Below are 231572 nucleotides of genomic sequence, written 5' to 3'. Positions count from 1 at the left end.
GCCTCACCTGTCTGTCTCCTTTCTATCCGTTTTTTCCACATTCATTGTGGAAAGATTGAAGGCAGGAGGAGAGGGGACGACAGAGGATGAGATGGTTGGACGGCATCATAGGCTCAATGGACATGAGTTTGAGTGAACTCTGGGAGTTGGTGATGGACAGGGAGGCCTGGCGTGCTACGGTCCATGGGGTCGCACAGAGTCGAACACGACTGAGCGACTGAACTGAACCATGTCACACATTGGGCCCAAGATCATGGATACAGTGGTGAGCAGGGCAACTAAGCCCACTGCCCTCCTAGAGCTTATTCTATGACGCGGGTGGTGGTGGAGGCGAGTAGACAGATATGAGAGTAGGGAGGTGATGATCTAGGAGAGACACTGGTGCAAAGTCCTTGGAGGTAAGATCTTCATGAGGTGCGGCGTGGGTCACTTTCCAGGCAGAAAGATAGCGGAATAAGGACTGGAGTGGTTTGTGAGGAAGGCGGAAAGGTTGACAGGATATAACTGATGCACTGCCTTGTGTGCTGGCTTATTCATGTTGAGGATTTTGGACTTCATGGTAACTCCCGAGGGTAAAATGCAATAGTCACATGTGTATGTTAAGATCACCGTGGACACTGTGTGGAGACTGGATTGGATGGGAGCAAAACTGGGATCAGGGGTACCGATCAGGAGGTCATCCTTGTAATCCTGTGATGAGCAGAGGCGTGGAGGGTATGTGGACAGATTTGGAGATGTTTGGATGTGTCTTAATTGTATATGAGACCTGAGAGGTGGAGGAGAAGGGGATATTGAGGTGCGTGTGGGGCCTTTTGCTAAGATGGTCTATGCTGGTGATGGGACAGTGGATATTTTTACTTTGAGGAGCCTGTGCAGTAAACCAGGCCTGCAAGCAGTTCTGAGAATTTAGGCCAAGGTGGTAAATAACACCAGGAGAGTGGACAAGAATGCTAGAGAGAAGAGAATATAGAATGAAGAGGACTGAGGACTGAGTCCTCAAAACTCCTATTGTATAAAAGTCGGGAAGAAGACAAAGAATGGCCAGAAAGGTAGGAGGAAAACTCAGCTGGGAGAACCACAAAAACAGAGTGCTTCTGAAAACGGAAGTGGGCAGTGGTATCAGATGCTCTAGAGAGTCAGAGACATGTAGATGCAGGCGAGGCTGGAGAAGCCTGGCTGTTGTTCAGCCATCAACTGACGCAGAAAGTACATCCTCAGTTAACCTCACCATTAGTGGGATGGAATCCAGAAAGGGGTTTTTGCAAACTGAGAGGACTAGAGCAGGTTTGTTTGGCCTCTTGCCATCATAGTATGTTTCCCTTTTCATTTTAACAACAACAACAAAGAAAAGAACATAGTTATGGACTTTAAAACAAAATGAAATAATACAGAAGGATAAATATTTTTTGTCCATTTTAATTTTTTTCCAAATGTTTTATTTTGTATTGGGGTATAGCTGATTAATAATGTCATGGTCAGGTGAACAGCAAAGGGACTCAGCCTTATACACACATGTATCCATTCTCCCCCAAACCGCCCCCCCAATCCAAGCTGGTGCATAACTTTGAGCCAAGTTCCATGTGCTGCACAGTAGGTCCTTGTTGGTTAGCCATTTTAAATAGAGCAGTACATGACCTAGAAGGATGAATATTGAAAAGCACCAGCCCCGTGGGACTTTCCTGGTGGTCCAGTGGTTAAGACTCTGCACTTCTAAAGCAAAGAGTATGGGTTTGATCCTTGGTCAGGGAACGAAGATCCCAAGTGCCGTGTGAGGAGGCCAAGAAAATTAAAAAATACAAACAAAACAACCCCCCCACACACACAAAAGAGAAAGCACCAGCCTCCATCCCCGTCCTAATTCTCCTCACTGCAAGAGGCAATGAGGTGTAGATGTTTCGCCTGCTAGTTGCTTGTGTAGCTAAGTAACATATCATTTCTCGATTTTTCAATTTTAGATGTTAGCAATATATTACATATTGATTTTCTGCTCTTACAACCTTTCCCCTCTCTTCCCATGGTAGTTTTATGGTACCGGTTTTTAGGTCAGTCAATAAAAGGCTCACATTATGTCTTAAGTATTCGATACTTACTGTTTGCTGTATGAGCTCGAGTATTGTCCTGTGATTACATTTCCTTTCTTGAACAGCTTCCATTTTTTACCCTGTAATGTCTATCTACTTTTGTTTCTTTCATCGCATTCTTAATTTCTTTCAAACTCTGCATCACAACACATACTTTATTGACTCTTTTTATCCTGAAGCTTCTTGTAAACTTCAATCCTCTGACTCCAGTCCGGACCAAGAAACTGCCGTCCTGGGATGTCCCTCCGCTGCTCTGCTGAACCGGATCATCTCTTTTTAAATCCCTCATTTTGTTAAACTATATCCCCCGTTATTAATAACTTCCTAAAAAGATTGTTTGGGGGAAACAAAGATTGCGAGATTTGTCCTTCAAGAAAGTTCCTCTAATTCTTTTTTCCCCTTGCACGTCTAGTATCTAATCAACTACCAAATGTGTCTACTAATTAATTGCAGATGGTTTCCAGTTCTGAAATTTCCAATAGACTTTTTTAAGATTCCTGTTAAACTTTACAATTCTAAAGGTCTCGTCAAATTCTTTTTTCCTTATTTTGGAAACATAATTATTTCAGCCTCTGATAATTCCATCGTGTTTTTATTGTCTTTTTCTCCTTGAATAGATGCAAAGTACTTGCACTAAGGGTTAGCCTCTGGTTGCTCAGATGGTAAAGAATCTGCCTGCAGTCAGGAAACCCTGGTTCGATCCCTGGGTTGGGAGATTCCCTGGAGAAGAGAATAGCGACCCACTCCAGTATTCTTGCCTGGAGAATCCCATGGACAGAGAAGCCTGGCGGCTTACAGTCCAGGAGGTCGCAGAGTCAGACATGACTGAGCGACTAAGACACACACACATTGTACTAAAGACCACGTAGGCTCTCCCTTCCTCCAAAGAAAGTTGTTTTCTTCTGGCAGGGGAGAGATCTGGTTTTAGGTTTTCTTAGGCCTGGTCTGTTTCACATGTGACCTGACTCCGATGTTGTATTACTCTGGGGGCCTCAAGCACAGCCATTTCTCCACTGCAGGCCTGGAACCCCAACCTGTCTTCCCCCCGGGTTACATGGCTGCTCAGCAACTTAGCCTTCTTTAGTGCTTTCTGATGGGCCCCCTGGGGGTCCTTGAAAGGACAATGAGCTGCTTAGGAGTTGGCAGATGCCTTCGGGGAAGACGGCATGTCCATTCTGGGACGCGGTGCCCCATCTGGGAGTTTCTCCCTCAAGTCCCACTGTCTGGTACAAACTGTCAGCTCAGCCCAGTCGAGGACTGCCACTTTCTGAGTCTTTTCCACCACTTTTTTGCATCTGTCCTGCCACAATAATTGGCAAATATCCTCAAGGGAAAACTGAAAGAACGTGTTAGTCGCTTAGTCGTGTCCGACTCTTTGTGACCCCATAGACTGTAGCCCACCAGGCTCCTCTGTCCATGGGGATTCTCCAGGCAAGGATACTGAGTGGGTTGCATGCCCTCCTTCAGGGGATCTTCCCAGGTTCTTTACTGTCTGAGCCGCCAGGGATAAATATGAAGCTCACCTCTGTATGCTTCCTCTCCTGGTATCAGCGCCCCTCAAGCGTGGCCTACAATTGTTTGCTCCCCAAAGCCTTTCACAAGTTACTTTAATGTTTTGTCCAGTCATTTTTTAAGATTGATTGATTTATTTACGGCTGTGCTGGGTCTTTGTTGCCGCGTGCGGGCCTTCTCCAGTTGCGGCAAGCGGACTTCTCATTGCAGTGGCTTCTCTTGTTGCAGAGCACACACGTCAGGGAGCGCAGGCTCAGTAGTTGCAGTTCCCGGGCTCCTCAGTACTTGTGGCGCATGGGCTTAGTTGCTCTGAGCTACGTGGGATCATCCTGGACCAGGGATCAAATCTGTGTCTGCTGCATTGGCAGGCGGATTCTTTACCACCAAGCCACCAGGGAAGCCCTTGTCCAGTCTTTATGTACCTGGTCTGTTGGCGAGCTATGGTCCACAGAGTCACAGAGTCGGATGTAACTGAAGTGACTTAGCACGCACCCTATGCCAGGAAAGTCCAAAATCGGCTGTTTTTCATAGCCAACTCCAGAAGTATGGTTTCAATATCTGGAGTATCTATGAAAATACAGTAATTAGAGGAATTAAGTTTTTTTTTTTAATTATTCCCTAAATTGTTTTCTCCAGGATCAGTTTCTCTATTTATCTTGTGGTCTCTTTTGGCAGATTTTTTTCAAATGTCTGGGATCTTTGGTTATATGCTTGTAAAAACTGAGGCAGTTAAAACAACAGTAGAACCTGGGCTGTGCAGTTGGATTTCACTGACAGTTTGCCTCTAATTATCAGGCCAACTCTGCCTTCAGGCTGAGAAACTCGTATTTGAAAATGCCCAGCTCCGAGGCATTCTGATTGTGGAAACAGTGCAATTGTTCTGGGTACAAATCCTGTTCAAGTCTCCTATCCCGGGGACAGGGGAGCCTGGTGGGCTGCCGTCTATGGGGTCGCACAGAGTCGGACACGACTGAAGCGACTTAGCAGCAGCAGCAGCAGCCTTATTATACCTGAAGTTGCAGTCCTGAGCCTCTGTAAGTTCTCTGCCAAGGTCTGTGGATGCCTCCCTTCTCAAGTGGCCACCAGACTGACGTGTTCTCGCCACTGTCCTGTTTCGTCTTTAATCCAGAAATGTGCCTACATCTCGACCGCTGACGGAAGCTTGCTTTGTTACTCCTCTGCTATCATTAGGAAGTAAAAACAGACAGTGAACCTGCCGTCATGAACTGGAGGCCATTTTCTGTCCTGGCCCCGTGAGGAGCCTCTGCTCTACGTGATTTTTATTTTTTTAATTTATTTATGCTATGCTGGGTCTTAGTTGTGACACACGGATCTTCCATTTTCCTTGCGGCATGTGAAGTCTTAGTTGCTGTATGTGGAATCTAGTTCCCTGAACAGGGATCCATCAAATCCTGGCCCCGTGCATTGGGAGCTAAGAGTCTTAGCTGCAGGACCACCAGGGAAGTCCCTCTACCCAATCATTTTACATCTTAAAAATTTTTTTTAATTGAAGTACAGATCTACAATGTTTCAGATGTACAGCAGTGATTCAGTTATACATGTATTCTTTTTCAGATTCTTTTCCATTATAGGTTATTACAAGATCTACTGAGTATAGTTCCCTGTGTTATATAGTAGGTCCTTGTTGTTTTATATATAGTTGTGTGTATCTATTAATCTATTAATCCCCAACTCCTAATTTATCCCTCTCCTCCCTTTCCCTTTGGGTAACTGTAAATTTGTTTTCTGTGTCTGTGAGTCTGTTTCTGTAAAGAACGTGCCTGCCAATCCAGGAGGCATAAGAGACAGGTTCGACTCCTGGGTTGAGAAGATGCCCTGGAGGAGGGCATGGCAACGCACTCCAGTATTCTTGCCCAGAGAATCCCTATGGACAGAGGCGCCCGGACCTGAAGCGACTTAGCACGCACAAAGCATGTGTCATTTGTATCATTGTTTTAAAAGATTTCACATATAAACAGTGTCATATTTGTCTTTCTCCTTTTGACTTCACTTAGTGTGATAATCTCTAGGTCCATCCATGTTGCTACAAATGGCATTTCATTATTTTCATGGTTGAGTAATATTCCATGGTATATAGAGGCCACATCTTCCTCATCCATTCCTCTGTCGATGGACATTTAGGTCGCTTCCATATCTTGGCTATTATACTATCTTTTTTGTTTTTTGGCTACTCCATGTGGCATTTGGGATTCCCTGGTAGCTCAGCTGGTAAAGAATCCACCTGCAATGCAGGAGACCCAAGTTTGATCCCTGGATTGGGAAGATCCCCTGGAGAAGAGAATGGCAACCCACTCCAATATTCTGGCCAGTAAAGTTCCCTGGACTGTATCGACCCTGGGGTCACAAAGAGCTGGACATAACTCTCACTTCACTCACGTGGCATGCAGGTCTCTTTGGACCTGCGCCTCCTGCAGTGGAAGTATGGCGTCCTAACCACTGGACTGCCAGGGAACGCCCCTTGCTATCGTAAACAGTCCTACGTACATTGGGATGCATGTCTTTTCAGGTTATTTTTTCTGGACATATATGCCCAGGAGTGGGATGGTGAGTTATTTTTAAAAGTGTTTTTAAAGGAACTGCCATACTGTTCTCCATAGTGGTTATACCAATTTACATTCCTACCAGTGGTGTGGGAGGGTTCCCTTTATCCACACCCTCTCCAGCACTTATTTGTAGACTTTGGGTGATGGCCATTCTGTCTGCTGTGAGGTGATCATGTGGTTTTAATTTGCATTTCCCTAATAATTAGCAATACTGAACATCTTCTCATATGCCTGTTGGCCGTCTGTACATCATCTTTGGAGAAACGCCTGTTTCGATCTTCTGCCCATTTTTGGCTGGGTTGTTTGTATTTTATATATTAAGCAATATGAGCTGTTAGTATTTGAAAATATTTTCTCCCATTCTGTAGGCTGTCTTTTCACTTTATTGATTCCTTTGCTGTTCAAATGCTTTTAACTAGGTCTCATTTATTTTTACTTCTATTTCCATTACTCTCGGAGTCGGTTCCAAAAAAGTATTGCTGTGGTTTATGTCACAGTGTGTTTTGTGTTTTCCTCTAGTTTTATTTATAATACCTGGTCTTATATTTAAGTCAGCAATCCATTTTTTAAAATCTTTATTTTTGCTGCACTGGGTCTTTCTTGCTGCATGTGGGCTTTCTTTAGTTGTGGCAAACGGGGTTCCTCTCTAGTTGCAGCATGCAGCCTTCTCATTGCAGTGGTTTCTTATTGTGGCACCTGGGCTTAGCAGCTCCTTGGCATGTGGGATATTCCCACACCAGGGGTCAAACCCATGTCCCCTGCATTGGCAGGCAGATTCTTAACCACTGGACTACCAAGGAAGCCCTAATCCATCTTATTTTTGTATATGGCATTAAGAGAATGTTTTTTTCTTTTACATGTAGCTGCTGTCCAGTTGTCCCAATACCACTTATAGACAAGCCTGTCTCTTGTCTTTATCTGTTTATCTCGCTCTCATGCTTCGTGAAAACACGGCCCAGAGCCCCATCCCCGCACTAAGATAGGGCTATGAACAGCTCCACAAGAAATGTGTGGAAGCGCCGAAAAAAGCAAGGCATCAAGGACCCTTAAGGAGGACTTCCTTACTCTAAACAGCTTGGCTGTCCCGGGACTAGCCCTAGCCTTTAGTTCATACAGCTCCAGTCCTGGAGCACCAGAGTGGGGCCATCTAAGTCAGAAGGTGACACCCTCCTGGGGAAGACAGTAAGAGCAGTGAAGAAACCAAGCGCCCATTATCAACAAGAAATTTTATTTTTAAATCCAAGAGACCAAAACAAATAAGGAGACTCCTACCCTTGGCTGGCAGATTTAGGTGGTGACCAGGAAGGTGGGGGAGAGGATGACAGCAGGGAGAGTAGGAACACGTCCAAGCGGCCGGTGAGCGGCCTCTTCACTCCGGCGCAGCCTCCATCAAATACCCGTTCTCCGGAGCGAGATACCCGTCGCCTCCCTCGGACTCCATGTACATGTCTCGGCCGTCGTTGCCCAGACCCTCGAGCCCGTTGTCCTGGCCGCCGCCACCCCCACCTCGGGCCTCATCCCTGCCCCGATCGCCGCCCCGCTCCCCCCGCTTGTGCTCCCGGTCCCGGTCACGATCGCGGTCCCGGCGCCGCTCCCGCTCGCTGCGGTGGCTTCGACGTCGGTCCCGGTCACGATCCCGGCCCTTCTCCTCTGGGCCATCCGGGCCGTCCGGACCCAGCTCCCCGGGAGGCCCGTCATCCGGGGGCGCGTCGCCGGCCTCGGAGGGCTCAGCCATGTCGCCGCCGCCGCCTCCGCCTCCGCGCAGCTCCTCCTTGCGCTCCCGCTCCCGCCGCGCCCGCTCCCGGCTCCGGCTGCTGCGCCGCTTGCGGTCCCGGTCCTTGTCCTTGCTCCGCTCCCTGGAGCGCCGCCGCTCCTCCTTGTCGCGACTCCGAGAGCGCCGCCGCCGGTCCCGAGAGCGGGAGCGTCGTCGTTCCCGCTCCTTGTCTCTCTCGCGGCTTCGCTCCCGGCGCTCCCGCTCGCGGTCCCGGTCCCGGTCCCTGTGGGGCAGCGGCGAGGGGCCGGGCCTGGATGAGATGGGCAGAGGTTTGCGGCAGGGCTCCCCCACTCACCGCCCCGCTCCCAGGACACCCGGCCCGGCCTCACCTCTCATCGTAGCGGGAGGTGTCGTCCCGGCCTGAGTGCCGGATGTTGACGTCCGCCCCGCCTCTCCGGGTGCCGCCCAGGCCGCCTCCTGGGGAGGGGCAGACACAGGCGGGTCAGAGCGGGCGGGGACCCCGAGACGGCGGGCAGTGCGGAGATCAGAAGGGTACAGCGCCAGCTGGACGCGCCCTCATAGGGCTCCGGGCTCACCTCCCCCACTGGGGAGGCCCCAGCCCCTGACAGACCCTCTCCCCCCGTCATTCCCGGCCCGAGGCACAGCCCCGATCCTTCTAACTCAAGCCTGACCCGCCTCAAAGCCCGCAGTGGCTGCCCACCGCCCAAGCCCAGGTCAGAGGCCGGCCTCCTCCCTGTCTTTCAGCCCAAGGGCCCCTGGCTCTAAAGGTTCCAGGCATTTTCCAACCTCTTCATGGTCTCCATGTCCTTCCTGCCCAGTGTTGGGGATCATTCACCCGTTCCCCTGGAGTCTCACCCTCCTTTCTACTTAACTCCCACTTACCCTCCGCACCTTAACCCACACCTCACTTCCTCACTCCGCCTGCCCTGACCTACTGGCTGAGGCCCTTCTCCACTCACAGACCACACACTGGCTTCAGAACTTCAGTGGAGTTTCCGATTTCACATGTGTGTGTCTCAGGTGGAGTTTCCAATTTCGTGTATGTGTGTGTACACGCACGTTCAAGAGAGAGCTGATTAACAGCTGCCTCCCCCTCTAGCCTGTACTGAGCCTTCAATCAGGACGCTGGACCAGCAGCCACAATAAAAAGCTGGACGAGCAAATGGCAACAAGGACAACCGGAAGCAGCAGCAGCTACCCTCCTCCTTCAGGTGGGAAACAAACGCAGGCTGAAAAGCCACCTGCCCAGGGTGACTCGGCAAGAAAGGGCAGAGCAGAGACGTGACTCCCTGCTAACTCCAGAAGCTGCCCTCTTACTCAGTCTTCTGCCCCCACTGCCTGGAAGGGAGCTTCGTGAAGCTGTTTCATCTAAGGAATAGCTTTCAGCAATGAGGGTCAAAAGGGAAAAGAGGCAGCTTGGACATGGACATGAAACACCCAAACAGAGGACAAGCCACCCAGCAAGGATGCGGAGAAACAGACCAGTGCTTTCCACGTTCAGGTCACAACCCAGCAGTGGAGTCACATCACTAAATCTGACAGGATGCAACCAACCATTTCTTTAAAAGAAAGAAACAGAATATAAAACACTAGTATATACTGCCCGTAGAAAAGATAAATTACTGTTTCATCAAACTCTTGTTTGGGTTAAATGTATTTTTTCGCATGTACACTGGGTCAAAATGCACTGGCTATCACCATCAGAAAGTTGGAATGCCAATCAAACTAGAAGATTCTGAGATTCCAGGATTCTACAATGGGCAAGAGCAGACTCTGAAGGACTCACTCCAACCCAAAGAAACCAGAGAGGGAGATGAGAACCTATCTATTGAGTTGACACTCGGCAGATACATGTGTGATTTAGTCAGTAAAGGCAAGTCAAGCATAAGAACAGTAGGCTGGGGGCAGAAATAAGATCAGAGGGTACTGGACCCGCCTAGGGTGTCTGCCTAGCGAAGACAATTTTCTCTGACAATTGGGTCACTCCCCCTCACTGGAGTTGGTCCTCGACAGCCAAGTCTGGATGGCACAACCTCAGCCCCAGGTCCAGGCCCAATGCTGAGCCACTTAGATCCACCCACCCAGAAGTGCAGACTCATCCAAGACTGCGTTGTGGAATACCACACTGGCTCCGTGGGGAGAGAGCAGAAGGGACCAACTCACACAGACAGCAAGCCAACAGGGCAGAAGGCACAGAGCTGCCTGGCAGCTCTGGATGCTGCAGGCTCAGCCGCCAGGGCCTCAAGGCCCACAGACTTCCCCCGTCTTTGGGCTCCAAGCCACTGGGGTTTCTACACCAACAAGGCCCCAAGACACCGGGATTCTATACCAACAGACCCCTTTATACTGTTTTCTGGTACTTGCTACCAACCTGACAATAAGAGATGACAGTGAGAGGGACTGAAGCTTTGAGGGCAGCGGCCAACCATGTATGTCTCACCCTTGACTAGAAGCCTGCTACGCAGCTGGCTGGTGATCATACCAGTGTTTACTCAGTAATCAATGAACGAACAGGCCGGATGAGCAGGAGCAAAGTCTAAGTGGATGCCAGAATGACGTTTCAAGCCCCACTGTACACCATTTGCCAGGCTTTGTATCTGAGACACTGAACTCAGTGAGCTCTTGAGATTATTCCCACTTTCTAGGATGAGGAAAATGAGTCAGAAAAGGGGAGAAATCCACCTGCCAGGTATGCGCAAGTCAGAATTTGATCCCAGACTGGCTTCTCCAGGTCAGTACTCTTGCTCCTAATTGGTAACCCAGAATAAAAAACAAAAACAGACCAAGAGAATGCTGGAGACCGAGAGGCTGAGCTGGAGAGAGGGAGGAATGTGAGCAGCTGCATGGGGAAGAGAAGACAGAAAGCAGCGGGGGGGTGGGGAGAGAAGGGAGAGGGAGCCAGCAGGACCCCGAGCCCAGCCAGAGCAGGGCATGCTCACCTAGCCGCCGGGGCCTCCAGCCCTTCACGGTGCGGCCCCTCTCCACGTCCACGAGCACTCTCCTGCCGTCAATCTTCTTGCCGTCTGCATGCTTGTAAGCGGCTGCAACAGATGCGGGGAAGGGGAGGGGGAGGAGTCCCCAGAGGATCCTCTAGTCAGGCAACGGCCCCACTCTGTGGCATCCCGACCCGCCACACCCGCCATGTCCCCGTCAGCACACTTCGGCGCACACACGCACGCACACACACAGGCCCACCAGACAGCCAGGCAACTGACAGCCAGACAACCTTCTCCCAACCCGGGAGGGGCCTGCTCCATCTCACCACCTGCCTCATCACCCCCAAACACTCTTGGGGGGGCCAGCCCACTCCCAACCACTATGCTAACCCTAACCACTGCCCTGGGCTCCCAGGCCAGGCCTACTCCCCTTTGACAGAGCAGCCCCCCCCCCCACCAAGGCGGCCAAAGTCGCTGCAAAGAAACTGGAGGTTAACTTAAGGCTGGACTCTGCAGTGGGGGAGGGCTCCTCCACAACCCCAGGCATGCACCCTAAAACGTCATGCTGGGAGCAGAGGCCCGGCTGGCCGCTCCGCACCCCAGTCCACACCGGTTTCCTTTTACTGTGCTTTTTGTTGGGGGAGGGTGAGCATGGGGGAAACAGACATCAGAACAGAAAATGAACCAGAAGGGGGCAGAAGAAATCTTTAGGAGATGGCAGGGAGTAGAGGGTGGGTTATGGGGGCCCCCTACAGCAGGTGGGGCAGAGGGAAGTGGAGGGAGGCATGGGAGTCGTGCGGTGCTACTGAAAATCCCTGCCTTACCTGCCGAGACTATACCCACCCAGCCCCCAGCCCAGCTCTCCCTCCACACCCCAGTGCAACACGCGCCGGGAAAGGCCGAGCCCGACCTGAGCCTCAGGAAGGGTGCGGAGTAAGGGGGGAGAGGCGGAGAGGAGCGCGTCCCGCGCGTGGGCAGGACCCAGCCAAGGACAGGCCCAAGCCCGGGGCTGCCTCACACAGGGCTCTCGGGAGGCCAAAAACGTCCCTGTTTCCCAACCCCCAGCCCTGGCGGAGGGGGTCATCCTCAACCAGCCACAACACCCGGCCCCGCCCCAGCCCGCTCCCCCCCCAAATAACAACCAGAGGAAGAGAAAAAGGTGCCATTTACCGATGCCAGCCTTGCGGGTGTCCAAACCGAGCGGGATGGGGGGGGCTCGGCAACTCCTGGGGGCCTGGCGAGGAGGCGGGCTTCCCGGGGGGGGACACGGGACCGCTTACCTGGAGCCCCCAAGCTTACCTGAGCACGCGCACAGACCCCACACCCACCACCATGGGGTCAGCTAAAGCTACGGGGGAGTGAGCCAGGGGGTTCTAGGGAGCCCCCGGAGGGGCGAGGAACCACATCTCCTGTACCGCCTGGAGGCAGGCAGAGGAAGTGGTGGACCCCAAAGAAACCTCATGGAGGCCTTGAAGAGGGGGGAGACAGGGTTAACATAGAGCTTGGGAACTTGAAAGGACTATCTTGTTTGAATTCTACAAAGCGGCTAGGGAGGCCTTAGCAAACCTGTCCACCTTCAGCTTTTCCCCATAAAATCCACACTCAGCTAGGCACAGGCCCCACCCCCTCTCAGCACATGGAATGACTTTTCCACCTTGAACTTCTCACTCCCTCCCACCATCTGCTTCAGCCCAAAGGCTGGCACACAAGGGGACAGCTTCGGGGGTCCAGGAGATGGGAGTACTGCCCATGATCCAAGGGGAAGGGGCCGCTGGGCCCCTGAACCCAGAGGAGCGTAGTGGGGGCGGGATTTCAGGACTGGGGACACAGTCAAGCAAAGGACCCCTGCTCTGGTCATGTCCCAAACCCCAGAAGAGGCCCAACCCGGGAAGAACAGCAGAGAAAAATGTGACGTGTGTATCTCTAGGCTTCGCTCGCTCTCCCTCTCTTAGGTCTCCAGCCAGTGGAAGGGTTTTCAGTAAAAGCTCCAGCACCTTCAGCTGTTCACAGCCTGTCGCTCGACCCCTCCCACAGCAATCCCCAAGTCCATGCACTCTGGAGAGCAGCTGGGCTCCACAGCCTCTCGGGAGGCTCCACTGTGACAAGGCAGACAAGACGTGAGCAGAGCACCCCGAGTCTAGCCAACCAAAAAGACTCTCCAGGGCCACCACAGTGAGGGCCCGCAGAAGGGGCAGGGGCAGGGGCCGGGAGAGGAGGGAGGGCTGAAGGGTTCCACAAGGAGCCCTGGCCCTGCTGCGTTCCCACCGCCGTGCCGCGGCCGTCGGGAAGCCAGGAATGCTGGGGGTTAAACCAAGGCCAACTGGAGTGGCCGGCTGCCTTTCCCATTGGGGAGCATCTCTCCCCTCCCGGGATCAGCAAGATTGTCGGAGAGCACCTGGATGGGGCCAGAAGGGACAGAGGGCACCCAAATAAGGAAAGGGCTCTGGGTGCAGGGAGGCGGAGGGGTGGCTGGGGGTGGGAGGAGGGAGGCCTCGCTGCTCCTGAGCTGCCTGGCTAAGCTGGGCTGGTGTGCGGTGCTGAGTGATCTTACCCATGATACAAACCCTTATACCAACCATACACTGAGGTGTTGTAAGGGGAGCGTAAGCATCAGCTGCAAGCCAGCTGCGTGGTGGCTGCAGTGACAATAAGAACAGTCAATTAATACGGCGGCCCCTGGACACGCCGCAGCCCTGCCCACCCCCGCCCGCCCAGCCCTGCCCATGTGGACGCCGCCGCGGCCTCAACGGGGGCTTTGGAGGTGTGGGGGCAGGCGCTGAACACGCAGACCAGCCCACTGCCCGCCGAGGAACAGGGTGAGGGCCAGGGGTGGGGAGGTGGAGGGTCGGGTGGCCCAGCCCCAGCTCAGCTGGGGGGAGGAGAGGGCAGGTTCAAAGGCCAGTCCTCACTGCAACCTGGCCGCCCCCAAATCTGCTGGGGGAAATGGGGAGAGGCTCCCCAAAAATCCGACCCCTCCCCCCACCTCCAACTAGCCCTAGCCCCCACCGGGTTCCCTCCTTGCCCCTGAGGTTCAACGTGTGACACTTACCTCCCCAGGTTCACACACACACACACACACACGTTGTGGGGGGTTTTGGTTTTTGTTTTTTAAAAAACACGTATATAAAAAACAAAAAAAAAGATATATCAGAAACAGAGGGAGGAGGAGAAGAGACATCGCTAATGTCAGGTCTGGCGGGGACGGGGGGTAGGGGACAGACGACGGGAAGGGGCTGGGGCAGTAGAGAAGAGAGAGGGCCAGAGGGCAGAGTGCGGGGGGGCCACTCACAGTGCATGTCCCGCTCGTGTTCGTACTCGATGAAGGCATAGCCCCGGGGCTTTCCCGACCGCTTACTGTAGACCATGTGTATCTGGAGGGTGGGTGGCAGGAGGCAGAGGTCAATTCTGACAAGGCGACAACTCACTGTATCAATCACACAGCTCTGGGCTGGATGATGCCAGCAACAGATGCTTCTGACCCTCCCCCGGCCCCTTCAAGGACCCAGAGTGGCTGATGCTCTAACGGCCTTGGGCTTAACAACTGATGTGCACAACGACCTCAAGCCCTTGCTAGAGCCCAGAGCAGCTGAGGAACTTCTGAACCAAATGAAGAAATGTCCGTTATACATGCAGCCGTGCTCTAGAACAAGAGTCAACATACACTTTCTACACAGAGCCAGAGAGCAGGCATTTCCAGCTTCAGGGCCACTCAGTCCCTGTCGCACCTGCCTAACTGCCCTGCAGCAACAGCAGCTGCAGACAGTGAAGTGGGCCTGGCTAGATTACCAACGAACTTCACTCACTAAGTCTGCAGTTTGCTGACTTGTGCTCTAAATCAGCAGCAAGTAATCATGACCTCTTTGCCTTCCTTCCGCTATCCCGAGACTCCGGCATGGATGTGTGGGCAGGACAGAAACCCAGGCCGTGGCGTCTGAAGCCCAAAATGGCGCGGTGCCTCCTCCCTCCCTCCGCACACCTTCAACTCAAGCACCCCTGCTCTGGTCCACTCACCCTTTTGATGGGTCCATACACCTCAAACTCTCTCCGGAGCTTGGACTCTGTCGTGTCATAGTTCTACAGGGAGACAGAAAGGAAGTGAGAGAAGCCCTCAAACACCCCATGGACCGAGTCTACTGTCCACAGCCACGCTCTCCATAGCCTAGGGCGCCAGGGGTTGGGAGCTGGGGACTCACCACTCTAGCCACGAAGAGAGTCTTGAAGGCATCACCCTGAGCATTGGGATCATTGTGAGGGTCCCCTGTGCAGGATAAAAAAAATTCTGTAAGTAGTCATCAACAGCATCACAGAGCAAGAAAGAGACTGATGGACATAGGCCCAGAACTTCCGGTCGGCTACCATGGGCCGGCCCCTCTCTGAGCCCCGACTGCCCTGAAGCACAGCAGACCTCATCTGAGTGGCTGATTTAGGTTGATTAAAGGAAGGGATGAGACTGACTTCAAGCTGACAGGATGGCAGCCAGCCTACTGCCCCCCCTTTTCAGGCCTACATATCCTGAGTCCCAAGTCCCTCCCAGGTGGGAGTAGCTAAGCCCAAAAGGGCATCTCTGGAGAAGCAACTTGATCCTGCCAGGCACTGCTTCCTCTGCCACCTGCAGTGCCACAGTGCCACCCATTGGTAAGGCCTGCAACTGCAGCCCATAGGAAAACCTGAGATCAAGCAACCCTTAGATGGCAACTCGATTTCTTCCCTGTGCCCTGTGGCCTCAGGGAGGAACCCACAGCTGGCCACATTGGGTGGATGGGATTAACTCCCAGCCTTACTACTGCCAGACCACTGAGGACCAACCAGCTCCACAGACAAAGCCAGACTCTTACAGAACTAATTCCACAGGTGATTCAGACAGGTCACGTTCATCCCTGTGCCTGCCCCTCACTTCCTCACCCGAAGCCCGTCCTTCTGGGTTGTAACCGTCTGTGCCCACATGTCTCAATCTGCATCCATTCACCCAAAAGGTATCTGTTAAGCACTATCTGCCTGAAACTCCCATAGGTGCTGGAGTAACAACAGTGAAAAAGAAGGAAAAAAGACCCCTGCCTTCCTGGAGCTCATCTATTACTGCAGGGAGGCTGCCGGTAAACCACCTAAGACCAACCATCATCCAGTTCTATCCAGTAATAACAGAGAGATGGGGAGAAGCATTTTACTGGGAAGGTCAGGAAAGGCCTCACTGAAATACCATTTGACAGGAAGGTGTATTTAACAGGAGACAAACTTCAGCACCACCAGAGGGTAGGTGGTACCGCAGTGGCATTACAAGGCACCCAATCACTGCCTGCAGGACCGGATGGAGCCCAAACAGCAGAGAGCAGAGCTTCTGCATGAGCAGCCAAAGGTTCCTGGCAGACACAGGGAAACCACTCTGCCACAAGAGACCCTATGGTTTTTGCTTAACCAAGAGGCCCAGGAGCGTGACCCAAGGTAAAAGCTAGCGCAGTGCCCACGAATCTCAGCCAAGACGGTGGCAACGAGCTGAGGTTCATCAGCAGTTCACCGGCAGCACGCGCACACCCTCACGCCATTCCACCCGGCTGGCAGCTCTGCCCTCAGGGAATCCTTGGGCAAAGAGGTTATTTATGCAGCAGCCCAGAGCAGGGGTTCAAAAGACTAGACTGTGGGGATGAGAAACGAGGAAGTATCTCAGAACTCTGACTCCTGCTAAGCGGACCCAGACTCCACAGACCTTCATTTTCTCTTAAAAACTGGAGTAACAAACCCTACTGCACTTGGAAGCTGTAAGTAAAAAAACACGAAATACATCAAGTGTTCAGCAAGGTGCCCTTGAACGGTAGCTGTTAATGGTGGCAAGGCACAGCCCGTTTCCGCACCGGGGGATGGAGGCTCCTAGGGCAGAGCCATGCTGTGCTTGTGCTGTGCTTGAGCCATCCTTTTTGTTTCCTTTTCTATCACAGGGAAGTTCAACACTTAAGGAAAGAGAGGACAGTATAATGAACCCCTCAGAACCAACCTCCATGGTTACCACATGGCAACACTGGTTACATCTCTATCCCGAGCAGTATACTAAGGCAAACTCCAGATATACACCACCTCTGCCGCAGCTAATAGAGACTTTAGAAACCAGTAACCACGGTACTAGTATCACACCTTAAAAAGTTAACATCAGTTCTTTATTTTCACCAAAACGCAGTGTTCAAATGTCCTCAACTGTTTCCAAACAAGCTTTCTGCAGGTGGCTCATTTAAATCAGGACCCGAACAAGCTCCACAATGACCATCTGGCTGAGGTGCCCTTTGACTCTTTAACCCCTTTGGTCCACTCCCTTCCCACCTGCTTCCCCAGCTTTCACATTCATTTAAGGAAACTGGATCACAAGTTTGTCGTATACAGTCTCCCATATCCTAAATTCAACTATCCTCAGTATCGTTTAACATGCCAGAATTCTTTTTTTTTTTTTTTAAACTCACGTGGGTCAGACTCCAAGGCCTGTGCCCCAGCAACAGAGCTGAGAGGATCCCCAAGTCAACTGCTGTCAACAGCTGTTGTGTGCCAGGTCCTACAGGAGCGGGGGCCACAATGGTGAGCAAATTCCACCAGAACCCTGCTTCCTGCACTGTGAACCAATGTAACATGTTCATCAGCGAATTCCTCCCGCAGACTGAAATGACCAAGGTGCAGCAGGACTCAGGGCTTTCGGTGTGCAAGGGGACTCTACCCAAGCAAGGAAGCCATGAAAGGCTTCCCTGAGGAGTGACGCTGCCAGACACATAAAGGGCAGTTGCATACACAACAAGGTACCATGTGAGACTGGCGGACGGCCTGGGCAGAGCCCCAGCAACAGGAGACCATCTGGGAAAGAAGAGGCAAGAAAAGACGCCAGCGCAGGCTGGAGCAAGAGGAGAGGGAGCATGGGCAGAATGCACCCTCAGCGGGCAGGGAAGGGACTTCGGTCTTTAGGTTGAAAGCCAAAGGAAGCTGTATAGGAGTTTCCTGGCGACCCAGTGGTTAGGACTGCACTTTCACTGCAGAGGGCCCGAATTCAATCCCTGTTTGGGGAGCAAAGATTCTGAGGGCAACATGGTACAGCTCAAAGGGGAAAAAAAAAAAAGCTATTAGCAGAGAAAGGTATAATCAAGAGCTGTACTTCAAAAAGCCCTAGAGGACTTGCGGAGGACAGAGATGTAGGTAAATTCATTAGACTGCGTGTCCAGGCTGGAGGGGCCTTCAGGGGTGGTGGACACAGAGAGGATGCTCAGATCTGTGGCATTCAGAGAGTAGCACGGGTAGGTCTTGGAGACAATCGGGGGAGACAGCAAGAAAAGGTGTTAAAAGCAAACTGAGTGGAAACGATTGGCCATGACTCGCAAAGCTGGATGACCATGTTCCAGTGAAGCAAACATCGAAAGAAGACCAGGCTGGTGAGGAGAGGAAATCCTGATTGTGGTGCAAGATGCCTCTGAGGCATCCAAGACGACAGGAATGCAGTGAAAGCCAGAGCTCAGAGCGCTGAATTGAGACACCCAGGTATTCGGTTATCAGGTGTCTGTCTGATGAGCTCCATAAGCAATGGACTTCTCCAGGAAATGTGATTCAGAGTGACGTGATTCACTGGAGCCTCACGAGCATGGGAGGAAAACCCGTCTTTTGACTACACAGTCCTTGCTCTAATAAGAAAAGGCCCCCTGTGGTTGATATGGGACTCTTTTGTAAAGTCTGGTTAATGACTACAATGTCCCTCCCCCAAACTCCGACTCCTCCTGTACCTGGAAGGGATGAAGCACTTCCAGCCCAAAGGCCAGGGAGCTGAGGTGGAACCAGAACTGCCTCATGAGCCTGGACCTCACTGCCTTGGCCTGGGAGACCCAGCTGGGCAGGGGCCACCTCTCCAAGGGCAGACACCTGCAGGAGGCAGCCCAGAGTACCAGGTTCCCTTCCTGTCTGCCTTATTCCATGAGCTCCTGCTTAAAAGCCTAAACCAAATATAGGCTTTGGCAAATAGTGGGGGCTAATAAAGTGAACTGACAACAACCTACATTCTGAAATAAGAGTCCTGGGGTGGACCTGGGGAAGAGAAACACAAGCATGCTTGAATAAGAGATGAAAAGAGGAGAGACTTACACATTTTTAGCTCTGTCTCGACTTCCTGCTGTCGCCGCTCAATCTTTTCCCGTCTCTGTCAGGAGAAAGGTAGACAACTGAATACAGATAGGAGGGCCCTGATATCAGGGAACATCCTGAAGATGCAAAAAAAAAAAAAAAGTGAGGCAGAAGGCAAACGTTACATACCTTCCTCTCCATGCGTTCCTCCCGGGTTTCTGCTCGAGTTGGAGGAGGGGCATCTCGAGGGTCCTGGGAATAAGGAGAGTGACAGCGGTGGGAGGAAGGGGAAAACAGCCAGGAACAGCCAATCAAGAAATAACAAACATCTTGGCCACACTCTCCTGCACGTTTACACACATGCCCACACAAACATGGACAGTTCCCAGGCCAGTGGAGGCGGGGGAACAGTGCAGATCAAAGCGTGGTCCGTAGACGAATGCAATCTGAGAACAGTTACTGGTCTGTGACAAGAGAAGTAGAGAAACTGAGACAAAATATGCAGAAACGTCTACAGCAATCTAACAGAGTAGCTTTATGTTCACTGAACTTAGAAATGTGATTTTAACTCTGTATTCTCTAAAAATACTAGAAGAGAGAAAACAATCCTCTTGTATTTATCAAAAGCATTGATCTGCACTCCTCTATCATATCACACTGTGAGTATCACAATACTGGTCCTCTATTACAGACAGGAATCAGGACCAGGCCTGAAGCAAAAGGAGCTGGCAGTGCAGAGCTCGGGGTAAGCAACTGGACACCCTCTGAGGGCCAGAGCAGTCCTTAAAGGCCTCAGCAAGCTCCCATCAAACACCTGGCACATGACCCTCGCCTGTCACACACCGAGAGTTATTAAATTAGTTTAATTGGCTAATAACATTTTCCAAGTACCGGTTCACTGAGGGCGGCAAGTCTCACCAAAGAACCACTCTTCTGTCATCTCACTATTAACTTCTGCTCCACAAGTTCCTCCTCCTCCCCTTTCCCTCTCATGCCAGATGGTTATTCTTCTGACTTCTGGCCGTGTGCCAACATACTCAGATGTTCTTTGACCACCTTAAGAGGTGGACTGTTGTTATTCCAATTTCACAAATGAAAAAACTGAGGTCCATGAGCCTAAGTCATTTATCGATGTTTGCCCTGAGGGTACAAAGCTGAAATCCTCAAGACCACCATCTTAACAGCACATCACCTGGTGTTAACCCTTTAATGACAAAAATGGTAAATAAAATAAGAAATATTGACCATTCCCGACTGCTTGGTGCCAAGCCCTGTAACAAAATTTTCAATTAATTCTGTCAATTATCACAAAGATATAAACATTCCCTTGCTATACATAAAGTGACCACAGGACTAAAAGAATCTGCTGCTTGTCCAAGGTTACACAGCCGATAAATGTGCCAAGGACTACTTAACTCAACAGTCTGAATCCTCAACTGGTAGTTACTGTCACAAACTACTGAACTGTCACAAAAACTCAACAAGGGATACATAATGAACCCTGATCAAGACAAGAAAACTGGGACTTTCCTCGTGGTCCAGGAGCTAAGACTGCTCACTCCCAGTGCAGGGGGCCTGGGTTCCATTTCCATCTCTGGTCAGGGAACTAGATTCCACATGCCACAACTAACAGTTCCCATGCCGTGACTAAAACGGGGCACAGCTAAATAAAGAAATAATAATCACCCAGCCCAGAAAACTGGCCAGACACTGAACTCCCCAGTCCAGCCCCACGACGCCCCAGAACCCAACCCAGGTCCAAGTCTGCTCACTGAACTCACCTCAAACTCTCGGATGTAGGGCGCGATGCCACAGTAAGGTTGATTGTGGTGTTTTTCATGTGGCAGTTTCTCCAAGGGTGGGAGGTATGGGATGGGGTCACGGGGAGCAAAGAGGGCCAGAAGGTTGGGCGGCAGGAACTGGGTCATCTTGCCAAGTCTGAGAGCAGAAGCCTTATATTAGGGTGGGCTGGGGGAGGTGAAGCCCCTATAACCCCTTGACTCCCAGGAAAAGAAGGAAATAGAAGCACAAATCTCAGTATCAAAACAGGTTCTGTACAGCGCGCTCCTAAGTCACAAGGAAAAGGAGTAAATCTGAATGAAAGAGGGTTTTGGTGGGAGGGTTGTGTGAAGACGGGCCAAGCCGGTAAAGGAAACAAAGACTAAACAAGGGTTTCTGAGTAATGAAGTCTCAGAGTCCTCGGCAAGGAACCGCGGGGCTGAGGGTCCGGGAGCGGTTGTGGGGACATCAAGGATCCTGAGAAAGGGAGTCCAGGGCAGTGGTGGCTGGTGGTCCCATACCGTGGATAACAGGTTACGGGGCGAGGGTCGCAGAAAGTCTTCGATTAAGGAACGGGGTCAAAAGTAGCAAGCCTCTCAAGCCAGGGGGTTGTGGGTAATAGATCTGGACCCCACAAACGAAATGAATTATGGGTAAGGGTCCGCGGAGGCGACAAGAAAAAAGCAACATACCGCAAGGGCCTGTGGTAAGTGCTGAGGAGGACAGGGGCTATGGAAAGAGAGCTTAAGTGACCAGAGAACTCTGGGTAAGGGATGCAAAAAAGGTGCTGTGACGGTGGCGCGGGAAAGGGACCCGGCCGCGGGGAAAGGACCGGGGCCCACCGCAAGGGCTTGTGGGTAGCGGCCCCGCACCCGGTAAAGCCACTCAGTCACACTCACCCGCCGCGCGGCGCCCTCCTCGGCCTAGCGACGGTCCGGGGGCTCGCGGCGGCTCCGGCGGCCCTTCAGCAGCGGATACTCCGGCTCTCGCTCCGACTCCGGCGGCGTCCGCGTCCCTCAGTCTCTGTCGCCCGCCTAGCGCGCGCACCAGGCCGCAGCTCACGAGCCCGCGCGGCCTCGGCTCGCGACAGGGGCAAGGGGTGGGAACAGCCTCAAATCCCTCCGCCGTTCGCAAGGCGCACGCGCTACGCCAGTCAATCACAACTCAGTCACAGGGACCCTGGTGCCGCCGCAGGCACTGCGCAGGCGCGAAGCCACTACCCCCGCCTTCCGGCGTCTTAGACGCCTTTGCCGCGGCAGGCTGGAAGTCACAGTACGCACGCGCGCTGAGCCCCAAGCGGTCCCTTTCCACCTCGCGTTCTGGACTCCAACCGCCTCTGTCCGCGAGACTCTTCTGGATGCTCCACCCCTTTCCCTAACACACTTCCCGGATCTTGGGCGCATGCGTGTATGATCAGTTACCAGTATTATACCCTTCCGCCGCCTAGCAAAGAGTCCCTACGTGGAGGATGTGCTTACCTAAGCTATTAAATCAATAACTTCTCCATCCAGCGCACCATGTACTCGACACTGTTTGGATTCTGAAGATGTAGCATGTGACTAAAGCAAAGTCTCCCTTTTTTGAGTTTGCATCGTGCGGAGGGAGACAATAAAGGCATTAAAAAAATAACTGCTGATAGTGGCCGTCACAATAAAAAAAGGGCAGAATAAGGTGTTCAGCTGTGGAAGAGGAGCAGTTTTAGAAAGGACGACGGGGTTTCGTCGGTGGTGTAGTGGTAAAGATTCCGCATTTCCACTGCAGGGGGCGCAGGTTCAATCCCTGGTCAGGGAACTAAGATCCCGCATGCTGTGTGTTGCACCAGACAGAAAAAAAAATTTTTTTGAAAAGGATGATAATGGAAGGCTCTTCTGAAGATGACATTTAAACAGAGGCCCAAGGAAAGGGAGATCGGGGCGGAGTTAACAGCAAGTGCAAAGGCCCTGAATTAGGAAGGATGGCGGGAGTCCCAGGTTGTTGGTGGAGAGAGTAGAGAACTGATGGCCATGTTATTTAGGGTTCTGGAGAAGGCAGTGGCACCACACTCCAGTACTCTTGCCTGGAAAATCCCATGGACGGAGGATCCTGGTAGGCTGCAGTCCATGGGGTAGCTGGGAGTCGGACACGACTGAGCGACTTCACTTTCACTTTTCACTTTCATGCATTGGAGAAGGAAATGGCAACCCGCTCCAGTGTTCTTGCCTGGAGAATCCCAGGGATGGTGGAGCCTGGTGGGCTGCCGTCTCTGGGGTCGCACAGAGTCGGACACGACTGAAGCGACTTAGCAGCAGCAGCAGCAACAGACCTGTAAAAAGTTAAGTATTTTTTAAGTTTTTTGGATAGATTCAATTGCCTATTTAATAATAATTGCAGGAATTATTACAAATTTAAATGATTATTATCATATTTTAAGTACTTTGACATATTTGGTTTATCTACGTATGTATATGGGAACCCCCTGAACTATTTTTTTGGAGCCTTCCCAAAATTCTGAAATTATTTCGAAATAAAAAATTTAATGAAAATAAAGTTAAACGTGCTTTAATAATTTTTTTCCCCGTATCATTGAAAAGTAAATTTCTGAGGCAATGCACCTCTAAATGTTTCAGCATGCATCTCCTAAGATTAAGAGCATTCTTCTACATAACCACAAAACTACTTTCACCTCTGAGAAAGTTTATCCAGTCCCACAAAACTATTTTCACCTCTAAGAAAGTTTATCCAGTCTCTATTTCAGATTTATTCAGAAATCAGACTTTCCCAATAGACCCACAAGTATTTTGTTTTAATCTCAACCAGAAGTCAATCAAGCCTCATGCATTGCATTTGGTTGTCCTGTCTCTTTATCCTTTTTTTTTCTTTATTCTCTTTTAATATAGAATACAGACACAGGCACTTTTTCCCAAATTATGTTGTTGGTTTTTCCCCCAAGTTCAGACCAGTTTCCAGTAGAAAGTCCCACATTCTGGATTTCTGATTATTTCCTCATGGGGTTTACAGTCTCTTGCACTAACCCTGTTTGCCTGTAAAATGGAAATTGAGTCTGAAGTTTGAGTAAACTGATGTTGAGCATTTTTGGTAAGAACTTTTCCCTGGTGATACTTAAGACTTCGACTGCATCACATCTGGAGATAGTCCCACTATTATGATGCTGAGTTTGGCCACCTGATCAAGGAGCCAACTGACAGATCTCCCTCTAGAAATACATTTTCTCCTCGGTAATCTGAGCAGTGAGACTTTGCCACTGTTCCCCAACCATCTCGTCTCTCACCCCCTGGATGTAGCAGCCATTGCTGATCTTTGCCAGAATAAAGTATCACATGGGGGAGAGGGCAGATTTTATTTGAAAATAAATAGGAAGTTACTAAAGGGCTTGGATCAGAAGATGGACAAAGCATAATTTGCATTATTAAAAGATCACATCAATGGCAATAGACAGAAGAAAATGCAGGAAAGAGGCTGAAGGGGAACAAGCAGATGCTCAGGAGGCTAGAATTTCCAGGAAAGAGATGATGGGTTGGACTAAGAAGGTAGTGTTATTGAACTCAGGTTCAGCTGCTCACCACTGGGAAGTCAATACTCCAGAGATGAGTGTCAGTAGGAAGGGAAAGTTGCTTTATTCAGGAGGCCAGGCATCTGGGGAGAAGGTGGACTCATGTACCAAAGAACCAACTCCCCCCTACCAATCAGAGCACGAGAACTTTTATTTATTTATTTATTTATTTTGACTGTACCATGCTACATGGAGGAATCTTAGTTCCCCAACCAGGAATGGAACCTGTGCCCCCTGCAGTGGGAGAGTGGAGTCTTAACCACTGGACCACCAGGGAAGTTCCACAAGAACTTTTTTTTTCTCTCTCTCTCTTTTTAATTTGGTTGCTTAAGTGTTAGTCACTCAGTCATGTCTAACTCTTTGTGACCTCATGAACTGTAGCCCACCAAGCTCCTCTGTCTGGGATTCTCCAGGCAAGAATACTGACGTGGGTTGCTATTCCCTTCTCCAGGGGCTTTTCCTGATCCGAGGATCTAACCCACATCTCCCGCATTGGAAGGTGGGTTCTTTACCATCTAAGCCACCAAGGAAACCCTGGTTGCTTATTATTTATTTATAATAGTGAAAGATGTTTATCAGTTTTCACAATCAGTAGCCAGACAAAAAAAAATAAAAGATAATTACAATTGCAAGCCATAATGGGAACATGAGTAACTTAACAATATAAAATAATTACATACCACTTGGGGGTCAAGTAGAGTGATGTGGTAAGTGGAAGTGCATACATACACATGTTCTCATCCACCCAGCCAGTCTATGTCTTTTGGTTGGCGCATTTAATCCTATTTACAGTTAAGGTAATTATGTAAGACCCGTTACCATTTTCTTAATTGTTTCGGGTTTATTTTCTGTAGGTTTTTCCTCGTCTTATGTTTCCTGCCTAGAGAAGTTCCTTTGGCATATGTTGTAAAGCTGGTTTGGTGGTGCTGAATTCTCTTAACTTTTTTATTTGGAAATCTTTGATTTCTCCATCAAAAATGAATGAGAGTCTTGCTGGGTAGAGTATTCTTGGTTGCAGATTCTTCCTTTTCATCACTTTAAATATATCATGCCATTTCCTTCTGGCCTGTAGAGTTTCTGTTGAGAAATCAGCTGATAGCCTGATGGGAGTTCCCTTATATGTTGTCATTTTTTCCCTTGTTGCTTTTAATATTTTATCTTTGTCTTTAATTTTTGTCAGTTTGATTACTATGTGTCTTGGTGTGTTCCTTCTTGGGTTTATCCTGCTTGAGACTCTCTGTGCTTCCTGGACTTGATTGACTATTTCCTTTCCCATGTTAGGGAGGTTTTCAGCTATTATTTCTTCAAGCATTTTCTCAGATCCTTTCTCTCTCTCTTCTCCTGCTGGGACCCCTATAATGCAAATGTTCACTCATTTAATGTTGTCCCAGAGGTCTCTTAGGGTTCTTCATTTGTTTTCATTCTTTTTTTCTGTATTCTGTTGTGTGGCAGTGATTTCCACCATTCTGTTCTCCATGTCATTTATCTGTTCTTCTGCCTCAGCTATTCTGCTGTTTATCCCTTCTAGTGTATCATTCATCTCTGTTTGTTCTTTAGTTCTTGTCGGTCTTTGGTAAACATTTCTTGCATCTTCTCCATTGTTTTTCTGAGATCCTGGATCATCTTCACCATCATTATTCTGAATTCTATTTCTGGAATCTTGCCTATCTCCACTTCATTTAGTTGTTTTTCTGGGGTTTTATCTTGTCCCTTCATTTGGGTTTCCCTGATAGCTCAGCTGGTAAAGAATACACCTGCAATGCAGGAGACCCAGGTTTGATTCCTGGGTTGGGAAGATCCACTGGAGAAGAGATAGGCTACCCACATCAGTATTCTTGGGCTTCCCTGGTGGCTCAGCTGGTAAAGAATTTGCCTGCAATTCAGGAGACCTGGGTTCAATCCCTGGGTTGGGAAGATCCCCTGGAGAAGGGAAAGGCTACCCACTCCAGTATTCTGGCCTGGAGAATCCCATGAACTATATAGTCCATAGGGTTGCAAAGAGTTGGACACGACTGAGAGACTTTCACTTTCATCTGGGACATAACTTTCTGCTTTTTCATCGTGATTCACTTTCTGTAATATGGTTTTTGTTTTAGCTGCTTGGGACTGTGCTTCTTCCGTCTGCCCTCTGATGGATGAAGCTAAGAGGCTTGTGTAAGCTTCCTCATGGGAGAGATTGGTGATGGAAAAAACTGGGTCTTGTTCTGGTGGGCAGGGCCTTGCTCAGTAAAGCTTTAATCCAGTTATCTGCTGATGTGTGGGGTTGTATTCCCTTCCTTGTAGTTGCTTGGCCTGAGGTGACCCAGCCCTGGGGTCTTTGGGCTTTATGGTAGGGTTAATGGTGAACTCCAAGAGGGTTAAGGTCAAGGGGAACCTTCCTGATCTGACGCTTTGAGTGCCTCCATCCCTGTGGTGAGCCCCTGCCAACCCGCATCTCCACAGGAGACCCTCCAACACTAGCAGGTAGTTTTAGTTCAGTCACCTGTGGGGACATTGCTCCTTTCTTCTGTATGTTGGTGCACACAAGGTTTTGTTTGTGCCCTCCAAGGACTTCCCTGGTGGCTCAGACAGTAGAGCGTCTGCCTGCAATGCAGGAGACCCAGGTCCAATCCCTGGGTTGGGAAGATCCCCTGGAGAAGGAAATGGCACCCCACTCCAGTATCCTTGCCTGGAAAATCCCATGGATGGAGGAGCCTGGCAGGCTACAGTTCACAGGGTCCCAAAGGGTCAGACACAATTGAGCAACTAACTCTTTCTTTCCAAGACTGAACACTCTGTTTCCCCCAGACCTGTGGAAGTCCTGTAATCGGATTTTGCCTGCCTTTAAAGCTAGATTTCCTGGGCATTCCTAGTCCCTTTGTAGGATCTCCAGACTGGGGAGCCTGACATAGGGTTCAGAACCTTCACAGCAGCGGGAGAACTTTTTTGGTATGATTGTTCTCCAGTTTGTGGGTCACCCACCCGGCAGGTATGGGGTTTGATTTTATTGTGATTGTGCCCCTCCTACCATCTCGTTGTGGCTTCTTCTTTGTCTTTGGAAGGGTATCTTTGTTGGTGGGTTCCAGAGTCCTCCTGTCAATGGTTATTCAACAGCTATTTGTAATTTTGGTGTTCTCCCAGGAGGAGATGAGCACACATCCTTCTATGCCACCATCTTGAACCGGAAGTGCCCCCCACAAGAACTTTTAAAAGAGTGTTTCAGGGATGCATGCAGAGCAGTACAGTCATCTCTGACAATCATCTTGAAATTCGTCATGCAGTTGTCTGACCAACATCATCTTGATTGTTTTAAGTACAGTTAATCTTCAGTTGGACCATAAAGAAAGCTGAGTGCTGAAGAATTGATGCTTTTGAACTGCAGTGTTGGAGAAGACCCTTGAGAGTCTCTTGGACTGCAAGGAGATCAAGCCAGTCAATCCTAAAGGAAATTAGTCCTGAATATTCATTGGAAGGACTGATGCTGAAGCTGAAGCTGCAATACTTGGCCACCTGATGCAAAGAACTGACTCACTGCAAAAGACTCTGATACTGGGACAGACTGAAGGCAGGAGGAGAAGGGGACGACAGAGGACCAGATGGTTGGATGGCATCATCGACTCAATGGACATGAGTTTGAGCAAACTCTGGGAGATGATGATGGACAGGGAAGCCTGGTGTGCTGCAGTCCACGGGGTCGCCAAGAGTCAGACATGACTGAGCGACTGAACTGAACTGAATCTTCAGTTCCAGAGGTAGTTTGTTCCCATTTCTTTGAGGGCAGTTCGGGAACTGTGCAAGGCGAAGCAGCTTATGTCGTGGCCACAGTCTGGTTATCACGCAGTTAACTTCTTCCACCTGGTGGAGGTTTTGGTATCTGCAAAACATCTCAAAGGAGATGGCTCAGAATATTATCTACAGCCCTTGAAGAAGAACTAAAGGTCGTTGACTTTGTTTAATGATTAAACTATTATTTGTTTGACTGCTCTTCTTCACTTCTGCACCTTTTCTTTTTTTTTCTGATGAAATTTATTCTTTGGCTAAAGGTTTTTTACAAAAGGCAGGCAGAAGACAAGAGTAGGGTGGAGGTTTGTCCTGGGAAGACCTCATAAGGTCCTGCCCAGTTAGTATAGCAGTTGAATGAAAACAAGGGGTAAGATTTAGGATCTATTGTGAAGATGACCTCAGTTATTCAGTTGCTATAGGAGTGGAATTATTAGAAATCATTCCCAGAGGAAATTAAGAGACAACTCAGTGTAATGTGGGATCCTGGATTAGATTCTAAACTGGAGGAAGAACATCACTGGAAAATTGTTGAGACTCAAATGAGGTCTGTAGCATTATTTGTCAATGGTAATCAGTTCAGTTCAGTTCAGCCGCTCAGTCATGTCCGACTCTTTGTGACCCCATGAATCTCAGCACGCCAGGCCTCCCTGTCCATCACCAACTCCCAGAGTTCACTCAGACTCACATCTGAGTAATATACCATTGTTAATTTCCTGGCAAATAATTGTACTATGGTTATGTAAGAAGTTGATGTTGGTGAAAGCTGGGTGAAGGATATATGGGAAATCTGTGCTATTAATACCTTTTGCAAATTTTCTGTAAGTCTGAAGTGATTTCAAAATAACAAGCCTAAAGAAAAAACTTTTTAAAAGATTTGTGTTTGATGTGGGCAGTTTTTAAAGTCTTTATTGAATTTGTTGCAACATTGTTTCCACTTTTTTTATGTTTTGGATTTTTGGCCACTTGGCATGTGGGATCCTAGCTCCCTGACCAGGGAGCGAACCTACACCCCCTGCTTTGGAAGGTGAAGTTTCAATCACTGGACTGCCAGGGAAATCCCTAAGGAAAAACTTTAAATAAAGCTAATTTTCCATTAACAATAATCCTCACTCCTAGGTTTGTAGGGTAAACAACTGGGTGACTGATGGTGCCATTCATTTAGAGAGGGAAGATGTGGGGAAGAGTGGGATTATCGAGAAGGAGTTCTGGGTTTGGACATGTCAAAGATGTCTGTTTGACACTCAGATGGAGCTGTGGAATTGCAGGTTGGAAGATATGGCAATTACAGAAGAGTTCGAGGCTGGAAACCTAGATTTGGGAGTCACTGGAGTTGAGGTGGTACATGAAGCCACGTGACTGAATGAACTCTGCTATGAGAGAAGATGGAGAAGGGAACATGTCTGAGCACTGAGTCTCAAGGCCCTCCATCAGAATTGAGATAAAGCAAGAAGATTCACCAAAGGAGACTGAGTAGGAGGGATCACAAATGTAGGAGAAAAGCCAGGAGAGTCCAGAGTCCAGGAAGCCAAGGAGGAAAGTGCTTCAAGAAAGAGGCAGGGTCTGGGACTTCCCTGCAGTGGTTAAGACTGCAGGGGGGATGGGTTCTAACCCTGTTCAGGGAAATAAGATCCTCTCATGCAGCGCGGGAAGGCCAATGGGGCGGGGTGGGGTGGGGGTAGGGTGCGAGGCAGGGAGAACGAGCCAGTGTCAAGATATGGAAGCAATCTAAGTGTCAGTCAACAGATGAATAGATAAAGAAGACGTAGTAGACAATGGAATACTGCTCAACCACAATAAAGAGGGAAATTTTGCCATTTACTGCAACCTGGATGGATTTGGAGGGCATCATGCTAAGTGAAATAAGCCAGAGAAAGACACATACTGTATGATATCACTTATATGTGAAATCTAAAAACTACAACAAACTAGTGAACATAACCCAAAAGAAGCAGACTCAGAGATATAGAGAACAAACTAACAACTACCAGTAGGGAGAGGGAAGGGGGCAGGGGCATGAGGGGGTGGGGGGAAAAGAGTAATTATGGAATTAGATGAAATCATGTGTGTGAAACTTTTGAAAATTGTAAAGCTCTGTAGAATTTAAAGAATCTTTCATTCAATTTTAAAAAGGAGGAGGATGGGGCTTCCCTGGTGGCTCAGGGATAAAGAATCCACCTGCCAATGCAGGAGACACGCATTCTCCCTGATCCAGGAAGATCCCACATGCCGCAGACCAATGAAACCCATATACCACAACTACTGAGCCTGTGCTTTAGTCCAGGAGCCCTACTACAGAGCCCATGAGCTGCAATTACTAAAACCCTCACGCCCTAGAGCCTGTGCTCCACAACAAGAGAAGCCACTGAAATGAGACGCCTGCCCATTGCAATAAAGAGTAACCCCCGCTTGCCACAACTAGAGAAAGCCCTCACAGCGACGAAGACCCAGTACAGCCAAAAATAAATGAATTAATAAATTTTTAAAAAGAGAGAGAAGGCGATCTGAATCTTGAATCCTTCTTCAAAAAAAAAAAAAAGAGGAAGAAGAAGAAGGAAAGTCAACTATACCTCAATAAAAAATAAAAGGAAAGAGCTGCTGGTATGCATAGCAGGAATGAATCTTCCATGCACTATGCTAAGTGTAAGAAACCATGCGGAAAAGGCTACACACAGTATGATTTCATTTATACTGGACTCTTGAACAAGTATAAATGAAACAATGTATCTACTTATAGGTGAATGTGTTTCAGCACTCAGTACTGCAGTACTAAACCATTTGGTTGCTTGAATTCCTGAAAGTGGAACCATGGATATGGAGAAAACACAGTACTCAGATTTTCAACTGGGTGGACCATTAGCACTCCTTTCCAACCTGGAGTTACTCAAGGGTCGGCCTTATTTGACATTCTGAAAAACGCAAAACTACAAGAAAAGAGGGAGAGAAAACAGAGCAGCAGTTTCCAAGAGCTGAAAGTGTGGGAGGCAGCTGACTACAACGGGAAGAAGGGAACTTTGGGGGTGGGGATGGAGCGGTCCTAAATTTTTACTGTAGTGGCAGTTACATGACTATACATTTTTCAAAATTCATACAAATGTACACTGAAAAGGATCAAGTTTATTGTATGTGAATTAAACCTCAATAAACTTGACCAGAACCCCCCCAAAAAATGGCTGTCCCAAGTTAATTCATTAATTACAAAGGGAAAAATAATAACTTTATAATTGAAAATGAAGATCATGGCATCCGGTCCCATCACTTCACGGCAAATAGATGGGGAAACAATGGAACCAGAGACAGACCTTATTTTCTTGGGCTCCAAAATCACTGTAGATGGTGACTGCAGCCATGAAATTGAAGGATGCTTTAATTAGGGATTGGAATGAAAATTGACCTTTCTTAGGGATTGGAATGAAAATTGACCTTTTCCAGTCCTGTGGCCACTGCTGGGTTTTCCAAGTTTGCTGGCATATTGAATGCAACACTTTCACAGCCTGATCTTTTAAGATTTGAAATAGCTCAACTGGAATTCCATCACCTCCACTAGCTTTATTCACAGTGATGCTTCCTAAGACCTACTTGACTTCACATTCCAGGATGTCTGGCTATAGGTGAGTGATCACACCATCGTGATTATCTGGGTCATGAAGATCTTTTTTGTACAGTTCTTCTGTGTATTCTTGCCACCTCTTCTTAATGTCTTCTGCTTCTGTTAGGTCCAGACCATTTCTGTCCTTTCTTGTACCCATCTTTGCATGAAATGTTGCCTTGGTATCTCTAATTTTCTTGAAGAGATCTCTAGTGTTTCCCACTCTACTGTTTTCCTCTATTTCTTTGCATTGATCGCTGAAGAAGGATTTCTTCTCTCCTTGCTATTCTTTGGAACTCTGCATTCAAATGGGTATATCTTTCCTTTTCTCCTTTGCTTTTGGCTTCTCTTCTTTTTGTAGCTATTTGTAAGGCCTCCTCAGATAGCCATTTTCCTTTTTGCATTTCTTTTTCTTGGGGATGATCTTGCTTCCTGTCTCCTGTACAATGTCACAAACCTCTGTCCATAGTTCATCAGGCACTCTGCCTATCAGATTTGCTCCCTTAAATCTATTTCTCACTTCCACTGTATAATCATTAGGGATTTTATTTAGGTCATACCTGAATGGTCTAGTGGTTTTCCCTACTTTCTTCAATTTAAGTCTGAATTTGCAATAAGGAGTTCATGATCTGAGCCACAGTCAGCTCCTGGTCTTATTTTTGCTGACTGTATGGAGCTTCTCCATCTTTGGCTGCAAAGAATATAATCAATCTGATTTTGATGTTGACTTGTCTGGTGATGTCCATGTGTAGAGTCTTCTCTTGTGTTGTTGGAAGAGGGTGTTTGCTATGACCAGTACGTTTTCTTGGCAAAACTCTATTATGCAAACTGAAGAATAGTCCACTGACCTTCAGTAGGGACAGAATTCTTCAAAGTGTTGAAGTGATTAAAGACAAGGAAAAAGTAAAAAAAAAAAATTGCAGAACTGCAGGAGGCTAAGAGGACATGAAAGCTCAATGCAACATGGTATTCTGGATTGGATCTTAGAAGGAAGAAAGGACATTAATCGGAAAAATGGAGGCAATTTGAACATCATTTAGTCAATAGTATTGTACCATTGTCAGTTTCTTCAGCAAAGGAACCATGGAAATGTAAGACTCTAACAGGAGAATCTGGGTGAAGGCTATCATGAATTCTCTGTGCTGTCTTTGCCTCTCTTTTGTAAGTCTGAAAATATTTCAAAATTAAAGCTAATTTTTAAAAAAGGTCTTACTGCAACACAGGAGCAAAAATGATACCAAGGAAGAGGAGAGACCGTCTCTTAGTTTCCTGTTACTGCTGTAGCAAATTACCTCCAAATTGTGGGTGGTTCAATTAAGGGGTGACAGATAGGGGTGTAGAGTTTCTCTGGGGGGATAACAAAAATGGTCTAAATTTGATTGTGGTGATGGATGCAAAACTCGTGAATACAGGAGGAGCCATTGGGTTGTATACTTTATTTTTTCGAAGTGTATTAGTCGCTCAGTCGTGTCCGACTCTTTGTGACCCTATGGACTGTAACTCACCAGACTCCTCTGTCCGTGGGATTTTCCAGGCAAGAATACTGGAGTGGATTGCCATTCCCTTCTCCAGGAGATCTTCCCAACCCATAGATGGAACCTGGGTCTTCTGCATTGCAGGCAGATTCTTTAGCATCTGAGCCATCAGGGAAGCCCCTTTTATTTTTTAATATTTATTTAGGATGCTCAAGGTCTTTGTTGCAGGACTCAGGATCATCAATCTTCATTACAGCATGAGGGATCTAGTTCCCAGACCAGGGATTGAACCCAGGCCCCCTGCATTGGGAGTGCAGAGTCTTTTTTGTGTGTGGGAGTAGTAAGTACAGAATCTTAGCCACTGGACACCAGGAAAGTCCTCTGTGTGAATTGAAATGAGTGAACTGTAGCTTTATAAAACTTTAAAAATGGAAGGAAGGAGGGGGGAGGCAGGAAGGGAGGAGGCTGGGGTAGATTGGATGGAAATGATAGGCTCAGAGTACCAAGATACCACATGTGGATTATCTATTATTGTGGTGTGTGTAACAAACCACCCAAAGACTGTGTGACTGAAAACAACAAAGACCATTCATTTTGCTCACAAGGCTACAAGCTGGGCATGGCGGGGCAGGGGGGTTGGCAGGGAGAAGACTTATCTGTGCTACAGTGGGTCACCTAGCTGGGGCAGGAGGATGTGCTTCTAAGATGGCTCACTCACATGGCTGCAGGCTGATGCTGCTGACTAGCTGCAAGTTTAGTGACCTAGGGTCCTTTCTACATGGGCCTTGTCATCTGGCCTGCACAAGTTTCCCAAGGAAAAGAATGGGGTGGAAGCTTGCCTTTTATGATCTAACCTCTAAAATCACATAGCATCTGTTCCAAGGATGATGACTGCAGCTTTCCCTTTTTTTTTTTTTTTTTTTTTGGCTGCCATGCAGTTTGTGAGATATCAGGTCCTCTCCCAGGGACTGGAAGGACTGGGTCACTGTTAGGACCATCAGGGAATTCCCTATGACAGTAGTTTTAGAGAGATGAATATGGAGCTAGGAATGAAACTCTTCCCTGAAAGAGTGGGAGTGGCCAGAAGGGGGAAGGATGAGTTTTTAGGGAAGGCTGGAGAAAGGTGTCCATGGATAGCATGAATGTCAGAGGAGCTGAGGAAGGGAGAATTTTCTGGAAGTGAAAGAAGGAGAATTTTCTGGAGGTGAAAGAAAGAGTGAGCCCACCTCCAGGCTCAGTAGTGGGAGGGTGTAAGAGATATGGTTATAGAAAGGAGGAAGGATCTGTTCATACCAAATGTTCAGAAACCCACAAAGAGGCTTCTGTGAGTTCTGAGAAAGAGGAGAAAAAAAAGAGAAAAGACCAGAGAGAAGGGAAAAGGCCAGAGAGATGGGAGGGGGCAGCGGGGAGAGAGATTCAGTCGCGGGAAGGGTCAAAGACCATGAAAGAAAGGGACATAGACACACAGAGAGGGACACAAACTCAGATGGATGGTGACAATATCGCAGAATCTGTAGACAAGAAAAGATCCTGATGCTGGGAAAGATTGAGGGCGGGAGAAGGGGACGACAGAGGATAAGATGGTTGGGTGGCATCACCGACTCAATGGACATGGGTTTGGGTGGACTCCGGGAGTTGGTAATGGACAGGGACGCCTGGCGTGCTGCGGTTCATGGGGTCGCAAAGAGCTGGACACGACTGAGCAACTGAACTGAACTGTAGACGGGAAGAGGGCCAAAATTCCTAGGGAGCTAAAACCTTTAATGGCTCTCTCCTCTCCCCCAGCAGAGGGCGCCCGGGGACTCATTCCCAGGAGTCTGGGTGTCCAATCCCCACTGCTTCCCTCCAAGCTCAACCGATGGGGCTATTTTTACCCGGTGTCATAGGACACCGGTGGCTGGAAGGCCATCGTCGGTCTGTCCTTTGGTCCCTTCGAGTGACCCTGCGGCATCTCCCCAGCCCACCCCCCACCTGTTCCTGGCAGGCCCGGCCTTCTTTTGCACTATTCAGGGCCCCAGCTCAGGCCTTGCTGGGGCTCAGAAAGTCTGGCAGAGAACCCAGGTGGAGACCCTGGGGTGGGGGTGGGAGAGGAGAGCGAGGGGATCCGGTGTGGGGGGCTCACGCTCATGAGCAGCTGCTGGAGCGTCCCCAGGATGGGGCAACCACCAGGATAGTGGCGAGGCAACCTAGAGTGATGGTCGGAGAGAGATTCAGAGGTATGACTCCGGAGAGGCTCAGTGGTCCAGAGGCCCCGAGAGAGAGACTTGCAGTAATCCAGTGACACAGGGAAAGAAAGCTAGCTGAAAGAGAGCCCCAGAGAATCCCAGGGACAGAGACACAGCGAGCTAAGAGATAATAAGAGAAGAGAGCCGGAGAGACAAGAAGCAGAGAAACCTAGGCAGAGATGAAAGACAGAAACCAAGAGAAACAAGATATAGAGAGTGATGTCTCTCTTCAGAATCAAACTGAAGACGGAGATTCAGAGAGACCAAGACACAGAGACTGCCAAGAATCCCCAGGCACAGGTGACTCTAGAACGGCAAAAACCCAGGGAAAAGTGACCCAGAGACATACTCAGAGATACATCCTTGAGGTCAGAGACCCAAAGCGATGACATAGCCAGAAGCAGAGACATACAAAAGAATGAGAGATAGAAATTTGTGACTCCCACAGAGGGGCTCAGATGCTCATTTAAAAAATAGATGAGACACACACACACGGAAACCCGGAGGGCCGCAGAACAGAGGTCTCAGGAGATGGAGAGACGGGGAGAAAGGGGCCCCAAAGGTGGAATGAACCCGGAGAAACCCCAGCGCGGCGGCAGCCAGGCGGAAGGGAGGGCGCCCCGGCAGAGGGCGCGCGGCCGCCCTCTGCCCCGCCGGGGTCACAGCGCCCCCTCCCCCGCGCCTTGGCCGCGCGGCCGGGCTATTTTTACGCGTGGACACCGGACACCAGGCTGGGGCGGCGGCGGCGGCGGCCGAGGCGGGGCCGGGCCGGGCCGGGTCGGGCGTCGGGGCCACACGTCCGTCCGCGGGTCGCCGGGGCTGCGCGCGCCATGGAGCCCGGGTGCCCGCCGCCCTGCGGCTGCTGCGAGCGGGTGGTGCTCAACGTGGCCGGGCTGCGGTTCGAGACCCGGGCCCGCACGCTGGGCCGCTTCCCGGACACGCTGCTCGGGGACCCGGTGCGCCGCAGCCGCTTCTACGACGGCGCGCGCCGCGAGTACTTCTTCGATCGGCATCGGCCCAGCTTCGACGCAGTCCTCTACTACTACCAGTCGGGCGGGCGGCTGCGGCGGCCGGCGCACGTGCCGCTCGACGTCTTCCTGGAGGAGGTGGCCTTCTACGGGCTGGGCGGCGCGGCACTAGCGCGCCTGCGCGAGGATGAGGGCTGCCCCTTGCCTACCGAGCGCCCCCTGCCCCGCCACGCCTTCGCGCGCCAACTCTGGCTGCTCTTCGAGTTCCCCGAGAGCTCGCAGGCGGCGCGCGTGCTCGCCGTCGTCTCGGTGCTTGTCATCCTCGTCTCCATCGTCGTCTTCTGCCTCGAGACGCTACCCGACTTTCGCGACGACCGCGACAACCCGACGCTCGCGGCGGTGGCCGCCGCTGGCCCGGTAAGGGGGCGGGGCCTGAGTGTTGGCGGGGCGGGGTTTGGGAGGAGGTGGGTCGCGTCCACGGGGTTCTGGCCAATCATAAGGTGGGGTAAGGGGCATTGGGAGGCGGGGCTTCTCAGGAAGGTGGGGCCTGGCCGTGCGTGGGCAGGGCATTGGGGTCGGAAAACCAAACGAATCAGAATTGGGGGCGAGGGGCTGTGCGTGCTAAATTGCTTCAGTCATGTCCGACTCTTTGCCACCCTATGGACCGTAGCCAGCCAGGCTCCTCTGTTCGTGGGATTTCCCAGGCAAGAATACCGGAGTGGGTTGCCATTTCCTTCTGCAGAAGATCTTCCCCACCCTTGGATAGACCCTCTGTCTCTTAAGTCTCCTGCCCTGGGAGGCAGGTTCTTTACCGCTAGCGCCACCTGGGAAGCTGTGAGAGGGGGAGCAAGCCAGGGACAGCGCCCAACTAGGGGATTCTATCATTAAAATCTGGGCTGGGGAAGGGAAATGTATATAGCTTAATGGGGAGGGACCTGAGGATCTGAATAGGAGGATCTGCCTTATCAGAAGGTGAGAGTTGAGGTAGGTGAGAAACCCGGCCTGTGGAGGGCAGGAGGAAAGGTGTATTAAGAAATCAAAACTGAAGGGTAAGGAGAAACTGAAAAGTCGGCCGTCTGTGCGGCTGGCAGTAACCGATGGGAAGGATGGGACTGCAGGCACTGAGGGCTGGGATCTGAAGAAAGCCACCTAGGGAGGTGGAGATAGAGGGGTGGGGCCTGGGGGCTGGGGTAAGAGGCCTCCATCGTAAAGAAAGTTGAAATGAAGTTAGTGAGAGGAGGAGCCCGGGTTTTGGCATTAAAGATAAGGTCTTTAACCATCACGGTCTGGGCTGAGTTTGGGGAGGGCGAGGCCTAAGGGAGTGAGGCCAGAACTGGGACTCTCCCCATCTGGAAATTCAACCCTGTGGGCGGGATTTCGGAAGGGATGAGGTTGAGCTCCACTCTAGCATCGTTTCAGGAGACCCTGCCAATGAAGGATCAGGGATCCTAAAGTCCGCCTTACAGGGATGATCCCTGGGGTCCTAGTAGGAAGGCTCTGCCAACTGGGTCAGCGGGGTTCTGGAGACAGCGGCTATTGGCCAATTTGTAAAGAAGTATTTGAATATTTAACCCGCAAATAATGGCCATTCCAGTGTGTCCCAACCCTGGCATGGTCCTTCCTGAATCCCTTCCTCCCTGCAGTTCCCAGCTCGGCTGAACGGCTCCAGCCCAGTGCCTGGACCCCCGCCTCGCTTGCCCTTCGATGACCCGTTCTTTGTGGTGGAGACTCTGTGCATCTGTTGGTTCTCCTTCGAACTGCTGGTGCGCCTGGTGGCCTGCCCAAGCAAGACAGCCTTCTTCAAGAATGTGATGAACCTCATCGATTTCGTGGCCATCCTACCCTACTTTGTGGCACTGGGTACTGAGCTGGCCCGGCAGCGGGGAGTGGGCCAGCCAGCCATGTCGCTGGCCATCCTGCGAGTCATCCGACTGGTACGCGTCTTCCGCATCTTCAAGCTCTCCAGGCACTCAAAGGGCCTGCAGATCTTGGGCCAGACCTTAAGGGCCTCCATGCGCGAGCTAGGCCTCCTCATCTTCTTCCTCTTCATTGGTGTGGTCCTCTTCTCCAGCGCAGTCTATTTTGCCGAGGTGGATCGGGCCGACTCCCATTTCACCAGCATCCCTGAATCCTTCTGGTGGGCGGTGGTCACTATGACCACAGTTGGCTATGGAGACATGGCACCCGTCACTGTGGGTGGCAAGATAGTGGGCTCTCTGTGTGCCATCGCCGGAGTGCTGACCATTTCCCTACCTGTGCCAGTCATTGTCTCCAACTTCAGCTACTTTTACCACCGGGAGACAGATGACGAAGAGGCTGGGATGTACAGCCACGTGGACACGCAGCCCTGTGGCCCCTTGGAGGGCAAGGTCAATGGGGGGTTGGTGGATCCAGAGGTGTCTGAGCTGCCACCTCCACTCTGGGCCCCCCCTGGGAAACATATGGTCACCGAAGTGTGAGGGACAGTTGAGGTCTGCAGGACCTCACATTTCCTTGGAGGGAGGGCGGGAAGGGAGGAGGGAAAAGTTAGGGGGAGGGTATTGTTTCTAGGATGAACTAAGCTACGTGGTAATGAACTGGGGAACACTAAGTCTTATTGGGTCTTGAGTTGCGGATTGGTAGCTCCTGTGGGTACCTCCTGCAGTGACAGTGAATGGCAATGGGTTATACTGAGTTGAGATGGAGGCTCCATTGGTTTGTACTGCACTCGGTTGTACAATGCTTGTGGAGCCTTTTGGGGTAGTATTGAGATAGGCTTGGTCACATAGTTTTGTGAGTTTCTTGCTTCCATGTTGGGTTGGGAGTCTTGTCCAACAGCATTGTGCAGGGTTCTGTGGTTTTATGAGACCCCTGGGGCCATGTTGGATCAAGTAAGGTGGTCACCCATGGCATTGTTGGAACTGATTGTGTGTTCATGCATGGTGTTGTCGAGTTGAGTTGAGACATTGGAAACTGAGTGGCTCTGTGATTCTTCTAGGGCCATGTTATTTTAGGTTCTGTGAACTTGTGAGCCATGTAGAAATACGAAGAGTCAAGTGATAGAATGTGAGCTTTCTAGGTCATATGAGGTCAAGTTGGGTTGGAATGTAAATGCGTAGGAGTGTTTCAGGGTTCTGTCATGTTGAATTGCATAGCTTTATGTGGCTAGAAATTTTCCAGGGCAACATTAAGTTGGATCATAATGAGTTGTATAATCATGTGAGTCTCATAGGGCTGGTTCACTTGGGACATAAAACTGAGTTGAGTTACATCAAGGTGTGTTCGCTGAGTCCTGTAGGAATGTTGGGTTGAGTTGCAGTGTATGTATGAGGTCTATAGGGCCATGTTGGTTTGCTTGCATTTAGTGGACCTAGGGATAATAGGACTAGGAAGTAATCATGTGTCAAGGAGCAAATGTAGTGTGTGGACTCTAGGAGACCAACTGAACTGGTTTGCTCAGTGTCATCACTATAAGGAGGGGCAGGGCTGGTTTCTGTATCTAGATTCAGTTGGTCATGCAGAGGGCTTCTGGGTGAACTAGCAAGATGTAGATACCCCTTCCGTTTACCACACACCTGCCTTGTTTTGCCATTCAAACCAACCCCTTCTTTATCTGTCTTCCCCTAGAGTTTTGCTTTCAGGCATGGAGATCAGAGCCACAAGGGAAGGCAAAAGGGGTAGAAACTGTACTCTGTTCAGACCTGATTGGGGGATAGAAACCCAGAGGAGGGGGATAGAGAGCTGGGGAAGTATAGAGACCTAGAGAGAGAAAGGGAAATCCAAAGAGGGGAAAAAAGATCCTGAGAGAGGGAAGACAGAGACCCAGAGGGGGCGGGTGTCAGGCATCCAGAATGAGAGGGACAGAAATCTAGAATTGGAAAAGAGGCCAGAGCACCCCAGAGAAAGAGAACCAAAAAGGAAAAAGGCAGAAAAAGTCAGTGCCCCTGAACCCAAGAGATATGCACCCATGGAATCTCACAAAGATCCCCAATTGGGTACGCCACCCCTCCCATGGTTCAAGAAGTGTATCAGACAAACTGCAGGGCCCACTTTATTTCCCTGGGGAGAAACCAGCATCTCAAAGCATGGGAGGGGCTTCCCGAGGTCGTGTGGAATGTTCCAGTTGGGGCAGGGGGCAGGACTTGTGGCCAGCTGCCTGATCCCACGTGTGCCCATCAGCCTGCTGATCAGCACTGAACTTAACAGCTTCATTTCTCACAAATGAGGAAACTGAGGCTCAGAGGGGAGGGGGTTACCCAAGGTCAGAGATCTTTCAGTACTAAAAGGGCATTTGGAGGAGGAGGAGGACAGTGAAATCACTAACACATATAGGGCTTCCTATGTGCCAGGTACTTGTATTAATTCAAAGTACTTGTATTAATTTATTAAAATCCATCCAGTGGTTTACAGAGACTTCTTGTTGTTATTTTTAGCTAGAGACACCCCCCACCCCTTTCTTTTTTGTTCAAATGAAATCTTACTTAGCACCAGTGTGACACATCAGAGTGTTTGAACTGGTCTGAGGGGAACCTACCCTTTATGGAATCTCTCTTGGTAACACGGTCTGCAGCTAACAAATTCAGTTTGGAAACCCCCGATTTAATCCAACCACCTTTTTACACAGAGAGATAGAAGAAGGTACAGATTGTGGGAAGCGTTTGATAAAGGTCGAAAATAATGTAACCTTAAAATAATTTAACACTTCTCTCTGAAAGGGAGGGAAAGGCACGTTTGGAGACAGAAATGGAGACAGACACCCCCCCCCCCCTCCCTACATCGCAGTGACACGACACAAGACAGAGTCTGGGAGGCAGGCACGGAGCCCAGCACAGGGACCCAAAGAGGACAAGACATATGAACAGTGGACAGAGACACCCAAGGGGAGAAGGGAGAGGAGGAGAGAAGAGGGCAGCGCCCCGGGAGAGGGTAAGAGACAAGGAGAGGGGGCAAAGACCCAGAGAAAGGGGCAGACATCCAGAGGAGAGGGACAGGGGACACAGATGGGACAGGGACCCAGACAGAGGGAGATAGAGACCCGGAAAGTCTCTATCTCACCCCTACTACCCCATCGGAGAATGGAAGTTCCATAGACTTCTTCTGGTAGGGGGTGGGGCAGGTAGGATACTTAGGGATGGGGGAAGCCTGGAGAGGTCTGGGAAGTGACTCCAGTGGACGCTCCTGTGGGCAGGGCCCCTCCCCCATCCCAATAAACAACCGCAGCCACCTTCTACGTCGCCTTGGCCCGGGATAGGGAGCAGAGTGGGGAACACCCTAATCCGGGGACACCCTTCCTGCCACCTTGCCATGCTATATTTAGGCTTACGGAGGGGTATGGGATGACCCCTGCCCACCCCACCCACCAAGGCGGGTGTCAGTTTTCCTTCTGAAAATAGCTCCAGGGGAGGGGTGAAGCAGTTAAGTCTGTCCCGGGGACTCTCAGCTCCTGTCTGAGTCTCCATCTGTCTTGAGGTCTCTCTTTCTCTGGGCTTCTCTCCCCTTCCTCAATGTGTCTGTCCCCTCTCTTGGTCTGTGCCTTCTCTCTGGGTGGGTGTTTCCCTCTTTCTCTGGGAGTCTGTCCCCTTTTCTTCTCCCCATCTCCCTTCATCTGTCACTATTCACTTTCTTTCTCCAGGCAGGTCATTCTGTTCCCAAACCATATCTTTGTCTGTCTCCGAGTCCTAGAATACCTTGAATTTCTCTTATCTGAAACTCAGGACAAGACCCTCTCCCCAGTCCCCACCCAGGAAATTCCAGCAGAGAGGACTTATGTGGGAGAGACCCCCGCATCTACCGTCTCCCCGAGCCTCGAGGCCTTATCACTCCGCGAGCCCAGCTGGTTAATGTCTGGCCTGGAGCTCCTGGGAGACTCGGAGATGAGAGCAGAGGGTGGGAATCTGCCCGCGGATTGACACTAAACTGGCTAGAGAACGCAAAGGAATCTCAGGCCCAGACTCCTGGGTCTGCGGAGGAGGGGGCTTGGGGTCTGGACTCCTGGGTCTGCGGGAGGAGGGGGCTGGAGCTGAGGAAGAAGGACTGGGTTGGGGGGGAGTCCTAAGGAGGAGGAAGCTGGGGGCCCAAACTCCCGGCGTCTGCGGGAGGAGGGGCTGGGGGTCCGGACTCCCGAGTTTAAAGGGAGGGAGGTGGGGGCTGGCGCCTGGCCTCCTGGGACTGAGGCGGGCTGAGGGCTGAGCGAGCCAGGCCGGGCTTCCGAGGTCTCGGCACGCGTGTGGAAGGCGGGATCCCCCGGCCCCTCCTCCGCCGTCGGGCGCCGCCCCGCCCCCGCCCCCGACCCGGGCCCTCCGGGGCGTGTGCAGCGAGGAGCCGGCGGGCGAGCGGGCGTCCCTACAGCCAGCGAGCAGGAGGAGGAGCCGCCGCCGCGCCGGAGACGGCCGGGGGAGCCGAGGAGGGCGCCCCAGGTAAGCGCCTCCGCGCCTCCTCCCCCGGGATTCCGGCGTCCGGGTCGCCCGGCCCCCGGGTAGGGAGGGACGGGGGCGGGGCCGGCAGGGGCGGGGCTTGGCGGAGGAAACTGAGGCAGGAGGGAAGCGTCTGAGACGGACAGTCCGCGATCCCCAGAGCGGTCTCAGGAGTCCCGACCCCCAGGCTTAAACTTCCCGGGAGAGGAGGGGCCGGGGAGTCCGCGCTTCTGAGTGCCTCGGAAGGATGGGCTTGGACCCCAGAACTCTCGGGTCTGAAGGAGGACGGCACTGGGGGTCCGGACTTCTGGGTCCGAGGGAGGAAGGGTTTGGGGCGCCTGACTCCTGCATCTGCGGGCCGGAGCTGGCGACCTGGGTTCCTGAAGGAGGAGAGAGCTGGGGAGCGGGGCTTTGGGGTATGAGCGAGGAGGGAGCAGGAGCCTGGACTCCTGCAAAGGATGGGGTGGGGGAGGTGGGCCGCCGGCCCCCACGACTCCAGGTCTGACGGAGAAGGCACCTGGGAACCAGGACTCCTGGTCTGAGGGAGGAAGCAGCTGGGAACTCACGCTCCCGGCTCTGGTTGGGTCAGCATGTACTCCTCTTCACACTTTCCCCTTCTCATTTCCCTATCTCCCAGCCAGGGCAGGCAGCCACTCCAGGTATGTGCAGTAGAAGTCTTGGACGGGCCCTGGCCTGTCCTGTGAGTGGAGAACATTCCAGGAAGCAGCCAGGGGGACCCAGGGCTTCTTAAGTGTGGGCCCTCGGGGACCTGGGTGTCCAGGCCAGCCCCGCCCCCGCCCCATCTGTGAGATGAATGGGCCGAGGAGGATGTAATCTTTTCCAGCCTCCTTCATCCTCAGCCTCTCCCCTCCCCTCCCCTCCCCTCTCCTCCCCCCATCTGCTTTCCATCCAGGAGCCATCACCTGGGCAGAGCAGGGGCCTCTGGGAGGGGCTGCAGCCTTGACTCTCGGTCCCCTACACTTTCAGAGGAACACTGAGAAGCGGAGTGTTCAGGGGTTCAGGCCCCCTCCCCCACCTGCCTCTCTAACCTGCCTGTTCCCTTCTTCCCCTAGGTGGTTGCCCCCTCCCTCTCCTGAGATGTCAGGAAGGAGGGGGCCACCTGTGTCCCCAACAGGGGCCCCCCGGAGCCTGGGGGCCCCCAGCCCCGGAGCTCGGAGGTGGAGGAGGTGCTGACAGGTCCGGTAACCACCCACTGCTTCTCAGTCCTTTCCCAGAACCCACAGGCTTCCAGAATGTTCTAGAGAAACTTCAGCATCTATGCCCCCACCAGCATCTCCCAGCCCTGGCCCAATTTCATGGATAGGGTAACCGAAGCCTCACCTGGGAAGAAGTGTCTTACCTTCTTACAGGCAGTTTTAAGCTGAACTTGGGTCTCCCTGGAATTCCAGGGCATGACTGTTCTCAGAAATTTTGGAACTTCAAACCTCATCCAGGCTGCAGGACTTAGGGTTCCTTGGGGTTATGGAGGCAAAATGGCAGAGTGGAGTTGCTGGGACATGTTTGGAGTCCCACCTCTGGCATTTGCTGGCTATGTGACCTGGTACAAGTTACTAACCTCTCTGAGCCTGTATTTCCCCCTTTATTGGCTATTATTACTAATAGAAGAATAATTATGATTAATCTAGAGGTTGGGCATTATCAAAGTCCTAAAATATAGGGGTCCTCCAAGCTTCTAGAACCTGTGGTTCTGTCATGCAGATGCCCCTGGAGTTGCCATGTGTCCCCCCACGAAGTTATCATCCTAATTCTAGCTTCCCTCTGTCTATCCTTAGGTGTTCAGCGAGATGCTCCCCCACCCCTCAGGCTCCCTCCCCATCCTCCTGCTTTTCCTCCTCCCCAGTGTCCCGATGGAGCCCCACCCCCCACCCTCACCCCTGCCCCCATTTCCAGCCCCTGAGTGGGACCTCTTGTCCCCCCGGGTGGCCCTGTCCAGGGGTACCCCTACGGGGCCCCCTCTGCTCTTTCTGCTGGAGTCTGGGGCCTTTGGGGAGCCAGCCAGCAGCCCAGCTAACCGCAGTCGGCGAGGGGTGAGCGAGACAGCACCAGCCAGTCGCCGTGGAGAGCTGGCCGTGTGTGATGCAGTCAGTGGCTGGGTGACAGACCGCCGGACTGCTGTGGACCTGCGTGGGCGCGAGGTGGAGGTGCTGGGCGAGGTGCCTGCAGCTGGCGGCAGTCCCCTGCGCCAGTACTTCTTTGAAACCCGCTGCAAGGCTGCCAGTGCTGGGGAAGGTGGCCCTGGTGGGGGTGGAGGAGGCTGCCGGGGTGTGGACCGGAGGCACTGGGTGTCTGAGTGTAAGGCCAAGCAGTCCTATGTGCGAGCATTGACCACTGATGCCCAGGGCCGTGTGGGCTGGCGATGGATTCGAATTGACACCGCCTGTGTCTGCACGCTCCTCAGCCGGACTGGCCGGGCCTGAGACCCAGGCCCAGGAACTGGGCAGGTAGAGGAAGAAGGAACTGGATGCTGAAGGACCTCAGGAGTAGCCTGGCTGCTCTAGGCCTCAGTCTGGGAACTTGTCAAATGGTCACACAAAATCACAATGCTCTGGTTTTGAGAGCTCATTCTGGGAAAGACAGATGATGAAACCAAATGGGGTTTTGAAGGATGAATAGGAGTTCTCCTGGATGAACTTGAGGGTAAAACGAAGATGATGATGATGATAGCCAATATTTCCTGAGTGCCTACTGTTTATGAACTCTAATACAACTTGTCAGATCAACTCTGGTGGATTTGACCATTGGAGTTCCTCAGCTTCTAAGCTGCTGACCATGTGATCTCAAAGGACATCACTTTGCTCATCCTGAAGAGAGTGACAAGGAGGGGGATACTTAGGGGGGATTATAAAACTGGGGGGGATTATAAAAACTGGAATATGTAGGCAACTAGTTGGGAGCTGGGGTTCAAATAAGAAACTTTATTTGGTCAGATGGGGCAAATGCTTAGAATGCTCTGTTTTGAGGTAGTGAGCTACCTATGACAGGAGTGCAAGCAAGGTTGAATGACCAGAGGTCAGGATGCTTAAGATTTTGGCCTTGGTGGGGAGTTGGAGTCAGGTTTCCATCCCCTTCCCTGTCCCAGCCTTTGCAATATACTCAGAAAGAAATAGACCTTATCATTGTCCAGCTTGAGTAGGACGTGAGGTTTTAACCAATTGGCCTGCCCCCTGGCTGAGATCAAGGGAGATTTCAACACTGATCAGTCTAGAATGAGCCAGGAAAATCCAATGGGATAAGTGTTCCCAGAAGCCTGAATGAGGGGGTCTGTGGAATCCTGGGGCAGCTGCAGAAGGCAGCCTCAGTTTTCCCTGTCTGAAGAATGGGTTGGTGGGAAGAGAATGGGGACTGAGGATGCAGAGGCTTTGATCAAAAGGGTTTTAAAGTGAGGAACTGACAAGAGAACTCAGAGGTAGACCCCACACCTTCAGAACACCCATTCATATGTTACCACTCCGTAGACACACATATGTGCACACTCGCACACATGCACACACATTTTTGCTTTTATTTCTACATCTTGTGTTCTAGGTCTGTGGTTCCTGCTCTCTTCTGCCACCTCCTTTGCTGTTGCTGTCTAAATTCTTGTCCCATAATCTCTGGGTCACTAGCTCTCTTTCTCTCCCTCACTCTTGTATGTATTTTTCTCATTCATCAAAACTCTTTCCACATCCCCCTCTTTATTGCTAAGTATTTCCCTCTGGATCCCTCCCTCTTCGCCCACCCCCATACCCAGGTGGAAGTTTTCAACCAAATCAAAGGCAGGCAGGACAGCCGAAGCCGAAGCCGATGCTGACTCCTTCAGCACACACAGGGAGGGAGGGCGAGCCCCGGGGAAGTCTGGAAATCGTTACCCACCCCCTCACCCCCATCCTCCTTCTGCCGCTGGAGGTGGGCTGTCCTGGCAGAGGGAGGAGGTAGCTAAGAAGGCTGGGACCTTATAGGGAAGGGGGGGGGTGTTTCTCGTGGATTCCCTGATGTGCTGGGTGACTCTGTCCTCCTTCCACTCTGTTTGTCTATTTCTGGGTCTCTGACACGCCCCCAGGTCCCAGTCCCTCGCTCTCTGCTGCCCGGTCTCTGGGTCTCAGACTCTAAGCTCTGAATTTCTATGCCCCTCCCTCCCCCCGCCTTTTACCCTCCTCTCCCTCTGGGTCTCCCCCCACCATTTATCTGAGCTTTTGTCCCCTTCTTGGGGGTCTCTGCACTCTCTCAAAATCCCGGTTCCTCCATGCCTGAGTCTCTTATTCTATCCATCCAGCCACACACTAATAGGCCCTCCATTGGCTGCGTTCAGGGTGGGCGGGTTCTGTCACCCGGGGCGACAGCAACAACAAGCCTGCTCCTGCTAGGCTACCGGGCAGGGGTGGGACCATGGCGGGTCGGACCCTAGCTCTGCGCTACGGTCCCCCGTGGTCCCCCATCTCTGGGACCGAGGTGCCTGGATCCTGGCCCAACTGGCATCTCACGAGCAGTGGCGTCGCCCACCACTTTATCCCGCCCGTGTCCTTCCCCCCGCCCACTGTGCAGGTGAGAGGACCTTAGCCTCTTGGCCAAGAGGAGACTGGGGTCCCAGACTCAAGGAGCCTGGAGATTCAGACACTTGCTGAGAGAAAGGGCGATTTGGGGCTTCGACTCCTGTCTGACTGAAGGGGGAGGGTCTCAGGGTCTGGGGCCGAGAGAGGAGGCGCCAGCTAAGCCAGATGCCTGGAACTGGCGGGAGGAAAGGGCTGGGAGCTGACCAGACGCCTGAGTCCTTTCAGCTGACGGCCCGCACCTTCTGCTCAGTCCACGGTCGCGGAGCCCCTGCCCCCGGCCGCAAAGCAGGATTTGCATATCTGGGCTTTCGACGAGGTCATCAGCAGATGGGAGACAACCTCGGGCTCAGCTCTAGTGCCTAAGACCCACGGAGGGCCCTACGCCCAGCCCAAGACCTCAGAACCTGCGAACCCCACCCGGACTGTGGGGATCAAGGATTTAGGGGAAAAAGTAAGGTTCTGGGATGCCCAGGTCCGGGGTAGACAGGGCTGGGGGCCGCACTGGAATCCCGTGCACCCTCACGCTGGGTCCCCGCCTCGCCTTCTCTCAGCTCAGACATCGCGGCCGGCGTCTCCCTCTGATCACCAAGGACCAGTGCAGTGAGACGAAGGCGCAGTACGGCGGCTGGCCCGACCTGGACCGGGGCCCCACCTCCTACTTCGGGCCCCAGCCCCTAGAGCTTGCGGACCACCACCGAGGGGGCCCTTCCCAGGTAGCAGAGAACCGCAGTGGCAGCATCTGGCAGAACTTTGAGCGCCTGGGGTGGGGGGAACCCCCCCTCAGAAGCTAGGAACCCGGCTGAGACCCTAGCGCCGGGTCAGAAGAAACTCTAAGTCAGGGGCTAAAGAATGGGACCGAATCTGAAGTTGCATAGACTAGGGGAGGGGTTTGGCACTTTAGAAGCGGAGCCAGGAGGAGGCAGGGACTGCAAGCCCGAAAGCCCAGCTCTGAGGCAGGTCTAGTAAATCTTGGGGCGGGCCTAGGAACTAGGGGCGGAGCTACGCAGCCTAAAGTACTCGTGGGCGGAGCTCGAATATCCTGAGGCGGGTTTGATAACCAGAGAAAGGGCTGGCTTCTCCTCTTAGGGTAAGGTAAGGAGGAATGGTTTCTGCTGAATTCCAGTGGCGCGACCAATCTAGGGGAGGAGCCAGGGAGGTCTTTCAGTGACTGGGGACTTGGCGGGCAGAATACTTGGATTTTGGAGGTGAGGCTAGTAAGGGTTTTGCCTTGGCGAGCGAAGTTGAAGTGCTGCTGCTGCTAAGTCGCTTCAGTCGTGTCCGACTCTGTGCGACCCCGTAGACGGCAGCCCACCAGGCTCTGCCGTCCCTGGGATTCTCCAGGCAAGAACACTGGAGCGGGTTGCCATTTCCTTCTCCAATGCATGAAAGTGAAAAGTGAAAGTGAATTCGCTCAGTCATGTCCGACTCTTAGCGACCCCATGGACTGCAGCCCACCAGGCTCCTCTGTCCATGGGATTTTCCAGGCAAGAGTACTGGAGTGGGGTGCCATTGCCTTCTCCGAGTTGAAGTGCACTGACGTGCAATTGACCAAGGATTCTGATTCTGGGGGCGGGTAATCAGGGCCTGGCTCAGAGGGGCTGTTGAGACCCAAGAAAGAGGAATTCTCAGTCTGGCACCCAGGGCATGGAACGGATTATGAGTTTTCTTGCTCATTCCTCCTCCCCCGATCTTTCTCAGGCTTTAATCCCTTGGACCAAGAACCCCGAGCTGGCCGGCCGGCCTTTCACAATTTCTGACCGGGGCATACTGGACCGCCATCAACTCTATCTGACCACTTCGGCCCGGGACTTTCGGCCCTATTCGAAGTGAGCTTGCGTCCTCTCTTGGCCCCGTCCCCCTGCATAACCCCCGCAGAGGCTGGCGGGACGCCAAGCCCCCCGGTGTTGACTGACCCTCTCTGACTCAGTAGTCTCGGCCTTCAGTCCCTGCCCGGGCAAGAACCAGAAATTTAGACCCAGCCCCTACCTCTTTTAGCACTCTGGTTTACTTAGTGTCAACTCTCAGGAACTAGGAGCCCGCAGAGGGCCCATGAGGGAGTTCCGGATCTGAGGGCATGGCCCTGAGGGTCTAAGGCTGGCCTCTTTTGGTGTTTGAGTCCTCGGATAATTCCCCAGTCCCAAGCCTCCTAAAGGGTCCCAGACTCCTACAAATGTGTCCTCGAGGATCCAGCTGTGCCCTCCCCATCCTGCCTCCACCCCAACCCAACAGGAAGGAGTTGTTAAGCTATCCTCGCAAGGACTCGATGACCTCAAACTTCGGGGAGACGCCCCAGGCAGGCGGCCACAGCGAGAAGCAGCTGCCCTGTCCGTCCTCCTGTCGACCACCCCAGCAGGCGAAAATCCGCTTGCCTCGCGGCTGCCGGGTGATGCCCGTCGTGCCGCACCGCGGGGCGCTGACTCTGGCTCAGGAATCCTACAACCTCCCGCTGCATCCACTCCGCCGGCTGGACCGCTTCTGCCCGCTGGAGCTGCCCTGGGGCGGCCCCCACTGGAAGCCGGTGTCAGGCATCTACAGCGTGCCTCATGCCTACCGCACCGAGAACTCCAACTACGGCAGCTTGAAGCCAGCGTTGGTCTGAATCAGACCAGCCAGCCCCGCCCTGCACACGCCCCCCAGACAAGGCGGGGCCAAGCCTGGAAGACCGCGACTAGGGGCTCGCTGGGCGGGGCCCCGCCCATCTGGGGGCGGACCAGATCTTGGTCCTTGGGCGGGGCGAATCTAACGTCCACTCAATTGCGGGGGCGGGACTTCTGCGGCCGAAGGGGCACAGCTTATCTTACTCGATGAGTTAAAGAGCCTAAATCACCCTCTTTGCTGGGTTTGGTTCCGGCATCCTGGCTTTTGGGGCCCGAGTATGGGGCAGGTGGGATTCCACTGAATCCTTTTTGGAGGGGCGGCCCGAGTGGACCCCCACTATCTCTGGCCACAGAATCCGATATTGAAGCTACGCCCCTAAGAAGTTGGACTCAGGCTTTGGCCGGAGGAGCAGCCAATCATCATCGGAGACTTGTCAGAGGGGCGGTGCTGCAGCCCCTGCCGGGTCCCCTCGTGATGGGTAGAGGCGCGCTCACAAGGCAAGCGGCACAGCTGAGGGCCTCCAATATCCGATTTCTTGTACTCCCACCACGACCTCCCTAGCACCCGGGGATTGAGTCTGTGAAGTCACCTTCTCCTTGGGTGTCTTCTGCTTCGTGGTGCGGGAGCCGCTCAGGGAGTGGGGGGAGGGATGCGCCGTTGAGCCGCTCTTGCCTCTCCCTGACCTTGTCTGCCTCTCGCCCCCGGGGAGATTAGTGTCCAGGTTACCCCACCATGCTGCCACCCCCGGTGGCCTTGCCGCCCCCACAGCCTGCAGGTATAAGACTAGGTAAACACAGCAGGGGAGGCACCAAGGATGGAGATGCTCCAGGTAAGTCTGTAGGGCCCCTTGTGACTCCATCCAGGCCACAGCTGGCAGGAAGTGGGAGAGTCCGGGGACCTGGTAAAGGAGGCCTCTTTCTAGAAGAGTGGGGGGAGAACAGTAGGCCTGACGGTGGGAGGAGGGCAGCAGGTGGGGCCTGAGGTGTTGGGGTGTCTGGGGTCCCTGGGGATAGGAAATCCTTGAATGGAAGGTGGCAGGCACAGGAGCTGGGTCCCTGAACGTGCGCATGCAGGGCTTGGGGGTGGGGTGAGGATCTGGCTGGCCCTGAGGCACTGGCCTTGTCCCAGGGACTGCTGCTGTGGCTGCTGCTGGGCGTGGCCGGGGTGTGGGCTTCCAGGGGGCCACTGCGGCCGCTGTGCCAGCCCATCAACGCCACCCTGGCGGCTGAGAAGGAGGCCTGCCCTGTCTGTATCACTTTCACCACCAGCATCTGCGCCGGCTACTGCCCCAGCATGGTGAGCTGCCGAGGGCAGGCGGGTGCCACCAACCCAGCTCCAGGCAATTACTCGGGGCTAGGCCCACAGAAGACCCGCAGTGGCAGTGGGGGTGGAAGGGTGGCCTGCCGCCTGGGGAAGGGGCCGGGCAGGTGGGAGGGAGAGCACAGAGGGTCCCTGGGATCTGTGGGGTGCAGTGGGGGAGCTCGGGGGAGAGCTCAGCCCCATGGAGACACTCAAGCTCCCCGCCCTCCAGAAGCGGGTGCTGCCTGTCATCCTGCCGCCCATGCCCCAGCGGGTGTGCACCTACCACGAGCTGCGCTTCGCCTCCGTTCGGCTCCCCGGCTGCCCACCTGGCGTGGACCCAATGGTCTCTTTCCCCGTGGCCCTCAGCTGTCACTGTGGGCCCTGCCGCCTCAGCAGCACTGACTGCGGGGGTCCCAGAACCCAACCCTTGGCCTGTGACCACCCCCCACTCCCAGACATCCTCTTCCTCTAAGGATGCCCCACTTCAACCTCCCATGCCCACCCTAACTCCCAAAGCCAGCAGACGCTCCGCCCCTCCCTTCCCAATAAAGACTTCTCAAACTGCACTCTGGTGTTGTCTTTTTGGGGGCTTGGGTGTGTGCACCCATTTGTGCACGCGCACACACACACACACACAATGGGTCCAGTTTCAGAACCATTTTATACAAAGTCACAGTGTCAGAACTCTAGTAGAAAACGGGGGGTGGGGGTGGGGTGGGGGGGAAGGGTGATCAGCTCAGGAGGTGTCCATGGTTTCACCTTCTGTGAGAGAAGGAAAGCCACATGGTCAGCACGGCCCAGCAGGCAGGACCAGGGCTCCCTCCTCCCTCTCCGGGGCAGGCACGGTGGGGGACACTCACTGAGCTCATTGAAGAGGAAGGCGTCTTGGTATTCCTTCATGTATTGCGTGGAGCGCGACTCGTCCAGGAAGAGAGAGTAGACCCGCTTGATGTCGTCCACCTGCACCTCGGTGCCCTGATGGGGGACACGAGACCTCAGGGGGGCCCTACCCAGGAGCCAGGTCACGTCCCACCATGGCCACCTCCTGGCTGTGGACCCCACCGCTCCATCCCTCAGTTTCTTCACCTGTAAAATGGACTTAATGGCATCAACTGCAGCCAACAGATATTTACCCAGCACCTCCCATGTGTCAGGCTGGGAGCCATAGAAAGAAACCCAAGGGCCTGAAGTTCCCGCCTTCGAAAACTTAAGTTCTGGGACTAAATGCAACCGCCCAGGGAAAGCCCTGGGAGTAGCGTGTGGACCACTCACTCCTCTGACGCTGGGTGGACTCAGCGGCTCACCTTGCGTTTCCGGCACACCAGGCTGGCAGCCGTGATGAGCTGGATGGCATAGCGCAGCGAGGTCTCCAGCCCGATGCGGGTCAGAACCGTGTAGGCGTCCTCACTCATCTCCACGTCTTCTTCCTCGCACCTGCGGGCAGGGAGGGGCGGGGGTGTTCAGCCAGGGATGGAGCCATGAGGAGTCAGAATCCTCGGAAGCCCAGAACACGGAGTGAGAAAGGCCACCGAGGCAGGAGCTGGACCTCAAACTCGGGCCTCCCGAGCCTCCCCCTTTCAGGGCTCTTTCCCCAGCGCCAGGCACCCGCACAGCCCCTCCCTTGTCCAAAGAGCCCCGCCCCCCATCAGAGGCCACTGCTAGGATGCCCCACCCAGCCCTGCTTCTGGCAGGCCCAGTGACCTCCCCCGCAGACCTCAGTGGTCCCCACGTATCAAGCAGGATGGACACCAGCCCCTCAGGCCGGCAGCCTGGTCCTGCCTGGGAAGGCCGAGGGCCCCGCCCGCACCGGATGCGAAGGATCTGCTTTGTGTCTTTCTCGCTGTAGGGGGAGGTGGAGACGATGAGCAGACGGTCCAGCAGGTCAATGGGGATGCCGTGGGGGCTCTGGTAGCTGGTGCCGCGGATCCTGCAGAGGAGGAAGGGAGGGCCATCAGGGTGACGCTCCTAGAACCCGGCTCTCCCCTCTCTACACTGAGAACACCCCACCCCACCCGCCCTCTCCGCCACAGCCCACTCACTGGGCCAAATACCGCTGAGCCTTCAGCTTAGGGCTGGCGTCACCACCTGACGTGGTAGCCACCCCCTGACTGCGTTGCTCCCCATCCAGAGCCAGGCTGGTCTGAGCTAGAGATCTAGGTCTGGGATTACTGGATCAAGGTCCCACTCCTCTGCTGGACCCAGAGCTCCACAAGGGAGGGACTGGGCCCACTCTGTACCCTCACTGCACCTGGCCCAGCACAAGGTCAGGCACGTGGCGGGTGCCAGGAAATAGCAGATTCCTGTTATGTGTGGGAGCTGTGATTTATGACTGGGGCGATCACTCAATTAGCAAGTACTGAACCACCGCCCATGGAGGAAACAGTAACACATGGCTAGGCTCTTGGCAGCCTCTGTCACAATTTTTGGCCACCAGATAGCTTGGTTTCAGGTGTTTCTGTTTAAAGACACACGATTCAGTATATATTATTGACTTTTCATGCTGAACTCATCCCCACAGCCTCTGAACTTGTGCCTGACGGATGCTATCTAACAACTGTTTTCTCTATACGGTCCATCCCTGCTGTGCTCAAAGACATTAGACAGCTAGGGGACATTTTATAATTTGTTTAATTTTTTGGCTGCTCCACACAACATGTGGAATCCTAGTTTCCCAACCAGGGATCGAACCCTTGCTCCTTGCTTTGGAAGTGTGGACTCCCAACCACTTGACTGCCCGCAAAGTCGCCTAGGGGCCATTTTAAACCACAAAATCATCTGGAACAAACAGCACACAGTGTGACGCCTGTGGCAACAAGTAGACAAAGAAAAGGACGCCTGATTATAGCTCGTGAGCTCAAACTAGGAGGCGGAGCACTGCCTGCTTTGACCCTCGCCTGGACTGTCTGCTGTGGGCCATTCAATTTTTCCCTGCTCTGCACATGTCCATGAATGACCGCCAGAGTGTGGCAAATATCGATTGGGAGCTACAGATCATCTGTAGCGAATAAGCAGAATCACAAATATGGAATCTGCAGGATAATGAGGAGTGACTGGGTTTGCAGCCTCTCACAGGTGATGCCCCTGATCCCATGGCCTGACCTGCAGCTGCTACAAACACGCTCATTTGGATACCAAACTCCAGCCTGCTGCCTTCCACATGTGACCCAGGGCAAGTCACCAGGCCTCGCTATCCCCCATCTTGAAAACAGGGCTGAGGGAATTCCTAGGTGGGCCAGTGGTTAGGACTCCATGCTTCCACTGCAGGGGGCACAGGTTTGAGTCCTGGTTGGGAAACTAAGATGTGGCAAGCCGTGCGGCATGGCCAAAAAATAAAATTAGTAAGATAAGGGGCTTCCCTGGTGGTCCAGTGATTAATACTCCAAGCTTCCAACGCAGGGGGCGTGGGTTAGATCTCTGGTTGGCGAACTAAGATCCCACAGGCCCTGCAGTACGTGTTTGGCGGCAAGAGGAATGGAACGGAATGGGGCTGAGACGATATCTAGCTCCTGAGCTCCTTTTGAGGAAAGGCTGAGCCAAAAGCCAGGGACAACCTGCCCATTATCCCTGGTAGTCGCCCCTTTCTTCCCTGTGCTTCAGCTGGCAAAAGGCCGTAGTCATGCCCCTGAGCAGCCCCGGGCAGAGGCTGTGCTGGGTGCAGCCTTCAGGCCCCCGGCTCTCGTGAGCTCTTCGTCCCCTGCTTCCTTCTCCCTTCCTGTGGACTTTTGAAGATGAGGTGAGAAAGACCCAGCAGGCAGAACCGGGCACAGCAAAACCCTACGGCAGAGGTTCCCAAGTTTTGTGGTATCTGGTACTCTTCCTGCCTCAGGGGTTTTTCCACTGTATCCTTAGATCAAGAGAAATACTAAGCTGCGTTCCCTTTATTTCTATTCAGCAGTGAGGCATAAGCGACTTGCTCCCTGTTCTCCCAGGGGCCTCCTCAGGGGCCAGCGGGGCTTACCGGGTGATGCCGCGGTTGGTAGCCATGATGAGGACAGGCGCCATGTCACTCTCCAGGGCCCGGTTGAGGAAGGAGAAGCTCTCAATGTCCAGCATGTGGACCTCATCGATGAACAGCACCTGGGGGCCGTTGGGCAGGTATCAAGCCCACCTCCCACGCCTCTCTTCTCCCACGCCCCCAACCTGGCCTGGCCCGGGTACTCACGCCGGGGATGATCTCTGCCTTGCCCTCCTCCCGCCACTCGGCCACCTTGGCGTTGATCTGCTCTCGGACTTCGGACTTGATCTCCCCTGTGTCGCCTGTGGGAGGCAGGGTGTCAGAGAGGAGAAGGGATCCAGGGCCGGGGGTCGGGGAGGGCAGTGGACGAAGGCAGAGAGAGACAGGACGCCGGAGACACAGAGAGCGAGCTGGAGTGGTGACATGACAGTGGCCGGGGACTCAGAGACGTCCCAGAGAGGCAACAGACGGGGAGAGACGAGCCAAACCACAGGTGGAGAAGAGCGGAAGACGGCAAAGAGGGATGGCGGAGAGGGGAAACGCCAGGCCGTCCTGGTGCACGGCGGGGCGGGGCGGGGCGGGAGCCTCCCGGCGGGGGTGGCACAGGTGGGCCTCACCTGAGAAGAGGGCCAGGAAGCCCTGGGTGCGGGAGTTGATGACGTCGATCTCGTGGAGAGACACCGTGTGCACCACCTCCTTGCGCTTCTGCAGCTCCCCGTCTGGGCACTGCACGAACTTGGTCTGTGGGGCCGGGGCGGGGTAGACAAGGGCAGAAAAGAGCATGAAGCGGGGGCCCCGGGGGCTGTCGAGGGGAGACGGGCTCCCTGGAATGGAGCTAGGAATCCAGATGGGGGTGATGCAGAAACCCCAGGCCTGAGGGGTAAAGACTAGGGGAGCCCAGAGCACTGAAGGATACAGGGGTTCCTGGAGGACCCCAGAAACCCCTGGCTGTTCTGGAGGGTATGGGGAGGCACCAGGAAGGCCAGGGACACAGGGCTGGGATGACAGGAGGGTCTGGACCCTGCAGACGCCAGGGGCAGGGGGGAGAGAGAAATGTGCTCGTGCCTGAGCGAGGGGACCCAGGAGCCCTGCCCACCTGGGAGCCCATGGCGTCATAGTCGCGAGCCCGTGTGAAGGAGCGTCCCAGCTTGGAGATCTTGCCTGTGGCCTTGTCGATGGTGATCACGTCCCTGCAGGGGAAGGCGGGCAGGGGTGAGGACGGGAAGGGCCGGAGCTCCCCTACCCTGGCCACCGGTGTGGCCTCCACTGCTCACCCGGCCTGGACCTTGTCCTTGGTCAGGGACTCGATCATCTTGGTGCCCAGATCATATATGGTCTCCATCTCTGTCGTCTTGAGAGTCAGCTTGCCGACTTTGGAGCCCTGAGGGGTGACAGGTAAGGGGTTTAGAGGGGGCCCTGATGTCTCCCTAGCACAGCTTCAGAACCAGCATGACATGGGGCAGTGCTGGGGGCTTGATGAAGATATCCACTGTCACAGCCTCGGTGACAGCTTTGTGGGTATGTGTATGTCAAAACCTAAAATCCTGAAAACTTTCTGGGGCATAGCTTATTGGAGGTCAGTTGCGCCTTAATAAAGCTTTAAAAATCCAGTAAAGGGGACTTGCCTGGAAATCCAGTGGATAAGACTCTGTACTCTTAATGCAGGGGGCCCAGGTTCGATCCCTGGTCAGAGAACTAGATCCCATTTGCCACAACTAAGACCTGGCTCAGCCTAAATAAATAAATTAAAACCAGTAAAGGAACAAACAGGGACTTCCCTGGTGGTCCAGTGGCTAAAACGCCACACTTCCCATGCAGGAGGCATGGGTTTGATCCTGGTTGAGGAGCTGAGATCCCACATGCCGTGAGCACTGCCCCTGCCCCCCAAAGAGAAACAAAAACCTAAAAGAGAAAATCTGTAAAAACAACAGGCACCTGAGGTCCCACCGAAGGGTCAAGGGGGTGGGTCCCACTCTAAAATTTGTTTTTCATATCCAAATAAAAGGTGGTCTTTTGTTAACTACAAACCCAGAAGAACACAGCTAAACACAGCTAAGACAACAAAAATGCCACGCCCCATCCCCAAGAGATAAGCTAAGAAAACAAAATGTCATACCCCCCCCCCAACACCCCCCAAGGTAAACAGTCACCAAGTCTGGGCTTTTCCCAGCATATCCTGTCTCACCTGTTTCCTGGAGTTGTTTCCATAGAGAGATGCTCCCTTTGTAGGGAGAGGTGGCAAGTGGGTTTGGGGAGGGAGATAAAGGGAGTTTCGGTTGTTTATTTTCAGTTTTTCTTTTTGGCTGTGCTGGGTCTTGGCCGGGGCATGCGGATCTTAATTCCCTGGCCAGGGATTGAACCCAGGCCCCCTGCATTAGAAGCATAGAGTCCCAGCCACTGGACCACCAGGAAGTCCCTGGTTGTTCATTTTGATGAGGATATATCCATGGATTTCTTCTGTAATCTCTTTAAACTCTAATTTAAAGAACTATCTGGGGAATAGCTTTCCCTATACTTAGAGTCTCCCACCATGTTTTTTTTTTTCTACCATGTTTTTAAAATTCAAAATGTAATTGCCAATAGATAAGACTAATTTAGGAGGCTGTTACAAGTGCTAAAAGTGCAGTTGACCGCAGTTATTCACTTTAAGTCTATTTCCACTGAAAATGAGAAGCTAATGAAAAAAGAGGAGGATGTTCCTACAAGACACAGAAACAGCAGGTAGGACTGTGCATCAGGTCAATGGATTTGAAGCAATTTTAGATTTCCCTTTATTTCGCATTTTATTAACACCTGTAACTTAATATTTAACAGAACTACAAACACGGCTGAACCTCGAAGACATACACAAAAAGTCATTTACTGTCAGATTCCATCAGAGGCAAGTCCATTAAGACAGGAAGTAGATTTGTGGTTGCCAGGGACTGCAGGTGGGGTGGGAGGGGAGGAGGAACAACTCTGAAAGGGTTGATGGTTAGTTTATGTTGTGTGATTTTATGTCAGTGAAAAACAGACCTACAGAAAAACGGAAAGAGAGAGATAGAGATGAAGGGGAAACCAGACTATGACAGAAGACTTAAAAGACATATAAGTTTTTAAAATGGGCAGTCTTGGAATACACAGTTGGGTGATAAAAGCTAATGAAATTCAAACAGGTGAGGGCGGCTATTTCTATGGGGTACTGCAGAAAGAGGCAGAGGAAGGGGCAGGGTTGGAGGTGCTGGCTAAGTTTTAGGTTTTTTTTAAATCTTTTTTTAAAGGTTTTTTTTTTTTGGATGTGGACCATTTCTTAAAGTCCTTATTGAATTTGTTATAATATTGCTTCTGCTTTGTCTTGGTTTTATGGCTGAGAGGCACGTAGGATCTTAGCTCCCTGACCAGGAATTGAATCTGTGGTGGAATTGCGGAGTCCTAACCACTGGACCACCAGGAAGTCCTGTTAATTCTTATTGGAGTACAGTTGAGGTACTACGACTTATAAATCCAACGGGTCTGTAAGCCTAACTATTAGGAATTAACTGTGAGAAACTTCAAGACCTCCTCTGTCATTCCATTGCTTGGTTTGTTTTTTGGGGCAAGTATAGTTGATTTACAATATTGCGTTAATTTCTGCTGTACAGCAAAGTGATCCAGTTAGACATAAATATGTTCTTTTCCATATCCTTTTCCATTGTTCCACCACTTAGCTCACTGTGCCCCTCACAAACGGACAAACCGCCATCAATTCAACCGACCCTCTCTTGCCAGCATATGGATGACTCTAAGCTGCATCTCAAACTTTCCATGGGATTCTGACCTCAGGGCAGACCCAGCACACCCCACCCACCCCCAGCCCTTGGGGTAGCCTAGACTTGGGAGCACACTCACCGTCCCTGTGGCCGGCCGATCAATCTGGATCTCCACCACCTCCCCTTCGATGATCTCGGTCTCCTCCCTGGCGAGAGAACAGATCTAAGGAGATAGCCTGAGGCCTGGGCCCTCAGGAACTGCTCACCCCTGTGGGCCCCTGGGCACAGGACGAGCTGGCATCCCCCAGGGGGCGTCCCGAGGCTGCTGGGAGTTACCATTACTCCTGCTTACTTGATGCGCACGCCGATGGAGCGCCGGAAGGCCTGGGTCAGTGCCTCTGTCTTGCTCATCTCCAAGGAGAAGATCTCACTGCCTGCGATGGCTGTGAATGGGGTGTCGGGCCCCAAGGCCTGCGCCATGCCTGAGGAAGAGGGGAGGCAGTTTGGGTAGGTGGTCCAGGCACGAGGTCCCCACACCTCCCCAACCAGCTCTTCTTCTTCAGACAGGAAAAAGGGGCTCGGTGCTGTGGGGCAGACAGGGAGACTTGCAGAAAGCGAGTGATGGAGGGCCATGTTGGGAGGCCCTGGGTTGGAACCCCACACTGCCCAGACCAAAAACTTTACGACTCTACAATCATGCTGGACCTGCCTCCCAACCTCTGAGAGCTGTTTAGCCTCAGGGCTTTGGGGAGATGAGCAGGGGTGGAGGCAAGGGGCTGAAAGAGGTTAAAAGAGACTGTGCAGGTTCGAATCCCGGCTTCAATGCTTAGCACCAAGTTATCTTAAGAAGCCTAAGCTGCTCCCCAAGCCAGCCTGCCCCTCTGGGTAATGGGAACCATAACATAACAAGCACTGGCAGGGAACGACATTGCTGCATAGGAGCAATGATAAGGGCGGGCAGGCATGCCCTGGTGCTCAGCCATGACCCCGATATGTGACCTGGGACCAGCACAGGGAAGGGCCTCCTCTATGATCTGGGGCCTGGGGTCAGCTGGCAGACAGTGGGCAGTTCCTGCCATCACTCCAAGCTCCGGGCCTCTCTGCCAGCTCCCCTTCCTGGAGGCTCTGCCCAGTTCTGAGCCAAGTCTCCCAGACAGGAAGTCACTGAACCCTCCTGACCAGTGCGAGGTGGCAACTCTTCCTGGTCCCCTTTCCAGAGGCATGCCACACTCTGCACCTGGGTATCATGCTCCGTACTGTCTGTTCAGGAGACTCCCAGACTTTCTGCCGAGTCTCAGTTCCAGTACTGACTCACCTGGGATGTCCCTCCTGACAACTGCCACCCCATTCTCTCCCCGTCACCCTTCATCAGAGGAGAAGCCTCCTCTGTTCTCTACTTGGACGGGATTGTGTCCACGAACCCCTGCCCCAGGCTGGAAGCCCCTTAAAGTCAGGACTTCGGCCTTAATCATCTTGGTGTCCCCAAATGTGAGTGTTACTTTTTCTTAACTGAGGACCTAGCTGTTACCTTGAGTCTCACTGCCTGGCCCCACAGTCCAGGCACAAAGGTGAGAGTGAGTGGGAAGAGACTCCAGGAAACCTTCAACAAGGAAAAGATGTCAGAGAGCAGTTTTGAAGGATAGATAAGAGCTCAACAAGGATAAGGGACAGTTGTGAATAAAAAGCTCTTAAATTACTAATGGATTGCAAGAGACTGCTGATTGTCTATACAATGCTCATCTTTCACATCTTCCTTTGTTCCAGAATGCCCATTTCACTAAGGTAACAGTAGTCCCAATTAAAATATAAAAAAAAGTTTTAATGCCTCTCTCTCTCTTGTGCAGTAGAGTGTGGTCATTAACTTCTAGTCAATAAAATATAAGCAAGAGAATGTGGGTGCCCTGAGACAGCTGCTTAAAAGGAGCTCCCTCTAGGAGGTACACCCTCATTGCAATTCCTTTCTCCTTCTTATATGGAGTATGGGTGGGATGGCTGGAGCATAGGCCACCTTTTTGCAACCCGAGGTGTCCCTGACATGGAAGCAAGTGATCTTGAGGCAAGAAGGTAGGAGCCCTCATAGAACTGCTCAACAAGCCTGAATTGGCCTGTGTTTAGGCTCTTCTATGTGACAGAACAAAGCCTTAGTGTTTAAGCCACTTCCATTCTGTGCTGTCTGTTAGACAGGGCTGAACCTGACCCTGACTTACATGGGAGGATCATCCGGTGAGGCCAAAAGAGCTACTGCCTGGAGAAGCACCTTACCCATGGCAATGGCTGTCTTCCCAGTGCCCGGCTGGCCAGCAATGAGAACCGCCCGGCCAGCGATCTTCCCTTCTCGGATCATCTCCAGCACCACACCGGCTGCCCTCCGGGCCGCCAGCTGGCCCACCATGCCCTGGGAAGCCTGGGGGCGGGAGGTGACAGGACATATAAGGAAGGTGACTTTCTACTGAGCTGCCACTGCATTTCTACCACCTCCAGGCCCACACTGTTGGCTGGGCCTTCAGAAAAAAAGGCTTTTCTCCATCCCCATCTTTTAGAGACCTATGTGTGGCTGAATTGTATAAATACAGCACAGCCAAAGGTCTGGAACATCATAAAACAGTCCCTGCATTCCCCAGGGCCTTGGGTTCCCTCCACCTGAGGCCTCCCTGGGGCAGCCTTCCCAGCCTGACCCCCTGGGTTCTACCTGCCGTGGCTCCAAGGCATCATCGAGTCCCAGCCCCCGGATGTGGGAGTGAGCACCTGCGTGCAGGGAAAGAACCAGAAGACACGGTTACCTGCCAGCTCCTGTCAATGCGTGGTGTGAGGGGTTGGGGCCTGGCAGGGTCCACCCTACCCCACCCCTGGGCATCTGATCTGCTCTGGAACTCAGGATCCTCCCTGCTTAGATAGGGGGAGAGATGGGGGGATGGTGTGCAGGACCTCCCCCTCTTGGGGGTCCTGCGTAGGTGGGCTCTATCGAGGGCACAGGGGCCAGGCAGGCACTAGGGCCCATTCCGGATCCACGCTCGCTCACCGATACGCTCAATCCGCGTCACATCGCGGATCTCTGGAACCTTGGTTGTGGCTGTCTGGGGTTGGAGGAAGAAGCGTCAGTACAGACTTTGTGGTCCTAGCTGTCCCTCCTGGCCCCCTCCCATGAAACAGTCCTTTTCTCTCCTCCCCAGAGGCAGGCTGGCAGCCCAAACACCAGATCCTCCTTGGCAATCACCCACTAAGGCTGGTGGGTTGACCTCATGACACTGTCAGCCCCAGCTCCCTGTCACCAGGCCTCTGCATGTGCAGGTCCCTGGTCCTGTGCTCTCCCCAGCCTCCTCACTGAATTACATCGAACACCAGTCATTAAGGGAGGCCTTCCCTCACCTCAGCCCCTGCCTGGCTAGTTCTAGGGTCTCTGGATGTCCAAGGAGAAGGAAGGGCCTCCCCTGGTAGGTCAATCTCATGCCCAGAAGAGAGACTATTGGATCAACATTCTCAGCTCCAATGGATGCTCTAACCCATAAAGGGCACAGCACACATCTCACTGCTTTACCTCGGGGCTCAGTGTTTGGGGTTTGAATGAATGACATCCTGAGCTCATTCAACAAGCAGGTACTGAGGCCTCCTGTGTCCCCAGCTCTCCAAAGAGCAAAGTCAGACACTATCCTTTCTCACGAAGCGGGGAGAGATCACTAAACACTGCCTGGGATAATTCAAGAACTCAGTGGAGATCCTCTCAGATACTCATGGCAGTGTTATTCATAACGCAAAATATCCATCAGTGGCTGAACAGATAAACAAAATATGGGTAGCCATACAACATAATATTATTCAGCCATAAAAAGGTATGAACCTCTGATCCAGGCTACAAGGGTAAACCTTGAACACACTATGCTGAGTCAAAGAAGCCAGACACAAAAAGTCACTTGTCATATGACTCTATTTATATGCAATGTCCAGAATAGATAAATCCGGAGATATAAAGTAGATCAGTGGCTCTCCAGGGTGAATACAAAAAGGAAGCCTAAGAAGCCAGCATACTGACCCAGCTTCTTGGCCACCTGCCCACAACCCTGTTTCTGCTCACAGGTCTCCTAACCAGAATGAGAGGAGATACAGTCATAGGACCCCAGGAAAACCCTCTCTTTGGAACCAAGAGTTCAGACTTCCTGATCACCAGGAGGTCACATGCCTCCTCCCTTGCTGTTTGTGACCCTTCCTGTTCACTCTTCCTCACAGGAGGTTGGTCACTGCCCCCAAAGCACTACCAGAAGATTGAGAACATACTCCTACTCACTCCTACACAGCCTGTCAGACACTACTTGAGACAGAAAAGAGACATTGATCCAGGAATCCCAAACTTTAGCCATCCCAACATAAACAGACCTGCCTCCTACAAAACCTTTCCTTTCACCATAAGCCTCTTCTACCCCCTGCTGCCTACTGATCCCATGGAAACAGAGGTCATTACGAAATTCTGCCCCTACCATCCCCTCACACTTCCAGTGCTTTATACACACCCATGGGAACTGCGTCTCAGGAGGGTGGCCACTGACCTTTCCTCTTCCACTTCACCATCCACTCCCCTTTGCCATGACAACAGAAACAGAGTGATAGTTCACACCACAGGCACCATCTCATCTCCATCCTTGACTGGGGTTACCATGAGGACTGAGGCCATGGGAAGCCATGTCCAACCCTCAAGCTAAGGCTACATTCTTTCTTTATTCAGATGTTTCTCAGAAAAGTACTTGGGGCCTGGCCCAATATACTTGGTCTCTCCTTTACGGAGTTCATTCAAGTGATAACTTCTTGAGCATCCACACTGGGCATGCCCTGATGAAGTGCTAGGAATATGAAAACAGTTGAAACAATTCCATGACAAGATTTCAAGCCTCTGTGCCCACAACCATTTTCGACTCTGAGTTCTCAACACTCTTTCTTTTGGCTCAAGACTCAGTAAGCAACTCCACGATATGAAGCTCATACGGCAGGTCCCCGCCTGTGTTTCTCCCTTGTACTCAGGTACCACTCACACCATCAACAACCCAAGACTGTTTTATGGCTTGCAGCCCAAGACACTACAACCCTTATCAGACTTCAAAGCAAAGAAGATTGGAAGTTGGAGTTCCTACGATGGAGTCGGATATGACCACTGATTCCGTAAATATTCACTTGAACCCAAGATGCCGGGATCCTAGTCTCTTCTTTTTTCCTCCCTCAGATCCAGAAGCCCAGGCCCCCAGCTCCCTCCTTCCTCAGATCCAGGAGTCAAGGTCCTCAGCCTCCTTTCCACTAAGATCCAAGAGTCCCCGTCCAGCCCCCTGCTTGAGACTCCTCAGCCCTCAGCACGCCGACACTCACCACGGTTGCCATGATGCTCACCAACCGCCAATATCCTAGCGGAAACGGAAACGCGCTAGGAACGAAGTGTTCTGGCCCCTCTAGACTGCCAAGTCATCCAAAAATCTCGGTGGTTCTTTATAAATATGCAAACTCTCCTGGTGGGGCGTGGTGTCACTTTTTAGGCCCCGCCCACTCGCCGAGGCCGCGTCCATTCCTCTCGCCTCCCGGCTCCTCCTCCTTTTACCCAGAACCTCCTCGCTAAGGCGATTGCAAAACTCTTTTAACACTTCTTCGGGGAACCACACGTTCCCCACGCTTCATTTCCTCCTTATCGACCGTCTTCCCTCCCACTCCAATTCTGGGGCCTCAGCTTCGGATTGACAGGGTTGAAGGCCAATCAGCTAGCGCAGCAGCAAACCCCGTTCACCCGAGCTCCCTTCAGCTGTGAGGCGGAGGTGGGGCCGAGCCGAGGGAACGCTACCCTGTCCACCAATGAGAAGACGCGGGAGCCCCGCCCCCAGGCGCAGACCAATGGCCTTGGCCGGGGGGCGGGCGCCGCCTCCTGGTGGCCGCAAGGTTTCACTGCAGGAGTCCCAGGGGGTTCAGTGACGCTGCGGCCGCTTTGCAGCCCCGGTCTGACCGCTCCGGGCGGGGGTGCGGTCGTGCAATAGGAAGCCGAGGGCGGTGCGAGCTTCCCGTCGGGCACCAGCTACTTGGCCCGGCGCCCTGCCCAGTGCATTCCTTCGACACCTCCAGGGCCCCCACCGGTGGCCCCCCGGAGCCCTCTAACCGCGTCGGCCATGCCTCTAAACCGCACTTTGTCCATGTCCTCCCTGCCAGGACTGGAGGACTGGGAGGATGAATTCGACCTGGAGAACACAGTGCTCTTCGAGGTGGCCTGGGAGGTGGCCAACAAGGGTGAGCAAACCGAGCAGAGGGACCCGGACGAGAAGAGCAGGCGGGGATGAGGGCCCGAATATTGAGTAACAGCGAACGAGGCTGCATGGCATGATTCTGGGTCCTGGGCAAGGAGCCTGTGACTCCTGTGCCCTTGGAGAGGGGCTGGAGTTTGTCTCCTGGGCCCTGGAGGGAGGGGATGAGTCGCATAAGACGAAAGGAGCCTGGAAACCCAGGTCCTGGGTCCTAGGGGAGAGGGCGTTAAAATGAAAAAGACCACAGAGACTTGGGTCCTTGATAGGGAAGGAGATGCGGAGGGAAGGGTTTGGCACTTCAGAACTGTAGCCCTAGGTGGGGAAGGATCTTGGGATATAACTCCGGATTTGAGAGAGAGCTCACTTGGAGATGGGATGCACGAATCATGGTGGGAGAATTTGGGGAACTGGTCCTTTGAGAGTAAATATACAAGGAGGCTGGAGACCCTAATTCTTAGATCCTAGGGTGAGAGAGCGTTGGGGCCTGGAAGGCAGGGTTCTGAGTGCCTGAGCTCCGGATTCGGAGGAGTAGAGGAGCCTCCTCAGACACATGCGCGCTGGATTGGGGGAAGACTGGGAAGTCCTAAGTTGGTCAGGGGCTGGGCCCTGGGATGGGAGTGGCTGGGGGCCTGGATTTCTGGGTCCCAGGCTCCAAAGCGCCTGATGTTCTGGGTTTGGAGAAGGCTGGGGCAGGAAACCCAGGAGTGAGGCAGTCTAGCTCCACAGAAGGAAGGAAGCTGGGATTTTGCATTACTGAGTTTTGGGAGAGAAACGGGAGCAGGGGGTGGCGGGGCTGCGGGTTTCTGCAGACACGAAGCCATGGGTCGCCAGGGTCCAGGCTCCAGGGGGTAAGGAGTCTGGAATGGAGTCATGGGAGGGGCAGGGCCATGCGTGCCTGTGTCCCCAGGTGGGGAGAGAGAACTGGGGGACTGGTCGTCAGAGTCCCTGGCGGGTGAGGGGTGACAGCTCTGGCTTCTTTGGGACGACTGTGGGAACCTAAATGAGGCCATGAAGAAGGATTCTCCCTTATTGTGTCCTGGAGCCTGACTTGGAGTTTAAACCCAGCTCCCTTAAGCTGGCAGTTCAAGAACCTGGACCCTGATAACCCTCGTCAGCTTCTGTCCTCCTCGGCCCCAGCCCCTAACTCTGTCACACCTGGGAGCCAAGGCCCCCAGTCTCTTCTCTTAGAAGTCCAGCCTGAACCCTCTTCTCCCTCCAAGTCCTGACCCCAGCCCCCTCCTCCCATCGACCCAGGAGTACCATCCATCAAGCCCCCCTCCCCTCCTCCCTGTGACCCTGAAGTGTGGGCTCCCAGTTCCCTCTTCCCTCTGAGCCAGAGGTCCGTGGTTCCTGTGCACCCACGCCCCTCCCCAGGCCCCAGGTATGTGGCTCTCAGCTGGGGCCTGTCCTCATGTACTTGGGCCCACAGTGGGCGGCATCTACACAGTGCTGCAGACGAAGGCAAAGGTGACGGGGGATGAGTGGGGCGACAACTACTACCTGGTGGGACCGTACACGGAGCAGGGCGTGAGGACCCAGGTGGAGCTGCTGGAACCCCCGACGCCGGCCCTGAAGAGGACGCTGGACTCCATGAACAGCAAGGGCTGCAAGGTGGGGCATGGCCCGGCCGAGAGCTGGGTGGGGGCAGCGGAAGGAGGAAGAGCAGGGGGTGGACAGTCCCGGGGAGACAGGGAGGCCCACACAAAAACTCAGGATGGCCCAGTACTTTCCCAGGCAGACATAGAGGAGGTAAGATTGACAGACACTCAGAGAGATCCAGGACTCTGTGGAGTGAGTGGGTGAACCCCCGGCTCTAGGACATTGGTGAATGAACACAGAGAGCAGGTACAAGGCAGACAGAAAGATGGTCCTAAAGAGGAAGAGGCCAAGATCCTCAGATGCAGAGAGAGGAAAAGAGCTAGATGGACAGATAAAACCTGGTGGGTGTGTGGTGGGTGTGGGGTGGGGGTGAGGCAGGAGGTCAGAGCAGTTGTTCTGGAGCCTGAAGTTCAAATTCATCTTCTCTGGGGTCTTGCCTGGCAATCCAGTGACTAAGACTTTGCCTTCCAATGCAGAAGTTTGTGGGTTTGATCCCTGGTCAGGAAGCTTAAGATCCCACATCCTTGGTTGCCAAAGAAACAAAACATAAAACAGAAACAATATTGGAACAAATCCACTAAAGACTTTAAAAATAGTTCACACGCAAAAAAAATTCACCTTCTCTGCTTCCTCCTGTGTGACCTTGACTGATGAGCATTGCTGATAGCATCCACCATAGAGATTTCTTGGGAGGATGAAATAGCTCATAAAAGGTCTTCAACCCAGGTCCTGGCATGCAGTTCGCATGTCTGTGAGCTATTATCTTCGTGGTTATTATTATCACATCATTATTACTTAAAACAGCTTGCAGAGTGAGGTGGGCAGGTAAACAAACAAGATAGCCGATGGAGACATGCTGAGTGTCCCCAAAAGTGATGGTTTCCCAGTGGTTAGAGCAACAGGGAAACAGAGTCTAGACAGGGAAGAGAGGTAGCCTGATGTTTTAGAGAGAAGGGTCTCGAAGGAGAGAGGAAGGTGGGTAACTGAGGAAGAGAGGCAGGCAGACCCAGGGGACAGAGTTTCATTTGAGTGGAGTCGGGAATTAAAAAGAGGAGGGGGAAAATAAAAAATAAGAAAGAGGAGGGGGAGAGTGCCAGGCATCTAGTGAGCACTGAGGATGAGAACAGAGGTTAGGCCCGAAGGCAGCAGGGCTGAGGCACAGACAGGTTGGGTTCTGGGAGGGAGGGAGAGGCACAGGCTTGCCTTCATTCATTCACCGCCTCTGGTTTGGGATGGGGTCTGGAGTCCAATCAGGAGGGGCTGTGTCCCTAAGGAACCCTAGGGCGGCCCAGTCCCTCCCCCAGGGCAGCTGCTATCCACGTGCTGGGGGCCTAAGAATAGCCCCCCCAGCAAAAGGGCAGACAACAGCTGGGAGGGGGAGGGAAAAGCCACGTTGGGAGGAGTAGGGTGGCTCAGCCGGATGGAGGTGTGGCAGCAGGCCCAGAAGCTGGGCCACAGGAATCTGGAGGAAGCCAACAGATCAGAGAAACATGGCAGAGGGCAGAAATCCAACCTGGAGGCTTAGAAACACAGCAGTGGTAGCCCCCAAGGTGTGGAAAGTGGGTGGGCAGTGTTAGATAGGAGGCTGCAGAGTATAAGATGGGCTGGGGACAGGGGAAAGAGGAAGCAGGTGATGTATAAGGTGAAAGAATCAGAAACGAGGCAGCGAGAAGGGTAAAAGCAGTGGCCAGAAAGGAAAGCTGATGGGAGAAAGCCACTTGATGACTGGTGGGAGAAATGTGGTAGCGGACATAGAAACAAGGCAGCGGGTTGGAGAAATGATTAAGTGAGTAAGTGAAGTCACTCAGTTGTGTCCGACTCTTTGCGACCCCGTGGACTATAGCCTACCAGGCTTCTCCGTCCATGGGATTCTCCAGGCAAGAATACTGGAGTGGGTTACCATTTCCTTCTCCAGGGGATCTTCCCGACCCAGGGATCGAACCCAGGTCTCCCGCATTGGAGGCAGATGGTTTAACCTCAGAGCCACCAGGGAAGATTGGAGAAATGATTAGCAGGGTGGATGAACAAGGCAGTACGGGGCACGGAGGCAGGACATGCGCAGTGTGGGTTATAAGTAGTGAAGGGCGACAGCCGTTATAGCAACTAAGCAAGGGGGACTTTCCTGGTGGTGCAGTGGTTAAGACTCCACACTTCCCATGCAGGGGGCACAAGTTCAATCCCTAATCAGGAACTAAGATCCCACATGCTGTGCAGTGTGGCAAAAATAAACAAAATATTTGAAAAGAAAGAAAAGAAGCAAGGAATGGGGAGAGGTGCCACAGCCGAGATGAGAAAAGACTGTGGGAGGAATAACTAACAGCAAATGGAGAAATAAGGCCATGGGTGAAAAATTGGCGGATAAAGAAAAAGAAAGTAGTAGAACCCAGGCTGTGAGCCCGGACGTCCGCCTGGGGGTGGGAGAAACACAGATGCTGTGACCAGACACAGGTGCCCACAACCCTAAGCCTTCCTGTGGTCCCCCTGCAGGTGTACTTCGGGCGCTGGCTGATCGAGGGGGGCCCCCTGGTGGTGCTTCTCGATGTGGGGGCCTCAGCCTGGGCCCTGGAGCGCTGGAAGGGGGAGCTATGGGACACATGCAACATCGGGGTGCCCTGGTACGACCGGGAGGCCAACGACGCCGTCCTTTTCGGCTTCCTCACCACCTGGTTCCTGGGTGAGGTAGGCCCCACTGTCAGTGCCTGTGTCCCTCCTTTTGACCCCAGGTCCCAAATTACAACGGCCATCAGTCCCTGGCCAGAGGGTTGCCAGGTGGTCGGAGGGTGGTTGGTGTCTCTTCTGCCCGAGCATTCTGGGAATTGTAGTCCTTTAATCCAGGGATTAGATCTAATCTTTGGGAACATAGACATCCAGGAGCCTAGATTCTTCTTTCTTCAGAGAGCCAATCTCAACTCCAGATCATCCACTCCAGTCTTCCAAATATGGAAATTCCAAGCTCCTAGCTCCAGAGGAGGCTGGCTTGACGGGAAGGCTCACCCCAGGGAATTCTGGGAGTTGTAATTCTCTCATCCTATATTGGGCTATGCTATGCTATGCTAAGTCACTTCAGTCGTGTCCGACTCTGTGCAACCCCATAGATGGCAGCCCACCAGGCTCCCCCGTCCCTGGGATTCTCCAGGCAAGAGTACTGGAGTGGGGTGCCATTGCCTTCTCCGATGTTGGGCTAGACTTGACTTTCAGATGGGGCCCCGGATGTTTAGGAATCCCCAGCCTATCTGAGAACCAGGAATCCTGTTACTGACCCTCTTTTAGGTTTTAAAAGACTCAAGATGCTTTTTTTCCCCCACACCTTGGGACAAACAGTTTATAAACTGGCTGCTTCTAGGGCATCCTGGGAGTTGTAGTCCTTCAGCAAGTATTGGGTACAGGTCTACTCTTGACTGCCATAAAGGGTCTCCAAGAATTGTGTTCATGACCTGGGGAAAACTTTGGTCTTTCCAATTCACCTCTGCTGGGACTTAGAAGACTGGTCAAAAAAACAGTTCCCATAAGCCTCTGGGGCTGAGGTCAGCTAGTCCAGTGGCCTCAGGGATTGAGAGGTCCTTGTCTTATGGGGATTGCAATAGGTCACCACCCACTCTGTGCAGTAGTGGGGGTAGGTTTACCGCTCTCCTACATCCTCATCTATGTGGGGGAATCACTGGTTGTCTTCACAAAATATGTGGAGACACAGCGGCCCTGTCTCTACTGCCCCACAGTTCCTGGCCCAGAGTGAGGAGAAACCGCATGTGGTTGCACACTTCCACGAGTGGCTGGCAGGCGTCGGGCTCTGCCTGTGCCGCGCCCGGCGGCTGCCCGTGGCTACCATCTTCACCACCCACGCCACGCTGCTGGGGCGATACCTGTGTGCTGGGGCCGTGGACTTCTACAACAACCTGGAGAATGTGAGCTGGGAATGTGGCAAATGGGGGTTGACAATGTTACAAGACAGCCCAAAGCTGTCTTAAAAGCCCAAGGGGATCAAGTTCTCTCTTCTGGGACCCAGGAGTCCAAATCCCCAGTCCTTTCCACCCTCAGACCCAGGAGTCCCAGCTTTCAGCCCCTGTCTCCCCCAAGACACTGGAGACCGGACCTTCTGTCTTTCCCCAGTCCTTCTAACCTGATCACCCTTTCTGCCTGCCCAGTTCAACGTGGACAAAGAAGCAGGTGAGAGGCAAATCTATCACCGCTACTGCATGGAGCGGGCCGCAGCCCACTGCGCTCACGTCTTCACTACTGTGTCCCAGATTACCGCCATCGAGGCTCAGCACCTACTCAAAAGGAAACCAGGTAGGAAATAGGCTGGGGACCGTAGATGTAAACGAGGTAGTCTATGCCAAGTCCTGTACCAACCTTTTTTTTTTTGGTGTAAAGAGCAGAGAACTACAACTCCCAGAAGGCCATAGGTTGCTGGCCTGAATATGAGGCTGCCTGACTGTATACCCTAGAGACTAATGGGAGATGTAGTTTCTTTAATTTCAGAAATGATAAAATTCTTTTACTGACTAATATAGATATTGGTCTTACAAAGAGGAAGGAGGGTCCTTGGATTTTGTTTTTGAGAAAACCAGTGTTGGAACCAATTCTTCTTTCCAAATTAGAGCATCTGTTGTCAGTGGGTGCATGGCCTTTGGCTGGACAGCTCCTTATATTCCTGGAATTTTACCCCAGCAGCTGGTGGGGGTTATAGTTTTTCAATGACACACTTTAATTTCTATGACAATAGCAAACAGTTGGGGCCGTAAAAGAGGCTTGAAGGTAGAGAAACAGGATGGGGATATTGATTCATTCCCCCAGCTCAGGGTAGCGTAGGGGAAACAAAAGAACTACAACTCCCAGAAGCCTTGTTGCTGATCTGTTCCCTGTCATTCTCAGGGGCTGATGGGAATTGTGGTTAGGCTTCTGAAATAAGCAAGCAGTATTGCGAAAGAAGGTGTCTGAGTGGTAGGGCAATTGGGTCACTGCAGGAACTCACAGAGGAGCTATGGAAACAAAGACATTGTGAAAGGAAAGGGGTCTTTCCTTCATTTATTCATTCAGCCACATTGATCTGAATGAAGAAATGAAGAAATGAAATGTGGGACCTTCTCCCCCAATCCCAGATATCGTGACCCCCAATGGACTGAATGTGAAGAAATTCTCTGCCATGCATGAGTTCCAGAACCTCCATGCTCAGAGCAAGGCTCGAATCCAGGAGTTTGTGCGGGGCCATTTTTATGGGTATGTAGGCCAGATACTTAGGTCTCGAGAGGAGGGGGTTGGGAGCCCAGACTCCTGGGGCCAACAGAGGGGAGAGCTGAGGGCTCAGTCGCTTGAGTTCTTGAGCACCAGCACAATGGCTGAGTATTTAAGGAAATCCCTGTCTAAGGAGAAGAGAACCACAGTTCCCATGATGAGTTCCCATGATGCCTGTGTCCTGAGATGTTCTTTGCCCCTGTGGCTTCTGGGGTTTGTAGTTTTGAGGCTGGGGTGTGTGGGTGAGGGTCTTGGCTTCACCCTGGGTTGTGGCTTCTTTAGGCACCTAGACTTCAACTTGGACAAGACCTTGTACTTCTTTATTGCCGGCCGCTATGAGTTCTCCAACAAGGGGGCCGACGTCTTCCTGGAGGCCTTGGCCCGGCTCAACTATCTGCTCAGAGTAAGGCCTGGGCTGCGAGGGGTCAAAGAGAAGGAGAATGGAGACCTGGGAAGGTGGGGGCAGGGAAACCTATGTATAAAATGGGACTGTAGGGATGACTCAGAAAGAAGATCAGAGTCCCAGTGGGGATGGTAACTCTGTCCTATATTCTTGACAGGAAGGGACATGGCAAGGTCCTAGTGGTCTTGAGGGGTGGAAAAGGGTGGGTGTCTCAGCCTTCTCCCATGTGATCCTCACTCACACACACATACACACACACACAAGGCCCTCCCTTTCCTCTGCCCCAGGTGAATGGCAGCGAGCAGACGGTGGTCGCCTTCTTCATCATGCCGGCTCGGACCAACAATTTCAACGTGGAAACCCTTAAGGGCCAGGCCGTGCGCAAGCAGCTTTGGTCAGCAGTCCTTGGCCCAGCATTTCCTGCGGCTCCCATTCCCATCTGCGTACTTTGGGTCCCCGGTTTCTCCCGGGGTCTCAGTTTTGTCATCTGTAACATGATCAACCCATCCCTGACCTGATTCCTAGCAGAGTCACTTGCTTCAGATGTGTCCAGCCCCAGGGCATATGAAGTTGCAGTCACAGGCAGGGTGAATGTGACATAGCAGGACCAGGGCTCTAATATCCAACCAGTGAGTTCAGCTCACGCCCCTGTCCCACTCTGGCTTTGTAACTTGAGGCCAAACACTCAGCATCTCAAACCTCCCTCTCTTCCTTCCTTCCTTTTCTTGGCTGTGCTGGGCCTTCATTGCTGTGCATGGGCTTTCTCTAGTTGTGACAAGCAGGGGTTACTCTCTAGTTTCGGTGCGTGGGCTCAGTAGTTATAGAGCTCCCGCTTAGTTGCTCCGTGGGATGTGGAATCTTCCTGGACCAAGGATTGAACCCGTGTCCCCTGCATTGTGCCATATACAGTCATGGGAGTGAAAGTCACTCAGTCGTGTCCGACTTTTTGCGACCACATGGACTGTCCATGGAATTCTCCAGGCCAGAATTCTGGAGTGGGTAGCCTTTCCCTTCTCCAGGGGATCTTCCTGACCCAGGAATTGAACCTGGGTCTCCTGCATTGCAGGCAGATTCTTTACCCACTGAGCTATCAGGGAAGCCTTCTTTTTTCTTTTAATATTTATTATTTATTTGGCTGCCTTGAGTCTTAGTTGCACCACACCAGATCTTTAGCATGTGAACTCTTAGTTGCACAAGCCTCAGTTTCTTTTTAATTAATTATTTTATTTTTGGCTGCACCTGGGTCTTCGTTGCTGCACATGGGCTTTCTCTACTTGTGTTGAGCTGGGGCTACTCTTGAGTTGAAGTGTGCAGGCATCGCGTTGCAGTGGCTTCTCTCATTGCAGAGCACGGGCTCTGGGGTGCACAGGCTTCAGTAGTTGTGGCTCGCAGGCTCTCAAGCGTGGTGTCAGTAATTGTGGTGCACAGGTTAGTTGCCTGAGGCATGTGGGATCTTCCTAGACCAGGGATTGAACCTGTGTCCCCTCCATTGGCACGTGGATTCTTAACCACTGGACCGTCAGGGAAGTCCAAGCCTCAGTTTCTTCACCTGTAAAACCCACTCACTAGTCATTGGCTGGCTATTCCTTGAGCTCCTACTGTGTGCCAGGTGCTGTTCCAGGCACTGTGAACACAGTTGTGAACCAGAAAGATAAAATCCCTGCCCTCATTAAGTTCACATTCTAGAAAGTTCTATAGAAAGTGCTCTGGCCAAAAAAAAAAAAAAGCAGGACTGGGATATGAGATGGGGTTGTCCTGACAGGTCACAGTGAGAAAGTACCAGCAAGTAGAGACCAAGAGAGGAAATGAGGGAGAGAGCATTGTGTATATCTGGGGAACAGCATTTCAGGCAGAGGGAACAGCAAGTGCAAAGGCCCTGGGGCATGTTTGAGAAACAGCAAGGAAGCCAATAGGGATGGAGCAGAATGCCCTAGGGAGATGGGGTAGAAAATGAAGCCAGAGCTCTGAGAGGACCATGAACAGAGGAATGTCAATGACATTGTAGGGTAGCACTTGGCTAGCGTTACTTGTGTCCATACATTCTCCCCTCTCAGAACGTAATTTTCCCTTTTAATAAAATGGGCTTAGGATCGCTAGCACAAATCCTAATAATAGCTGACATTTCTGGAAGGTTCACTGTGTGCTGGGCACTGTGCATTTTTTGTCATGACCTCATTGAATTCGCACTGCAAACCTTTGAGGTTGCTTCTATTTTTATCCCCATCTGACAGATGAGTCACCGAAGTCAGAGAGGGAAGGCCATCTGTCCCTGGTCACACAGCTGATGCAAGGCACAAGGAAGCCAAGCCTTCTAGGACCTGATTCCCCGAGTCCCCATCCTCCAGCCCAGAAATCCCCAGGGCTTCTCTCTGCTCAGACCTCAACTTCCCAGCTGCCCCAGAAGCCTAACAGTGAATGGCAGCTGGTCTCTATGTAATGTTGTCGCTCTGCTTCCTCCAGGGATACGGCCAACACAGTGAAGGAAAAGTTTGGGAGGAAGCTTTACGAATCCTTGCTGGTGTGAGTGCCCTGCCCTCAGCCCTGCATCCTCCTGGGCTCTAAACCCTCTCGTCACCCATGCCCAGATGCATCCCCCTGCTCGCCTTACAGGGGAAGCCTCCCAGACATGAACAAGATGCTGGACAAGGAGGACTTCACTATGATGAAGAGAGCCATCTTTGCCACGCAGGTATGCTTTGGACTCCTGAGTCGAGAGATGGTGATTCCCAGCAGCAGCCCCTGAGGCAGACTGCCATATTAGCTCTGACCCCAGAGATGGCTGGGAGTTCTGCTTTATCGCCAAGCCCTTATTCCAGGAATCAATTTTGAAGTCAGAAGGGTGTGAGCTGACAGGTATAACTTCAATTCCCAGAAGCCTTTAGGGTAGCCCGCTCTCCCACAGCTTATTCTGCCACAGAGGTTGCTGGGAGTTGTAGTTCCTTTGAGTCCTTGGGGAATCCATGAACAAAAGGTAGAAGGGACCTTAGACTAAAGTCAATAATGAAAGTGTTAGTTGCTCAGTTGTGTCAGATTCTTTGTGAAGGTCACCACAAAAGGAGAACTACAACTCCCTGCTGACTTGGGCTTTGCTGCCTGCTACTTCTGTCTCTTCCCCCAGAGGCTGCTGGGAGTGGTAGTTTTGTTGGTCCTCTGGGGGTAGACTGGGGTCAGCTGAAACACTACTTGAAGAACATTGAAAATTCTCAGCAGTTGGTGTTTCTTCCCCCACTGGTTGTTTCTAAGTTCCCAGATAGCCCATTGTAGCTTCTGTACATACTTGGGGTTAATTAGAGGGATGGGAAACCTTAGAGAAAATTGGCAGCCACAGAATGAGAACTACAACTCCCAGCAGCCCCTGGGGCTTTTTGCTACCTTGACTCTCCCTACCCCCAGAGACTTCTGGGAATTAGAGTTCTTTTCTTCTCTGGAATCGGGTTTTTGGTATCTGTAGTCAGTGTTGGTGATCCATTATCTGGGGAATGGAAACCAAGACAGCCAAGTTGCTCAAATAAGATGTGACCTGTTTTTGGCCAAACTATAATTTCCAAAAGTTCCTAAGGCAGTTGGTCTCACTGAGGATGTTTCTGCCATGAGGCTGCTGGGAGTTGTAGTTTCCTGGGCTCCTGGAGTCAGTAAACGGAAGATGAGTAGATTTTTAATGAGAGGAATGATGGGACAGCTGCAAAGAACTATACATCCCAGCAGTCCCTGGGACTGCTATCGCACTAGCTCTGTCTTCCTCTAGTGACTCATGGGAACTGTGGTTTCTTTTGAGAGTGGGGTTTTGACGGTGGAGGTGGAGAGGAGATCCAGGATTTTCATAAGAAAACTGTAACTCCCAGCAAGCAGCCCCTGAAAGGCACAGTCTCTGCCCCCATCAATTGCTGGGAGTTACAATCCCTTTGGGTTTCTTTGGTGACAACCCAGAGTACAGAACAAGTTTAGCTACAATTCCCTGTATTCTGTGAGGCATGTTAACCCTGGCTCTGGCTCAAAGACAGCTGAAGATTATAGTTTCTTTTCAGCTCATGGTGGTTAAAGGGAAATGAAAACCTTTACAGATAGAGCCAAGTAGGAAATCTACCACACCTGGTAATCTTCTGGGTTTGTTGCTCCACAACCTGGTGAGAATTGTGGTTCCCTTAGATCCCCAGGATCAGCATGGCTCATGGGGAAGGAGGGAGCCCTCTGGCCCTTGCCTGACCCCACACCCCGCCTTGTGACCCCTACAGCGGCAATCTTTCCCTCCTGTGTGCACCCACAATATGCTGGATGACTCCTCAGACCCCATCTTGACAACCATCCGCCGAATCGGCCTCTTCAATAGTAGTGCTGACAGAGTCAAGGTGAGCGCACTGGCCAGGGTGGGGTTGAGCAAAGTTGAGGGGAGTGGTTTAGGAGGAAGGGGTGTGATATGGGGGATGGAGCCTGGCCCTCATGTTCCCTATCTCCCCTAGTTTATGAAAGGACTGCAGTGTTTAGAAAGAACCTTTGCTTCCGAGGCAGACAGCCTTGGATTCCTATCTTTGTCCTGACACTGACTTGTGTGGCTTGGGTCAAGTCTTGCATCCTCTCTGAGCCACCCAGGGAGCACCCTGGGAGCTCCCTTCACCCAGGGAGGAGCTAAATAAGGTGCTCAGGCTGAGCCCTTGTTTCCCACTGCCAGGTGATTTTCCACCCGGAGTTCCTGTCCTCTACGAGCCCTCTGCTCCCTGTGGACTATGAGGAATTTGTCCGTGGCTGCCACCTTGGGGTCTTCCCCTCCTACTATGAGCCTTGGGGCTACACACCAGGTGAGTTCAGCATCTGGCATGATCCTGAGCCAAGGGACTCACCCTCCCTGAGCTCCAAGCTCCACCCTTGCGAAAGAGGAACAATGGGAACAGTCTGTTCATGTGTTTCTGTGACACAGCAGCTCACGTGATGAGTAACTAGAGGGCTGATGTCAGAGTTCACACGTGATTTCTCTGTTTGCTACTGTTCGGTTTCCACAAACAGCAACAGCTTAAATGCACAGTTTGCTAACAATCCAGCTACTTTCATATGTTTTTAAGGCAAAATAAATACCACATTTGCTGTAGTATTTCTTCAGTGATGAGTAATTTGACAAATCTTTTAAACAGTGCTTATGTGATGATTAGGAAACCTGCCAGTTTCGTTTTCATCCACGGTTAAAACGATGTGACCAGCCCCAACCCTATTTTTCCCATGGTGGTGGTGGTTTAGTCACTAAGGTGTGTCCGACTCCATGGACTATAGCCTTCCAGGCTCCTTTGTCCATGGGATTCCCCAGGCAAGAATACTGCAGTGGGTTGCCATTTCCTTCTTCAGGAGATCTTCCCAACTAAGGAATTGAACCCAGGTCTCCTCCATTGCAGGCAGATTCTTTACCCACTGAGCTAAAAGTGCTACCTCTAGCCTCTATTTTTTTTTTTAAATAAGCCTTGTCATATGTAGTGCCTACTTTTGCAGCTTACAGATGTTTTTAGAAACACTTATATAGAATGTATAATAAACTCCTTGAAGCATTTCTCAGCATTATTTTAAGGTAGTAAATGAGGTATAGAAGGTGCTCTGCACACAGAGTTAGTAATAATGAGAGATCTTATCTTACCTCCTATCAAAACAGACTATGGGGACTTCTGTGGTGGTCCAGTGATTGAAGTTCCTGGCTTCCTATGCAGGGGGCACGGGTTCCATCTCTGGTTGGGGAACGAAGATCCCACATTCCGCACAGTGTGGCCAAAAAAAAAGCAAAAGAACAAAACAAACAAACAACAACAAAACAGTCTATGAAGCTATGAAAACCAAAACAGTGTAACCTGGCACAGCAAAGTATCTTACAGGTTTTAAGGATTCATTAAAATGGTCCACACTGGCCCAGAGTACCTGGGCTCAATAAATTAGCATCCTTATTGCCCAGTTATAGACTTTTTCTTACCCTGAGCCCTTGGGCAAGTGAATTCCCTTTTCTGGACCTCTTAGCGTCCCCTCTAAGAAATGGGGACTATCACTCCTGGGCTAATGCACAGCTTGATTTTTCGGGCCTCTGATTTGCTCAGCACAGCACCCGGCACTTGTTAAAGGCTCCAGTAGAGGGCGCCATTGAAGCTTTTATTGGGATTTAAGACAAGGCAATGGCACCCCACTCCAGTACTCTTGCCTGGAAAATCCCATGGACGGAGGAGCCTGGTAGGCTGCATTCCATGGGGTCGCTAAGAGTTGGACTGAGCGACTTCACTTTCACTTTTCACTTTCATACATTGGAGAAGGAAATGGCAACCCACTCCAGTGTTCTTGCCTGGAGAATCCCAGGGATGGCGGAGCCTGGTGGGCTGCCGTCTATGGGGTCGCACAGGGTCGGACACGACTGAAGCGACTTAGCAGCAGCAGCAGCAAGACAATACTGTAAAGACGGAAAGTAAGCAGACCTTTCTCACACCTTCCCGCAGCTGAGTGCACGGTAATGGGTATCCCCAGTGTCTCCACCAACCTCTCCGGATTCGGCTGCTTCATGGAGGAACACATCGCAGACCCCTCAGCTTACGGTCAGCGTCTGGACTGAGAACCGAAATTCTTGAATACTGGGAAAGAGGGGCGTGGATTCTGGAGCCACTAAAAGGAGGGAGTGGACTCCTTAGTCCCAGTGGGAGGGAGGCCTCCTGGTCCTCACAGAGTCCCAGAAAGAATGAAGGTTTCAGTCTGTTCTCTGAGACCCCCGTCCTGGCCCCGACAGGTATCTACATTCTGGACCGGCGATTCCGCAGCTTGGATGATTCCTGCTCGCAGCTCACCTCCTTCCTCTACAGTTTCTGCCAGCAGAGCCGAAGGCAGCGCATTATCCAGCGGAACCGAACGGAGCGCCTCTCTGATCTTCTGGACTGGAAATACCTAGGCCGGGTATAACTCCCCTCCCTGTCCTCTGCCGGTGAATCAATCACTTCCGGCTCTGGGTGTCTGATTCCCCAAGCCTCGAAAGCGGACACAAAGGGCACGCTCTCTTTTTTGTAACACTTGCTGTCCCTTTAAGAAACTAACGTCCAGAAGATACCTGGGTTGGAAGTTCTCTATTTGCATAAGGGTGTGGCCAAAGATGTATCTGATTGGAGAATCCCAACCCTCTTAGTGGGTGTGGCCCAGAGACTGTCCATTCACAGCCCTGCTTATCTACATAAGGGGTGGAGCCTCGGACGTGATTGGCCTAGAGGCCAACTGGAAATTGCCGGGCGTGTGCTTATCTGATTGAAGGTGTAGCCCGGACTCAGCCGCCAAATCTCGGGGGGCAGGGTCTGCTCCTGCCCCCTGATGCCCACCCCGCTTCTTTCCCTCCAACAAGTACTACATGTCAGCGCGCCACATGGCGCTGGCCAAGGCCTTTCCAGAATACTTCACCTACGAGCCTCACGAGGCTGACGCGGTAAGTGGATCCAGAGGTCCCTCTGGTGGGCCAGGAGCTAGAAAGGGGGTTTGGGGGTGAGGTGGGGTGTCCCTTCTGGAGTCGCAAGGCCTCAGGGACGTTGAACGCCCAGGCTGGCTGTAGGGAGCCTCTGCTCACTCTGCGGTTTGTGCCCACACCTCCGTATACAGACCCAGGGCTACCGCTACCCACGGCCAGCCTCAGTGCCACCATCACCCTCGCTGTCGCGACACTCCAGCCCGCACCAGAGCGAGGATGAGGAGGAACCCCGGGACTTACCACCGGATGAAGATGGCGAACGCTACGACGAGGACGAGGAGGCCGCCAAGGACCGGCGCAACATCCGCGCGCCCGAGTGGCCGCGCCGCGCCTCCTGCACCTCTTCCACCGGGAGCAAGCGCGGGTCGGTGGACACGGCGCCCTCCAGCTCAGTCAGCACCCCCAGCGAACCCCTTAGCCCCGCCAGCTCCCTGGGCGAGGAACGCAACTAAATCCCCAATCTCACACTATCCTATCCCGCCCCCACCTCCTCCCCCCGCCCCCGGCCCGCCCCCCCCCCCCCCCCCCCCCCCGCCGCCTCCAACCCTGCCTTCCCTTATCCAGAGAATGGATGTGGAATGGCGCTGTCTCAAAACTTCACTCCAGATCTTCAGCCCTCTGTGGGGTCCACAACCCCGCCTCCTCCGCCATATACTCCAGCCCCTCTAGCCCCGCTCTTGGAATCCCCAACACTCCAGTATCCAGAACACTGTGCCTTTCTTGTGCCCTGGAGTTACCCCCCGGGCCGTCCCAGAGGCCAGGGATCTGCCATTGCCCTGTTGTGGTGCCAGAGGTTTTCACAAACCTGCTCTGTTGCCTTTTATGCTGGGGCTCCTACAGTCCCTTGCACTTACTAATTCTACAACAAACAGAGTCTGCCACGTGCAGGCCTGGCCAGGACGCCACGGAGCACTGGAAACCATGTGGCATCCCGGCTAATGAGACAATCAAGTCCAGAGCTGGCGCCCTTTCAGGGACTTAACTGAGTGCAGGTTCTCTATTTCAACTCCAGAACTCGGGCTCCAGGCCAGTGCAGTCCTGTTTACTCTGAGGGAGCCTTCCCTGGGGTGTCCAACTCTGCCTGGAGGATCCCTCCACCCCAACTCCCTTCTTTCTCTGCACTTCGGCCAAGCAAGTGGGGGCAGAACCACTTGGCTTCTCATTCCTACTGGAGAACACTGTCTTGGTCTAGATGCTTTTCTGGCCTTTTCTGGACCAGACCCTACTCCTCCTTCCCTGAATCTGAATTCCCCCATATCTCTAGACTCCTGTGGCTTCCAGGGTATCCCTCTGCTGAGGACCACTGGCTGTCTTCTCCTGCACCCTCCCCCAAACAACCCTCAACCGCTAGACGCACCATGAAACCACTGGGTTCTGGGTCCCAGCTGGTGATTCTAGAACCCCCTCTCTGTGCTGCATCCTGGTCCCATCCCCCTGGTCTAGAACTCAGCCCACTGGATTCTAGAACCTCCATATTTACCTCACCTCGAGGTTCTTCCATCCCCAAGCTGTGCCCTGCCCCCAGCTTTGGTGAAAGAGAGGGGCCCCTCATGTGTGCTGTGCTGTGTCTGCTGCACTTGGTTTGCAGTTGGGAGGGGAAGGCAGAAGGGGTGTGATTGAAGTGTGTCCAGAGATGAAAAAAATACATCTATATTTAAGAATCTCAGGTCTAGTCTGACATGAGGGCTTGGTGGACCTGAATCCTGGCCCCGCCCTCCTCTTCCCCCACTCCTCTTTATTCCTATTCTTCCCCCTGCCCACGGCTGGGTCCCCGTTCCCTTGTCTCACTCTGTCTTAGAGATTTGGCTTGCCATTGGATTCCACTGTTATTTCAAAGGCGCCTCTCTTGTTTTAGACTGGACTTTAAGTGGCAAAGTTGCCTCAAGCTCTTTGGCAGAAAGGGGCTGTCACTGGAAAAAGGATAGCCATGAGCCATATGTGGCTATTTAAATTCCTCAGTAGCACTAGTCGTATGCAAGGGTGGCCACATGGCTACCCTATTGGATAGCAAGATAGAGTACATTTCCATCATTGCAAAAAGTTCTGTTGGACAGCACTAGTTCAGACCATGTTTCTACTAGGGACTCTGGCCTCTGCACTTTGGCCTTACTGTCCCCTGGATGGCTATTTTTGGAAAAAAACTTTCAGTTATTATCTTCCCTAGGCTACATGTGCATCTCCAAACCAATCGCTTTTCAGGGGAGTAGAAAGCTCTGGTTGTTTGAATTTGGATGTCTTATCTTCCTTCTGTTAGCCACTGTTTGCACCAGACACCAGAAGTCCCCTCCCCCACCAGCAGAAAGGGCATGGTGCTTGTCTACCAAACAGGATGGGGTAGGGGGTCAGCTTTTGCCCCCATTCCCCCCCACCCCGCCCCTGCTTGGACTTCACAGCTGCCTGCTAAGGCATCAAGCTTCTATTCCCATTTGGACAATTTCATAGTGCTGAGCCCTAAACCCTGGCTCAGTACCTGCTTCGCATGATGTGCTCTCAGCTGCTCAGACCCACAGGCCGGATTCTACCTATTATGTGCCTTGAATTCCACACAAACAGCCTTTGGAGGTCAGATCTGGGTGTGCATCCCGATTACCATGGGTAATTTACACAGTAATTGTCTCAAGTCACCCACATAAAGGAGCTGGCAATTCTATTAATACTGAACCTCCCAGAATTGAACCACAGACGGTAACTTTCAGAGCTCCACAAGTGCCTGGCAACATAACTCATCTGAACCAGTTTCTAGTTACTGATTAACAGCTGTCTGCTTCTAGTTACCAACCCCAGATTTTACCAAACTCTCCCTGGAATCTGGGCTCTACCCTTTTAGGGAGGGCAGTTAACAGCCTGGTGAAGCAGAGAACCTACTACTGCAACACCCCACAGGTGTTATGTAACCGAATCGACTCCTTTCTCCCTTGCCAGCCCAGGCCGACCAGCTTTGTGAAAAGAGACCCCACCTTTTCCCCACCGTGATACACACACAAAACCAGGATATGCTGCAAAAAGCTTTATTGTTTCCATTTGGTCCAAGGCTTGAGAGAGGGCTCCAGGGTGTTAAAAAGCTGCCTAGTGGCTGCAGAGAGGGGCTTCAGGCAGCCCTTGATGTTAGGTGGGTTCTTCAATGGCCACTGGTCTCCAGAAGCTCCTAGTCGTGCTTGAGGGTAAGCCTTTCGAAGAGATACTCGCCCAACCCAGCCTGGGGACCAGCCAGCCTGCGGAGGTTGGTCAGGTGGTCACCCATCTTCTTGATGAGTTTCACTTCCTCATCTAGGAAGTGGTTCTCCAGGAAGTCACAGATCTGAGGAACAGAGAGAAAATGTTGCCACTTACAGATCTAATAAAGGGACAGATCGGGCAGGGAGGCTCAGAAGGACATCTGCTCATTCAAATGGTCAGTGCTTAGTTGGAATGTAAGTATCATTCTGGGTAAGGTCTTTGGATGGGCAGACGTGAAAGGAGATACTTACGTGGGGGTCTCCGCGGGCAGAAGCCAGGCCATGCAGATCCAGCAGGGCTTGATTCAGGTTCTTCTCTACGAGAAGGGCGGCTTCCATAGCGTCCTGGGTTTTACCCCACTCATCTTGAGATGGCTTCTATACCGAAAACAGAAACGGTTCAGTACTAGCCACTCTAGAAAGGACTAAAAACTGATATTCCAGTAGTTGCCAGAGTAAAGGGTTTAGCCAGAAAAAAAAGTCGAAGAGCGTGTATATTTCATCCTCAGTATCCTACAAACCACACGCCCCAAGGCAACACACGCTGCGTCCTGGACCGCCACGTCTTGGGTGAACGGTTGCGCCTCCATTTCCAGCCATAACAAACAACCCATACAAGATTGAACTCAGTCTCCCAAGAGCCTATGCAGTACCCAAACCGCTACAGTCAAGGGGTCTCTAGCGCAGGGGTTGTTGGGAGATGTAGTCCGCTGCCCACACACTATTTACCTGCACGTCCAGGAAGAGGGCGCGGCCGCCACGCTGGTTTTGCAGTTTCAAGAGACGCTCCGCGCCCTCGCGCTTCTCCTTGGCCAATTCGCGAAAAAAGTGACCCACTCCTTCCAGGGCCACATCGTCGCGGTCGAAATAGAAGCCCTGCAGGAAGAGATGGCGGGAACAATGGTAAGCAGGAGGCGAGGCCAGGCAACCGGACTCTGCCTTCTGACTATCGAAGGGGACAAAGAAGGCCAGCGCGTGCGCAGAGGGCCGGAGGTGCGCAGCTGAGGGAAACTTGGGCTGGGGTCGTCTTGGGGAACCTCACCAGAGAGAGGTAGGTGTAGGAGGCCCGCAGTTGCATGTTAACCAGGCGGTTGACGGCGGCCTCCACCTCGGTAGAATAATTCTGACGAATCTGGGAGCTCATGATTGGTCGGTAATAATAAGGAGTTAAAAAATGGTGGCTGGTCCCGGTGATCGCGGACAGCTGAGTGGCTGACTCCGGAGGTTGCGACTGGAAAAAAGGTTGGAGGGTGGTCGGAGGCTGGAGCAAGGGGCGTCCCTGGGTCTGTTCCGTCCAAGCACTGTTGAAGCAAGAGACAGATCCGCGGGGCCGCCGAGCGCACTTCAAAAGCCTGTGGACAAGGCGGCTTCTTTTATAGCGCGCGGGCCCTCGGAAGTGGGGCGGTCAGGGAGAGCGGCCGGCCAATCTGCGGTGGCGGGAGGCGGGACCTAGTGCCCGCGAGTGACCAATCAGGAGCAGATGGGGCTACAAGCTCCCCGCCCCGAGGTGGGAAAGTCACGCGCCTGTACCAGGAGGGAGTTGTGAAATGGGAATTGGGGGGCTGGGGGTTTTCGCAGTATGCAAAGGTTTGGGGGCTAATTCTGGGAATCCAAGGGATTCTGGAGGGGTCTCGCTGATAGGTGAACAATTAATGAAGACACTGGGAGCCCTGCAAAGTAATGATCCCTGGGTCCCCCGGGGTGTCTCAGGAAAGTAAGCTGGATTCTGGCGTGTCAGAGCATGGACGTTACTGGAACCCCGGGGGTTCTTTAGAGGTGCGGAAACCTCCAGAAGACTGGAAATTGCTCTGGGAGATAAGAAGGTCCCCGGAGCAGTGAGAAGTTTGGAAAAGTGTGAGATGATATTTCTGGAACCCCAAGGACCTGGAGCCTTGGGGTTCAAAAGTCGGGGGGAGTTTCTGCAGCTTTAGAGTTCAGTGGAAGTCCATATTTTTCTGGAAACTTCCTGGGGAAGGTCTTTAGACCCTGGAGGTGATCTGCACGATTAAGAATACAGCTGTAGAGGCCTGGGGTTCAGCCCCAGAGTGGGGAGGGGAGGAAATGTTTCTGAAAGCCTTGTAAGGGCTTTTTAAAGAGGTCAGGAGTCTTGGAGAATCCTTTGGAGCCCTGGGAAGATAAGCCACTAGGAAAACCTAGGGGCTATTTTAGGAGCCTCTCTTTTTATTTCTGGGAACTGAGTTTGGGAGGGGGTGAACTGGAACTTTGTAGGGGGGGTTCTCTCTGAGACTGGATTTCCTGAAGATTATTTTGAGGCAGCCAGAAACAGAATTCTTTTTTGGCTCTGAAGTAACCTCTCTGAAGTTGTCCCTGTCTTGCCTGACACATTCTTCAAGATCACAGAGAAGCCCTGGTTCCTGGGTAAACAAGAAGGGCCTGGGAACCTGTGGATGGATGTCTGTCTTCAACCAATGGATGTTTTTAAAGTATATCTGGGCCAGGCTGGTTCCTGTGTGGCAGATCTGGTTCACAACAGGACTCTTCCCTCAAGGAGCTCCCCATTGTTGGGGGAAAAGGAGAAACAAAGACCAGAATTTGACCCTCTGTAAGTGCCCTAATGGAGGCAGCTGGCGGGCAGGGGCAGAAGGCTGAGGCCGCAGGGGTGTTGGGGGCAGAGGTCAGGGCCCCTCCTGGCAGAGAAGTTTCTCCAAGCAACTTGGGCAGGGTACCCCTTGATCAGGGGGAGGCCAGTCAGGCTGGTATCTGGGGTCCTCAAGGGGTGTCTTGGCCCAGAGCCAGACTAGCAACCGTGCTGAGTCACGCTGAACTCAGCTCCGGAAGGGGCTCCGGCAGGGGGGCCGGGTGAGGCCGGCTCACTGACCTCATCTCCTGGGGGGTGTACTGCAGTCTGGCTGGGACCCAAGTCTGGCCGCCTCCCCCAAGGTGCTGCCCTGAGTGTGCTTTGTCTCTGAGTCTTACTGTCTTTTTAGTTCCCTTGATGATTTCCCTGGGCTCCTGCCTGTGTCCATATTGTCCCCTCTCTCTGGGCGGTGACTCAGTCTCCCCTTACAGCTACTTTTTCAGACCTCCATCTCTCCCCTCTCTGGGTGTCTCCGAGGAAAGCCTGTGGGGGAGGGGCAGTTGCCCCAGGCACACAGTCACAATGGGGCCTGAGTTATTCATTCACCAAATTGCATACCTCAGCCCAAAGACCTTTAGCCTCAGCCTAAAGGAGCAGTGACCTGGAAAGTGCTCCCAGGTGGAGGGAGAGGAAGGGTGTGATAAAGGTGATCTGAAGCAGGACTGTCGGAGAGGGATTGGGGGATGAGGGAAGACTGGAGGCCCAGGGAGACAGGGACAGAGAGACAGGGGGCCTCAGAGAAAGGCAAAGACAGACGCAGAGGAGGACAGAGAGCCAGAGAGATGACAACCAACTCTGATTATCCCAGTGACGTTATTCTCCGTAATCCTCTTTTCAGATTCCCCTTCTTTTTAAAAATTGTATTCGTTTATTTTTGGCTGTGCTGGGTCTCCCTGGCTGCATGTGGGCTTTCTCTAGCTGTGGCAAGTGGGGGCTACTCTCTAGTTGTGTGCGGGCTTCTCACTGGGGTAACTTCTCTTGTGGAGAACGGGCTCTAGAGCACGGGTTTGAGTAGTTGCGGCTCATGGGTTTAAGGCTGTGGAATCTTCCCAGAGCAGGGATCGAACCCATGTTCCCTGCATTGGCTGGTGGAGTCTTAACCACTGGACCACCGGGGAAGTCCTTTTAAAAGAAAACTAATTGCTTAGCTGCACCAGGTCTTAGTTGACGACATAGGATCTTTGTTTCAGCAGAGAGATCTTTTAGTTTGGGATCTATTAATAGTTCCCTGATAAAGGATTGAACCTAGCCCCCTGTATTGGCACAGTCTTAGCCACTGGCCGGCCAGTGGCTCTTCCTGAGCTCAGCATCTTCCCACAGGCTGACTCCTGTCCAGAAGGCACAGGGCCAGACCCCAGACTCCTCCCCCCAAAACCTGTCCATCTCTGCTCATGTCCCTCCTCCACCCAGACAATTCTTGCTCAGGCCTCCTCCAGAGCCTCCCTTGGACCCTCTCAGCCTTCTCAGCCATCCAACCTCCAAGGGCTTTCCCAAAAGGCCTGAGCCCTACCCCTGTCCTCGCGAGGCCTGCACACCTGCTTCTTCCCCAATTGTCCTCCTCAGTAAATGTACAACTTCCTGTAGTCCCATGTGGTGGAAGCTTCCGGGCCCTAGTTCCTGGGGTTCAGGAGGCCTGCTTTGCACCCTGCTGCCCTGACCTCCACACCCACCAAGCCTTTGTCAGGCTGGGGCCTGGCCCAGGGCTGCCTCCAACACAACACCCTGGGCTGTGACAAGGACACGGGTGACTCAAGTCGCCTCGGTTCCCCTCAGGACTGTGGGCTCCTTGAGGGCAGAGCCACGGTTTAACTCACCACTGACCCACAGAGGGCACTGGTTACCCTCAGAAAAAGATGGGTCAGCGCATGAAGCCTGGTCTCCTGCGACAGCCAGGAAGCAGGCCCAGTGACTCAGACTCCAAAGTGTGGTCCGAAAGAGGTTTATTGCGCCCACCCCCCCCAAGACCACTCCTCCCTACCCTGCCCCACCCCAATAATTACAAAAGTAAGAAAAACTCCCATGGCCCCCAAATCCACCTCCCCCCCTTGAAAAATGCCATAATTTATGCAGAAAAAGTCCAAGGCAGTTGATGGCCTCAGCCCATCTTCTTCCAGATGGTGAGCGAGGCAGTGAGCACTCCAGCCACAAAGATGGTCACCGTCTGCCATGTGGGTGTCCCAAAGTAGGAGAGGAGGCCGTCCTGGGGACAGGGACAACAGGTACTTCAGTGACTCAGCCAAGGGGCAGCCCCTGGGCCAGCACGTGAGGGGTCAGAGGGCACAAGAAGGGGCAAGGGCCTATGAGTGGGGGAGTTAAAGGATTATCATAGAACTTGAGGGATTCCAGAGGAATTGGAGGGAGACACCAGGGAGGGCAGCGAGGCATCATGGCAGGGGTCACTAGGAGGTCAGAGGTCATGAGGAGGTCAAGGGTCATGGACAGGTCATTGGGCACCCTGTGAATCAGGGGTTGATCAGACATATGACCCCAAAATGGGGAAGGGGGCACTCCTGTGATGGGCACAGGAAGGCCCAAGGGCCCCAGAGGAGCAGGGGAATGGGATGGGGTTAGAAGTCTCACCCAACCACCCTGGTCCTGGATCCAGCCCAGCAGCCGCTCTCGAAGGAAGTCCAATGTCCAGCCCATGATGGTCCTGATCAACTCGGGCACCTTGGTGCACAGGGCCTGTGGGAAGTGGGGTGGGCCTCAGGGACTGAGCCTTGTCCCTACTGCCTGGGGCCACTGGCCCCCAGCCTCCCTTCTCACGCTCTGTCTCCCTCCTGCCCTACTGCGGTCTCTTTTCCACTTAGTCAGAATAAGCCTCATAAACTGTAATATGGGTCTTGTCCCTGTCACCTGCCCTGTTCATAAACCATCTTATGGCTCCCTGGTACCTCTGGGATGAACAATCAAAAGTGCAGCTTGGCCCACAAGGCCCTGTGTGAAGGCTCTGACTTGAACACATCCCAGTTTTCCTCTTGGTTTCTGCACCTCATTGCCCTTCTTCCACATCTTAATTCCCACCAAATTCTTCACCTGCCTCAGGACCTTGGCACATGCTGATTCTTCTGCCTCAACAGGCCTCAACCTTTTCCATTCACCCCTCAAAGCTCAGGTCTAATGTCACTTCCCCAGAGAGGGCTTTCTGATCTTCAGGCCATGTAAGGCCTGACACCGCCCCATACCCATGACCTACTCTTCAACTTCCTTAACTTTCCTTCTCATCCTTTATCTCACTGCTTCTCACCTGTTGTCCCCAGCTCCATATAGAGCCCTCCTACCACCCTGACTGCATCCCTCTCACCTCTTACATTCAAGCCCCATCAGCTCAATCTTGCAAACACATGAAGGAATCTACTTCCCCACCTCCATTGCTGCCGCCTCAGTCATCCGTTATAGGACTATTATAGGTACCCCTCATCAGCTTTCCAGGTTTTGCTTTTGTGCCTCAGGACCCCTTTTTCTACTCACAATGGCCAAAATAATTTACTGGGCCTCCCCTCCCCCAATATTTTATCATGAGAATCTTCAGAGAAACAAAAAGAATTTCACAGTCAACAAGCATATACACACAACCTAGATTCTACAATTAACATTTTGCTGTCCTTGCTAGACAGGAAGAGACGGTTAGATGGCATCACTGACTCAATGGACATGAGTTTGAGCAAACTCTGGGAGACAGTGAAGGACAGGGAAGCCTGGCATGCTTCAGTCCATGGGGTCACAAAGAGTTGGACACAACTTAGCAACTGAACAACAACAATCCTTGCTAGAAAATTCTTTTCTGCTTTTAAATCGGGTCACCTCACTCTTGTTTAAAACCAACCAATCACTCTTGCTACACTCAGAGTAAAGCTGGCTGATCTTTACAGAGGCCCACAAGACCCCTTGAAATCTGCCCTCATCACTCACCTTCTCCGTCTCCTTACTCTATTCTAACCACGTGGGCCTCCTCATTGCCCTCAACACACCAGGCTTGTTCCTACCTCAGGTCCTTTGCATGTGCTGTGCCCTCTATCAGATACATTTTCCCCCATCTTTATAAATATCACTGCATCCTTCTTGTCGTTCCATCTTAGGCTTTAATGTCACCCCCTCTGAGAAGTGGTCTTGTGGCTCCCTTGCACAATCATGTCACCAGAGTTTACTTTGCTCAGCAGTCATCATACAACATGGACTTCCTGAGAGCAGGGACCTAACCTAGTTCTTTTCTGCATCCTGGGTGCCAAGTACAGGTCGCACACATCATAAGCCCAGTAAATGTTTGTTGAATGAATGTGTGTGTATGTGTGGGTCGCTCAGTTGTGTCTGACTCTTTGTGACTCCGTAGACTATAGCTGGCCAGGCTCTTCTGTCTATGGAATTTTCTAAGCAAGAATATTGGAGTGGTTTGCCATTTCCTTTACCAGGGGATCTTTCCGACCCAGGGATCACACCTCGGTCTCCTGCGTTAGCAGGTGGATTCTTTACCGTCTGAGCCACTAGGGAAGCCCATGCTGAGTGAATAAATACATGAATGAAAAAGTTGATGAGCGGCCCATAGCTGACTCTCTCCATTCCCTCTGTGGTTTCTGGGCTGTTCCAAGGGGTTGACCTCATGACTCCCAGGTCCTCTTAGGCCTGAAGGGAGCCTCCCTGGGCTTAGGGCCCTGCAGCCGCCCACCTTGAGCACGAGTTTGCTGGCAAAGTAGAAAAGGGCGACAACCCGGCCCCAGTTGAAGTTGCCGTCGGAAAACATTTCAGCCGCCACTCGGAAAAAGACCTCTCGGGGAGAGTCTGTGTCCACAGCTGCGATCATCCTGTAAGACAGAGGAGAGCCAGTGTTGGGGAGGGAAGATCAGGCAGAGTGTGGCAACTCTGGTGTCCACCCAAACCAAAGATAAAACCTGAGACCTGAGCCAGGCTGAAACCAAAAGAGGCTATCGTGGGGGAAAGCCACAAGATGGAAACTGGGGAAAAAGACTCCATGAAGGAGATTTTCAAGATCCCAGGGCACAGGAAGGCTGGGAGTCCAGAGTGCTGAGTTGAGTGATGGGACCCTGGACCCTATGGGTCTGAAGGAAAAGGGGGCGGTGGGGCTGGACTCCAGCCTCCCAGTGGAAGTGGGGGTTGGGAGCTGGGACTCCTGGGTTCTGAGAGAGAAGGGGCCAAGTCGCTGTACTCCTGGGCCCCAGGGGCCACACCTCTGCAGCTCCATGTTGCTGTCCAATTCATCTCCAATGCGCTTCAGACACTCGCTCAGCTTCTTGGTGGAGGCATCCTGGGGCACCTGCTCCAAGCCCAGCTCGGGTGTCTCTCCCCCCATTCGCCCTGCTCGATCCTGGATGAAACTAGAGTGGGAACGGAGTTGCGGGGATGCAGAATCAGAATGGGGTCTCATTCCTCAAATCCGTTCCGCAATAATCAGACCTCAAACTCACCCCTGAAGCAAAAGGGCCCCTGTCTTCATGATCTGCTCAGAGCTGGTGGGCCCTAGAGGAGAAAGGAGGGAAGAGGTGCCTGGACTCTTGGGTCCTAGGAGGATCCAAGGAACTGGAGTGGCTCCTGATCTCTGGGGGAGGACAACGCTAGGGGGCTCTGCACTTTTGGGCCCCTCATAGATAAAGTGAAGTGGGAGCCCAAGCAACTGAATCCCCGATGAAGAAAGAAGCAGGGGTCCTGGGCCTGTTATCCTTCATTCTTCCCGGGGCGGGGAGAGGAGGCTGAGGGAGCACTTCACGGGTCCAGACCCCTGGCCTGAGGAGACTGAGGGGAGACGCGCCCCTCCCACCAGGAAGTGGTGCCGGCGACAAGCCCGGGCCTGCCCCCGGGGCTTGGATTATGGGGTTCTCCCGCTCCTTGGGGGTCAGAGAGCACCAGGCGGGAAGGGATCGGGATGCGGAGGCCGGAGAGCCGGGGACCCCCGGGGAGGGAGTGGGTGGAGGCTGGTAGCGCCGGACCCGGGAGTTTCTATGCCGGAGTGCTTGGCGATCGCACGGCCCCACACCGGCAGGAGGGATCGTGGGGTCGGTCGGCTGGGGGCTCGCCCTCCCCCCGCCCGTCTGCCTCCCGCCTCACCCCCGCCTCTGGGTTGCTCCCCGGACCCGTCCATCACCGCCGCTCCCGCCGCCGCCTCTCGCCGGGTCCGCCCGGGCGGCCGCAGCACGCCCCTGGTCACGTGAGCGCCCCGCTGAGCGTACGTCCTCTCACGTGACCGCCCCTCAAAATGGCCGCCGCGCGCCTCTGCCCCGCAGGGCTGCGCGGGGTCGGCACCGCACCTGCCTCACCTGCTCTTGGAGGGCTCGGCCCCTGTCACGTGACTGTCCAGTCTGCACTTCCCTTTAGGAACTGGTCGTGGCGCCGTTCTACCGGCTAAGCAGTGAGTCGCAGCTGTAACTTTTCCTCATTCCTGCAGTATTTTCAAAAGTTTCAGCCCTTTGCAGAATAGAAAGAATATCAGAAGTCAAAAATAGCATTTACTGAGGCGGGACATTCTAGATGATTAACGTCTATGAATGTGTATGTGTGTGGGGAAAAAAAAAAAAAGGAATTTGAAGTTCAACAAGTGAGAGACTGGCAGGGTGTGGACAGAAAGGGACCCCAAGAGAGGCTCCCGGGGTGCTAGAAATGTGCTATACTTACTTGAGCATGTGCTGTGTTCAGTGGTGTCCTATTTGGGACCCCCTGGCAGACTCCTCTGTCCGTGGGATTTCCCAGGCGAGAATACGGGAGTAGTTGCTATTTCCTTCTCCAGGGTTTTTTCCCAGCCCAGGAATTGAACCTGCATCTCTTGTGTCTCCCGAATTAGCAGGCAAATTCTTTACCACTGAGCCACTTAGGAAGCCCATGCGCATATTTAAAAATTCCTTGAGCTGTACACAGAAGATATGCACTTTAATGTATGGAAATGATTATATCGCCTTGTAAAAAGAAACTAGTAAGAAGAAAAAAGAACTGAGATTAGAAAAATTGGCTGGGTCAAATGATGAATGGTTTAGCATGTAAGAGAAGGGAATCTATTTCCCAAGGGTGCCTGGGAGCCATGGAAATGGAAGATTATAGTGTCTTAGTCCATCAGCCTAACAACACCAGTTTATTGACAGTCAGTGAAGTTTATTGACCCATGAAGATGATGGAGATGACACAGCAGAGCAATCATGGAGCATCTTGACAGAGGAAAAGGTAGAGTTATTATTGGTTTGGAGGAAATGTAGAGTTTAGGTGACGACTATATGGTAGGCTCAAAGCCAAGCAGTTGGCGGACTGTGAAAGGAACCAGGGTTCTGTATCCTTGCAAACTACAAGGTTAATGTGGGTGTGGACTGTTGGGTCCAGAAACCCTTTGCTCTGCTCTTAAGTTGGAAATTGAAGCTACTTCTGCTGCTGCCGCTGCTAAGTCGCGTCAGTCCTGTCCGACTCTGTGCGACCCCATAGACGGCAGCCCACCAGGCTCCTCTGTCCCTGGGATTCTCCAGGCAAGAACACTGGAGTGGGTTGCCATTTCCTCCTCCAATGCATGAAAGTGAAAAGTGAAAGTGAAGTCGCTCAGTCGTGTCCGGCTCTTCGGAACCCCATGGACTGTAGCCTACCAGGCTCCTCCATCCATAGGATTTCCCAGGCAAGAGTACTGGAGTGGGTTGCCATTGCCTTCTCCCTGCTACTCTGTATCAAATGAGTTAGATCCCCCAGGCAAGAGTGGGAGTGCAATGTTGCATTTTTACTGATAGAATTTTTAACGCTTGATGATTTTAGAGAACAAAGTTTCTCTGTGAGTAACAAAGCATGTCCTTGGGAGAAATAGTGTTTCCTATTAATTTAGAAGCTGGCTTTATTTGTGTGTTATTCCAGTCCAATGAATTAGCCCTCCTTCCATCCCATTTACAGAAAAGGAAGAAAGGGCTTTTAATGCTGCCACAGATGTCTAAACAGTACAAATGTTAATTAGTTGGAGGGAGGGGGAACCTTTGCGATAGTTCTGAAGTCAAAATTGTTTACAATAATAAAGATGCTATATCAGAACTATGAAGTCCAATTTCATCATGGGCCCCCAATGAGACCTACAAGTATTCATGCCCCTGTGTCGTCCCCTCCCGTATTGAATAGACTGATAGTGTGACTAATAGGATATTGTGGAAATAACAAAGTGTAACTTTCAAGGTTAAGTCATAAAAGTCACTGCAGGTTCTGCCTGGCTCTTTCTTGGATCATTTGCTTTCTTAGAGGAAGCAGCTGCCATGTTGTAAGGACATTCAAGCAGTCATCCTCTGGGGAAACACACATGTGGAGGAGCCAAGTCCTCCAGCCACGTGAATGAGCCGCTTTGGAAGCACATCCTCCAGCCCCAGTCAAGGCTTCCGATGACAGCTGTCCCCACCAACATCCTGATTGCAACCTCATGGGAGATCCTAGGCCAGAACCACCCAGCTAAGCCACTCAATGGATTACCAACCCTCAGAAACTGTGTGAGACAATCAACATTTATTGTTGCTTTAAGTTGCTACCTTTGAGGGCAATCAGTTACACAACAACAGATAACTAATGCATCTAGGATAGTGAAAGTGAAAGTGAAGTCGCTCAGTCGTGTCTGACTCTTTGCCACCCGGTGGCTCCTCTGTCCATGGGATTCTCCAGGCAAGAATACTGGCGTGGGTTGCCATTTCCTTCTCCAGGGGATCTTCCCGACCCAGGGATCGAACCCAGGTCTCCCTCATTGCAGGCAGATGCTTTAACCTCTCAGCCACATCTAGGATAAGTACAGCCTATTTACAGATGAGGAAACCAGAGCCCGGAGAAGGAGATGGATTTGCCAAAATTGTCCAGTTCTTATGGGTGCTGTCTCCAGGTCAACCGTGTCACTTGGACAGGGCTTTCTTTTCTATTTTTTGGTTCTTTTTTTTAACTTTAACATTTTTTATATTGTCATTTGCTCTTTCATTTCTGACGCCTTTTAAAAAATATTGATTTATTTGGTGTGCCAGGCCTTAGTGGTGGTACGCAAGATCTTCAGTCTTCTTGTGGTATGTGGGATCTTTAATTGCAGCATGTGGGTCCAGTTCCCTGACCAGGGATTGAACCCGGGACGCCCGTGTTGTAAGTGTGGAATCTGAGCCACTGGGCCACCAGGGAAGTCCTTCAGTATCTTCTAATAATAACTTATAGCTGAGGACTTCCCTGGTGGTCCAGGGGTTAAGAATCCACCTGCCAATGCAGGGCACATGAGTTCCATCCCTGGTCCAGAAAGATTCTATATGCCACAGAGTAACTAGGCCTGTGAGCCACAACTACTGATCCTATATTCTAGAGCCGGGGAGTACTGAGCCCATGCACCGCAGTTACTGAAGCCTGAGGGCCCTAGAGCCTTTGCTTCACAAGAGAAGCCACCGCAATCAGAAGCCCACGGAGCACAGCTACACAGAGCAGGCCCCACTCACTCTCACCGCAAACAGAGAAAGCCTGAGTGCAGCAACAAAGACCCAGCACAGCCAAAAATAAAATAAATCAGTAAATAAAAATTTTAAACAGCTTAGAAAAGAATATCAAAAAGTGTATATATATATGACTGAATGGTGGAAGTAGTGAAAGATTTCCTCTTCTTGGTCTCTGAAATCGCCGTGGATGGTGACTGCAGCCATGAAATCAGAAGACTATTGCTTCTTGGCAGGAAAGCTATGACAAACCTAGACAGTGTGTTGAAAAGCAGTCACACTGCTCTGCCGACAAAGGTCCGTATAGTCAAGGCTATGGTCTTCCCAGTGGTCACGTGCGGTTGTGAGAGCTGGACCATAAAGAAGGCTGAGCACCAAAGAACTGATGCCTTTGAACTGTAGTTCTGGAGAAGACTCCGGAGAGTCCTTTGGACCAGGATGAGATCAAACCAGTCAATCTTAAGGGAAATCAGCCCTGAATACTCATTGGAAGGACTGATGCTGAAGCTGAGGCACCAGTATTTTGGTCACCTGATGCGAAGAGCCGATTCATTGGAAAAGTCCCTGATGCTGGGAAAGATTGAGGGCAGAAGCAGAAGAGGGTGTCAGAAGATGAGATGGCGGGCTGGCATCACTGATGCAATGGACCTGAACTTGGGCAAACTTCAGGAGAGGGTGAGGGACAGGGAACCTGGTATGCTGCAGTCCATGGGGTCAGGACAGGGAACCTGGTATGCTGCAGTCCATGGGGTCACAAAGTGTCGGACACGACTGGGTAACTGAACAACATGACTGAATTACTTTGCTGTCCACTTGAGAGCCCTGGTGGCTCAGTGGTAAAGAATTCACCTGCCAAGCAGGAGACGCAGGTTTGATCCCTGTGTGGGGGAAGATCCCCTTGAGAAGGAAATGGCAATCCACTCCAGTATTCTTGCCTGGGAAATCCCATGGACAGAGGCGTCTGGCTGGCTACAGTCCACAGGGTCACAGCAGAGTCAGATATGACTTGGCGACTAAACAACAGCAGCACTTGGGAGTAACACAATATTGTAAATCAACTGTACTTCAGTTTAAAAAAAGAAGCTGACTGCCACGCCAGGCAAAGAAGAACTCTGCACACCGAGGATGGGCCACAGAGGAGAGGGCTCATGTGCTGTAGATGCTAAGTTATTGAGGGTCAGAGGGCCCTGGTGGCTGATTTAGGTAAGTTTCTGGGGTGAAGAACAACAAGTAGGATTTCTGCTTAGACATATTAAAAATGAACCCATTTCTTGGGTTATAAAAGTTATACTACATGTACAGATTCACTGTCACTGTGTAACAAGTCATCCCAGAGCTTAGTGGCTTAAAACAATTATTTTGTTATCTTTAACGGACTCATGGATAGTGAGATTGAGCCAAGTTCCCTGGGCAGTTCCAGCTTGGGGTCACTCAACGTCTGCAGTCAGATGATGGCTAGAACTGGAAGAGCAGGGAGACTGAAGGGTGTTGGGACTTGATGGAGCATCTCTTTATTTTCATGGAGCCTCAAGACTTTCTGTGTGGTTCCTTTTTTTTTTTATATATCCACACAAAGAAACATTTATTAGGCACCAACCATGGACCAAAAAAAGGACTTCCCTGGTGGCTCAGACCAGGGAAGCGTCTGCCTACAGTGCAGGAGACCCGGGTTCTATCCCTGGGTCAGGAAGATCCTCTGGAGAAGGAAATGGCACCCCATTCCAGTACTCTTGCCTGGAAAATCCCATGGATGGAGGAGCCTGGCAGGCTACAGTCCATGGCGTCGCAAAGAGTCGGACATGACTGAGCAACTTCACATACATGCATACATGGACCAAAAACTGTGTTAAACAAATCCAGTGGTACAGACATTCAATTCTCCCTATAAATTTCATTGTTGTGTATATCATTGTTTCTTCCAGTTAAGTTAAAGAAAGCTCAGAGAATCTTTTGAAATCTTAGAGGGGATTCTAGTTTCTAAGGTTAGCCATTACATATAAATATTAAAAGAATTCCCTAGTGGTTCAGTTGGTAAAGAATCCTCCTGCAATGCGGGAGACCTGGGTTCGAGCTCTGGGTTGGGAAGATCTCCTGAAGGAAGGAACAGCTATCTACTCCAGTATTCTGGCCTGGAGAATTGCATGGACTGTATAGTCCATGGGGTCGCAAGAGAGTCAGACACGACTGAGTGACTTTCACTTTCATAAATATTAAAAAACTATTGAGTAGGAGTGAGGACAAAGTTGACCTTTTTTCCAATGCAGAAAATCCTACAAAGGATGAAAATTGGACAGCGAAATTGACAGGAGAACCCAAAGGTGATCATTTCACTTTGGCAGATGTTGAGCTGAAGGTGGTAGAAAGATACTCATCACAGATATTCATGTGTGTGTGTGTACTCTGTCATGTCCGACTCTTCGCAACCCCGTGGACTATAGTGCACCAGGCTCCTCTGTCGATGGAATTTCCAGGCAAGAATACTGGAGTGAGTTGCCATTTCCTTCTGTCCCTGTGATTTTTTAGTGTGGGATAGTTTCAGTTGCCTTACAGCTTGGTGGCTTTGGGACAGCCAAACTATTGCCTGATAGTTGAAGGTTTCAAGAGAATTTCAGCTAACAAAGAAGAAATTGTACTGCCTCTCCTGATCTGACCTCCAAAATCATACAGTGTCAGTTCTGCCATGTTGCAACAGCTACGTAGGAGTCAGGAGCCCACTCCGCTTCTGGGGAAGGGAAACGAGACTCTACTTCTCAATGGAGGGATACGAGCAGGGAGAGGAGATATCTTTTGAAAATATAAGATGGCATTCCAGTTCAGCTGCTTTAGCAAAGATCAGTATAACAGTGGCTTAAACAATGCAGAAGTTTATTCCCCTCTCATGTAACAGTCCAAGAAGTTGCAACCCTAAGTGCTATTAACAGTGAGCATAGTTCCACAGTGTCAGGAATTATGATGGTTAATTTTTTAAGGTTTACTTTATTTTTTTTGGCTGCGCTGGGTCTTTGTTGCTGCCAGGGCTTTCTCTAGGTGCAGTGAGTGGCTGCAGTGCACGGGCTTCTCATTACAGTGACCTCTCTTGTTGCAGAGCACAGGCTCTAGGCGAACAAGCTTCGGTAGTTGCAGCACATGGGCTCAACAGTTGCGGCTCATGGGCTCAGAAGCCCTGGCTTGGTAGTTGTGGCACAAGGGCTTAGTTGCTCCGTGGTATGTGGAATCTTCCCAGACCAGGGACCAAACCCATGTCCTCTGCATCGGCAGGTGGATTCTAAACCGCTAGACCACCAGGGAAGCCCCTGATGGTTAACTTTATGTATCAACTTGAGTGGACCACAGGATGCCCAGATGTTTGATCTAAAAGTATTCTGGGTATTTCTGTGAGGGTGTTGTTGCATGAGATCAATATTATATCAGTAGACTTAGTGAAGTAGATTGCATAAAATGCCTGAATAGAACCAAAAGACTGACCCTCCTCTGAATAAGAAAGAATTCTTTCTGCCTCATTATCTTAGGACTATGACATTAACTTTCTTCCCACCCTTGGACTCAAATTAGAACATTGGCTTTTCCTGGGTCTTGAGCTGCCAGCCTTCAGACAAGAGTCAACTGTCCTGCTATTCAGGCCTTCAGACTTGGACTGGAACTAAACATCAGCTCTCCTGAGTCTCCAGTTTGCCAACACATCCTGAAGATCTTGGGGCATGCTTACTTCCATGATCATGTCTTTCTTCTAGCCTTCTATTCTAGCTTGTTGCCTCACCATTCACAACACAGCACTTCCATCTCACAGTATAAGGTGAACATACCGATGTCCAAGACATCTCCACACCAGGAAGGGAAAGACGGGAAGGGCTGACATCCTCCTTGCCTTTTAAGGCCATAACTCCGAAGCTGCCAGCATCCCATTGGCCAAAAGCCAGTCACGTGCAAGGGAGCCTGGGAAATGTAGTCTTTAGCTGTGCATTCATGTGTCCAGTGAAACTTCTCTATTAGAGGTGACATCTAGGCATCTCTACCCACAATTAAATGGTTGAAACCAACCAAGCAGAGGACTGAAACCCAATATGGTGATAGCTGAATGATGCATCGCGGGACTTGGATTAAGCAAACAATGTTGTTGTTCAGTTGCTAAGTCATCTCCAACTCTGCAGCCCCATGAACTGCAGCATGCCAGGCTTCCTTGTCCTTCACTCTCTCCCAGAGTTTGCTCAAATTCATGTCCATTGAGTTGGTGATGCCATCCAACCATCTCATCCTCTATCACCGCCTTCTCTTGCCCTCAGTCTTTCCCAGCATCAGGGTCTTTTCCAATGAGTCAGCTTTTCACATCAGGTGGCCAAAGCATTAGAACTTCAGCTTCAGCATCAGTCCTTCCCATAAATATTCGGGGTTGATTTCCTTTAGGATAGACTGGTTTGATCTCCTCTCTGTCTAAGAGACTCTCAAGAGACTTCTCCAGCATCACAGTCTGAAATCAATTCTTCAATGATCAGCCTTCTTTATGGTCCGACTCTCACATCTGTATGTGACTACTGGAAAAACCACAGCTTTGACTATATGAACCTTTTATTTGCAAAGTGATGTCTCTGCTTTTTAATATGCTGTCTACGTTTCTCATAGCTTGCTCCTTGAAGAAAAACTATGACAAGGTATGACAAGCAAACAACAGAAAACTCATTTAACTGATGTCTCTCAGTGTTCTGAAATTTCTACCAAATTTCTTATTTCCTCATAGTGAGAGTTATTAGTGTCATAAAACCAATATGTCCATCTCATCTTTTGGAATGTGATAGATATGAACTTCCTAGATTCTCTGTAGTTCATTCAGGTCACATGACTAGTTTTGGCCAATACATTCTGAGATTATGTGTATCACTTTCATGTCAGAGCATTTATGTTTTGGTACAAAAGCTTCCAGGGTGTTCTTTCCTTGGCCACACTTGACCAGCAGGACTCCAGATACTAGCGGCTCTGTCAGTTTGGGTCCCAGAAAGATACAGTCCAGAACTCTCAGTCAATATGTAACACAAGTGAGGAAAGAACCTTGTTATGCTAAGCTGAGATTTGGGGATTGTTTGTTACTACAGCATAACCTAACCTATACTCACTACTATGGTAAAATATGGAAATGAGATCTTTCTTAGAGCACAAAGTTAACCCTAATTGGTTGGCCAAGTGCCCACATACAGCCCCATTCTAACTCTCTGTAATTTGGATGGGAATGACTTCCTACCCCTGCCACACAGAGGGGCATATGACCCAGGTTTTGCCAATAAGACCACTGAATACTTGTGAACATTCCTGTTGAAATGATTCCCTATACCTTTTTTTTTTAAGCAAAGGTTTGTTTTGTTTTGATTGTAAAGATTATTTTTTTGATGTGGACCATTTTTAAAGTCTTTACTGGATTTATTGCAATATTGCTTCTGTTTTATGTTTTTATTGTTGTTTGTTTGTTTTGGCTGTGAGGCATGCGGATCTTAGCTCCACAATTGAGGATCGAACCCACACCCCCTGCACTGAAAGGTGTAGTCTTACCATTGGACCACCAGCAAAGCCCCTTGTTTTTATTATTTTACTTATTTGTTTATTGGGCTGTGCCGTGTCTTAGTTTTGGAACTTGAGATCTTTGATCTTCACTGTGGCATGCAAAATCTTTAGTTGCTGCATATGAACTCTTAGTTGCAGCATTTGGGATCTAGTTCCCTGACCAGGGATTGAACCCAGGGCCCCTGCATTGGGAGCATGGTATCTTGGCCACTGGACCACCAGGGAAGTCCCATGAGTCTCTATACCTTAATGGGAGCCTGGAGCTTCTGGAGGCCTGACCTCAAAGTGAAGGGCCATTGGCTAACATCTACAGAGAACCTACTGTGTGCTAGGGCCCATTTAATCCTCACCAGAGGGTGTTTAGTGTGGTATCCCCCATTTGCTGGTGATGAGACAAAGAGAGAGGCTAGGAAGGGTGCAGTGAGGGATACCTTCTACCCATATACTGTTCCCCAGCCAAGGTCACATGGGCTGAGGCAGGCAAACTGTGGATCTTCCCACACATGTCTCTTCCAGGAGCTTGTGGGAAATATGGTCCTGACCCCATCTTCCCCCACTCTCATCCTTCCAACCATTTTATGCTCTAGTGACCTCTTTGATGGTGAGCTCTCTCCAGTGCCTATCAAACCACCATTGCCAAGATCTCTGTGGAAATCACAACTTTATTATTTATTTTATTTAACTTTTGTATTTACTTTGCCATGCCCTGAGGCTTACAGGAGCTTAGTTCTCTGACCAGGGATTGAACCCAGGCCCCAGAAGTGACAGTGCCAAATCCTGACCACTGTACAGCCAAAGAATTCCCAGCATGTCTTTATTTGTTCAGGGCATACATCAGCATTTGTCTTGGGGGAAGATGATTCCAATGGCCTTCCTCACCTCCTCAAGGATGTCAGCCAGGAGCTCACTTTCCACCAGCGGAATCACAGGACTTTCCTTCAGGCCTGGAGGAGAGTGCAGTTAGGGACACCCTCCTCCTCATATCCCCAGACTATAAAAAAACTATAATTCCCAGAATCCCATGAGGCACAATAATTCATGGTTCTAACATAAGGATGCCACAGGAGGTCCTGGGAGATGTAGTTCTAAACAGTTGCTTGAGTGGATGAGGAGTAGAGAGGATACTCACCTCCATTACCAGTCTTGCCCTGCTACCCTCTCACCCTCCCACCCCTGTTCTCCACATGCTTACCTTTCTGCAGGCATTCCCGGACATGGTTGGCCTCATAACACATGCCCATTCCATTTGTAAAATTGAACTCCTTTCCTGGGGCTGGAGGCAGTGGGAACTCCTTATGCTCCCCCTTCACCACCAGCTCTGTTGGGCTCCAGCAGGGGTTGAGGAGCTGAGAAAAGAGATAAGAGGTGGTGCTACTGCCCTCACCAACAGGGCTGCTCAGGAGCCTCTCTCTTGACAGTTAAGCACTGATCACCCGCCATCCTCAGGAAGGTTTAGGTCCCCACCCAACCTAGCCCTGCCCTGGTTGCTGGAGGATTATTCTTTAGCATCATGGTTGCCACAGTACAAGACTGTCTTGTCTGTTCATTTCCCCAGGAACAAACCTTTCTGTAACCCTGTGCTCAGGCCTTGAAGACAGTTTATCATTGCCTCTGTGGAATCCCTTTTGCAAGGAGGAGCAGCAACAACCCATCACCTGCTTATCCATTTTGTTTTAGCCCCTGGGGAAGCCTAAATTATTCCCATACCCAACTCTAAGTCAAAATGGAAATGCAGAGATACAGCTGGGACAGATTCTGCAGTTCCAGTTTGGGGCAGGGTACAAATTCTTCTGCTGAGAATAGAATTTCTTTCCAGCAACATGGCTCCAGGAAGTCCCATGAAGCTGCCATTTGATAATGCCCATATTCTGTCCTGAGTGCAATTCCAAAGGTTATAGCTGCTCTCAGAGGGTGGTGACTAAGAACTGGTTTCTCCCAAGAGAGGACTAAGGACTTCTGACAGACCAATGGGTTCACCCTCGGGAAGGAGCCTGGAGGTTCAGACTCCATCCCGTGGCCTAGTAGCTGAGGATGAATTTCTTATCAGTGGTGTGGGAAGAGGCAAGTTCAGTCCCCATCCAGCTCTGACAGCCACGACTGGCCTATTCCTCTTGCTAAGGGCCCTGGTTCCCAGTATTTGGACCCATCCCAGCTCAGCCAATCATGCCTCACCTGGGCCATGCCCTTGGTACCACTCACGGACACCGTGTTGGAGAGCTGGGCAGAGATGCTGCAGGTGAAGCTGCCGTGGACCCCTCCTGGGTACTGGAGTATCACAGTGACAGTGTCGTCCACACCTGGGGGAAGGCACAGGACGAGGGCAAGCCTGGCCTCACATCCTGCCTAAGTGCTTCCCTGGTGGCTCATTGGTAGAGTCTGCCTGCCACTGCAGGAGAAGCAGATTCGATCCCTGGTCTGGGAAAACAGCACAAGCTGTGACGCAACTAGGCCCATGCACCACAGCTACTGAACCTACGTGCTGAAGCTACTGAAGTTTGTGTGTCCTAGAGCCAGTGCTCTTCAAGTGAAGCCACCGCAACAAGAAACCCACACACTGCAAGTAGCGAGTAGCCGCCAATCACCGCAACTAGGGAAAGACTGAGCAGCAGTGAAGCCCCAGCACAACCCAAAAACAGTCCCGTCTGAAGAACCTTGGGCAAGATATCTTCTGTTTTCTTAAATTTTAAGTATTTATTTGGTTGCTCTGAGTCTTAGTTGCAGCGTGTGGGCTCTTTTAAGTTGCAGCATGTGAAATTTTTAGATGCAGTATACGGGAATCTAGTTTCCTGACCAGGGATTGAACCCGGGCCCCCTGCACTGGGAGTGCAGAGTCTTAGCCACTGGACCACCAGGGAAGTCCTGAGATCTCATCTCTAGTATGACAATGAGAGAGACTGAAGCCAGAAGTAGTGATATGTCCTACCACATGGATGAACCCTGAAAGCACATCAAATGAAACAAGCCAGACACAAAAGTCACATGTTGCAGGATTCCATTCATATGGAATGTACTCAGCCACGTACTCAGTCATGTCTGACACTTTGTGACTCCCGTGGACTGTAGTGTGACGAGCCCCTCTGTCCTTGGAGTTTTCCAGGCAAGAATAATATGTGGCAAATCCATAGGACCAGAAAGCAGATTTGTGGTTGGTTAGGGCTCAGGGGCATGGGAAAATTGGTGAGGTTTGTTGTTTTTTTGAGCAATGAACATATTCTGGAATTGATTACAGTGCAGGAGAGATAAATTGGGAGAGATTGGGATTGACATATACACACTATATAAAATAGATAACTAATATGAACCTACTATTTAGCACAGGGAACTCCACTCAATACTCTGCAATAACCTATATGGGAAAAGAATCTAAAAAGAGTGGCTATAGTATATGCACAACTGAATCACTGCTATATACCTGAAACTAACACAATATTGTAAATCAACTGTGTGTCCATGCTACATTTGCTGTATGAGGCATGCATGTGTGTGCTAAGTTGCTTTGATCGTGTCCAGCTCTTTGTGACTGTAGTCCACCAGGCTTGTCTGTCCATGGGATTCTCTAGGCAAGAATACTGCAGTGGATTGTCATGCCCTCCCCCAGGGGATCTTCCTGGCCCAGCGGTCGAACCCACATCTCTTCTGTCTCCTGCACTGGCAGACAGGTTCTTTACCACTAGTGCCACCTGGAAAATCCCATAAAATCAACTATACTTCAATAAAAATTAATTTAAAAATTGATTATAGTGATAAATGCACAACTCTGTGACTATACTAAAGCCACAAAATTATATACTTTCAATAAATAAATCGTATGGTATGTGAGTTATATCACAGTAAAGATGTAACCTAAATAAAGAAAAATATGCTAAAAAAGTAAAGAGAGAGAGACTTCAGCTCTCTAAGCCTCAGTTTCCTCCTCTGTAAATACCTGTTGTATAGGTTTGTGAGAATCAGTTACCTGATCTCTGAAATGGGGATAATAAGAGAATTTGCCTCATAAGGCCATTTCAAGTATTACATTAAGTGCTATAAAATGCACAATGTGCTTAGAAGACTATTTAGATGACAATAAGTGATATATAAGCATTAGTTAAAAATTAAACACAGCAAGTAAAGTACTAGCCTGGTTCCACATCAGGCAGGCCACAGATGAAGGAGTCTACTGACTCGGCCCTCTCTCTTTTTGGAACTTGGGATCCTAGTTCCACCATGGGGGCCTGGGGGAGCCTAATTATCTGACCAGGAATCAAACCTGTAGCCCCTGCACTGGAAATGCAGAGTCCCAACCGCTGGACTGCCAGGCAAGTCCCCTGACTCAGCTCTCTTTTAAGCCGAAGTTCTTATCCCAGGTCTGCTGTGTGACCCTGGATAAGTCACTACCCCTCTCTGTACTTCAGTTTCCTAATCTATAAAATGGGGACAACTTTAATACATCAGAAAGGTCATATCTATAATAACCCTAAAGTTATAATCTATAATAACCTTAATATCTATTAAGGTAGCACTTAATAAACGGGATCTGTTTTTATAACTACTATTTAGCCTAGGAACTGGCCAGATGGTAGATGGAGACAGTTTTTCTAAAGAGTGACCTTCATCTCATGTACTGTTTTCCTGGCTATGCATTGCTTTCTGCGATTTGCAAAGATGGCTACAGCAATTCCTCTTGTTCCTCTATGAGTGCCTCTTTGCAGTAGCTTCTTCCATCAAGAGGTAAAGTCTATTTGCCCACCTCTGAAATCTGAGCTGATGTTGGGCCATGGAACAGTGGCAAATATGGTAGAAGCAAAGGTCTGAAAAGTGTTTGCATGCTGAGGTCCACCTTCCTGTTGCTCCACCTGGAACTCTGAGACCACCATATGAATGAACCTGAGTTAGCCAGCAGGAGAGGCCATGTGAAGGAGAACCAAGGCTCCCCACAGAATAACCAACACCTGCAAGACATAGTGAGGCCACCCTAGAGCATCCAGCTCCAGTGGGCCAGCCAGCCAACCGCAGCTACATGACTAAGACCAGCAGAAGAACCACTCAAGCTGAGCCCAGCCCAAATTGCCAACCCACAGGATCACAAGCTAATAAATGATTGTTTTTTAAGGTCACTAAGTTCTAGGGTAGTTCGTTATGTAGCAAAGGCTAACTGAGACAAATATACAAAATAATAATTGTTTATGTTGAATAACTGCTTACCATTTGCTTCAAAAGTTACTTCATTAACTCCTTATGATAACTATATTATTGACATTTTACCTAATTAAAACTAATTAGGTAACTAGTTGGTAACTGATTAAGACTCAGGAATGTTGTGTCCCTTGGCCAACATCAGGCAGCAAAGTCCCAGCACAGACCCTGCTCACACTCTCAACTCTGAGCCCAGAGGCTGGGGGTAGCTTGGGTGGCTTCATATGGGAAGTTTCTCTAGCTGCCTAACCTGATACTCATCAGGGAGGAGACTTATCCCCAGCTCACTGCTCCCAGTAAGAGAGGAGCCACTCCTATTAGTCCAGGATATTCCCTGGTGGCTCAGTGGTAAAGAACCCGCCTGCCAATGCAGGAGACACAGGTTCGATCCTTGGTCTGGGAAGATCCCCTGAAGAAGGAAATGGCAATCCACTCCAGTAGTCCTTGCCTGGAAAACTCCATAGACAGAGGAACCTGGCATGTTACGGTCCATGGGCTTGCTAAGTTGGACACAACTTAGTGACTTGACCAGCCAACCAACCAAGTCCAGGATAGACCATACCTGTTTCATGGCGCCTTCCCACAGCTGAAATCTTCTCCGGCTTCTGCCCACCGAAGACCATGGAGATGAACTGGAGGCAGTAGATGCCAAGGTCTAACAAGCCACCTCCCGCCTGGGCCCAGTCTGTGGCCCGGTGTACGTGGGTGAGATTCTTCCCAAATTCTGCCCGAACCACCCGAAGGTCCCCCAGAGTTCCCTGGGCCAGGACAGACCTCAGAGCCTCTACAGCAGGGAAGAACCGGGTCCAGATGGCCTGCAGACCACAGAGGGAAGAAAGCAGGATGCAGGAAGAGAAGGAAAGTGGTCAGGACCCAAAAGTTAACCAACCAGTTTTTCTCTCTTCAAGGACTCAATCTTGAGTGGGTACCCACTGCTCCCCAATCAAGGCCCCTCTGTCTTCCTTCCACAGCCTGGCAGTGCCCAAGCTGTGTCTAGTCTGACCCTCTCTGCCACCTTCTCTCCTCTCCAGTCCTGCAGCCCCAAGGCCGGCCTTGTCCTTCCTCATCTGAACCATTACACCAGTCCCCCAGTGTTACGGGCTGAATTGTCTGCCCACCAGATTCATGTTGAGGCCCAACCCCTCCCCAGAACCTCCTAATGTGAGCGTATTTGGAGTGTGTGTGTGTGTGTGTGTGTGTGTGTGTGTGTGTTGCCACATCTTGTGGCATGTGGGATCTTATTTCCTTGACCAGGGATTAAACACGTGCCCCCTACATTGGAAGCATGGTGTCTTGATCACAGGACTGCCAGGGAAGTTCCCGGAGGTGGGGTTTTTTAAGGAGGTAACTAAGTTAAAATGAGGTCATTAAGGTGGGCCCTCATCCAATAGGACTGGTGTCCTTAGAAGAAAAGGAAGTTAGGACACAACTCTCCCCAGAGGGAAGACCATGTGTAGACACAGGGAGGAGGCTGCCATCTGCAAGTCAAAGAGAGAGAGGCTTCAGGAGGAGCCAGCCCTGCTGACACCTTGACTTCTCTAGCCTCCAGAGTGTGAGAAAATATTTATTTTAAAAAACTTTATTTTTAAATTCTAAAAAATTTTATTATTTTTTGGGGGGGCTTCACCATGAGGCTTGCAGGATCGCAGTTTTAAACCCAGGCCACTGTAGTGAAAGCCCAGAATCCTAACCACTAGGCCACCAAAGAACTCCCCAGAAATATGGGAAAATAAATCTGTTGTTTTAGCCACCTGGTCCGTTGCTGCTGCTGCTGCTAAGTCGAATCAGTCGTGTCTGACTCTGTGTGACCCCACAGACGGCAGCCCACCAGGCTCCCCCGTCCCTGGGATTCTCCAGGCAAGAACACTGGAGTGGGTTGCCATTTCCTCCTCCAATGCATGAAAGTGAAAAGTGAAAGTGAAGTTGTTAGTCATGACTGACTCTTAGCGACCCCATGGATTGCAGCCTACCAGGCTCCTCCGTCCATGGGATTTTCCAGGCAAGGGTACTGGAGTCAGGTGCCATTGCCTCCTCTGCCTGGTCCATTAGTGGCACTTTATTATAGCAGTCCTGGCTAACTAACACGCCCAGTCTCTCCCCTCCAGTCCCATCCCCACATGGCCCAGAGGGATCTTTCCTTTTCTAAGAGCTGACCCTGTCTCACCCCTGCCCAGGCCCCTTCTGTTGCTCCCCATTGCCTAACATCAGCTTGCATTTATTGGGTATATATTATGAGCAAGACAATATGTACATGCAGTGCCTAATGAGTCCTCCCAACATCTCTGCCTGATTGCTATCATTATGTCCATTTTTTAAATCAGAAAACTAAGGCTCAGTTGAATCAAATTATTTGCCCAGGGTCACAGAGCTTGGAACTGGGCAACTGGAGTCTAGAGTTCTCTGACTCTAAAGCCAGAAATCTTGACCTGTCCAAGATAAATTTCATATTAATGAAATGAAATCTGCCAATTCTTGTTTTAAGCCTTAACTCTGTTTTTCCTCTCTGGCCTATTTACCTATGCAGTTTACTTTTCCGAAAAGCCAGCCTCTACCCACAAGAAACCTCCTTGATCATCACCCAAGCTGGAACAGGGTGTCTGTGCTCCATAAACTGCTCAGTCCTATGTCCACAAAAGCCCATGCCCATGGACATTGGGGTTACCCATTTCCATGACCAAAAGTGATCTTGAGCTCCTTGAAAACTGAGCCTCTGTCTTGTATGTTATGAAGCCCCAGTTCCTAAGATTGAATCTGGTACACATTAGGTGCCAATAAAAATGAAGAAATAATAAATTCACAGAATTTTGGCACTGATATCTTGACTACTCCTTGGGCACATAGAACTTTGCAGACTAGGAGGCTCAGCAATACTGAGCATATGATAACTAGATAGAACATGGGGAAGTAAGAGCTATTGTGACTACTGGCAGAACCTATAGCAAAATGTTTAAAAACCATAATACTCAGACTTCCCTGGTGGTGGTCCAGCAGTGCTTCTGAAGGGGGCACAGGTTCCATCCCTGTTCAGGAAAGTTCCACATGCCTCTTGGTGTGGCCAAAAAGAAAAAAGAACCCTACTACTCCTTAACATGAAAATAGCTTGGGGGTGATGGTGTCATTTGGTGGCCATCTTAACTTCTGGCCTTAGTCATCGCTGCTGGTGGCCATTTTAATTACTGGCAATTTGCAAGATGCCAAAGGCCCCTATAGGTAGCCAAGTCTGATAAGGGTAAAAACAAAGGCAATTTGACATTGAGGTTTGGTAGGAGGTTCCTTGGTACTTCGGATCTCTAACTTTGTAAATCCACCCAAACTAAGACCGTGTTGCTAGTAGATTACCTGACATAGCTCGAGGGCATCCTGACAAACGCGAGGACCCTGGTTCATTTTGTGGTCATCTTAACTCTTGGCAATCCACCCTTATGTTCCTCCAAAACTGTCGACTGACAACCACGTTTAGCCATGGCAAGTAGCTCTAATGTGGGACGTTGGAAGGGCCCTCCACCCTCACCTCCATAAGGAAGAGGCCTCGGGATCGGGCCTCAGCAACCATTTCGCGCACTTCCGCAGCGTTCACACCCATGGGCTTCTCGCACAACACAGCCTTGCCCGCTGTCAGGCAGAGTAACACTGCGGCCTTGTGCTGGGGGTGCTGGGTGCCAATGTAGGCCACCTCTATGGCGGGAGGAAAAAGGTAGAGATCAATAGCCCCACCCACTGAGACCTCCGGCACCGCCCACCATTTAGAGGCCCCGCCCCCAAGTTTCCAAGAGCCTGAGTTCCTCCAAGCAGGTAGGAAGTCCTACCGCAGTGGTCAAACTCTAGCCTTTCATTTGGGTGGAGCTAAGGGCTTCTGCTTTATTGACTAAGCCAAAGCCTTTGTATGGATCATAACAAACTGTGGAAAATTCTTAAAGAGATGGGAATACCAGACCACCTGACCTGCCTCTTGAGAAATCTGTATGCAGGTCAAGAAGTAACAGTTAGAACTGAACATGGAACAACAGACTGGTTCTAAATCGGGAAAGGAGTACGTCAAGGCTGTATATTGTCACCCTGCTTATTTAACTTCTGTGCAGAGTACATCATGAGAAATTCTGGACTGGATGAAGCACAAGTTGGAATCAAGATTGCCAGGAGAAATATCAATCACCTCAGATATGCAGATGACACCACCCTTATGGCAGAAAGTGAAGAAGAACTAAAGAGCCTCTTAATGAAAGAGGAGAGTGAAAAAGTTGGCTTAAAACTCAACATTCAGAAAACTAAAATCATGGCATCTGGTCCCATCAGTTCATGGAAAATGGGGAAACACTGGAAATAGTGACAGGCTTTATTTTGGGGGGCTCCAAAATCACTGCAGATGTTGACTGCAGCCATGAAATTAAAAGACGCTTGCTCCTTGGAAGAAAAGTTATGACCAACCTAGACGGAATATTAAAAAGCCGAGACATTACTTCACCAACAAAGGTCCATCTAGTCAAAGCTATGGTTTTTCCAGTAGTCATGTATGGATGTGAGAGTAGGACTATAAAGAAAGCTGAGTCCCAAAGAATTGATGCTTTTGAACTGCAGTGTTGGAGAAGACTCTTGAGAGTCCCTTGGACAGCAAGGAGATCCAGCCAGTCCATCCTAAAGGAAATCAGTCCTGAATATTCATTGGAAGGACTGATGCTGAAGCTGAAACTTCAATACTTTGGCCACCTGATGCAAAGAACTGACTCATTGGAAAAGACCCTGATGCTGATTGAAAGATTGAAGGCGGGGGGAGAAGGGGACCACAGAGGATGAGGTGGTTGGATGGCATCATCAACTCAATGGACATGAGTTTGAGTAAGCTCTGGGAGTTGGTGATGGACAGAGACGCCTGGTGGGCTGCAGTCCATGGACTCACAGAGTTGGACACGACTGAGTGACTGAACTGAACTGAATTGAAGGGCCTCCCTGACGCCTGCCAATGCAGGCAACTCAGGTTCGATCCTGGGTCAGGAAGAGCTCCTGGAGAAGGAGTGGCAACCCACTCCAGTATTCTTTCCTGGAGAGTCCCATGGACAGTGGATCCTGCCAAAAGGGTTGGTCACTACTTAGCGACTAAACAACAACAAAACCGTTCTCTACTATCACTCTGTTTCCTTAAGATTATTTTCAGTCTTCTGAAATTATGGTATTCACTCACTTAGTCCTCACAACACCACCAAGAAGTAAGATTATTATTTTGCCCGTTTCAGAAATGGGGAACCTGAGAAGGGCAAGCAGAAGAGGGGAAAATGCCCACTCAGCCAATCTGACTCCAGAGCCAGGCTGTTGTCCAACCACGCTGTCCTGCCTCTCCATCCAGGCTCCTCTGGAACGCAGAAGCCCGAGACACACGGGTCGTATTTAAAACCTGAAAGGCCTCGCTCAGAAATTCAAGCCCTGCCTTTACCGCGGAGGTGTGGCCCCTACTCGCTATTTCTTGCTGGACAGATAATTTCAGACGAAACCGGTTCCTATCGTCCCGCCTCCCAGCCCAGAGTCCTTTCGGCAGCCCAGAGGGATTGGCTCATCGCGCAGAGCCTCTCTTCTACGGAGTAGCCTGAAGGCAGCACCCCCGGTGACGCCCCCTCTCCCCCGCCGCCGCCCGCGCCACTCACCCACGTCTGGGTCCTTGGCCAGTTCCTCATAGGATCCATAGGCCTTGGGGATGTCGTGTTTCTTAGCAAACTCCTTCGCCCGGCTCAGGTCACGGGCCGCTACCGCCACTACCTAGAGGGACGCCTGAGTCAGACTGGAGAGGCTGGGGCAGGTAAGGAAGACGGGTGGATGGGAGGGAGGTGATGGAGAAGGCCTCGGTGGGGGAGGGAGAAATTGACAACTCCCAAAATCGGGCAAGGGGGATGTGGTCCTGGGGGATGAGGTGACACCTGGGTTTGGGGAAAAGAGATCTGAGGCAGACGATTATTCAACCCCGATTATCAAACTCCCTAATATTTAAATTTCTTCCTTACACAACAAATCAGATGAAGACTCTCCCAAACCTCAAGTAATTCGTGTTAAAAAGACAGAGGGCAGAAAAGAACGATACGGATTTTGAGATTGTTTCACGGCCTTGTGGGGCTCGGAAGTTTAGAAGCCTAGTTCCCTCCTCCCTCAGACCCCCCCGCCCACTCTTCCCCAGGTCTCTGGAGAGAGGGAGGACCTGGTGCTCAGAGCGAGACAGCATCCGCAGCATCGTCGTGAAGTCGCTGGAGATAAGGCCAGCCGACACGATGCCCCAGCGAAGCGCCATCGCCGCAACCCGGAGTCCCAAATGTGTCTATCTTTTCCCGGCGAGAGTTAAGGACCAGATGCCCGGCGCTCCGGGGGGCGTGGCCCTTGTCCCCGCCCCCATTGCTCCTACGCCGCTTCTCATTGGCCACGGCGCCTGTGCGCCCTGCCAGTCCCAAGGCAAAGAGGACGGATATTTAATTCTAGCATCCCCATTGGAAGAACGCACCGAAGGCTCCGCCTAACAGGGATGGACCAAAAACACCGAGAGTCTTCTTCCCTAGAGACTAGCCATGTGACACAAGGGGAGGCGCTTTGTTTTCCATTCAACTTCGAGCCTTTGAACTTACCTCTCTTTTGTTCAGAAAGCCGCATACCCTTAGGAACTGTCCAGATGGAGAGAGAGGATAATAATAGCAAAGGTAATATATTCACTGATTTTTACTAATATTTCTTAACTATTAATATTTATAGAACGCCCGTGGAAGTCCAAGGCCCCTAGCTCCGTGCTTTCCTTTCCCCATCCCTGATTTCTCACCACAAACCTGCGAGTGAGATTCTATTGTGCCCTATTTACAGAAGCAGAAACAGACCCAGAAAACCAAGATCATTTTTAGCTAGGAAAGCGAGCAATAAATAAAAAGACTGGCCAACTTCACCCACAACAAATTCGTCAATTTTCCTTATAGACATTTAATCTGCTGTCGCCTCCTTCCCCTCCTGCCCTTAGTCTTTCCCAGCATCAGAGTCTTTTCCAATGAGTCGGCTCTCCACATCAAGTGGCCAAGTACTGGGGCTTCAGCTTCAGCATCAGGCTTTCCAGTGAATATTCAGATTCGATTTCCTGTAGGATTGACTTGTTTGATCTCCTTGCAATCCAAGGGACTCTCAACAATCTTCTCCAGCACCACCATTCGAAAGCATCAGTTCTCTAACGCTCAGTCTTCTTTGTGGTCCAACTCCCACATCCATACACGACTACTGGAAAAACCGTAGCTTTGACTATACGGACTTTTGTCAGCAAAGTGATGTTGACCTTGGCCGAGAGGAGCCACCCCGAGCCCAAGGCCAGGGGCGGGGCCGGGAGGAGTAACCCCATGTCCAAGGAGCGGTGGCTGGGCAGGCGCAGGAGGGCCTAGAGGAGCCATCCCAGGTTGAAGATCAGGAAGGGCGGTGGTGAGGAGATACCCCTCATCCAAGGTAAGGAGCAGCGGCTGCGCTTTGCTGGAGCAGCCGTGAAGAGATACCACACGCCCAAGGTAAAAGAAACCCAAGTAAGATGGTAGATGTTGCAAGAGGGCATCAGAGGGCAGACACACTGAAACCATACTCACAGAAAACTAGTCAGTCTAATCACACTAGGACCACAGTCTTGTCTAACTCAATGAAACTAAGCCATGCCCGTGGGGCAACCCAAGACAGGCGGGTCATGGTGGAGAGGTCTGACAGAAGGTGGTCCACTGGAGAAGGGAATGGCAAACCACTTCAGTATTATTGCCTTGAGAACCCCATGAACAGTATGAAAAGGAAAAAATGATAGGATACTGAAAGAGGAACTCCCCAGGTCAGTAGGTGCCCAATATGCTACTGGAGATCAGTGGAGAAATAACTCCAGAAAGAATGAAGGGATGGAGCCAAAGCAAAAACAATACTCAGCTGTGGATGTGACTGGTGATAGAAGCAAGGTCTGATGCTGTAAAGAGCAATATTGTATAGGAACCTGGAATGTCAGGTCCATGAATCAAGGCAAATTGGAAGTGGTCAAACAAGAGATGGCAAGAGTGAACGTCGACATTCTAGGAATCAGCGAACTAAAATGGACTGGAATGGCTGAATTTAACTCAGATGACTATTATAGCTACTACTGCGGGCAGGAATCCCTCAGAAGAAATGGAGTAGCCATCACGGTCAACAAAAGAGTCCAAAATGCAGTACTTGGATGCAATCTCAAAAACGACAGAATGATCTCTGTTCGTCTCCAAGGCAAACCATTCAATATCACGGTAATCCAAGTCTATGCCCCAACCAGTAACGCTGAAGAAGCTGAAGTTGAATGGTTCTATGAAGACCTACAAGATCTTTTAGAACTAACACCCAAAAAAGATGTCCTTTTCTTTATAGGGGACTGGAATGCAAAAGTAGGAAGTCAAGAAACACCTGGAGTAACAGGAAAATTTGGCCTTGGAATGCAGAATGAAGCAGGGCAAAGACTAATAGAGTTCTGCCAAGAAAATGCACTGGTCATAGCAAACACCCTCTTCCAACAACACAAGAGAAGACTCTACACATGGACATCACCAGATGGTCAACACTGAAATCAGATTGATTATATTGTTTGCAGCCAGAGATGGAGAAGCTCTATACAGTCAACAAAAACAAGACCAGGAGCTGACTGTGGCTCAGATCATGAACTCCTTATTACCAAATTCAGACTTAAATTGAAGAAAGTCAGGAAAACTGCTAGACCATTCAGGTATGACCTAAATAAAATCCCTTATGATTATACAGTGGAAGTGAGAAATAGATTTAAGGGCCTAGATCTAATAGATAGAGTGCCTGATGAACTATGGAATGAGGTTCATGACCTTGTACAGGAGACAGGGAGCAAGACCATCCCCATGGAAAAGAAATGCAAAAAACAAAATGGCTGTCTGGGGAGGCCTTACAAATAGCTGTGAAAAGAAGAGAAGCGAAAAGCAAAGGAGAAAAGGAAAGATATAAGCATTCGAATGCAGAGTTTCAAAGAACAGCAAGAAGAGATAAGAAGGCCTTCTTCAGCGATCAATGCAAAGAAATAGAGGAAAAGAAGAGAATGGGAAAGACTAGAGATCTCTTCAAGAAAATTAGAGATACCAAGGGAACATTTCATGCAAAGATGGGCTCGATAAAGGACAGAAATGGTATGGACCTAACAGAAGCAGAAGATATTAAGAAGAGATGGCAAGAATACACGGAAGAACTGTACAAAAAAGATCTTCACGACCTGGATAATCACGATGGTGTGATCACTCATCTAGAGCCAGACATCCTGGAATGTGAAGTCAAGTGGGCCTTAGAAAGCAGCACTATGAACAAAGCTAGTGGAGGTGATGGAATTCCAGTTGAGCTATTTCAAATCCTGAAAGATGATGCTATGAAAGTGCTGCACTCAATATGCCAGCAAATTTGGAAAACTCAGCAGTGGCCACAGGACTGGAAAAGGTCAGTTTTCATTCCAATCCCCAAGAAAGGCAATGCCAAAGAATGCTCAAACTACTGCACAATTGCACTCATCTCACATGCTAGTAAAGTAATGCTTAAAATTCTCCAAGCCAGGCTTCAGCAATACGTAAACCGTGAACTTCCTGATGTTCAAGCTGGTTTTAGAAAAGGCAGAGGAACCAGAGATCAAATTGCCAACATCCACTGGATCATGGAAAAAGCAAGAGAGTTCCAGAAAAACATCTATTTCAGCTTTATTGACTATGCCAACGCCTTTGATTGTGTGGATCACAATAAACTGTGGAAAATTCTTCAAGAGATGGGAATACCAGACCACCTGACCTGCCTCTTGAGAAATCTGTATGCAGATCAGGAAGCAACAGTTAGAACTGGACGTGGAACAACAGACTGGTTCCAAATAGGAAAAGGAGTACGTCAAGGCTGTATATTGTCACCCTGCTTATTTAACTTCTATGCAGAGTACACCAGGAGAAACACTGGACTGGAAGAAACACAAGCTGGAATCAAGATTGCCGGGAGAAATATCAATAACCTCAGATATGCAGATGACACCACCCTTATGGCAGAAAGTGAAGAGGAACTCAAAAGCCTCTTGATGAAAGTGAAAGTGGAGAGTGAAAAAGTTGGCTTAAAGCTCAACATTCAGAAAACGAAGATCATGGCATCTGGTCCCATCACTTCATGGGAAATAGACAGGGAAACAGTGGAAACAGTGTCAGACTTTATTTTTGGGGGCTCCAAAATCACTGCAGATTGTGACTGTAGCCATGAAATTAAAAGACACTTGCTCCTTGGGAGAAAAGTTATGACCTACCTAGACAGTATATTCAAAAGCAGAGACATTACTTTGCCAACAAAGGTCCGTCTAGTCAAGGCTATGGTTTTTCCTGTGGTCATGTATGGATGTGAGAGTTGGACTGTGAAGAAGGCTGAGCGCCGAAGAATTGATGCTTTTGAACTGTGGTGTTGGAGAAGACTCTTGAGAGTCCCTTGGACTGCAAGGAGATCCAACCAGTCCATTCTGAAGGAGATCAGCCCTGGGATTTCTTTGGAAGGACTGATGCTAAAGCTGAAACTCCAGTACTTTGGCCACCTCATGCGAAGAGTTGACTCACTGGAAAAGATTCTGATGCTGGGAGGGATTGGGGGCAGGAGGAGAAGGGAACAACAGAGGATGAGATGGCTGGATGGCATCACTGACTCAATGGACATGAGTCTGAGTGAACTCCGGGAGTTGGTGATGGACAGGGAGTCCTGTGATTCATGGGGTCGCAGAGTCGGATGCGACTGAGCGACTGAACTGAACTGAATACAGTCAAAGGCTTTAGTATAGTCAATGAAGCAGGTGTTTTTTTTTTTTTTTAATTCTCTTGCTTTTTCTATAATCCAGTGGATGTTGGCAATTTGATTTCTGGTTCCTCTGTCTTTTCTAACTCCAGCTTGTACATATGGAAGTTCTCAGTTCACATACTGTTGAAGCCTAACTTGAAGGATTTTGAGCATTAACTTGCTAGCATGTGAAATGAGCCTAATTGTACAGTATTTTGAACATTCTTTGGCATTGCCTTTCTTTGGAATTGGAATGAAAGCGAACCTTTTGCTGTTTGTGGCCACAGCTGAATTTTCCAAATTTGTTGACATATTGAGTGTAGCACTTTAACAGCATTATCCTTTAGTATTTGAAATAGCTCAGCTGGAATTCCATCACCTCCACTAGCTTTGTTTGTAGTAATGGTTCCTAAGGCCCACTTGACTTCACTTTACAGGCTGTCTGGCTCTAGGTGAGTGACCATCCCATCATATTTATCTGAGTCCTTAAGACTTTCTTGTTTAGTTCTTCTGTGTATTCTTGCCGCCTCTTCTTAATATCTTCTGCTTCTGTTAGGTCCATACCATTTCTGTCCTTTATCGAGCCCATCTTTGCATGAAATGTTCCCTTGGTATCTCAAATTTTCTTGAAGAGGTCTCTAGTCTTTTCCATTCTATTATTTTCCTCTATTTCCTTGCATTGTTCACTTAAGAAAGCTTTCTTATCTGTCATATTTCTCTGGAACTCTGCATTCATTTGGGTATATCTTTCCCTTTCTCCTCTGCCTTTTGCTTCTCTTTTTTTTCTCAGCTATTTGTAAGGCCTCCTCAGACAACCACTTTTGCTTTTTTGCATATCTTGGATGATACATGTCGTAATGGTGGAAACACTGGGCAGTATAGAGGCTGGGGTTGGGGGCACTTGTAGCCCAAGCTGAAGACCAGGAAAGCCTGGGCAGATGAGGGCATGATTGAAATGCAATTTAAAAGATGTTTTTTGAAAAGACTGGATTTATTTATTTACGTATTTCTGGCTGTGCTGGGACTTCATTGCTGCAGGCTTTCTCGAGTTGTAGAGACTGAGGGCTGCTGTCTAGTTGTGGTTCACGGGCTTCTCATTGCAGCGGCTTCTCTTGTTGCAGAGTACAGGCTCTAGGTGTGCAGGCTTCAGTAGTTGCAGCACAGAGGCTCGTTAGCTGTGGCTCTCAGGCCCTGGAGCATGCAGGCTTTAGCAGTTGTGGCGTGTGGGCTTACGTGCTCCACAGCATGTGAAATCCTCCCAGAGCAGGGATCGAACCAGTGACCGCTGCATCAGCAGGTGGACTCTGATCGACTGCACCACCTGGGAAGTCCTGCATTTTGCAAGATGTTGATGTAGGTTTTCCTGGTATAGAAACAGAGATGGCCTTCCAGACAGAAGAAACAACCCATGCAGGAAAAAAGCTGAATCCAGTTAGAACTGAGAGCTTGGAGCGCAGGGGATGCATGAAAGATTCATTTATAGACAATAATTGGGCCATTTGTGAAGGGTCAAAGAGCTCACCCTGCAGGTGGTGAAGTGTGAAGGAGAGGGGAAAGGAGATGATGGCGTGCATCATATTCAAATGTTAGAAAAAAACCTGTGAAATTAAAGGTCACACAGAAACTGTCAGCCAGGCAATGACTGGGTGGATGGTGTGCTAGGAAGAGACCAATAGCATTTATACGTTAACTCTTGTTCATCGGAATTTTTTTGAGTGTACATGCTGTGCCAACCCCTCAACCCTCCACCCAAACCAACCCCTCATCATTCTTCAGAGACTGAACTTGGATCCAGCCTGCTGGGGTTCCAGTCCCCACTCTGCCACTTACTAGCTGTGAGACATCAGGCAAGTGTCTTGCCTCATCTGTAAAATGGGAGTGACAAATGTTACCTCCCAGGGCTTTTGTGAGGATCAAATGAATTTTATAATATATAATGTGTTTGGGACAGCACCTGCTACATTCTAAGTGTTGTGGGACTGTTACCTACTGTGTATTTGTTTCTGTCTGTTGCTATAAGAAATTAGCCAGCATCAGTGGTAATATTAGGGTTTATACTATGAGAGTTCTGGTGGCTGCTCAGAGCTCATGAAAAAGGTGAGGAGGTACATGATGAAGAGTTTAGACTGTGTTTTGTTTTGTTTTTTCATAACAGCTTTTTTTGAAGTCTAGTGGGTTTACAATGTTATTTTCTTTTTTTCTACAATGTTATTTTCAAGTGTACCACAAAATGATTCACATATATATGTGTATGTGAATATATATTTATGTGTGTGTATATATACATATATATATATATATATATATATATATATATATATATATTATTTTCTGTTACAGGTTATTATGAGGGGCTTCCGTGATAACTCAGTTGGTAAAGAACCCGCCTGCAGTGCAGGAGACCCAGGTTCAATTCCTGAGTCAGGAAGATCCATTGGAGAAGGTATAGGCTACCCACTCTAGTATTTTGGGGGTTCTCTTGTGGCTCAGCTGGTAAAGAATCTGCCTGCAATGCGGGCGACCAGGGTTCGATCCCGGGGTTGGAAGATCCCCTGGAAAAGGGAACAGCTACTCACTGCAGTGTTCTGGTCTAGAGAATTCCATGGACTGTATAGTCCATAGCAACTTTCACTGTGCTTCACTTCATGAGACACTGAACATAGCTCCCTGTGCTAGACAGTAGGTCCTTGTTGCTTGCGCTCAGTCGCTCAGTCGTGTTCGACTCTTTGTGGACCCATGTACTTTAACCTGCCAGGTTCCTTTGTCCATGGGATTCTCCAGGCAAGAATTGAACTTGAGTCTCCTGCCTCTCCTGCATTGGCAGGTAGATTCTTTACCACTGGCTCCACCAGGGAAGTCCAAAAATATTTAAAAGGAAACAACCATAAAACAAGAGGAGGGGACATGCCATGCTACAAAGGGCCACGTGAGGAAGTACCAGGGTTGGTCAGGAGACAGGGAATGAGGAAGCAATGTGGGCAAGAGCTTTTGTGGTTTCTGTGGGAAGGAATGGGCACTTCAGGATAAGGAGCTTTAGGACTGGCAAGCTGGAATAATTTCAGCAGACTCTGCAGTGGAGGAGCTGTCTGAATTGTCCTGGCATGACCATGGCAGGGAACTGTTGTCCCAGACTCTGGGGACTGTAGAAGCTCCCTAAAGCAGGTGGCTGGGGTCTGGGTTGATCTGCATAGGAAATGTACAGTCATTCGCAGCTGAGTGGTTTATGATCTCTAGCAACTACCTAACTCTGAGAGGGGCAGTCCCTCCAGAGTCTGCAAGACCCCAGATGTCAAAACATCAGAATCACATGGTTACTACAAAGCGAGGGCAGAAACAGAAATATGAGGTGAAGGCACAGTTGGAATCCCTAGCTCCTCATTTTTGTCTCTCCCCTGAGATTCCCAAATCCTCTCTCATTCCACTCCGAGTCCTGTCTACAGCACGAACTGCAGCTCCTATGCAAAAGAACATTCCAAAGAGACACTCATCATTGTAAAACCTTTGCACACACAGATCCAAAAAATCCTTTTCAGATTACACACGAAGGGCCAAGATAACTGTTGATTTAGGACTAGGATGAAAGTTCAGACAGGAGACAGAGATGGGTGGTGTTGGTCCAGGGCAGAGGTGACTCCATACTTGACCATGTATGCAGGGGACTCTGTGTATGAGACAATGAATTTGATGCTCCTTTTGGAATTTAGATCCATTGGAGGAGACAGAGTGTAAACAAATGGATACACTTGCAGGTAAAGAATGACCAAATGTAGAAGGTACCCTGGGTGACTAGAATGGGTTTCCTTAGATATGGGAGACAGAGACTGGCTCCCAGAGACCCTAGTTATATGTGTGCTCAGTTCAGTTCAGTCACTCAGTCGTGTCCGACTCTTTGCGACCCCATGAATTGCAGCACACCACACCTCCCTGTCCATCACCAACTCCCGGAGTTCAGACTCACGTCCATCGAGTCGGTGATGCCATCCAGCCATCTCATCCTCTGTTGTCTCCTTCTCCTGCCCCCAATCCCTGCCAGCATCAGAGTCTTTTCCAATGAGTCAACTCTTCGCATGAGGTGACCAAAGTACTGGAGTTTCAGCTTCAGCATCATTCCTTCCAAAGAACACCCAGGACTGATCTCCTTTAGAATGGACTAATTGGATCTCCTTGCAGTCCAAGGGATTCTCAAGAGTCTTCTCCAACACCACAGTTCAAAAGCATCAATTCTTCAGTGCTCAGCTTTCTTCACAGTCCAACTCTCACATCCATACATGATCACTTGATAAACCATAGCCTTGACTAGACGGACCTTTGTTGGCAAAGTAATGTCTCTGCTTTTCAGTATGCTATCTAGGTTGGTCATAACTTTTCTTTCAAGGAGCAAGTGTCTTTTAATTTCATGGCTGCAATCACCATCTGCAGTAATTTTGGTGCCCCCAAAAATAAAATCTGACACTTTCCACTGTTTCCCCGTCTATTTCCCATGAAGTGATGGGACCAGATGCCATGATCTTCGTTTTCTGAATGTTGAGCTTTAAGCCAACTTTTTCACTCTCCTCTTTCACTTTCAACTCTCTGCAGCCCCGTGGACTGTAGTCTGCCAGGCTTCTCTGTCCATGGGATTCTCCAGGCAAGAACACGGGAGTGGGTAGGATTTCCTCCTCCAGGGGATCTTTCTGACCCAGGGATTGAACTTGATTCTCCTGCATTGGCAGGTGGATTCTTTACCACTAGCACCACCTGGGAAGCCCTGGTTGTATAAACATGTCCACTCAATACCAATAACAGCTATTACTTGCTAACCTTATATTTCAGGCCAGAAGAGATGCCACTCATGTATATGCTTATTACATCCTTCAAAGAATGCTGGAAAGTGGCTACCATTTTAAGCCGTTTCCACATTGGGTCACTGAGGCCTAGCTTCCAGTTTTCCAAGAAAAGCAGAGAGGCTGTGGCTGAAGTTTGTGAAGGTCATTGTTGAAGTTCCTAAGGGAAGGGTGGGTGCGGCACATCTATCTTCCCAGTAAACTTCCTTGAACATTCCAGAATCTAGGAATGTGTGCTGCTTTTTTGTTTTTAAAGTATTCTGCTTGTCCTGGGTCCTCATTGCTGTGCGGGCCTTTCTTTAGCAGCAGCGATCGGGGGCTCCTCTTTGTTGCGGTGTGAGGCCTCATCATTGCTGTGGCTTCTCTTCTTGTGGAGTATGGGCTCTAGAGCACACAGGTTTCAGTAGCTGCAGCACACAGGCCCTAGAGCACAGGCTCAGTAGCTGTGGTACTCGGGCTTGGTTGCTCTGCAGCATGTGAAATCTTCCCAGACCAGGGATCAAACCCGAGTCCCCTGCATCGGCAGGCAGATTCTTATCAACCGGGCCACCAGAGAAATCCTGAGAATACATATTGTTAATGACCCTCACAGATAATTTCTATCACTGGGGCCTCCTTTACATTTCTTCCCTTTTGTGGATGCTAAACTAGAGCTGTCTCATTCTCAGTAACATTCTGGTAAACAGGCTCTGGGTGCGCTCAGGAGGCTGATTTTTAGCCTCTGCCAATTTCCTCTGTCAGTTGTTAGTGCAGACAGGTGTGACATCCAGAGCAGCTGCAGCCGCTTTGGTACAAGAGGAGTATGGGTTTCCCCACCTTTCGCCCCCTTTCCATGCACACCTATCAGAGCAGGGCTAGCAGATAGGAGAACCTAGTTCCCTGAAGGCTTTGGAGTCACTTTACTTTGAGACTTCTTGTTTGGGGCGAGAATACACTTTTCTTTATTGTGTAAGCCTAGGTTTGGGTTTTCTGTCCTTGTGGCTGAAGGGATTCTACTGAAGGTATGCATATGTGTGTAGGCAGCAGACCCATCAGGACCAAGATGCCACGATGGAGCCTCTCAGAAATGATGCTTGAATTGATTCTTAATGAAGAAGGCTTTGGCAGGTGAAGCACAGGTGGAGTTTCAGAAGAAACAGGGTTTCCAAAGAAACACAGGCATGGATCTGTTCCAGAAAGTGTATTTGGATGGAACCAGAGTACAGAGCAGGACAGGGAGCCGTGTGAGATAAGGCTAGAAAGGCTGAGGGGCTGGAACCTAATTCTGGGGTGGGGTCAGTTCTGTGACCCTTCTGGGGCTGTGGAAGGAAGGGGCTCAGAGCCATGACAGCAGGCAGGGGGCTGAGATGGCTGGAAACCAGGGGTCAGGAGAGTCAGGGCTCCTGGGGTCAGAGCGGGTCAGCGATGCAGAGGACTCTTTGGCCCTCACACCCAGCTGTGGGGGAGACACTGTCTTTGAGGCATCGCCAGTCCCACAAAAGGTAGAGAAAGGTGTTGAGGGGCCACTGAAGCCCCACAGACCAGCGGAAGCTGGGCCCAGAGCAGCAGGCAGGATTCCAGCAGCTGTGGGGATGCGGGATGCTGGAGTGGCCACAACCTGGGGGTCAAGGCCAAACCAACTAGAAAGGCAGGTGTGAGCAGACCCTCCCTGGAGGGAGGGGGCTTCCCTAAGTGAAGCTGAGGCCAGTGAGCACTCAACTGGATACGAGAAGGCAAGTCCCTTGGAGGGGAACAGAAAGAGGGGACCACAGACTGGAAGACTGTGGAGGCTGAGGCGGCAGATACGGGGCCCGGGCAGCAGTATGAGAAGGAAACAGCCAGCCTGTTCCCCCTCCCCCAGGAGGCCACAGGTGTGGCGGGGTCCCCAGAGGAGGTTGATTGTGACACTCCACCACCCCCCCCCCATCAGCCTTGGGAGGAACCCTGAGTACTGGGATCCTGGAATGATCACAGGTGCTGTGAATCCAGCTGGGGAGGCTCAGGGGTCTGTTCTGGGACCTTCTTTTCTGAAGCAACCACATCCTTCTGGTCACCGGCTGGAGCTGGGACGGGTGCATCATCTGAAAACGGAGGGAGAACATGGCAGGGCTACACACAGCAGTCCCTCCTCCCTCAGACCCGGAAGTCTGGGCCCCCAGCTCCCTCCCTGGGCCCTGGGCCCAAGGGGCCAGCACCTGTGTCCGGGTGGAACTTGAGCTGTCCCTCGGGGCCGGGGGCTGGGTTGTTGTGGCTTTGCTGCTGCTGTTTCCTCTGTTCCATTTGCAGAACAGCCTGCAGGGGTGGGGGAGATCACAGAGGCAAGATGGTAGGATGCTGAGTCTCCATGGCAACCTGCTGTGTGGTCATGGACCAGTCCTTTCTCAGGGCCCTCAGTTTTTCTCTTTCATTGAGAGTTGGGCTTAATACTAGTTAAAGATACAGTTCTCCCTCACCTGTCATGGCTTGAGTCACACCTTTGGACAGGGAAGCCTCCTCCTCCCTCTTTGGCCTTCCCCTCCTTTCCTGCTTACAACCTCACTGCCCTTATCCAACATGGCAGCTGCACAGCAGCCAGGGATGAGAACAATGTCTGCCCTCACTCAAGATGGTGGCGACTGCCACCCATGGATCTACCAGTGATTAACATAGTGGCTGCAGGCCTTCCCCACTTGTGGACACACTAGGACAAAGGCCGCCAGGGAATCAGAGGATGGATCCATTTCCCTGGCCAGTCACCTGCTGCAGCTCTCTCTTCTGGGCCTCCAGGCGGCCCTGGGAACGCCCCAGAGCCTCGGTTTCCTGGCTGAGGCGCTGAGCCTTGGCATTGAGCTCTGCCTCCCGGGCAGCCAGCTCCTCCTCAAAACGCCTCAGCTCCTCCTCCGTGTAGGCAGGGTGCATCTCTACCGTCTGTAGGGTGAGAACAGGGGCCATCGGCAGGGGAACTCCAGCCTTGGCCCTGCTGATGGAGGTTCAGAGAAGGTGGGGAGGCCTGGACCAGGCGTGTGGATGGAGAGACCTAAGCTGGAACTAGGGAAAGGGGATAAAGGCCAGAGTTGGTGGGGGGAGAAGTTCCAGGGGGGTGGGGGGACAGAGAGAAAGAGAAGTGGCCAGAGACCCTGAAGGAAGGGTTAGGTCTGTGAGAGAGGGATAGTCAGGACCCAGAGTCGCCCGTGTCCTCACCTCCCAGCCCTCCCCGGTGTCCCCGAACTCCTTCCTCTGCGTGGATGCGAGGAACTCCTCCAGGGTCACGAGGCGGTCCTGGTTGGTGTCCACCTGGGGAGCCAGGTAAGGGTAAGCAACGGAGCAGGACGTCCTTCCAGCTACTTATCTCACCCCCACCCACTGCCCGGGTCCCTCCACTCACATTCTTCATCACATGCTCGCGCATGCGCAGCCGCTCTTCCTCCATCTCCCGCATGTCATCGTCCTCATTCTTTGGGTCGTACACCTTCTCCAGCTGCAAGGGTCAAGTGAAAGGCAGGATGTACTGAGAGGTCCAGGGTATGCTCCTTCCCAGGCTAACCTAACCCCCACCCCCACCCACAGACACAGAAAACTTCAACTCCCATCAGTCTTTGGGATATCCTGCCACTCCTGGCAGCCTCTTTTCGCCCCATGGACTGCTGGCAGTTGTAGTTTTCCCCCTGAACCCACATCCAGGGGGACCTGAGGGGACCCTGAGGATCCTAAGGGGACATGTGGTTGATATAGGCATCCTTTTCACCCACAGCCTCCAAGACACTCACCTCCTTGGTGAAGAGGGCCTCCAGCTCCTGCTCATCCAGGACACCATCACTGTTGATATCTGAAGAAGAGACAACAAGGCTTCTTGGGGGACTGAGCACAGAGTGGGTCAAGTCCCTAAGTGATCTGCTAGAGAAGATCTGGCTGATGCGAGGTCTGTTCTCAGAGGATGGGCAACAGCAGGGTGGTTGTTAGGATGGTGACCTTCAGGCTTCAGTGCCCCCATAGACCTGATGCTAGGACACCCCTTTCCCAAACAGGATCTCAAGAATGGAACAGATGAAGGTCAGGCTCCATTGGGACCATTCGTGGGCCCACTGTCTTGCAGAGTAAATTGATCTCTAGCTACCAGTGATCTGGCCACAGGATCAGCCCCTTTGCCCAGGATCCAGGGGTGTGAGTGGCACCTCCCCAAGAACTACCCCAGGGCTGACTCCCATCGCCAGAGAAGCTTCTCCCTGCCAATGTGCCATATGTGCCTTGCTCACTGCCCCGACAGAGGTAGCCAGGAACCCTGACCTTGCAAATCCAATGGTTAGTCTTTAGCCTGCACCTTAACTTGACTTTCTGCCTTTGGCTCCCAGAACATCATTCTCTCCTCTCCAGCTGTCCTTATTTTCCTTAGCCGGCCCTGCCCTCTCCCTGACCTCTACACTTTGGTGTACCCCAGGGGTCAGGGTCGTCTTTCCTATCAAATATTCAGATTTGTCTATTACGGTTGCCACTAGTCAGATGGGCTGTTTAAATTTAAATCAGTATCAAATAAGATTAAAATTTCAGTTTATCAGTCCCACTTGCTACATGGCAAGCACTCAATACCCATAAATGGCCAGTGGCTGCCATATTGGGCAGCACAGAACATTAGCCATCATAAGGAGAGTTCAATTGGCCCAGACTTCCTTAGATGGGTTTCCCTCACTTTTAATGCCATCCACAAGTTGCCTCCACACTTGAATACCCCACTGCCGACTCTCCATCACCACCTAAATGTCTAACAGACATCTCTTAACTTGATGTGAACAGACCCAGCTCCCACTCTTGTTTGCTTTTCTCTCCCATTCCTTCCAGTTGCTCAGGCCAAAAACCTCAGTCACCCTTGACTCTCTTGTTCCACTGCAGTCCTCATCCAGTCCATCTCTGAGTCCTACCAGCTTGACCTTCAAGATGAATCCAGAATCCTATCACTCTTTCCTGCTTCCATCAGCATCTCATGACTTCTGCCTTGGATCCTGGTTTTGACCCTCGACCCCTACAGCCTGTCCTTGACACAGCACCCAGCACTCAGATGAATCCTGTTACCACTTGACAGGTGGGGTCAGTTCCTCTGCTCAAAATCCTTTTTCAGTGTCTCACTCAAGACAGAAAATCCAGCTTTCTCACTCTGACTGTAGAACTGCTCTTATCTCCCCAACAGTCTTTCCTATCATTCTTTTCTTTTGGTTGAGCCACTCAGCAGGTGGGATCTTAGTTCCCCGACTAGGGGTTGAACCCACGCCCTCAGCAGTAAAAGCTCGGAGTCCTAACCCCTGGATTGCCAGGGAATTCCGTTTCTCATCATTCTTCTCTTCCAGCATTCTGTTCCAGTGACCTTGGAAAACCCACCAAGTTCATTCTCCCCTGCCTGTGTTTGCTGTGTCCCCAGTTTAGACACGTTATCTGTGAGACTCAACCCCTCACTTCACTGAGGTCTTGGTTCAAATGTCATCTCTCTTGAGCTGTGCTGTGCCATCCAGTGGCTGCTAGCTACACAGGGCAAATGAAATTTAAATGAGCAACAATCACATGCAATGAAAAATTCATTTCCTTGACATTACGCTAAGTGAAAGAAGCCAGTCACAAAGAAGACAAATACTGTACAATTCCACTTCTATGAAGTAGTTAATAAAAGAGTCAAAAATCATAGAGAAAAGAAAACAGAAGTAACTAGGGGCTGGGGGAAAAGGTCATGCGGAACTGATGATTAACATAGAGCTTCAGTTTTTGCAAGGATGAAAACACTTGCGTAACAATGTGAGTGTACTTAACCCTACTGAAATGTACATTTAAAAATGGCTAACTAAGATGGTAGATTTTATGTCAAGTGTATTTTACTAGAATTACAAAATTTTAAAAATTTAACTTAACTGCCCCCCCCCCCACCACCACCACTATCCTGTTTCTTAGTTGTAAAACCCACATTTCAAGTCCTTAATTAATAGACATGGGAACTAATGGAACACATGGGAACTAATAAGAACCTATTGTACGGCACAGGGAACTCTACTCAATACTCTGTAATGATCTACGTGGGAAAAGTAGCTTAAAAAAATAAGCTTAAAAAAAAAGGCTAAAACTGAGTCACTTTGCTGTACAGAAGAAATTAGCACAACACTGTAAATCAACTACGCTCCAATAAAAATTGATTAAAAAAGAAAAGAACAAAGGATGCTAGGTTAATAAACTTCCTCATTCATTAAAAAAAAAAAGACTTCGCTGGTGATCCAGTGGTTAAGACTCTATGCTTCTACTGCAGGGGGCACAGGTTCAGTCTCTGGTTGGGGAACTAAGATCCCGTACTCTGTGTGGTTATGGCAAAAAAAAAAAAAGCAACATGGGGCTGGTGGCTGCTGTATTGGACAACACAGGCATGGAACATTTCCATCAGCATAGAAAGTTCTGCTGGACAATGCTGATGTAGCAAATACCTTTCCAGACCAAGCTATCTAAAAATCATCACTGCAGACCCTAAATTCCGACGTCCTTGTTTGCATGGTACATGTGACTCTCTGATCATCTCCTAGAGAACCAACTTCACCAATTCTAAAAATGTACTTTTTTTGCTCCCCATATTTTATTATCCATGAAATTGGGAGGCATCTTATCACTGAGGGTGTATCAGTTTTAAGGGCAGTTTGTATAAAATTCAAGTGTGTCTTACACTCCAAGGTCACTTTGATTCACTGAAATAGAGTATTTGCCTGGTCACAGGCTCTGTGATGGCAGGGAGACTTTCTTTTGTTCACATCTGTATCCACAGGGTCTTCATGAAGTTCAGTCCTTAAGAGGTCACTTGGCAAACATTTGTTGAATAAATGAATCAGACCCTGCTAAGCTCTGGTGACAGGCTATAGCTTTTGTGTTGGGATCCTGGGCACACCTGAGGGGGCCCGGCAAGAACTGACATCAGGGGGATTCCCTGGTCATCCTGTGGTTAGGACTCTGCGCTTTCACTGCCAACGGCCCCTGGTTCAATCCCTGGTCAGGGAACTAAGATCCTGCAGGCCTCAAGGCACAGTCCAAAAAAAAAAAAATGACATCAGGATATAAGACCCAGCACAGGCCAGATTCAGAGTCAAACACCTGGCATTTGGAGGTTTTGGAATTTGAGGCTGGACACAGAGGTGATGTTTCCAGACAGGAGGAGAATGAAGGGGAATATGCCCCTGAATTAGCATGCAGAGGGGGCTTCCTGGCTCCCTGGAGGCTTGGTGACTAGAGTTTAGCACCCCTGCCCCCAACACCCCGCCTTAGTGATAGGACCCCCGGGGGGACCACGGCTTCTGTACTGCCATGAAGAGGAGGGGGGCGGTCCATACCTAGCCAGGCCTGGTTTGCTCTGTTAGGGATACTGATCAGTCCTTACAACCCAGAAGTCTGGTGTACCCCAGAAGAAAGGACCAGCTCTTGTATGCAGGATCTTGGCCCCAACAACAGGGAGCGACAGGGTCTTTCTGACCACCAGGGGAGAGGGGCTCAGCATTCTTTGGCCTTCTTAAGCCCCATGACATAAGGGAGACAGACCCCTTTCCAGCATTCAGGCCCCAGACAGCCCAGACAGGTCAGACCTCAGTATTAGCGTGGGTCCTGGACTCCCTCTCCACCTTACCATGCAGTATGAAGAAGGTCTTGGGGTTAAACCTGTTGGGGTCCAATCCATCCAGTTCCTCCCACACCTCCTTCAGCTGGGCTTGGCTGCCCTGTGGAAGGGAGAGCCAGGGGCTCATGAGCAAGAAGCCTGGGTCCCACAGGATGAAGCTAGAGAGAACCCTTTACCCCCATCCCTCGAATGTCTTACCCCCAAACAAAAAAACTACAACTCCCAGCAGCCCCTGGAGGTAGCTAGGCACATTAAAAGGGAGCTCTGCCTCAAGGTCTGCTGGGAGTTATAGTTTTTCAGCTGCTTTCTTGTGGAGCTTGGAAAGTTGGATGTGGTGGGGCTGGGCATGAACGGGGGTCCTCACAGGCACATTAACTTTGGGGTGTTCTCGGTGCCGGCGCTGTTGCTCTTCCAGCTTCCTCTCCGCCTCCTTCCGCTGCTCTTCCCCCAGGGACTCCAGATAACGGCGTCTCTCATGTTCCTTGAGCATTTCGTAGCGTTTGAACTCTTCATGATGGGCTGCGTCGTACTGGGCCAGGTCCCGAGTGGCCTGGGGAAAGGCAGCTGGTCATTCCCACCTCACCTCTACACCCAGTTCCTAATTCCAGCCTCTGAATGCCAGGCCTTTGGCTCTGAATCTGGCCCCTACTTCCACCTGTGCTGGGTCTTAGGTCCTGACGTCACTTCTTGCCCCACAACACAGAGCCTCCCTTCTTTGCTCAAAAAAAGATGAGGATGGTCCTCATCTTTCAAGTCCTCCACAATCTCAAGATCTTGGAGGAATAAATAATAAGGAATAGCTCATGAGGTGGCTTACTATGGAAAGCACTACAGTTAAGAGGGTAAAGAACCTGAGGGCTCTAATTATTCTGTCCAGGGTTCAAATCTAGGCTCTGTTATGTGAGCAAGTCCCAGTCGCTGTATGACCTCGGGCAAGTCACTCATTCTCTCTGTGCCTCTGTTTCTGCCTCTGGAAATTGGAGATAACAATACATAGTGGGTGGTACAGGGTCCCCCCCACCCCACCCCCCCCACCTCAGAATTCATGTGAACAGAACTGCAGAATGTGACTTTTCTTTGAAATAGGATCTTTGCAGATCTAATTAGGGAAGATGAGGTCCTGCTGGATGAGGGTGGGCCCTAATTCTAAGGACTAGTGTCTACAGAGAGGACACAGAGAGAGACAGAGAGAACGCCATGTGATGGTAGGAGTAGAGACTGGAGTGAGGTGTCTGCAAGCCAAGGAATGCTGGCAACCCCCAGCAGCTAGAAGTAGAAAGGAGCAGATGCCTCTAAAGAAACTTTGGTTTTGGCCCAGTGATACTGATTTTGGACTTCCGTCCTCCAGAACTGTGAGAGAACCTTTGTGTTGTTTTAAGCCATGAGTCTGTGGTAATTTGTTATATGGAAGCAGTAGAAAGCCAATACAGCTGCTGTGTGGGGAACAGACAGAGGTTCTCAACCTGGGCTGACTGCGGTCCCCAAGGGACAGCTGTCAATGTCTGCAGATATTGTTGGTCATAGCTGGCGGAGGTCTATTGGCATCTAGTGGGTAGAGGCCCGGGATGCTGCTAAACACCACACAATGCACAAACAGCCCCACAACAAATTATTCAGCCCCAAATGCCAAAAGTGCCAAGAAACCCTGCTGGCATGTGTGAAAGGCAGAAGCAAGCCTATTTCTCAGTATGATAGGGGTTGAGACCAGGAGAATGACAGTGGGGCTGGAGGAAAGCAGAGAGTTTCCAGAATGTTTTGGAAAAGAAGTGGCAGAAACATCCCTCAGGGACAGAGGTCAGGCATGGACCCAATCAATCAAATGACTGCTATTATCTTTATAGCCACTAGATGGCGCTCCAGTCAGCCAGGAAAGCAGGCTCAGGTTCAGGCTAGGAGGAAGGGAGTGGGTTCTGTCCAGGGGGTGCTGGGCAGCTACACCAGGGCTGTGAGCCAGGGAGAGGCAGAGGCGGAGGCAGGCCTGAGTATCCCTGGCCACTCCCCAGCCCCACACTTGGCTTTGCACACGAGGCATGGTTGTAGATCCCACTTCTCACATGAGGACTATTTAGTTGCTGGGCTGGTCTAACAAATGACCGTCAATTTGTGGCTTAAAAAACACACTTATCATCTTACAGTATGGAGGCTGGAGTCTGAAATTAGTTCAGTGGGCTGCAATTACAGTGCTGGCAAAGCCGTGCTCCCTCCGGAGATTCAAGGAGAGAATCCTCTTTTGCCTTTTCCAGGTTTTACAAAGACTTTTTTTCCTTGGCTGCCGTATCAGGGAAATGAACCTGTACCCTCAGCAGCAAAAGCTCAGAATCCTAACCACTGGACCCCCAGGGAACATCCAGAAGTAAATTCAATTTCTTTTTTTCTTTGCCACGCAACACACTTGGCAGGATCTCAGTTCCCTGACCGGGAATGAAACCTGGGCCATTACAGTGAAAGCCTGGAATCCTAACACTAGGGTGCCAGAGAACCCTATAAGGACCCTTTTGATGACACTAAGGGCCCAATGGGATAACTCAGGCTCATCCCCCATCTCAAGATCCTCAACTTAATCACATATGCACAGGCCACTTTGCCGCATCAGGTCATATAGTGAACAGGTACCGTCTTTCAGGGGGCCGTTATTTTGCCTCCAATAAGGACACAGAGGTGATCCCAGCCCCCCAGTCATAGGGGAGAGATCTGAATCCAGGTGTGAGTGAGGCCAACTCCCCTCACCCCCCAACTCTGCTTTCCTATAGAGAATCTGGGGAAGGCGTTTAGGCACAACCAGCTCTCTGCAGCCTGCTGGCTTGAGAGAACACCAGACAGGGGTGAGCAGGCTCAGTCCTGGGCTCCGTCCCCTTCTCCCTCTGAGGGCAGTCCTCTGCCTTCAGGTCCCCTGCAAGTTACCGTCTGGATCAACAGCTCTAGGTCCCGGGCCTCGAATGTGTGCTGATTCTGAGGGTCCAGGTGTTCAAACTGCTTCAGGAGGTTCAAGTGATCCAACTGTATGTCTGGATGAGAGGGAAGATGAGGGGGAAAAGCATGAACTCATGGGATGTTCCTTCTTCCAAAATCCCTATCCTGGACTGGATGGGCTGGATGTGCTCTAAAGGAGGTCACAGAGGGCATGGAAGGATGTCACAGAGGACAGCATGAATGGGCCTGGAGCAATCAGGGAGGACTTCCTGGGGGAGGCAATGAACACAACTGAGTATGATGCTGAAAATGATAATAACCAGCATGTGTCAAACACATACTATATGCCAGGCCTTGCTCCCTAAACACATTAAATATATGAATGCATTTACTTTTCACAAAAGTCTCACATAGGTTCTGCAATTATCTCACTTTATGGTTGTGGAAACAGGCTCAGAGAGGGGAAGGAACATCTAGGTCACCATTTAAGAAGAGGCAGAATGAAGATTAGTTGGGCTTCAGAGCACATGATACTCAACCTCCTTATGGGTTGAACTGTCTTGCCCCCACATTCACACAGAGGTTGATGTCCTGACCCCCAGTATCACAGAACTTATTTGGAGACAGGGTTTTACAGAGGTGATCAAGTTAAAATGAGGTCATGAGGGTGAGACCTAATCCCATATGACAGGAAGCCTTATAAAAATGGAAAATCTGGGGGACTCCCTGGTGGTTCAGTGGTGAAGGATCTGCCTGCTAATGCAGGAGACACAGGTTCAATCCCCGGTCTGGGAAGATCTCGCATGCTTTGGAGCAACTGAGCCTGACCGCTGCCAACTATCTAGCCTGTGCTCTAGAGCCGGGGAGCCTCAACTACAGAAGCCCACTGCGCCTGGAGCCCGTGCTCCACCACAAGAGAAGCCTCTGCACGGCAACTAGAGAGTAGCCCTTGCTCTTTCATTGGTGGTCTGCCCAGCAAGGAAGACCCAGCACAGCCAAATAAATAAATTAAAAAAAAATTTTTTTAGTACATTGTGCTAGGAAGAAAATTTTATCAATCTTCTACACAGATTTTACAAAGGTGGTGAGAAGGTGGCCCCGGAGGCGCCCCCTGTCCAAATCACCTAGATACCGGGGAGGGAGGCCGCCGGCCCCGCCCCGCCCCCGGACCCCGCCCACCGCCCCGCCCCCCGGACCCCGCCCACCGCCCCGCCCCCCGGACCCCGCCCACCGCCCCCGCGCTCACTGGGCTCCTGCTGGGCGTCCATCTTGGCCTTGAGCAGCATCCTCAGCCTAGACACCTCCTGCCGCTTGAGCTCGTCCAGCTTGGTACGGACGTGGTGGCTGACGAAGTCCAGCTCCCGGCTCAGCTTCCCACTCTGCCCAGGAGAGAGGGGACACTGGTCAAGCAGCCTTCTCTGGAGCCTTCTGCAAGCTTTCTGATGCCTTCCTGGGGTGCCCCAGAGCCCCCAAGACAGGATCGACATTTAGCGAAGGCTGATTCACACGACCACCCCCACTCCCGCCCCTGAAACAGAGAAAGTGCTGCGTGAGCCTGTCTTTTTCGGGGTCGGGGGGCGGAGGGGAAGGCACAGAGGGGTGCGTACACTTGCTCAGAAGAGCGTGAGGGGAGGGGCTGGGATTGGAACCCAGCACCATACCACTCCAGAACCCGCCTGCCTACGTGGCCGCATTTCTGACGTTATTTCCCACTTGTATGACCTTGAACAGGCTCTATGGCTGCTGTTTCTCTGGCTAGGCAGCGGGACGGGCTGGGCTCATTGATCTCTGGTTCCACCCATCCATTGTTGGGGGGTCCAGGTGAGTGGGGACAGATGAGAACCCCAGGAATGCTGGGAGTTTTGCGGGGAGCAGGGCTGCCCTCCTCATCAGTCCTGGGTCAAGGAGTTTGAGGTAGGGCAGAGGAGCGAGGCAGGCAGTCGTGTGTGTGTGTGTGTGTGAGTGTGTGTGTGTGTGAATGAGCATTCTTCTCAAGAGACTCTGCTTAGGGGATGGGGCAGGATATGGGCTCAGGGCTCAGTCAGTCCAGGGGTTGAGACCCAGGCCTCCTGGAAGGACGAACACTTCTACCAGGACCTCAGGGTCCGCCTCTGTAAAATGGGGAGAATCCCAGCTCCTCTGGAGGCTTAAGACGAGAGTTAGAGGAGATGTGTGTGATGACAGCATCTCCTGTGTTTTGAATTCTTCCTGTGTGGACAGCACTTTGCTGAGAACTCACAGAACCAGCCCTTGCAGGGTGCAGACTGAGGACAGCCACTGTGCAGGTCCACGTCCTTTACACGTCAGACAGTCCTGTCATCGCTCCACTTTACAGATGGGAAAACTGAAGCACAGCGCAGGGAGGCCACACAGCTGGGAGAGCTGATACTAGAAGCCATGGGCCACCCATATCCACGCTTAACCACACATTCTGTCTCCCCCGCCCCCAATCCTTTCTCAGCTGTGCGACCTGGAGAAGTTACTTCTTCCCCAGGCTCAGACTCTGCCCTCTGAGCACGCATCTCCTCATCCGCGCCCAGCGCGCTCGCACCCAGCCACAGCGCACCTTAATGTCCTCGGCGTTGGCGGCCTGCAGCTTTTCCCGGAAGTGCCCATCAGTCTCCAGCACATTGATGACTTCCTGGAGGTACCGGTGATAGTACAGGCCTGTGTCCTGGGGCAACAAAGATGAACATGGCAGTGCCAGCCCTGGTCCCCCTGCAGATAGGACCCAGAGACCAGCCCACAACCCTGAGCAGGAGATCTATCCCATGCGACACAGGTGCTGGAGCCAGTGACCTCGGTTGCTCTGTAATCCCAGACAAATTACCCGATACTATGGGCCTCAGCTCTCACCTCCTCTTAGGTCTGTCTGTGCTGGAGATGAAATTAAAATCACAAGGGTAAACACCAAGCCCAAAACTGCCCCCAGAGTGGACATACTGCGATTTATTGGCAAGCAGTGAAACATTCATTCAATAAGCATTCACCCAGCCCCTACCATTTCCCAGGCACTGTTCAAGAGAACACAGCCAGTGAACAAGACAAACAAAAATCAGAACTTCCCTCATGGTCCAGTGGTTAAGACTTTGCACTTCCAACGCAGGGCGTGCAGGCTCAATCCTTGGTCAGGGAACTAAGATCCCACATGCCTCATGGCAAGGCCAAAAAAAAAGACTGACAAAAATTCCCGAGCTCCTAGTCCTAGCTCAGCCACTTTTCTTTTCCAGGGTCTCACTCTTCCACAGACAATAAAATTCCCTACTTCTCAGAACTGTGGTGAAAAGTGATGAGATAAAAAGCCTGACACATAGTAAGGCTTTAGAAGACACTCAGTCTACCATAGTAATCATTACACGTGTTGAGGAAAATAAATGGGAAGAGATTGCCCAGCTATGGGTATAATAGCTTCCTATTGCTGCTCTAACAAATATCACAAACTAAGCGACTTAGAGCTGTAAAAATTTATTCCCTTACAGAGTTCTGGAAGTCACAAGTCTAAACTGGTTCAGCAGGACTGGGCTTATTCTGGAGACTTGAGGGAACACTCTGCTTCCTTGCTTTTTCCAGCGTCTAGAGGCTGCCTATATTCCTTGGCTTATGGCCTTGCCTCACTCTGACCTCTGCTTACATCATCACATCGCCTCTGACACTGACCTTTTTGCCTCACTCTTCTAGGGGACCCTTGTGGTTACACTGGGCCCATCTGAACAGTACAGGACATAGAGAAGGAAATAGCCAACCCACTCCAGTATCCTTGCCTGGGAAATCCCACAGACAGAAGAGCCTGGCGGGCTCCAGTCTGTGGGGTCTCAAGGAGTCGGACAGGACTTAGCGACTCAACAACAAAATACTACAGTATACAGAACTGTGAAAAAGAAAGTGAAAAGTGTCAAGGAGAAAAACAAAGTTTGCAGCATGGGATGTTTTTGCAACTCTTTCTGCACATGGATACACCCCTGTGTATGCCAGCAACTAGACATATATTCAGATGCAAAGGTTTTTTTTTGTTTCATAAAAGTAAAGTCATACTCTGTAAACAAAACAAACAATACAGGATTACTTCTCCACCTAACTCAATCACACCTCCAAACACTCTTTTGCCATATATCGACAGATTCTGGGCACGGACATCTTCGGGGGCCATCATTCAACCAAACAGAGTAGGCTAAATCCCGAATCCGCCAATGACTAGCTGTGTGATGACTAGCAGGACTGCTAGGATGCCTACTTAAATTTCAATTTCAGCTAAAACAACAAATAACTTTCAGAATATGGATACTGCATAGAGGGCGTTTATATTAGTAATTATTCATTGTGTATCTGAAATTCAGTTTTAACTGAGCATCCTTTATTTGCCAAGTCTTGCAACCTTAGTTCTTGGTCAAGATACTTAACTCTGTGCCTCAGTTTCCTCACCTGTAAAGTAAGGTTAAGGAATACCTACCTCATAGGGGCTGTTATGAGGATTAGAGGAGTTAATATTGCTAAATATTTAACTCAGAGCTTATCTGTTGCTCAGTTGCTCAGTCCTGTCTGACTCTTTGCGATCCCATGGACTGCAGCATGCCAGGCTTCTCTGTCCTTCACTATCTCCTGGAGTTTACTCAAACTCATGTTCGTTGAGTCAGTGATGCTATCTAATCATCTCATCCTCTGCTGCCCCCTTCTCTTTTTGCCTTTAGCACTTAGTAGGAGCTGTCAGTGCTATTATGGCTGATGTCATTGCCATTTATAACCTTCTATTCACCTCAGAATAAAGTCTCCACCATGGTCCACAAGGCCCCGTGTGATTAGCTCCAGCCCGTCTCTGACCTCGTCTCCCCTTCTCTCACTCTGTCTCAAGCCACACTGGCCTCCTCTGTGTCCTTCTACTCTCTGCTCTCCTCCACCATACAGCCGTTGCCCAGGCTGTTCGTTCTGCCTGGAATATTCTTCCCGGCACTCCAGATCTCAGTTCAAATGATCCCTCCTTCCTCTTTGACCATCACTGCTGGTGGTCCACTCTTAGCAGCCCCAGCCTTTTCTAGTGAGCTAGGCTGGTCTGCGAGGGCAGGGGGCTTGCTCTAAATGAACTAAGGGAAAGGGAACTCAAGCTGCACTTCTGTGTCTGCAGAGAATTCATGGGGCAAAGGTCTCAGGTGCTGGGTGGGGACCTGCCACACCACACACAGGAACTCGGAATGATCCGTCCTGTTCCAGAGACAGCAACATGTCCATTCCTAGTGAAAGCTGTAGGATTCGGGCCATGAATCAGGGCACTGGAGGATCTTTTAAGTTCCAAATTCCCTAAGACCATAGGTTTCATAGTGTTTGATAGACACACACGGGAATAAATGAGCATTTTCCATGCCCCATGCCCATCATACTTTAAACTACAACTCCCGTGAGCCCCCTGAAGTGAGAACACCCTAGTTAGCTAACATCACCAGCTCAGCGTGCTACTGGGAAATGTAGTTTTTTGTCCCCCCCCCCCCGCCCCGCCCCCAGCTTCCTTCTTGAGGGGAGGGCGTCTTAAAGGAGATTTAGGTGTGTGTGGGGTGGGGGGCAGGGGCCCGGGGGCGGGATGCAGATTTTCTATCTAAAATCTGACCTGATTCCCCATACCTTATAGTCAGAGAGAGACTTAAAATCTGACAGACACACACACACACGCCCTCAAGTTTTTCACCACGTCAAAGCCCTGGGACTGCAAAGAATGGCAGGCAAACTCCAAGCTACATCCGTAGCCACCCAGCGGCAACGGGGGAGCGGGAACTGTAGTGCCACTGCAAACACATGGCTGGCAAGCAGGGCAGGGCCACTCACAGGGCTCTCGGTCGCGGGATTCTCCTCCTTGGGCGTCCCCCGCTCCAGGGGCACGGCCAGAACAGCGCGCAGCAGCAGTAGAGATGGCAGGAGGAAGAGGGCTGCACGGGGCCCAGAGGGAGGCATGGCGGCGTGGTCTGTTGGGGGCGGAGAGGTGGAATATGTCTGTCCCAAGACTCCTCCTCCCCCTGGACCCAGGAGTCTGGACTTCCAGCGCCGATCCCCGCCCCCTTCCAAGAATCAAGATTCGAAGCGTTTAGTTATCCGGACCTAGGAGTCTGAGCCTTTCCTTCCTCAGACCCAGGAGTCCTGGCTTCCAGCATCCTCTTCGCTTACACTCGGGAATCCAGGGTCTCGACCCCCTCTTTCCCTAAACCCAAAGGTCGAGGCCCCAAGCCTCCTTTTCTCCCAGGACCTAGAGGTACCGGGGTCCTCCCCCGAGATCGAGTTTTCCAGCCCTCCGGTCCCCCGCCTCCCTTCTTCCCAGGACCGAAGAGTCTAGGACCCTCCAGCCCCTTACCTCTCCTTCACCGCAGAGGGCGTCTTCCTGGCATAGGACCTCCGGAGCTTTCTCGGTGTTTTCCCCCCTAGGCCACGCCCACTTTCCCGCAGAGGATCCGATCTCAGCAGCCTGATTGGTCCACGCTGGCTCCAGGTTCCTCGGGACTCTGTCCAGCGGCTCCGCCCCTTGTCGAAGTCGCTGGCCTTTTCTCGAAAGCCTAGCCTCCTTTTTTGGAAGCCCTACCTTTTGACGCCACATAGCCTGCTTTTTAGGAGAAAGAACGGAGACTTTCAAAGAGAACTACAACTCCCTCTCGGACCGGGGCAAAATGAGTCTACTTCCGCGGGCATCTTGGCCTCTTTGGCTCATGGGAGTTGTAGTTTTCTCATTTATTTTCTCGCCTGGACGTGGCTGTAAATTACAGATCGATAGTAGCTGGCACAGGTCACATTGTAAGTTTCTTATGTAAGAAAGAAAAGAGCTTGCGACGAGGCCCCTCGCAGGTCCCTTTAAGGAACACTTGCACGTTCTTTCTATTTAGAACCCCTGGAGCAGGGTTGCCTGGCTGCAGCAGAGGCCAAAGGTCATTGCTTTGTTGGAAGTAGAGCGCGGGGTGGGGTCAGAAGGGAGGGGGATTAGGGCAGGTTCCAAGGGAATCCCCCGCACTCCCTCTGAGCCCTCTTTTCTCCCCTGCTTACTTCCCAGAGACCCAGAGATTATCGAGGTGGTCAGTTATGTTTGGAAATCGGCCAGACAGGAAAGGAATTGAGGTGTGATTGTGAAAAGCCTCTCTAGGCAGGAGAAGAGAAGAGGTCTCCAGGATCTCAGGCGGGTAGGTACTGGGGGTCTGGGATCACTGGGGATGAGGTGTTTGGGGTCCAGAGTCTTGAGTTCTCATGTCTGGGTGAAGGAGAGAGTTAGATATTGGGGGAAGAGCAAGCTGGACTCCTGGGCTCCTGATAGTGGTGAAAGCTGGAAACAGGCTTCAGGGACCCTAACAAGTATTGGCACTGGAACTTAGGTTGCCTGGGTCCAGGAGAAAATCCCAAGCTTAAGATCACGTGTTGGAGGGCAGAGCCTATTGGGATGTTGGGTCTGGTTCCTGACTCTTTGTTTTGCTTCTCCAGAATGTCTTGGGAAAGTGATACATGGAAGAAAGAGTAAGTGGGGGAAATGGGATGGGCAAGGGTAGAGATGGAGGGGGCAAGGGGGTGCTTTGATTATACCAACACCTGCTCAGCAGCTCTGGTCTCCTAATGATGTGTGCCTTGCAGGGAGGGGCTGGGGGCTTGGACTTCTGGGTCCTACCTACCTAACAGGAGGGAGCTACAGATGAGGACCACGGGGTCTGAAAGAGGAAGGGCTGGGGGCTTTGAGTCCTGAGATAGGAGGGGCTTGAGATCTCTGACCCCCGGACTCTAGATTGGCCAGTGCAGGGAGAAAGAACTTCAGCACTGGCGGAGCAGACTCAGGTTCTATCTCTTCTGTGACCTCACAAGTGTTCAGAACCCTAAGTTGGGCAGTGGGAAGAAGGGGAAGGGCTCTTGGGCAACGGGGGTGCCCGCTTGCTGTCACTATGAGCCTGCACCTCTCTCAGGGCCCTGGGAGATGAGCTTGCCGCTATGAGACTGCAGAAGCTGGAACAGCAGGTACTGTGCCCAGGAATCCTGCCAACCCTCCCCTTCTATCTTCCATACCCTCTCAGGAGTCCCACCCCCAGGACTTGATCTGAGAGTGGTCCTCACTGGCTCTCTCGGAGTCTCAAGTTTTGCAATTGGAAAACGAGAAAACAGGAATTTGGAATCCTCAGGAAGTAAATCTTGGTGACGAGACTCCGAAATTTCTAAGGAACAAGGGTTCTGGGTCCTTAGGATTCCTAGGTCCTTCGGGAGGAGGGGCCTGGATGCCAGGACTCAGGGTTCTATGGAAGGAGTTGCTGACAGACGGGAGGCCTGGAACTCTCCCGCCTATGCAAGAACCCCCCTTGCCCCAGGCCCCCTTTCACCCCTGTCTTCCAGTTCGGTTCCTAGACCCCCACCCCACCTCTTTTCCGCTCCCGCAGTGGCGTCTGTTTGAGAAGAAGCAGCGACGGAAGCGCCAAGAGCCCCTCATGGTTCAGGCCAATCCTGACGCTTCAGTGCGGCCGCGGAGACCGAGGCGGCGGGAGAAGCGCTTCTCGGCTGACAGCGGTGAGGAAAGGTGTCCCGAGTCCGGCAGGCGCACAGGCTGGAGGGAGGGGCCTGTGGGAGTGTGCTGGGGGCTGGGGCTAAAGGGCCTAGAGGGGAGGGGCCTGGTGGAGCTCGCGGAGGGTGGGGGCGCTTTGATAGATCTTTGGGCGCGGCCTGTGAGAGTTCGGGGACGTGGCCAGAGAGATCGACAGTGCGGGGTATGGTGCATGTAGAGGTGGAAAGAATTCTGTGATTCGGCTAGGGTGGAGCCTGGGAGAGCCGGGGACCGCCCAGAGAGTGCGGGGACGGGGTCTAAGGAGTCGCGGAACTCGTGGGCTTGGGAGAGTTGGGGGAGGTGCCTGGAAAAGCGCCGGGACGCAGCTCCTGAGAAACCGGAGGGCTGAAGTAGGCAAAGCCCCGGGGCCAGGCCTGGGTAATTTAAAGCCGATTTACTGGAGAGCCCGCGTGGGACTGTTTACACACGGAATCGCGACAGTTTAGTGGTAGGGCTGTGCTTGTTTGAGTCTTGAGGTTCGGGTTCTGAGTGGGTCTCGGGGGATTGGGTAGTCAGTCAGGGGCGAGGTTTGGGAGACCAGCGAGGAGGCGGATCTTCTCAGAGGACCAAGATTTTATGCTTCGTGTTAACGGGCCTCGCCACACCTCCCAGGCCCCAGGAACCCTTTCCTTCAGGAGAATGTGCCAGAGGCGCATTTGTGCCCTGGATCCCACGGTATCCTGGGCATCGTGAGCTGCGGTGGAGATGGCAGTGGCGAGCGTGATCCTCTGCTGCCGCCGACAGAAGCAGGTAATCTCAAATCCTTGGGCCGTTGATACCCCAGAACTCCACTCCCCCTAGAACCCAGGAGTCCAGAACCACTCAGTCCTTGCTGTCTCCAAAGGACCCCCGCGGGCCCGGATATACTTCACTGCAAGGAGTCCAGGTCATGAACCTTCTCCTCCAATCCCCAGGAATCTGCATCTCCAGCCCTCTTCCTTCCCTGGTATTCAGAGATCCCAGTCTCCAGTTCTCCTCCCTTTCTTGACTACCAGGCAGTTCTGATCTGGAGTTGGAGGAAATCTCCGTGGAGGATGTTCCTGCCTTGCCATCTCCTTGTGAAGAGCCTCTGGGGACTCTTTTGCAACGCAAAGGCTGGCTAGCCTGCCAACGATCTGGTAATTTCTGACACTGGATGAAGTCTGGTCCCCTGGTCCATGTGGCACTTCCTCCCCCTTTTTTGTAAAAGCTCTGTTGAGATATATTTCACATATTATACAAATTCACTCATTTAAAATTGTACAATTCCATGGTTTTCAGTGTATTTACTGAGATGTGCAACACACACCACAATGAATTCTAGATTATTAATTATCATTACCCACAAAAGAAAACCCTATATATTTTATCAGTCACTGCCCCACCCGACCCCCATTTCTCCCAGACCTAAGTACCTACTAATTTAATTTCTGTCTCTTTAGACACTTCATATATAGAATAATACAGTATATAATTTCTTGAGATTGGCTGCTTTTGCAGCATGTTTTCAGTGTTCATCTATTTTATAGCATTATCAGTATTTCATTCCTTTTTCTTAATAACATTCAATGGTAGGGACATTTCCTTTTAATCTCATGACTTGACCAGTGATTTCAATAACAGGACTCTGGGTTATAACGCCAAACTTGCTCCCTCCTCCCATTTTAGTTCCCCAGTCTCGCGGGTGCTCTCTCTGGGACAAAGGAAAGAGAGGACTCTAACCCCTCCCTGTCCTTAGATCCAGGGTAGTCACAGACTTCTCAACTTGTGCACATAGGGGAGGAGGAGGATCTGGCAAGTGAGGTTGATGATATATAAGTAGGAGTCGGAAACCTAGGAGTTCTGACCTTCTCCAGCTAGCACTGATGACTTGTCCCAAGCTCTTGGGACCCACGTGTCCTGAGCTCAGTCTTTTCAGGGCTTTTTTTTCTACCCCTTAGGCGCCAGTGCTGAGGACAAGAGCGAATTACAAGATGTTGGAAATGAATACGAAGTGCCCAGTGCCAGATCAAGCCCTGGAATGGGTGGTGACGGTGGCCTTGGAGACTTGGCCTCCAACAAGGTGGGAGGTGGCACAGCCAATAAGGATATAGGAGGAGGAGGGCTAGTCTCAGGCTCGCGGGGCGCTAAAATTCTGCAGCCCAATCAAGGGCCCTTTTTACTGGTGGGTGGAACCTGTTATGTTTGGGCTAGCAGAAGTTCTTTGTGTGCACCATTTATTTTCAGCCTAGAGGATCGGAATTGATGTGAGCATATACTTTAAAACCCAGCCCACCAAAAGGCGGTGAGCTTTGGAGAGGGTGAAATAGTGATAGGAAAGGACCAGATGGCACTCATTTTGGTATGAATGAAAGCGAGATAGTTTCAGTTGAGAAGATCTGGGCGGTATTATATGTTGTTAATATATAGACCCGGTGACCACGGGTATTAAAGGAATGGGCAGTACTTTCAAGAGGATTCTCCAATTGGTAGGTGAAATGGGTGTGGCCAGTTGGGTTACTGGCCAATCAATAAATGAAGCGATCTTGGGGTTTGAGCTTGGGAATTGAATGTACTGGCCAAACAGCAGGCAGCTGAGATATTTGACCAATAGACAGAAACTGGTCTAGACGACGGAACCCTGAGCTGGGATGGCCAAGCACTAGTTGGCAAAGCGGGGAGCGGGGGAGGGTGAGCGGGCTGAGGAGGGCAAGCCTCGGCTGTCTCTCAACTTGAATTTGGTGCATGGGCCAGGGCGAAGACCTGGAAGAGAAGAAAGAGGAGCCAGAGTTTACCATGAGGAAATCCCCAGGGACGGCCGACGAAGTGGTGTCCGAGGGCGCGCGCGGCTCGGGCAGCGGCAAGCCTCCCTGCGCCCCAGGCCCTCGGCTGGGCGAGGACATGAAAGCCTATGTGCTGCAGCCAGCGATGCGCGGTCACACGGTGCAGTGTCGCATCAGCCGCAACAAGGGCGGGGTAGACAAGGGCATGTTCCCTTTCTACTACCTCTACCTGGAGGCAACCCACGGCCGGAAGGTGTGGTCTGGCAGCTTGGAAACATGTCCCACCTCGCAGGGTCTTGAGTGAGATCAAGACTTACTTAGGCGAATGGAAGCCTTGCTCTTCACTGAGCTAGGACTAATCAGCTCCAACGTCAGGCCCTGCCCTTCAGAGAACTGGGCTCCTTTATTCTCAGAGCCCAGTGGCATAGGCCCTCCCCATCCCATAACCCAGGCTTGTCCACTTTCGAATTGAGCTGGCCTTTCTCACAGCTAGGCCACGCCTCCTCAGAGTCCCAAACGCCAGCCCTTACAGACTCTCCAGGTATTTGCCACCTTTTGTTGGGGCTTCCCTAGTAGCTCAGCTGGTAAAGAATCTGCCTGCAATGCAGGAGACCCCGGTTGGATTCCTGGGTTGGGAAGATCTCCTGGAGAAGGGAACGGCTACCCACTCCTGGATATTCTGGCCTGGAGAATTCCATGGACTTTGTGGTCCATGGGGTTGCAAAGAGTTGGACACGGCTGAGCGACTTTCACTTCTCACTTGGTCCAAATCTAGGCCCTAGTCCCACCCAATCCTGAGACAGGTCCTGGCCCCTCTCAGAAGCTAAGCTATTCCATTGATAGCTAAGCTAAGCCCCTCTCAGTCAGGTCATTTTTCTCTCACGTGTGACTGCCTCTCAATTATTCATTCTCCCCCAGAAAGAGGCTTTTCCCCTACTCAGTGCCAGATAGGGTTTTCACAGATGAAACACTAAAGTCCTGCTGTAATGTTCCAAGTGAAGCCCTTCCCTATTCTAAAACCAGGCCCTGCCTGCCAGGCAAGTTCGCCCCTGCCTTGGCTTTCCCTCAGCCCTGGGCCCAATATCCGAAGGAGTAGGGGGAGATATTAAGATGTGAAATGAAGCTCCCCTTTCGGGACCCAGGTGACACCCTGCATCTGCCAGCAAGCCTCAGTTCAGTTGCTCAGTCATTTTCAACTCTGTGACCCCATGGAGTGCAGCACGGCAGTCTTCCCTATCCATCACCAACTCCCAGAGCTTACTCAGACTCATGTCCATGAGTCATGATGCCATGCATCCATCTCATCCTCTGTCATCCCCTTCTCCCGCCTTCAGTCTTTCCAAGCATCCAGGGTCTTTTCCAATGAAGAAGACCTTTGCATTAGGTGGTCAAAGTATTGGAGTTTCAGCTTCAGCATCAGTCCTTTAAATGAATATTCAGGACTGATTCCCTTTCCTTTCCAGCAAGCCTTAGGACACTTACTGCTCCATTACCCTTTCCTCTGTCTTGGGATACGGTATTTCCTTGTTTTTGGACCCCTGTGTGCACGCTAAGTCACTTCAGTCCTTTTCAACTCTGTGACCCTATGGACAGTAGCCCACCAGGGTCCTCTGTCCATGGGATTCTCCAGGCAAGAATATTGGAGTGGGTTGCCATACCTCCTCCAGGGGATCTTCCTGACCTAGGGTTCGAACCTACATCTCTAAGGTCTCCTGCATTGGCAGGTTGCTTCTTTACCACTAGCGCCACCGCCACCAGGGAAGCCTGGGTCTTTCGGACCCCTAGCTCTAGCCAAATATCTGAAGTCGATTCTAATGGGCTATTTATCACATCCACAGCACTTCCTTCTGGCGGGACGCAAGAGAAAATGGAGCAAAACCTCTAATTACCTCATCTCCTTAGACCCTACAGACCTGTCTCGGGATGGGGACAATTTTATGGGCAAAGTCAGGTGGGCAGAGTTCTGATGTGTGTGCTAAACAGGTGGCAAGGGGTGGGAGGAAGGAGACAATTGAACTACATTTCCCAGCAGTCCAGGGGTACAAATTGCTCTAGAACTTTTTCTCTTAGGGACTGATGGGTTATGTAGTCCTTCAAGTTGTAACTCCAGGGTGGTTGGGAATAGAACTGAAGACGTTGGAGGCAAGCCTGGCATTAAAGACATTTGACTTCTTGAGCGGCAGGGAGCTGGGACTTCTAAGTTCCTGTGACAGAAGAGGGCTCATATATGTGAGTTCTGTCTTAGAGGAAGAGCGTTCCTAAAGGCCCAAGGCAGGAGCCTAAAAATCCTTCTCCGCAAAGGAAGAGAGGGACCTGGGACTGGTAGATGGAACGAGTCTTATGTAGAGAATGGATTGAAAGACTCGATGAGATGACATGGGAAGGCAAAACAGGAATATTGTGTTTATTCTGACCATTTCCCTCCTGGAGCAGATCTAATGTCTTGGGCACCAAGTTCAGCATCTTCGACAATGGGGTGAATCCGGAAAGGAAACATTTTTTTCCGGAGACAGCTCAGATCAGGGAGGAGCTAGGAGCTGTATGTTATGTGAGTGTCCGGGGGGATGAGAGAGAGGAGTAGAACGGTGGGGAGGGAGAAAGAAGCAGGTCAAATGGAGCATACCACCCTCAGGAGACCAACGTCTTGGGATTCCGAGGGCCCCGGAAAATGAATGTTGTTATTCCGGAAATCAACGCCCAGAACCAGAGAATCTGTGTCCAGCCAAAAAATGTGAGTCCACCAAACTTGAGAATCTCTGGGTCAGTGGAGGAGGAAGGTCTGGGGGACCAGCCATAGATGCTAAGAGGAGAGGGGGCCGATGGATTGCATAAGGTCACATAAGCCGGGAGGCTTTAGTCAGACTTATATGTCTTAGGAAGAGAAAACTAGGGACTCAAAATTCTGCTTTCGGAGGAAAAAGTTGGTTGGTAGTTGGCTAACCACGCCCCCTACTTTACCCTTAAGGAACAAGAATCGCTCCTGAGTCGCCTCAAACGAGGGGCCAGCCAGGGCCTGGTCCTGATGCAAAATAAAGCCCCATCGTGGAACGACCAGAGCGGCGCCTACGTGCTCAATTTTCATGGTCGGGTCACACGGGCCTCGGTCAAGAACTTCCAGATCGTGCATCCGGATGACCGTGAGCTCCTAGGAACCGATTTACCTTGGCAAGGGGGCTGGAGGAAAAGTACTTCTCCCATTAGCACTTGAGCGATTTTGCAGGGAGGGTCGACTCCACGCTATTGCAAAGCCTATAGGGAAGTGTAGTGTACACGGCTGAAAGTGAAGTCGCTCAGTCGTGTCCGACTCTTTGCGACTCTGTCCATGGGATTTCCCAGGCAAGAATACTGGAGTGGGTTGCCATTTCCTTCTCCAGGGGATTTTCCCGACCCAGGGATCGAACCTGAGTCTCCGGCATTGCGGGCAGACGCTTTACCGTCTGAGCCACCAGGGAACACGGCTAAGGGCCATGTAAACACACTTCCGGGATTCTGGGCGGAATAAGGGCGCCGCACAGCCTCTCGGGAGTCGTAGTTCTCGCGGCTCAGAGGCCCGCGGCAGGGAACTAACACACCCTCAGTTCCTGACTTCCTCTTCAGCGGACTACTTCGTGCTCCAGTTTGGTCGTATAGCCCCAGACGCGTTCATCATGGACTTCCGCTTCCCACTTTGCCCTCTCCAAGCCTTTGCCATCTGCTTGTCCAGTTTCGATGGGAAGCTGGCATGTGAGTAAATTCAATAAATCTCATCAGCTTCTGTGCCTGCTCATTTAAAGAAAGGGCCTCAGCATGCCTTCTTTTACATGAGTTTACTAATAACCAATACTTACTAGATGGCGCTTGGGCGCCCCGTTCTGCGCTCTAGCGAGTGGGCTTATGGGCAACACTTGCTCTCCTGAAATCATAGTCCGATCATGGGGGATGGGTCTTAACAAAAATTCAAAATGCTCGCCTGCTATAAAGGAGGAAAATATAAGATGGCTGGGTCAGAGCAAGGCATCTCTAAAATATATATACTTTTATGCTACATCTGAATAACCACAAGGAACTAGCTGAGCCAGAGAGGTCAGGGACGGGCACATCAGGCTGCAGCTCATACAAAGGTGGAAGGGAGGTTGGTGGTTTTCGGAATGAAAGGGTGGTGTAGCGTCAGCCTGCAGGGGAACCAGTGGGGAGGGGCAGGGTATGAGGCTGGACCGGGTGCAGGACATTTGGAGCACTCTTGTTTGAACTGCTGAGATTTTTTAAGTTGGAGCAGTAAGTAGGATGGGTACTTGAAGACATGCATGTGTGGATGAAAGAACAATTACAATAGTAGCCAACACTAACATGTTATTCAACAAACATTGTTTTAATTATGACTTATTTTGGGATCTTACAAACTCTTAAGGTATGTGCAGTTGTTAGCCGCATTTTACAGAAAAGGAAACAGTTTATGGACATAGGATTTATCAATGTGAAATCAGGTACATTTATAAGTGTAAAAGCCTTGGGGAACTAACATCTGCCAGTAGAGAGGATAAGTCTTTGTATTTCAGGAGCAAATTAGTGAGTTCAGCTCCCAGACCCTTTGGGGAGATAACTGTCCTAGGTTTAATAAAATGTAGGCAGAAGCAAAAAAAAAAAAAAAAACCGACAAAACCCACCAGTCCTTAGTTCAAAGAAGCCTCCGGATTGGAAGAGGCAGATTCAAGGGATGATGGGAAATGTAGTTTATCTTCCATGGAAGTTCGGGCCTTTAGGTATTCCCCTCTCAACTATCTTGGGGACTCAGGAGTAGTGAATGCTGTCAGCTCAGACACACATGGAGACGGAGACGCTGCTTATTACAAAAAGCTTTATTCATCATATAAACCAACAGTCAAATAAATAAATAGTTAACACAAGAACTACTTCACATTAGCCACGCCTCCCACTGAGGTCTAGGCAAGGAGACAAACAGGGAGGGGAGGGAGAAGCCAGAGCACGGCTTAAGGGTGTGGCCTGGAGGGGGGACATCGGCGAGGTCCGGGTAGGGACAGGGACGGTGGCCAGGGAAGTGGGAGGGTTCCCGAGACGTGCCCAGGCCCTGGCCCGGGCAGCAGGGGTGAGGTAGGGACCCAGCTCCTCTTGGACCTGGGCGATGCGTCGGCTGAAGCGGCTTCGATCCCGGGCAAACTGCTCCCAGGGGCCTCTGCGGGCGGCCTGGGCCGGTCCTGCCCAGACAACCAGGGGATGGACGGAGACCTTCTCAGAGAAGCGCACCTGGAGATGGACGGGCACAGACACGGGGAGACACACACACACAAGATAAAAGGGCCGCAGGTGGGGAGGTGGGGAGAAAGAGAAACAACAAAAAAAAAATGAGTTGCACAACAATGCTTGTCATCTGGCTTGTTATCTCGCCTGCCAAGTGATTCCTCAGCTGACTCACTGAAGGTAGAGGTGGGGCCCTGGGGTTGACATGAGCTCAGAGGCTCCTTCCTCCCACAGGGGCCAGCCTCTTGCAAAGGATTGCATTAACGTGAACACAACCCTCCCAATGGAGCTCACATGCAACCCTCTGCAATATGGGGAAGCCAGGAGTCGGGGCCTCCAGTCCTTTGGTCCCCAGGTCCAGGAGGGCTGGCTCCCAGCCCTCTCCTCAAGAATCTAAGTTCTCAGTACCTACCTTTCTGGTCTTCGGGAGAGGTTCAAGGTCCAGATGCCTGGTGGGGGTTTGTGCAGACTTGAGCCGTCTTTGCAGTCGGAGGGGCAGCCGAGGAGGAGCCCAGGGAGGTGGGGGCTTCTCTCCAGGTAGATAGATGGCCACTCGGAAGGGGCAGGGCTCAGCTTCTCCCCACTTCTCAGGAGTTTCCCCTCCATCTGTTTTCTCTTCAGGCTGATAAATCTGGTCCCTGAGGAGGGCACTCTGGGTCTGAAGGGAGGGGCTGGGTCCCAAGTCAGCTGCTCCTGATTCATGATCTTCATCCTCATACTCATCTTCCTCCTCCGTGTCTTCTCCTGGTCGATACACCCAGGTGCTCAGGAAGGCACCTGTGGGTGGGATGGCAGAGGAGACCCCGGCTTCTCCCTCATCTTCAGTTGCTTCTGAATCACAGTCCTCCTCTTCCTCTGTGTCCTCTCCTGGTCGATACACCCAGGCACTCAGGAAGGAACTTTTCAGAGAGATGGCAGAGGAGACCTCGGCTTCTCCCTCATCTTCAGTTGCTTCTGAATCACAGTCCTCCTCCTCTTCATCCTCCTCCTCCGTGTCTTCTCCTGGTTGATACACCCAGGCGGTCAGGAAGGCACTTGTGGGTGGGATGGCAGAGGAGACCTCGGCTTCTCCCTCATCTTCAGTTGCTTCTGAATCACAGTCCTCCTCCTCCTCCGTGTCTTCTCCTGGTCGATACACCCAGGCGCTCAGGAAGGCACTTGTGGGTGGGACGGAAGAGGAAGCCCCCATTTCCTCTGAATCACAGTCCTCCTCCTTCTCCTCCTCCTCTGTGATCGCACTGGATGGATGCTGCCAGGTCCTGAGGGAGGGCCTCTGGGCTAGACTTGTGGAGTGTGGCCCTGGGTCAGCATCTCCTTTCCCAGCCTGTCTGTCCTTCTCCTCCTCCTCAGGCTCCTCTCCCAAACAACATTCCCAGGCCCTGAGGTGGGAGCCTACAGATGAGGGGTACATGGAGGTCTTCGTGGCTGCTTCAGTCTCTGTTCTTTCTTCTGTGGCTCCATTCACCGGGCCGCACACCCTAAGAGCTTCTCCATCCTTCTCCTCCTCCTCTTCCTCCTCCCCTGGGCAACACTCCCAGTGTGACAGAGGAAAAGAGAACCGGGTCACTTCGTTACCTCCAGTAACCGCTTCTTCCTTAGATTCCTTCTCCCCAGGAAGGTCTGGTAGAGATCTTATCAGAAGGCTGAGGGGCAGGGGAGCAGGCTGGCCATCCATAAATTCTTCCTGCTCTCTAGGGACACCAGTTGCTTCTTCCCCACTGTACTTTTCATCATCATCATCGGAAAGTCCCCAGACTTCGGGAAGAGAATGCTTGGCTTCCAGGTCAGGGCAGGCCCCCGGGGAGGCTTCTCCGTCCTCCTCAGCTGCTCCACTGTCTTCGGTCTCCTCTGGAGGGTGCCTGCCCCAGGGGGCATGGTAGGTGGCCAGAGAAGCCTTTGCTTCATCCTCCAGGCCAGCTCCTCCCTGATCTGCTTCGATTACTGCTTCCACTAGCCAGGGCTCTGGAGGTCCTGGGCCCCTCAGGAGGCTCCAGGCCCGGTTGAGAAGGCCCATCAGTGGGGACAGGAGGAAGAAGGGGTGGGTACCACTCCAGGGGGCAGGTTGATGGGGTATTCGCCCTGGAGCCATCTGTCTGGGCTGGGGAAAGAGGAGGGAAAAAGGGGGGTCAGGTTTAGAAGCCATTTAGGGAATGGCATCAGAGGATGACCTTGAGTCATAGCAACGGAAATAGTAACACAAACAGCAATGTAAGAGTTCCTGCCCCACATTCCTTTCTGATCCTAGTCACTCCCATCTCTGACCTTTGTTTCCCCACCTCTTCTCTCAAAACCCAGGAGTCCCCAGTTTCTCCTTCCCTGAGTCCAACAAGCCCCTAGCCCCATCTGCTCTCAAACCCGAAAGTCCTGGTCCCAGGAAGCCAAAACGCAGGTCCTCTACTTACTTCTCTTGGGGACAAAGTCCTAGTCCTTGCTTCTCTCAACTCCTGAGGACTGACAAATTAGCTCCCATCACCCACCCCCGCCTTGGAAACTCAAAAATTCCGATCTCTGGATGGTTACTTCTCTGGGGACCCAAGAGTCTGGCTCCCGGACCCCTCCTCCGTCTGCTTCAGGACTCTCAAGTTCCCAATTCTTTCTGCTTCCTAAGTCGGAGCCCTGGGGTTCCTCCCACCCCTCCAGAACCCCTCAGGTTTCCAGGCCTTCCTTAGAACCCACCGGAATTCAGAAGTCTGAGCTCCCAACTCCTAACTGGCCAGGAGTCCGGTCCCAGCCCCCAACCCCTGGGGACCTAGGTGTTCCGATCCCCTCAACTCACCAGCTCTGGACTGCGCGTCAACCCGGAGGCAGCAGCGCCGGCTGAGGTTGCCACAAGCGTTCGCAGGTTCGGACGGCTCGGGAGGTCAGCGCGTTCATCTCGCCCTCCGGCGTCGGGCTCGAGGACTCAAGTTGTCACCGGCTGCTACAAGCGCTGTCGCGACAAAGAGGCATACGATCGTCCAGGGAAACATACAAATACATCCAGGCCGGAAACTTCGCGAAAAGGTGACGCTACCGTCAGCACTTTTATGGATCAAGGCAGCCGGACGTGCTGACGTCAGAAGGGAGGCGGGGTTTCGAAACGTAAGCGTGAGGGAAGGGAACGGAAAACAAGGTTGGACTTCTCGCGGAGATTCCGCGCTTTGTGACATCACGCGGCGGCGGTGTTTCCAAGCGTGGCCACGCCCCAAGCGAGCGAGCTGTCACTCAAGCGCGTGAACTGCTCAAGCAGAAAGCGAGCTCGTTTAACCCTTGTTCCAAGCAAATGCCTCGCCTCTAACTTAAAACCAGGCCCCAGTCTAGAGTCTCCTACTTTCCATCTGTTCGACTTCCTACCTGGTGTGGGAGAGTATTATTTTTCCCATATCATAGATGGGGAAACTGAGGCTTGGGAATGAAATCACTTGCCCAAGGCGGTCACAGCAGAGTCTAGATTCATTGCCAAAGAGACAGAATGTGTAAGCCCCCTGAAGGCAGGCACTTTGCTTTGCTCACTGCATGGCACATAGTAAGTACTCAACAAATACGTGGTGAAAGTGAAGGTGTTAGTCGCTGAGTTGTGCCCAATTCTTTGCGACCCCATGGACTAGCCTGCCAGGCTCCTCTGTCCCTGGAATTCTCCAGGCAAGAATACTGGAGTGGATAGCCATTCCCTTCTCCAGGGGATTTTCCTGACCCAGGGATCGAACTCAGGTCTCCTGCATTGCAGGCAGATTCTTTATCGTGGTGAGGGGATACTTAACCAAAAATTCACACGCCTTCCCTGTCTCGGGCACAAGTCTCCACTCGTAGGTTTCACCTGCTTCAAATTCATCAAAACAAAACAAAAACCTCTGCTTACACAAACTGAAATTCTGGCTGTGTAGCACCAACGGAACCTGATGGGAGGGGCGGGGGGGGGGGGGGGTCTTCTGCCACAAATTCCAGGCCCAGGAACACAGTCCCAGTCCTCCCCCGCACTGCCTCCCCGCTACTCACCCCCATCCCTCCCGCCCTACCCAGTAATCCTGTTCTTCAAAATATGCCCGGGACTCAAGTCTCCCTCCTGAAGGGGTCATCCTCATTCTAGAACGGAATTCTCGCGTGAATCCGAGGTGGACATTGACCCTGGCCACTTGACCCTGCTCGTTCAGGAATCTGGGCCACTCCTCGTCACTGGCACACTTGGACCCGTCCACTTAAAGCCACTCTTCCAGATCCCAGCTCCATTCACAGCCCAGCAGTCCTGAATCCTAGCTCACACCTTTCCAGGTGTCCAGGAGTCTGAGCCCCCGCCCCTTCCAAGATCCTAGTGATCTCCACTCAGGGTGCGCTAGTGACCCCCCGGCCCCTGACAGCGACCAATCCACTGAGGCCCTGGAGTCCAGGCCCAATTCCAACTCGCCAAATATTTAGGAATCCTAGCTTCAGCTTTTATGGGACCCCGGTGGCCCAGGCTCCAGTCCAGCAGGGATCCAGCGGTCGGGGAGGGGGCTGGACGTCGCCCCCAACCCCTCCCCTCGGCTGCGGGGGCAGCTGAGCCAGAGGTCAGGCTGCGGTGGGGAGGCCAAGAGGGGCGGGGTCAGCTGGGATTGGGAGGGGAGACAGACGCGTGGGCGGCTGGCAGAGGGAGGGAAGGACCCGCAGAGAGGAAAGAGAAACTGGGCGAGCGAGGAAGAGAGAAAGTGAGAAGGGGAATCCGGGAGAGGAGGAAACAGCGGTCGTGGAGGGCCACGGAGAGAAAGAGAGATTGTAAGGGAGAGGGAGAGACGGGGCGAGACAGGGAGGGAGAGAGAGAGAGAGAAAAGGGGATGGAGACTTAAAGACGAGAACTCCGTGAGTCCCAGAGAAAGAACTGGACAGAAACAAGAAAGACTGGGAGAGAAAGTGGTATGCGGGGTGGGGGTGCTGCAGAGGAGAGAAGGAGTGAGGGAGAGACGGGGAGAGACGAGAGATTCGAGAGACAGAGACGCGGAGACAGAAGGTGAGACTGGAGAGAGAGAGAGAGACAGGGTAAGAGGAAGAGAGATCGTCTGAGGAAGAGACACCATCAGAGACAAAGAGACAAAAAGGGTGTGGATGAGCAGGTGAGAGCGGAGGGCTATGAGAGGCCGCCCCTGAGAGGCGGCCGAGGAGGGGGACTGGGGCTGGGTGTCCCAGCACCCACCCTGCCCTCGTGTGCTCTCTGCCCTCCGGACCCCAGAGCTGGTAAGTCCCCTGGCTGGGCTGCGAGGAGCTGCCAGAGTGCACATTCCTGGTGTGCTGGGACTTGGCAAGGATGTTTTAGGGGTGCATGCGGGAGGAAGGGCAGGAGACAGGTAGCTGCGGGGGCGGGGGTAGCCCCGGAAAGAGTCAGGGAATGAAGGGCTCCTGAGCACAGAGAGGGTCAAATTCCTGGCCAGAGGGCAGGGGGGCAAGAATAAAGGGGCCCCTATTCTCTGTCCCGGGCTACAGATGACTCCCCCCCGCCCTCCCCACAGCTGCCAGGGCCGCCCACCTCTCTTGGCATCACTCTTGGTATGCGGTCCCAGGCCAGGGCCTCCCCCAGCACCCCCAGGCTTCAAACAACAGGCTCTTTCTCCCCAGCCTCCTCCGACCTGCAAGCCCCTGACCCTGTCTCTGTCCCCACCCGGGTCATCTGCAGAGAGAGGCTCACACAGCTCCCTTTTTTCTCTCCCCAAGCCCCCAATGGAGGACGGTAGACCTCGGAGCAGCCTCAGCCTAGCCAGCAGCGCCTCGACCATCTCCTCGCTCGGTGGCCTGAGCACCAAGGTTCGACTTCTTGGTGGGGCTGGGGAGGAGCCGGGGGTGCTCTGGGCTCCCTGATCTTCCTGTTTCCAAGCCCTGCTTTTGGCACCACCCAAGGGACTCCGGTTGTCAAGAGCAAGGATCTTTAACAGTGGGGTCTGCCAGACCTAGCAAAGTCCCAAATTGCCCACCCACCAAAGCTAGGAATTCAGAGGCACTCCCAGCTGTCCCCACCCCGCGGTATTTTCCTAATTTGAAGCCAGACTAACAACCCTGCTTGACTCTGGTTGCTAGGATAAGGCCACTCCCCAGCCGTGACCTCCCCCCTCCCCAGCCAGGAGCTCAGTGTCTTCTCTTATTAGGGACTAAGAAATCCTGTCTCTAGCCATGCCATCTCCCTGGTTCTGAAATCTGATAAAGGAAAGACCTTTCTCTGACCATAAGGCCTCATGCGGCCCAAGATACTTGCCGCCCAAATCGTCTTCCCAGACCAAAGTTCAGCAGTGACATTCATTTTCTTGTCCTCCAGCCCCTCCCTTCACTCATTTCCAGCTTCCCAAGTTCAGATTCTGTAGATTTGATTCTGACCTTCGTCAGTGCCATTGCCAAGGAAGGGCATCCTTTGGGAATCTGGCCTGGGATATCCGTGGGGACGGGGTTGGGGGGGGGTGGCATCTATCGAATGGAGGGATTTGGAGCTTGCACCACCACCCTGGATGTGGTCACTATGGAATTCCATTCTCTGGCAAATCAAAGGTGTCCTTTGATTCCAGCTGACCCATCACCAGGGACCCAGCCATGTTGCTGGTTCAGATCCCAAAGGCTTCGGATCTCCATCTCTGGCTTTGGTGGCTAAGGGCAGGCTCTCCTTGGCAATGGACCCTTTATTCCCAAAGTCCCTCCCTAGTGGTCAATGGCCTTTTCCTTGACTCCAGACACCTCTCTCCACCCATGGAAAGTGTCTCTTAACTCTGCACTGTGCACATACAATTCTAATGCCCAAACTCAGCTCCCTTCTTGACCAGGTTTCTAAAGACAGCTGAGTGAGGGCCTTGGGTTGCCTGGGTCCCACCGCATGCCTTCCCAAGCCCATCCCAAGTCCGCGTTCACTTCTGTCCTCCTTGTCTCCTCAGAAGTCCACCCGGGCAGTGAGCAAGGTGCACGCCTTCGGCAAGCGGGGCAATGCGCTCAGAAGGGACCCCAACCTCCCTGTGCACATCCGAGGCTGGCTTCATAAACAGGTAGAGTGAGTGACAGAAGGGAAAGGACCCTCCAAGTGATGTCAGAGGCTGTGCCTTTGGCTGTCCACCATTTCTCTCCTTCCAAGTCTCCAAATATGTTTTTTCCTGATCCCTGCTACCTCCCTTATTCTGTCAACTCATTCATTCCTGCCATAACTACTTCTTGAACGTTTACCCTGTGCCAAGCCCTGGGGCACATATCATGTAAATAAAACAAACAAGTATCTAGCTACATCCAAGATGGCAGGGATGAATAATAAATTAATGTATATAAAAATGGATTCGATGATTTCAGATGGTGGGAAATGAAGCGCTGTGAAGAAATAACACAGGCTTCCCCAGTGGCTCAGTGGTAAAGAACCCGCCTGCCAATGCAGGAGATGCAGGTTTGATCCCTAGGTTGGGAAGATCCCCGGAGAAGGAAATGGCAACCTACTCCAGGATTCTTACCTGGGAAATCCCGTGGTCAGAGGAGCCTGGTGGACCACAGTCCATGGGGTTGCAAAGAGTCGGACACGACCTAGTGACTGAGCAGGAGGAAATAACATAGGAAAATGTGCTGGAAGGTGGCTGAAGGATGAGAGCTACGTTTGACTGTTGGTCAGGGAAGGTGTCTCTGGGGAGATGACATTTGAGCTGAGAATTATATGTCAAGAAGGATCCCACTGTGTTAAGATCTGGGGAACAGAGGGAATCTGAAAGCAAAGGACCCTGCAGCAGGCAAAAATTTGGTGTTTGGTGGGAGCTAAGGTGAGAGAAGGAGGAGCGACAGGTGGCAAGGAAGGATTCTCTAAGAGTGGTCCCAGACCAGCAGTATCGGCATCACCTGGGAACTTTCTAGAAATACAAATTGTCAGCTCCCACCCCAGATCTACTGAGTGGAGAACGCCAGGGGAGGGAACCAGGGGTCTGTGTTTTAGTAAGCCCTGCTGCTGATTCTTATGTGTTCCGGAGTTGTAAGGCAGCAAGTTAGGGTAAGGAATTTGAGATGTATTCTAAGTGTGACAGTCATCTCTGTTTTGAGCCGGGACTCACATGATCTGATTAATAATTTTAAGAAATCATGAGTGGGGACTTGCCCGGTGGTCCAGTGGCTAAGACTCCTCACTCCCAATTTGGGGGCCCAGGTTCCATCCCTGAACTGAGAACTAGATCCTACACCCCACAACTAAAAATCCCACATGTCAGGATGAAGATCAAGAATGTTGCAGTTAAGACCTGGCACAACCAAATAAATAAGTAAAAATAAATACTTTTTAAAAAGATCATGCTGCTCCTGTGGGAAGGGATGGAAGAGAAGTGGAGCACGGAGGTTGGAGATGGATTAGTTCTGGCAGAGGAAATGGGGAGATGCAGGGTATGGCTCAGCATCACCTTCCTGACCTCTCTGTGTCTCACATGCCGTATTAAATGCGCCAAGTTATCCTACAGAAAGCTGCTGCCAGTGTGTGGTGAAGTATCTTTCTGTCCCAGTCTTCCTGTAATTTCTCAATCCCCGAATGACAGATGAGAAACCATGAGGTTCCTAGTGGAGAAATGACTTGCTTAAGGGCACAGTGTGAAAGTGCTGGGGTTAGGAGTCATACTCAGGTCCCGCTGTGTCTAAAATCTATGTCCCCTCAGCTGCAACGCACTGGTTTCCAGTTCTCCACCTGAATCTGTTACATCTAATATGTCTCTCTTCTCCTCCCCTTTCTGTGGGTCTTTGCTTCCAAGTGTCGCTATCTCCACCTTTTTCCCGCCCCTCTCTACTTCCACTCTGTCTCCCCAGGACAGCTCCGGGCTCCGGCTCTGGAAACGCCGCTGGTTCGTCCTCTCTGGCCATTGCCTCTTCTATTACAAGGGTCAGTGCCCCAGCTGGCATGGGTGGGCGGGGGCCCCCCTCCCCGTCTCCCTTTCCTCGAGTCTCTGGGCCTCCAGGTGTCTGTGTGATCCATCATCCCAGCCTCTCTTTTGCAGACAGCCGCGAGGAGAGCGTCCTGGGAAGCGTCCTGCTGCCCAGCTACAGTATCAGGCCAGATGGGCCAGGAGCTCCCCGAGGGCGGCGCTTCACCTTCACCGTGAGTCCCTTCCCCAGTGGGAACTAAGGCACTGGGCAGTGGGGGCAGGCATGCAGCATCCAGTATTGGAGATAAAAGACTTTTGCCAGGGTCCATGGCATCCTTCTTTTTAGAGGGCCCGATGTCCCAGTCCCCCAGCTCTCTCTTCTCGCAGGCAGAGCACCCGGGCATGAGGACCTACGTTCTGGCTGCTGACACGCTAGAGGACCTGCGGGGCTGGTTACGCGCGCTGGGACGGGCCTCTCGCGCGGAGGGGGACGATTGGTGAGTGTAAGTCTAGGCCACGCCCCTGACCCTATACCTCCAATCTGGGCTAATCATCCCAAGCTCCTCCCCTTGAGACCCTGACACCTTCAGTGTCCAATCACTAGTCTTCTAGCTAAGACGACTCCGCCCTTCAGGTCCCACCTCCAGGAGACCAACTCCAATCGGCAAAAAGTATCTCTCTGTAAGCTCCGCCGACCACTTAGTCCATCAATATTCAGTTCAGTTCAGTTTAGTCGCTCAGTCCTGTCCCACTTTTTTGCGACCCCATGGACTGCAGCATTCCAGGGTTCACTGTCCATCACCAACTCCCGAAGCTTGCTCACACTCATGTCCATGGAGTCGGTGATGCCATCCAACCATCTCATCCTCTGTCGTCCCCTTCTCCTCCCTCCTTCAATCTCTCCCAGCATCAGGGTCTTTTCCAGTGAGTCAGTTCTTCTCATCAGGTGGCCAAAGTATAGGAGTTTCCGCTTCACCATCAGTCCTTCCAATGAATATTCAGGACTGATTTTCTTTGCATTGACTGGTTTGATCTCCTTGCAGTCCAAGGGACTCTCAAGGGTCTTCTCCAACAGCACAGTTCAAAAGCATCAATTCTTTGGTTCTCAGCTTTCTTTATGGTCCAGCTCTCACATCCATACATGACTACTGGAAAAACTACAGCTTTGACTAGATGGATCTTTGTCGGCAAAGTAATGTCTCTGCTTTTTAATATGCTGTCTAAGTTGGTCATAGCTTTTCTTCCAAGGAGCAAGTGTCTTTTAATTTCATGGCTGCAGTCAACATCTGCAGTGATTTTGGAGCCCCCCAAAATAAAGTCTCTCACTGTTTCCATTGTTTCCCCATCTATTTGCCATGAACTGATGGGACCAGATGCCATGATCTTAGTTTTTTGAATGTTGAGTTTTAAGCCAACTTTTTCACTCTCCTCTTTCACTTTCATCCAGAGGCTGTTTAGTTCTTCTTCACTTTCTGTCACAAGGGTGGGGTCATCTGTGTATCTGAGGTTATTGATATTTCTCCTGGCAATCTTGATTCCAGCTTGTGTTTCATCCAGCCTGGCATTCCGAAGCATGATGTACTCTGCAATATAAGTTAAATAAGCAGGCGGACAATATACACAGCCTTGACGTATCCTTTCTCAATTTGGAAGCAGTCCTGTTGTTCCATGTCCGGTTCTATTCCATGTCCATCAATACTGCTCCCCCAGAAATCTCCACCCGGTGAGGCTGCCACCTAAACAATGTCAGATTAAAGAAAGGAAAGGCTCTAGGCTGTCTCTGTCTACTTGCCCCATTGTTCGGTCTGGAGATGCATAGTTTGGTCCCAGCGACCTGGATGGACCTTGTGGCGTTGCACGAGATACTACTCAGGCCTCAGTTTCCGCATCTGCAAAATGGGGACAACGGTTGATAGTGCACTACCTCCCTTTTTTTTCTTTGTAGATTCCTGTGTCCTTGTCGGTGAAATGAGAATAAGGGCTGTTATAAGATTCAAAGGAGTGATGTCTTTTTTCTGTGTCCATTCGTTAGTGGGCAGCCGAGGTCATCTGCACGGCCCCAGACTGGGGAGGGCCCAGGCGGCCCCGGTGGTCCTCCAGAAGTGAACAGGGACGTGGAAGAGGGGCGCGGCTCAGAATCACCAGAGGTGGCGCGGCTCTCCAGAGGTCGTGGCCGACCCGGGCTGCTCACTCCCAGCCCCACGGCTGACCTGCAGTCTGGACCCCGAATTCGGAGGACGAGGAGCCCAGAGTGAGTTGGACGAGGGAGTCTGGGATGAGAAGGTTCTATAGGGCTGAGTTTCCGAGGGCATTCTGAGGGCGCGGTGAAGGGCAGGGCTGGGACTGGTTAGGGGCGTGGCTTAGCGCTTTCCCGAAGGTGTGTGTGATTTGCTGGACGCTTGCGGGGTCAGAGTCTGCTGAGAAGTCCTAAGGAGGGGATGTCACAAAGAGGGAAATTATTCGGGATCGGGCTACGAGAGGAGGGTTCTGCTCCAGAGGGACAATGAGACACACTGAAGGGAAACACGTCTTTGAGGCTGACTCGATGTATGGAGGGATGAGGGAGCTCTTGTTGACGCAGTTTGCCTTTTCTCTCCTCTCCACAGCCTTTTCACACCCCTCTCTCGTCCTCCCTCGCCTCTGAGCCTCCCCCGGCCCCGTTCTGCTCCTGCACGCAGACCTCCGCCCTCCTCTGGAGACGCAGCACCTTCTGCCAGACCCCATACCCCACTGAGTCGCATCGATGTCCGGCCTCCCCTGGATTGGGGCCTCCAGCGCCAGACGCTCTCTAGGCCTCCCACTCCCCGCCGAGGACCCTCTTCTGAGGCTAGAGGAGGAAGGCCCCCCAGGAGTCCTCAGCACTGGAGTCAAGAGGCCAGAACACCGGTGAGCAGAGATGGCAGGGAGAGGGACTACAGCGCCCATATGGCCAGGGGACTGCCTTTCCAGGCCAGTCTCTAAGCCATTGGCCCCTGGGTATCATGGAGATTGTAGTTCAGCATAATCGCAGCTGGGTTCAGATGTGAAAGGGAGAGTGAACTTTATCGTCTGTCAGTTCTCAGGGCTGTCTTCAGGCTGGTCTTTGGCAGTTATTACCCCTTAAACATTATAGAATAGTCCAGAATATGCTCCTCTGATACAGTACTGTGAGAGCAGTGTGCATTGCCTCTGCCTCGTGTGTCCAGTTTTCTCTTTCCAAGTTGGCCACCTGCTATTTTCTCTGAGCATCACGGGATTGCAGCCCAGAAAACCCACAGCTAACCACAAATGTGAGAGTAAGAGTAGACTGCAACTTTCATTGGTTCCTGGGACTGTTTTGCAGGCTGTTCATTTATTATCATCCTGCGTGTCCCCACGGTGGCACACAGCTGGAGAAAAGATAGTTGAAGTTCTGGGGACCCAGTTCTGAACCTCAGAGAGTCTCCTATGGCACTTCAATGCCAGACACATCCTTTCTATATCTGTTATTAAGACATGCCAATTTCTAAACATCTCTATTTGAATATTCCTCCCAGCCCCACTCTGGAACCTCCACATATCTCCAGCTCCCTCCAAGGCCTCCTGGGACCCGGGCTTCCATGGTTTTATTGGTAGGTATCCTAGGGCACCTTGAATCTGCCAGAGCCCCCTCCCATGCTTTCTTTGCTATAGTGAATGTCATCTCATTGACTAGTGTGCCTAGAGAAGGCTGGGCATTTCAAGGTGCCTGCATAGATGCTATGTTAGTTTCCTAGGGCTCCTGAAAACTCAGTGGCATATGTATACAGAATATCTCTCCACCATTCACACAGTCTTCTTCTTGTTCTGTCGCTCAGACATGTCCAACTCTTTGTGGCCCCATGGACTGCAGCATGCCAGGCTTCCCTGTCTTTCGACTCCCGGAGTTTGCTCATACTCATGTCTATTGAGTCAGTGGTGCCATCCAACCATCTCATCCTCTGTCATCCCCTTTTCCTCCCGCCTTCACGTCTCTCGCAGCATCAGGGTCTTTTCTAATGAGTCGGCTCTTCACATCAGGTGGCCAAAATATTGGAGCTTCAGCTTCAGTATCAGTCCTTTCAATGAATATCCAGGGTCGAGTTCCTTTAGGATTGACTGGTTTGATCTCCTTGCAGTCCAAGGGACTCTCAAGCATCTTCTTCATCTTTCATTTGAGTCTTAAAGTTTTCCCATAGAGATTTTGTGTGCTGTTAGTTAAGATAAGGCTGATAGTTTTCATAGTTATTTGAATGGTATATTCTTATTTTTTAAAAATTATTTTCTATTAATAGTTATTGAGGATGTAGAGATAATGTTTGTAACTTCCTTTTACATCGGGCATCCTTGCTGAATTCTCTTGTTTGCTCTAATAATTTTTAAAGTTTTTTTTTTTCTTTTAATAATCTTTTCATTCTGTTGATTTTCAGGGCAGATGAGTGCATCATCTGTAAATAATGATGGTTTTATCATTCTCCTTCCTACCCTTACACTTTTCTTTTTCTTAAGCTACAGCATCTCTCAAGATCTCTAATACTGGTAAACTGTCACAGTGGCAGTGAGCATCCTTGTTTTATTCTCAATCACAAAGGAACTGTCTAAATTTTCTCCGTCAGTTATTGTATTTGTATAGTTATTTGGTAGCAAAGCCCACTAGATCTTCCTAAAGCCAAAAATCTGGCAATTAGTCTACTGAGGTTTGCTTTGCTAAAGCTTGGAACAAAGCTAATAAGGACAAGGGGTGCCAGCCAGTAGAAATAGGGCTCAGCTCAGCACTGAGCTACAATGAGGACTTGTTTGGGCATGTGACCCCCCAACTTTTCTCTTTCTCCTCAGCCAGGACCCCCTCTAGACTCAACCTTCCATCAAAGCTTGGAGACAGATGTAAGCACTCCTGATGCAACCCTTGTTGAATTCGCAGAATTGAGGATAGAATGTTTTGGAAGGTGGGAGGGTGGGCGGGGCGAAGAGCCATGTCTGGTCCATAAACAGCTCCTGTCCTCCTTTCTCCAGACTCTGTTGACCAAGTTGTGCGGGCAGGACCGGCTCCTGAGGAGGCTGCAGGGGGAGATAGATCAGAGGCAGGAGGAGAAGGTACAGGACTCTGGGACAGGGGAGGGAGGGACACTTGGCCTCTCCACCTGCCCTTAGCCCATCCTGACCCCCAGGATACGAGAGGATACCAGAAGCCAGCTTTTCTCTTGCCCTGAGGCTGGGTATGGTTTCAGAAGTCTAACCGTGTTCTCCCTTGGTGCAGGAGCAATTAGAAGCAGCTCTGGAATTGACTCGACAGCAGCTGGGCCAAACAACCAGGGAAGCTGCAGCTCCTGGGAGGGCTTGGGGACACCAGCGCCTCCTGCAGGACCGATTAGTCAGTGTGAGGGCGACTCTCTGTCACCTGACCCAGGTGAGCATCTGAGAAGGGGCATACCCCAGGACTCTCCAAGTTGTTACTAAAGGGAACTTTCCCCCAAAGACTCTTGGGAGGGTAGTTCTTGAGACTCCCCCTCCGTTTGAAACCAATGATCTTGACAGTCCTAGAGGGTGAGGCGCAAGCAGCCAAGAAACAACCATATTTAATTTAGCCATTTAAGGGGGGTGATTTTGATATGGACTTCCTGGTTTTGAATCTCAGCTCCCACTCACAGCTGCTGTGTGACCTTAGAAAAGTTACTTAACCTCTCTGGACCTTAGATGCCTCTTCTGTAAACTTGAGATGATAAAAGTCATATTTACTTCTTACGGCCATTGTGAAGATTTCATAAGTATATGTAAACGATTCACAGAATATTTAACTTATGCACCTAGTATATGGTAAGCATTACTTGTGTTAGCTGTAATTATTGTTACTGTAAGATGGAGACATGGATAGTACCTACCTCACAAGAATTAAGTGAGAGCTAAGAACAGTGTCAAGTAAATGTGCCAAATAATGTTAAGTAAAGTGCCGAATAAATGTTAGCTGCTCTTGTTATTATTGGTACTGGCAAAGAAGTTTCTGTGCCCAGTGGGGCATAATGTGGCTTTGTCTGTTCCAAGGATTCGTTAGATCTGTGGACTCTGTCGCCCTAGAGGAGTGCAGAGGTAATCCAGAAGATTCAGGAAAAGCTGTTCTGTCTGCGCTAGCTGTTCACTGGAATGGCAGGTTCCACACAGATGCTGGGGTTCCCAGTAGTCTGAGCAAAGAGGCCCTTGGGATTGTAGTCCATATAGCCCCAGGGGACACTTCCTCCTGCTCAGCTAGGAAAAGATAGAATGGGGAAAGATATGGTGGGTGGGCATGCTAACTGTGTGTCTCTCTTTTTCTGGAACCTGAGGAGCGAGAGCGTGTTTGGGACACGTACAGCGGCCTGGAGCGGGAGCTGGGCACCTTGAGAGAGACCCTTGAGTACCTGCTGCACCTCGGGTCCCCCCAGGTACACCCCTGCCCCAAGCCCCCAAGCCCTGCCTTGCTCTCCCAAGTTCACTCGGTCATCTCAATAAATGCAGGAAAAACAGGTATAAAATGTAATATCCATTCAGGGGCTTCCCTCACAGCTCAGTTGGTAAAGAATCCGCCTGCAATGCAGGAGACCCCGGTTCGATACCTGGGTTGGGAAGATCCCCTGGAGAAGGGAAAGGCTACCCACTCCAGTATTCTGGCCTGGAGAATTCCATGGGATTGCAAAGAGTCGAACACAGCTGAGCCACCTTCGCTTGCATTTTCACTTTCAATATCCTTCCATGATAAAATCTCTCAGCAAAGTAGGAATATAAACTACTTCTTTAACCTGATTAGGCACTGATAACAAACCTACAACAAAGCATTGTTGTCGACAGTGAAATACTGAAGTCTTTCCCCCAATCTTCAGAATAAGGCCAGGATGTATGTTATTGCGAGTTCCAGTTAGTGTTGTACCAAGGATCCTAAACAGTACAAGTGAGTCTAACAAATAAGTCAAAGGTATAAGGACCAAAGAGGAAAAAGTAAAGCTGTTTTTACTTACAGATGACAAAATTGTGTATGTAGAAAATCCAAAATAATCTCCAGATAAACTGTTAGCATAAGCAAATCCAGCAAGGTAACTGAATGCAAGAATAATATATAAAAATCATCTTCCTGTATGCTACTCCAGTACTCTTGCCTGGAAAATCCCATGGGTGGAGGAGCCTGGAAGGCTGCAGTCCATGGCGTCACTAAGAGTCGGACTCGGCTGAGCGACTTCACTTTCACTTTTCACTTTCATGCACTGGAGAAGGAAATGGTAACCCACTCCAGTACTCTTGCCTGGAGAATCCCAGGGATGGGGGAGCCTGGTTGGCTTCTATCTATGGGGTCGCACAGAGTCGGACACGACTGAAGCGACTTAGCAGGAGCGACAGCAGTGTTTACAATTAACATAAACAAATTAACTATCTGAAAGAAGTCTAATGAAAGATATGCAAGACATCTACTCTGAAAGCCACAAAATGTCATTGAGAGAAATTAAAGAAGGCCTATATAAATGGAGAGATGGACCATGTGCATGGATAGGAAATATACTAGTATAAAGATGTGGTCTCTGCAGATTGACTTCCCCAGCGGGGATCTGCTGGCCCAATACAACATGTGGAGATTGACAAGCTGACTTTAAATCGTATCTGGAAGTGCAGAAGGCCGAGAGTAAGCCAAGGCAGCCTCCAAGAACAAAGCCCGAGGACAAACACAACTGGATAGTGTCTGACTTTAAAGCTACAGTTAACAAGAAGGCAGTGTAGTATTGACACAAATTTAGACAAACAGACTAAAGGGATAGAATATTCAGAAACAGACTCATATTTACTTATATGGTCGCCTATTTACAACAGAGGTAACAGTGCAGAAAAAGACAATATTTATGATAAACGGTAATGGGTCAGTAAAAGGGGAAATTTCAGACCCTTTCCATGGCTTCTCGACTTTAACCCTCCTTGGATTTTCCCACCTTTTGAGTAACAAATTCCTTTCCTCTCTCCAGGACAGAGCATCTGCTCAGCAGCAACTGTGGATGGTGGAAGACACGCTGGCAGGTCTGGGGGGCCCCCAGAAGCCACTTTCCAACACTGAGCCTGACTCCCCATCCCCCGCTCTCCAAGGCGAGGAGTCCTCAGAGAGGGAGGTGAGGCCACACACATCTTTCCCACCTCCAGTTTCCTGTCCTGTCTGCCCCTGGCCTAACCCGCTACCCACTCACCTCTTTCACCCTTGGTCGGCTAGCCAACCTCAGGTACATGTCCTCTATTTCCTTATTTGGTGTTATGGTCATAGTCCAGCGGTGTGCTGGACCCACAACACAACAACTTGGTGAGTTGCCAACAGCTCACAAGGTCCAGTTGCCTGCATCTCAGCTCCACAGTGATGACATGTCGGTAGCTTGAAATTGACTGTGGTGGGAGTATACACACTGGAAATTGGCAAACTGCTGCAAAAAAGGGCTCTTTTCTTCCAGAGGGCATTTGTTATACATTTACCAGATAGCACTGATCTTAATCCCTCCCTTGCAGGGTTAATTTAAATATTTGCTTGCAGTTTATTTTGGTTTTTCTAAATAGACATTCACATCTGTAAACAATAGGATTTTGGTTTCAGCTCCGACCCCCAATTCCTTACAACTTGTTATTCTCACACATTGCCTAGAATTGCCATTTGTTGTTGTTTAGTCACTAAGCCGTGTCCAGCCCTTTTGTGACTCCATGGACCGTACGTAGCACACCAGACTCCCCGTGGGATTTCCCGAGCAAGGGTACTGGAGTGGGTTGCCATTTCCTTCTCCTGCAGGGCTCTTTAGAAAGAAGACATTGTGACTAGAAAGTGCCTGACATAGAGTAAGCCCTCAGGAACCAGGAGCCATTGCGGTCATAGCTGAGTCGAACAGAGGGGATTCAATGAGAGAATTCTGGTAAAGTAGTTAACACCATGCCAGATGCATAATCATTATAAAACCTCACACGTGGACCAGTGTGGGAATCCCTGGTGGTCCAGTGGTTGGGAATTCACCTGGCAGTGCAGGGGACATGGGTTCTATCTCTGGTTCCGGAGGATTCCACATGCTTTTGGGTGACTAAGCCCAAGTACTCCAACTACTAAAGTCCGTGCCATCTAGAGCCTGTGCTCTGCAACAAGAGAAGCCACGAGAAGCCCATGCACGGCAACTAGAGAGTAGCCCCCACTCGCTGCAACTAGAGAAAGTCTAGGCAAAGCCACAAAGGTCCAGAAAAACCAAAATTAATTCATTAATTAAAAAACCCCCCTCACAGGTTATAAAGACTTGTTATGTGCCAGGCACTGTTCTAAGCACCTTCCTTGTATCCATTCGGTCCTCATATCCAAAGGGTGAAATGTGGCACAGAGAGGGAAAGTAACTTGCCCAAGGTCACACAGCAAGCAAAATGGCAGAGCTGAGGTCTGAAAGCAAGGTCTGGCTCCCAGTTTTCAATCTTAATACTACTTATGTAGTCTCTGTACTGCTACGTGCTTGAAAACTGTAATCCTAGTGATCTATTATCCCCTTTCTTGACCTCCCCAGAGCCTGACGGAGTCCTTGGAACTGAGCTCATCCCGGTCCCCTGAGGCTGATTGGGGGAGGCCCCCAGGGGGAGACAGGGAGCTCTCCAGCCCTCGCTCAGGTGAGCATATGCGGTTGGGAGGGACTCACTCGGCATTCCGCATGCTCACCACATCCTCACCCATCCCGTTCTGCTCCTCCAGGAATTGGATCTCCAAGGGTCTCCCGGGCTTCCAGCCCCGAGGGTCGCCGCCCCACTTCCCCTCAGCCAGGAACCAAGGTAGGCAGTCCATCCAATCTCCTTGGGTCCATTGTAACCCTTTGCCCACCACAGATCCCCTACTTTTGGGGAAACATGTGGGAGAGGAGCATTCTAAGCCACACCCCAGAGCAGAGAGAGTGAGATTTGCGAAGAGCACTGGGATTGAATTTTGTCTCTGCCACTTCTAACCTGTGTGACTTTGGGTTGGTTAAGAAACCTCTCTGCCTCCATTTTCCCATCTGCAAAATGGAGCTGATAGCAGTGTCTACCACCCAGAGCTGATGTGGAGAGTCCAACTAGATGAATGCCCCTGAAGTTTGGAAGCAGTGACTTCGAGCAAGCACTTCATTCATTCATTCATCCATAATTCATTCAACAGATATTTATTAAATGCCCTCTTTGCTATCTAATAAGGTAGCCAGTAGCCACATGAGGCTATTTAAGTTTAAATGAACTTAAATGAAATAAAATAAAAAATCACCTTCATTTGAGGAGTTCAGGTATACAGGAGATACACGTGGCCAGCTGCTACCCTGTTGAATAGTGAAAATATAGAATATTTCCATCATTCAGGAAAGTTCACTCAGGACCCAAATGTGAGCAAGATGAGAAAAATCATCCTTCTCTCATGAATCTGACATTCTAGTGGGAAGAGGCAGATGATAAATAATTGTGAATTATTTTATGTAAGTGCTAAATAAATAAAAACAGCCTGGGGAGGGGATTTGGAATATTGGCGAAGGGATGGAGTTGTGAATGTTTTGGTCTGGGGAGGCTTCTGTCAGGGAAGGAGCGCTGGGGATGTCTGGTGGAAGAGCATTAGAGGCAAAGGGGAGAGTATTTGCAAAGGTTCTGAAGAGTCTGGTGTGTTGGAGGAGCAGCTAGAAAATCAGTGTGGTTGGAACCGAGTAACCGAGTAAGGGGAAGTGGTTGCTGATGAGGACAGAGAGGCAATAGGGGCAGATCGGGCCGGGCCTTGTGGTCCAACATGAGGACTTTGACACTGGGTAAGCCGGAGCCATGCAGAGTTCTGAGCAGAGGAACGGGAGTTTCCATAAATGGAGACTGGCGCTCTCTGGCGGCCACTTGGGGGAGTGGATTGTGTGGATACCGCCTGAGTCATGGTTGAGGGGGCCAGTGGGATATTTGAGGGGGACTGATAACAGTTGTTTGCACTAACTTAGAAGTGGCGACATCAAGAGGCAGTCAGATTCTAGATATACTGGGTTTTCAAACTTTTTAAAAAACCCTTGGGACCTCAGACGCCATTTTCGTTTTTGTTTTGGCCGCCCTCCACCAGCTTGCCTGTTCTTAGTTCCAGGACCAGGGTTGGAACCCCAGTCCCAGGTGGCGAGAGCGCCAAGTCCTAACCACTGAGCTGCCAGAGGTTTAAAATGCAAAATTTTGCAGATTCTAGGCTGGTAATTTGGTGCTTATACTGTGTACTGTGTGTGTCTGGAGCAGCGTGTGTGTGCGTGCTAAGTCGCTTCAGTCGTTTCCAATTCTGTGTGACCCCATGGACTGCAGCTCGCCAGGCTCCTCTGTCCACGAGATTCTCCAGGCTAAAATACTGGAGTGGGTTGCCATGCCCTACTCTGTCTGGAGCACATGCTTCATCAAATACATTACCACTTCTCTAATAAAATGTATGAATCTGCATATGAAATGGGATAAAGGCCATAAATAATATCGCCATTTAAATGTCAAGCTAAAAGCAGAGCAGTAAATTACTTAAGTGAAGGAGTCAGTGGAATAAAAATAAATGATAATATCAGCCGCTTTTTTATTTCTCAGGAAAAGGTTTAGTAAACATGTCACACATCCAAGTACAAAGGAAGCCAAGAACCTAACTATTCACATGCAGTGAATGCACATGCCATCTGGTGGCTTGAGGACTCTGGGGACAAAGGTCACTGGTCGGGCCAGCAGTACCATCATCAAGTTGGACATAAGAAGCAGGACCAGGGGTGGGGCTTCCTGAGGATGAAGCAGGTGACCTCTATAGACTTTCTGGCTGTGTCATCTGTTGTTGTTTTTTTTTTTTCCCCCAAGCTGCTTACTTCCCCAAACAGGGAACGGAAAGTGCCAAGTCCTAACCACTGGGAATTCCCTTGTCAGCTCCCTAATAAAGGGTCTTGTCTGGGCCCTGTCCTTTTAATTGAGTACACTGGTTAGAGTCTCTTGGTTGCTCATAAACACAAAGCCCTGAAGGTCAGCAATGAACTGACTGCTCATTTCATCATTTTGTCTGTGGGGAGTTTCCACTCTGTAGCCCCAAGGTCATCAACAGCATTGCTGTAATCTTCTCCCATTTCAGAATCTCAAGCCACAGCCTCAGTTTCTTTGTCTCCCAACCAGTGCCCACCAGGCAAGTCATTGCTGGGACCAGTGGGAGCTTCCAGTTTTACCTGATCACCTTGGGTAAAAAGAGCAAGGATCAGGAACTTCCCTGGTGGTCCAGTGGCTAAGAGTCATGCTCCCAATGCAGGGGGCCCAGGTTCCATCCCTGGCCAGGGAACTAGGTCCCGCATGCCACAGCCAAGAGTTTGCATGCCCAGACTAGGAGACGTCCCATGCTGCAACTAAAGTTTCCATGTGACACAGTGAAGATCGAAAGTCTTGCAAGCACAAATCATTGGGGAATTCAGGGGATAGCTCCCAGGCAACCTGGGCATGTTGGGGATGGTTTCCTGGAGGCACACAGACCTTGAAGAAGGAATCCATGGCAAAGAATTTATCCATGGCAAAGCAGGACAACAGCTGGTGTAAATGTCTAGACTGAAGTGGGGATTTAGGAAGCCAGGGCTTCTATTAGCCTACAGGATACCTTTTTGTGAATTAGAGACAAGCGCCCCCTTCTACGTGAGCAGAACCTGGAGCCATCAATGGAGGGCTCAGCCCCTGGGCAATGAGCAACCCATACAACTGCACATGGCCTCTTGGGAGCACAGAGCTCTGACCTCGGAATGCCATCCCCCAACTGAAGGGTAGTTCAGTTCAAGTCAATGAATTTCTCAGACCCTTCCTGACTGCCAGGCCCTACCAGGCAAGATTCCCCAGACCACGTCCTGTTTTCAAGGATCTACATTTCTGAGTTTGCCAGTGTAGTGAATCTCTGCATCACAATCTCTAGTTTTTTTTTTTTAAAAAAAGCTCTGTTGTTGCTGTTATTTTTTTTGGCTGTGCCACGTTGCATGTGGGATCTTAGTTTCCCAACTAGAGATTGAACTGGCACCCCCTGCATTGAAAGCATGCTGTTTTCCTGTGGCTTCCCGCATCCTGAAGCTGGCAAACAGATCCTGCAGGAAAAGTATGGCTGCTGGATGTGGCAGGACCATTCTGATGCCCACTGAACCATCAGCAGATGACCAATCCAAGTACAGTGTCAAGAGGAGTTGCTGTTTCTCCCTTTCTCCCTAAACTTTGACGAGTGCAGGAAGAAATCCCAAATTCTCTTATTTGTTCAAGATTCTGATCTTCTAGAGGCCAGCCCTGGTGGAAGGTGTTGGGGGACCTGCCAGGAATTATTCCTGCTGCTGGAGTCTGATGGGAGAGAGGCATAAATGCAATCCTTACACGCATCTAACAGAGTTAAGCTGTTTCCTAGGGGTCTCAGCATTGGGAAGCCTGTTAAAGGTCAGGTAAGCAAAAGAGTTGGACATGACTTAGCGGCTAAACGAGGACAACAATAAGCTGTCTGGATGAATGAAAAAACTCTGGCTGTGTAGGAAACAGTACTCCAAAGGGGAACAGGCTACGCATGCAAAGGCATGGAGGGGATAAAGGAAAAAGCAGCTGCTTTGTATAGGAAACAAAGCTGCATTTATTGCCTAGTGGCTCAGACGGTAAAGAAGCAGCCTGCAATGCAGGAGACCTGGGTTCTATCCCTGGGTTGGGAAGATCCCTTGGAGGAGGGCATGGCAACCCACTCCAGTATTCTTGCCTGGAGAATCCCATGGACAGAGGAGCCTGACGGGCTACAGTCGCAGAGTTGGATACGACTGAGCAACTTAGCACAGCACAAGCAAGACAGACCTCTTGTAAGATAGAGCCGATCTGAGCAAAGCGAAGAGTTGATGTCATATGGCGTAGAGTTGGGACACGGGTGGGCTTGTGGAGCCTGGAGTGTTGTTTTACGATAAACGGGGGAAGCTTTGTGTCTGTTGCTGATTGGCTGATTTTCGGAAACGCAGGGCCGGCGCTGATTGGCTGGCTTTTAGGGCGATGGAATGCCAGTTAAGATTGCTTATTCGAATAGGTTTAAAAGCTTTTCTGTTGCTTCCTTACTATCAGGTGGAAACCAAATACTCAATCCGGCCTTTCTTAGGAAGAGAAGAACTATTTTCAGTGGTGTGTGTTAAGGATTGCTGAGAAGTGTTAGTCGTTCAGTCGTGTTCGACTCTTTGCGAGCCAGGCTCCTCTGTCCATGGAATTTTCCAGGCAAGAAAACTGGAGTGGGCAACCATTCCCTTCTCCAGGGGATATTCCATACCCAGGAATCGAACCTGCATCTCCCGCATTGCGGGCAGATTCTTTGCCATTTGAGCCATTAGGTTGGGGCTGCACCAAATAACATCTTGGGGGACTTCCCTGGTGAAAGTCCAGTGGTGAAGATCCGGCGTTTCCAATCCAGGGGGTGCAGGTTCAATCCCTGGTCCGGGAACTAAGACCTCACATGCGATGTCGCTCGTCCAAAAAAAAAAAAAACAAACAGGGAATGCCTCCTCCCTCAACCCTGTGGGCAGCTTACATACAGGAGTGGTGCAAGGGGGAGCCAGGAATTTCAGAACTGATCAAGGAAAAAGATATGACCACTAGGTGGCAGTAGCACAAAGAGTTTCAGTTGGTCCGCGGCTGACCGGTTTGCTTGTGGAATAAGTCCCTCACAGCAAGGGACCCTCCAGAGGTTACTGCGTGGGGGCCACGGCCCAGGAGGAGAGGGACCGGGGACAAGGGGACTCCCAGGAGAGAAGAGATTGGAGAAAGGACTGAAGGATCTAGGTGATGTGCTTAGCAGCAGAGGGGAGTTTCCTAAGGGCAGCAGCCTGTTGAGGGCGTGGGTGGGGCTTTTATAGCTACAAGTTAATCCTGCTTACGGCTAGCAGATGCTGGTTACAACTTCAGGAAGAATTTAAAGCAGGCAGGCTTCAAATGGCTAAAAATATCCGCCCATGTGGGCTGTCTTTGAAGCAAGTGGATGTGTAAAAGTTTCAGTTTGGCCCTGGCGGAGACTTTCGGGTCAGCGTCTAGCCTGTTGTGAAGAAGTAGGTGATACAGGGCCAGGGAACTCCCTGGCGGTCCTGTGTTTAACATTCTGGGCTTTCACTGCAGAGGCGCAAATTTGATCCTTGGGAACAGAGATCCCACAAGCCCTATGGCTCGACAAGAAAAAAACAAAAACATAGGGCCAATTTCCAGGGGGGCTTGTGACCCAGGATCGATCAAATCAAAGCAAGTAAACTGCAGTGATTGGTCCTGCAATAAGCAACAGATCCAAGCTGTCTGCCTAGAATTTTCTAACTGGAGACTGCAGTCAAGAGTTCTCTCCCCACCCCCCTTCCCTTTGTTTTTTGCTTAAACAATAAATGTATTGTCTTGCAGTTCTGTAGGCTAGAAGCCTGAAATCTAGGTGTCCACAGGGCCACGCGCCGTCTGGAGGCTCTAGGGAAGGATCACTTCCTCAGCTTGTGGCATCATGACTTCACCTGTCACGTGGCATTCTCCCTGCATGCATGTCTGTGCCCAAATTACCCCTTTCCTGAAGGATAACACACGTTTCCTGCTCTGTTGGCCCCTTTTCTGCTCAGAGCATCCCAGATGTCCAACAGCCTTCCTTCATTTTATCCCATCTCTGTCTCCTTTGTTTTGACTGGGCAGCTTTTCTGCTGAGCTGGTTTACTGGACTCACATATCACATGCCTGATCTCTTGCCAAATGGTTTTCCAGCCACACCCTTGGCATTCTCTTCAGAGCAAGCTTCCTTGCAAAGGAGATAGATTGAGAACATTCCAGATTTCAAGTTCTCCTTCCATTCATCCCCATCCTCTTGCGTTTTGAGTTCCTAAGGCTCTAAGCCCAAGATCAAGGTGTCATCAGTATCATACTTCTGGAAGCTTCAGACAAAGTTCCCTGGCTTCTGGCAGATAACCACAATTATCACAGGACACTCTCCCTGTGTGTCTCTTCCCTCTGGTTTTGAGGGCACTAGAGAACTTGTCAAGTCCTCCTTCAGGCAAACCCAAAGTGATCTTCTTAATGATCTTAGTTATACAATAAATCTCATCCTTCATATTAATGTTTTCAAAGCTGATTGAAACCAGACTTATTATTATTTTTTTAAAATCATGAGCAAACCAGCGTCCCAACTACTACTTCCAAGAGACTTGTTATGTCCAGAGAAGAGTGGGTGTTGATCAGGCTGGCACTACAGGTTCCAATAGGGCAGCTGATGGGCTTGAGGCCAGACAGATGGGTAGCAACCAGTCACACAGGAACTGTAACACCTTTGTCCTGAGAGCCTTGTGGGATATGGAAGGACTTGAGCATATCCAGCAGAGGGACAGCCTGGGCTCCAGGTGTAGAAGTAAGTCCTTGAGATCCAGGGCTGAACTTATTGGGAAGGGCAAGACACAGGAATTCTCCAGGCCAGAATACTGGAGTGGGTAGCCTTTCCCTTCTCCAGGAGATCTTCCCAACCCAGGGATCGAACCCAGGTCTCCCCGCATTGCAGGTGGATTCTTTACCAGCTGAGCCACAAGGGAAGCCCAAGAATACTGGAGTGGGTTGCCTATCTCTTCTCCAGGGGATCTTCCCGACCCAGGAATCGAACCAGGGTCTCCTGCAGTGCAGGCGGATTCTTTACCAACTGAGCTTTGAGGGAAGCCCAAGACAGAGAAGACTGAGAGGTTCAGGGAAGAGAGAAAAGAGAGGCCATGGTTGGAATCTCTAGATGTTTCTCATCTCCCCAGGTCCCCCTGGCCCGGCCCCGGATGAGTGCTCAGGAGCAGTTGGAGAGAATCCGAAGAAATCAAGAATATGGACGGCCTCTCCCTCGCCCAGCCTCCCCCCGGCTCCTCACCCTGGGGAGGACGCTGTCCCCAACCAGACGCCAGCCTGATGCAGAACAAAAAGTGAGGGAAACAGGGGTGGGTCAGTGAGGCGGCAGTGGGTTCTCAGTTCCTGGTTGGAGCCTCAGTTTTCCTCTCTGTAAAATGGGGATTTTTTTCCTTCCTCTATATCAGGTTTACTTGTACCTGTTTTCAATTCAGCATCCTGTCTCCCTTATCAGTGGAGAACAGGATGGGCCAGAGGCAACATCTCCATCCTCACCAGCATTCTCACTCCTCTGGGAGGAGTGGGTTTTAGAGCTGGACTGGAAGCCAAGTTTTCCTGTTCAGTTACTACGCTGTCAAAGGCAAAGAAAAAAAATGTATTTACTCTATTGCCATGGAGATCACACTGCCAATCTGAAGATCAGAGTGTCTGGGCAGGATGGTTTTTTCGCTTGTTTTTATGTTTTGGGCTGTGCCACTGCGCAGCCTGTGGGATTTTAGGGCTTGGGTTCAGTCCATGTTTGAGGGCTTGGCCGTGGGAGTGCAGAGCCCTGCCTGCTGGACCACCAGGGAATTCCCCATGGATAGTTTCATCTTAAGACTCTTCTAGGAAGGAAATAAGACAAGTGGGGTGATTTTGGGGTTGTGATTGTTTTTGTAAATGGGGGGCATCTCAAGTCTGCTGAATATCAAACATTGATCTCTATGTCTAGCTAGTTTTTCGGGGGCAACAAGTTCATTAATCATTTATGACAAAAGGAATGTGAATTTGGAGGGTCTGTTTCTGGCGTCGTCACGGGGGCTCATCTGTGAATCTTGTCGATGAAAATTCTATTAAAATCAAGTTAACAAGGAAAAAGGGGACTTTTATTTGAGCCAAACAGAATTAGAACTTGGGAGAGAGACTCTCAGAAAGTTCTGAGAACTGTTTCACCATCTGTTAGAAGTCAAGAGACACACTCGTGTCTGTTTTCCAGACAAAAGATCGAACATCAAAATGACATACTGACAGGACTTTCCTGGCAGTCCAGTGGTTAAGAATTTGCCTTGCAATGCAGGGGACGAGGGTTTGATACCTGGTCTGGGAACTAAGATCCCACATGTCTCTGGGCAACTAAGCCGGTGCGCCACAACTACACAATCTGCTGTTGTTTAGTTGCTGAGTCATGTACGACTCTTTTGCAACCCCATGGACTATAGCCTTCCAGGCAATCTTCCTGACCCAGGGATGGAACCCACATCTCTGTTGAGCAAGTAAGTCTCCTGCGTTGGCAGGCAGATTCTTTCCACTGAGCCGTCAGGGAAGCCCCATGCACTGTGACAAAAGATCCCACGTGATGCAACTAAGATCCCAAGTGCCACAACTAAGACTTGATGCAGCCAGATAAGTTAAAACAAAGAAGCAAAATAACATAGTGATATTTTACCTAAGCTTCACCAAGGATACATAGTCTAGGGAAGCACATGCAAAGCCAGCAGCAAGTTACTATGATCCCTTGCAGAACTGTGAAAGAAGCTATTCTGTTAAGAAGTTACACTGGTAGTGTCAGAAGAAAGGGAAAAAAGAAATGATCTTCAGAACAGAGCAAGCACCGCCAACTCTGAGGAGCTCTGGCTAATGTGTAATCCTGGTGCACACTGCACATTAGGGATGGAGGAGCCCCAAACAAACGCACAGAGAGACTGTGATCTTTAATTTTCCTGTCCTGTCTTAAAATATCAATTTCACAACATTCAGGCTTATCTAAGTCATATGAAGAAGCTGTTTACCAGAATGGGGAAGTGGTTGGGGGGGTGGGGGGTGGTGGTGATTTTCCAAGCTCTTCCCTCTTTCCCAGGAGTTCAGGTAAAGTTAAGAATTAGCAGTGTCTTTGGGGACAATTTTATCCTCTGAGCCTCTTCACCCTCAAAATGAGAACATGGGAACTTCCAGGGTGAGGAATTCTAATGCCCCCATTCCTTTGCAGCCTGTCCTGGGACACTCAGGAGCCCAGAAATGGCTCCGAAGTTCGGGGTCCTGGAGCAGGTAAGGAATTGGAGATCGAGGCAACAACGAAGGGAAATAAAAAAGAGAAGGGGAGTAGTATTACTGTTAATGTCTTTTGAGTACTAAAGTACAGATCGCAGAATCTTTTAGAGTCGCTTGAGTTCTTGGGAAATCAGAAAACTCTAGTTCGCGGGGAGAACTGCAGTTCCTTGTTCTATATCAAACTCCGCCCCGCTGTCAGGAAATCGAAGTTTTCGGGCAACTGAACTACAAATCCCACAATGCACGCGGGCTTCTAAAAAAGAGGGTCGCTCCACGTTTAAAATCCTTTAGAGACACGTGCTAGGGACTACAACTCCCAGAAGGACACGCGCGGCACTGTGGCCTCTACTGTACTGGCTAATTGAAGTTTCGCCCAAACTCTTTTTTTCTAGTCCAAGGAACACCACCCCTTATTTGCTGACATCCGAAGGGCACCGGGAGCGAGTCCTCAGCCTCTCTCAAGCCCTGGCCGCTGAGGCATCGCAGTGGCGCGGAATGACGACAGGTGAGAATGAGCTGGGGACTTAGGACTCCTAGGTTTTAGGGATGGGGGGGGGGTCGGAGGTCTGGAATCTCAGGTCGTGATGGGGAGGGGTCTGAGGGCCCCTGGGAATCCTTTGTCTTGATGAGGGAAGATCTGGACAGGGCTTGGGAGTGCTAGATTCCAGGCAGGAGGGGGCTAAGATGCAAAAGTGCTGAGTTTGGGAGAGCAGGGGGCAGGGAGGCCGGACTCCTAGGTTTGAGAGGAGAGGCCTGGGGGCGGAGGGCGGTGTCTGGACTTCTGGATTCCTGAGTTTGCCATTCTCATTCCCCATCCGTCCTCTCCAGGTGGAAATTTGGACTCTCGAGGGGACCCTCTTCCCCCTGCGCCGCCACCTCCGTTAGATCCCACGCCCCAGGCGTCCTCACCCCGAAGATCTCCTCCAACAGCCAATTCCTGCTCCACGGGTTTCTCCCCCAGAGGTAGTGGGCGCGGCGCAGGCCCCGCCTCCTGGGAAGAGACCTGGGATTCCGGGCCGGCCCCTCCCGCCCTGACCCCCGACGAGGGGGCGTGGCCTCTGAGGGTCACCCTGCTGCAGTCCAGCTTCTGACCCGCCCAGACGTGGCAGCCAATCAGAGCGTGAGGGCGTGGCCTGGAGGGACCACCTGAAGATCTGCAGCCTCTCTTCTCCCGTGACCTAGAAATGGTTTCTGTGGCCAAAGTTTGCTTTTCCCGACACTTGTCCAAATTTAGATTAAAACTTTGAACTTTTTAGTCAATAACTTTTTGTCTGTTTGAGGTTGTGACTCTGGTGTCTCTGAGTGGAGGTAGAGCTGGGGTCGTGGATTTCTGGGTCGCAAAGGAGGAGGGGACCGGGACCTTGGACTTGTAGGTCTGAGGAAGGAGGAAATCTCAGGGTCCGGAGTACTGGGTCTGAGGGAAGAGGGGGATGGGGACCTGGATTCTTCCGTCTGACCTGGACATTTAGGTCCGAGGGCAGAGGGCGGCGGGATGCCAGGAATCCTGAATTTGAGGGAAGAAGGTCTGGGCATCCAGACTCTTGGATCTGAGGGAGGGACCAGGCTTCCAGGCTTCTGGCTTTCTTGGCAACGCCCCCCACCCCCACCCTCAGGGCCGGGCTTCCAGGATCCGGCCCCTGTTTACGATTTGACCCCACTACCTCACCCGATTTTGGAGGTGGACAGAAGCCCGGAGTGAGTGAAAGAGGAAAGGCGGTGTCCGGCAGAATGGCAATGGGAACGCGCTATGCTGGGAAGGTGGTCATCGTGACCGGCGGCGGTCGCGGCATAGGAGCCGGGATCGTTCGAGCTTTCGGTGAGTGGGGTCTGGCTGGCTCTAAATATTGGGAATCTGGGCGAGGAGGGACCTCCGAGGGCTAACTAATGGGTGTGAGAAAAAGTAGGTCCTATAGTGGAGTCTAGATTCTTATCTTACAAGATCCGATTTGCAAAGTGAACGAAAAGGTAGGCAGAAGTTGCCTAGGGCCTGAGATTTTGGCAGATTTCCAAACGCCGTTTCTGTGGTCTCAGCTGTCTCTGCAAAACAGGCAGTTTGGGGGACGATGTCTCTTGCAGATTTCGGGTTTACTCTGGAACCCAGGAAGGCAGGCTCAGGAGCCCCAGCAGGCACCTAGAATAACCCAGAATCTGGCAAAACTTCTGCCCTATGTCCTAGGGAGTCATCATGAGACTTTGGGGTCACGAGGGGAGCAGAGTGGGAGACGGGCCCAACCCGCTGTAAGTGGCCACTAGAGGGCAGCAGAGGCCTTCGCCAAGGTCGGCTGGGGGTAACCTCTTCTTTCCTATTCTCAGTGGAAAGCGGTGCCCAGGTGGTTATCTGTGACAAAGATGGTGAGTGAGGGTCCCTCAGTCCTCATCCCCAACCCTCCAGGAGGAGTCCAGGCCCCCATACCCCTCCTCTGGTAGACCCAGGAGTCCAAACCCCTGGCTCCCTCTTCCCTCAGACCCAGGATTTGGCCTCCCAGCCCCCTCCTCCCTCAGACTCTGAAGTCCAGACCCCCAGCCCTTCTCTTCGTACAGAGGCCAGGGGCAGGGCGGTGGAGCGAGAGCTTCCTGGCACTGTCTTTCTGCTCTGTGACGTGACTCGGGAGGAAGATGTGAGGGTGAGTGTATTTTCTGTCTCTACTACCTGCCATGTCCAGTTGGTTCTCTCTCCCCACCAAACCCCTCCCCTGGCCGCCGCGAAGGCTTTTGCACATGCCGTTCCCTCTGCCTTTCCCCGTTCAGCTCAGTATCACTTCAAGGCTTTCCCTAACTGTACTGACCAGGTCTTGTGTCTCCTGGGAGGATTTGCTTTTATCTCCCACTCTTTTAAGGCTCTGTCACAGCTGTCACGGGGATTGGGACAAATACATTCCTCACAGGGGGTCTCATTCTTGCAGGATTCTTTTCTCTTTCCTCACTTTCCATTCCTTCCGTCTAGTCAGTATCTCTGACATCTGTCTCCAGTCCCGGGTCTCTAGGGTAGTGTCCGCAGTGTGAATGTCACCAGCCTGCTGGGCTCCGGCCCCTCAGCTGTGACTCCTGTCCCCACCTTGCCTTTGGGACCCCTGGCTCTATAAGACCTGATGCCAGCACCACTCATTCACAAGACCTCTCTCCCTCCCCAGACCCTCGTTTCTGAGACCATCCGCCGATTTGGCCACCTGGATTGCATAGTCAACAATGCTGGCTACCGTGAGTCGTGAGGCCTGAGGGCCGTTCCCCACTGGTGTCAACCCACCTCCTGGCTTCTCACCCCAAGCCTGGCTCTACCCCTGCTGTGTGCTCCGCAGCCTGTGCCCTTAGTCCTATCTGCATCCATTTCTACATTTCTAAAATGAAAATGACCATTCTCATCATCGTTACAGGGTCGTTGTGCTGAACAGTGTAACTGCTCAGCCTCATAATTATGGGAACTGTCTTGGACGAATAACTTCCATCTTGTAGCCTGTTTCTTATCTAGGAAGCAAGGCTGATGGCCCTTCTCTTTTTCCAATACTGGGAAGATGTATTCTCCACACATGATTTATAGGGCTTGGTGTGGAGGCTTTGAAGAGAAATTGCCATCCACTTAATGACTACCCTTTATAACAATGCCTCATATTGCTAAACTGAGACTCAGAGAGGCGAACTGATTGGACTGGGATCACACACTGTGGTAGAAAGAAGCCTTTCTTCTTGGCTGGGCAACGTTGAGCAATTGACTTCCTCTTTCTGGGCTGCACTGTCCTCTTGTAAGGATTTAAAGATATACTCCTCCTTTCTCTCCGTGTGCTTGATCCATTCGGCAGATATTTCTTGAGATCTACTGCACTCCACCTTCTGTCCTAGGGACTGGAGATTTAGCAGTGAGCAAAATCCACCAAGCTTTCCTGTCTTCATAGCTCAGTTGGTAAAGAATCTGCCTGCAATGCAAGAGACCTGGGTTTGATCCCTGTGTTGGGAAGATTCCCCTGGAGAAGGGAAAGGGTACCCACTCCAGTATTCTGGCCTGGAGAATTCCATGGACTCTATAGTCCATGGGGTCACAAAGAGTCGGACACCACTGAGCGACTTTCACTTCCTGTCCTCATGGGATTCACATTGTAAAGTAAGGAAATAGACAATAAGAGGCAGATATAGTTAATACTCATTTATTCACAGATTTTGTATTTGTGAACTCACCTACTTGGTGGGGGTGTGGGTTGTAACCTCAGAATCCCACTGTGCTTTCTGGGTGTTTGTGGACAAGTTCAGAGCGGCAAAAGTTTGAGTCACCAGCAGCACATGTTCCCAGCTAAGGTCAAACAAAGTGATGCTCTGCCCTCTGAGTTCAGCTTTCAAACAAAGAGATGCCAGGAGGTGGAGACAGAAGAGGGCAGTGTCTTGTAGGCCTCCCTGGGGCTAGTTGGACAGGCTTGAAGCCTAACTCTGGTACCTGGAGTGGGGCAGCCTCAGGCAAGTCAGCTACACTCCGGAATCTCCATTGCTTTATTTGCAAAATAAATGAGTCCACCAGTGCGCATTATTTTGAGGATTTAAGATTATAATCTATGTTAGAGAAACATATAGTTGTAAACATATACATATGTGCATATATGGTCTTCCCCTGTGGCTCAGCTGTAATGCTGTGCAGGAGACGCGAGAGACTCAGGTTCAATCTTGGGTCCGGAGGATCCCCTGGAGGAAGGCATGGCAACCTACTCCAGTGTTCTTGCCTGGAGAATCCCATGGGCAGAGGAGCTGGTGGGCTACAGTCCATGGGATCCCAAAGAGTTGGACACGACTGATGCGGCTGAGCAGGAGCACGCTATTCATTATACACATAACACATATATGTCCTGTCTTAGTCTGCTCATGGCCGCTATAATAGAAATACCATGGACTCAGTGACTTAAACAATGAACATTTATTTCTGGAGGCTGGGAAGTCCAAGATCAAGTCAGAGGCAAATTTGGTGTCTTGTGAGGCCCCGCTTAAGGTGCAAGGAATGAAGGGCCTCACTGGGGTCTTTTTTATGAGGACACTAATCCCATTCAAGAGGGCTCCATCCTCATGACTTAACTCCCACAGACCCCCACCTCCAAATACCATCTTATTGAAAGTTAGGGTTCTTTTCTTATAACAGTTTATATATATATATAGGCTGTGCTGGGTCTTTGTTGATGCACGGATTTTTCTCTAGTTTCAGAGGCTGGGGGCTACTTTCTGGGTGCAGTGCTCAAGCTTCTCGTTGTGGTGCCTTCTCTTGTTGTGAAGCACAGGCTCTAGAGCAAGTGGGCTTCAGTAGTCGTGGCTCCCGGGCTCTAGAGCGCAGGCTCAGGGGTGGGGCTGCTACGTGTGGGATCTTCCCGGATCAGGGATCAAACCCATGTCCCCTGCATTGGCAGGTGGATTCTTCACCACTGAGCCACCAGGGAAGCCCTGAAGTTAGGAGTTGAATGTATGAAATCTGGGGGAGGACACAAGCATTCAGTCCATAGTATGTATATGTTATCATGTAATATTATATATACATATTTCCCCTTAGGAGCAGTGGGGTCACTATTCACTACTTCAGTGTTCGCTGTGACTTTGTGGACTATAATTGCCTTGAAGAATGAGAATTGGTTGTGTATATTAGCATGTCCCGTAGTGATAATGGATAAAGCTGATTGAGGGCTTAGAGAATGGTAGGGGTGGTTTTGGATATGGGATCTGGGATAGATTCTCTGAAGCTGAACTGTTTTCTGAAAGAAACAAAGCCAGAAGCCCTGGGTCTCTGGGAGGAATGCCCAACATTTCCTTAATTGTCCATCATCTTGTTTCCCATCTCTCTTTCCTTTCATCCACTTTTATAATATATTTATTTATTTGGCTGTGCTAGGTCTTAGCTGCCACACGTGGGATCCAGTTCCCTGACCAGGGATCGAGCTCTAGCATTGGGAGTGTGGGATCTTTAGTCACTGGACCTCCAAGGAAGACCCTCTTCATCCACTTTGACTCCTAAAACCTTTGGAAGGTTTGGGGTCCATTTTTCCTATTTTTTTTTTTTTTTAATTTTCCTGTTCTTGTACCTATATTTCCTGCCTCTTTTCTCCTGAATGTTGATTTTTCTGTCCCTCTACTGTCTACCCAGTTCTGTTTACTTAACAAACACATTTATTGTACTCGGTGTCAGGCAGAAATATTGACTTGTGAAATTTCTGAGCTCGAGAACAAGGTGTTATCCTCATTTTGCACATGAGCAAACAGGCACAGAGAAGCAAAGTGACTTGCCTAAGGTCACACAGCTAAGAAATGGCAGGGTTGAGGTTTGAATCCAGGTTTTCTGGCCCTGTGACTGCTTTCAAGGTTTTTTTTTTTTTTCTCTTTTGTTGCTTCTTTTAAATTTTTTAATTGATGTATAGTTGATTTACAGTATTAGGTTTGCAGCATAGTGATTCAATGTTTTTACAGACTATGCTCCACCGTGAGTTATTTCAAGATAATGGCTATAATTCCCTGTACTATAGAGTATATCCTTGTTGCTTATCTATTTTATACATAGTAGTTTATATCTGGAGGAGTTTGCATACCGCTAGCCTTCTGTTTTTGTTGTTTCATCTTGTATACCCCTAATTTGTCCCTCCCTCCTTCCTTCACCCCTTTGGTAACCACAAGTTTGTTTTCTATATCTGAGTCTGTTTCCATTTTGCATATATTAATACATTTATTTATATTATTTGTTAGATTCCACATACAAGTGATGTCATACGGCATTTGTCTTTCTCCATCTGACTCATTTCACTAAGCATGATATTCTCTAGGTTGCGGCAAACGGCAGCATTTCCTTTTTAAGGCTGAGTAATATTCCGTTTGTACACATCAACCACATCTTAAATATTCCTTTTTATTATTTTTTGTTGTCAGTGCTGTGTCTTTGTTGCTGCGCAAGGGCTTTCTCCAGTTTCAGAAAGCAGGGGGCTATTCTCTAGGTGAGGGGCTCACAACTCGTGAGGTGGTGGCTTCTCTTGTGAGGCACAGGCTCTAGGCACAGGGCCTTCAGCAGTTGCAGCCGGGGCTCATTAGCTGCAACCCGTGGGCTTGGTTGCCCCAAGGCATGTGGAATCTTCCTGGGCCAGGGATCGAACCCATGTCCTCTGCACTGGCAGGTGGATTCTTAGCCACCGGCCCACCAGGGAAATCCTAAACTCCATCTTCTTAACCCAGCTGGACTGCCCGTTTTTTTAGTAGCCATTATGCAGCCTCCTTTCCTCTTCAGGACCCCTGACCCTCTCGTCTGCCACCCCCCACGCTCTGCCCTGCCACCAGCCCCCCGCCCCCCATGCCTGTTTCTCTTTCCTGTTCTCCTGTCTTCACGGTGCCCTCATCCTCTCGTGCATCTCTCTCTCACCCGACCCTTAGACCCACCCCCACAGTGGCCCGAGGAGACCTCCGCCCAGGGCTTTCGCCAGCTGCTGGAGCTGAACCTGCTGGGGACGTACACCCTGACCAAGGTGAGGCTGGGGTCCCCGCCACCAGGCCTGGGTGACCTCCTGACCCTGAGCTTGTCAGACCCATTTTGTCTAAGAGCCAAATATTTTCTGTGCCTTGCTTTGATCTTATTCCGGAAGGGCTCCATTCTTTGTAGAAAAGAAATGCCCGCAGATCCCGATATCCAGCCAAAGCTACCCGTGTTGGCTACATAGCCCCATCTTCTTAGGAACCTTCCAGAACCTTCCAGCATGGTGTGGTGAGGAATGTTAAGGATATGGAGGGAGGGGTTGGGACAAAGAGTCAATAATAGACAGATACAGCTTTGCCATCCAACGAATAGCTATTAGGAGGAAAGAGCATCCCCCCTCTACCTGTGTGCCTTTGCTCTGAAGCTTGCTATAACCGCCTCCTATTTGCCGTCTCAGTTCAAATACCACATCTTCAGAAAGGCCCTTCCCAATCATCCTTGCTAATGTGGCATCTATGCCTATATGGGGCTTCCCTGGTAGCTCAGCTGGGACAGAATCCACCTTCAAGAGACCCCGGTTCGATTCCTGGGTCGGGAAGATCCCCTTGAGAAGAGAAAGGCTACCCACTCCAGTATTCTGGCCTGGAGAATCCCATGGACTGTAGAGTCCACGGGGTTGCAAAGAGTCGGACGCAACTCAGCGACTTTCACTTTCACACCTATATGTTCATTCTCTATGATAACAGTTTATTTTCGTCAAAGTATTTTTTAAGATTGTAGTTTACTCTCCTTTTTGCTAAGGCTTTTTTTTTTTGTGACGTAGACTGTTTAAAAAGTCTTCATTGAGTTTGGTGCAGTATTGCTTCTGCTTTATGTTTGGTTTTTTTGGCCAAACATAGGCATGTGGGATCTTAGCTCTCTGACCGAGGTCAAACCCTCACCCCCTGCATTGGAAGGTGAACCACTGGACTTCCAAGGGAGCCCCATCATTAGTAAATAAAATAAATAAAATTTAATTAATTTATTACATCTATTTTTTATCATAATACATTTGGGGGGGGGGGGCTACTTAGCAGCTTGCAGGATCTTATTTTCCCAACCAGAGACTGAACCCATGCCCCCTGCCGTGGAAACTTGGAGTCCTACCCACCGGACCACCAGAGAATTCCCCATCATAATACTTCTGTATTCACTCACTCAACAAACATTTATTTAGCACCAGACACATGCTAAGCACTGGCCGTGCAGCGAAACAGACAAAGAGCTGTGACCCTGGGGAGCCAACATTCTCATGGGGGAGACAGTAAGCCAGGAAATACGATATAACGTCAGGGAGTGATAAGTGCTGTGCCAAAAAGTGAAGGGAGGTAAGGGCATCAAGAAGTACAGGCAAGTGTAAATGCTATGTTATAAAACTTTTTCTTGTGGCATTTTACAAGCACACATGGAAACAGAATCGTATTAATATTACTGAACCCACATACCCATCACCCAGCGCTAACAGCCAGTATTCTACCATTCTTGCCTCTTGTCTTGCCTCACTTGTTTCTTTTATCTTTTCTGGAGTGAAAAGTGAAAGTGTTAGTGGCTCAGTTGTGTCTGACTCTTTACAACCCTATGGACTGTAGCCTGGCCAGGCTCCTTTGTCTATAGAATTCTCCATGCAGGAATACTGGATTGCCATTTCCTTTTCCAGGGAATCTTCCCAACCCAAGGATGGAACTCAGATCTCTTGCATTACAGGCAGATTCTTTACCATCTGAACTACTACGGAAGTAAATCTCAGATATCGTATTTCACCTGTAAACAATTCAGTATAATCTTTACCAGATAAGGTTTTGTTCATTTTTTGTTCGTGCGTGTGTATCTGTGTGCTCTTTTAGACAGCGTAGGTAGTCAGAAGGCTTCTCTAAGAGGTGACATTTGAGTCAAGCCCCCAAGGAGGTGTGTGAGCAATTGCCACCTAGCAGAGGAACAGCCAGTGCAAAGGCCCCGGGGTGGGAATCTACAGCGAGAAGGGAGTTGGACGACACAGGCGAAGCAGGGAGAGGACAGAAGTTGACCACAGATCATGCTGGGGCTTGGGAAACCACAGAGGGGACTTGGCTTTGACACTGACCGAGCCAGGAGCCATTTATTTTCTTGGGCTCCAAAATCATTGCAGATGGTGACTGCAGCCATGAAATTAAAAGATGCTTGCTCCTTGGAAGAAAAGCTGTGACCAACCTAGACAGCATATTAAAAAGCAGAGACATTACTTTGCCGACATAGGTCCATACAGTCAAAGCTATGGTTTTTCCAGTAGTCATGTATGGTTGTGATAGTTGGACCATAAAGAAAGCTGAGCGCCAAAGAATTGATGCTTTTGAACTGTGGTGTTGGAGAAGACTCTTGAGAGTCCCTTGGACTGCAAGGAGATCAAACCAGTCAGTCCTAAAGGAAATCAATCCTGAATATTCTTTGGAAGGACTGATGCTGAAGCTGAAGCTCCAGTACTTTGGCCACCTGATGCGAAGAACTGACTCACTGGAAAAACCCTGACAGTGGGAAAGATTGAAGGCAGGAGGAGAAGGGGATGGCAGAGGATGACATGGTAGGATGACATCACCGACTCGATGGAAAGGAGTTTGAGCAAGCTCCAGGAGTTGGTGATGGACAGGGAAGCATGGCGTGCTGCAGCCCATGGGGTGGCAAAGAGTTGGACACGACTGAGTGACTGAACTGAACTGAGCCAGGAGCCATAGAGTGTTCAGGGCAGAGGAACTCGAACTGCTGTAAGTGGGATATTGTGCCATCTGGCAGCCACGTGGGGAACAGAGTGGGGCACGAGGGTGGAGGCCTCGAAGCCAGTGAGCAGGTGATGATGGGGTGGTCCAGGCCCGAGGAGGTGATGTTGGAGGCCACCAGTCTGGTAGATTTGGTGAGAAACGGTCCGATTCTGTATGCAGTATCATGGTGGACTTGTAAAGATTTCCTTATAGTAGACTAGATGTGGGGGCAGATTTGCCAAAGAAAGGGGCGGAGGAGTTTGTTTCTGATTCATTTGTTTCCCTCACCCCCATCCCCAGCAACTGGCAGAAGTGTGTGGCCATCCACTGCCCTGGGAAAGCCGGGGGAGAAGTACACAGCCTGGGGACTGTTGAATGAGAAATGCTAACCAGATGCCCACGTGAGAGCCCTGCACCTAGGGCAGGGGTTGAGGCTTGAAGACATCAGTTTGGAGCCCGCTAGCCCAAGGCTAAAGGAGCTCAGAAAAAAAAACAAAAACAAAAACAAAACCTGTAAACTGGAACTTCCCTGGTGGTCCAGGGGCTAAGACTCCACACCTCCAATATAGGTGGCCCACATCCCATCCTTCATCAAGGAACTATATCCCACAGGCCCCAACTAAAATATCCCGTGTGACGCAACTAAGACCCGGCACAGCCAAATAAGTAAATATTAAAAAAAAACACACACAAAATAATCAGAGGGCACAGGCCCACTCTGTGGGCCAGGGGTCACCTGTGTGGGGATGCTCAGGTGCTCCCCAGATCCTGTCGGAGATGCAGGTGAAGTAGCCCCAGGGGAAACTGGATCATCTGTTGCTCAACCAGTCAGCCTTGGCTCCTGTCCCCAGTTTCTGTTCAGGTTCTAAGATTGGTGCCTAGCTCAGCTGGTGAAGAATCCGCCTGAAATGCAGGAGACACTGGTTTGATTCCTGGGTCAAGAAGATCCCCTGGAGAAGGGATAGGCTACCCACCCCAGTATTCTTGGGCTTCCCTGGTAGTTTAGACCAGTAAAGAAACTGCCTGCAAAGCAGGAGACCTGGGTTCGATCCCTGGGTTGGAAAGATTCCCTGAAGGAGGGCATGGCAACCCACTCCAGTATTCTTGCCTGAAGAATCCCCATGGACAGAGGAGCCTGGCAGGCTACAGTCCATGGGGTCACAGAGAGTCGGACATGACTGAGTGACTCAGCACAGCCAGAGTTCCCTGACGGTCCAGTGGTTAGGACTCTGTGATTTCATTGTTGAGGGTGTGGGGTTAATCCTTGGTCTGGGAACTAACACCCTGAAAGCTGTGGGGCATGGCATAATAATAATAGTAATAAGAGGAAGATTAGTACCTCTGTACAGTAAGACAGCCATAAATCACAGGCCGTAAAGGATATGTGTGTGCATATATACATATTTTTAATTTAATTAAAATTTTTTGGCTGTGCTCAGGCTTTTCTTTAGTGGTGGTGAGTGGGGACTACTCTGTAGTGGTTGTGAGCGGGGCCTCTCACTGCAGTAGCTTCTCCTGGTGCTGAGCGCGGGCTCTAGGTTCCTCGGGCTTCAGTAGTTGCAGCATGAAGGCTTAATTGCTCCACAGCATGGGGGATCTTCCCGGACCAGGGACTGAACCTGTGTTTTCTGCATCGGCAGGTGGATTGTTTACCACTGAGCCCCACCAGGGAAGCCCTATATATATATTTTTTTCTTTCTCTCCCTCCCTGCTTAGCTATCAGCATTCTAAAAAGGGAGAGAGAGAAATTTCTCATAAATAACCGGTTTTCTGGTTTCTCCTGGAAATTTGGCCAGCTGGGCCCACCGGGAGGGCAACAGTCTGCCAGATGCGGCCTGGCTCCACCAGTCGCAAGCTCTCCCTCTTGGGTCTCCTTCTCCTGACTCACCTGTGACAGGCTGGTGCGGAGACCGCTGAGGGTCTAGATCTGGCGTCTGCCTGCCCGGGGTTCGCTATCACTTCTTGCTTGTAACACTGGGCAAGTTACTCGGTCTCTCTGTATCTAGGTTTTCTCATCTGTAGTAGGAAGCTAAATAGCATTAGCTAATTCACAGGGTTGTCCTGAGGATTGAATATGATTAAATTAATACCCACAAAACCCTTAGAACATGCCTGGCACCCAGGTTACTCTCTGCAAGGTGTCATTGTTACTGTGAACCTTGCTCCATTTCTGTTTCTTGTGGCTCCTCCGTCTGTGGTCTCTGGTACACAAATTGGGCAAATGAAGCCTGGGAGAAGTAGAAGGGAAAGGTTAACATTTGAGCTGAACTTTGAAAGGAAGCGAAGGAAGTGAGAAATAGGACGTTTTGCTTGCCAAAAGCGTAGCAAAGGCCCTGGGGCAGAAACCACCCAGGTGGATTTTCAGACCAGGAAATTCTCCATCTCCATTTGCCTTTAGCAATTATAAATATTTGGCAAGGTAAATGTATTTTATTGATTTTTGACCACATTGTGTAACATGTGAAACTTCCCTGACCAGGAAGTCTTAACCACTGATCTTCAAGGAAGTCCAATTATATTAGAAACATTTTATTAAGCTTGTTGTATCCATTGCCTCCTACCGTCCCCTACCGGGACATCATATAATTTCATTAGTAAGAATTTCATGAATACTACCAATGTATTAGAACATTTATTTTTATTTTGATATAACTTAAGACTTACAGAATATTTCCCGGATAGTACAGAGAATTCCTGTATATCCAGACTCCCCGTTGTTAACACTTTTTTTTTTTAACCACATTTGCTATATCCTTCTCTCTCTGTATTTGGGAATAAGTTGCAATCTATTTTGAGGGCTTCCCAGTGGGGCAAGTGTTAAAGAATCCATTTGCCGATGCAGGAGCTACAAGAGACTTGGGTTCTATCTCTGGGTTGGGAAGATTCCCTGAAGGAAATGGTATTCCAGCAGTCTTGCCTGGAGAATTCCATGGACAGAAGAGCCTGGCGAGCTACAGTCCATGGGGTCTCAAAGACATAACTGAACCCGCATGTATACGTATGATGTCTCTTTACCCATAGTGCTTTGGAGGGTATTTCCTAAAATCAAAAGAATATTCTTTTACGAAATCACAGTAAGACTAACATTGATACCATGGTCTTAGCTAATCTTGAAACTTTCTTATTCAGATTTTTAGAATTCTTATCATCACCTGTGTTAGCTGGGGTTCCCCCAGAAGCAGAGCCTAGGTGGGGATTGAAGGGCAGGGTGGATGGAAAGCGATCCCTTGAATCGCTGTCTTCAGCCTGGGGAGTAGTTGTCAGGGAGCCAATGAAGGGTATCACTATGCAAGTTACCACCAGGGCAAGTGGGGGCCACTCCCTGGGGCCACTCTGGGAGTCACAGAGAAACATAAACCCAAGAGTTACCCCCCACTCCCAAGAGGCAAAGGAAAGCCAAATATTGTTTTAATTTTAAAATACATTTAGAGAATTCCCTGGTGGTGCAGTGGTTAGGACTCAGTGCTTTCACTGACAAGAGCCCAGGTTCCATCCCTGGTCAGGGAACTAAAACTCCCACAAGTGGCTTAGGGTGGCAAAAAAAAAAAAGAAAAAAGAAAGCAAGACTAACAATGAAAAATTTGACTTCATGTTAAAAATTAAGACTTTTTTACATGACCAAATTACTATTAGATCTCCTAAGAAAATGAACAGTAATTTCTTAATACCATTGAGTGCCCAAGCCCTATTTAAATTCACCTAGATGTTTCCAAATGTCTTATTATTAATAACAGTTGACTTGTTCACACCAAGCTCCAAAGTCTGCCCATTGCATCTGGTTTTTCAGAGGGCAGAGACTTTTGTCTGCTTGTTCTTGCCTCTATCCCAGTGTCTATTGCAAAGAAACATGCATAAGTTGCTTCCCTTGCTGCTACTGTCATTATAACCATCACCACGACTGCCATCGCCATCTTCATCATCATTAACCTCATCATAGCCATCGTCACCATGATGACCACCTTCACCACCATCCTCATCATTTACCATCATTATCATGACCATCTTCATCATCATTGTCATCATCCTCCCACCATCATCATTATTACCTTCATCGCCACCATCATCATCACCACCAGCATCCCTTGCGAGCCCTTTATTTATTTTTTAAAATATTTATCTGTTTATTTGGTAGTGCTGAGTCTTAGTCGTGGCATGAGGGATCTAGCTCCCTGACCAGGGATCGAACCCATGCCCCCTGCATGAGGAGCTTGGAGTCTTAGCCACTGGACCACCAGGGAAGCGCCTCCTTGCAAGCTCTATAAATATTGATTCTTGGGACCCCAGCCCAGGCCTCCTGAGTCAGAATCTCTGGGTTTTTCTACCTCCCTGGTGAATTCTGATGCAAAGTTAGCCATTCCCCAGGTTAGAGAAAACTCGAAAGAGGTTCGGATATGTATATAGTTAAGGAGAGGGAATCTTGTCAGGAGGGCATTCACTGAAGGCATTTGAACACTGGAGTGTCCGTTGTAAGTGCTCAAAGAGCCAGATTGGTTCTTAGAGACCCATCCATTCATTTATCTATTTACTCATCAAAAACTGAGCAAGCGTTTGTAGGTGCTGGTGGTGAACCACGTGGTGTTTGCCCTTGTGGAGTTTATAGTCACAGGGCAGCCAAGTGTTACCAAATAAACAAGAGACGAGTTTATATGAGTGAGTGTGTTCCAGAAGTCATGGTAGGCTTCCTGGAGGAAATGAAAGATGAGAGATGTTAACCCAAGGAGAGGTGGGGGAGACTGGTGTCTGAAGGGGAGGGAGTCGGGCTGTTAAGAGTCGGGTGGGTCCTTAATGGAGGTACACAGAGGTGCAGACATTCCCGGAAGGGAACAGGCTGTGCAGAGGCCTGGCCCTGAGAGAGAATTAGTAGCCCAAACATGCTATGGAACATTCCACAGCGCACTTGCATTTGCTTCTGGCTGCCTCCCCATGCAACTTGAGCTCCATGAGGGCAGAAATCTCTCCCAGTCTTGTTTCCTGCAGTATCCCCAGCTTTTACCCCGTTATCTGGCACATAGTAGGTCCTCATGAAATGTTGGTTGAATGAATTAATGAGCAAAGGAATCGTAGAGATTCAAGAGTGCCTTGGTCTGTTGAGGACCCAAGGCTGAGGGAAGGGGTTAGTGCAGGAAGGGGTTGAGGAGCACATACATGGGGCCTGGAGAGCCCTGCTGAGGCGTCTGGTCTTTTTTTTTTTTTTAATTTTTCAGCCATGCTGAGTGGCACGTGAGATCTTAGTTTCTTGACCAAGGATAGAACCCGTGCCTCCTGCATTTGGAAGCATGGAGATTTAACCACTGAACCACCAGGGAAATCCCTGAGGCATCCGGTCTTGATGAGCATCCTCCTCAAGAGCAGCAGGGAGGCATCGAAAGCATTTGAGCAAGAAGGTGGTGTGCATGCCACGTTGCTTCAGTCCTGTCCAGCTCTGTGTGACCCTATGGACTGTAGCCCGCCAGGCTCCTCTGTCCATGGGGACTCTCCAGGCAAGAACCCTGGAGTGGGTTGCCAGGCCCTCCTCCAGGGGATCTTCCCGACCCAGGGATCGGATCCGTGTCTCTCGCAACTCCTGCATCGGCAGGCAGGCTGTTTACTACTGGTGCCAGCCAGGACAATGATGTTAGCCCAGGAATACTAAGATTGTTACTAATAACAGACCTCTCTGGCTCTTGTATGAGGAAGAAATCAGAGGGCAGAGTGGGGTAGGAACTGACATCAGGAGGTGGTTGCGTTTGCGCACATGCATTTCAAGGCCTCCTGCAATCTGACCCCTGTCACTCCTCTGACCTCACTTCCCTCCACAGTGACCTCGTTGTTGCCAAACATGCTCCACCTGATCCTGCCTCAGGGCCTCTGCACCCTGTGTTCCTGTTGCCTGGTCTGGTTTTCTCTAAGAGATGCCTACAGCTCACGCCTGGACTCAAAATGCTCAAATCTGGGATTTCCCTGGTCATCCAGTGAATAGAGCTCCGTGCTTCCACTGCAGGGGGTACAGGTTCGATCCCTGAGTCAGGAAAATGCCCTGGAGAAGGGAATGGCAACCCACTCCAGGATTCTTGCCTGGAGAATCCCATGGACAGACGCGACTGGAGGCTTAGAGTCCATGGGGTCTCAAAGAGTTGGACACGACTGAAATGACTGCGCATACACGTGCTTTCCCAAAGCCTTCCCTCGGGCACCCTGTTTGAAACTGCACCCAGCCCAATACTCCCATTCTCCCTTATCTTGCTCTCCTTCTGGTTCTGTGTCCCCAGTCACACTCTTTATTTGTTGTTTAGTTGCTAAATTGTGTCCAACTCTTTGCAACCCCATGGACTGTAGCCCACCAGGCGCCTCTGTCCAGGGGATTTCCCAGGCAAGAATACTAGAGTGGGTTGCCATTTCCTTCTCCAGGGGATCTTCCCAACCCAGGGATCAAACCCAAGTCTTCTGCTTTGGCAGGCAGATTCTTTACCACTGAGCCACCTGGGAAGCCCAAACTCACTCTAGAACATTCCATAGTGGACCTGGATTTGCTTCTGGCTGCCTCCCCACACAACTTGAGCTCCATGAGGGCAGAAATCTCTCCCAGGCTTGTTTCCTGCAGTATCCCCAGCTTTTACCCCGTTACCTGGCACATAGTATGTCCTCATGATATGTTGGTTGAATGAACTAGTGAGCGAGGGAATTGTAGAGATTTAAGAGCACCTTGGTGATGGGTCTGTTGAGGACCCAAGGGGGAGTCTCCTGAAGCCCCACCCCCCAGATCTCTGGAGACTCTGGTTTAAGAGGCTGAGTGGGAGTGGACCCCACATCAGAGACTGGGGGTCAGGGATGGGGGCAGGTTTGGGAGGATCCAACACTTAAGTTTTGCCCTTGAGACACAGAGATGGAAATGCCCGCAGGTGGCAGGTCAGGAGCTCCACAAGGGGGCTCTGAGGGAGACTTAGGAGGTGCCCATGGAAACCCAGGAAAGTGGGCCTCCCATGGCAGAGCAGGGAGGGCAAGAAGCGGACCCAGGAACCTCAACATTTAGGGGAAATGGAGTCAGGCCAGGGTGAGGCTACAGTGTGTCTGCTTGAGTGAGCCAGGCTCTCTCAGGTCGCGTTGTCCAAGGGAGGGAGGCGCAGAGGTCAGGCGGATAAGAGACTAGCAGGTCCTTGATGTAGCCACACAGAGGCATAGGTGACCTTGGTGGGGGGTGGGGGGCCAGCACGTGGGGGCGGGGGGGGGGGGAGAGTGCATGTGAGGGTTGGACAGGGGCCACAGGAGTGTAGGACAAATATTTATTGAACACTAGCTGTGTGCCCAGTGCTGAGATGAGGTGGCGAATAAGCCTGGCTCAGCCCCCACGGGCCTCACCTTGCCAGGGTTGGGGAGAAGAGGGAGTTAAATGGCTGGGGACCCAGGGATAGGCAGGTTGCAGTTTTAAATAGAATGGTAGGGACTTCCCTGGTGGTGCAGTGGTTAAGACTCCGTGCTTCCTATATAGGGGTGTGGGTTCAATCCCTGGTCAGGGAACTAAGATCTGAGGTGCTGCCAAAAAAGAAAGTCACAGTGTGTTGGATGTATGTGTGAATGGCCACTTGGGATTAATAAGCCAAATCCCTACAGAGCTGGACACCTGGCCATCCTTTAAAAAAATATGATGTTTTAAATAGAACGGTCAGGGCAACCTCACTGAGGAGGTGACGTTTGCAGTGAAGTTGCTGAGGGGATAGGACTGTCCCCTTTCAGCCCTGAACTGAATGTCCCGTGTCCTCAGAAACCCTTCAGTCCTGGCCAAACAGGGGAGAGTTGGTCACCCTAGGAGTAAGTCACGTGCTATATCAGGAAAAACATTCCAGGCAGCGAGAATAGCAAGTGCAAAGGCCCTGAGGTTGGAACACATGGGGGAATATCTGAAGATACGGCACTAAGGTTGGAGCAGAGGCTGTTTTGTGAGGGAGTGGAGGTCTGCAAGAGCTGGTGGGGTGATCCGGAGAGGGAGCTAGATTAGCTTTCCATTCTGAGTATTCGTTGGGGGGAGCCACCTTGTACCCATTAATCAATCTTTAGCGATAGGAATGGGCCTTGCCCAAGGCAAGCAAGGGGAGGGATAGAATTGGAATTTACTCAAGGTCATGCATGACTGAAGAGCATAGAGACAGACTGGGGTGAAGAGAAAAGGAAAGGGAGAGAGAGTTGAGAGTTAGTTTAAGGACCTCCGAGTGGCCAGGGGGTTGCAGGGTTGGCAGAGTAGGGAGCTCATTTCATGAAGGTCTCCCATGTCACGTTTTGACCACAGCGTTTTCCCTGAAACTCAGAGAAATTATCTTCCCCTTCATGTATAAAAGAGATTCCTCCCCCCTTTTTTTTTTGGTAACATATGCAGCCATCTTGGTCTATCTTTCATTTTTCCTATCTTGTGATGGACAGGAGTTTGAGTAATATACAAAGAGCTAGAGAGAGAGGCACAGGGACCCTGAGAGAGGGGGTCAGGGACACAGAAGGGGGAGGCAGAGACAGAGAGAGGCAGAGAGAGAGAGAGAGAGAGAGAGAGAGAGAGAGAGAAAGGCAGGCAGTAGAAGAGACAGAAGGATCCTTTCCAGGACTTCCCTGGTAGTCCAGTGGTTCAGAATCTGCCTGCCAATGCAGGGGACACACATTTGAACCCTGGTCCAGGAAGATCCCACATGCCTCAGGGCAGCTAAGCCTGTGCACCACAAGAGAAGCCCTGTAGAGAGGAGAGAGTAGCCCCCACTCTCCTCAGCTGGAGAAAGCCTGCCTGCAGCAACGAAGGCACAGTGCAGCCAAAGAAAGAGAAAAAGAAAGAAAGAGAAATTCCTTTTAGACAAAGATAGGCTCCTCAAGGGCTGATATTCAGAGACTATGCGGCAAACCACAGAAGGTGCCCTGGAGCCCTGGCTACTGTCCGTACAAGGCACCCAGATCCAATAGTGAGCACATCAGGGAGATGGCCAGGAGGCATTTCAATGGGGCTGGAGGAGATCCAGGGGCTTGGGCGGCTTACTCTGCTTTCTGTCTCCCCAGCTCGCCCTCCCTCACCTGCGCAAGAGTCGGGGAAACGTCATCAACATCTCCAGCCTGGTTGGGGCGATTGGCCAGTCCCAAGCGGTTCCCTACGTGGCCACCAAGGTACACTGCCGAGCCACCCTGCCCCTTCCTTCAGGTGTCTCAGCCCTGAGGTATGGCCTGAGGCATGGCCACTTGGCCTTCCAGGAAACAGAGCCTAGTGCAGCAGGATGCAACCTGCAGGGAGAGCGTGACTTCCCTCTTCCGATGCCCCTGCATGATGCCCCCTGGTTGGGTGCATGTGTGCCAGGTCGCTCAGTTGTGTCCGACTCTTTGCGGCCCCGTAGACAATAGCCTGCCAGGCTTCTCTGTCCATGGGATCCTCCAGGCAAGAATACTGGAGTGGGTTGCCATGCCCTCCTTCAGGGATGGGAGGAGACGGCAGAAGGAGCCTCCTCTCCTCTGGTCTGAACTTTCTCTGTGCCCCGTCTTCTGCAGGGGGCAGTGACAGCAATGACTAAAGCCTTGGCCCTGGATGAGAGTCAGTATGGCGTCCGTGTCAACTGGTGAGCAGCCTCACAGGGGTTGAGAGCCTCTTGGGGGAGTGAGCCCAAGGGGTAGTGTGTGCACTGGACTTCCTTGACCCCCTCTCCTCCCCCACCCCAGCATCTCCCCTGGAAACATCTGGACCCCTCTGTGGGAAGAGCTGGCGGCCTCAACCCCTGACCCCACTGCTACAATCCTAGAGGGCACTCTGGCCCAGGTAGGAGTGGGGCCCGGATCGAGGTGGTGTTGGGGTGGAGGTCAGGCGGGGGCTCCTCGTGACTCTCCTTTCCCCCTTGTCTCTCCCCAGCCCCTGGGCCGCATGGGCCAGCCAGCTGAGGTGGCGGCTGCTGCTGTGTTCTTGGCCTCCGAAGCCACCTTCTGCACGGGGACTGAGCTGCTCGTGACCGGGGGTGCGGAGCTGGGGTATGGGCGCAAGGTAGGCCAGGCCGCCCCAGCGGAGGCCCCCACCAGCCCTTCCTGATCTCCCACATTTCCACCTGGGCCTTCCTGACGAGGGTTCTCCCACTCCAAACTCAAGTCTCCCAAACTCCAGTTTCCACCCTCTGCCTCTCAGGTGCAGCACCCCACCCACCCCAGCCCCGGCTGTAGATATTCAGACCACTCACCAATGTGCCAAACCACCCCACAGTTTCCCATAAAAGCACTTTGCAATCAGGAGGAGGAGGGCATCATTGCATTTATTTCCGGCCCTTTACGAGTCCTACCATGCCAGGACCCGGTCCCCCGCCCCCGCCCCATCCAGCTCCCACGCATTCCCACGCGTGGCTTAGACCCGAGGGACTACAACTCCCGGCAGGCCTTGCGGTAGGAGACTGCCGTCCAGGGCTCCTGGGAAAAGTATTGCAGGTCGGCTTCACCGGCGAGCTAATTAAAAAGGCCCGCAAGGGAGAGTCAATTAAGCTCTAATTAGGAGATAATGGAGGGGGTTAAGCAAACAGGCCTCCACTTTATTCTAGGCCCTTAGGGAAAAAGAGCTTTGACCTCGCTTGCAGCGGAGTAGGAGGCTGCCCAGAACCAAAAATAATGAGGGAAGGGGAAGCTAGGGGGTTGACACTCCCGGGTCAGAGGTAGAAAGGGCTGGGATCTGGACTTCAGGGTTTGAGGAGGAGGGAACTAGCCGGTGTGGACTCCCCGGCTGGGAGGGAGCGGAGTCTGGCCGCTCCCCCAGATAGGGCGAGGGGCCCTATCGGAGGTAGGTCCCGCGGGTGCGGAGGTGGGGCTGCATTGCTGCTGCGGGATTGGCCGAGGCGGGGGTGTGTGCGGCAATCCCTGATTGGCCGCGGCGGAGGCGGGGAGCCGCCTGGGCGCCGCACCCTTGCGGCTCCAGCCTAGGTGGTAGGGGAGGAGGACTGGGCAGGTGGGAAGGAAAACAAGGAGACACCCTGTGGGGAAGGACTCAGAATTTGACTGCCCGGGCCTGTGGCTTTTCGTACAGGGGTACCAGAATTTGGGAACAAAATGTCTCAGAGTAGAATTACGCAGACACAGTGACCTCAGGAGCGGAGTTTGAGGATACAACAGGAACAAGAGTTTGGTGTCACAGTAACCTGGATGCAGGAGATGGGGGAACTTTGACCACGAAAGATTTTGGGGGGGGGAGGGGGATGCGCACGGTGACCTCGGGGCAAGATATAGGGAACACTGAAACAGGTTTGACTTGCTCGCGATTAGAGAGTTCCTGAGGGGCTGCAGGGCTTCCCAAGTGGCTCAGTGGGTAAATAATCCGCCTGCAATGCAGAAGCGGGTTCGATCCCTGCTGAGTCGGCAAGGAGGAGGGCATGGCAACCCACTCCAGTATTCTTGCCAGGAAAATCCCATGGACACAGTCGGACACAAATGAAGCAACTGAGCATGCACGCACTCAGCAGGGACTGTAGTCGACTGTCTGCCTCTGGGGGTCATGAAATTGGGGAGACAGTCTAGAAGGGGCGTAACCAGGGAATCCTGCCTAGAGGCTGCTCACTGAAGCTCATTGATGAACTGGGGAACTGAACAATTTCAGGCGTCCCTGATGAAAAGGGCTGGAAGGAGGCATGGTGAACCTTGTGTGTTTATCTCTTTAAAAAGTTACCAAAAGTACACATATCTTCTCGTTGAAAAGGAAACCTATATTCAAACAGGGAAGTATCCGGACAGAGTCAAGCTCCCCCTTCATCCCTATCTGCCACCCTCTTCGGAGTCCTTTCCCTTCAAAAGTGTACTTTTACATAACATCTGCGCCCACCGACCTTAATTGCGTGGTTTTTCTTTTCACCAAGAATTGCGATATGTGAAGATTTCTGCTCCCCACCCCTCCCTTCGTTTCCCTTTAGCTCTCCACCACGGTACTGTTCCTATTAAAATGCATTTCTGAAAACCGCTGAATGCACACTCAGGCGTCGGGGCTGGAAGGAGGATGTGTTTCAAGTTACTCCCTTCTGCTCGCGGGGTCTAGCGCATGCGCTCTGCGGTAGGGCCCTGCTCCCCGCGGGCGCCCTGCAACTGGGAAGGCCAGGCCCGCCTGGGGTGCTAGGCTGACAAACCATCCCACAGCAGGAGGCGTGAGCGGGGCGGGGCCAGAACGTCTTTATCCCGGGCCGCTCCCTGGGCGGGTACAGATACCAGCCACACAGACCATGGCTGCAGCGGCATTGAGGCAGGTGGGTTCGCGGCCCAGTGCCGGGGTCTGGGGAGCTCTTAGGGGAGGCGCACTTCCGGGTGGACCACTCGCGGTGGCCCATCCGGTGGGGCGCAGGTACTCCCGCACTCAGGTTCCGCTGCAGGGAGCCAAGGAGGAGGGAGCCCCTTAGAAAGGAGCACGAGGCTTTAATGGGGATGAAGGGAGAGAAGTAATCGGTGGGAAGGGGGACCCAGATGGGACTTCTAGGGATGGATATATAGAAGAGGAGACGGCAATGGGAGAAGCATGGGACTGGGGTGACGGGATGGATTAGGAGGGAAGAGAGCCTTTGGGGGCTCCAGAATAAGATTCCCAGACCCTCTAGGTAAGTGGGAGCAGGATGAAGGCAGAGTTCAGTTTCAGATCTGGACTGGGACTAGGACCCAAGGCCCTATTTTCTTGGCACTAAAGATAGAGGTAGAATGTTGTGTCCCGGAAACCCCTTATCTGAAACTCTGCGCCAGGGTTGAAAATAGAGTTAATACCTCATTGTCAGCGACAGAGATTCTCCTGCTGAGAGTGGGACCCTCCATTCTTACTGATACATGTCAACAGGCAGAGCTTCGGAGAGCCTGTGATTTGAGAGAACAGGGTTTCTCAGTGAGGAAGGAAACAATAACAACTCGAAGAAGGGAGTCTTTATAACCCTTGACAGCTGCAGCTTAACGTTGGGGAAAAGGGTTCCTGTTAACTTTGTACCTGACTTTATATGGGACTCTTAGCTTGATGGATAGCAGGACAGATGTTTCCTTTCTGAGTTGAGACGGAGACCAGCCTGGGCTGTGCCTGGGGCAATCTTGACTTTACGAAGACACTCCTGGGCCGTGGTGGTAGGACACCCTTGGGCTGTGAGTGCTGGGGTCAGTGAAGATTCCATCATATTATGGAGCCCTGCTCTGTGCATACCCTACCGCAACTCCAACTATTTCTCATTTCCTAATTCAGCCCCAGAGCTTTTTACAACTATTTCCCGAAAGCTCAGCGCTCATCTGAGATCTCCTTGGGGCCCAATCCCCCAATAGTTTGGGGTATCAGGTGGTGGAGCACCTTCCCTGAGGAGGGGTGAGACCCCTGCCCCCAGAAAAATATCCTGGGAGGGTGAAGGCAGCTTCTCCCAGTGTGACAGTGTCTCTATGGCCAGTACAGATTTATAATCTCCTGGAAACAGTGCCCGGCACCTCTTCTCTGCCTTGTGGGCGTGTTTTCCTGCTCCTCCTCTCTGTCTCTCCTGGTTATCTTTGTCTCCAAGCATCGCTGAGGCAGCTTCTCTCCAGGTGTTGGCATCGCCCTGTCTCTGCTAGTCTCTCCTCGTTTCCTAGGCCTCCTTTTCACTTTGTGCTGTCCCCCAACGTTGGGTCTTGATCTATTACTCTCCTTTCTCCTGTTCTCTCTTTCTTATGGCTTCAGTTCATCTTGCCCTCAGTATTTTTTTTTTTTAATTTCTCCAGGCTTTGCCATGCCTGAATTTCCCTCCCTCATGTGTCTTGTTTCAGTCTCTCTCTCTATATGGTGATGGTGGTGGTGGTGGTTTAGTCACTAAGTTGTGTCCAACTTTTGCAACCCCATGGACTGTAACCTGCCAGGCTTGTCTGTCCAAGGGATGTCCCAGGCAAGAATACTGGAGTGGGTTGCCATTTCCTCCTCCAGGGGATTTTCCCCTCTCTCTGTATGAAAGTGAAAGTGTTAGTTGCTCAGTCGTGTCTGATTCTTTTTAGCCCCCTGGACTGTAGCCCGCCAGGCTCCTCTGTCCATGGGATTCTAAAGGCAAGAATACTGGAGTGGGTTGCCATTCCCTTCTCCGGGGGATCTTCTCGACTCAGGGATTGAACCCAGGTCTCTTGTATTGACAGGCAGATTCTTTATTGCTGAGCCCCTCTATGATCATATCTAATCTGACTTCTCTTGGCCTTGGATTCCTGTTCCTTAATGTCCATGTCTTTTACTTCCTTGTCTCTTATTTTTTCTCATTCCTTTTCTTCTCTACTTTTTTCCTTTCTGCCTTCCTCTGAGGGCTGCTTTCCTGTCCACCTGCTGCCTGCCACCGCCCTGCCAGTTGGTGTTATCTCTATGCCAGGGGTGTCTTGTCCCCCTCCTGGCCAGTAACCCGCCCCTGGCTTGGGCAAGCCACAGAGCGCCACCTAGAGGCCATGCCCAGGACCCACACTGCGATCGTCGCAGTAGCTCTCCGGCGCTCATAACATCCAGGACCATTCCTCAGACTTCATGGCCTAGACTTTGGGAATTCCAAACCCACAGCCCCCGTCTCCCCATGACTCACCTACTGGCCAGTGACTTCAGCCATTCACATCTGTTCTCAGTTCTCTCAGCTCACAGGGCAGGAGCAGGCTAGGCTGTTCTGTCGGCCAAACCTCACCACAGCTGTCTTTCCACTGGGCTGAGGAAAGAGGTATCGCGAGGTCAGAGACTGTGGGGGAGAGGCCATCCTGCTAGACACAGACAGACCTTCTCTCCCCCGCTGGCCTTTGGCCGGACCACAGGGGAAGCGTTCATCCGAGCAATGTCTCTTGATGACTGGGGTGGTCCCCAAGTGTATGTGGCTGCCCCTCAGTTCCCTACAGCCCTGGGAACCATAGGGAATTGGAATTGCTGGTGTCCAGGGTGTGGGACTGGGGCCTCGATTAAGCTGAGCCCAGTTGATCTAATGCCCCCAAAGGGAAGGACTTGCAATTCTGGGTCTGAGGGTGGAGGGGGCTGGGGGTCTGGATCCTGAGGTGGGGGCCTGGAATCCAGGGTCTGTAATAGCAGGGGCTGGGGCCCTGGGTCCTGGGTCCTGGGGGAGCATGACCTATGGGCCCTCCACTTTTCTAGCTCTTTTCAGGATTTGAGTTCCCCGGGAAGGCCTTCACTTACCTGCACACCTCTTGTCGTCCTCTGTCTGATCTGGGCTCAGGCAGGGCTGGGGCCAAAGTTCCCTGGGGTAGGAGGCGCCTGTATTTGACTTTGCCCCAGCTTGGAGGAAGGGATGGGAGCCGATTCAGCTCTTTATTGAGATGGCCCTTGTGGGGGCAGGGAGCGGACTTGGCCTCCTTGTGAACCTCCTGCTCCATGCTGATCAGGACAGGGGAACGGACCTGGCCAGGGCCGTGTGCTCTGTCTGGAAGCACTGAGCCTGAGACAGAGCATGCCCAAGGAGCATCCCGAGTGCAGGTTGTGGAAAAGATGGGTGCAAGGACCCCCTGCTCTCTCTGTCTCCTGGTCTCATCACCTCTCTTACTTCTGTCCCCACCCTCAGATTTGGATCCCCAGATTTCTCCCTGTTCCTTGGTTTCTGTGTGGTCCCAGAAGATATGCCTCATCCAGCTTCAAGGTGACAGTGGGGATTAGGGTTTGGATCTCAAGGAAGAGGGGCTGGGGGCCTGGACCAGTGGGTCTGAGGGAGGCAAGGGCTGGGAGCTAGCTTTAGTCATCTCCGAAAGATCCAGGGTCCGAAGGTGAAGGTGGGTGGCAATGGGTTAGCCTAATTGCTTGCCATCAGGCCATGGGAAAATGATGAAACTGCATGTCCCAGAAGCCTCTGGGACCACAGATCCCTCTTCTCTCTGGTTCTCAGCCCCAGGGCTTTCTGGGAGTTGTAGTCTTTCAGATTGGAAGCTGTGGTCAGACTCCAGGACGCCTGTCTTTTCTCAGGCTGCTGACCTGCAGCTGGAAATGACACAGGAGCCTCATAAGAAGCCTGACCCCAGCCAGCCCCTGCTGTTCGGGAAGACATTCACCGACCACATGCTGATGGTGGAATGGAGCCAGGAGAAGGGCTGGGGCCAGCCCCGAATCCAGCCCTTCCAGAACCTCACGCTGCACCCGGCCTGCTCCGCTCTGCACTACTCCCTTCAGGTGGCAGGGCGGCGGCCCTCCCTCCCCTGTCTCTCCCTGCGTCTCTTCCATCTTGCTGGGTCTCTTGCTGGTTCTACCTCCCTGGGTTTGCTTTATGTGTGTTTCTCATTTCCACGCCTTCCTCATCCATTTTTCTGAGGCTTGTCATGTTCCAAGTCCCATGTTGGGTGATGCCGGGTCCCCAGAGATGAGCTGACCCAGCTCCTTCACTTGAAAACCCCCACGCTTTGGTGCCCACCCAGGGGGATCTGGACTCTGATGGAGGCAGCTGAGGTATTATGGGAGGCCAGAAGAGGAACGCCCACCCTACCTCTGATTCGACTGAAAGTGGAGTCTTTCCTGGCAAAGAGGGGAGCCGAGGCTCTTAGAGGGAGAGGCAACATCAGTATAAAGACACAGTCCAAAGAAGAGCCTGGTATATTTGGGAGGGAAGTGTGGGGCTGGAGACTACGGGGAGGCTGAGGATGTCATCAGAACCCCAGAGAAGCTGGGACCTTGCCAAGGGCACTGGGAGCCCCGAGGGCTCTGAGCAGGCATACAGCAGGTAGAGTAAGACCCTTCTCAGGCCATGTGAATGATGAGCTGAGGTCAGAGCCAGGGGGATCGCCAGGACGGGAGGGGGCAGAGAGATTCAGGGATACCAGGGATGGACCAGCGGGGCTAGGGAAGGGCAGGGAGGACTGAGTACTGTGCCCAGGGGTTTAGCTGGGTGACTGTGTAGACCACAGGACCATGCTGATATGGGGACATAGGAGGAGGAGGATTGGCTTTGTGGGACTTGGTGAGGGCCCATGAGGAGAGAGACGCAGGAGACATTTGACCCAGTTACCAGCTTCAAGCTATGGCTGAAAGCAAAGTCTTTTCCAAAGAAGCTTTACTTGTTGCCAAATTTTGGAGGGACACACTGCAGTTATAGTAGCTGGTTGGCACTTTGACTGATTTTTGTCCCTTACAGAGTCGTTCTCCAACGTTAGCCATGTTCCCCACCCCCCCACCCCCCCCACCCCCCCACCCCCCACCACGGCCCGCCTTTTTTTTCCTCTCTCTTTCTTTTCTTTTCAGAATTTTGATGGTTTTCCTTCCCACCTACTCTGGACATTTGATTCGAATGGATCAGTTCTGTGCAGAGGAGACCCAGCATGGGGAACAGATACAAAGAACAGATGGTCAAGACGTGTCTACAGAGTCCCCCCCGCCCCCAGGAAGGTGGCTTTTGGAGATCACCATTTATTTGGCTCTCCTTTCAGCCCAGCATGACACGATGTCCTCCAACAGTACTTTTGGAGGGCAAAAGTACTTTTGGGGACCCAGTACTTTTTCTTTAGTGGAGTGAGTGAAGATGAAGGGGTTGAGCATCCAAAAAACATGTCTTTCATGATAGCTCTCACATAGCGCTCCCCAGGTGGCACAGTGGTAAAGCATCCACCTGCCAACGCAGGAAACGCAAGAGATGTGGGTTCGATCCCTGGGTTGGGAAGATCCCCTGGAGGAGAAAATGGCAACCCACTCCAGTATTCTTGCCTGAAGAATCCCATGGACAGAGGAGGCTTGTGGGCTACAGTCCATGGGGTCACAGAGTCGGACACAACCGAGTGATGGACACTTTCGTTTTCCCTTCTTTTAATGTAGCCTAGAGATTCTTGGGCAGCCCTTGAAGAGCTTTGTCCTCCTTTTCTGCTGCTCTGTAGTATTCCATCCTAAAAATGCCTCCTTTAGGCGATCACCTGTTGCTGGACACTTAGGTTGTTCCCAGGCTTGTGCTATTATAAACAGCACTGCAATAAACTGCAAACACTTCACTTCCTTTAAGAGCAAATGTGTCTCTCCTTTCAATTTCTGGAACTGTTGGCTCAAAGGGTGTATGTGCTTGTAATTGCTGACAGACAGATGTTGAGTCATCAATATCTTCTGTGACAGATGTTGTGACAGAGCTGTGTCAATTTCCACACTTACCAGCCAGGCCTGTTTTCCCTGTACCCTGGATGACCCTTGTGAAACTTTTAGATGTCTTTTAAGTGTTTTTAAAGGTACTTCAAAGTAATTTTAATTTGCCTTTTCCTCCCGATTATGAATGGAGTTGACCATCTTTTCACAATGGAAGAGCCATTTTTAGTTCCTTCCTGTGAACTGTCCATTTTCTTGGCTGATTTTTCTATTAGAGTGGGTTTCTGTATTTATTTGTAGGAGTACTTTGTGTATTAAAGATAAATCATTTGTGATGTGAGTTGAAAGTTTCTACCCAGTTTGTTTATTTTATTTATTTATTTATTTTTATTGTTATGCAGTCTTTTCTTTTTGATTTCTGTGATTTGTCATATTTAGAACACCAGCCCCAATTCAAAATATAAAATGGTCCTTTTGTGTTTTCCTTTATTGCTTATGGAAGAAATTTCATTTAAACCTGAAAGTTTTCCTGATGTGAGGTATGAGGTAGCTGCTGCTGCTGCTGCTGCTGAGTCACTCCAGTCGTGTCCGACGCTGTGCGACCCCAGAGACGGCAGCCCACCAGGCTCCCCCGTCTCTGGGATTCTCCAGGCAAGAACACTGGAGTGGGTTGCCGTTTCTTTCTCCAGTTCATGAAAGTGAAAAGTGAAAGTGAAGTCGCTCGGTCGTGTCCGACTCTTTGCGACCCCATGGACTGCTGCCCACCAGGCTCCTCTGTCCATGGGATTTTCCAGGCAAGAACACTGGAGTGGGTTGCCATTGCCTTCTCCGGTATGAGGTAGGGATGCAACTTAACTTCCGCCCCCCCCCCCCCGCCCCCAGAAATGGATATTTGGTTGTTCAGTACCATTTAACTGAATTGATTTTTTTTTTTTTTAACAATTTTTACTGAAATACAGTTGGGTTACAATATTGTGGTGGTTTCAGGTATACAGCAAAGTGATTCAGTTATACGATAATCCACTTTCTAGTCTCTTGCGTTGTTTGACCTGTCAGTTCATTTGTCAATGTCACTTTAAGTGTAGATTTATAATCTGTTTTCATATGTGATAAGGCAGCTTCCCACTCTTAACCTCTTGCCCTTTATTTTTACATTTTTTCCCAAAATACTCCAATTATTTTTATTTTGCATTCTTCATTCATTTATTCATTCATCCAGTCCATAGAAACCTACTATTCACCAAGAACTTACCTGGGCTTAGTGGGAGTAGGGGGGTGGTTCTTTAGTGATATCTTTATTTATGTATTTGTTGATGAACATTAAAATTGGTTCCATCTTAGTTATTATAAATAGCACTGCTATGAACACAGGGGTGCAGGCATCTTTTTGAATTAGTTTTGTCTGATATATGCCCACAAGTGGGGTTGTTGAATCATACAGCACCTCTATTTTTAACTTTTTTTTTTTTTTAGGAACCTCCATACTGTATTCCATAATGGTTGCACCAATTTATATTCCCACCAACAGTGTAGGAGGGGTCCCTTTCTCTACACCCTCTCCAGCATTGGTTATTTGTAGATATTTGAATGATGGCCATATTGACCTATGAAGTGGTACCTCTCTGTAGTTTTGATTTGCACTTTTCTAATAATTAGCGATATTGAGCATCTTTTCCCTATTGGCCATCTGGGTGAACATTGTATGATTTCATCCATGGCTATTAAAGTATTTCTCTAAAACACAAAAAGGCTATTTAAAAAGATAACTTCTGGGAATTCCCTGGTGTTCCAGTGGTTAAGACTTTGAGCTCTCACTGCCGAATGACCTGGGTTCAATCCCTAATCGGGGAACTAAGATCCCACAAAGCATGTGGTGTGGCCAAATAAATGAACAGGTAACTTCCATGTCATCCTCATTCCGGAGAAATGGTCCCAGTAACATGGAAAGGGTTTAAGCAAAGCGTGCTCCTTGCTCTGGGTCTCTCTGTTCTGCTTTCTCTGGCTTCTGTCCTTTGCTGTCTCCTCTCCTGGTCTGTCTGGATCTTTCCTTTCCTCCTCTGTGTGCTCAGTGGGTTAATCTCTTCCCTGCTTGCTGTATTTTTCTGTGTCAGTATCCCTGTGTATCAGCCTGTGTCTCTCTAAGGCTGGGTGAGCTGTCTCCCTGAAACCTGACCTTCCGCCCTGCCTGTCCCTGCAGCTCTTTGAAGGCATGAAGGCGTTCAAAGGTGGGGACCAGCGTGTGCGCCTCTTCCGACCTTGGCTCAACATGGAACGGATGCTGCGCTCGGCCCTCCGCCTCTGCCTGCCGGTGAGGGGCCCCTGGCCGCCTGAGGAGGGTGGGGCAGGGGGGCATGGGTGGGGGCCAGGGTCGCGAGGGTCCCCTGACTCATCTTCATCTCACCCAGAGTTTCGACAAAATTGAGTTGCTGGAGTGCATCCGCCGGCTGGTGGAAGTGGACCAGGACTGGGTCCCTGGCAGCGTGGGCACTAGCCTCTATGTGCGGCCCGTGTTGATCGGGAACGAGGTGGGCCGGCTACGGGGGCTGCGGAGCCACACTTGGGGGGCGGGTTGCCTTCCTGAAGGAGAAGGGCCGGGGACCCAGGCATGGGTCAGGGAAGGGGCTGGGGGCCTGGACTCCTGGGTCCCTGATGCGCCTTTCCGCCCATCGCAGCCCTCGCTAGGTGTCGGCCACCCTACTCGAGCCCTCCTGTTCGTCATTCTCAGCCCGGTGGGCGCCTACTTCCCTGGAGATGGCTTGAAACCTGTCTCCCTCCTGGCAGATCCATCATTCATCCGGGCCTGGGTGGGTGGGGTCGGCAACTACAAGCTGGGAGGGTAAGTAGTCCTTTGCCCACCCCTTGGGTCTGGTGCACTGGGCGTCAGAGACACCGGGTGTGTTTTTGGATGGCCAGTGGAGAGACTCAGATTGGTTCCCAGGGAAGTCTTTAGAAATGAATTCACACTTAGCTCACTGGTCTCTCCTCCAGGTAGCCTCCCCTGAAAACCCAACCTCCCTCAGCTCCTGTAGTACCCAGGGGCTCTGGTATCCACCACCCTGCCTGTGGACTTCCTGTGAATTTATCTGTCTTGCCAGGGGCCTCGGCTCAGCAGGGCAAGGAGGGTTAGGATGGGGATAAGGCAGAGGGCGGGCTTAGGGTGTGTTGGGACAGCAAGTGTGGCCCAGCTGGGAGCTCATTCAGGTCCTTTCAAAACATCTCGTTGAGGTTTCCTGAGGGCCACCGTGAACTTCTCGATGATCACGCTGGTTTTAGAAAAGGCAGAGGAACGAGAGATCAAATTGCCAACATCTGCTGGATCATCTGAAAAGCAGGAGAGTTTCAGAAAAATATTTATTCCTTCTTTACTGGCTATGCCAAAGCCTTTGACTGTGTAGATCACAATAAGCTGTGGAAAATTCTGAACAAGATGGGAATACCAGACCACCTGACCTGCCTCTTGAGAAATCTGTATGCAGGTCAGGAAGCAACAGAACTGGACATGGAACAACAGACTGTTTCCAAATAGGAAAAGGAGTACGACAAGGCTGTATATGGTCACCCTGCTCATTTACCTTACATACAGAGTACATCATGAGAAACGCTGGACTGGAAGAAGCACAGGCTGGAATCAAAATTGCCAGGAGAAATATCAATAACTTCACATATGCAGATGACACCACCCTTATGGCAGAAAGCAAAGAACTAAAGAGCCTCTTGATGAAAATGAAAGAGGAGAGTGAAAAAGTTGGCTTAAAGTTCAACATTCAGAAAACTAAGATCATGTCATCTGGCCCCAATCACTTCATGGCAAATAGATGGGGAAACATTGGCAGACTTTATTTTCTTGGGCTCCAAAATCACTGCAGATGGTGATTACAGCCATGAAATTAAAAGATGCTTACTCTTTGGAAGAAAAGTTGTGACCAGCCTAGACAGCATATTAAAAAGCAGAGATATTACTTTGCCAACAAAGGTCGGTCTAGTCAAGGCTATGGTTTTTCCAGTGGTCATGTATGGATGTGAGAGTTGGACTAGAAAGAAAGCTGAGCGCCGAAGAAGTGATGCTTTTGAACTGTGGTGTTGGAGAAGACTCTTGAGAGTCCCTTGGACTGCAAGGAGATTCAACCAGTCCATCCTAAAGGAGATCAGTCCTGAGTGTTCCTTGGAAGGACTGATACTGAAGCTGAAACTCCAGTACTTTGGCCACCTCATGTGAAGAGTTGACTCATTTGAAAAGACCCTGATGCTGGGAGGGATTGAAGGTGGGAGAAGAAGGGGATGACAGAGGATAAGATGGTTGGATGGCATCACCGACTCAATGGACATGAGTTTGAGTAAACTCCAGGAGTTGGTGATGGACAGGGAGGCCTGGCGTGGTGCAGTCCATGGGGCTGCAAAGAGTCGGACACGACTGAGCAACTGAACCGAACTGAACTGGGTGAAGCTGGGGACACAGATGAGTCTGATCTGGGCCCTGCCCTCCAGAGGCTCCCAGGCTGGTGGGAGCCCCGGTATCCAGGGCAGCACGTGCTCTGATGGAGATCAACGGAACATGGGAAAGTCTTCACAAAGGAGGTCCGATGGGTAGGGTGGAGGTGGTTTCCTGGATACAAAAGTGGTGTGTATGTGAGTCGCTCAGTTGTGTCTGACTCTTCACCACCCCAGGGACTGTGGCTTGCCAGGCTCCTCCGTCCATGGAATTCTCTAGGCAAGAATACTGGAATGGGTCACTTTCAAATCCTGGGAACACACCAGTGGAGGCATCAGGGAGGGGCAGAGTCACCGAAGTTGTCAGAGAAGAAAAATAAGTCTGGCTTTTGCAAAAGGCTTAACGGGTAGTCCCAGACCAGGCCCAGCCCTGAATACTGGACTGAAGGGCTGGGATCTTGTCCCAGAGACAGTGGGGAGCCCTGGGAGGCTTGTGAGCAGACGGGGAGCGAGGTCAGCTCTGGGTGAGAGACAGTGTGTTAAATCAGGGCAAAACGGGAAAGCATCAAGGTGGACAGTTGATCGCAAGAGCCCAAAGGAGGCTTGAAACCCAGCTTGGAGGTTCAGTAAGCCTCTCAGAGGGGGTGACGTCACAGGTGGTTTTGAAGGACCTCACAGCTGTTTGTGAGTGGGGCAGGAGCAGGATGAGAGTTGGTCTGGAAAGACTCACATCGGGCCACGTTGGGGGAAGGCTGGGGGTCCCTTGACCTGTTCCACCATGTTGCTGTCCACCAGGAATTACGGGCCCACCGTGTTAGTGCAGCAGGAGGCACAAAAGAAGGGCTGCGAGCAGGTCCTCTGGCTGTATGGGCCTGATCACGAGCTCACCGAGGTGGGCACCATGAACATCTTCGTCTTCTGGACCTATGAGGACGGGGGTGAGCTCACCCATGACCAACCCCAGGCCGGGTGGAAGTGGGCGGGAGCAGAAATTCTTAGTGGCTGCAGGTCTTGGGGCTTGGCTGTGAGTGGGGTGGCTCCTAAGAGGATGGGATGGTGTGAGGTAGCACGCCCCCTCCCCCTTCTCTTCCACCTGACCCAGCGCTGGAACTGGTGACACCCCCACTGGACGGCATCATCCTACCTGGAGTAGTCCGACAGAGTCTGCTGGACCTGGCCCGGACCTGGGTGAGAGCATGCTGTCTTCGGGTGGCCAGAGTGATGGGGTACTGCTGTGTTGCAGGACTGGAGTATTGGGGGTGGTGGAGGGGACTGGGCACAATGGCATGTCTCTTTTTCACCATCCACACGGAGGGAGCAGCAGGGCAGCCCCCCGGGCTCAGAGGTTATTTGTCTCGCCCCGCAGGGTGAATTCCGAGTGGTAGAGCGTAAGATCACCATGAAGGAGTTCCTGCGGGCGCTGGAGGACAGCCGGGTCCGAGAAGTCTTCGGTTCAGGCACCGCTTGCCAGGTCTGCCCCGTGCACCAAATCCTGTACCAAGGCAAGGTGAGGAAGGGCCAGCTTGGACCGTGAGGGAGAAGAAATGGGTGGGGGCCCATCCTTACCACCCTTTCTTCCCCAGCATTTCCACATTCCCACCATGGAAAACGGGCCCCAGGTTATCCTCCGCTTCCACAAGGAACTGAAGGCGATCCAGGTGAGGTGCACCTGCTGGGAGCTGGGCTGGATGCTTGGTTGCCCAAGAGAAGTTCACAACCCAGAGGCTCTGAACTGAGGCTTCCCGTGCCCCACCCCCATCGCCCACCATAGTCCCACCAGCTGAAAATGGCTCCTTCCATCGGCCTCTGGGCCTCCGATTGAGTTTGCTTTCCTCAAAGCCCTGTGGCCTGGAACACTTCTTGGGACTAAATGGTGCTTCTCTGTGAGCCTCGGGAGCCCTGGCTTGAGAAATTCCCTTCCCATGAGCCTCGGGGACCCGAAGCCAACCTTATGGCCTCTGAGTTCCGAGCCCCAGGGATCCCCCGGCGCCCAGGGCTATTCCGCTGGCTTGAGAAATCTTGCTCCTACCAGCCTCTGCACTCTGCCCCGACTCTGTGGCCTAAGTGAAAGTGAAAGTGAAGTCGCTCAGTCCTGTCCGACTCTTTGCGACCCCATGGATTGTAACCTACCAGGCTCCTCCATCCATGAGATTCTCCAGGCAAGAATACTGGAGTGGGTTGCCATTTCCTTCTCCAGGGGATCTTCCCGACCCAGGGATTGAACCCCGGTGTCCTGCCTTACAGGCAGATGCTTTAACCTCTGAGCCACCAGGGAAGACCCCTGTGACTAAGAACGTTTCCTATCATAAGCCGGTGGAGGTCCTTTCATACGTCTGAACCGAGCTATCTTGCCGTTCCTGGCACTGGAACTGGAGCTCCTTTTCTGTGAGCTTCTGTAAATTCCAGAGTATCCGGACCGAGAACTACACCTCCTGCCTATCCAGGTTTTCTCAGCTGAAGAACTTTTCCCCCGAGCCTTCAGGGCCTCACAACTCCTCTTCGCAGAACTACAACGCCTTTGGGCCTCTGCGCCGCCTTTGCCACGTTCGTTGGGCTTCCGGGAAGTGGACTACATTTCCCATGAGGCCCTGGGGCGTAACTTTGCCGGCCCTCAGGCTAGGATGCCCCAGGGCCTGCTGGGAGTTGTAGTGTGATTTCCTCTCACCTCCGCCTGTGTTATTCTATAGTACGGATCAAAAGCCCATGAATGGATGCTCCCGGTGTAATGCTCTGGGCTTCGCCGGATCACTCCACGGACCACCGCCGTGTAGCATCCAGCCCCTGTTGGACCATCACCTCCGTACCAATGACTCACCTGAAGTGCAATATGAAGTAAGAGACGGGGGAGCCGGGACGCCTGGATCTCCGGTGCCCCCATGTTACACTCCCAAAGCCATAAGGGCCTGACCCAGGCGTCTTGGCCCCTAGCCCCGCCACTCAGGCCTTGGGGACCCGTACTCCCCGCTGCTCCGTGTTGTGGGTCAGGTATATACTTTGACCCCAAATCAGCATCTCCGTTTTCAGGCCGGATCTCCCGGTGCTGCAGTTTTTTGTTTTTTGTTTTTCCCTAGCTGCGATTTTGAAATAAAATGCCAAAGAACAAGACATTAAGTTTCATCTTCAATGAAGCAATTCAGCGGCTCTAGTGTCTTAACCAGGAACCCACATGTTCAACCCATTTCATTTTCAAGGGCCCAGCAATCCAAACCCTCCAAGTCCTGGTGGTTTCTCAGATGGGGAGATTTTTCCACTTGTCACAAATTGAGCTTAGCATCTTCCCTCACTAAGATGGGACCCACCTCCCCATCTTGCAGGAGAGCCCCACTGCACACTCCAGTCACTCTACCAGACCCCTCTGCTCTGTACTCCCCCCAAAGCCTCTGAGTCCCCAGCCCTGTCCTCTTTCCCCAGACTCTCTCTTCTTGGCTTCAGCTCAGATCTTGTCTCTTGCCTGGACCCTTGTCCTCCGTAGCTTCCAATCTGACCTGGAAAGGGTCTTTCTATACTCAGAGCTGCCTTAACTGGCTACAGATCTGAATTCTGGATTCTAACTTTCTTCTGTTACCTGATCAGTGTATAACCTGGGGTATGCCACCTGAGCTCTGATCCTGGGCAGACCCTGTGGGACTATTGGGTAGACTCTGATTGTGGCCTGTCCAGCAGCCGTCAGCTTTGGTACCAGGATTCTGATCTATTGAGACAGCAGGCAACCATTGCCGCACCCCCCCCCCCCCCATTCTCTTTCAATGGTTGTTCAAGGGAAGGTCATGGGCCAAGGGGATACAAGAGGAAATTTGCCTGGAGGCCTCTGGGAAAGTTGTCCTTCCTAAATTAAACATTACAGAAGGGCTGCGTCTGCTTTTCTTTCCTCTGTTTTGGCTTAGTTACAAGTGTGATGCTTGGAGCTACTGCAGCCATTCCATGGCCAAGAGTGTCAGGCCTACTCTGAATATAACAGAGCACAAAGAAAGATCCTGGCTCCTTCAACTGGGAAGCCTCTGATTTCTGGATTGTTTTGTTAAAAAAAAAAAAAAAAGTCAGAACAAAAAGCCATTTAAGTCACTTTTGTCAGATGGTTTATCTTTTGTTATTTGTAATTGTATTATGTGTGTGTGTGTGTGTGAGAGAGAGAGAGAGAGAGAGAGACTTACAGTCAAAAACTTCTTTGCTTCCCTGGATCTTCTGTTGGCCAGGGCTGATCACATCAGGAAGAATTCCTGATTCTAGTTGCCAGGTTCCAAATGAAGACCTAGGCCAGATTTTTATCTTAGATTTGAATCCTGTGGGAATGATCAAGAAAGGGTAAGTAGCTGTCGCTTAAAAAAAAAAAAAACAAAAAAAACTCAAAATTATGCTTTATTTGGTGGACAAAACTGAGGACTTAAGCCAAAGACATGGCATCTCATATAATGAGAGATGCTTCAAAGAAGCAAAGAGTGGGGGAGCCAGGATATATAGGAGTTTTTGCAATGAAAACTAGGTAGTCAAAACATCAGGAGATTACTGTGAAATATGGTGGTCCAGTGGCTAAGACTCTGCGATCTCAGTGTGGGGGCCCTGGATTGCATCCCTGATCAGAGAACTAGATCCTGCATGCCACAATGAAGATAGAAAATCCTGTGTGCCACAACTAAGACCCAGCACAGTCAAATAAATAAATAAAAATCAAAGTTAGAAAACAGTTTGTGTGTGTGCTCAGTCACGTCCAACTCTTTGTGACCCCATAGACTGTAGCCTGCCAGGCTCCTCGGTCCATGGGATTTCCCAGGCAAAAATACTGGAGTGGGTTGCCACTTCCTTCTCCAGGGGATCTTCCTGACCCAGGGATCGAACCCAAGTCTCCTGCCTCTCCTGCACTGGCAGGCAGATTCTTTCCTACTGAGACGACCCACCTGGGAAGCCAAAAACAGAGATGACTGTCAAAGAAAACCAAATACCTCAAGTTAAGGAATTTAGCCCTTTTCTGTGTATGGTAAGATGCAAGAGTCTGCTCCCTGAAATCATTCCTTTGCTATGCTCCTTAGCTCTCTAGGATCAGTGTCTTATTCTTGTCCATCTTTGGTCTCTGGGTGCACCGTTGGGGAGAAAAGCGGCTGTAGCAGCTGACTGATTGGTGGCAGACATTCTGTTTCTACCCTGAGTTCCCTCAGGTCTCACTGTCGGGGGGACTGTGACGTGCTGATGTGGTGGCTGCCATATCCTTTGTTTATCAAGGTGCAGGCAACATTTCCAGGGCTTCCCAGGTGGCGCTGGTGGCAAAGAACCCACATGCCAGTGCAGGAGACATAAGAGCCCTGGGTTCAGTCCTGGGGTCAGGAAGATCCCCTGGAGGAGGGCATGGCCACTCCAGGATTCTTGCCTGGAGAATCCCATGGACAGAGGAGCCTGGCGGGTACGGTCCATGGGGTTGCAGTGAGTCGGACATGACTGAGTAACAGCACGCATGCACGTGTTTTGTTAGTCTTCTTTAGCCATTATTAGGAGACAAGGCAGAAGCCCCTTGCAGTGGAAGGGCAGAGTATTAACCCCTGGACCACAGCTGTGTGTGTGTGTGCACACGTGTGTGTCTGACTGATTGCCATTTCCTTCTCCAGGGGATCTTCCCAATCAGGGATCAAACCTGTGTCCCTTGCGTCTGCTGCAGTGGCAGGCGGGTCCTTTACCACTGATACCTTTGCTTCCCTGCTGGCTCAGTTGGTAAAGAATCCGCCTGCAATGCAGGAGACCCCAGTTCGATTCCTGGATCAGGAAGATTCCCTGGAGAAGGGATAGGCTACCCACTCCAGTATTCTGGCCTGGAGAATCCCATGGACTACAGTCCATGGGGTCGCGAAGAGTCGGATGCAACTGAGCGACTCTCACTTTCACATTTACCAGTTTACCGCTAGTGCCACCTGGGAAGTTTCTCGACTCACTCATTGAAAGTCACTTGAGACAGTAGCATCTGAGATTAAGCAGAGATATATGTTTGACATGCCATCGGCTAAGGATTGTTATCTAATGTCTAATTCTATAAATATTAATAGATGTAACCCATATGAACTAAAACTCTTAACGGTTCTCAGTGATTTTTAAAAGTGTAAAGTGGCCTCAGGTCCAAAAAGTTTGAGAAATGCTGTCCACGGACAATGCCTGACTCTCAGCAAGCTGATGTGACCATTGGTTAAATAACAAAATAAACAACAAATCTGATCCGGTTGCAGTTTATCACAGAAAAGAACTTTGTTTCTTGTTTTGCATTCGTAGACATTTCCAGAGCCTTTTCTGTCTGAGACAGACATTCTGTAGGAAGATTCCAGTAGGCTTACTTGGCATTATTGCTTCATTTGGTCACTTTTCACAGTGGGTAAGACACTCAGGTTGCAAATGAGAATTATTAGAGTACACACATTCACATTTCAGATATCCTTCATACTTTGCCTAATTAAAAATCAACTTAAAAAAAAATTCTCTAATAGCTGTGTGATGGGCTTCCTGGGTGGCTCAGTGATAAGCCTGCCAAACATGAGACTTGGGTTTGACTCCTGCATCAGGAAGATCCCCTGGAGTAGGAAATGGCAACCAAACTCCAATATTCTTGCCTGGAGAATCCTCGGAGAGAAGAGCCTGGTGGGCTACAGTCCATGCGGTCGCAAAAAAAGTCGTCAGATATGACTTAGGGACTAAACAGCTACAACAACAAAGCTGTGTGATGTTGGGGAAGTGAGTGCACCTCTCTGAGCCTCAGTTTTCTCATTTCAAAAATGAAGATCGTAGTACCTACCTATTAAGGCCATGTCATTGTTGTTTAGCCACTAAGTCGTGTCTGGCTCTTTTGAAATCCAATGGACTGTAGCCCGCCAGGCTCCTCCTCTTTGGAAAAGACCCTGATGCTGGGAAAGATTGAGGGCAGAAGAAGAAGAGGGTCACAGAGGATAAGATGGTTGGATGGCATCACTGATGCAAAGGACAAGAACTCGGGCAAACCCCGGGAGACGGTAAGGGTCAGGGAAACCTGGCTGCCACAGTCCATGGCGTCGCAGAATCGGACACGACTTGGTGACTGACCAGCAACATAAACAATGTTTCGGGGACTGTAGATCTTAATGGCTTAAAAAATTGTGTGTGTGTGTGTTTTCAAAATATTATGTCCTCTTCATGCTTAAGGATGTTCTTCATTACAAAATAAAAAATATACACTAAGTGGAGAGAGCAAAATGGGAATTTTCATTTAGTCTATTCAGAATTCTGAAAAGCTCACCAAAACTCCTTGGGTTAATTTATAATAAAACCATTTTGAACTTCCCTGGTGGTCCAGTGGTTAAGAGTGCATGCTTCCACTGCAGCGGGCGCAGATTCCATCCCGGTTGGGGAGATAAGATCCTACATGCTGCATGGTGTGGCCAAAAAGAAAAAAAAAACACTTTGTAAGTTCGAATGTCTGCAGCTGTAAATACCCGTTTCACTAATCATGTTCAACAATCATGCTTTTGTATACAAATATTTTCATCGGCTTCTAAAAAACAAACAATAAATTCAAAAAATCAGATTTATTCTAACTGTGAATGCTAAACTCTAGTTCTAAGTGATGAAAAGATCAGAGAAACTTATAAACATCACTTATGTTCTATGTAGGAATATCCATTAATATGTAAAGATCGTGATATAAATAAATAAACAAGACAAAATAATGAAGAATAAGATTAAACTGAGGAAAAGAAAAACTGTTTTGAAAGTAAATCTCAGCTAAAGTAACCATCACTGAGCGATCCGGCCTTAGGCGCCGTAGGAAGTGCTTCTGGCGCCATCTGGCGGCCAATGGTGGGATAAAGTCTCAGAGGTGGAAGGAAGAGCAGAGAAAGTCCAAACAAAATTTCAGCAGTTTCCAATGTGATTGGTTAAAAACAATTTTATTGCATTATAAAAATTTACAAACATCTGGAGGGACACTGTTTGGGAAGGCTCTTTTTCGGAGATGTGTAGGAAACAGTGGTTTGGGATGGGAACGGAAGGATTAAGAGTTTGGGGTGAGCTATTATACATATGATGGATAGACAACAGGGCCTTACTGTATGGCACAGGGAACTATACTCACGACCCTGTAATAAACCACAATGCAAAAGAATATGAAAAGAATGTATATATGTGTGTAACCAAATCACTGTTCTGTACAGCAGAAATTCACACAACATTATAAATCAACTCTAATAAAATTAACAGCAACAACAAAAAAGAAACACTGGCTTGGCTATTTAAGACGGACTGTCAGCAAACGTCTTACTAAATGGTGAAAGACTGAAAGTCTTCCTTCTAAGATCAGGACAAGAAATGACTCTGCCTTTGCATCTTTCACTCAAAAATGTAGCTGAAGTTCTATTCAGAGCAGTTAAGCTAGAAAAAAATGAAAGGCAGTTAAGCTGCAAAGTTGTTAGGTTATCTTTATTTGCAGATAACATGATCTTATACATAGAAAATGCTAAAGCGGATGCCCCTGGTGGGAAGTCTCTGGTTAAGATTTCCCAAACAACAACAGCTAAAGAACCACACTAAAAACCTATTGTGAATGCACTATAGCCTGCCAGACTCCTCTGTCAATGGAATTTTCCAAGCAAGAATACTGGAATGCATTGTTATTTCCTACTCCAGGGTATCTTCCCAACCCAGGGATTGAACCAGCATCCCTTGCATCTGCTGCATTGGCAGGCAGTTTCTTTACCTTTGCGCCACATAATGGGGATATGTCCTGAATTCATGGATTGGAAGGCAGTATTATTAAGATGGCAATACTGAGCCTTCCCTGGTAGCCCAGTGATTAAGACTCCTTGCTTCCAATGCAGGGATGAAGGTTCCATCCCTGGTCAAGGAATTAACATCCCACGTGCTGGATGGCATGAGAAAAAAAGAAAGTCCCCAAAGCAATAACGCAATCTAAGGACCCAATATAATCTCTATCAAAATACCAAATAAGATGAAACAAAAGCCCAGTCCTTACTTGCAGAATGGAAGACATGACTCTAAACTTCATAGGGAATCACAAGGGACCCCACATACCAAAACAGTCTTGGAAATGAACACGATTGGAGGATTCACACGTCTCGATTTCAAAGCTGACTTACAAAGCCACAGTAATCAGAACAATATGGTGCTGCCATAAAACAAGAGTAGATGCAGAGTCCAGAAATAAGCCTATCCATCAATGGCCAGTTGATTTTTGATGAGAGAGCCAAGTCCATTCAATGGCAGAAAGAGCTGTCTCTTCAATAAACGGTGCTGGAACAGGCAGCTACCCACTTGCAAAAGTCTGAAGTTGTACCCTTTACATCATACCATATACAAATTTTAAACCATCAAAGTCCTAAATGTAAGGACTAAAACTAGAAAACTCTTAGAAGAAAATACTGGGCTAGATCGTTATAACTTGATTTGGTGATGAGTTCTTAGGACACCAAAAGGACAGGCAACAGAAGAAGAAAACAGGAAAACTGACTTCATCAAAATTAGAGATTCTGTGCATCAAAGGACGCTATCAAGAGAATGAAAAAACCCACAGAATGGGGAAAGTATTTGCAAATCATGTAACTGGTAAGGTCTAGATTCAGAATCTACCAAGACTCCTATAAGCCCCCTGTCCCCAGCAGGGCTCCCACAACTTGACAGAAAGACAGTCCAAAATAAAGATGGGCACACCTGGAGATGGAAATGGCAATCCACTCCAGCATTCCTGCCCGGAGAATCCCCAAGGACAGAGGAGCCTGGCGGGCTGCAGTCCACGGAGTCACAAAAAGTCAGACACGACTGAGCAGGCACGGGCACGTCATGTTGCATAAAAACGGGGAAGTGCCGCTAGTTAGTGACGCAACAAGGATGCTGGAATAGGGGTCCTCTGGTTCCTACACCCAGCGTTCTGTCCTGGACGGTTGTACTGAATGTGTTATGTAACGATGAATCCTTAATTAGCAACAAGCAGTTCTTGAAAAAAAATTTTTTTATTCATTTATTTATTTTGTCTGTGCTGAGTCTTTGTTGCTGCACGTGGGGTTTTCTCAAGTTGCAGCGAGCAGGGGCTACTCTCTAGTTCCCGAGCGCCAGCTTCTCATTGCTGTGGCTTCTCTTGTTTCGGAGCACAAGTTCTAGGCCACACGGGCTTCAGTAGTTGCAGCTACTGGACTCTAGAGCACAGGCTCAATAGCTGTTCAGTTCAGTTCAGTTCAGTCGCTCAGTCCTGTCTGACTCTGAGACCCCACGGACTGCACCACGCCAGGCCTCCCTGTCCATCGCCAACTCCCCGGGAGCTTACTCAGACTCATGTCCATGGAGTCGGTCATTCCATCCAACCATCTCATCCTCTGTCATCCCTTTCTCCTTCCGCCTTCAATCTTTCCCAGCATCAGGGTCTTTTCAAATGAGTCAGCTTTTTACATCAGGTGCCCAAAGTATTGGAGTTTCAGCTTCAGCATCAGTCCTTCCAACGAATATTCCAATAGTTGTTATATATGTTTATATATTAGTAAGCATTTTGGGGAGAAGGCAATGGCGACCCACTCCAGTACTCTTGCCTGGAAAATCCCATGGACAGAGGAGCCTGGTAGGCTGCAGTCCATCGGGTCGCTAAGAGTCGGATACGACTGAGCGTCTTCATTTTCACTTTTCATTTTCGTGCATTGGAGAAGGAAATGGCAACCCACTCCAGTGTTCTTGCCTGGAGAATCCCAGGGACGGGGGAGCCTGGTGTGCCGCAGTCTATGGGGTCGCACAGAGTCGGACACGACTGAGCGACTGAACAACAGCAAGGTTGAGGCCAGAGCCAGGCCTTGACCGTCAGTAAATGGGAACAGCCGCCCTCTGGCGGCCGTGTGCAGGAATCGACAGAGGGCGGTGAGGGCGGTAGCGGGGAGCGTCCCTTGAGGAAGACGGTGAAGAGTCCGGGCGGGGACTATGGTGACTGCGGTGACTGCAGGACCAGGGTGGTAACTGCGGGAGGGGCCAGAAGTGATCGGATCAGGGTGCCTGTCGAAGATCAGACCATCAGGATTTGCCGAAGTGTTAATTCACACCCCTACCAGCCACATATCGGGGGAGAAAGGGAAATAAAATAGGACTTCCTCAGCTCAACATTGTTTTATGAGATTTTTTTTTCATGCTGTGTTGCGTTAGTTGGCTCATTGAAAACTTCAACTTGCTGCGTGCTGGCAGCTATTAACACAGTATTTACGTGATAATTATAACTGTTTACACTGCATTTACATTGTGTTAGGTATTATAAGTAATCTAGAGAGGATTTAAAGCAATATGGGAGGTTGAAGTCACGGTGGAAAAAAGTATTGAGGTTTGTAAAAAATTACAAATAGAACTACTCGAGGTTCCACTCCTGGGTATACCACCCACCCTCCCACCCCCCCACCACACACACACACACACAAAGCCCCACTAAGTGGAAAAGATACATTCACCCCGATGTACATAGCAGCATTTTTTTTTTTTTTACAATAGCCAATATATGGAAGACAGAGGATGAGATACTTGGAATGGCATCACCAACTCAAAAAACATGAATTTGAGCAAGCTCAGGGAGTTGGTGATGGACAGAGAAGCCTGGCATGCTGCAGTCCATGGGGTCGCAAAGAGTCAGACACAACTGAGCGACTGAACTGAACTGAAGATATGGAAACAATTCAAGTGTCCATCAACCAATGAACTTAGTGTTTTCAGCTTTTATTTCCAATTTAGTTTAGTTTAGGAAGTCTTTTTGGGAGGGTGTATTTTGTTTTTTTATTTTGTCTTTCCTTTCTGGGGTGCTGATTTTTTTCTTTGTTTTTGTTTTTTTTTTTACAGGTCAACTTTTTGATTTGGAATAACTTCGTATTTACAAAGAGAATTTGCAAAGCTAATACAGAGTTCCTATACCCTTCAACCCAGCTTCTCTTAATGTAAACATCTTAATAACTATGGTGTATTTGTCAAAACTAAGAAATCAACAGTACTATACTATTAACGAAATGCAGGCTTTATTTGAATGTCATCAATTTTCCCACAATTGTCCTTTTTCTGTTCTGAGATCCATCCAGAATGCCACATTGCATATAGTCATCCTATGTCCTTAGTTTTCTTCTATTTGTGAGTTTTCTGTTTTCTCTTGTCTTTCCATGACCTTGACAGTTTGGGAGGATATTGGTGGAGTATGTTGTGGAATGACCTTCAGCTTCAGTTTGTCTGATATTTTCTCATGAAGACTCCACAGCCAGAAATTGGGGGAGAAAATGTTCTATTGCTTCACCTGGGTGGTGGTGGCTAAAGAGTTTGTTTCATACTTATTTCTTAAACAGTACATGGTAGGCTGAAAAATGTCCTAAGTGGGATTCAAGTCTAAGTCCTGGAACCAGCCAATTTACCTTATATAACAAGAACAAAAAAAGATTATTGCAAATCTGATTAAATTAGGCCTTAAGATAGGTGATTATCTGGGAAGATTCTTTTTGTTTTTTAAAGATGTATTTATTTTATATTTTGGCTGGGATGAATCTTCGTTGTTGCACGTCGCTTTCTCTAGTTGTGGCAAGCAGGTGTTGCAGAGCATAAGCTCTGGGTGCAAGGGCCTCAGTAACGGCAGTGCATAGGCTCAGTAGTTCCGGCTTGCAAGCTCTAAAAAGTGGGCTCCGTAGTTGTGGCACACGGGTTAGCTGCTCCATGGCAGGTGGGATCTTCCCACACCAGGGATAGAACCAATGTTTGCATTGCATTGCAAGGCGATTCTTAACCACTGAACCACCTGGGAAGCCCTGGGCAACAGGCAAGTCCTAAATGCAATCAGGTGTATCCTTTTACAAGAGAAGCAGAGGCATATTTGACACACACGGAAGAGAATGTGATGTAAAGATGGAGCAGAGAGAGATTTGAAGATGCTGGTTTTGAGCATTGGAGTCATGTGGCCCCAAGCCAAGGATTGCTCATAATTATTGAAAACTGGAGGAGATAAAGAAGAACAGATTCTCCCTTAAGAGGCTCTGGAGGGATCAAAGCCCTGCCCACACTTTGATTTCCTTTTTTTTTTTTTTCAGTTTTATTTACTTATTTATATTTGGCCACAGCAAGTAGGATTTTACTTCCCTGACCAGGGATCAAACCCATGCCCTCTGCAGTGGAAACATGGAGTCTTAATCACTAGACAGCCAGGGAAGTCCCTACACCTTGATTCCGACCTGGTGACTCTCACGTTGGACCTCTGGCTTCCAGAACTGTGAGAGAATAATTTCTTTTCATTTTAAGGCAGCCAACTAATAGTAATTTGGTCCAGCAACCAAACATTTCAGTTTTATTCGTGGGCTATGTGTTTATGTTATATGTCTGCACGAAAGGTTTAAAAATTAACCTAACAGCTTTCCCTTTTCTTTCACTGACAGGAGTAATGTTGACAATTCTTTGGGGAGGCCTTTCTCAATCCATTAGCCCATACCACCTCCATTTGATAAGGCAAATAGATTTTAACCCCAGTTGAACTTTCTCCTGCTGGATATTTCAAAATAATGATGCTCTAATTTACAGCCCTGTCTGGCATGGTTAAAGCAGCGGCCAACTAGCATGGATACCTTAAAAGAGCAAAACGAATTGAACAGACAGAGTACCCAATATAGCCTGCACCTCATTGGTCTAAGGGACATATTTTATTTTTATTTCATTTTATTGCACTGTGTGGCATGTGGGAGGTTAGTTCCCCAACCAGGGATCAAGCCCTCACTCCCCTGCGTTGAAAGTGCAGAGCTTTAACCATGGGATCACGAGGGAAGGCCTAAGGGGCACGTTTTAACATCTCTGAGGTAGAGATGTATCTTATAACCCTTGGGATTGTATAAATTTTTATTGCCTGCATGTGTGTGGACCTCAAAGTTCCAGACTTTACAGTACTGGGTGGAGATCAGCAGCCTGGAAAAAAAAAAATCCCAAAAGTGATACTGAAACTCACTTTAGGAAGCAGGGTTGTGGGGAAGATGAAGATAGCTGGTGAATCAGACGTGTTTATTGGCAAACCCAACCCTAGTCCCAATTTTATACATTTCAGTGAGAATCTAGTAGACTGAGAGTTGTTACTGAGAGTGCTAAGGGCGAATGGACTGAGAAAGGTCTCCCCAGAAGGGTGACGTTTGAACCAGATCATGATGGAGATAACTCCTCCAGGCAGGGGAATGCTGGTGGCTGAGAAGGAAAGCTGACTACCAAGAATGTGTGTTCCCCTCGCATAGTGCCCACGGAGAGACTACATTTCCCAGCCTTCCTTGCAAGACGGTTCGGTCATGTGACTAGTTTCTGACCAATGGAATGGAAGCAAGAGCGCTCTGCTCCACTTCAGGTCTGCTTCGTAAAAATGTGTGTCCATCTCTCTTCTCCGCTTGCTGTTTGGATGTGGGTGCCAGTGCATTAGTTATGCTGTGTAACAAATTACCCCCACCCCAATTCCTCTTAAAATTGGAGCTTTATTTTTAAAATGTCAAATAACAAACATTAACTACCTCATGTGGTGTCTGAGGGTCAGGAATTCAGAACAGCTTCAGCTGGGTGGTTCTGACTCAGGCTTTCTTATGAGGTTTCAATCAAACCGCAGTCATCTGAAGGCTCAGTGGGGCTGGAGGAGTCCGTTCCAGGCTCACTCATGGGGCTGTTGGCTACAGGCCTCACTTCTCTGTCTGACGGAGTCTCTATAGGCTATTGGGTGTCCTTGGAACCTAGTATAAGAGCGAAGAACAAATCTGACTCCATATTGGACTTGTTTCTTTTACTTTAACCTTTGTATTTTTTGTTTTTACTACAAGCTAATCCCTAAAGGGATGTTTCCTGTAAGGATAAATTATACAACTCGGGGAACACTTCCTCCCAGGTAACGAGTGTTAAGCTAATATATCTTTAATTATTTTAAAAATATCTCATTGTGATCTACGTTTTTGTTTGACTTATTTATTCAGTAGTTGCGACATGCAGTCTCTAGAGCACTGGGTCAGTGCCTGTGGTGCACACACTTAGTTGCTCCACAGCATGTGGAATCTTCCCAGACCAGGGATCCAACTTGTCAACTGCAAACTGGCGATTCCCACGGGAATTTGTTGTTGTTCACTTGCTGGCCAGTGCTGTTGGTGAATGCCAGTTTGTCGCTGACACATGTTAAGACGACAGAACTGGGCTTCCTTGGTTGTTTGGTGGTAAAGAATCCGCCTGCCAATGCAAGAGACACGGGTTCGATCCCTGATCTGGGAAGAGCCCACATGCCTCGGAGCAACCCAGTCTGTTGTTGTTCAGTTGCTCAGTTGTGTGTGACTCTTGGCGACCCCATGGACTGCAGCACACCAGGCTTCCCTGCCCTTTACTATCTCCCGGAGTTTGCTCAAACTCATGGCCATCGAGTTGATGATGCCATCCAACCATCTCATCCTCTGTCGTCCCCTTCTCCTCCTGCCTTCAGTCTTTCCCAGCATCAGGGTCTTTTCCAGGGTGTCGGCTCTTTGCATCATGTGGCCAAAGCAATGGAGCTTCAGCTTCAGCATCAGTCCTCCCAATGAATATTCAGGGTTGATTTCGTTTAGGATTGACTGGTTGGATCTCCTTGCTGTCCAGCTAAATCTGTGCACCACAAGTATTGAACATGTGCTGTAGAGCCTGGGAGCCGAAACTACCGAAGTCCGCGTGCCCTAGAGCCTGTGCTCCGCAGCAAGAGAATCCATGGCAATGAGAAGCCTAGCACCGCAACTAGAGAGTAGCCCTCGATCGCCGAAGGTAGAGAAAAGTCCGAGCAGCAACGAGGACCTAGCACAGCCAAAATTGAATAAATGAAATCGGTATTAAAAAAAGACAGCACAGCGGCCATGAGCCTGCGTTCCTGCCCCTCTTTCTCTCTGATGACTGGATTTCATATGAAAGGAAAATGAAAATCGGTGCATAAACCATTGACATTTCCGAGCTTATCTGCCTCGGTGATTCATATTGCTTTCACTAACTACAGGAATCAGTTGCCAAAGGAACAAGGTATGGAAGTTTAAAGAGAACACAGCACTCTGTGACTTAACCCTGTGCATATATAACTTTGATTAAAAAATAAACATGCAGTTACACGCTAATAAAAAATAACTATGAGAAAAGGAGAATAAAGACAACCCCACAAGGACTTCCCTGGAAGGCTAGTGGTTCAGGGGAGTGGGTTTGATCTTTGATCAGGCAACTAAGATCTCACATGCCTCTCAGCATAGCCAAAAAGAAAGAAAGAAAACTCCACAAACCCAATAGAAGGGAGGAAGAGAAAAAATAATATTCTGGATAAACTCCAAATGGATCTAAGGTATCAATATAACATATGAAAGCATCAAAGCCTTTATCACCTGAATATGGAGAAAACCTTTGAACTATGACTCAAAATCCAGAAGCCGTGAAAGAAAGCACCGATACATTTAAATGCATGAAACAGGATCAAATGTTCCTCCTCTTCTCTCTCCTTTTCTTCCTGAACAATACAGCCCTAAGGCCGTTATATGAGGCAGGCAAGGTGGGGTTGAGGACAGTGGCCCAGCATAGGGGCCTTGGTGGAGTAAGCAGGGTTATCTATGAGCAACTCAGCCCAGTGGGAGGATCTAAGTGGGAGACGTGCTAGAAGAGGGGGCCCTCTGGCTTGGGGAGTAAAAACCCCAGCTGGGTGATAAGGGTAGGGGTGAAAGGGTGAGGGAAGGGACGGGTAAAGTAGAGGGGAGTTGATGAAAGAAATAAATTAAGGGGATTTCCCTGGTGGTCCAGTGGTTAGGACTCCACGCTCTCATTGCTGAGGGGCCAGGGGTTCAATCCCTGGTAGGGGAACTAAAGCCCATGAGCCATGAGGCATGGCAAAAAAAAAAAAGTTAAAAACTTGAAAGTCCGATGAGGAGTAGGGTATGCAAATGGCTTCAAAGTATCTCTCTACAGAGTGCTTATTAGTCACAGAGGCAGAAAGAGGCGTAACTTTGCAATTTGTAAGACTGTCAGATGCCACCTTCGAGTGAAGGAAATACCAGGTCTACGCAGAGAAGGAGAAATCGGGAGCCCCTGATGTGCAATGAGAACAGACCACATCAGCAGTTTTGCTGCTGAGGAATTTGATCCGGAGGAAAACATCAGACAAACTCCCGGTGAGGGAGATTACACGAGATAACTGGCTTCTAGTCTTCAAAAATGTCAAGGTCAGGAGACACCAAAGAGCTGTTCTTTGCTGGGAGAGCTGACACCAGCAGCAATGCAGGGTTCTGAGCTTCCCTCTCCTGTCAGAAAGGGTATTATTGGAGCAATTGCGTCCCAGCTGGCTCCGTGATTAAGAATGCACCTGCAAGGCAGGAGACAAGGGTTCAGTCCCTGGCTGGGGAAGATCCCCTCCAGGAGGGTATGGCAACCCACTCCAGTATTCTTGCCTGGAGAATCCCATGGACAGAGGAGCCTGGCGGGCTGCAGTCCATGGGGCTGCAAAAGACTCGGACACGACTGAGCAGTTAAACAACAACACTGGGGCGATTGGCGAGACTTGAATGAGGTCTGAAGACTCTGGGATAGTAAGCTATTATTCTGTGGTTGCGCTGTGGCTCTTAGGAGAATGACTGTAAGAAATACAAGTTCCGGCATGTTATTAGCGTGATGATGAGACCTCAAGTGACTGAATTATGTGCACATGGTTCTGGAAAATAACAGCTGCTTGTACTGTACTTCCAACATGAGGTGTAAATTTGTGATTGTGTCAAAGTTGAGAAAAATATTGTTTTCTTTTTTTTAAAGAACAAACCTTGTATGGCAAATGAAAACACCTTATGCGAAACTCAAAAGGTAAATAACAAATGGGGAGGTGTATTTACAACTCGTATTGATTTCTAATATACAAAGAACTATGGAAATCGTTTCTGCTAGGACTCCACGCTCCCGACGGAGGGGACGGTGTTTGATCCCTGGTCAGGGAACTAGAGTCCATTCACTGCAACTAAGAGTTTGCATGCCACAGCTAAAGATCTTGCTTGCTCCAATTAATACCCGGCACAGCCAAATCAAAAAAAAAAAAAAATCAGTATGAGAAAGACCAACAACCCATTACAAATACAGGCAAAAGATAAATACACAAAGTTCCCTGAAAAGGAAATTAAAATGGCTTGTAAATCTATGCAAGGATGCTTGACCTCATTGACAAAAAGAGAAATGCAAACAACTAAATACCATTTCTGTGTTTCAGATTGTCAAAAATCCGAAAGTCTGATAACACACTTTATGGGGGAAAAGGAATGCATGGATTATGGGTAAGTATACAAACTCATGCTACTTTTATAGAGGGTAATTTGGCAATATCTGTAATACTACAACTGGATTTATCCTTTGATTTGGTCATCCTGTTTTGGAGGATTTAGCTTACAAGCTGGCTATATGTATATGTGTGTGTGTGTGTGTGTGTGTGTGTGTATGTATGTTTTATATAGATATATATCAAATAAAGTTTTTACAAGGTTGTAACTGGTTCCATTCTTTGATGTGGCAGGTGATTAGAAACAGCTCAAGTATCCGTCAAAAGGAAGCAGATTTATGGTACATGTAAGCAGTGTAATTCTATGTGGCTGTATAAAAATGAAAAGCTCTCTAGGTATCCATACAGAAAGAGTTCCAACGTATAGTGATAGGTGAAAAAAAAAATCAGGGACCAAAAGGGTTCTTAATATTTGGGGTGTTTTATGAGAAAAAGGGACTTCTCAGGTGGCGCTAGTGGCAAAGAACCTGCCTGCCAATGCAGGAAACTAAGAGACAAGGGTTCAAACCCTGGGTCGGGAAGATCCCCTGGAGAAGGGCATGGCAACCCACTCCAGTATTCTGGCCTGGAGAATCCCATGGACAGAGGAGCCTGGTGGGCTACAGTCCATGAGATGACAAACAGCTGGGCTAAATCACCATGGGAGCTCTGGTCCACATCCTGACGTGTTCAAAAATACTGATCCTTGACATTACATTGTTAGGCTGGGCATGAAAATGAAGGATCACATTTTATTTCCTTGTGGTCATGACCAGCACTGTTCCACTTTATCTTGAAGTAATACTTGCTGTGTAAAAGTCTGAGGCCATGCTTCTTTTAGTTTCTCCTGGTAAGTTACATTTAGTAGTTCTTTTTTTTTTTTTTCAATTTGACTGCCTGGGCTCTGTCTCAGCACATAGTGGTTGTGCACGAAGGATCTTTACGTTGAGACGCACGGACTCTCTTTTGTCTTCAGTCATTTCAGCATTTGGGCTTAGGTGCATGTGAGATCTTAGTTCTCCCTACCAGGGATCAAACCTACATCGCCTGCATTGAAAGGTTGACTTTATCTCTAAGCCACCTGGGAAGCCCGCTGCAAGTCCTATTTTGTTCTTTTCCAAACCTGCCTGATCTTTTAATAATGCCGTGACTTTCCTCATTTCTGATCCTTTTTTTTTTTAAAGTCTTTAAACATTTGAACATATTCATTTTGCAGTTGTTAATATTGTCCATCTTAAGCTTTCTTAGAAAGATAAGCTATGACTTCAACATTAACCAAAGGCTTTCAATCAAACTGAAACCCCGGACCAGGTTTCTTGGTCTGCTGAGGAAAACAGAAACCTCTCCAGGTATTTAAAATACAGGGAATTTATTAAGGGGAATTGGCTACACACGTACTAAGAGGCTGGAAGAACCAGACATGATCCTTGAGGTAATAGGGGCAATAATGACCAGAAGTAGCTCAGATTTCTGGGGCTGTGGGTTCCCCTGTGGCTCAGATGGTAAAGAATCTGCCTGCAATGCTGGAGCCCCAGGTTCTGTCCCTGGGTAGGGAAGATCCCCTGGAGGAGGAAATGGCTACCCACTCCAGTATTCTTGCTGGAGAAATTCATGGACAGAGGAGCCTGGCGGGCTACAGTCCATGGGGTCACAAAGAGTCAGACAGGATTGAGGGACCTATATCAACACATCTGGGGCTGTAGGAGCTCAGAGGATAGGTAGAACTGTCTACCAATCCAGGGTAGAACTCAAACCTCTGAGCAGGGGGCTCCAGGTAGCTGGTGCTCTGGCCCATGGATGATAATACCTCTGTCCAAAGAAACTGAAAGTCTCCGTGCAGCCAGCTGTAGATGGACGTGCCAGAAGTAACCGGTAGCACAAGCCCTTGTTGCCTGTGGCTGCTGGCAAGATGCAGAGTGGAGCTCGGAGCAGGTGAAAGGAAGTTCCTTAGGCTCTCCTCTTGCCTCCTGCTCTCCTGCCAGGTCCTTCCTGCCTCTCTGGTCGGTTGTCTGAAGGGATCACAGAATGAGAAGGTGAGATTCATGCTGCAGAGACCGTGGTACAGCCTCCCCAGAACAAACGGAGGGAAAAGTCTCACCCTGCGTGCAAAACAAAGAGGAAATATTCCACACATTTAATGGGATAGGCTCCAGGACAAACAGCCGCTAAATAATCTTGGCTATTAAACTGACAACGACTCTTGGGACATGTTGTTCAGGCTGTTCTACAAGGCGGTGACACTCTGAACAAACAGTGGTGGGAAGTAAATCAGGATCACCCAAGTCAATTTCCTAATTCTGGCGGTCATGTGGTCACAACAAAGTCTAATTGTCCTGGAACTCAGGCTTGGTGTGAGTCAATTTTGGAAGAGACCCCAGGCCTGAATCTTCAGCCATCAAAACTGTTAACCCAGGTGGTAGACAAGCAAAGCTGAACTTTCTGGTAGGTAAGAAATATCACAGGTAAGTATCAAGACTGTGGAATTAGGACTTCGCTGGTGGTCCAGTGGTTGAGAATCCGCCTGCCAATGCGAGGGACGTGGGTTTGATCCCTGGTTGAGAAGCAGATCTCACATGCTCTGGGCAACTAAGCTCCAGTAGCCTGAGGCTACTGAGCCTGAGCTCTGCAACACGGAAAGCCCGAGGGCCTCTGGGAAGACCCAGTAGAGCCCACATACATAAAATAAATTTTAAAAGGTTGTTGAATCAAAATCTTTGATCAAAATTGAAGCACCGAGGAAACACATGTATATCCATAATATAAATATGACATAAAAATATTTGCAACCAGTTTTAAAAAATCAATTTCTTTTTGGTTGCTTTGGGTCTCCGTTTCTGAGTGCGTACTTTGTCTAGCTGCGACCATCGGGGACTCCTCTCTAGTTGTGGTGCTGGGGCTTCTCATTGCAGTGGCTTCTCTTGTTGCAAAGCATGGGCTGAAGAGAGCAGGCTCCGTGGTTGTGACCCGTGGGCTTAGTTGGCTTCTGAGATCTTCCTGGACCAGGGATCGAAGTTGAGTCCCCTGTATTGGCAAGCAGATTCTTAACCAATGAAGTTCCCTTAACCACCAGGGAAGTCCTGCAACCAGCTTAATGTAAGCATACTGATGAATGTGATCATCACTGTTCTATTTGTGGGTCTTAAAGGTCCATCTAGACAAGGCTATGGTTTTTCCTGTGGTCATGTATGGATGTCAGAGTTGGACTGTGAAGAAAGCTGAGCACTGAAGAATTGATGCTTTTGAACTGTGGTGTTGGAGAAGACTCTTGAGAGACCCTTGGACTGCAAGGAGATCCAACCAGTCTATCCTAAAGGAGATCAGTCCTGGATGTTCATTGGAAGGACTGATGCTGAAGCTGAAACTCCAATACTTTGGCCACCTCATGCGAAGAGTTGACTCATTGGAAAAGACCCTGATGCTGGGAGGGATCAGGGGCAGGAGGAGAAGGGGATGACAGAGGATGAGATGGCTGGATGGCATCACTGACATGAGTTTGGGTAAACTCCAGGAGTTGGTGATGGACAGGGAGGCCTGGAGTGCTGCGATTCGTGGGGTCGCAAAGAGTCAGACACGACTGAGCGACTGAACTGAACTGAAGGTATTTACAGTGCTTATGAGAATCTGCTATATTAGACTTGTGGATATATGCTCCGGATGATATTATTCTGGGCTGCTCTTGCCTTCTGAGAGGGACGGCATTCTGCCTAGGGAATGTTTCTCTCTTTCGATAAACCTGCTTTCACTTGGAAAAATAGAAAGATTGTATGACTCTTGTGCTTCTCTTCAAAGTTCTAGGTTTATTTAAGGGGCTCTGAGGTCCCAGATTTGTAAAGTTTGTTTATTAAATTTGCAATCCTTGTTCAAATGTTTTGGGAAGTCTGAAATTGTGAAACTGGCGGCTTGCTATTTTTAGGTTTCAGAGTAGTCAGTGAACATTTAGAGGAAAGTTGATGGTTTGAAAATTAATTAATCATTACCCCCAGACCAAATAGTTGTGAATATTTGTGCCCGTATACAAAAGTTCTTCTGGCATTAAAAGATATCATGACAATCGTTTCAGCAAACGGTGCTGGGAAAACTGGATGCCCACGTGCAAAAGAATGAAGTTGGACCCTAACCACTGACAAGCGTACAGTTCAGTGGCTGTCCGTGCATTCACGCTGTTATGCAACCATCCCCGTCAGCCATCTTCAGAACCTGATTTCATTACTGTAACTCCGAGCCCATGGGACAACTCCCCACCTCTGCTGCCCCTGGCTGCCACCATTCTACTTCCTGGTTCTATGAATCTGGCTATGCCAGGTACCTCTGTATCAGTGCAATCATGCAGTACCTATCCTCGTGTGGCTTTTTTCACTTAGTAAAATGTCTTCAAGATCCAGCCGTGTTTGGCATGCTTCGGAATACCCTTCCTTTTCAGGGCTGAATAATATTCCATTGTATGTGGGTTGGTGGGGTTTTACACTTTCAGTCACATTGCATGCCTTTGAGCCTCACCTTGAAAACATGTCCTGTCACAGAATCAGAGAAGCCGGGGGCCCTCGTGGTGGTTCACACTTTCCACTTGGCGTGTCACACCTTTCTTGCGTTTTCTTTTTCCCCTCCTGTCTCTCTTCCTCTTCTTTCACCTCTGCTTTTGCCTCTTTTTCTTTCTTTCTCTCTTTATCTTTCTTTCTTTCTTCTCTCTTCCTTTCTCTCTCCCTCTCCCTCCATCCTTCCCTTCTTTCCTTCCTTCCAATCCTTTCTTTCACAGGTGGGATGGGGAGAGGACCTGAAAATTTCTCTTTCTTCTTAGAAGCGGCATCAAAGGATGTTTGGAAAGAGGCCAGATAGCAGTGGCGGCTATAAATAGCATGGATTTGTTTGGGTTGGGGGGCTGCGAGTAACTCT

General features: G+C 50.5%; 16 protein-coding genes, 1 long non-coding RNA gene and 1 other non-coding gene across 23 annotated transcripts; 9 read left to right on the top strand and 9 right to left on the bottom strand.

The window, feature by feature from the left end:
* Nucleotides 1-7364: 7364 nt before the first annotated feature.
* Nucleotides 7365-21765, bottom strand: SNRNP70 (small nuclear ribonucleoprotein U1 subunit 70). Of its 2 annotated transcripts, none has more exons than XM_052655391.1 (10): nt 21580-21765; nt 20683-20839; nt 19091-19153; nt 18923-18977; nt 15022-15086; nt 14840-14902; nt 14118-14199; nt 10832-10933; nt 8261-8348; nt 7365-8181 (listed from the first exon to the last, which is right to left on the bottom strand). In XM_052655391.1, exons 2-10 carry the CDS (start codon nt 20827-20829, stop codon nt 7527-7529), a joined length of 1320 nt encoding a protein of 439 aa, XP_052511351.1. In that variant the 5' UTR covers nt 20830-20839; nt 21580-21765; the 3' UTR covers nt 7365-7526. The 2 variants fall into 2 exon arrangements, with proteins under 2 accessions (XP_052511351.1, XP_052511353.1); XM_052655393.1 differs by having other exon boundaries at nt 7365-8154.
* A 14328-nt stretch (nt 21766-36093) lies between these two features.
* Nucleotides 36094-40632, top strand: KCNA7 (potassium voltage-gated channel subfamily A member 7). Its single transcript, XM_052655379.1, has 2 exons — nt 36094-36663; nt 37890-40632. The coding sequence occupies exons 1-2, from the start codon at nt 36109-36111 to the stop codon at nt 38703-38705; spliced, it is 1371 nt and encodes a 456-aa protein (XP_052511339.1). The 5' UTR covers nt 36094-36108; the 3' UTR covers nt 38706-40632.
* Nucleotides 40633-41079: 447 nt separating this feature from the next.
* Nucleotides 41080-45308, top strand: NTF4 (neurotrophin 4). 2 transcript variants are annotated; one of them, XM_052656585.1, is made up of 3 exons: nt 42586-42641; nt 43712-43835; nt 44432-45308. In XM_052656585.1, the coding sequence occupies exon 3, from the start codon at nt 44444-44446 to the stop codon at nt 45074-45076; it is 633 nt and encodes a 210-aa protein (XP_052512545.1). In that variant the 5' UTR covers nt 42586-42641; nt 43712-43835; nt 44432-44443; the 3' UTR covers nt 45077-45308. The 2 variants fall into 2 exon arrangements, with proteins under 2 accessions (XP_052512543.1, XP_052512545.1); XM_052656583.1 differs by lacking the exons at nt 42586-42641; nt 43712-43835 and adding an exon at nt 41080-41151.
* Nucleotides 45309-47024: 1716 nt separating this feature from the next.
* On the top strand, nt 47025-49787 carry LOC128064001 (uncharacterized). Its single transcript, XM_052656823.1, has 5 exons — nt 47025-47180; nt 47439-47639; nt 47740-47901; nt 48887-49014; nt 49418-49787. Exons 1-5 carry the CDS (start codon nt 47025-47027, stop codon nt 49785-49787), a joined length of 1017 nt encoding a protein of 338 aa, XP_052512783.1.
* Nucleotides 49788-50600: 813 nt separating this feature from the next.
* Nucleotides 50601-51560, top strand: LHB (luteinizing hormone subunit beta). Its single transcript, XM_052656532.1, has 3 exons — nt 50601-50615; nt 50915-51082; nt 51318-51560. Exons 1-3 carry the CDS (start codon nt 50601-50603, stop codon nt 51558-51560), a joined length of 426 nt encoding a protein of 141 aa, XP_052512492.1.
* Nucleotides 51561-51731: 171 nt separating this feature from the next.
* RUVBL2 (RuvB like AAA ATPase 2) lies at nt 51732-64451 on the bottom strand. The gene is made up of 15 exons (XM_052656000.1): nt 64118-64451; nt 61791-61845; nt 61461-61516; nt 61034-61175; nt 59124-59253; nt 58911-58977; nt 56318-56424; nt 56140-56233; nt 55661-55784; nt 55251-55345; nt 55047-55165; nt 52896-53015; nt 52393-52522; nt 51949-52063; nt 51732-51850 (listed from the first exon to the last, which is right to left on the bottom strand). Exons 1-15 carry the CDS (start codon nt 64127-64129, stop codon nt 51825-51827), a joined length of 1392 nt encoding a protein of 463 aa, XP_052511960.1. The 5' UTR covers nt 64130-64451; the 3' UTR covers nt 51732-51824.
* A 254-nt stretch (nt 64452-64705) lies between these two features.
* Nucleotides 64706-80237, top strand: GYS1 (glycogen synthase 1). Its single transcript, XM_052656661.1, has 16 exons — nt 64706-65017; nt 66461-66642; nt 69118-69309; nt 70347-70532; nt 70773-70917; nt 71730-71847; nt 72145-72265; nt 72553-72659; nt 74726-74785; nt 74876-74954; nt 76498-76611; nt 76932-77058; nt 78718-78813; nt 79002-79165; nt 79602-79682; nt 79853-80237. The coding sequence occupies exons 1-16, from the start codon at nt 64900-64902 to the stop codon at nt 80171-80173; spliced, it is 2211 nt and encodes a 736-aa protein (XP_052512621.1). The 5' UTR covers nt 64706-64899; the 3' UTR covers nt 80174-80237.
* Nucleotides 73463-78806, bottom strand: LOC128063841 (uncharacterized). Its single transcript, XR_008200913.1, has 3 exons — nt 78697-78806; nt 77880-77967; nt 73463-73814 (listed from the first exon to the last, which is right to left on the bottom strand). It is a non-coding gene; the product is annotated as an uncharacterized LOC128063841 (long non-coding RNA).
* Nucleotides 80238-82713: 2476 nt separating the features above from the next.
* On the bottom strand, nt 82714-84290 carry FTL (ferritin light chain). The gene is made up of 4 exons (XM_052655751.1): nt 83979-84290; nt 83666-83812; nt 83189-83314; nt 82714-83019 (listed from the first exon to the last, which is right to left on the bottom strand). Exons 1-4 carry the CDS (start codon nt 84078-84080, stop codon nt 82867-82869), a joined length of 528 nt encoding a protein of 175 aa, XP_052511711.1. The 5' UTR covers nt 84081-84290; the 3' UTR covers nt 82714-82866.
* Nucleotides 84291-85285: 995 nt separating this feature from the next.
* TULP2 (TUB like protein 2) lies at nt 85286-146775 on the top strand. Its single transcript, XM_052657000.1, has 14 exons — nt 85286-85499; nt 138786-138912; nt 139208-139240; nt 139678-139729; nt 140143-140269; nt 140916-141053; nt 141299-141421; nt 142223-142344; nt 143016-143297; nt 144883-144995; nt 145478-145592; nt 145677-145775; nt 146010-146181; nt 146642-146775. Exons 3-14 carry the CDS (start codon nt 139209-139211, stop codon nt 146773-146775), a joined length of 1509 nt encoding a protein of 502 aa, XP_052512960.1. The 5' UTR covers nt 85286-85499; nt 138786-138912; nt 139208.
* Nucleotides 87596-91672, bottom strand: BAX (BCL2 associated X, apoptosis regulator). The gene is made up of 6 exons (XM_052657003.1): nt 91593-91672; nt 90956-91007; nt 90719-90865; nt 90199-90334; nt 88116-88220; nt 87596-87735 (listed from the first exon to the last, which is right to left on the bottom strand). Exons 1-6 carry the CDS (start codon nt 91624-91626, stop codon nt 87631-87633), a joined length of 579 nt encoding a protein of 192 aa, XP_052512963.1. The 5' UTR covers nt 91627-91672; the 3' UTR covers nt 87596-87630.
* On the bottom strand, nt 101138-111975 carry DHDH (dihydrodiol dehydrogenase). The gene is made up of 7 exons (XM_052657002.1): nt 111840-111975; nt 111295-111406; nt 109173-109336; nt 106224-106476; nt 102659-102783; nt 101679-101832; nt 101138-101430 (listed from the first exon to the last, which is right to left on the bottom strand). The coding sequence occupies exons 1-7, from the start codon at nt 111927-111929 to the stop codon at nt 101321-101323; spliced, it is 1008 nt and encodes a 335-aa protein (XP_052512962.1). The 5' UTR covers nt 111930-111975; the 3' UTR covers nt 101138-101320.
* On the bottom strand, nt 103269-103341 carry TRNAG-CCC (transfer RNA glycine (anticodon CCC)). The gene has a single exon. It is a non-coding gene; the product is annotated as a tRNA-Gly (tRNA).
* On the bottom strand, nt 122246-138180 carry NUCB1 (nucleobindin 1). Its single transcript, XM_052657001.1, has 13 exons — nt 138099-138180; nt 137579-137715; nt 134337-134444; nt 133017-133149; nt 131762-131865; nt 129225-129410; nt 128870-128960; nt 125007-125065; nt 124625-124717; nt 124441-124533; nt 123997-124167; nt 123456-123552; nt 122246-123341 (listed from the first exon to the last, which is right to left on the bottom strand). Exons 2-13 carry the CDS (start codon nt 137702-137704, stop codon nt 123229-123231), a joined length of 1374 nt encoding a protein of 457 aa, XP_052512961.1. The 5' UTR covers nt 137705-137715; nt 138099-138180; the 3' UTR covers nt 122246-123228.
* A 1086-nt stretch (nt 146776-147861) lies between the features above and the next one.
* On the bottom strand, nt 147862-151301 carry PPP1R15A (protein phosphatase 1 regulatory subunit 15A). Its single transcript, XM_052655329.1, has 3 exons — nt 151056-151301; nt 148692-150377; nt 147862-148285 (listed from the first exon to the last, which is right to left on the bottom strand). Exons 2-3 carry the CDS (start codon nt 150366-150368, stop codon nt 147941-147943), a joined length of 2022 nt encoding a protein of 673 aa, XP_052511289.1. The 5' UTR covers nt 150369-150377; nt 151056-151301; the 3' UTR covers nt 147862-147940.
* A 396-nt stretch (nt 151302-151697) lies between these two features.
* On the top strand, nt 151698-177105 carry PLEKHA4 (pleckstrin homology domain containing A4). Of its 3 annotated transcripts, XM_052655325.1 has the most exons (20): nt 151698-151784; nt 153938-154027; nt 155137-155244; nt 157016-157088; nt 157204-157304; nt 157459-157568; nt 159104-159322; nt 159678-159957; nt 160587-160661; nt 161884-161931; nt 162061-162141; nt 162305-162454; nt 163365-163463; nt 165024-165164; nt 166572-166671; nt 166754-166830; nt 173781-173942; nt 175832-175890; nt 176286-176398; nt 176722-177105. In XM_052655325.1, exons 1-20 carry the CDS (start codon nt 151731-151733, stop codon nt 176982-176984), a joined length of 2403 nt encoding a protein of 800 aa, XP_052511285.1. In that variant the 5' UTR covers nt 151698-151730; the 3' UTR covers nt 176985-177105. The 3 variants fall into 3 exon arrangements, with proteins under 3 accessions (XP_052511285.1, XP_052511287.1, XP_052511288.1); XM_052655327.1 differs by lacking the exon at nt 160587-160661; XM_052655328.1 differs by lacking the exon at nt 151698-151784 and having other exon boundaries at nt 153949-154027; nt 157021-157088.
* A 516-nt stretch (nt 177106-177621) lies between these two features.
* Nucleotides 177622-195627, top strand: HSD17B14 (hydroxysteroid 17-beta dehydrogenase 14). The gene is made up of 7 exons (XM_052656821.1): nt 177622-177709; nt 178207-178245; nt 178396-178517; nt 179025-179091; nt 183262-183353; nt 195076-195180; nt 195556-195627. The coding sequence occupies exons 1-7, from the start codon at nt 177622-177624 to the stop codon at nt 195625-195627; spliced, it is 585 nt and encodes a 194-aa protein (XP_052512781.1).
* A 144-nt stretch (nt 195628-195771) lies between these two features.
* On the top strand, nt 195772-211508 carry BCAT2 (branched chain amino acid transaminase 2). 2 transcript variants are annotated; one of them, XM_052655341.1, is made up of 12 exons: nt 195772-195820; nt 195911-196039; nt 201537-201611; nt 201932-202135; nt 206217-206327; nt 206425-206544; nt 206692-206855; nt 209243-209385; nt 209550-209635; nt 209814-209954; nt 210031-210105; nt 211135-211508. In XM_052655341.1, exons 2-12 carry the CDS (start codon nt 195923-195925, stop codon nt 211171-211173), a joined length of 1275 nt encoding a protein of 424 aa, XP_052511301.1. In that variant the 5' UTR covers nt 195772-195820; nt 195911-195922; the 3' UTR covers nt 211174-211508. The 2 variants fall into 2 exon arrangements, with proteins under 2 accessions (XP_052511301.1, XP_052511302.1); XM_052655342.1 differs by lacking the exons at nt 195772-195820; nt 195911-196039 and adding an exon at nt 198114-198263.
* Nucleotides 211509-231572: the final 20064 nt, after the last annotated feature.

This window comes from Budorcas taxicolor, chromosome 18 (genome assembly GCF_023091745.1).
Source record: "Budorcas taxicolor isolate Tak-1 chromosome 18, Takin1.1, whole genome shotgun sequence".
Taxonomy (NCBI): Eukaryota; Metazoa; Chordata; class Mammalia; order Artiodactyla; family Bovidae; genus Budorcas; species Budorcas taxicolor.
Note: the sequence above shows the minus strand (reverse complement) of the source record. Positions and strands in the feature narration are given on the sequence as shown.

Coding starts and splice junctions, on each gene's coding strand:
- SNRNP70 (XM_052655391.1), bottom strand. CDS start 20,829: ATGACCCAGTTCCTGCCGCCCAACCTTCTGGCCCTCTTTGCTCCCCGT. Junction 14,200..14,839: donor TGTATGGACCCATCAAAAGG/GTGAGTGGACCA, acceptor CCCACCCTCCAG/ATACACATGGTCTACAGTAA. Junction 8,182..8,260: donor ACCTCCCGCTACGATGAGAG/GTGAGGCCGGGC, acceptor CATCTCATCCAG/GCCCGGCCCCTCGCCGCTGC.
- KCNA7 (XM_052655379.1), top strand. CDS start 36,109: ATGGAGCCCGGGTGCCCGCCGCCCTGCGGCTGCTGCGAGCGGGTGGTG. Junction 36,664..37,889: donor CGGTGGCCGCCGCTGGCCCG/GTAAGGGGGCGG, acceptor TCCTCCCTGCAG/TTCCCAGCTCGGCTGAACGG.
- NTF4 (XM_052656583.1), top strand. CDS start 41,080: ATGAACAGTGGACAGAGACACCCAAGGGGAGAAGGGAGAGGAGGAGAG. Junction 41,152..44,431: donor GGGCAGCGCCCCGGGAGAGG/GTAAGAGACAAG, acceptor GTCTATCCTTAG/GTGTTCAGCGAGATGCTCCC.
- LOC128064001 (XM_052656823.1), top strand. CDS start 47,025: ATGGCGGGTCGGACCCTAGCTCTGCGCTACGGTCCCCCGTGGTCCCCC. Junction 47,640..47,739: donor TCAAGGATTTAGGGGAAAAA/GTAAGGTTCTGG, acceptor GCCTTCTCTCAG/CTCAGACATCGCGGCCGGCG. Junction 47,902..48,886: donor ACCGAGGGGGCCCTTCCCAG/GTAGCAGAGAAC, acceptor GATCTTTCTCAG/GCTTTAATCCCTTGGACCAA.
- LHB (XM_052656532.1), top strand. Junction 51,083..51,317: donor CCGGCTACTGCCCCAGCATG/GTGAGCTGCCGA, acceptor CCCGCCCTCCAG/AAGCGGGTGCTGCCTGTCAT.
- RUVBL2 (XM_052656000.1), bottom strand. Junction 56,425..58,910: donor ATCGGCCGGCCACAGGGACG/GTGAGTGTGCTC, acceptor GTCACCCCTCAG/GGCTCCAAAGTCGGCAAGCT. Junction 53,016..55,046: donor ACCAACCGCGGCATCACCCG/GTAAGCCCCGCT, acceptor CCTCCTCTGCAG/GATCCGCGGCACCAGCTACC.
- GYS1 (XM_052656661.1), top strand. CDS start 64,900: ATGCCTCTAAACCGCACTTTGTCCATGTCCTCCCTGCCAGGACTGGAG. Junction 69,310..70,346: donor CCACCTGGTTCCTGGGTGAG/GTAGGCCCCACT, acceptor ACTGCCCCACAG/TTCCTGGCCCAGAGTGAGGA. Junction 70,533..70,772: donor TCTACAACAACCTGGAGAAT/GTGAGCTGGGAA, acceptor CTGCCTGCCCAG/TTCAACGTGGACAAAGAAGC.
- FTL (XM_052655751.1), bottom strand. CDS start 84,080: ATGAGCTCCCAGATTCGTCAGAATTATTCTACCGAGGTGGAGGCCGCC. Junction 83,315..83,665: donor CCCTCTTCCTGGACGTGCAG/GTAAATAGTGTG, acceptor TTTTCGGTATAG/AAGCCATCTCAAGATGAGTG. Junction 83,020..83,188: donor CTGCCCGCGGAGACCCCCAC/GTAAGTATCTCC, acceptor TCTGTTCCTCAG/ATCTGTGACTTCCTGGAGAA.
- BAX (XM_052657003.1), bottom strand. CDS start 91,626: ATGGACGGGTCCGGGGAGCAACCCAGAGGCGGGG. Junction 90,335..90,718: donor AGCAACATGGAGCTGCAGAG/GTGTGGCCCCTG, acceptor TCTGTCTTACAG/GATGATCGCAGCTGTGGACA. Junction 87,736..88,115: donor TCCAGGACCAGGGTGGTTGG/GTGAGACTTCTA, acceptor CCCTGTCCCCAG/GACGGCCTCCTCTCCTACTT.
- DHDH (XM_052657002.1), bottom strand. CDS start 111,929: ATGGCGCTTCGCTGGGGCATCGTGTCGGCTGGCCTTATCTCCAGCGAC. Junction 106,477..109,172: donor GAGGCCTCTTCCTTATGGAG/GTGAGGGTGGAG, acceptor TGTGGTCTGCAG/GCCATCTGGACCCGGTTCTT. Junction 102,784..106,223: donor GGGAAGGCGCCATGAAACAG/GTATGGTCTATC, acceptor GCCTTCCCCCAG/GTGTGGACGACACTGTCACT.
- NUCB1 (XM_052657001.1), bottom strand. CDS start 137,704: ATGCCTCCCTCTGGGCCCCGTGCAGCCCTCTTCCTCCTGCCATCTCTA. Junction 134,445..137,578: donor ATCCCGCGACCGAGAGCCCT/GTGAGTGGCCCT, acceptor TTGTTGCCCCAG/GACACAGGCCTGTACTATCA. Junction 124,168..124,440: donor ACACCGGGGAGGGCTGGGAG/GTGAGGACACGG, acceptor CTCACCCTACAG/ACGGTAGAGATGCACCCTGC.
- TULP2 (XM_052657000.1), top strand. CDS start 139,209: ATGTCTTGGGAAAGTGATACATGGAAGAAAGA. Junction 143,298..144,882: donor AGGCAACCCACGGCCGGAAG/GTGTGGTCTGGC, acceptor TCACATCCACAG/CACTTCCTTCTGGCGGGACG. Junction 144,996..145,477: donor AATTTTATGGGCAAAGTCAG/GTGGGCAGAGTT, acceptor CTCCTGGAGCAG/ATCTAATGTCTTGGGCACCA.
- PPP1R15A (XM_052655329.1), bottom strand. CDS start 150,368: ATGGCTCCAGGGCGAATACCCCATCAACCTGCCCCCTGGAGTGGTACC. Junction 148,286..148,691: donor CTCTCCCGAAGACCAGAAAG/GTAGGTACTGAG, acceptor GTCCATCTCCAG/GTGCGCTTCTCTGAGAAGGT.
- PLEKHA4 (XM_052655325.1), top strand. CDS start 151,731: ATGTGTAAGCCCCCTGAAGGCAGGCACTTTGCTTTGCTCACTGCATGG. Junction 159,323..159,677: donor CGGAGGACGAGGAGCCCAGA/GTGAGTTGGACG, acceptor TCCTCTCCACAG/CCTTTTCACACCCCTCTCTC. Junction 160,662..161,883: donor GGGCTTCCATGGTTTTATTG/GTAGGTATCCTA, acceptor CTTTCTCCTCAG/CCAGGACCCCCTCTAGACTC.
- HSD17B14 (XM_052656821.1), top strand. CDS start 177,622: ATGGCAATGGGAACGCGCTATGCTGGGAAGGTGGTCATCGTGACCGGC. Junction 183,354..195,075: donor GGACGTACACCCTGACCAAG/GTGAGGCTGGGG, acceptor CTGTCTCCCCAG/CTCGCCCTCCCTCACCTGCG. Junction 195,181..195,555: donor TTCCCTACGTGGCCACCAAG/GTACACTGCCGA, acceptor CGTCTTCTGCAG/GGGGCAGTGACAGCAATGAC.
- BCAT2 (XM_052655341.1), top strand. CDS start 195,923: ATGGGCCAGCCAGCTGAGGTGGCGGCTGCTGCTGTGTTCTTGGCCTCC. Junction 206,545..206,691: donor CCGTGTTGATCGGGAACGAG/GTGGGCCGGCTA, acceptor CGCCCATCGCAG/CCCTCGCTAGGTGTCGGCCA. Junction 206,856..209,242: donor GGCAACTACAAGCTGGGAGG/GTAAGTAGTCCT, acceptor GCTGTCCACCAG/GAATTACGGGCCCACCGTGT.